Source organism: Pseudopipra pipra, chromosome 9, assembly GCF_036250125.1.
Source record: "Pseudopipra pipra isolate bDixPip1 chromosome 9, bDixPip1.hap1, whole genome shotgun sequence".
NCBI classification, from domain to species: Eukaryota; Metazoa; Chordata; class Aves; order Passeriformes; family Pipridae; genus Pseudopipra; species Pseudopipra pipra.
Window position 1 is genome coordinate 3,330,466 of NC_087557.1, and position 245,820 is coordinate 3,576,285.

General features: G+C 46.7%; 2 protein-coding genes, 4 long non-coding RNA genes and 1 other non-coding gene across 13 annotated transcripts; 4 read left to right on the forward strand and 3 right to left on the reverse strand.

The window, feature by feature from the left end:
* Positions 1–7,425: 7,425 nt before the first annotated feature.
* On the reverse strand, positions 7,426–81,176 carry TNR (tenascin R). 2 transcript variants are annotated; one of them, XM_064664137.1, is made up of 22 exons: positions 80,986–81,176; positions 39,557–40,112; positions 36,328–36,804; positions 35,616–35,879; positions 34,757–34,872; positions 32,121–32,271; positions 29,266–29,535; positions 27,375–27,560; positions 24,506–24,595; positions 24,130–24,393; positions 23,207–23,473; positions 22,978–23,097; positions 22,327–22,470; positions 21,550–21,669; positions 21,108–21,251; positions 20,393–20,523; positions 19,271–19,403; positions 16,185–16,336; positions 15,142–15,238; positions 14,191–14,352; positions 12,694–12,857; positions 7,426–12,269 (listed from the first exon to the last, which is right to left on the reverse strand). In XM_064664137.1, the coding sequence occupies exons 2-22, from the start codon at positions 40,050–40,052 to the stop codon at positions 12,150–12,152; spliced, it is 4,068 nt and encodes a 1,355-aa protein (XP_064520207.1). In that variant the 5' UTR covers positions 40,053–40,112; positions 80,986–81,176; the 3' UTR covers positions 7,426–12,149. The 2 variants fall into 2 exon arrangements, with proteins under 2 accessions (XP_064520207.1, XP_064520208.1); XM_064664138.1 differs by lacking the exon at positions 36,328–36,804 and having other exon boundaries at positions 80,986–81,174.
* On the forward strand, positions 14,347–32,589 carry LOC135418658 (uncharacterized). 5 transcript variants are annotated; one of them, XR_010432603.1, is made up of 7 exons: positions 14,347–14,493; positions 14,911–15,280; positions 17,692–17,849; positions 26,518–26,621; positions 27,075–27,238; positions 30,115–30,636; positions 30,990–32,589. It is a non-coding gene; the product is annotated as an uncharacterized LOC135418658 (long non-coding RNA). The 5 variants fall into 5 exon arrangements; XR_010432604.1 differs by having other exon boundaries at positions 30,115–30,298; positions 30,434–32,589; XR_010432605.1 differs by having other exon boundaries at positions 26,518–26,636; positions 30,115–32,589.
* Positions 50,499–66,743, forward strand: LOC135418659 (uncharacterized). Its single transcript, XR_010432607.1, has 3 exons — positions 50,499–50,932; positions 51,247–51,347; positions 63,987–66,743. It is a non-coding gene; the product is annotated as an uncharacterized LOC135418659 (long non-coding RNA).
* A 13,656-nt stretch (positions 81,177–94,832) lies between the features above and the next one.
* COP1 (COP1 E3 ubiquitin ligase) lies at positions 94,833–217,485 on the reverse strand. Of its 2 annotated transcripts, none has more exons than XM_064664141.1 (20): positions 217,123–217,485; positions 210,514–210,573; positions 208,992–209,089; positions 207,631–207,695; positions 205,095–205,214; positions 203,073–203,141; positions 193,750–193,809; positions 191,823–191,899; positions 186,925–186,982; positions 183,366–183,480; positions 179,827–179,962; positions 165,173–165,316; positions 157,108–157,216; positions 155,255–155,336; positions 148,232–148,348; positions 130,841–130,958; positions 126,820–126,944; positions 125,560–125,720; positions 96,925–96,969; positions 94,833–94,995 (listed from the first exon to the last, which is right to left on the reverse strand). In XM_064664141.1, exons 1-20 carry the CDS (start codon positions 217,440–217,442, stop codon positions 94,978–94,980), a joined length of 2,097 nt encoding a protein of 698 aa, XP_064520211.1. In that variant the 5' UTR covers positions 217,443–217,485; the 3' UTR covers positions 94,833–94,977. The 2 variants fall into 2 exon arrangements, with proteins under 2 accessions (XP_064520211.1, XP_064520210.1); XM_064664140.1 differs by having other exon boundaries at positions 207,619–207,695.
* Positions 96,075–101,754, forward strand: LOC135418662 (uncharacterized). The gene is made up of 2 exons (XR_010432609.1): positions 96,075–98,186; positions 98,781–101,754. It is a non-coding gene; the product is annotated as an uncharacterized LOC135418662 (long non-coding RNA).
* Positions 111,650–111,785, reverse strand: LOC135419275 (small Cajal body-specific RNA 3). The gene has a single exon (XR_010432894.1). It is a non-coding gene; the product is annotated as a small Cajal body-specific RNA 3 (non-coding RNA).
* LOC135418661 (uncharacterized) lies at positions 140,814–143,077 on the forward strand. The gene is made up of 2 exons (XR_010432608.1): positions 140,814–141,025; positions 142,383–143,077. It is a non-coding gene; the product is annotated as an uncharacterized LOC135418661 (long non-coding RNA).
* Positions 217,486–245,820: the final 28,335 nt, after the last annotated feature.

Consider the following 245,820-nt stretch of genomic DNA (forward strand, 5'->3'; position numbering starts at 1 on the left):
AGGCAAGTTGTCTGCCAGCCTCTACTGCCCTCCTTGCTGCTGCCTTCACCCTCCTGCTGGGGCCAGAGGGGTGAGAGACCCCCAGAAACACATGTTGTAGGCTACAGCTTGTGCTGAGCACCAGCTTGTAGCCTTTGGGAAGGTATTTGTGTCCTGTGGGAAGCACCAAACCTTTTCCCCTGAAGAATTGCTGCTTGTTAACACCATGAACTTTTCCCTTGGTTTGATGTTGCAGAATGAAGATCCCTAGGCTTTGTATCTTGTTTGTGGCTCATTGCATCCCAGCTTACCTCACTCTGGCTCACCCCATTCCATATCTCCATGTCCCAGCTCACCCCATCCTGTCCCCTCATCCTATCCCAGCTCACCCCATCCTGTCTCTCCCTGCCTCATCCCACCTCTTTCCCCTCACTGCGCTGCAGCCCTTTCCTCATTTGCAGGTACCAAATCCTCCTGTTAAAACCACCTTCCCAGGGCACACAGGAGCCACCGGGGTGCTGACAGACACCTGAGGGACACCTGGCCCCTGTACAGCACCAGATGGGATAACACCACCTCTGAAACTCCGCTCACAGGATCACCTGGAAATATTTATTATCAGAGCTCTCCAAGGGTGAGCATGGCTGGAAGCACCAGGCTCGGGGTGCCCATCCCTGGTTGAAAGCTTTGTCTGTCCCCAGTGCCTGGGAGATTTGCTTTGTTCCCTGGGCAAACAGTCCTGCTGGGGCTCCGGCTTTCTTGTCACTAATTTAATTTGGCAGGGGCCTCACCGAGGGAGGAGCTACCAGTCTGGGCACCTTCCCCAGATTTTGGGGGGCCCCTCTGAGCACGATGCTTCAGCAGCCTCTTGGCTTCAGGCAGGAGCATTGTGGTGATGTGGCAGAGGTGGTGGGCACTGACAGTGCTGATGTCTTGGGATGCTGCTGCCTGTAGAAGAGAGTCTTGATGCCATCAAGGATAGTGACACCATTAAGCTGAGTTGGGATGCAGTGGATAGACTTTAAGGAAACTTAGAATTAATGCAAGAATATACAATATAATCAGTCAGACCACTGTCTAATGCAGCATGCTATTCCCCATAACTGACCTTTAAAGGTTGCTTCCAACCCAAACTGTTCTGTGATTCCACAGTGGTCCATAGGAGATGCTTTGAACAAATCTAAACACTATTTGATGCCTGACCTTGTGAATATCTTCTGCAGCAAGGAGTTCCACAGCTCCTTTCCATGTGGAGTGGATAAAAGGTACGTTTCGGGGGGGATTGTTGAACCTGCCACCTCTTAGTTTTGTTTGGCATGCAGCATATCTAGGCTCCAAGGAATAGTGCTTTGTTTCTCAGAAACTTTACTGGGCGGGAGGAAGCCGTGACTCAGGCGCTGATGAATCACTGCAGCTCCTGATTATGCGTCTCCCTGCTTGCTGGTGCCCCTCAAGCACAGGAGCCCAGTGAGCCCACGCCAGGCCAGCTCCTGTCACATCATGAGATGTCGGTCTGAGCTCAGGCCGAAAATCAAATCCCACCTCCAGCCAGTTTTCCATCCGTCCTTCCCCAACTCCTTATTTCCATGTGAGATGAAAGGCTTTTCCATGCTGAAAAGCCCCCCTGATAATTTCCATTTCCTCCCAAGTTCCTTCAACCCCTAATTTAATGTGGAAAACACTACTCATTTTGCACTGAAAATAGAAACACTCTCTTGCTTCCCGCTTGTTTCATTGGATTCAGCTGATTTATTTACCAGTTTGCCCCATTACACAGCTGGGAGCTTCACTCTTGCCTTGAAAACAGCCAGCTGGTACCCAGGGCCAGTTTGTTTGGGCTTTTCTCGGCATGGTGGGATGGGAGGAGAAGCAAAGTTACTGCAGACATGATCACACCTTTCTTCCCAGCTGCTTCCTCGTGATTTCTGTTTGCAGACACTAGTCTGGCTTAAAGTAAGCAATGGAAAACTCTGCTCCCAGAGAAACATTCCTCTCATTTTTCCCCTATGCTTCTGCTTTTTCCCCTCCCTCTCCCCCTCCCACAAAAAAGGCTGCAGTTTAAACACCAAAAATAACACACGCCTTGTCGTGGGCTGGATAAAAATAGCAGCTCTTGGTATTTACTTTAGCAGCAGCAATGGGTTTTCTGGCTTTGGAGGAGAATGGGGAGTAGGGATGGGATGGGATGCAATGGGATGGTGACCCTTGGAGGGGGGCGGAGGACAAAAACAAAACTGATATTTTGGGGAGAGCTGCTTCATCCTCTCCCTTGGTCAGCACCTGTTGGGCTCTGTCCCCTGTGAGAAGGGGGAAGCTCTGGGGGTGGGTTGGGCTCAGGCGTCCCAGTCCCACCTGGGTCCCACCTTGGGCTGGTTTGGGGCTGGCCTTAAGTGTTGGGGCTCGGTCCCATGTAAGGAGTCATGTGGAAAAATGCTGCTCTTAGGGGAAATGCCCCAAAACCAGTGAGTTTTTGGGGTGCCTCTTCCCCACCCATCACCTGGGAGGCTTTGCAGCTGGGCTTGCTGAGTTGTGTCCGGATCTGTGGAATCCTCCCTCCCTAGGGGAGAGGAATGCTGGGGTGGGGAGCAAGGTGAGGTCCTCAGGTGCCTTCTCAAATCCTGCTTGATGCTTGTGTTGAGAAATCTGGTGTACAGGGACCTGCGAGGGGCTGAGGAGGAGGAGGAGGGTACGTGTCTGCTCAGGGCATGTTTTGGTGTTCGAGAGGAGAGTGATGGGGCTTTGTGTTGGTTTAGAGCTGATTGTTTTGTGCGAATGAGCCTTCAGGAACTCCTTCCTGAGGAAATCCTACGGGCAGCACTGATGGCAGGCGAGGGGGAGAGGAGACACCCCAGGGGGTGGGGAAAGTGCCAGGCGTGGGCGAGTCCCGGCAGCGTGACGTAGTGCCTTCCCGTTTAGGAACGGCTCAAGGGTCAGTTACGTGAAGGCCAGGGGAAGAAAAACCCATTGGTGAACAGGGGTGCTCCTTTCCTCAGCATGGAAATGGGGTCACCAGCAGCATCCAGGGGCTGAATTTTGTGGAAGGTGTGAACCAAAGGCAGAGGAGTGAGTGGCGCTCGGGCACAGCCCGGTGCCCCCAAGGACCAGTGTGTGTGCCCAGTTGTGGGAAGTTGTGGCTCGTGCCTCCTCCTGGAGCAGCTGCTCCTAGGGGTGTCCCATGCCAGATGAGTGTCAGATCTGATCTGCCCAGGTTGATTTTTAGGTGAAAAACTAGTGGTGCCAGCTGTCCCCTCTGGCACAGTCCTTCCTTAGGCTCAGCCTCACGATGCTGAGGAGCAATCAGTGGCTGCCCCTTGGTGCCGGCTGAGCCGGGCAGGGAGAGCCAATCCTGCTTTTAAATGAAAAGCAGCTGCCAAATTATTAGTAGTATTTTGATTATTTTTATTATCTGTTCCCCTCCATAAGCCACTGCCATGGGGGAAGCTGTTCCCAGAGATCTGTGGTGAGCTGATGTCCCTCGGCTCAGGAGAGCATGAGGATTTTGGCTGGTGGCACTGGAGCAGTTGGGATGTTCTGTGCTACCCTTGGGGCTTAGCTCTTGCCTGGGAATGGGACTCTTTGACCTTTGCCCTTCACAGTTCAAAGTCTTCCTGCTCCTCATCTTGTTTGCTACCAGGGGCTTCGTGAGGAGGATGCAGCTGGGTGTCACGGCTTGGTGGGCCCTCTCCCACCCCCCAGGAGGGAACCGAGAGCGAAATGCAAATCGTGGTGGGTGAAAGAGGGAAAAAACACCCAAGACCTTTCTCCTGGGGTTGTTTGGCCTCTTTCTGCCTCTCTGTGAGGGAGAGAAGGTTCCTGTATTTGGAGGGGCAAAGTCCCCCTCAGGAAGGGGGGAGAGGCAGCCTTGGGTTGAGGTTGAGGAACCGATATGAGGGGTAAACAGGCAGATGCCAGCTGTTTTTGGCATGTCTGGAGTGCAGCAAGGGGCTGTGGGACCAGGAGGAGGGACAGAGCCTGTCCCCAGGAGCAGGAGGACAGTGCTGCCAGTGATGCTCCTCCAGCCCCATCCCCTCTGCTGCTCCTCGCCCAACTGCCTGCTTCCAACGCCTGCTCCTGAAATTCTTACAGGGAGGATTTCCCGCTTCATCCCCCTCCTTCTCTCGCTTTTAGGGAGGATTTTTCTCATAACCATTTGCAGAGTTACTTCCTTCAGCCCCCTCTTTTGTTGTGGTGTCACCAAATGCAGGGGACAGTGTGAGGACAAGGGTGTGTGTTGTGGTGAACAGAGGCAGTTTGTGTTTCCCACCACATCCTGGTGTGCTCTGCCCTGCCAGCCAGCAGCCCTGCTGGGCCCTGCCGAGGAGCAGTGCTGGGAGATAACCTGGCTGGGAGCAAGAGGATTAGCCATGCTGCTGGGAATAAGCCTGCTGTGGGAGGGCTGCAAACCTTGACATCCCTACTGACAGCAGAAAGCAATCCAAAACACTGGGAGAGAGAGAAGCGCTGCTGTAAGGATGTCCCTAATCACAGCCAGGATCTTGTCTCAAATATGATGTATTTGATGAGGATTTTTTAGCAGCCTTCCATTGCCTAAAGGGGCTCTTAAGAGAGCTGGAGAGGGACTTTGGACAAGGGCCTGGAATGACAGGACAAGGGGGGATGGCTTCACACTGACAGAGAGCAGGTTTGGATTGAATATTAGGAAGAAATTCTTCCCTGTGAGGGTGGTGAGGCCCTGGCACAGGTTGCCCAGAGAAGCTGTGGCTGCCCCTTCCCTGGAAATGTCCAAGGCCAGGTTGAATGGAGCTCTGAGCAGCCTGGTGTAGTGGAAGGTGTCCCTGCCACGGGCAGGGGCTTGGAACTAGATGATATTTGAAGGTCCTTCCCAATCCAATTCTAGGATTGATTCTATGCTTATTGAAACAAGTTAGAAGCAGAAAAATTGCTGGGTATAGTGCAGGGAAGGGGGATAGGCCTGTGGGCTGCTACTCACAGCACTCCTCATCCCAGGATGAGGGGACAAATCAATGAAATTTAAAAGCCCCACATTTAGATTTGATTAAAACAGATAATTCATAATTTTTTTTTACACTCTACATAACTAAGCTTTAAGGCTTGTAGCCCCAGGAGTTAAAAATATAAAAACGGGAATGAGGATTTTAAAGGGATGATAAAAACATCCAGTCTTACGAGGAAGAATTAAAATCTGAAAATGTTAAAGATGGTGCTATAAAAATCCCATCCCTCAGGGTATAAAGCAACTGTGAATTTGTGGCACAAGGCTGCCCCTTCATTGACCTGCTCCAGCCTTGCTCCTGCAGGCATTCCCCCTCTTCCTCCCGTGCTCCTGGTTGAACGTTTCCCTCGGGGTTTTGGGGGCCGAGGTTGCAGGTTGTGTTGTTGAGAATGTGTTGCTCGAGCTCTGGGTTTGGGATGGATGCCCAAGGTCCTTGCTGAGGACCTTTGTTCCACCAGCAAACATCAGCAGGGTGTACAAAGTTCCCGAGCATCGCTCATGCAAGAAGGGGACTTTGTGAAAGGGCTGTGATGAAATATCCCTGTATAAAGTGCAGCTGGGGGGGGCTGTGATGCTCTGTGGGGTGTGAAGTGCCCAAGGAGGAATGTGGTGTGCCCGGGAAGGCATGCTCTTGGAGAGCCTGGAAATGTAAGATCCCACCACGTGTGGTACTGCAGGACTGTGTCTAGATTATAGCGATGGCTTTGAGCTGTGCAAGGGCAGAGGGGGCCAGAGCCATGAGGGCACTTGTAACGGGGCAGGAGCTCCCCAGGGGTCAGTGTAGGGAGCAAAACACCTCCTTGGATAAGTAAAACTTGGGGCACTTAGCAAAGGGCTTGTGCCAGCCCTCACCCCCTTCCTATCTCATCTGAAACATGGAGTTGGGCTGTGACTCTCATTTTGGGAGGTGGGTTATGGTCCAGAGGGACGCTGTAGCTCCCCACGCACCTGCCTTCTCTGGGTATCACCCTCTGAGTGATATATGCCCACCTCTTGAGATTGGTTATTGCAATAGGAGGACTGTGTGTCCTCTAGGTGAGCTTTTTTTTGAGGTGCTCTGCAGGAAATGGAGGTGCTGGGGGCCTTACTTGGCCCCAGATGTGCTGAATGAGGGTTGCAGTGGAGGGTACTGCTCTCTAAGGGACCAGAAATGAAACCCACTGAGTTAGGTCAACTGCTTGGCCAAGCTTGGCGAGACTGGGATGACAGGTGCTGGTGCAGGTAACCCTTCCTCCCCATCCCAACCCCATCTCCATCCCTCAGCTCCTCTACCCACAGGGGAGAGCTCCTGGGTTTGCCTGAAGGGTCTTCCGTGGCATTGACTCCCTTCAGACACAAAGAAGTTCATTAATCCGGACAGTTGAGTCCATCAGGCTTCAGGCTTGGCTTTGGGTGTACTGAGGGTCGTGACCACGGTGGGGGATCCCCAACGCCCACAACTTCCCTTCTTTGTGTCTCACAAATTGGACTGAGAAAGAGAAGTTGAGAAGCTGCTGCAAAGCAAACTCCCCTGTTTTGTCTCTCTGAAATTAAATTTAGAAAATATTGAAGTGGTGTGGCGGAAGAACTTCTTTCAGGCTTTCTCATCCTGTCTGGTTACGTGTCAAACAAGAAAACCTAAGATGAGGAGGTTTAAATAAATTCTGTGTGTGAAATGAGAGGAGAGTTTCAAAATCTTCTGAAAGTCATACTTGTCCCAGTGAGTTTTGCTAATCAGCTTTGGGGTTTTGTTTGTTTTTTCTTTTTTTATTTTCCACTGGGATCATGTTCTTCTGAAACTAGCCTTCCAATCTGTTTTTTTGGTGAGATTTCCATCATGTAGGGAATAGATTGCTGTTTAAACTGGGAGAATGGCTGTGACTGAAGATTTCAGGGTTGTTTCTCTCCGCTCCCAAGCATTCATACCACGGATTTGCTTTCTCTGGCTGGAAACTGCAGAGCCAAGAGCCTCTCTAGCTCGTGGGAGCAGCTAAAATTATTACCAAAACATCTCGTGCTGGGCTGAGGCCAAAGTGCAGCTCCCTGCCTTCCTGGGGTTAATGGATTGGCTGCACTGACCTGTCTTCATGGTCACTTTATTGCTATTTTTTTAACAGGATAGTTGGGGCAGGGGGGACTTGGGAGCCTCTGGTCTTGCCTCCTGCTCAAGACAGCCCTGGGTTTGGATGGGGTTGCTCAAGACTTTCTCCAGCCACCTACAAGGATGGAGATGCCAAAGTTGGGCTGCCCCAAAACTTCCTCTGTCTTTTTATCCCACTGCATGTGCTCGGTCTCTCATCTGGCTCTGTTCCTCCAGGTTCGAAGGTGAATCTGTGCTAACAAGCCCCCCACAGTCCTTCTACCATGGGATAACCAAGGATGAGGGACAGGACATGCATGTCCTCTCTTGGCATGAGGTCGGGGCTGTGATGCTGCTGGGCTTGGATGTACCAGGGCCCTGTTGCCATCCCACTTCCAGACAGGCACACAGCTCACTCCTTCAGTATCTTTTATTAATGTATAGAAAATGCATTAAAAAAAGGAACTATACATAGCCTAAGAGTGGTCAGGACTAAAAATACTAGTTAACAATGGTTAACAAGCGTCGATCCCATTCTCCGAGCTACGTTCTCATTACAGGGTGGGGAGGGTTGTTTAATATATTATTTATTTATATTATTTATTTTATTTATGCATTTATTTGCTTTCTTCTTCCCCCTCATTTGGTTGCATTGGTTTGTGTTTGAGTTCATCAGAACCTGTCCAAGGCATTTCATTGCCTCTGTTCTCCCTCCGTATTTATGGTTTTAAATTTTTTTTTTAACCTATTAAATGCGTTTCCAGGGTAACACAGGGGGCTGCTTGTTTGTTTGTTTAGGTCTTTGTGTCACCCTATTTCTGAGAAGCCACGGACATCTGGAGAGCTGCAGGCAGGGTATGGATGTGGGTCTGGGCATTGGGATCTCCCCAGGGAAGGGCCTTTCCCTTCCCCTTAAGCCAAAACTCCCCTCCGGAAGGGGCAAGGAGCTGCCACCACCATCAGGGTTTAAGGAAGGGGGAAGGTGACCCTGGAGGGTGCTGGTGGTCCCCAAGGGGCTCTATTGGATTTAATGGCCATCCCAGGGTGCTTGGTTTGAAGAAACAGGGATGGGCTTCTTGCTTGACCTCGGGACAGAGCCCTTTGTTAGTGGGTGTAAGCATGAATTAAAGGGGATTTTTTGGGTGAGAGCTCTTTGCTGGCAGTGTCTGGTAAAGTCAAAACTTTTGGGTGTTTCTGGGGGGCACAGGGCAGGGGGTGTGCGGTCACCCCAAGGTGCGATGGTGGGGACATACCAGGAGGGCAGCTCTGGGTTGGGATGAAGGGCATGTGCTGGTGTGGTGATGGACCAGGCAGGTATTTTGGCTCCTGATATATTTTGGCAGGTCACTCTGAGCCTGTTGTGGGCATGGGGACACCATTGGCTGAGCCCTCACCTGCCACACCACTGGGGATGAAAGTGGCATGAGCTGTGCTTTCCACACCTTGGCACTTCACCTGGGGTAAGCATCACTTTGGGAAGGAGGGAAGAGGTTGGGGCGAGGGTGCATTTAATCTGGTACTATGTTTTGAGATGCCCATGGTAAAGTACTGCAAAGATAAGGAGTAGAAGCAAAGGCTTCTCCCCAACCTTTGTGTGGATACTCTTCCAGTATCCTCCTGCCAAAACCCAGCTACCCTTGGGGAAAGCCTAACCTCTCTCCTCAAAATTATTAATTTATAAATTGCTGTCTTAAGGATCACTTTGCTAAAAGCAGCTTTTCCTTTCAGGACATTTCTTCTTTTCTTTGGTTATGTTTTAGTGCAGTGTGCGTTTGGAAGGTGGGCTTGGAGAAGGGAAACAGAGGGAAATGAAAACTGGGCAAGAGATGAGAAAGTCCCTTGGTGTTTCCTTACAGGATTTTGGGGTTAGAAATAAGAGCCGAGAGGGTCCTGGGTGGATGTGGTGTTCTGCTGTGTGGAGGATCTGATGTGCTTCTTCCTGCCTCTTGTTGTGTGAGGTGGCATCTCGCAGTGGCTAGAGTGGTTTGGGTGACAGCTTCAGCACTCGAGCCCAGGATGGCACAGCAGAGCCACCAGAGCCCCGTGATGGTTCACGTGCTGGAGCCAAGGTCTCTCAAGATGAGCACTGCACAGGATCCAGGCTTGGTTTCTGGGAATTTCAAGCCCACACTTGTCTGGTTCGAGAATGAATTCAGAGAAAGAGTGGTGGAGGGTGAGGAGAAACTGTGCTTAATCACCTGCCGTTCTGTAGCATCAACACTAAGCACAAATCTGCTTGAAACTGCTGTCAGGAGCTTTGTCCAAAAAAAAAAAAAAAGAAAATTTATCAGGTAGTGATGAAAAATGAATTTCTGGAAAACTGTATCTTGTTTGTGGACAGTGTGAACAAGGGACAATGGCCCAAATGACCAGGTTGCTGATTGTGTGCCTGGGCTTGGGTGGGGTTATCACCAGGAGAAAACCATGATGTGTAGAAGTCTTTCCTTTAAAAGATTTAAGCAACTGTGTTTTACCAAGATAATGGAAAGACAACACCCTGGAATCACGTGTGAGGTCAGGGAACAGCACTTTATATATGTGGCATTGGAAGGTTGGATATTATCTCCCAAGAGTGCCCTTCATACTCAGCTATGGAGCTGGGTCAACTGGGCCAACTCATCTTGGTTACAGGACTTGTATCTCTCCCTCCTTCCTTGTGTCTGTCATCCCTTTTATATGTCAGTAAACCTGTGTAGTGAATAATCAGCCTTTATGAGGGTCTCCTTTTGAACCTCCTGGAAAAGCTTGCCATGCTTTGATTTTCTGTTTGAGTCATACTTTTGGGAAGAGAGGTTTCTTGCCTTCAGCTTGGTTATGAATGATGAACTCCAGTGTTTCCACTGATGTCTTTTCCTTTCACCTGGGTAGGTAAGTAAACAGCACCATCCAAACCAGGTGATGAATTCCATCCACTGCCAATCTCTGCTCCTGGTTATAACCACTGCACTGTACAGCTTTTCTTAGGACACTTCTTGACTATACATTCTTGATGGTGTTGGGAAAAATTGCTCTGCTGGTCTACTAGGAGGCTTCTTAGTTTTCAGTCTGTTCCATCTGCTGCTTTTTGTTGGCTCTTGGGACTTAAAACAGGGCTGGGTGCTCAGGATGTGTGACATGCTGCCATCTGTGACACTGGCCATGTCCTGCAAGAGATCCCATCATCTGCAGCCACTGACTGACCTGTTCATCAGCTGGTTGACTTGTTGCCTGATTTAATGCTGATGGGAAGTAAGAAGAGATGCCTCATTTGCATATGAGATGTTGCTGAGCTACAGCATCCTCTCTCCAGGTCAGACTGCATCTTGTAAGCTGGCCACGTGGGGGGCTGGACCCTGTATCTAGTCTTGACCTTGGGGTTAGCAGTGATTCCATGTGCCAGTACGTGGCACGGATGAGGAGGCTGCATTCCCCACTTAATGCCCCTCTTCAGCTCTGCAGCCATGGTGAGTAACGTCAGAACATTCAGGAGTGTGGCCGTGAAAGAGACACTGGCCTGAATTATAACCCACTGCAAAGATGCCTTTATGTTGCCATCTGGAAAATGTTTTTGAGACAAAGCAGCTTCAGTGTGATAAAAAGAAAACGCAGTGTTCAGCATTTGTAATGCTCCCTTGGCTGCGAACCCAGTGATGAGCTGCATTGTCCTTGGGCATGGGGACACGTCCCTTCTCCAAGACCAGGCCAGTGACAATGCCCAGCATTGATCAGAGCCCTCGGCAGAGGGGTGACTCGAGCATGGTGGCCATTTGGGCTATGTGGAGGTGGTGTCAATGACAACAGAGCACAGCCAGAGCTATCTGAAGGGTCCATCTTCCTTGAGACAGAAGAATTTAAGGATGGGAAGAGCAAACTCATTAATTCTTCCAAGGGCCTTGAAGTGCTCCAAAATCTGAATGGACTAAGCCTTTCTTCCAAGAGGCGAAACAGCTGATTCCCTGTTAGAGAGATGGTGATACCAAGGCACTAAGATTTGTGTCCCTCTTCTGATGGCATAGAAGAGGGATGCTGTAGGAGAAGGAAGGGAATGTGAATTCCTCAGCTTGCACTTCTCTTCCCTTGGCTGCGTTATCATCATTCCCTGTGTGTATGGAGGTCCATGAACAGGAGCACTTGGGCTGTGACAGCTGTTGGCTTCAGCCTGGGCTGTGGTTGTGTGGTAACTTTTGGTTGCTGCTCCTTCTCTGAGACCCTTTGGTTTGGGACCAATGACCTTGGTGAAAGAGAGCATGGTGGAAATGTAAAAATAGCAGAGGAAATGGGCCCTAGGCTTCGGGGCCACAAGGAATGATTTTTCTCCCAGGTCTTCTAATTTAAGTCCTTTCTTCTGCATCAAGCTCAGCATAACCCAGGCCGACATGCACCTAGAGCGGGATGAATTCAGCTCAGAGGAGTGGCTAATGCATGTTGGGGCTGGTGGAGCAGCTCTTGTTCCCCTACACCCCATGCCCACAAGGATGACTGTGGCTCTGGTGGGACCAACACACGAGCTGTGGACTCTCTGGAGTTTGCCTACTTATGCAGGTATTTGCCAAGCCCTGTGGGTGGGATCTGTGAAAACTGGGGATGGGGTGAGCCTTGCATTTGCTCATCCTCGCTTGGTCTCCATGTGTTCAGAGGCTGCCCACAGGGGAGAGATGGGCCTCTGCCTGCTGGGAGAGTTGCCATCTACAGGATGGCATGAAGCCTGGGACCTCCCTGCCAGGAGAGGACACAAGGCAGGAAGAGGATGGGCACCCCTGGCCATGACTGGGGTGGAAATGGCTGCACCAAGTCCCTGTGGGGAAGGTTCCTGCCACGAGCCCCATGACAAACATTCTAACAGGGTTTGCTGGGGATTTCTACATCTTTTAAAAAAATATCAAAAAAATCTGTCTCCTTCTCTTTCTTCTCATGTTAAGGGTCAGAGTATTGGGTTAGGGAGACTGGAAATTTGGTATTTCTCTGGGACAGATGCAAAGCAATGAGGTCTTCCCTTCCCCACGGCCTTTCCTTGTGCCGTGGTTCCCTCCAGCATTTGTGAGGGGCAGGTTGCTATCTCAGAGGAGTAGTAATTTTTTTTTCCCTTTTCATATTATAAAATACAAACAAATGACAGAAAAGGTCAGGTGGTGGGAGGCAGGAGGGGGTTCAGCTGGCTCAGAGCTGTAGGGACCGTCGCTTCCTCCCAGAGACGTTACGGTGGTTGTAAGGTCGCATCTTCATTTCCACAAAGGGGATGGAGAACTCGTGGCCTTTCCAATGGTACCAGTTAATCCCCTGGCAGGAGGGAGAGAAAGGCAGAGGATAAAGAAAGACCCTAAGAAGAAACTAGTTTCTTCTAAAGAAGAAATTAGAGTGGGAGAGGAAGGAAATAAGGTTGACTGCTGTAGAGAAGCCAGAAGGAAGAACTTGCTACAGCAGGAGCAAGAAACTCTCCTGCTGCTATGGCTTGACTGTTTTTTTTCCCTCACTGCTCAAAGACTTCTGATCAAATTTCACGTAGGTATTTTTTTTTTAAGGCAACACAACAAGATGCCACAGCAGATGACCATGGCAGCCACTCTGAGGCACAAAGCATCAGCTCCCTTTGCTCCAGCTGGTGTGGGGTTACCCCAGCAGTGCCCCTGACCTGGTGCAGCGACCATGCAGCCCCAGCCCCTAGAAGAAATGCCAGGGGGTTTCACGGCAGCCCTGCCCTTACCTGGCTGTGCCGGGACTCTCCGTACTTGCCGTTGAGGTTGGTGCGGTGGCAGTTCTTGTACCACCAGGCCCCTTTGTAGGACATGGCACAGTTGGTCACAGCAACGTCGTTGTCCCTGTCCTTGGTGGAGAAGGGGCGGCCCTGGTGATAGGTGAGGGAGTCCCCTGTGGAAAGAGCGGCCGTTAAAGGTGATGGATTCTGAGTTATCTGGTCTTTTCACAAGGAAATTAGGATATTCTGGTTATGTGGTAGCCTCCCAATGAATGGCTCAAGCAGCTGACAGTCTGGGGATAACATTAACTGGAATTGCTCACAACTGGTTCATCTGAGGTCCTCTGCTGTCTGTTTAGGATCAGTGCAGACCATAGCAAATCTCAGAGGCTGCTTGTCTTTGTCAGATAAAGTGCTATATGGGTTTGGATCTGAATTTGAGTGTTCCAGAAATTAATTCAATCCCAGATTTTGGCATCTGTGATTTCCTGAGGCTTGGCTCTGCTATATAATTTCAGGATGCTTTCAGCCTCCTACCCTCCTGGTAGCCAAAGGGAGGTTTTTTATTCCCAAAGGAGACCCAGTATTCATGTCTTGAACCAAGATGCTTGGCCACCTTTTCTCCTCTTGGATAAGAGGAAGAAGGTTTGGGAAGGTGTGTGATGTCATATTCCACTAAACACACCAACCTCGTTTTACCTCTTGGCTAAGGAGCTAGAGAGCTGCTTTTGGGTGAAAGAAAAGTCAAAGTAAAATATGGTCATTATTACAACTGGGTGATGTACTTACAGGAGACATTCTTAATACACTCCTTGGTGGTCCTGAAAGTTTCCTGTCACTTTTCTTCCAGTGGCTATTACCAGTTATTGAACAGGAAAATTCCTGCATCTCAGGTGTGGTGTGGGGTTCCTTGCTAAGTACCTGGTGGTGAAGTTTTGTCATGGAGGCCTGTGCTGGGCATGTCTATCCCAGCTTAAAGGGCTGCAGTTGTTCCCCTTTCCCCCTTCTTGGGGAAGAAACCCCCCTGTGCTCTTCCTCCTCTGGTGGGCAAAGCCTAACTCTCCTGAATCAACCAAGCAAGCAGGTGTGCCAGTGTCCTTGCAAAGCTGGCCAGCGTTTGGCCTCTACGTGAGAAAATGACGCAGAAGATTTCAGATTTTTCCATAGTTGTGGAAAGGCGATAAATACACCCTCCAGCACGGCATCAATAGCCAGCTGCCGTTATTGCCAAGTGGGATGACACCTCTGATGACTGACCTGGTTATTTGAACAGCAGTGTCTCTGATATTAAATATCTAATCCCCAATGGAAAATTCCCTGTGTACTTAGTGGGCTTTATCAGCCTGGTTTACACGATGGACTGCAGGAAGGCAGAAAGGACTATGGGTTTATGTCTTGCTGCTCTAAACAAGTCAGCCTTGCAACAACATGTTGGGATTTCCTTTACAGTCTCAGACCCACAGGCCCCAGGGTTCCCCCAGATCCTTGCCAGCCGTGAGGCTGTACCTGAAGTGCCATTGTAGTCCCCGATTCGCAGCTTGTACAGGCTGCGGGCGTCGCCGATGGAGAACTTGTCGTAGTAGGCGTAGGCCGCTTCCTGACCGTCCCTCATGTCGATCCGCAGCTCATAGCGCCCCTGGGACGTGATCTTGTGGATGTTGTCCAAGCCTGTTGAGGCAAATAGTGAAACACCTGGTGAGACTCGGTGCCTGGATCCGCTCTGTGAGCAAACAGGGAAAGCTCTAAGCAAATAAGACAGCTGTGGGAAATGAGAGTGAGGAGAGGAATCGAAGAGCAGCAGCACTTCTGGTGAGTCTCTGTCTCTCCTGGCACTGCTGGGGCCTGAGCTCTCTGTCCTCACTCAAGTTTCACCTCTCTGCACCTAGGAGACATGAGTTCAAGGCCCAGGTTTAGCTTTCTCCCTGCTGCTGGAGCTGGGAACCTTCAGCTGTGGAGCGCTGGTGCTTCTTATGTTGCTGTTAAGCTCCTGTACAAGCCAGAGTGTGTTTACGCTGCAGGGCTGGCCTTGGCTCCTGTTCAGGTTTTGGGGGAGCACACTCAATTTTAGAACTGTGCTGGGACTCCCACTCACTCCTTTCCTACTTTCTTTGGAAAACTGGCTTGCTGGCCAAGGCCATGAGCTGTAGATGTCACCAATGTAACCTGTAGTCATTGGATGAAGGGTTTGGTCCATGAAAATCCCAGTGTACCCCTCTTTTCTTCTAGGACGAGCAAGTTAGGGAGCTGCTGACCTTCACCATGTGCTTTTACGTGACGTGTCCATGAGTGTCTTCTAATGTGAAGGGCAGGGAATGAACAGAAGGAAAACTGTCTGAGGGAGAGCGTAGAGGAATGTGGTGAAAGGCAGGGAGCCAACAGCTGGCACAGGTGAGCAGCACAGTGCACAGGGAGCTTGGGTTTGACACCTCGATGAAAGACAACCAGTGAAGGTCATACCCAGCCAGAACTCATCCTCCAAGTTTCCAAAGCCAACCCGGTAATCTGCCCATTTTCGGAAGAAATCAGTCAGCCCGTTCTGCCGCCGCTGGAAGACCTGAGGTGGAGGAAGACCACGGGGAAAATCAGTGTGATGGAGGTGAGGAATGTCTTTATTTTGTGTGTCCGAAGCCTAACAAAGATAATACTTCATCATCCTACTGTGCCTTTCAGGGGAGAAAATTGCAATGCCCATCCAGTTATTGTTAATTGCAACCATGCAATTAATTCATGTGCAGATGGAGAAATAAAAGAGGTGTTAGATAATGTCCAAGGCAAATCAATGTGAGAATAGGAAGGAATTGGCCTTTGAGCTTTCTGCTCTACCCAACACATGGCGCCTCTGGTTTTCTAGCACATGATTCTGCTTTCAGCTGGCTATTTCTGTGATATCCAAGGGGATGCTCTGAAGCAGAGTGAGATGGAGGGAAATCTACTGGCTAGAAATCAGCATTTGAGGAAGCCCATTTTTTTTTGGTTTTGACTATACATCTAGCAGGGTTTTGTGTAACGTGTGTAAGTAAGTGTTTGACATGAATAAGATCAAAGCACCATGGCATTATTTACTTATGCTGTCAGTCCATCTACGTCAAGACAAGCAGTGTTTGTGCAATTCAAAAGCCAAGGAGGCATTTGTTTCTAAAGTGCTCCTGTGCAGACTCAGCTGGGGTGATGCCTGACACCCTCCTACCGCAGGCGGCGTGAATCACTCCCCGTGAAAGCTACCGGCCATTAATTTCATTTCTAGAACAATAAATCAGCTTCACTCACAGATTTTGCTCTCCAGAAGCACTGCAAACATGTCAAATAAATCAAAGGGCATTTCTCCAAGTGTAACTATTATTACCGGAGCGTGGGCCATTCCCCGTGGCGTGGGAAATGAAGCGTGCGATATGAAGCCTGCTGTCGTTCCCGCGCAGCGTGGGGCTTGGCTCTGCTGGTAGGATGAGGCTTGGCTACTCTGTGATGGGGACAACACGCAGGACAAGCCCACAGCTACTCACAATCCAGCCGCCTCCGTCGGTGGTCATGTCGCAGAACACCGGCACCCTCTGGCTGAGGTCCCCGTTGATGGAGATGGTGTAGACGCCGCTCAGGGTGTCTCCGTTCATCAGGTGCTGGGCACAGTCCTGGGGGTTTGCGAACACACGTCCTCCTGCAAAATTAAAAAATTTAAAAAGGCAAAATTTAAGCAAAGAGATGCCTTTTCCCCCATGCCTCAGGCTCCACTGGTTGTGATCCAGGTAAGGCCTAACTTGGCTGCCGTGTCCCGAGTAATTCAGTGAGGCAGTGGGACTTTACACCTGCCATCAACATGAGAGGACTTAATGGAAAAAAATGTGTGCATAAATTAATTATCTCCCATATGTCCTATATTGGAGAGGTGCATGGTAACATCACTATGAATGATGAGGGATGTCACTTCTTGGACCATCTTTGTGCACCGTGTCTGAAACCCTGGGGTTTAATCTGTCACCAGCATATTTAGACAGCTGTGAAAATACCAAAACCTGTTCTCCTCTCAGGATTGCCAGCTCCAATCAAGTTTTATGACTTTCCTCATTCCAAGGGGATTCTCCTGATTCTCCATGCCCTTGGAAATGATGGTGGACTTATGCTGAGCTAATTTTCACTTGCAAGTTGGGCAGGAATTAGGCTGTGTGAGATGCTAGAGACAGGCAGCATGGGCAGTGTGACTGTACTATGGGTGTCCTCTAATGAGGAATCATCTCATTTGAGGGCCAGAGTTTAGGATAGTCCTAATTAGGAGACCCCCTCAGTATTGGAATGTCAGCGCTGGGCACAACTTTTTCTTATTTGATGCAAAAGAGGGAAACGCATCTTTTTCTTTGCTGTTGTTGCATATGGGTGATGGAGTAAATAAGTGCAGAGCTGGAAATGTGGATGTGGCTTTCAAGGATGTCTCAGTCACACAGTGACAAGGTTTGAAGGACCTTCAATGCTGTGTGTGTCCATCACAATTGTGTGGTGCCCCATAGGACCAAGGTACAACCCCTGTCTGTTGCTTTCCACTTGGGTGTATTCCCCCTCCTTGTGACCAGAAGACTCAGAGGTCATTGCTTTGTCCAAATGTTGAAGATTCCCTATTTTTTTTCATCTCCCTGGTCTGTAGTGCAGTGTCTGGGGAGACATTGTTTACATTTTATAGTATCCAACAATGAAAACTTCTTCAAAGACAATGAGTTTGGGCTCCCCTGAGCTCTGTGGAGATTGCTTGTTTCTTAATTTATATTCATATCTTTAAGAGCCAAGGAGACCTTGAAAGACATTTCAAACCCCTATAAATTATAAATACTGTATCTGTTTCTTCCTTTTGTCTCATCTGTGTACAATTCCCCAAGAACCTTATGCAAACATGAAACAAAAGAGGCCGAGCTATTAATATGTCAGAGGGAATAGAAGAACCCCGGGATGTGTACTGTAAGCAGAAGGAAGCAAATCAATTTAAATTAAGCCTGGATGTTTTTCTTTTTTTAAAATTTTTTATAGTGACTTCTTGAAGACAAGTCCTTGTTCTCAGCAAAGTGTCCTGATGCGTTGCCAGAGTAAATTGAATCCCAGATCTTGATGCTTCACTCAGGGGTGTGTGCATGGATTGCATTGCCTTGGTGATAGTTCCTGGGTGCTTCTGTCTCATTGATATTGGGGTAAGTGGGGAGAAGCTGGTTTCTTGATGATGCTTTTCTTCATCTTAAAAGCAAATTAAACCTGTGTTGGATGCTGCATCAGCTGGCAACGGTGACTCTAATGCTGCTGAGGTCTGACGTTTGTGTTCGATGGAAAAGGTGCTCTGCTTGCCTGCTGTGACTGGATTTCTGCTGCTTTATCCCAGCTGAGAAGTCACCCCTGTGCAGCTTCATCCCTGACTCCCAAACAGCCTCAAAGATTAGATGCATATGTCCATCACCTACCTGAATTGCACTGGCCTTATGTGCCCATGTAAGAGGCAAGAATAACAGGAAAGTCTGTTCAATAGATGCATTAGAGCAGAGTCTTTTCTTCTTTTGTTGATATAAGTAGTTGCTATTATCTCTTAAAAGCAGGTACCTTTGCATGTAACTGAGATGGGGAGGTGTACCCACAGCTGATTCAAAGAAAATTCTCCTAACTGAACTGGCAGTGCAGATCAGAGGAATTTTGGTGGATGTCATGTATAGGCTTCTTAGTGCTTTTGAAGCCCAGGAGAAATGGGATTGGGTTCAGCCCTGAACAAGATGCACTCTATCTGTAAGTGCCCTGGCCTAGCCAGGCTTCTCAAAGAGGGTGAGGGACATTTGCTTTGCACTATTTCTAATGTGAATTGTTGCAGAGGGTGGGAGCGATGGTGACTTTCTTTGTAAGCTTCATTCTTGCCAGCATAAGTATTCTGTGTGTGAGGGCTGTGGTGACTGTGGATGCCTTTGATTTGGAAAGCAAATCGTTCCCATTGCCTTAGTGGATTGTGAATTCTCTAGCATTAGAGTGGGGAGGAATAATGCAATTAGATAAAGTCAGTGGATTAGATAAAGTGCTGGCTCTGCTGTCTGTGACCCCACTGGTGGTGGTGGAGATGCACCTGCTTTATGTTTCCAGGGATGCTCCATCCCTGGAAACTTTCAAGGTCAAGTTGGACAGGACTCTGAGCAACCTGATCAAGTTGAAGATGTCCCTACTTATTGCAGGGGGGTTGGACAAGGTGACCTTTAAAGATCCCTTCCAACCCAAACTATTCTATGATTCTTTGATATTTGTGAGTGATTGGATCATGTCTACAGTGTGGAGAGACCCAGCTGGTCTATTCACTGCAAGAGCTTACCTGTGGATACATGATGTTGACTATGCATTTGAGGAGGGGCAAGGACAAGGAAAAGGGCCTGGTAAATGGGTTGGGTCTTGTGTTTGTGTTATAGATCCTTCAGCCATTTTGTAGCAAGGCAGCACTGTAGGGCATGGCATTGTATGTACCTCTCTGTGGATTGTGATGGGGTGCTGCCTGAGGAGGGAAAGCCCATAGAAGCAGTCCACGCCTACCAGCATGGTATGTGTGCTGACCTCCACCTTCCCGAGTGGGTGTGGCTCAAGTCCTCACCTGTGGTGAAGGTGGTGGAGATGACGCCGCTCTGCACAGCATTTTGGGCAGCTTGCAGGCGCACGGTGTACTCCGTGGTCTCCGACAGCCCCTCCAGGCGGATCCACGTGTCCTCGGCATCCACAATCAGCTCCTGTACATGGGTCCCAGAAGGAGGCAGACACCAAGAGCAACAGATGAGAAAAGCGGTGGGGAGCCTAAAGAGCAAGCGAGGAGGGAAAGGAAGCCACAAACTACCGCAGCCCTTGGTGCCTGGTCAAGGAGTGTTGCATGGCTGCTTACACCCTTGGACTGAGTCAATGAGGGCAATGAACACGGTCAACATTTTGGGATGGTTTGCGTGGGAGAAAGCAAGATGGCTTGGACACAGGCAATTTAAGTGTTTGCAGTCTGTGTGCTCTGTTTACCAACTCTGTTGGGATGTGCATGCCCTCAGTACAGGGCATGACTGATGGCCCGAGCAGCACAAGGAGCAGAGCAGGCCAAACCTGGTTACCAGCCAGTTTTGACTCCGTTGATTCCTGGCCTGTTAATTTTTCTGGTTGAGTGCCACACAACGTTATCGAACCCCTTCTGCAGAGCCACTGTCCCCTGGCTGCTGTGAGCCTGTCACACCAGCTAAGGAAACGAGACTGGTGGCTGTGATGTGTTTCTGATGGCATTTGTAGCAGCTCTCCAGACAGGCAGATGTGGACACACTCATTAAATAATCAAATATATTGTATTGTGGGATTAATTAGCTGTCTGTGCCTGTCTTCCTTTTCACAGGAAGGGCAAATGGCATTTTTAGCATCTCTGTTTGCAGGATAATTTTCTCCTGCCTCAGCTTGCTTGTGTTTCACAAGCCGTGAATTTCCCCTGTTCCTCCAAACTTTCCAGGTATCCCCTCTATGCTCAGACCTGCAGGTGTGCATAATCATTTTGCCTTAGGCAATTTCTTCTTGCTTTTTCTTATTATTTATCTAAAGTATCTGCTTATGCAGAAAGTAATGCCTGCCCTTCTGGTCTCCCTGAGCCAGTGAGCATTGTTGTTTTGCTTTGTAGGGTTTCTCCTGGTTGTTTCTCCATAGTCTTGTTATTCCCTGACTTTATGAGCCTGTTTCTTTGCGAGGACTCACTCACCTTCCGGCTGCCGTCAGGGGATCTGTAGGTCATGACGTAGTTCTCGATCTCTCCCACGGGAGGAACCCAGGAGAGCAGGGCGCTCCGTCGGGTGACTTCACTGGCAGTCAGATTTGTTGGAGGATCCAAAACTGCAACAGTGGATAGGGACCCCAGGGAAGGGAACATTCTCACACACAACCACCCCAGTTCCATTTCCCAACTCAGTACACTGGGATTCAACCTCGCAACACTGAGCTACAACCCAAAGTCCACCCTCGCCCTCAGTTTCAAGACCTCATCACCCCTCCCCAGCCTTGAACAGAGCTCTGCAAACCCTCTAGAAGTCCTCTGCCAATGTGCCACCTCAAGGGTAACAGCTCTGAAGTTAATGTCAAGCTGCTTGTGAGCAAAACCGGTTGTAGAGCTCTTCTGGACTATGGCCTTGGGCTAGAAAAAAACCTGGTCAAGAGTATTTTCAGGAAACCACATCCAGGGGAAATCAAAGATAGAAAGGAGTTGATGGATGTTGAAAAATGAAAATGATGGCAGATGCTTGTTGATTAAAACTCTGTTCTTGTGTTGTGCCCAGCGCTAGCATTTGGGTGTCCTTTTGGCACATGGCTACTTCTATGCCCACTGTATGTGAGAAGAGCTTTGGCTCAGCCTGGCTGGCTGCTTGTCCTGGGGTGAGTGCATGGCTGAGGGTGGGAGGCGGGGAGGTGATTGTACGTACGGGTTGTGAAGTTGGTGCTGATGGTCTGGCTGGTGAGAGGCCCGCTGGTGGCATACATAGAGACCATGTAAGTGGTACTGGGCAGCAGGTTGGTCAGCTGGTACTCCTGGCTGTCTCCATCCACAAGAATTGTTTCTCCTGCAACTGTAAGCCAACAGGGATGGGTTTAGGCAAAAGTTCCATGTAATTCCCCAAAATGTGCCTCTGGGTATGATCTCATGAACAGAAGCACTTGTAATGCTGAAACACCATAAGCTGCAGTGCCACAGCTGAGCTGCAGTGGTGGTATTCAACCTGAAGGATAGTCTTATTTTTCCCACTGTCCCTATAAAACCCAGAGTAAGGGCTCCATCCCTACGCCCTCCCTGAAGGGCACCTGCCAAACTCTGGGCTTTGGGATGGGGGAGAGGTGGAGGTGAGCTGAAACAGAGCCCCAGTGTACCTGCATGGCGGGTGAGGATGAGGACGTAGCTCTCCACCTCTGACAGCGGCGGGTTCCACTGCAGCAGCGCCTCGGTGGGGGTGATGTTTGTGGCCGTGACCCCCAAGGGGACATCCATGGCTGCATGAGGGAGACATTCAGAGAGTCAGAGGCATTAAGAGACTGGAGACTGAGCTATGAACTGGAAGGGCTTCTTGTGGCCCACTGCTCGTGGTCTTGCCCTGCTGCTCAGGCACATGAGCCTGCAGGGGAGTTACTGCTGCCTAGGCTGGAGTGCAGAGATGTCATATATTGTGCTACTCTGCTACCTGGGCTGCTCCTCCTCTGTTTTCCTGATGCACAGCCTGGGATGTTAGGGATTTTCTTTAGGTTTTGAGGAGTCTGTGGATAGCGGAGGGTTTTATTCTTGCAGCAGATGCTGTTTGTGACGGGGCTTCCCCAGGGATTATTTCTGAAAATCTGCACTCCCTTTAAGAAAGCTTGTCATGGTGGCCCAACATTATGTTTCTGGCTTCCCTGTGCCTGGTACACAAGTTTATCACTTTCCCCATGACTACCTATGAATATTCTGGAAAAGCTTTGCTGAGACACATTTCAAAAGCCCACATTGGGCCCTTGTGAGCCTTGCTTATCATCCCAAGCTTGCATCAGGCTGGCATGAGGTCCAGCTTGCTCTCAGTCGCCTGATTACTAAGGGAAGAAGGGATTGCCAGCCCTGCCCAGGGCTGGAGCTGTCACTGTTTGGTTGCTCCCTGCCCACCAGGAGCCCCTTCCCACCTGTGTAGGCAGTGATGGAGGCCAGCTCACTCTCCTCCCGGCCCCGCACACTCTTCACCCCGATCTCGTACTTGGTGGCGGGCTCCAGGTGGTGCAGGGCGTGCTCGGTGACATCCTTGGGGAGGGCGGTGCTGTCTGTCCTCCCTGCAGGGATGGAGCCAAGAGCTTTGGCAGCATGGCTGGCCCCATCCCTGGGGTACAGGAGGTGCTCAGGAGGGGAGGGCAGTGCCACAAGGTACTGGAGTTAACTGGGTTTCATGCCTGCAGGTGCTCATCACTGCTGGCTTGGCCTTTTCAGCATCATAAGCAAAACTGGGGCCAGGGAAGATGAGGTAGTGGAAGCAGATGAGGGAGGTGGGATTTCAGGATTGAGCCCTGAATTAGCCATCTCTGTGAACCACATACTGCAGGGGGTCGCTCCCTGTGCCAAGCTGGCCCTTGGCTGCTGTTGTCCCTTCTCATCCCCATCCCTGACAGTCCATCCTCTATCCCTGTAGCCTTTTGTTCCATGCCAGTTATTGGTGGCTTTTACCAGGGCATGGGATGCTGTCTGGGATGAGGATGACCTGGTGGCTTGTTCATGCCAGCAGATGGAGGGAGGGTTGGCAGCTGGGAGCTCAGGGCATGAGCAAGAGTGCTCTGATCCCTTACCTTCAGCAGCATGGTAGGATATTCTGTAGTGGTCGAAGGCAGCAATGGGAGGGCTCCAGTAGACCATCATGGACTCCTGGGTGACATTGCCCACCCTGAGGTCCTTCGGCGCATCGATCCCTGGAGAGATGGAGCGCAAAGCAAAGCTGTGGGAGGCAGGTCCACTCCTTGTCCCCCTGCCTGCCCTCCCGGTGGGGTCCCGTGCCTGGTGGGGGGTGTCCTGTGGTACCTGTGGTGATGGAGCCCATGACAGGCTCGGAGCTGATGGCGCCGTGCACGGCCACCAGGGACACCAGGTACTCAGTGGAGGGCTGCAGGCCCATCAGGCTGGCGTGCCGGCGGGTGCCATCCAGGGTGACCTGCTGTGCCTCCTCCGCATCCTGAGGGCTGTAGGTGAGGATGAGGCGGTCTGCAGGTGGGGATGGGTCACTCCACGTGACATTGACACTGGAGGACGTCAGCTGGGAGAAGTGGAGCTGTGTGATGGGTCGAACACCTGGAAGGCGGAGAGGAGAGATGCAACCCCAACTGTCTGCAGATCCTGGCCTCCACGTTGTTCCCAGTGCTGATTTGGGAAATACCCAAGAGAGGTGGCAAAGCTGGAGCTCTGGGCTCTCCACTGATTTGAAGCTGTGCTGATGTCAATAGACAGAACCAGGAGGGGGAAAATGGTGCTTTTGTCAGCCCTGCCTGCAAACACCCTCCATCCCGGACCCATCTGGTAGGTGAAGGAGCTGTCCTGCTGCAGATGGTATGTGTTGTCTGCACTTCAAAAGAGGGAGAAATGAAGCCTTGAGGGACCTAACAAGGTTCTCTGACTGAAAAGTCTGCAGTCATGGACATACAGACCACCCTGACAACAGAGAACAGCATGGGCTGTCTGTTCCCCCATTTCTGCCTCGTCCTTTTGGAAGCCTCCAGCCAGGCAAGTGTGCTCAGTGCTGCTGGCCAAGGAGACTGTGCCACCACATTGGTAGCAACATCCTCCTTTTGAGGTCAATAGATCTGCTTCCATGTGGACACACTGACTCCAGCTCTCATCCCCATCACTGCCCAAGGGCTTTGGTGCTGGGGATGTGGTGGGCTGGCAGAGGTGACAACACAGGGTAGTGGTCTGTGGCCTTGGCCCCATCCCAACTTGTCTGTCTTTACCTGTGAAGGCGTCCACGGTGGCCTCCAGGCTCTGCTGCCGTCCCCTCTCGGCAATAATGGAGATGGTGTACTCTGTCCCAGGCTCCAGCTCTGAGAGGGTGAGCTGTGACTCGTCCCGGGACACCGTCACTTCCGAGGCCATCCCTGAGGCAGGGGTGAAGGTGACACGGTAGTGGTCGATGGGACCTGTGGCTTTGGTCCACGCCAGTGAGATGGACGTCTCTGTGGAGGCTGTCACCACGAGGTCCCGGGGGCTGTCAAGCTCTGTGGGAGAGGGTTGGTGCAGACCTTTGTCCCCATGCACAGACTGTCCCATGGGGACATCTGAGCCACAGGAGCCAGCTGTGTGTGAAGCAGGCAGCGGGGCCAAACTCACCAGTCCTGGCGTTCATGGTGGCCGGCACGCTCTGCTGGCTGTCCATCACGGCTGATATCCCGATGCCGTACTCTGTTCCCGGCACCAGATCTGCCAGGGAGTGCAAAAGACATGAAGGGGTGTGAGAACAGCGCCTGGCAGGGTGACCTCAGGGTGCAACCCCCCCAGCTCCCACAGCTGGGGACATCCAGGGCACCCCTGGGGTGAGCAGCCCTCCCACAGGTCAGCAGTTCCTCCGTGCATTGCAGAAGCGCTGAGCCTTCTTTAAAAGCCCTGTGCATGCCTTTGGACAGGGAATTTGGATTATTTTAGCTCAGAAACAAGACATTTTTAAAAGTTGTTGCTGAGGTCTGCTGTAACTGCTGGCAGCGAGACAGAAGCTCTGTGTGTGCGAGCTGAGATGGGAATGACAAAGTAGCTATATTTGTTTCCAAAGTGATGCAACATCGAATATTGTCACAGGGCTGGTGTCTTGAAAAGAAATAAATTATGCAGAGTAAATGAAATATACATTAATTAGGAAAGGTGCAATCTTCCTGGGAGCTGAATCAAGCCCTTGCTCCTTGGAGGGGCTGTATCCTGCAGTGCCTCTCTTAAGGGACATGGGAGTCGAGTTCATCCAGTTCCTTTCCTGATTGCTGTGATAACCATGTGGGACATCTCCTGCCTCTGCCTGTCACTTCTACTTGGCTGCTGGTGGCTCTATTCCTCTCCTCCCTGTGCTTCCTGATCTTTCCCACAGAGCTAAAAAAGCCATGAACCCTCCAGCCCAGCCTCACCCTGCCTTGCCCAGGGGAAGCATCCCCTGGAGCCACCAAAACCTTCCTCAAGAGGTCAGGAGAGAGGGAAACCCTCACCCCATGCTCTTCTCTTGCTACAGTGCAGTCTTGGTGATGGGGGGAAGATGGACCCACATCACTTATAGGCCCTCCCCAGTAAGTGTCAGAAGTATCCTGGAAAGGAGGAGAAGAGCCTGGGAGAAAGGGAGAGGAGAAGGAAGAAATGAGCAGGAGCATATAAACCAGTCCTTTTTCTCTGCCATCTCTTTTGGGTAGTGCAATATTATTGATACTTCTGTGCAAATGCTGATTTTTAAGAGAGACTATGGGGCAAGGCAAGGCTTCCTGTATTTTTAAGCTTAAATCTTTGATAAACTCTGCTCAGTGCCATTCCTCACTGCTTTTCCTGCAGGCAGATGAAGGTGATGGAAGGAATTACTGGTTGTTTTCATGTCATGGATCCCATCAGGCTGGCTGGAAACACATCCCAACGTGTTTTGCTCCCCATACAAGACTGGAGGACAGAACTGCTCTGTGCATATCGGAGCTATGGGAGAGCTCAGTGCCATCCACACCACAGCTCTCCTGGCTTTTTTTTTTGCCAGCAGAATGATTTTTTGGGTTATTTTATGCTATGATTGGATTTTTTTTTTAATTGGTTTGTTTATTACCCTGGGAACTGGAAGCAATGCACTTAGGTGATGATGGAGGCACTATGTAAAAATCACTCTGCTATCGACTTAAGCCTCTGCATCTCTGCAGCTTGCTCTGGCAGGATTTCTTGCAGCCCTGCCTGAGTCTGGCAGAGACTTGGCACCTTTTTTAATTTTATTGAGAAAAACAAGAGCCTTCAGACTGCCACGTCCTCCAAGGCAAGCTCAGGTTCTGCCATGGGTGTCGTTGCAGTTTGTGTCACTGGTGCCATGTTGTACCTCTGCCCCAGGGAGGACAGTTTGGCCCGTTTTTAATGCTTCTTCTCACTTGGAAAGCCAATAAATGTCCTAGAGGAAATGCAGGAGCCCAGCAGCCAGCCTCTGATCTCATCCCACTTCTCCATGCGTGTCCTCATCAGGAACGCAGCAGAAACTATCCCTAACATTTTTCTTCTTTCCACATACCACGTTTTTCAAGCTATCTGCTCTAATTGCCTTCCTGCCCTCCAGCCTTTCTCATGATTCTGCTGCTGTGCCTGCAACTTAACATTCGACTTTCCTTCTGGACTTACTCCTATAGCTCCATGTGGCAGATTCCTGAGCCCTTGAAGGTCCTGGGAGGGCAGAGAGTCAACATGGAGGAACCTGATGTCCTGCCACACTGAAGAGCTTCAAGCTGAATAAGTGAGCTTTTTTTGTGTAAGTAAGTCTTTTCTTTGCTCAAAAAGTGCCACCAGAGTGGCAAATCCATCAGGCAAGCAGTTCTGGTAGAAAAAAAAAAAAGAAAACCAGATCTCACATGGTGCTTTGCTGTGTTGCTGCACGAGGTGTTTGGGGCTTTCCTGGCAGCGAGAGGTGGGTGGTGTTTGCAGCCCCTGGTGGCATCCCCTGTGCTGAATTGTGTACCACTTAAAGGACTTGCTCAAAAATAGCATCCCTAGGTTTGGGTCTGCTTTGTGCCTGATTTGGAAAAAGACAACAAATTCAGGCAGCCTGGCTCCCCGTCACTGCCCATGGGGCATCATCACCTGTGTCTCTTTCCCAACAAGGAAAAAAAGAGAAAGGTGAAAAAATATTTCCCTCTAGATCAGCCTAAAAAGGCTTCTTCTCCTCATTTCTCACTTTGCTCCTTGCCAGCTCTATTTGGCACCCAGAAAGATCTTTGGTGGAGGTGCATGACTTGGAGGTGCCTGATTTGGAGGTGCATTACTTGGAGGTGCATCACTTGTGGATAAGCAGCACCCAAATCCAGACCCACGCAGGGGAAAATGAGCTACATCCCAAGGAAAACCTTCTCTCCAGTAAGGAGTAAACTCCAAAACAACCTCAAACACATGCCAGCATAAGGGCAACGGCGTATCAGTGCTGATTTGGGCTCTCCACTGCCCTACCTGCTTGAGAGGAGGAGGAGAAGGGGGAGGAAGGGCGCACACATACCTGCAAGGGTGGCGCGGGTGGTGGGACCGGTGTCACGCGGCACCAGGACCTCGTGGTAGTGCTCCCCGGCCAGGGTGCTGTAGACCACCCTGTAGCTGTTGGCCTCGGCCTCGCTGTTGTCCCAGGCGAGCTCGAGGCTGGCGGGCGTCCGCGAGCCCACCCGCAGGTTCTTGGGGGCATCGATCTCTGCGCGACAAAAGGGAGAGAGGCACCATCTCACTGCCGGGAATGCACCCCGCAGCCTTGGCACGGCCCGAGGGTGGAGGGGCACCCAGGTGTGATGCCTGAGAAGTCCCATGGGGGGTCCCTCCTCCCCAGGGCACGGGAAGGGCTGGGATATCTGCTCTCACCTGCTGCTCAGCACAGACTGGGAGATGCTGCCCAGGTGAGCGGTGTGAGTGCTGGGGCACTCACAGCATCCTTAGTAAGTTGCTTTGGGAGCTAATTCCATGTTATTTGGAAAAGAAAACTGTTTTCCGCCCATAGCAGAGTAAGGGAAAGTGAGGCAGTGTGAGGGCTCTGTAGCAACCATGCATTGGCCTGAACTGCTCTTAGAAGAACCTGGAGCATCTTTACAGGCTCATTCACACCCAGACGTTTCCCAAAGTGTTTGTTTATTAGTGCTGCTGAGGCTGTGCACCAAATCTGCTCTGGTTTGCACAATAAACCCTCTGGTGAGCGATGGGTTGGGGCTGGGCACCAGCAGACAGTGGGTAATGGTGATGGATCTGAGTTTGGGGGGGATTTTTTGTGTTGCCTTTTAGAAATAAAGTGAGGAAGGCCAACGCAGCAAATCAGTCGGGGCGAACATCTCTTCCGAAATATTTATCTATTGAGATATTTACACACACAATTCACACACCACAGTTATTACAGTAGGAGCCTCGTATCCACCAGTAACGTACATGACAAGTAATTTATATACCATAAACCACCATGGAAATACACACTCTGCCTCCTCCTTTATGGCACGGTAAATTAAACCCGTTAGGTGTCTGCAGGCTTAACATTAATTAAAGTTTTACTGACCAGTTAGGCTGTTTAGAGAAGATATAAAATGAGATAACCATGTTTCTGTCTGGGCTGCTTTCAGCTGCTTGACTGCTAATTCCTCAGGCAAGGCATTTGCCTTGGCTCTCAGTGCTGAATGGGAGTGAGCACTGTCTTGAATTCAGACCTGTGTTGAGTGTTTTGGTTCTTTTGAGAACTTTGCATGGAGCTCTGGGTGCTCTTAGGGGTGCTGGGTTTTAAAGTTTAGCTCAGCTGTGTGTCTAAACGGGCACTGAATCTGGTGGGGATGTGTGTCCCAGGCAGGTTCAGACTTGATGCTGCAGCAGGACACGGCCAAGGTGGAGTTGACTCAGGGTCTGTCTAAATGTGGGGGTTTGAGTCATCCATGCCTGGTCATTGGCATCTGGGATCACCTGGACTGCCCTGGGGACCATGTGAGCATCCCTGTGGGGCACAGGGCATGAAGACCTGTTGCACTGGAGGTTTAGGGACTAAACAGTAATGTAGGCACGAGTAAAGGGATCAGAAAACGGTTTTAGGGTGTGTATTTTAGGGGCAGCTGAATCATTTGCTCTGCCTTGCTCTATGAGGGATGCGAGGCACCTGCATTCAGGCGTCTCCACTCACACCTGCATCTTAACCATCGTGCTTTCATTCCACTTCTTCCTCCTAGCACACACCACACTAAACCCCAGCTCACTTGTGCCAGGGGGCAAACCAGGTGCCACTAAATCCCAGATGCAAAAATCCCCTCGCTTTGTCTCCGGATACGTCCTCGTTGCAGGACAGCCCATCTGCAGATCGCAGCAAGCCGTCTGCCCGTGCCTGCTGCGGGCCTAAAAGCTCACGCCAGTTCTCCCAGCAAAGCCAGTCTAGCTACCTGTGGTGAACTGGGCGAGGGCTGGCCGGCTCTCGTTGGCACCCCGCAGGGCGCTGACGGCGAGGTGGTAGCGGGCACCGGGGCGCAGGGCCTGCAGGGAGTACTGGCTGAGGGGGGGCTGCAGGCGGAAGGTGGTCCTCCCGCCCTCCCCATCCGCCAGCCCGTACTTCAGCAGGATGGCGTCCACCTTGGCGCGCGGCGGTGTCCACTCCACGAAGGCCACGGTGTCCGAGACGTCCCGCACCAGGATCTGCGTCGGGCCGTCGATGACTGCGGAGCATGGGGGGGGAAATGCGCACCTGTTACTTTGGGAGGGTTGGGTGGGGAAAGGGGGAAGCTCTGAGGTTGCCAAGCTTCTGGGGTGCTTCAGCCCGGCCTTCAGAGCGGCTGGGATTAGCATTTGGGGACAGGGAGAGAGGTGACATGAGCAAGGCCTTGACCCCAAGGTAGGGGGTTTGGTCCTTGTGGGTTCCCAGTCCCTTGTACCAATCTCCTGGCTCTTTCCTGAATCTGCTCCACTCTCTGTGGGCCCAGCAGCTCTCTCATTGATACCGTTACAGCTATAATGCAACTCATGCCCTTCTCTCAAGCTGGTTATCGGCAACAATCCTTCCCTGGCTTTTCCAGGTGGCATTTCCCAAGATAAAACCTCCTATATCTAACTGTAGTCCACTTTTTTTGCTCCTAGATAACTGCCCATATTTTGCATTGGAAAACGTGTAACTTTGTGCCCAGCTCTTCAAAGCATCCAGACTACTTTTATCGAGGATCTTCCACTCAATTTACTCTTTTCTGGGCCTTTCCATCATTGGTAAAATTTATCAGCAATGATATTATGTCTTTTGAAAGGTGTTGACAACGTGTTAAATAACGTGGGGCCAAGGACAGATCCAAGCATTTAGAACTGAGGAACATCTCTAGAAATGTTCCTGCTTCGGTGCCAGCTCCTGGTTTGTCCTTAAGCTGAGGGATCAACTTGTAAAGCTGTTGATGTCTTGGCTGTGGGGAGAGAGGAGAAAATGCAGCTGCTCTGGTGAGTCTTCATAACTAGCTGGGTGTGGGCTATGGTGGGTGTCTAACAAACTCCCTCAGATAAAAGGTTTTTAGGTAAATTCATACCAGGGATCTACCGGGAGACACTTTCAGATGTTTCTGCTTTCTTTTGCAGAGAATTGGGCCCTTCCCTCCTCCAGAGCCCCCAGCACTCAACCTTTGAACATCGTGGACTGAAGCCTGGCTGATGGATGCTTGGAGCCCAGCAGGACTTAAACACTGCATGGATGGATGGGGCCAAGCCTGGCCATTGCTCCTGTGCCATGGCAGTGCTGATGCCTGCTGGGCAGCCTGTTTTATCACTTGCATGATCACAAGGTGGGTGAGAAAGCCCACTCTGGTTCTGTAATTCAGAATATACTGTATATCTATATACATCTAGTATAGTGAATATAAGAGAAAATGACTATATAATAAGGGTGTGCTGAATGCTGCATGCCAGGGTCAGAAGTTCTGTGGGAGAATCTGTGTGGGCAGGGGTGAGAAGGACCAGGGAGGGTTGGAAAAAGACATGTGGGGGAATTTGGAACAGTGGGGTAAGGTCTGAGGGCAAAACAGCAACGGAGGAGGGAGGGCAGCTGGGAAGCACAGTGTTTAGGTAGGAGCTGGGTGTCCAGGACCAGGTCACGCTTATCCAAACCCTGAATCTCAAACTACTTCACGTTGTCCAGTCATCCAGGTGATGCACATCTACTTAGCTGTGTGGCATAAAACCATGGCTTTTCTGCTTGCTCCCGGCACTAGGTGTTGAGGCAGAACAAGGATGATGAGGATTAAGCTGTGGGGGTGCTGCAGAGGAAGGCAGACATGCCAGCACAGGGATGCCTTCAGGGAGCAGAAAGCTGGGAGCCACCACGCCACCTGTGCTCCCTGCAAAGGTCAACCTCGGAGTTCGAAGTACCAGCCTCTGTATTTTGTGCTGACATCCATGGGAAAGGAAGATTTGGGCTTGACCAGGAGATGTCTCTGTTAAGCCACGTCGAGCTGAGTGTGCACGCAAAGCGGGAGGAGAGGACTGAGCCGAGGAAGCTCAGACCTGCAGCAAACCACTGCTGGTGGAGGGACCCTCCCTTCGCTCTCACCACTGCCTCAAATTAGCAGCCTGAAGAGCATCACCTTGTTACAGCCCTCCAGCAGCTATTTAAGTGCTTTTTCTGTTTGGAACAGCTTGGGTGGAGGTAGTAGACGTCTGCCTGACTGCCAAGGCAGACTGCAGCAGGTCTGGCGTGGAGAGCCCCTTCTCCCAGTGAGCTCTGCCCACTGCTGCATCTCCTTCGGCGAGGAGAAGACACAGTTTTCTCTGGTCTACAGGATGGACCAGGGACTGGGCAAATGAATTGGTTAGGAAGGGACACGCTGTTGCTCCTGGCTCCCGGCCCTGCTGCCTGATTTGCGTGAATAGGTGGGAGTAGAGGGCATTTAGTGGAACAAAAACAGGTGGGAGTTTTAATCTGTTATATATGAGTAAGTAATACATTTATAGAGATATTTCTTGAGGGCTTGCAGCCTCTGAAATGTGAGATTAGCAGAGAAGAAGAATTTATCCAGCTATATAATAAAAGCAGACCCGAGTCTTCACTCCCAACCCCATTAACCTCGCCACGGTTTCTGTGCTTGTGGCAATTCAGGAGGGAGAGGGACAAAATACTGCATGAAGAAGCTGGTGCTGCAGTGCTTGGGCACCGGGGTGCTGCTACTTTTATCCCAGCCCATGCAGTGCCAGGCTGCTCTTGCTGATAGGATCTTATTTTTGGAACCAAGCCCTGGGCTCTGTCGTGCTCCCCCAGGTCAGGCTCACTCACGGGTTGAGACGCTGTCGGAGGTGGGAGGGCTCCTGGCTTGTTCCTTCAGGGCCACCACGGTGACAGTGTACTCCTCCCCCGGCTTCAGCCCCGTCTGGTTGAAGGTGGTGACAGTGCTGGGCAGCTGAGCAATCACACCACCCTCGTTATTCTGCCAGGGAGTGGAAATAAGCATTAAAAAAAAAACCCACAAAAATGGTGTTTTGGGGGACTGATGCATGGAGAGGAGGTGCCCCCCCCCCCCCTCCACGTCACATTCTTCCATGGCCAGCCGTGCATCCCCAGATCACATCCCACCATGGAGGTGCAGAAACCCAGGGTGAAGTCACCCACCAAGCAGGGAGCACCCATGTTGTTGGGCTGCAAAATCCTTCCCCATCGCTTCCCCCCTCAGCTTCTGTATTTTGCCATCTGTGTCTCTGCTGTTCTTCAGAAGGGAAGAGAGAATAAAAACAAAGCCTTGGCTAGACTACTTTTTCCTGCTCTTCAGGTGCCAGGAGCTTTCTGTAGTTGATGTACAGGTACGAAACTGTGAGGTCTTTATTTTGCCATCCCCTGCTTTTTAACCATCTTTATTACACTCATTAGGCTTTGCAGTTTTGCCCTGAAAAGCTGTAAGGCTTTAAACAACTGCAAATGTCACCTTTCCTGCCAGTGTTTGGACAAAGGATCTTTTCTTGCTGCTGTCTTCACTAATAACACACTAAACAAATCTTTGCATATAGCTCTCCATTCATATTCATCTCTTTTCTCATTAAACAGGAAATGTTCCATTTTAGCCATCAATTGCCATCTTACCTTTCCTAATTTTCTTTGCTAAATCTGTCTTTGTTTCATTTTTCCCCCATGGCATCCTCAGTGCGGGCAGCATATGGGCAATACCCACCTGTCCTGGATTTTGAGGGGCTGGGGGGTAAGAGCACTGTGGACACCACAGAAGGAGAATTGCTCTGCAGGAAAGTGCAAGCATCCTTGTGGGGATGCTGAGGACCAAATTAGCGTCCTCTCACTGAGTTTTTGGGAAGACAGGGAGCTCAGTTTTTCTCACAGAGGTTATTTGTGACACTGCTGTTATAACTCCATTGGTTTTGGGACTAGGTTTTGGGTTTATTTAGGTGTGGCATGTTCTCAGGCAAGTATTGCTTGCAGGCAGTGAAGGACACAGCACCCTCTGCCTTATTGTAGGGGAAAAGCTGGTGATGGAGAGTCCAATTTTGGCAGCTGACAGGCAAGAGCATGACTGTGATTTTCTGGTGCAGGACCTTGTACTTGGCCAATGGATGTGAGAACTTCAAAGCCCAGTGAGTTATGTCCCTTCTCTACCCAAAACCTTGCATCTGGGAACAGCCAGGCTTTTGCATCTTATCTGCCTTTAAATCCTAAAAGACTTCCATGTGTTTTTAAGTTTTAAGATTGAAAACGGAAAGGAGGACCAATGATTTGCATTTTTGAGTGAGCTTGAGCAAAAACCTATTGTTGGTGACTCTGTGGGGAGAGGTTTGCTTCTATCCTGGTGATTCCTCACCCTAAAAGGGATAAATCCTCATCTGTCTGCTTCAAGGGGACGCTGTTGGGCTTAATTCCTGAGTATCAGTGAATGTTTGAAAGGGAGCTATTTTTTCCCACCAAAAGCTCTTTCCTGATGTTGCCATATTTTTCAGCTTTTCTCCTGATGGTGAGTGAAAATTATCCTAGAGTTTATACCTGCACTACCTGAACTTCAACTCGCAATGTTGGCTACGTCCACATGCAAATCGTGTTGCACCAAGAACCTTCCAGCCTCTTTGGAAATGAGGGAATTGAGTTATTTAAAGCAATAGGGCCCCTACTTTGTGCTGTGTAATGATACTTTACAGTTAAGAGCATTTAAAACTTTGGGGCCGAGTTCTGCAGTTCCCCGCTGCCCAGAGCTGCCTTTGATTCCAGCGAGGGTTTTGTACAAGTGAAAACGTCATAATTGAGCCCTTAATCAGCATTTCTTTTACTGCTGGGGTTTGAATGCTCTTGAAAAGAGGCTCCGCATACAATTGAAGCTATACTTATGGCTAAATGGTGTAGAAATTATGAATATAGATGAAATACTTGATGTACGATTTTTGTCGCCGTGCACAGAAAATATGCGATATTTAGGGCAACATTTTTATCCGTCTTTTCTGGCACAATTTCTACCTGTTCATCACTGCCATTACAATTCCGTGGCAGGAATTAGCTGTGCATGTGACTCGGGGATGTTGAAGGTTGTTGTCTGAGAGCTGGCAGCTGCTCGGTTTGATCCAGGCAGCTCTGGGGAGCTTGGTGTAGAGAGCAGGGGAGAGGAAGAGGAGGAGGAGGAGGAGGAAGGGTCACGGCAAAGGAGATGGAAGGGAAAGAGAGGGGGTGACAGCAAGACGCTGGAAGGTTTATTTCTTTATAAGCTTGTCTCTGGATTTTGCGGGGGGGGAATCTCTTTGAGGACATGTATGTCAAAACTACTGGGGAAGTGCAGGCTGGCAGTGTTTGGGGTGTCTGATGTGCAGCAAGCAAATGGCAAACACAGGCTGGGTATTTTGGGAAGGGGGTAATTGGAAGCTGATTTAGGATCTGCTAGCTTGGTGCTTTAGGTGTACCCCGTGATGCCATGAGTGCAGCAGCGGTACCTTGGGAATGAAGCTGATCTCCCAGCCATCGAAGGGGAAGGAGAAGGGCTCCCACTGCACCTCTGCTGTCGTCTCTGTGATGGTCTTGAACTTCAGCCCCTGCGGCGTGGCGAGGTCTGGAAGGGAGCAGGGGTAGGGGTGGTGAGCAGAGTGGGATGGGTGTGTGGGTGCTGCCAGTCCCCACCCTGCTCCCTGTGGGTATTTTGTTATCAGGGCAACAAAAATGGGGAACCTTTTGGTAGCTGTTAGCAAAGTTCCTTTGTCCCCCCTCCAGGTGGGTTGGATGAAAAAGGGGGAAATGCCTGGGCTGCTGGACACTGAAGCATCCCACTACACTATCGTGTGAACAGAGTGGATGATGGGATTGCAAAGGGGTTTTGCAAAGGTCTGGATAGTTTCTGTTTTCCCCCTGCCCTCTTGTATCCTTACTTAGTTTCCTATGATCCTTTCTGGAGATTGCCATTACAGCTTGATACTCTTGTTTTCCTCTGTGCATTGCAGTCCTGGTGAGGACTGTGTAACTCCTGATGCACAGCAGCATCCCCTTTTGCTGCACTATTGCCCCTCATATTCTGGGGGCTTCAATCAAGCACTGAAATATTTTTTTTGGTTTTTAGATATTCAGATTTTCATCTAGACTCTTTCTGAAGAGGGTGGACACATTTCCCCCTTTCCTGTAACCCCGTACAGCCATAAATAGGGATAAAAATATCCCCAGTTTTGTTTCTTTGGTTTTGGTGGGGTTTTTTTTAAGACTCAAGTTTCTGCTGCTAGAAGGTTTTTATGGAAAATGTGAGCCAGCGTGAGCGTCCCCTCTGGATACACGGGTACCCAGCGACAAGTGCAGTAGGATACTTACTGGTCATCACCCTGGAGGTAACAGGGATGCTCAAGACATCGCTGATGACTGCATAGATGCTGACATTGTAGGCAACACCAGGCTCCAGATCCGTGATGGTGATGCTGCTCCAGTCCCCAGGCACCCGCTGCTGGAGCTGGGTGCCCCCTGGCACCGCTGGCTGGTACGACACCACGTACTCGGTGGTTGCCCCGGCGCTGTCCCACGCCAGCTCCACTGAGCTGTCGCTGATCCCTGTCACTCGCAGGTTTTCAGGAGGGGCCACTGGTGGGAAGGGCAGAGAGAGAGGAGAGTGTCAGGCTGTGTGTGGCTTGTCCTTGCACGTGGCTGTGTGGGAGGGTGTGTGGGTCTGCTGGTGGGACACGGGCTCTGGGCTGGGGGTTACTTGCTCTTTGTGGGTGTATGAACAGCTACAGCAAGGTAAAGGCTCAGGAGAACCTGACTGCAGCTGCAGTTGCACCAGGGGTTTAGCCCCCATTTTGGGATGAACCTGGCTTTTTGCATGCCTCCCAGACATTTAAGTGTCCTGTCTCTGGAGACAGAGACAACAGGGAGGCACTCAAACCATGGAGCCTGAGTGTGTCCTACATGATGTGCTCTGCTGGGTATGGGTTTCTCCCAGGCTTTGTGGCGCTCCTACGGGACTCTGGGCACCTTGAAACCCTCCGCTTGTACACTCATGCCTGGCTCTCCCCGTGCATGCCCCCACTACCTGCTGAGCAGTCCTGCCCTTCGTAGCCTTCCTCGCAGACGCAGAGCCCGTCCCTGCAGACCCCGCGGCCGCTGCAGGCGTTGGGACAGTGCAGCCACCCGCAGTCCTCGCCGGTGAAGCCCTCCTGGCACACACACGTGCCGTTCACGCAGTACCCCCGCCCCGAGCAGTCGCGGGGGCACCGCAGCTGCGAACAGTCCTCGCCGGTGAAACCCTCCTCACAGACACACTCTCCGTCCACGCAGAGCCCGCGGGAGCCGCAGCCGGCGGGGCAGCGGAGCTGGGAGCAGTCCTCGCCCCCGTAGTCGTTGTCGCAGATGCACTGGCCCTCCAGGCACACGCCGCGGCTGGAGCAGCCCCGCGGGCAGAGCGGCTCGGAGCAGTTGCTGCCCGCCCAGCCCTCCATGCACACGCAGCTGCACGACTCCAGGCTGAAGTTCCCATGGCCGCTGCACTGCGGGATGTAATCCAGCTGCCCTGCAAGGATGCAGGACCGAGGGTCAGAGCCCACCGCGGGGGAGGTAGAGAAAGGTCAGTGCTGGTCTCAGGTCAGCCCTTCGATGGGCTGGGGAAGGGAGGGGAGGTGGTGAGGCAAGCAGGGAAGGCAAGTCCTTCCTTTATTTGAGTGTGCCCAACTCTGGGAGCTGGTGGCTGCAGGGCTGGAAGGGGCAGAATTGGTGATACAGGGTCGTGGTGGGGTTTGGGTAGATCTCCAGGAGGTTATCTTTCCCTAGGGAGCAGTGGCTTCCATAACTATGGCTGCCATCAGCCTCGTTGCAAAGCGAGTGCTCCCTTTGGTTTCTCTTCAGCTCAGCACTCAGTTGATAGGAACATCCCTAACCCTCTTCCTGGAAAAAAAAGCCTTCCCTGGCCAAACCCTCTGTGCCAGCCATGGCTCCTCTGGTCTCATCTCCACTTTTTTACAGGCAAGAGATCCTGGTCTGCTCACTCTCTCTCCCATGAGAAGCAGATATGTGCCCAAAGACATGATCTTCATCCCTATCCTGGTGAGCCTGGTTGAGACAGAGCTGTTGGCTTTGCACAAAGTGTCAGGGGTTTGGGCATGCTGGGGCTGTGGGAAAGCAGGGAAACCACATGGCCACCATGGCCACCACCGCTAATGTCCCCTCTTCACCTGGCAGCCTTGTACAGGATGCTCTGGAGTGAGGAGGGATGCATGGGGACCAAGGCACCAGTCACTGATATTGCCAATGCTCCCCTGTATTCCCCCCAAACAGGGACCAATTGCTCCATCTTAGGGTTTGTCCCAACCAGGCTAATTTTTCCTTGCTGATTTTTATCGCTTTTCTTCCTTATGTGAACTGAGTAAGAACAGTGATTCCTCCAACCCGTGGGAAACCTCTGTATCAGGAAGAACCCCAAGCCCCAGGACTCTTTGTCCCCCATATAAATTTTCCATCCTAGCTGACTCATCCGAGCAGCTACTCCTATGTGGGGTGAGCAGATGCACTTTTATAAGGGGCTCAGTTGCATGCTGTGCCAGACAGACCCCTTTGGGTTACTTTGCAGGACAATTCCCATCCAAACTGCAAGTACTGGGAATGCCAATCAGGATCTGCTCAGATCTCAGCCTCTAGTTAAGTTATCAAGAGGAGAGAGGATGCTTGTAAGTAAGTGTGCTGGAGGAAAGAGGCTTTCCTCGGGGAAATGCCTCAGGCAGTGGGGTAGGGATCCTGATCTCCTTTGCAGTGCAGTGAATTGAAAGCAACTCCAGTAAAAATAAATGAAATTACTCCAGTTTTAGCTCGGCTAGCTCGGTGCATCTGCGCATCTGCGATGGGAGTGGAGACTCCACTGAGCAATGAATGTTTAATGGGACTGTCTTCGTGTTTGCAAGTAACCCAAATAGGCCCATCAGAGTTTCAAATGAATTCAGGAAAAACAGGTTTTCCCCATAGCATTTCCTACATGGTTTTAACCCTCGCTTTGCACACACCAGTGTTTTCTGTTTTAATTGTTAATGCAGCTGCTGACTTTCATGTTGAGGGGAGATGTGAGCTGAACCCAGAGCTGGGAATGCATTGACTTCCACTGGCTGTGCTGGAGATTCCAGCCCCAGCCACCCTGCTGCATGGCCATTCTGGTTTCTCCCTCCCTGACCCACACACCCTTGGTCCAACTCTGTTAACCTGAGTGTGGGTTGCACCCATTTCATCTTAGTGTGTTCTACACATAGACGAATTGGGGTACCACCAGAAAAGTCACAGTAATAGCTGCAAAACTTAAAAAAACCAGTAGGCACTGGGGGGAAAAGGGTTACTTTAAATTTCTCTTCCTCCCTGTTGTTCTTGGTGTGAGAAGCAGTTTCCCCCTGGAAAGATGCCCTGTGCATTTGTCCCTATTGGTGTTTTCTTCCCTGCAAGGATCCCTGGCGTGGCACAAGTAGGGCTGTGCTGCATTTGGGATGGATGGCCTTAGGGACAGCCTCTCTTCCTCAAGACATAAGGAAAACTATCAGTTTGCTGGCTCCTGTGCCACTGAAATGCAGCTTCTAGCCCAAACCTTCCCTAACCCATCTCATTTCAGCTCCATGCCTGCTTCCCTGGCTCTGAAGGGCAGCTTAGGTGAAACAAGGGGATGTCTTTGACTCTAATGGGGGCTCTTGGAGAGCTTCACAAAAGCACGTATTTTTATTCGGATGAAATATCCTGTTGATGATTTTACGCCTTTTTTATAGGTTTTGTTTGCATCTTTCATGGCAAGAGGAGCTCTTCTCTGTATTTTTTATTCCTTTTTTTTTTAAACTCAGCTTTTCAGATCCAATCACTCCTCCTACAGAGAAGATGAAGGGGTTTATTGCCAGCTCCCATGGTGCTGCCTTCAGCCCAGGGACAGCTTAGGAGACCAGCAGCTCTGTCCCTGCTCCCTGTCCCATGAGAAGTGGATGATGTCTAACAGCGTCTGAGGGACTGCAGGGTTGGGAAATCCCCCTGCTCCCACCTCACCAGCTGTAGTTTTATCCATCAAGGGACTTTAACTTTGGCTGTTATGCAGCGAGCGGGGCATCCCAACTCAAGTGACCAAATCCCTCCCCGGGGTTCTCTTGCCCTAGAGGACCTGAGCCAAGCTTTTCCACTAAAGCAGAGCCCCATCATGGGTGAACCTCCATCACCACTCTGAGTGGCACCACCAGGTTTTGTATTTCTCTCTCCTGCCTCTTGCTCGAGCCCTCAGTCCCCAGCAAGAGCAAACAGGATGTCGTTACTACCTGTGGCTGCATTTTCTTGGCAGCAATTGGAGGTGCATTGGTCCCGGAGGATGGAGACCTCCCTCTCCAGCATCTCAATCCTGCTCAGCAGCTCCTGCAGGGACGGGAGGGAGGTGGAGCACTTGCAGGCCTGCTTGGGCATGTTTATCCTGTGGGTGAAGGTGACCTGGCTCTCGCTGTCGGAGGTCTGCTCCGTGTACTCCGCCAGCCGGTCGTCTTCTGAACTCACCTCCTCGCCCGAAGACTTGAACATGGATGAGCAGCAGCTGTCCAGCGGGATGTTGATGTTGTAGATGTGGTGGAAGACCATGGGCTGCTCTTTGATGGGTGGGCTGCAGTTGGCAAGGCCACCCGCCTCATCCACCGCTGTCCTCTCGGCCGGCTCCGTTGTCGCCTCCAGCCGGCACTCAAAAGGCTTGAGGACAGCGCCCAGCAGGAGCAAGTTGAAGCTGATGAGCACATTCCTCAGGACTGGGTTTTCACTGTCAGTCCCCATTTTCCCAGGAGAGGAAACAGCCTTCTAAGCCAGCCTTGGTCAGCTGAGAGCGGGGAGGACCTGGGGACACAGAAGGAAAAGAGCAAGGTTGGTGTTAGCCCTGAAACTCTGCTCAGCACAGAGAGGCAAGTCCTTCTGGGCAGTTGTCCAGACACATGTGGGGCTCACTCGACCCCCACGCAGTCCTGCTGGCTTTGGTGGAGCCTAAACAACCCATGGCTGGGGGGGGAGACCCTGTCATAGCCCTTGAACAGTGACAAAGACAGATTCTTGTTGCTATTACTTTTTGATTCAGGAAACAGTTAATCTGGTACTGACAAAGCACCTAATACTCTGCTCGAGGCCACTCACCATGTCTGACTTTGCCAGTGCCATAATCTCCAGCAATTGCCATCCCTTACTTCTAATGGCTCTCCTGATCTGTAGCTCCTCTCTGGCTCCCCAGGGAACAGCCCTGCTTTCTCCCTTCCCCTGCTGCTGAATGACAATATTTGTTTTCTGATTTCTCTCCTACAATACCACGCTACTCCAGAAAACATCACTATTCAGCCACCTCACAGCATTTGCAGGGTTATCATCCCATATTACTGCAATGTTTCTGCTGCACTTTTCTTCTTGGCTCCCTGCTTAATACCTGCTTCTCGTGATCAGGCACTTGGGACTCCTTTGGTAGGCTCTCTCTTTTTTTCCTAGTTTTAGGAAAAGCAAGAAAAATGGAAATAACTCTGCAGTGGAGTGGCTCTGGTAGAAGACAGCGAGAAGGAGGGCACTGGACATGACAGTGGGAAGGAGTGAGAGGGGTGGGATCAGTGCTCCGTAAGTGGCAGCTCAGGGCTGCACACTCTTGACTGACTCCCTCAAATCCTCCTCTGCCCTCTGGGCTCTCCGGTGGCTCCTGGGTGGCTCTGGCTGACCCACGGAGAGACTTCTTGTCCCTGCGTAATAGGGTGGCTGTGACAGAGAATGGCACAGGGACTAATTAGCGCCGGCTGCCTCTGATTGACTCGTTCCAAGCTGACTACCCACTCCTTGGCCTCTCACTCGGCTTTTTGTGTGTGCTCGCAGTGGAAGTAATTGTGGCCATGAGCCAGCTGCGCCGAGCCGGGCCAGAGCTTCAAAGCAAGACTCTTTGCAGCATTACAGGAACAGCTTAGACATGGGGAAATGAAATCCTTCCCCTCTCCGCTCTTCGGATCCAGCCTGGCTCAACAGAGACGCCAGAGCCTGTCTGCGAGCACAACTGCATGGGGGGAGAAGGGTCCTGTGTGGATGCAGGAAGGAGGGAGTGGGGGATAGGCCGGTAAATAAAGCAGAGCTGAGCAGCGATCGGCTTGGGTAGTTAACGACTCTGTAACCCATAGAGTGAAAGCCATTCATTTTCTGGTAGGAGCTGGCAGGCTCATCGATCCGAGTCTCCTTATCGGTGCATTCATCACAGCTGCCCAGCTCTCGACTCTGAGAGGCAAATCCCGGCACCCCCCTCCAGTCCCTCGGACAGGGTGTAAAGCTGTGGGAAAGGTGGCATCCCTGTGGCATGATGCTAGGGAGCTTTCTCTTTTTTATTATTGCTAGAAAAAGGATCAGGGAATGGAAAAAGAAAAAAAAAAAAAAAGGAAAGAAAAAGTAATCCTGCATTGATTAGGTGCTGGATCAGGCTTAGTGCCGCTGGTCGGGCTCTTTGTTGTGAAATAGTGGAAAGTCACCTCGGTTTGGGGTGACTCCGGCTCAAACCAGGTCCTGCAGGAATCCAGGTCCAGGAATCCACAGGTCCTGCAGGGCTGGTGGATGCTCCTTGGTGTCCTTCAGCCCGGAGCAGACCATTTGAGCCATACATCCCTATTAATCCTCAACTTCCTCGTGGAGGCTTGGGGTGACAGCTCTGAAGCCCTGCTGAATTTGTGGATGCATTCCCAGGGTCTGTCATCTCCATTCCCTGTCTGGTCCTGCTCATCTCCTGCTCCTCCTGTCAATGATTTGCTTTTCCCCGAAGGAGCCATCATGCTGAGCTCAGCCAAGGTGGCTTAGTGCAGGGGGTTGGCTGGCAGAGCTCCCGAGCTGTGTGCATGCTCTGACAGCTCAGGACTTGTCTGCCTGGGAAGAGAAGTTGCATGAACAGTCCTCCTTTGGGCTCCTCGTTTCCATGTGCTCCTGGAGCTTCCCAGTCTGGCTCACGCTGCAGTGACAGAACCATTAGAAACCCTTGACTGAGTGAATAGATCCAGGACTATATATTTTTTTCCCTCCTCATATGATGAATAGAAGCCAATTTCTGTGGTCGTTTCAACCCAGGATAGGACAGTTGACCTCCAGTTGCCTCTGGCACAGCACAAGCTTCTGGCTGCTGCTTTATTTTACCAGAACTGGTTACACTTGGTTTGCTTTGCTTTAATTTTTTTTTCCCCTCCAGTCCCCCAGAAACATGGGTGTTTGAATTAAAGTTCAAATTAAAGAGTTATTACAGTTAATTATGAAGTTTGGCAGGCACTGAGCTCTCAGCTCCAAAGCATTTCAACTTTGGGGAGCTGTGAAAGAATCAATCTGCTGCAGTTTCTGTGTGGTGCTCAATAAAAACCACAGACAATATAAAACTGAGGAAAATATTTGAGTGTTTTGCCAAACACATTCCAGAGCAAAGCACTCCCTTTCCCTCCCCAGTGGCCTCCTTCCATCCAGGATTTGTGTCTAATGGGCCAGCGAAGGAAGAAATAGAAAAACCCTATTAAGTCCACAGTGCATCCACGCTAATTATACATTTTCAGCTATTTTTACATTTTGCTGATGGGTTGTATCTGTGTGAGCAGCTCAGTGCTGGGAATGCAAAAGGGAACCTGTGTGTGGTGATGCTTGGAGCAGCTGTGCTGAGAAAGTCATTAATGGTGTGGCAGCAGTCTGGGGGGGCAAAATCCCCCCAAAATGCAGCACTGTGTCCCCTAGCAGCATCTGCAGCCCCCTTTTTATTACTTAGCAATATGAACGTAGCAAATGCAAGCTGTGCCCCAGGGGCTGCTGCAGGATGGGTGCAGAGACATCAGATCTGCACAGTGGGATCATGGCAGTGGTGTTATCTCTGACATTTTTGTGGGGAAAATGTAATTTTTGGATGGTCCAACAATATTTCTATTTTCATGCCAGTTTTGGTCAATTGCTTTTGTTAAAAAAAAAAAAAAAAGAAAGAAGCCCAGTTCTGCCTGGGAAGATGCTTGAAAAATGAAAACATTTGTTTCTTCAGCCAGATATTGTGTATTAAAATGTCTTTGAAGTTACTAAAGATGTGAAAAGGAAGTGAACATTTTGTTTTGGGTGAGAAACCTTTTAATCTACCCAGAGCACACAGAGATGTATGTGTATATATACCTATTTATATGCATTTATTGCATTACCTTTTCCTGAACACCAGATAAACCCCAAGCCCTACTTTTTGATGCAGGTGACAGACTGGACAATCAGATCTATCTGGAGTTCAGCCCTGCTCTTACCCTTGATGCTGACCAACAAACCATCAAGATGTGGAGTTTGCTGCCCAATTCCTCGGCACAGCAGGAGCAGGCAGGTATTTGCTAACACCCAGCAGTCCCTGAGCCGTGCCCAGGCTGGCTGATTTGAGCTGTGATGTGTTCCCTGTCGGAGCTCAGCTGGCAGGAGCCAGACCTCTGTGATGGATTTGCTCCCGCTGCTGCTAACGGTGGGAGCGAGCCCAGGGTACGGTGGTGCGGGAAGCCCCCCAAGCGTATTATTTGGACTTCTCTCTTGAAAAGTGTGTTGGAGGTTTCCCATATTCCAAAAAAAAAAACCCTGATGGATGGTTTTCAAGGCTCCCAAAACCACCCCGGAGATACCCAAGTGCTCAGTGCAGATGATGCCTGCTCCATGTTAGGGTGAGATGCAGCTCGTGCCGCTTTCCTCCTGGGCTCATGGGGAAGGAAATTCAGCTCCATGGTGTCCCTGGTTGGCTTCCCAGCCACACACTTTCCATTTCAAGGTGATCAGCCAGCTGGGTAGCTGAAGTGGATTGCATTGCAAGCTCTGAAGCCCAACTCTGGAGTTTTTTAGGATCTCCAAAAAGAGGCTGCAGTACTTGCTGGTTTAGGGGAAACTCACAGCTCCCGTCCCTCAGCCTCGTTATTAGATCAATGTTGAAATGGCTCCTGGGTGCCACAGTCCTCCAGCCATGGCAGGTGAGGATGTGCCCATGGGGAAGCATGTGTTGTCAAGCACTGGCACCCAGGGAAGTGGTGAGTCCCCATCCCTGGAGGGATTTAAAAAATATGTAGATGTGGCACCTTGGGGCCATGGTTTAGTGGTGAGCATGGCAGTGCTGGGGGAATGGTTAGACCTCGATCTTTGAGGTCTTTTCCAACCTGAATGATTCTAGGATTCTCTGGTGCATGCCTTGCTTTTGCTTTGCTTTGTGATTCAGCAAGAAACTCTTGTGATTTTTCCCGTCTCACTGGAAAGAATTCGCTTTGCATCAGCTGCTAACGGAGAAATAGCGGAAATAATTGGGTCAGCTCCTCAGCAGCTTGAAACTGCTGCAAATTTGGTGTCACGAGACTGGTCTGCACCAGTAGGACCCTCCTGAGCAGATGTAGAGAGATGCAGCGTGTCCTGCAGACCCCTCCTGCAGCTTTCTGAGGGGATAAAGCACTGGCTCCCAGTTATTACTGATTTACTGATGTGTAGTTTATCTGTTTGAAAAGGTTTTCATTGCAGTAGTTCCCTTGGCTTCGTGGCAGAGCAAAGGTCTTTGCTATGTGCAAGCAAACAGAGCCCTCTCCCCGATCAACTCCTTCTGCACCCTCTGCTTAATTGCAATCCTTATCGCTGCTCTAAACACAGCCCGTTGCAGGATTTTGGGGGAATTAAAGGAGATGGAAAGCTTAGAGGAGCAAAGCATCCCCCATGACACTGGTTACTTGAAGGCCAGACCCTGTGGACTCATGGGGCCAGAGCTGAGGACCAACAGGGATACCTGCACCATGCTGGAGAAACAACTGAGTCATTCCATGCTGTCACCAAGCAGCTTTTGGAGAGGGAATGATTTTCCCCCTGCTGACTGATTAACATGTTTAAGGATGAAATACTCTGTTGCTTTTACCAGTGTTCCCTAACTATATGTGGAGGAAGAAATCTATAGTTCCCCCAACTGACTGCAAATGCTGCCAGCTTAATAACTCACACAAGCCTCTGTCGTTGCAGCCTACGTTCTGTCTTGCTTTCATTACATATTCTTTTATTGCATTGCCATGGAATGTATCAATAGCCTCTATAAACTCCCACAGGAAAGCAGGCAGCAGCTTAGCACAAAGGTTTTGGGGGAATCTCCTTTCATTTTCCCATTAACAGGTAAAGCCTGGATCTGGCGTGTCTTGCTTCATGTCACCTCATTCAGCTGCTGCCTCCCACCCACTCCCCTGTAAAATCTGGCAATCACTGGGTTAAGTCATATTAGCAAGGGTGCCAGCTCTAATCTGAGCCCATTCCAGCATTTTACTGAGCAAATTGTGGTGCTGACTGTCTGCATTTATATATATATTTGCAGGTACGTTATCAGCTCCCCCTTCAAAGCAACTGTGCTCAACCACACATCACAAAAACCCACGTGCTTAGTGCAAAATTCACTCATGTGATGGGCTTGCAAAGGTGGGCACCTAATTTTGCACTGAAAGCCAAGGTGGACACCTGATTTCATAATGAAAGCCATGAGCAGTGAGCTTGGGCATGGCCTGGCTGCTGCCTGCACCTCTTTGGCCCCAGTGCTCTGTGGGCAATGCTGGGATGCACCACATCACAGCTCATGTTCAGACACTTGCCTCCATCCTCTAATGCCAATTTAAAGGCCCACGGTGTTCAGTGTTCTGGAGGAGGGTGTCCTGCTCCCTTCTGGGTCCATATGTGACACCCTGGTCTGGTGATGCCTGAACTCCCAGCTCCTGATGGCGGTTTCTGGCTACTAAAACTGAGCTGTTCCATCCCTCCTTATGTGATTTGAGTTGTGGCAGGTGAGTATTTGGTAGCCTGGCCCCTTAAGCACTAAGATTTGATATCTGTTGGAGATGGCCTCGGCTGCCCTGCTGCCAGGACAGCCCCATCCTCCGGGAGCCCCTGCCCGTGAAAAGTCATCACATTCTGCACTTCACACCATATATTTATTCACACTCAGCTATGAAATAAATCCCCCCTCAGCAGACCTGCATGTTGCAGAAGGGTTTATTTCATCCTTACATGGTGTCTCTGGGAGTTAGAGCAGTTTTACCAGGGAGAGCTGGGGGCAGAGGCTGGGATATCTCCTGCTTCTGATCTCACTGGCAACCCCATTTGCCACTAAGGATGCTCCTGGGCCATCACTCCTCCCCTGTGCCTGGGGAGGGATTAAATTTCTAAAGAAAGATTTTGGGATGGGGCCAGACCTTTCCAAGATGCTGCCCTTCAGTGCTAGAGCTCTGCACTGTGTTTCCAAGCCCCATGATGGCCACTTTCCCTGCCCTGGTGGCTCCCAGAGCTCCACCTGAGGTGCTCGGGAGCCGTAAAGGAGAAATTAACTGTAATTATGGAGCATTGCAGGGCATAAATATCCTCTAAATCCTCTTTAATTACCTGGTAGCACTTAATTACATGGCAACTAGAATGTAAGCACAAAAATAAATATGATTTCAGTTTTATCTTCAGCAGGGGCACTGATAATTAATTTTGGAGGGTACTGTAGGACCTGCACGGTGTGGACTGTGCTAAAACAGTATTGCAGCAGTGCTGCTGCCCCGGACGGACAAACCTCCCTTCTTCTCCCTCCCCAGCAGCCACGACTTTATCACACCTTCCCATTCCCCCCTCGGCATCATGCCTCTGTCTGTATGTCTGTCTAATCACAGGCAGGGACTTGTGGATGTCAGGGTAAGGCAGGACCGCTCAGTGCCATATCCACTGATCCTCCTGCCCGGAGAAAACCAGGTGTGAGAGCCTCCATGGTTCACTCATCCCACCCCAATTACGCTGTGACCCCACAGCCCGTAACCAGCCGGCAGGATCGGGATCACTCTCAGCCGTGGGCATGAGGCTTTTTTCCCTGTTTGCTCCCAGCACTCAGCCCAGGCACCGGCAGCAAGTCCTCACGCTCATCTGGCTGGGGCTGGGCTGTCATGTTGCATTAGAGTCGGCGAGTCAACCCAGACCTCCTCGGGGCTGAGCCGAAGAGGATGCAAACAGCCCGGCCTGGGATGTTCCACCACCAAAATGCTGCCTCCCATCACCCCCAGCACACATGGAACACAAGGCTTGATGAGGAGGAGGGAGGGTACGATTAAGTGCAAAGTCACGTTGAAGAAATTGGATGCACCTTAACCTCTGTCACCCCGTATAATCACCCCGACCACATTTAAATGGGGAACGGTGCTGTGGACCAGCAGAGGAAAATCACTGCTACTACCCTGGCTTTTTTTCCAACCATAATTAGTATATTGCAGCATTTTTGCCTGGGAACCCTGAGCAGAAGCGCCCAGGAACTCAGTTTGCTTTCTGTAAAAGCAGAACCAGCTGCTGAAGTCAAATGAGCACAATTTTTTTAACTCGCTTTCTGGTTTGCTGCGTCATTTATACCCTAACACAGAGTTAGGGGGGTGGAAAAGAAACGCTCATCTGGTGAGTTTTTGCATTAATTTTCCCCCAGATGTGTAATTTTACACCACAGAGATGAAGCAGAGCTGATGTGATCAGGGTTGTGCGTGCTGTGACTTTCCCCCACCTGCTTTATAACCCCCCCATACTGGAAACAAGTCAGATTTTCCTTCTTTTCTAATATAGTTCTCAAGCTAAACAGCACGTTATGGCTGATTTACACACATATGCAACCTGGCAGGTAGTAGCAGTGTTTGCGCTGTTTGAACCCTCCAATAATTGATATTTTCTACTTGCTTTACCATTGTTATTTCCCTGGAATATTCAGAGCAGCAGCAAATACTCGTGGAACAGATTTGAGGCTGGAGCAAAGCTGCCACGGTGGAGCTGGCTGTTGTTAGAGGATGATTTTCCTTGGGCAAAGCTTGTCCCAGGTCACTTTTTGGGACCTGCAGTTGCTCCTGAAGAGGGGAACAGCCTCGGGTCAGTGACCTCAAGAAGCCTGCAAAGATTTTCTATCATGTCCCATTGGAAAGACATCCAAAGAGAGCATGAGGAAGCCAGAGCAGAGAAATGAATCGTAGTCCTGCTGCAGAGACTTCATTTGATAAATAATGTATATAGAGTTTGCAGTAATAACTGCTTTTTTCCAACCCTGGCAGCCGGGCTGGGTTTGACACATCCAGGATGTATTCCTCCTTCCAGGTGGTGAGACAGGCTCTGTTGTGTCAGATAGGTTAATCTGGGGCTTTTCTCATTGCTGATGAGCCACCTGTGTGTGTGTGGAGGGGAGGTGGCGTTCCTGGGCACCACAGGAGGAAAGAGATGCGCTGGGGGGGCAGGGTTTAGGAAATCTCCCGAGATTAACACATGCCACGGACATATGGATGAGAGGGAACGTATAGCCCTGGGTCTGCACGTGAGTATCATCACTCCCCACACCAGGATGCTGCTCCCTGACCTGCCTGCCAGACCTGGTCCAGTCTGATGCTGGAGATGTGGCTTCCCCATTCCCGGACCAAGTCCCTCATCCCTTCCCTAAAATCTCTTTTTTTGGCTTCAAGCATGCCTCCCAAAGAGCACATGGCATTGCCCACAGGTGAGCTTCCACAGGAAAGATGGGATCTTGGAAGTGACCAGCTAGATCACCCCTGGTTATCCCTGCAAGTGCTCGAGCAATGATTATCCTTTGCAATCCCAAGCTGCTGTTACAACAGCCTGAAATATTCCCATCACTTTCCATTCCCAGTTTTCCATCCCTTTTGACCCTAACAGCCACCACAGTGGGGCAACCCAACCTATTCTGACCTCTCCAGACATGGAGATGGTAAAATGGGAGCTGAAAGTGGGCCTCTTTTGGAAGCCAAAAAATGGGGAGAGAAATATCCTCCTGCCTCTGTCCATTTTTGGGCTCCTGAAGAAGGGCGAGGGGGGATAGGGGAGGAGAGAGGACCACCCCTGAGCCTTGGAGACCCTGGTGACTCAAAGATCTCTTAACCAGTCCAGCCCCAGGTAACGAGAGGGGCTCACAGGTGTAGGACAGAGCTGGTCTGGGCTTTTAGGATGGGGATCCTGCCCAATAAATTTGGACTGCTTCCCACACACCTGAAACAGAACAAATGGGAGAGTGTTCAGAGAGTTTTCATCCAGAGGGACCTGGACAAGGTCGAGGAGTGGGCCCGTGGGAACCTCATGAGGTCCAACATGGTCAAGAGCAAGGTCCTGTGCCTGGGTTGGGGCAACCCCTGGTATCAACACAAGCTGGAGGAAGAACAGATAGAGAGCAGCCCTGAGAAGTAATTCTTGGAGGTACTGGAGGATGAAAGGCTGGACATGAGCTGACAATGTGTGTTCACAGCCCAGAGAGCCACTCCCACCCTGGGTGCATCACCAGCAGCGTGGACAGCAGGCCAGGGAGGCGATGCCCCCCTCTACTCTCATGAGACCCCACCCCTGGAGTGCTGTGTCCATCCTCAGGGTCCTCAGCACAAGAAAGATGTGAACCTCTTGGAGCAGGTCCAGAGGAGGCCATGAAGAAGCTCCAAGGGCTGGAGCACCTCTGCCATGGAAACAGGCTGAGGGAGCTGGGGGTGTTCAGCCTGGAGAAGAGAAGGCTTTGGGGAGACCTCAGAGCACCTCCTAGTACCCAATGGGGCTCAAGAGAGCTGGAGAGGAGCTTTGGACAAGGGACAGAGTGACAGGACAAGGGGGAATGGCTTCAAACTGCAAGAGCAATTTCCTGTGAAATGTTGAAATCACAGCCTAAGGAATACTACCACATCACAGCCTAAGGAATACTACCACGGGCTGGTGGAAGTTCACTTCTGTGCAGTGGTGCCAGTTTGATTTTCCACTCTAGACAGATATTTAGGAATCCAAAGTCCTCTTACTTCAGTGGGAATATCTATGCAGTACTTTTCTGCCCCAAAGTCCAAAATACTCTATTAAAATGCTCATGAGAAAAGAAAACAGAAGCCCAGTGAGAGACCCCTCAGACGTGCTTGGCTGGATGGGTGACAGGGACAACTCCACTGCCCAAACTGTGGGAAATAATTAATTGTACAGCCTGGGCTGAAATTTGTGTGGGTTCTCTTACTATCTTGGCTGGCCTTGCCCACACCTAATGTGGTGTTTGGCTGGTCTCTAGGAGATACAACTGAGCTGTTATGTCTCTGATATCTCATCTGCTTTTAGAAGTGCAGTAAGCGGAAAAAAATGTCCTTTCAACACAAGCCTTGGCTGGAAGATCAATGGCAGCTTCACATGTATTTTTGTCCAGTATTCAGTTTTGTAGGGTTTTGGGGGGGGAAACCTGTTACTTTTTGTGCAGCACATGGACATGAGGAGGAGCTCTGCTGTCAGGTTCTGGGCTTTTATCACAAATTGCCTCCCCAACCCAAGCCACTGGGGCTAAAACCACATAGCCAGGGGCAGGCGGTGAGCCAGGACTGCCTGTACTTATCTCAGACCTTCTCCTGCCCAAGGAGATGGACATCCTAAAGCCAGTTGGTGTTTAGCCTCTGGTATCCTGGTGTGCCTCACAGAGGGGCTTTCACTCATTACTGCTTATGCAGTGTCACAAGATGTTCCAACAGAAGTTTTTCTGATTGCAAGCCATTATAATAATTTTTGTATATGATTATGTTTCCTGGCAGGGGATCCAGTCTGCCAGGCACACGCCTGCTCTGGAGAAAACAAAAAAAAACCAGTTATTTTGAAATTCCACCTTCTTCACCCTGGGCTTCTTTCTGAAGCTGCTGCAGATGTGGCAGGTGAGATGGGTGATTGGAGGGGTGGTACCAGCCACAGCTAATTGGGCTGGTGGATCAACTCCTTTGAGCCCTCGTGGCTCTGCTCATTTCTGTGCTCATTTATTTTAGCTGAGATCAGGCCAGGAGTGGGGGGGGGTTGTGGTAGAGGGTTTTATGATGCTCTGGACAGGCAGGAGATGTGGGTAAGAAGGAGAAAAAAGGGAGCTGGGTGTTTTTGAGAGGAGCATCCCAAGTTTGATGTGGTGCACATGTGAAGTTGCCTTTGATACTGAGCAGAAGAAGTGCTCAGCAGTGCTACTTCTCTCTTGTTCCAGGGTGTGCATTAACATGCTGCTGGCCTGCTGCCTTCCTGGGAGTCTTGGAGGAGGAAATGCATCAATCTGCTGTGACCTGGATCCTGTGCTCTGGGGTTCAGGTGTCCTGCTCGTGTTGATTTTCTGCCATGTCTCATTTTCCACAATGCTGTGCCATGTGCCCTCTTCTGTATCTCACATTTATATAAAATACCAGCATATATATATGTGTTCCATTTTTCTGATGTGTGGTGGGCCCCTGGCCTATGTAAAGCTGGCATGGTAGAAGGGACATAGCAGTTAATCATAAGGAAAGTTCCATATTTGGAGAAGATTCAAATATTGTCTTAAATCTTTGCACCCTGAGAAGAATGACATTTAAAATCCAAAATCCAGCCTTAAGCTCCTCACAGCTGCCTGTCAAGCATGGATGGGAGAAGGTGGGGTGGGAAGGTCTCATCACATCACCTGTCTCCCCACTACATGTTCCCCCATAAGTGGTTTTGAGGGGCACTTGGTTCATGCCAGGACTTCATGGTGTGCCCAGCTGTTGCTCTGCCTCTGAGCTGCTTTTGTATCTCCTCTGAGCTGTTCCTGCAGCTCTGAGCATGCCACTGCCTGTCACCAGCTTTTCCTGCCCCTCCTGGGTGACCTGAGAGCCTTCTTACCCCTCAAACAGGGGTGCTTTGGAGCATACAGAGTTTGACATGGTCTAAACAAAATTTGGAGGAACAGCTGAATGCAGTGAGATGCTTTTTGTTTGCCAAACTCAGGAGGAATAACTGTCAAGAGGCAACAGGGCTGTCCCCAGCTGGGGTTGCTGGAAATACTGGAAACTTCTGCCCAGAGCAAATTAGGCAAACACAATCCTCATGGCCTGGGGCTTCTTCTGGGTGTTGTGCCTGGATTATTGCCCTGGGAAATGGTGAGTGTGGCTGTTAAAGCTGGAAGGGGGATTTGTTCCAGCTAGAATCAGTGCATCTGGATGGGGAGAAACTCCTGGACACTGAGAACAGGGAACTGCTTCCCCTGAGCTGCCATGTTCCCTCTCCTGATTTAAAACCCAGTCAGCAGCTCAACAGAACTCTGTTTTTCCTTGCTGGATATCATTTTTTGCATCTTCACTACGCTTAAACCACAGGATTAATACTTCTGTACATGACTATAAACCTGATAGAGCCCCCACTGAAGCACCTGCCTTTCCAAGGAGCTTAAGTACTATTTTTTGAAAAGCACTCCAGTGACCTTTGGATTCCTGTGGAGCTCTTGAGTATGTGTGACCTGAGGCTTTGGTGGTAGGAATCCAATTCTGAAAAAGCCTGGAAACTGATCTATGGCTGTGTGAGATGCAGGAAGGCTATGGAGACACGGGAGAGATGATGGCTTGTTATCTAGAAGGGCTTCAACATTGGACCATATCCATGGGTGCACTCGTGGTGGGTCCATCCATCCCACAGCAGACATGGTCACGGTCTCACCAGGCACTTTCCACCACAGGAAAGTGCAAATTCATGTTGAGCTAAGGTTAAATATAAGGGGTTTTGTTAGTTTGAAGAGCCCAAAATGTTGAAGTAAAAAGTGTTGATGCTGATGGGATCCATCCATCCAACACTTGTGGTGGCTCTGCTGTGTTCACACAGCTCCAGCTCTTGGCTTCAGGTCTGTAGTTCTGGTCTTGTTAGCACAGGATTTTCATACAACCATAGAATGGTTTGGCTTGGAAGGGACCTTAAAGCTCATCTAATCCAACCCCCTGCCATGGGCAGGGATACTTTCCACTAGATCAGGTTGCTCTAAGCCCCTTTCACGCCTGACCTTGAATGTTTCCAGGGATGGAGCAGCCAGAGCTTCTCTGGGCCACCTGTGCCTCACCACCCTTATTGTAAAAAAAAAAAAAAAGTCTTCCTTATATCTAATCAAAGTTGGGGGTTTTTTTGGGGGGATAAGTGATGGAAGCTTGCCTGCATTTCATGTCAGCCTTCCTTGGCATGTTAAAAATTATTTTTTTTATTTGCTGTGACAGCGGGAGCATAAATCAAATCTTAAATAGCCACAAAAGTGTATTAGTTGTGGAAGTCCCTGCTTCCCGGGGCTGGGAGGCAGTACCATGGCTGCTGGAAGGGACCACCACATACTGCCAAATGCACAGAAAAACAGGACCTGAGACAAAGTAAGACATTGAGGGAGCAAATCTGCTCTGAGCAGCAGGTCTGTGAGCCCTGTGAGTGCTGTCAGTGGCAGTGGAGCATCCTGTGGGCACCGTTCCAGCTCCTGGCTCTGGTCCAGGTCTGCCTACTGGAGTAATGTGTTAGTTGGTGAAGGCAAATTGAGGCGTATCAAAACAGCTCACAAACTTGTATGTAGTTAAACTTTGTTTGGCTTTAGTTGAAAAATGGCCTTGAAGCCTGAATGTTTATTTTAAAGGAAATCTCTCAAGCCATGTTTCGGTATAACTTGGTTTCCTTGGTTTGCACTAAGGGGAGAGAGGAGAAATTACTTCAAAGCCAAATTCTGGTGGGTCTTGGTGCCCTGCTGCCAAAACTGGCTGGAGGGCTGACGCTCAGAAAGCAGAGTGACCTTTGAGGAGAGCCAGATGCTGCCTGTGAGCTGAGCTTGCCAGGGGAGAATAAATTACCAAATATACTGCTCTGGAGAGTGCGACGGAGCCTGCAAGGAGGCAGTGCCAGCACAAAAGCTGAGGGATGTGGGTGAGGATTTACAGTGTCGTGATCACAGCCTTATGCACCAGCTACCTGAGGCTTGGCATGGCCTTTTGGGTGCTTCCTTTGCTTAGTTTTTCTTTCCTCCCTAAAAACGAGGGAGGGAGATGGCATCAGTGGGAGCTCCCTCTCTGCTGTGGGAGGCAGATGCTGCTGCAGCTGCACACCCAGCATGAGTGTCTAGAGCTGTGCTTCCAACCTCCTGGGCTTTGCCATCTCCTCTCCCCTCAGTCCCAATGTCCCCTGGGGGGACTCTGAGACAGAGTTGAGGCTAAGAATACCTTTTTCCTCTCTAATTTTATTTTTAGACCCAGCCCTGATGGTGCAACATCAGAGCTGCTGCTGCTGCCCGAAGGCTGACTCAGACTGGGCTGATGCCCAGGTGAAAGAGCTCATGACTCCACTCCTGGTGTTTGTCTGCCATGGGGAATGATGTCACGGCCCTGGGCTCATCAGCAGGCTTGGGAGAGGACACCTCCTTCCCTAGCTGTGCATAGGGTACATCCCGGTGGGGACAGGCGCTCTGCAGTCCCTGTGTATCACTCATTCTGCACTAGGTGGGGGAAAATCACATTCCCTGAAGGCAGGGGTGGCCAAGGGCAGCAAGGATGCCTTGACCGCACCAAAACTAGCTTCTGTGGTGTCTCCACTCGGCTCAGACCCAGCACCTGCACCCCTGACCCCCCTGCTTGGGGCTGTAGGGTGGTCATGCTGATGGTGGGAGGGTGTCAGGACCTTGCTGCAGCATCTATTCTATGCTCCTAAGTAAGGAGGCTGCCAAGGAGCATCCCTTGGAGGAAGGGGTGTGTGGGGGTGACTGGGGGGGCTGCTCAGTTTAAATCTGACCAAGCAGCTCCAAGCAGAGATGTCAAACCCAGTAGCCAAGTGTCCCCCCCAACATGTGCCATCACACTGTCCCTTATGAGAAGACCTGCAAAGCTGCAAGACCTGGACAAGGCAGCCTGTTCTCTACAGGACTCCTCTCTGGATCAGAGAACCCCCTTTCTCTTCCTCCCTTTTTTGTCAGGGATACCAGTAAATTTTTACCCATTTCTTACTGACTGGGTGTTTTATAAAAAAAGTTGTATCTCTCACTACTTGGACACCACAGCAATGGCTGTGAAAACCCTTCTGTTAGTTTGTCTGGGAAACCCTGGACTGGAAACTGTACATTTGGGTTCAGCCCAAAGCTGGGCCCCAGTGAGACCCACGAGCTCCTTGGTTGTGACATACCTGATTTCTATTCCAAACTAAATGACCATGGATGCCAAGACTGGAGAGTCCAACTCTGCAATCCTTATTTAAACTAAGAATTAAGAAGAAACCATAACTTTGGGAAATGTATCTTGAGTTATGTTTCCTGGCTTTTTTTACCCCCTTGAAAGCAATAGAGCTTAATAGAAAATGGCTTTCTTGCAGGTTTTTGTGGATTATGCTCTATGAAAGGGCAAGAATAATTCTCCCTGCCATAAGAAAACCTGCATTCAGTGGTTAAAACCACTATTAGAAAGAGCATCCTGAGCTATTAAATCCTGCAGGTTTCAGGGTAACTCCCTTGGCTGCATTGCTATTGCATCTTGTAGGATTTTCCCACAGGGTACATACAGTTTCTCAGGGAGCTTGAACCATGTATACCAACACTCAGGCATCTACAAAATCCAAAAGAACATAATTTCTTCTCCTACATGACGGGGATTTTGTGTCCCTTCAGCAGCAGGAGCTGGTCCCATTGCTGCAGACACTCCAGTGCCTCTGGGTCCCAGCACAGCACCTCACCCACAAGCCTTGCACCCAAGCACACAAACTTGCCCCTCCTGGGTTACCTTGAGCCTGGAGGGGCTTTGGCTGATGCCTGGAGGCTCTGAAGACAAAAGAATTGAGTGAAAAGCAGGTGGCAGAGAGCAATAGCAGAGTTCAGCCTTTACTCTGTGGGGTTTCCCTTAACTAGGAAGGGAAGTCCTGCTCCGAGTTTCTCTCTGGCAGCCAGCATCAGGTCAGCCTCACTTTTTCCCGCCCCCAGCCATTGCTTTTGTTCTTTGTCTCTATCTTGCCATCCCTAAAGGGCAATCACAGCCACTCCTGCACAGGCTGGGGGGAGCCCTCAGCCCTGGGCGTTGCTCAGTGTGGACGAGATTGCTGCAGCACTCACGGGCCAGCTGAGCAGAGAGCTCTGTGGGAAAGCAGGCTCCAAACAGCTTAAATGCTTTATCCCAGGGCGGGTGGACAAGGCATTGATCCCTTCCAGCTCTCTGTCCCAGTGCCTTCCCACGAACTAACATAGATTTTGCATATTTTTTTCCTCTGTTCTGGCTTCTTTCATGTTTTTCTCCTATATCAGGCAGTGTAAGCAGCTCTATTTCAAAATAACCAGCAAATATCCTGATCCCCTGAAATCCTTGTGAAAACTCCTGGTGCTCTCTGTACTAGAGATAAGGGACATCTTCCCTGTACAAACCTCCCAAGCAGTATGTGAAAGCCAGCTGTTATGGTTTCTCTTCGGGGCTCCATTGCCTTCCTTGATTTCTATTGCATGACAGCGCTCGCAAAGCTCCCAACTTTTTATTTATCAGGGCTGGAGCCTCTGGTGATGACAAAAATGGGAGGTTTTTCTGCAAACTTCCCCAGGCAGCCACAGCTGGTTAGTCAGTAAGGGCTCTGTGCACAAGTTCATCCTGAAGTCGAGCAGAGCTTCTCTTCCAATTTCCCTTCCTATCCTTCACCCTCGTCCTATTTTCCCTCTGGGAGACCTGTTGTGTATTTTTTTTTTAATTCTCCCTGTATCTAGAAGAGTTTGATTTGGCAACCATCCAGGAGAGAAAGGACTTGCAATTGCTTTGTCCTTTGGCGAGTTGGGTTATTGTGACTTTATGGTTTGCTGTTGGGAAAGCGATTAAGAGGAAAAAGTCCTACCTGTGACTGAAAATGGACTTCTCATTATAAAAACTTCCCTGGGTTATCTCTGAGGCTGGTGCAATCTCCTGCATTCTTCCTTTTCCATTTTTTTCCCCACCTTTAGTATTTTTTTTTTTTTTTTAGCTCTTCTATTTATTTCCCAGGTCCTTTGCATTTGAAGGATACTTCTTCTCCCCTTCTGCTTGGACACGTGCAGATGGTACTTTGAAACCCCTTAAACCCTGTGTGCTAGAAACGCTTGGATACTTCCAGAGGCAGAATCCAAAGCTTTTGGAGAGCTCTGGGGTAAATGAGCTGAGAGGTGGCTGGTGCAGATGGGTTGGGGACCAGCAGAGCCAGAGACACTTAATATTTATGGGGTGTCCCCACTGTTTGGGATCCCCTTGATAAGGAAAGATCATGCCAACAGGCTGTCAAAGTAAGGAGGTGACACATATCCACAGGTGAACTGAAGAAATTCTAACAAATGGCAGGAAAAATTGAGGGGGGGAGGTCAGAAAAGGGATGAGAAATCAGAGGGTGATTGTTCCTGTAAACACATGGCTGAGCGTTGGCAAATAAAAAGGCTGATGTAAAAAAACCTTAGTACCTTTCTCAGACTAGGGCTTAAATAGCATTACAGGGATTTGGTGGGATGCACTTGTCCTGTAGGTGAGCAAGGGGCTGGGAACAGGCAACTTCACTGTGAACAGCTTAAAAGGGGTGAAACTGGTGGGACAGACCTCATGTGAGTTAGAAGGAGCAAGTGGGTGAACATGAGGGACTCCTAAAACCCAGAGTACCCAGCTTGGTGGTAAATGGCATCTTAAACTCCACCATCAAGGGATACAGCAGGACAGGGCCGTTCAGTTCCCTGGGTGTGTTAGTGCAACACCTCCTTTCTAATGGTGATGAGAGCTACTGGAAAAGCTGCTCTTTTGGGCTTGATTTGGGCTAATAGAGCAGAACTGGCTGAAAAGAGTGGAGGGTAATTTCAGGGAGTAAGTAATGAAATAGCAGAGCCCAGAATGCCACGAGAAAGGCAGTGAGAACAGCAGAGTAAGGATAATGGGCTGCAAAAATCTCAGGGAATCAGTAGGTAGCATCTCTAGGGAAGGTAATCCAAGGGCTTGAGGAGTGCAGGGAAGTTGGCAATTACTTCAAGTGACTGCATTAGGGGCACCACAACAACCCATCTGGATGCACAGGAAAAAGAGGAAGATGATACAGAGACCCAATGGACCTCAGACATAAAGAAGAGCTGCAGAAAAGGGGACCTGATGCCAGAGACATGGAAACAGGGACAACGGAGCAGTGGCTGCACAGCTACGAGTTGGAGATGCAAAGGTGTGGAACAAGCTCCAGCGGGTTGTCCATTTTAAGGGTGGGCAAAACCCTTTTGTAAATGCATAGGAAGGAGGGGGGCTGAGGAAAGCCCCAGTATGTTGCTTAAATGAAGGAGGAAAAATAAGGGATTCACTATGGAATTCACTTCAGCCTTTCCTTGCACCCTGCTGTTTAGGACAGGGTGATTAAACTGGGCAGGAGCCCAACTTGGACAGGGGAGAGAAGACCTTCCAGGGTATTTAGAGCAGTCAGGTGTGCTAGTGTTGGCAGGACCTGCTGAGAAACCCCTTGGGCGTACTTCCAGAGCTAAACCAACCTTGGAAGTGTTCAGGGATTTTCCAACGCTGCAGGAGCCCAGGACGGGCTGCAGCGGGGCAACCCCAAGAGTTAGGGAGCAGTGCATGTTATTAAGCAATCAATCTGTAAGAACCTGAAGGATAATGAGGTTAGAATGTGACAACTGACATGGGTTTGTCAAGTGAAAGTCAAGTGAAATGAATGTAATTTTCTCCTCTGACAGGATAACTGGGCAGGTGGGTGGGGAGCAGTGGTGGATGGGAAGGAGCTTGGCTGGTGGTGTGGGGCAAGCAGCCTTGGAAGGGTTACCTGCTCTGCAGAAAGGCTTGGGGACATTGGGCTGAGCCTCAGGGGGAGGTGAAGAGCTGATCCATCGCACAGGAGTTAAAACAAACACCTCAGCACACGATGCCATTAGCTGCTTTCTGAATTTCCCCCCTGTGGTAATGCCTGTATTGCTACACCTTGATGTGCTCACTTGTGTGTGTGTCCCCATCCTGCAAGGACCAACTCTGCCCTTTCTAATTCCTCCTTCTGGTCATCAGCCTGTCCCAACCACCATCATCTCTGCTGCAGTGGCTCCTCATCCTCAGCCCTGTGGTGGGCTGTCCTCACCGGGGGCACGTGGCCATCACTAGCTGCTGCTCTCCCCCATCCCATCCTAGTCTCCTGGGTTCAATACTGAAGGGCAGCCCTGCCCTAAAAAGCAAACCTTTGCACGACTTGACCAGGTCATTTGTCACGGTGCTTTTTTTTTGTCTCCTCTGCCCTGTAGCTCGTGCTGCAGCACAGGATCCTCTTCCACCTTGCATCTCCAGGGACTGCGGTCCTGCCGTGCTCATGGCACGGCTGCATTTGTCATAAGGATTGACCCTTCAGTTATTATTAGCCTCATGGTCACCTCCAGCACCGCCTGTCATGATGAATCAGAAATAGAATCCTCTCTGCATCACAGTCCTCGTTAAACCGACCATCCCCTTCTACCTGCTGCAGTCTTGCCTCATTATAACTCCATTACCTTTAGCAACAACCCCATTACCATCCATTATCTTTCTTATCTCCTTTACAAGGCTGTTATTTGCGCCTCCTCCTTTACAGCCATCCCCTCCTCAATTACGATTCCATTATCTTTATTACCACCCCATTACAGTCATAATTATTCCCATTACAATTTTGAGATCTGCATCTCCATCCAGAAGAGTCGGTGTCTCCATCAGCCCCATCACCAGCCTCTCTTGCTCAGTGTTCCTCATTGCCTTCATCCACCTTCCCTGCACTTGTAACTACCCCCATACCAATGGTTCTATTCTAATTATTTTTCATTATGGTTTTATAGTCTTTTGCTGTTATTGCTTCCTTTATCAGCCGTTCTCCTCTCCCTGAAGTATCATAGTTGGAATGGGTACAGGGGTGGGAGCTGAGACTCAGGTCAGTGATATTATACTGATTTTCACCAGCCCTGAGCAGGTACTTACACCCCATCCCTGTCCTCCTTTGCAATTCCAGCACTTCATCTTCATTGCAGCCCTAATTACTGACGTTATCTTTCCGTTATCCTTCAGCTGATCTCCGTTGCAGCTTCCCTGGCTGGCATGATCACCTCCTCCAACCGGTGGTGCCCCTCCTCCTCCTGCCTCGGTGGAGGAGCATCTCCGACCCTTTGAGTTTTCCATACCTAGAGCTGGACAACGGCTCTAGGGACATTTTTTTTTTCTTTTAAATGAAAAGAGTATCTGTGTGATATTAGTAGAAGCGCTTTTCTTTCAAAGACTTATAAATTCTTAAGGTGCAGCCCAGAGCACTGCATCCCAGAGGAGCTGTGGAGTTCCTTCCCTGGGGATACTCAAAAGTCATCTGGACACGTTGTGACTAATGTGCTCCAGGAGTCCCTGCTCGAGCTGGGAGGTTGGACTAGCTGACCCCCAGTGCTCCCTCCTGACCTGAACCATCCTGTGATGCCCTTGGTGTTGCTCTCCCTGTAGTTCCAGCTGCGTGCCCACCCCAGGCTCTGCCAGACCTGCCTGCGCTGCCCCCACACCACTGTCATCTTCCATAAGCCACCCTGGGAACTCGGGGGCAGCCCTTGGAAGCTTTTTCATCAGCAGTAAGAGGAGAAAAAAAAGGCTTCTTGGCTGGCACAGGGTGGGTTGCACCCTTTAAGGTGCCGTGGAGGAGTAGGGTACCCTGCTATCCCCTATATATACTCGGCTATCCCGTATATAGCCCTGGTGCAGCCGAGGGCAAGTGCCCTGCCAGCGGGTCTGGTGCCCACACTCCTCCAGAGGACAGTGAGAGATTGGAGTGGTTACAGAGAGTGTCACAAAACTCCCCAAGGATGGGGAAACTGCCGGCTCTAGAGAGCTCGGGCTGCTTAGTTTATCACAAAGATTGAGAGGTGACTTCATGGCTTCCTATAAGAACTGTCAAGGCAGGGAAATACTAAAGAAGGTACTAAAGAGCCCTTTAGGGCGGGGAAAGGCAGCACGGGAGCGATGGCCGGGAGCTGAGGCAGGCAAATTTGGATGAGCGATGCACCGTGTGGGGTTTAAGTGAGAGCGATGCCCATCTCCAGGAGACTGCGAGGGGGGTGTGATATTCCTTACATCCCTAAACCTAGCAGAGGGGCCGGGCTGGTGGCAGCTTGCAGGTAATTAGCAGCTCTGGTGTAAGAGGGGATGTAGGTCGTGTCGGAACGCCCCCGGGTTATTTCCCACAATCGATAAACTTCGTAAATAATGCATCCCCCAGGGGGAAAACCCGCTGCTGCCTTGCGCTTATCAGATTTTGTACTCGTTTGGCTTAGCAACGCCAAGAGGGAATAGAGCTCAGAGGGAAAAACAGGGGCTATAAATGAGTACGGGGATGTGTAGGGTGGCCCCGGCACAGCCAGGGAGCTGTGCAGCCCCCGCCGAGATGCCACTGGGGAGCCCCGGGAGGGGAAAGCTAATTAAAAGCTAATGAAGGGGGGTGAGCTGCCATGCAGGGGCAGAAAACAGCTCCCAGCACCACACTGTGACCCCCCTGCAAAACTTGGGGGAGTTTTTCCTAATTCTGGCTTGGTTAAACGCTACCGAAGAAAGGGAGATGAAGCAGTTAGCATCTCTCTCCTATTATTTGTTTGCTTTGCTGCTTGCAAGGGCACTTGACAGAGCTGAGATTGGTGCAAACCACGGGGCAGTGCCCTCCCTGAGGGAGGGATAGCTGGCACTCTTGCTCTGCCACTCCCACAGGGATTTGGGGAGAACGTTTAAACGCTCACTGATGCCCTCTCCACACCTCGGAGAGGGCCTGGGGGAAGGCTGAATGTAAGACAGGGTGGCAGGAAACTTAAGCCCTTTTGGGGTCAAGGAGAAGGATTTGACAGAAGAATTGAGAAGCAGCACCAGGATGGAAACTGGTGCTTTTGGGTTTAATCTGTAGCCACAAGTTTAATTCATCTTAAAAAGAATAGCCTGGGGTTGCCTGAGAGCAGAGGGAGAGCTGCTTGCCTGCCACGACCTGCCACCTGTACTCTGGGGTTTAAAGTAAATAAAAGCAAGGAGCTGGCAGGAAACAGGCAGCGTGGTGGAAAACACCTTTGGGATTAAAACAGCCCCCTCAGTGGGTTTGTGCTGCCCAGGCTGCTCACTGCACAGCCGGGAGGTTTAGTAAATTAAAAGAAAACAAGGTTTCCTCGTTGTAAAACACAGAGTTATGAGGGGCAGTGGAGCACAGAGGTTCTTATGAGCTTCAAGGAGACGGAAATTTTTGGCCAGGTCAGTAAATAATCCCAGGGTTGAAGCGGGGTAGCACCGTTTTCCACAGAGCCCCTTATAAGGGGCTGATCCCGCTGCTTGGCAGCCAACGTTCCCTATCAGTGGGTGATTTCCATCCTGCACGGACAACCTTGGACTGCAAATAATCCATCACCTCCTGGCTGGGACCCGGACTGGGCAGAATGGCTTTTATCACCCCCTCGTTGCAAACCAGTTGCAAAGGGGAGCTGGGGGGCGGCAGTTCTCCAGGAGGGAGGTGCTGGGCCGTGCTTAGGAGCAAGCACGCTGCAAACTGCCGGGCTGAGAAGGGAGTGCCTTGGGGAGTCTTTAACTGCAGCTCAATTACATTAGTGATACACCAGCCGAGGGGATAATTTACTGTCTCCAGACAGATGCTTTTACTCCTTGCAACGAGACAAACCCAAAAGCCAGCACGGCCCCATGCAGGTGCCGCCCGCGCTGGGGACTCGCTGGTCCCCGAGCATCTCCAACGGGTCAAGAGCTGCTGATCTTTCCTTGCAAAGCATCAGCCCCAGGGGCTTTGCTGACAAGTGTTTTTCCATGTGTGCCTGGCCCAGGATTACCCGTGTAGAGCCCTACCGGTAGGAGTAAATTAATATTTGCTCAGCTGCTCTGGAGGGGTTGGGTTTACTCCCTGCTGCCCCGGGGAGGATGTTTTTTTGAGGTGGGATGGATGCTCGCCGGTCTCCACCAGCTGGAAAGCTTTGCTCTGGAGCTTGGCTGCTGGATCATTGAGTTGTTTCATGGTTTAAATTTCAAGTTTTGTGGGGCTGGCACCATCTCCTGGTCTAATTTTGCCCCTAAACCACCACAGCAAACCTCAGCAACCGCCCCAGGGACTTAACCTTGCTCACCTCTGGGAGATGCTGAACTGGGAGCAGTGTTGCATTGCAAGGGCAAACAGGAGCCAGCACATCCCCATCGAGGTATGTCTCCACCTCCAAAAAAATCCCAGCTTTCCCAGGCTCATGTGGCTGGGGCTTGTTAAAGCTTTCCATCCCCCCCCAGGGCTGCTCTGGGAGCTGGAGCCCAGATGGTCTGAACAGATTACTGCAGCCTCCTGGGCTATCCATCCCAGGCACTTTGGCAGGCCTGAATTTCCTCCAAATGACAAAAATAAATAAAATCTCTCAGCATTAAATGCTGGGAAGCCCATGAAAAAGCTGTGTACACAATGAAAACAAATATATGGTTAAATAACCTCTCTAATAGTATTTCTATAAAATGCCTCTCTAAATAATGCCAAGTGAGAGGCTCACTCCGTCCTGATTAACCTCAGTTGGGGAAGATTGTCTGCATCAAATCATTACCATCAGCCGATTAAAAATGAATTAAACTGAACGGAAAACAATTCCCCAAACGTCCCTTCTCCTTTCCAATTCGGGGGCAAAATAAAAATGGCATTAAACCCTAAATGCTCCAGAGCAAACGCAGCACTGAAGTCACCCCAGCCTGAGGATGAAGCAGGTGATGGGGACCTGGGATAGGGTGGGATGGAATTGGATGGGGTGGGGTGGAGTGGGGAGGAATGGACTGCTTGACCGTGGTCACCCCATGAAGAGGCACCAGGACCAGGTGTAAGGGTCATAAGGCATAAAGGGGATGCTGATAAGGATTGATTAAAACAATCCAAGCCATCCAGTCCCTTGCCGCTTGAACAGACCCCTTTTTTTGGACTCAGCTAAAGTGACTTTTTAACATCACTCACTTATTTTTGTTTTATTTTTAGAAATCCCAGCAGACCCTTGGGGTCAATATATCCAAAGGAAAGTGCGAAGTCACGAATCTCATGTGTTGGCTGGATAAATCCATTCCAACAGGAACATGTTGCAGCACTGAAAGCCAACAGGAGATGCTCTTTCACGGAGCAAATTCCCATCCCAGTGTGTTTCCAGAGAAAACATTCCCAGCAGCATCACTGGTGAGCACTGAGGAGAGGGAGATAGTGGGCAAATCCTGTATTTGGTACTCTGCACCAGCACCCTCCTTTCCAAATGGAGCAATCTCCCAGGGAAAGCACCCAAGTAATGGAAAGGCCTCAGATATTCCTTCTTTGACTTATTTTTTAGTCATTCCCATTTTCTCAATAACTTTCTCAAAACCTGCATAGCAATTGTTGGGTCCCATCAGAATCCAGCAGGTGCTCCGAGGTCCTCTCCGACTTGGCATTGAACAAGAGTCATCCTAAGCTGGAACAAATAAGGAGAAAGATCCCAAAACTTTGGATGTGAGGGGGTGCATCCCCTGCACCCTGAAGTTGTGCTGGAGACACTGTTGCAGTGTCCCCATGGTCCCCTACAAGAGCCAGAGAGTTTCAGATCTCAGGACAGGCCTCCTGGCAAGATCCACATCCCCAACACTTCTTGGACCCAAACCCACATGTTATGAATGACTAACTCTAATTCCTAAGAGGAGTATATCATCCAGATTATTTTACTTTTTGGCCTTCACTGAGTGTCTGTGACATAATAAAGAAGAATAATTGACAACCAAAGAGACCTGCCATCCTGACACTTTACCGACAGCCTATTTTGAGACACCAGAACTGCAACTCAGTGGTTCTAGAAGTTGTAAAAACTGCTGTAAAAACCAGTCTCTGTCCAAGCAGTTGTAAAAACTTGTCTCCAATAATGAGGGGGCACGACTGCTGCTGGGTTCCTTGGCATGTGGGTGTCCCTGGGACGAGGTGATTGTGCCCCATCTCCACAGCATCTAACCCCATGGGATGCATGGGAACCCAGTGGCTGTTGGGGAGGACAAAGCAGCACCAGGGTGGGCTTTTTGTCCACCCCAGCCATGCTGTAAAGAGAGCATTTAATCCCCTTGCTAGTGACAGAGAGGGGAGTTAGCCAAGAGCAAAGCTGGGCACAGTGAGGGCTTGCTCCTCCGTGAGATGTCAAAAATGCCTCTGGAGAGGGGCAGAGCAAAAAGCACAAAATCTCCCTTATCCACAGCTTTCCAACACCAGGACATCCCAGCATCTTCCCCACAGTGCTGGCACCTTCAAACCTGCAGAAATCTCCCACTCTCAGTGTTAACAGGAGCAGTGTGCATGCTGTGCATGCATGCATATATATTCTGGAGCACCCTTTTGGGGTGCAAGGCCATGCAATTAGTAGCACAGCCCTGCCAGGGGCTCATTAAGGGCCAGGGAAGGCAGCGTGAGGCTGCAGCCAGGAATTAGCACCGAGGTGCCACTCACTTTGTTTCAAAGAGCTCTTTCGACTCGGGCCATAAAATTAATGTCTGAGCAGATAGCTGGGAAAATAAGAGGCTCTATAAAGCAACTTGGTGCTTGGCAGGGGAATTGAGATGAGTTGCATTTGGGAGACGCTGGGGTCTGATTGTATTTCTCTCCCCTCTGGAGATGCTGAGTGCCCTGGCACAGCAGGTCCCACATTGTCATCCCTCCACCTCCCACCCCCAGCTCTCCCTGACCCTCAGCTCCCCACTACTGCTCTCCTTCTGCTTCTTATTAATCCATCTGGCTTTTTTTGTCTCGGTTCCTCCATCCCTTGCACATTTGTCCAGCCCTCCAGACACTCAGTCCTTGCTTTATTCTCTGTCTCTTGGGCCCAGCCTCTACCTTTTGCTCCTGGTTAGAGCCTTACCTATTTATATGCTTAACCTTTGCCTCTCTTTCCTCTGTCTCTTTAATCCACACATCGATCTCGTTTATGGCCTCCATCACTCATTACCTGTGAGCTAATGCTGTCCCATCTCTGTGCCCTCTCTCCTAAGCCATCCTCAGCTCTGGCTCCTCCACACCCCAAGTTGTGGTGGCAGAAGACATTTTGGCACATGAGCATGAGGTGCAGGAACTCAGCATCCCCCCACCAAGGATGCTGTCCCTTCCCTGACACATTTTTTGCCCCATTTTGAGGGCTAGGCTTTGCCTTGTGCATGGGCATGAAGAAACCTGCAGTGGACAAACATGTGTGGGGTACCCAACCTCCTGCATCCCTTCACCTGTGGATGCTGGAGATCTGAGCACCCTGCAGAGGACAGTAGCTCTGGGGACAAAGCTCATTTCGGTGATGCTCTGAGGTTGGTACCCAGGGCAGCTTTCCCAAGCTTCCTGGCAGCTCAAATTCAAGCCTGGAGGATCATCAGCTAATGATCATCAGCTCAATGCATTGCCCCGTTGCTGCACCCAGCTGGCTGCTCTGGCACCCCAGCTCCACGCCTTTCCTTGCCCTCCCACCCCGTCACTGCATCCCATAAAGTTGCCTCATGGAGTCCAGCCTGTAATTTTTCCGCCTCCTCTCCCTCCCCAGGTGGTGGGAATTTTCCTCTTGCTGATTCACGCCTCCGTCGCGTCACACTTTTTTTTAGCGCTGACGCTGCTGCGCTCACCCCAGGGAGAGGCTGAAACCCCAAGCTGCTGCCTCGGGGACTGGCCCTCTGCCAGCCACGTGCTGCCAACTCAGCCCAAAGCCTGCACCTGTGCTAAGCAAACCCAAACCTCTCCCACTGCCGGGGTCAAACAAGGGAAATTTCAGGGGTTCATTTTCTCCCCGCTGCCCCAATCCCAACCCTGTGCTCCCAGCTGAGTCCCCATGCTGGGAATGGCACACCTCCAGCTCCAAAACAAAAGCTTTTTTTAGTATAAAAATCCTCTGGCTCTTCTATCTGAGCCATTAAGGTGGCATGAAAAGGTGGAGGGCCCATGGTGCATCCCTGGTGGGCTGGAGCATTTGCAGCCCTGGAAGAGTTTTGGGAAAGACAAGCATCCAGATCCCCCCACAGACACCTTTTTGGGAGGTCCAACAGCTGGATTGGGTGTACACCTCTGCTGATTTCTCCTTGAGACAGTAATTGCTGGGGATTTCCCCCTCCCCTCTGTTTGTTCCCACCTCCCTCCATCCATCCATGCTCCAGATAGATCCATCTCCTATGGAGGGGTCTCTTGCCCAGCAGGACCAGCATCCCATACCACAGCAGGCACTTTCAATGAGCTTTTCCATTTATTTTCTATCCTGGGAGCTGTCTTTTATTTTTTGCTCCTGAAAAGGCTCAGGAAGCATCCTCCCACACAAGCCCCCTCCTTCCCAAAACCCCACGAATTTCAGCATCCCTGCCAACCCCTTGCCTGGCAGTAATCCTGCTTCTCACCAGCGGGGTATAGCAGGACCACGCAATGCCTGGGAATTCCAAGCAATCCAAGAAATTCCCACTCGGCAAAGGGATGCAATGGCCCTTGTGAACAGCTCAGGAGTGTCACTGCCTGCCCAGCTCCGGCAAGGTCCCTGAAGGATGTTTCTCCAAATCCTGCATCATGGAGGAATGACTGCTGGGCACCTGGTTCCTCGCAGGATGGGGATGAGGCAGCAGCCTGAGGGCAGCCTCCCACTCCTGGACAGGGAAGGTGGGATGCATCCCATTCCTGCCTTGCCCTGGAATGGTGACAGTGGCACATCCCTGCAGCCAAAGCCCCTGGCTCAGTGCCTGTGCTTCAGCTTCCCTAAGCAGGATGAGGAATAAACTGAATAAGGAATTCCTTAAATAGACCTTAAATTAAATTCTTCACTTTGGAATTTCTCCTTCCTGGCTGGGGGGGCTCCGAGGTGCACCCACACAATCAGGGCGCCCTCGTGAGGTGAAATGAGTCTGGAAGGTCTCAGCCACACTGGGGTGCTTCTGGTGGCAAATGCTGCCTGTCCCCTGCCTGCACACTCCACCCGGGATGGGAAAATCCCACTGAGCTGCCTTGGGGCCAGCACAGCTCTGTGTCTCCCGTGGCCATCCCGGAGGACGTCTCCCCTCTCTCCTGTCATCCCGGTGAGTCCAGAGGATAATTAGCGAGTAACAAGCCCTACAGTCACAAAGTCAGGGTGGCTTTAGCTCTTCCGCGGTGCAAATTACAGGGAAATGGGGATTTTGGCATTCAGCTGCATCACCATCATTAGGCATAATCGCGAGTTGCCCCTAACAGGGCTGAGGCTTCGGGCTGCAGGGAGGAAGGCTGGGGAATGCGAATACAGTAATTAGTGGGTAATTGCCAAATAAGGAGGGGTGAACGCTGCTGGCCGGTGATGCAGCAGGGTGGCACTTGTAGTCGTGGGCGTGGGACACCATGGGGCATTTTTGATATCAAATACACCATAAATACATCATAAATGGAAGATTTTGTGTTGTTTCCCCCCTTCTTTGCATTAAAACATTTATTTCCAAGTGACCAGGAGGAAAAAAGGAAAGGAAGAGAAGGGTGGTACCCACAAGCAGTTTGCAGTGCCTCTGCCAGGCTGAACCCAGGGCTGGGGCAGCCACAGCTCCTGGGGAGAGCAAAGGGCCCAGAGCTTTGCCCTCTGCAAGGCCAGAAGACCCCTTGGGGTGTCGCTTGTCCCATCACCCACCGAGCCCTAGGGAGCCCCCCAGCTCAGAATGGAGCCCAAGCCAGCACTGAACTGCACTGATGCCTCTGATCTCATTTGGAGTGAAGGCTTTAATCAAGGTCAAGTGATGAGGAATGAGTTGCTGTAGCTGTCTTCAGGATTTGGGAGGAAATACCCCCAAAAGGCTGGTTTTTTCACCCCAATTTGATTTTTAGCTTAATAACGATGGCTGGTGTTCCCTCCTGAGCCTGCTCTGTTAGAGTCCACAGCATCCCAGACATCCCACCCTCAGATGCAGGACTTATCCCTGGATGGCTGACAGAGTCTGGGCACAGCCACGTCAGTGGCTTAGTGGGATTTGAGGGAGGATTAGACACCAAAGGGGATAACAAGAGAGGATAAAAGCTTAGAGGGGATAAAAGACCCCAGCGCATCGGGGTGAGAGGCAAATACTAATTGCCTGGGGTCAGGAAGGCAGATTCCCTCCGGGAGGGTGGTTTATGGCTGTGGGTGGAATGCTGCTGGGGCTGGGCACACAGAAAAGCTGTGTGGCACGCAGCCTTTCCCTGGAAAGAAATCTGAGATTTTTCCCCATTTTGGGCAGACAGGTGTGGAGGTTCATGTGCAAAAAGTACTCAAAATGGAAAAGAAGTCTGAAGAAAGCATCTCCAGCTTGGCATTGGCTAGTGGACCAATTGGTACCCTGGAGATTTAAATCTGTTCTAATTCCCTTGGTGTCCTGTTTAATATGACCCCAGCATTGGTACTGAGCAGGTAATGATGAATCCCACTGGTTTCTGCAGCAAGGCATTCCCCAAATACACTTATTTTAGGAGGAAGGGAGCCCATGCTGGAGCGAATCTCATCTGCTCCTCCGTGCCATCTCCGCAGGTCCCATGCACACATCTTCCCTGGCAACAGCAGGAGCAGCCCAGACACAAGTAGAGGGATGTGCTGCATGCCCAAGCTCTCTCTGCCTCCAGGAGCCAATTTAGGGTCCCTCCCTCCTTGTCCTAACCGAGAGAGAACTGCCCCACTGGCTGGATAGAGTGGACTACGTGCCTGAATTCAAGGAGAGGTCTGTCTGCACTGGGCACAGTGGAACCCAAACTCCTGGAGGCTTGGAAATAAACCCCTCTGGTGCCAACCCACTGTGCTCAGCGGCCTCATGTCAAGCAGTGGCTTGTTCAAAGGCCATCAGGGCCAGGCTGCCATGGGCTGTTTGCCACAGCACAGGAGAGGGGTGTGTGCCAGCACCATCTGTGCGTGGTTCAGGGGGTCCCTTCTACCACACTGGTGGTGTGGGTGGGATCCTTCCCTGGGATGGTGACTCTTGGAGGTTCACACAAGACTGGGTGGCTTCAAATCAGCGCTGTGGGGTGAGGACCATCTCTGGGGAAGGAGGGCAGGTTCTCCTCTGCTCTGCAACATGGTCCCTGACTGCACATGGTGGTGGCATCACCACCCTGCCTCAAATCCCAATGAATGAGGGAGAAGAGCATGTCCCTGGTGCTGGGCCAGGGTTTGCAAATGCAAGGATCCTCATCCATGGGCTGCTGAACTGTCTCCTCAATTCCCCCTGAACCCAGGCTGCACAGGACCTGGGTGTGAGTGATCCTGCCAGTGGCACCACACAGACGTGCGGGATGCAGCGACGGCGCACACGTCCCCTCCTCCATCCTCCCATGGAAACCCGGGATAATGCCTTATTCTTCTCTGTGGCACAACCAGCTCCATCTCTGCTCTGCTTTACCCAGCCTGGGGCAGAGGAGAAGAGGTCCTCTCCCAGATCCCGAGTGATGCTCATCACAATCCTCATCCTGCTGCTTGCACAGGACCCACATGCACCAGGCCTGGGCGATGTTAGAAATCAGTTTTTCCCAGCTGGATCTTGCTCTGCCCTTGTGGGGTCCCGTATGAGGATTTCTCCTCTAGATAAGCTGTGATACAAAGGAGATGTGCAAGGGCAGGACTGAAAGACAGAACTGCTCCTACCTGGGAGCTGAAACATGGACTGAGGCTGAGAGACAGATAAGTGAGAGATCACCTGGGATTTAACAGGCAGTTTTAAGACCAGATGTAAAACCCAAGCCCTCGCTATTTAGAGTCATTAAATGTCCCCTGGTTCATTCTGCAAAGGGTAGGCACATTAACCTGCTGGCCTGGCTGCCCTGTGCTAACCACATCCTCATCACACCAATTCCCCTGACATTTGAAACTGCTCTTTTTTTCCAAACCTGCTGCCTACTCTCATTCCCAACCCAACATTCTGAGGCTGGGCATTTGCTTCTTGTCATTCCTGAGGATCTTATAGCATAAATGATGCTACGGAGGAAGAAGAAAAGATCTGTTATCAAAGCATCAGGGAGAAGCACGTCTCCATCATGGAGAGAGTAATTTCTGCTCCAGTTAATACCCTAAAACTGCAGGGAGAAGCCCTCCTTCGGGAATGAGGGGCAGGGCAGAGCATCACCCCTGCCAGGGCTCACGCTGCCTGTTCTGCCTTTGCCACCTCTCCTGCCAGCTCCCATTTCCATGGAAACCTGCCCTCCTCGCTCCTTCCCCTCCCTGCACTCCTGCTGATTTAAGGAAACCAACTTTCTGCTCCCTGAGGAGTTGCCTGGATGGGCTGGAGACATGACACTGGGGCAGGCAGTGATGTCCCCCTGCCCACCTGGAGACATCCCAGCAGGACAGGCAGTGATGTCCCCCTGTCCATCAGTGCCTGGCAGCCCCTGTGCACCACTAACGAGGGGCTCTGCAAAGCTCAGGGTGGGTGCGTGCCCCTATTCCTTCTTCAACAGAGAGGGCAGGACCCCTCCGTATCTCACCCCCTTTCATCTGCTCCTGGTTCTTTCCATGTCTGTCTCTCCTCTCCCAACCCTCCTTATCTGTTCTCCCCCTGGCCCCCCCTCCCCTGTCCCTCTCCCCAGCTTTGTTTACATCAGTAAAACGCTTGTCCGGGTCAAACACAGTTTCCTGATAAACACATTTCCATTGATTGCTGGAAAGAAAAAATCCTACAGAGCAGTGGATTCTTTGCTCTAAAAATCAATAGCATCTCCAAAATCCCTCTTATTCCTTACCACAGCCCTCCATCCTGGTGAGGAGAATGTTTTCTGGGGACTCTCTCAGGGTGGAGACAGCACAAAACTGCTCCTGGATGTAAGATGTGACACCTGAAGCAGATACGCGGCATAAGGCACCTATAAATCCACCTGTCCTTTTCCATGCTGCATCCATGGGTGACAATCTCCCTCCAGCTGCTTCCCCAGGCAAGTGCCCCAGTGCACTTGCAATTGGGATCCATTGCATCCTGCTTCTGCTCCCTGGGCCTGTCCAAGAATTGCCATTTCAGGCTGGAAGTCCAGGGTGCTTGGAGGCTGCCAGAGCCCCGTGGATGGGGCCAGCAGGTGAGGTGGTGCTGTGTGATGGCTGGAGTCCCGCAGGCCACTAAAGCACCTGCCATGGGGAAGCTCCTGTGTCGCTGCAGTGAGTGATTTCACTGCAAAGCCACAGTCGATATAAAGAGAAATTTGAAGGGATTAAGCTTTTTTGCCACTGCCACAAACAAGATGCTCCCCCACCGTGGTATCCCCTCCTGGAACGCATCAGGGTAGGTGGATACACACTGAGACCTCCCAGGCACTTGCAGGGTTCACTCAAGAAGGTTTTTTTTGGACTAAAAATGCTGAAATATATGTAATTTACTGTGCAAAAATGATGCTTTGCCCACCCATCCAGTCGGTGGTTCACCTCCTCTATGGCAAAACACAGACAGAGTGATGCTGGGAAGCATCCCTGCCCGGTGAGCCTTGCCATTTGGCGTGGGGAAAAAACAAATTCAATTACAATAATAAATAATTAATGATACATAATTAACAAAGACATAAAAATGATAAATAATAATCTGGGCTAGGAAGAAACAAGCCCAAGTGCTCCGTAGGGCCCTTATAAACTACCAGAGCCCTGACCCAAGGGAGCCAGTAGAGCGCTGTGTGACCGAGCATAAGGAGCCGTAATGAATTCAGAGTTTCCGCCAGGCTTTAATAAACTCATTCTGCAGAGGCTGTTAAGGGAACTAAGACGAGAGGTGAAAGTTTGTTACAGATCAGAAACAGTCTAGAAGACAGAGGAAGAGATAAAAGACCCTCATCACCTCAGGGTGATGAAGGCATCCAATGGGGTGGGGAGCCTGGGGCATCTCTGGTGGGGCACTGGCCCAGAGTGGGGCCATGGGAGGTCTGCAGGAAGATGCTGCAGGCCCATCCTCAGGGGCTGGGTTGGTTTTAAAGCAGAAGCTAAACCTCATTCATCCCCAGTGCTGTGGGCATTCATTCAAAACCAGCGCTGCCTTTGCTGCTGAGGATGCTGATGGCATCTCCCTCCTGACAGCATCCAGCCTGCACATCAGCAACGCAGCCCTTAACCCCCCAAAAAGGCTGGCTTCACCCAACTCAGCCTTACTGGTGCTTACAAGCATCCTGTTGCTGGCCAGAGCCTGAATACCACAGGTCCATCATGGATTTTCACCCAGCTCCATCCTTATTTTCAACCCACATTGGCTCAGGGGGTGCTTGGGGCTGACATGGGGACACCCCTGCCTCTCCTTGGGGTGTCAGCTTTGTGTTTACCCCTTCCTTGCTGAGAGAGCGAGGATGACCTTTCCCAAAGGCAAAACAAGCCTCTGGGGTATCCAGGAGTTGCAGGAATTGCATGGAGGGGAGGTGGAGAGGTTACACCCCACCAGCCCCCTCAATCCTGCTTGGCTTCATGCCTCCCAGTCTCCGGTGTGAGAGCTGCAACCCCTCCAGTGCCTCCCAAACCCTGCCCTGCTGGGATGGATTTTTTAAATTGGATTGTGACAAACATTTAATACCTAATAGAGCTCACACCGGCACAGTTAATTAAGAAGGTGACTAATCCAATTCACTCGTGGGAGCGCAGGGAGTGAGGAGCAGGAGGGAGGGAGCCTGAGTGCATGCTGGAAGGGAGCAGGGGAGGGAGCAGGGGATGGGGAAAAATGAGCTCAGCTGATATCACCCTTCATTTCATTTTGTGTGTGTGCACAAACGATGAGGGAGGACTTTCCTTCCCTGTTGCAAGCTCTGGAGCTGCTGAGTAAATGCTAAGTTGTCCCAGGATCCATTTGAGCTTCACAGGGGTACCAGCCCAGGGGAGGGTAGAAATTCATGGCGTGTTGGACACTGGCAGCTGGAGGTTCCTTGAGGCTCAGCTGTAGGGATGCCCACAGCCCAAATCTTGGTTTTGTTTTAAAACACTCTCCAGGGGTTTTTCCAGCTCTGAATGAGATGCTGTGACCCCAACACTGCAGAGCATCCCCCCACTCCACACAGGACCCCGCTGTGGGACTGGTCCCAGGCACGTCAGGCTGGCAGAGCCAGCTGTGCCAACATCTGTATGCCACTCACTCCCCGTCCCCCCGGAGTTGATAAATAAAACAAGTGGAGTTATTTTGGCCCTGGGGACAGGGCTGTCTCCCAGAGCACAGAGCGGCTCTTTCTCCGTCTCTCTGTGGCGCCCGAGTTCATTGTTATTCCCCGGTGGAGAACAGGACGTGGATTGAGCCGAGGTCCCCATCTGCGGCGGGCAGACGGAGAGAGACTCTCTTCATATTAGCGCCTGAGGGCATCAATAGCGCCTTTAAATGAAGCCCCAGGGGGAAACAAAAGGTCAGAGTGGGGAAGAGCGTGTGGCCGAAGCCGAAGAGGGATGGGGGAGACAGGGACGGAGCCGGGGGAGGAGGGGAGGCAGGATGAGCTGGAGAGGAGGGCAAGGGGGGAAAGCAGAAATGAAGCAACTCTGTCTAAACCATGTTTTCTACTGAAAACTGGGCAGCTGGAGGACCTTGGGATGCAGGCGGCAGTGCCGTGAGCGCCGGGTTCCAGGGATGCTGGAGCACCGCCCGCTTCCAGCTCAGCCGTTGCCCAGCGCCACTCACCCGGCAGGGGAGAGTCCTGCACATTAATCGGTGTCCCGCTGCAATTAGGGCTCATGAAGCAAGGCCAGCGAAAGGGGATGCTGCCTTAATAATATGACAAGCAGGTGGGTTAAAATCGGGGAGATTAAAAACCCCGAAACGACCCGAAGGAAAACCAACCAACCCGCTGCCCAGGAATGCTGCCAGGCTGGATCCAGCAGCATCCATGAGCACCCCCCGGAACCCCATCGCTCATCCCAGGGTGCACGTCAGGCAGGTGTGGGGAAGAGGAAGTGACAGCGTGGAGTAATTAATGAGGAATTACACGACCAGTTCATCCCTCCCGCGGCCAGAAGAGTCCCCGGGGTGCTCCCGCATCGTCCCCCTTGCAGGAAATAATTACTTAAGTTGAAATTATTTACCAAATGAAGCAATTCTCGGCGTGCTATCTCCCAGCCGTTTGCCTGCTTTACATTGTTACCACTGCTACATAATAAATTAACTGTGTAATTAAAGACAACTTTAATGCTGATGCTTTGCAGAGGGATTTTCTTTTAAGTCTCTGTGCAAGAAGAAGCAACATAGGCATGACATGAGGGGCCCTGGCTACGGGCAGGGACAGGCAGAGCCAGGCAGGACCAGGCAGGGCACTGATCCCCCACAACAAACATCATGTCCCGTTAGTGCAAGCGTGTCCCCTTGGGGAGCCCCTCGTTTCCCCAAGGGATAAGGCCCAGATCGAAGCAAATCAATCTGTGTTTTAATTACCAGCTGCACTCTCTCCATGGGGAAGCTGAGCCGTCTGCAGTGGGAGCGGCCGAAATCGCCTCCGGTGGAGCTCCCTGCTTGTCCCCATGTTATTTAGCAGGGACATGGATGTGCTCCATCAACAGGAGTTATTCCCTTCTCTGGTGCTCAGCCAGGCAAGGCTGCAAAACCTCGTAGGGATTAGAGGACTCATCCACCCCAAAAAATATGGAAACCAAACAATGCACTTTAGGAATCCTCATTTTCAGCGATTTCTGCTGACTAACGTGATTTCAGCCAAAAAGAAGGAAGCCGTTAGAGAAACTGCTCAAGAGCTTATCCAGGAAACATTTTCCTTTTGGAGATGATGACCTAGGAGCACAATGGAGGGCTTTGAGCTCCAAGGGTGGACACCACGAGGGGCTGTGTGACTCAGGCTTTGCTCCTCCTGCAGCTCATCCATCCTGCACCCACCACGCGGCTCCAGCGCGATGCTGGCAGGGCTTGGTGCAGGCAGAGCTCAGGGGTCACTTTCCCTGCTTGCCATGAGCCGGAAAGCCAAAGCCCAGCCTTTCCCATGCTGGCTGTTGGTGGGGGCAGCCGTCCCCCAGCGCCTGCCTCCTGCCTCTGGCAGCCCAGCGTGGCCCAAATGCATCGGTATCGACTCAGCAATCAATTTTCAAATCCCAGGCAGTCAGGCCAAGGAAGAGTAATTACACCAGCCAACCATGTGCTCCAGCTAATGCAAACGGAGCAGCTTTCCCCTGGGACATTGCCACATTTCCCATGGTGCCAGGCAGGCAGGGCAAGGCTGTTTTCCTTCCTCTGGGGAGGATATTTGCACTTCTGAGGCAGAGCCAGCACCCACTGGAGCATCTCTGGTCCCCAGGCACCTCTCCAACCCTCTCCCCAGCCTGCAGCCTTCCATGATCTTAGGTGGGATCTTCTTCCCCAATGAGTGAGATAAAGAGGAGGGAACTGCCCTGAGGATGAAGGACAGAGAGCTGAAATAATTTCTCCCTCCTGTGATGCTTCTCAGGAGTGGAGGAGAAGGAGAGACACAACCCCTCACCTCCACCAGACCTCCCTCCTGGAGAACAGCCATTACCAAAGGACATTCCTACACTTATGGAAGCTAGAAGCACTTCATTTTCACGACATGCTAGTAGGAGGCTACTAGCATTGTGTGGTGACTTGCTGGGGAGGACAAGTGCTGGGGCTCTGCCCACCCTGGGGAAAGAGGTGGTGAGCAGAAATGCCTTCCAAAACTCCCTTTATTTAGGAAAAAGGTCCTAGAGGGGAGGAGAGAGGGGTGGGAGATGGTAGCTGGGGTGGCTTCTAGAATGTCCCGGGTCAAGCTGCCCCCAAAAACAACTCAAAAGAAAAATGTTCAGGTGAAGGTCTCTGTTCACCAGACCTCTTGGAGACAGAGACTTCAGCGAGCCCATACCACCTCTGCTGTCCTTTTGCTGGGGGTCCTGGGGGGACCCAGGCCTCTTCCTAGCCCCCAGACACCCCAGGGAGTGGGGGCAGAGAATTCAGTGTCCCTGGGATTTATACCCCACCAGCAAATCTGGCAGCAACCAGCCATGGGGTACCAAACCCCAGACCCCTGGGGAGGAGGAGAGGGGACGTGTGACATCCCACAGCCGTGACACCTCCACCTGCCCCATCTTTTCCAAAACTCTGCCATCTCGGATGCTTACATGCCAGCAGGATGTAATAAGCTGTGGTGGATTGTTAAAAGCTGAAGGCAGCTGGTAGAAGCTGGGAGACAGGCAAGGCAGCTGCCGGCTTCACTGCCTGCTCCTTGCCAGGGCTCCTGCCCTGCAGATGTTTTACTAGGAGGAAATTATGGAAATACCAGGCTTTGACATTGCAAAGCATCAAGGAAAACAGAGGGGGTGGGAAAAAAAAAAAAAGAAGAACCAAACGATTACCTGGGACTCATCAAGGAGCTGCAGGGAGAAATTGTGATGGGTAATTATAAAGGGAAAATAAAATCAAGCTCCGAGATGAAGACGACAAGCTGGGGGAAATAGGAAGGTGCAGGAGGAGAGGGGCTCCCAGCTCCCCATGGCAGCCTGTGGATGGGAGGCTTGGTGCTGGGATTTTGGCAAGGAAGGATGTTCCTTTGAATATTGATTCACTTGGAAAACTCCCTAAGCAGATACGGAGGCCAAGTGGTGACTGGGAATGGGATGTCTCAACAGGCCAGCTGCCAGCTCCAGCTGCCCATCCCTGGGCTGGATCAGTCCAACTACTGCAAACTTTGGGGCTGTTTCAGGGAATACTATTATCAGTTAATCAGCACAGGGATGCTGCTGCTCTAGTGGGAAGGGGCTCACTCACCCACACTCTGACTCCCTCCTTTGCCCAGGAGATAGTGGAGAGATGGAGGGGGGAGGCCCTTTCAACCCCCATGGAACCCAGCTGAGGCAGCTCCCCTTGGGGCTGTGGGAGCAGAGGCAGCCCATGGGAAAAATCTTTAGCTAAAGGTCAGCTGAAATGGTGCTGGACATCCCAGGATTCATTTCAGGCACTTCAGTAAAGGAGGCTGGACCTGCATTGTGAGATGTGAGACAGTGCTGAGGGTAAAATCCCTTCCAGACCAAGAGATAGGCACCTGCCAAACCTGACCCATGTTTTCTATTTTATTTTTTAATTTCCTATCCCTATCCTCTCTGATTTCCTTATTTCTCTCGCAGTGAGGGTGGGTTATGGAAGACCAGGTGGGTTATGGAAGACCAGGAACTAACCATGCTGTTGAACAGGTCCTGAGCTTTAAGCACTTAATGCCATCAAATTTAGCAGCCACCTCCCAGTAACTCCAGCCAGCAAACTGGGCTTATAAAGCAGTACTCAAGAGCTGGGAGGATCCAAGCAGTCCCAGGCTTTACCCTTGCTGGGATTTTGACCCTGGCTGTAGGATGCTGCTGCCCTGGCTGGGACCACCTTAGGGATGGAAGCAGCATCTAACGACACTGAGGTTTTGTTTCTCATTACAGGCACAATTAAAAGGAGCGAGGATTACAGGCGCCAGCCACGTCGTGTCCCCGTCCCTCAGCTGCCTCACGCTGCCTTTATCTCTTCTGCCCGGGCAGTTCCATCGATGAATCGACTTCTTCCCCCGCCTAATTCATGGCTCCTTTATGTTTGTTTATATAATATGGTTAAACATCTACTTTACACCCTGCATGCTTGTACTTGCTAATTAGCATTTTTCTCAGCATTTATTGCATTTGCTACGGGCTCTGACAAGATTAACAGGAGCAGGGACAGGGCTGGGAGCCCCACAGACACCCTGCACCACCCCAGCCCAGCAGGTTTGGGTGCCTGATGCTCTCCAAGAGCTGTGGATGAAGCTGTTGGCAGTCAGAGCTGAAGCTGTGTCAGAGAAGGGGTCCTTCAAGATTTGTTTCTGCTTCTGAACACAGTTCTTGAGCTGGTTTAGGGAGACTGGGGAGCCTGGAGCATCACAATCTGGGAAATAGTAAGAGATCCACGTGTCCCCCCATGGGTGCTGCTGCCCCACGGTGATGAACCATCCCTGCAGCCTCACCTTTCTGATGCTCAAAGCCACGTGATGAGTCCCTCTGAGCAGGTTTGGGGTGCAAGGCAGAGCAGAGGGTTCTCCAGGGGTCTGGCTTGAGACCCTTGTACCCCACAAACAGCCTCATGGACATGAGGAGCCCAGCCTTTCCCTGCCTGAAAAGCCACCTCACTCACCAGGAGCTGAGCCCAGAGAAAACCCTAACCTCAGCCCAAACCCAGACCTTCTCTTCATCTTGGTTTGCCAGAATTTACAGTCAAATCCCTTCCCAGCACCAGCACAATGAGCCCCAGTAACCAGCACTGTTTATTCCAGTCCAGGCAGTATGGATCTCCATATGGACCCATACCACCCCGGGGCTCAGCTCTACCCTGTGGCCCCACTAAAAGCCCCAGCTCCTGAGGAGTCACCACTTCTTGCTCCCCGAGGGGAGGACCTGCCCCTCCTGGCAGGCTGGAGGGGCTGGTCGTGCTCTGTGGCCTCTCTCTCCCACCGAGCCTCCCATCCCGGGGGTCGGTACCCCATCACTGTGAACACAGACCCGAGAGTCAAATAAAGAGCCGGGCTCACGCTCCACAAAAGATGCAGGAAAATCTCTGACCCCTCTGCCTGCCCGTCCAGCCTCCTCCTCCTCCTGCCCGCTCCCCGCGCCGCAGTTTCCCTGCCGGCAGACGTGTCCCACGGGGGTGCGAGAAGCTGGGATGCAGCCAGCAGAAGGCAATCCCCAAATCTGACCCTTCCTTGAGACCCTAGTGCCATCGCAGGAGGGGATGTCTGGTCTCAGCTGCCCGGTCGATACACAGGCAGGAGCTTACAGCGGCGAGGTGCTCCCCATTTCCAGCCAGGAGTGCAGGATACAGGGATGCTTCTTCCCCCCGGGCTCCGCAGCCCCTCGCGAACCCCTCGCCTCTCCCCCCCCCCCCCCCCGCTGGGCTCAGCCTTCTCCTCCTCTCCGGATACCTGGATTCTGCCAGAAGCCATAACAGGTAACCGCTAATGAAGCACGCCTAATTAATGTGTTCCTCGGACACACCCTCGCCGTCCCTTCCTCCAGATGCTCGGCCACCTCTCTCCATCAGCGGTGACCTCGCCAAGCGAGCGCTCCGCTCCCCGGCTTTAAAAGTCGCAGCTCAGCGCAGGCTCGGGGAGCATCTTTCAGCCCAAAGCTCTCCGACGGCCCCTTCCAGGGGTCAGCTCTCCTACAGAAGGGCACCGTCGCTGCTTGAGCAGGCAGGAGAGGAGGCAAAAACCGCGTTCAAACTTTGGTGAATTGAAGTAGAAAGCCGGAGATAAGGCTCAGCAGAGCCTGGGTGGGCTTCGCGTCCGCCAGCAGCATCCACGGGCAGGCGGTAGCCGGTGCGGGAGGGAGGGAAAGGATGCTCAGGCTTGTTCCCGACGCCCGGAGTTGGGGATGCTGGTGTTCCCTGCGGGGAGTGGGAGTCGTGGGCAGGAGAAGGGAGGGAGCGGGGTGCAAAGGAGAGAGGGAGTCTGGGCTTGACGGGGAGAGGGTGCGAATGAGCCCCCCCAGCGCTGCCTGCGAGGATGCAGCAAGGAGCCTCCTCCCTCCACGAACTGTCTCCGTATGACGCAGGTGCCAAGAGCCAAATTTCTTCAACCTCATTACAGCCACAAAAGGAACTTGCAGAAAGTGCGAGCAGCCTCCACCACCCCCCTCAAAAAATAACCAACCCACCCCCCCTCCCTCGCACAGCCGCCCGCGGCCGGGCCGGGCAGACGCCGCACCGCGGCGGGGGATCCGCGGGTCCCTTCCCAACGCCTCTTCCCTCCGCGCCCAACTCCTGCCCGGCAGCGAGGGTGGACAGGGGGCACACACACAGAGCAAAGAGCACGGGGCGCGGTGTGGCGGGGATGGGATGAGCGTGGGAGCGGGGCGCGGGGCAGAGCTGCGCGGGGCGCGGAGCCGGGATGCGGGGCGCGGAACTGCGGAGCTCGGAGACGGCACGGGAAGCTCAGAGACGGAACGCGGAGCCCAGAGACGGAACGCGGAGCCCAGAGACGGAACGCGGAGCTCAGCATCGCGGGGCGCGGGGCGCGGAGCTCAAAGCGCGGAGCCGGAACGCGGAGCGCAGAGCTCAGAACGCGCATCCCGGAGCCGGAGTGCGGAGCTGTCCGCGGTGCTGGGGACACTCACCGGGCCGGGCCGGGCCGGGCCGGCTCCTCCTGGCGCCGCCGGGAAGCGCGTGGGGCGGCCCCGCTCCGGGGGTGCCCGGGCTCGGCCTGGCGCCCTGCCTGGTGCCGGCAGCCCCGTTGGCTGCTGCGGCCGCGAGGAGCGACCCCGGGACTGCCTCTCTGCCGCTCCCTCCTCTGCTTAAATTTCAGCAGCTTCCTTTTTTTTTTTTTTCCCTCTCGCTCTCTGTTGTTGTTTTTTTTTCCCCTCGCTCTCCCCCGTTCTCCGCTCCTCGCTCCGGGCGCTCCCGCACGCAGCCGCCTAGTGGGCAGAGGCGGGAGGAAAATCCCACCCGCCGCATCGCCTCCCACCGCCCCCCGGCTGCCCCGCGGGCCCCCCCCCCCCGCGCTCCCACCGCCGGGACACGGCTCCCGGGGGAGCCAGGCCACGGGAAAAGAAGGGGAGGGGAAAAGGAGAGGGGGGAAAGAGGGGAAAATGAGATGCAAGAGAAAAGCGAGAGCCAACTGAGTTTGGTCTCAGCTTTCCTGGGCTCTGGATGCAAAACAGTGTGGGCACAGAAATGGTCAGAGCGCTGGAAGCCCCCTGCCATGAGGGAAAGGTGGGAGAGCTGGGGGTGTTCAGCCTGCAGAAGAGAAGGCTCCAGGGAGACCTTAGAGCCCCTTCCAGTGCCTAAAGGGGTTGTGAGAGCTGGAGAGGGACTTTGGACAAGGGCATGGAGTGATAGAACAAGGGGGAATGGCTTCCCACCGACAGAGGACAGGGTTAGATGGGATATTGGGAAGAAATTCTTCCCTGTGAGGGTGGTGAGGCCCTGGCACAAGTTGCCCAGAGAAGCTGTGGATGCCCCATCCCTGGAAGTGTCCAAGGCCAGGTTGGATGGGGCTTGGAGAAACCTGGGATAATGGAAGTTGTCCCTGCCCATGGCAGGGGGTTGAACTGGGTGATCTTTGAAGGTCCCTTCCAACCCAAACCATTCTGGGATTCTGTAACCTCACACAAGAAGTGTGGGCAGAACCAACAAATTTGGCTTCACCAACCACCCCCCCCCCCCCGAAGTTAATTAACAGTCACTGGTCTGAGGGACATTTTTTACTCAGCTAGGAGGTTGGAGTATCAATCCTACATAATTTCTGGACAGGGGAATGGAGCTGCTTGGGGAGGAGAGGGCAGCAGCCACAGCCTCAGTGGGAAGGCTGAGGATTCTCCTGCAGAGGATCACACGCAGCATCCCTTCAGGCAGGATGGAGAAAGATCCATGTTGGTGTTATATGTTGCCTCCAACCAGCTCTCAGACCTTGGGGAAGTGGAAAGATAAATGGCCAAGCTGGCAGCAGGTATTTTTACACCCATCCTTACTGTACTTGGTTAAAAAGACCCAAAATCAGCACTCCCCACTGCTCCTCTACAGCCAGAGACTGACCTCACCAAGAACGTGTGAAACAAGCCTCCATCCCCCAGTGGTCACTGCCTCAAACACAGCTGGGAGAGATTTTCAATGGAATTCTCTTCTTGCAGGTTGAGAGCCATTGAAGCCATTTTTGAATTCGTGACAAATTCATCAGATTACCACCGCTCTGCCAAAATATCGCAGGAAACATGCTGGAGAGGTTGTAATGTTGTGTTTTAGCATATTTGGAGCACTCTGATTCCTTTTGACATCAGAACCTACCTGAATATTCAAAGTAATGAGGCTCCAAAAGTTTTTTGCTTAATGGTGAGTAACATTGTTGACAGTAGAAAGTATTTTTTTCCCAGCTGAGCTGGTGAACTGAAGTTTAGAAGAGCAATTCTGTCTAGTTCTGCATACAAATCCAGACAGGTGGCTCCAACATTTTCCTGGCAAGCTGCTCCCTCAGCTGCGAGACTCCCATCCTGGTACATTAAAACAGACCTTCCTGAGTCACAGGAACAAGGTGGCACTGAACGTATCCATGACTCCGGAGATATGATTTCATCTCCCAATTTCCCCACATTGCTTCGGGTAAATTGCCTGATCTACCTCCTACCTCCATGAAATGGAAGCTCACTGAGAGATGTAAAGGCCATTAATAAGGATGAGATGTTCAGCTCCATAGGTAATTGCCCACTTAGATGTATAGGGAGTCCTATACTCCACCTACACACACAGACATCTACATGGAGGGAAATCCACAGCTCCCAGGAAGCAGGCAGTGATTTTTGGATGGCCTCAGACAGCAGAGAGACCCTACACCCAACAGGTGCCACCAGTGAAGTGGCAGCCAACCTCACTGACTATCATGCAAAAGCCGGAGTTGAAAGTGAGATATTTTGCCTTTACAGATGTACCAGCATGACAAAAATCACATTCCTTGGGCCATGCTGACGGATAAAAAGCCAGGAAAGCCATATGCAAGCAACAGATTGAAATAGCTGATCACGCCCTCCTGGCTTTCTCCAGCTGGAGAAGAGGTCACTGCCCTCCTTCATATCCCAGCCATGATGACAGGCTTTCAAATCACAAGAGCAGCATCCCTCAAACTCCCAGTGTTTTGACCATGGCCATGCACCAAGGAGGGGTTTCTCACCCAAGTTTCAGAGCAGGGTGGCTGGTTGTAAAACCCACGTGTTTTAGTCCCTATGTAGCGAAGGTGCAAGGGAAAAGCAGGGTCAGGCAGAACTAAAGGCCGTCACCCCTAACCAAGAGAGTCCTTAATGAAACCCGTGGTGATGCTGAAGAGCGACACACAAATTCCCTTGCTCTTAAATGTACTTCAGAGCAAAATAACACCCCCAAAATGGGAAACTCACTTGTTTTGTAACTAACACAAGAAGTTTTCCAAGGGATTCCTCTGGAGGGATGCATGTGGCTTGCATAAGGCATGGATGGTCTGAAGAGGTCCCTGGGGGCTGTGCTGGGAAGAAGTAGAGACCTAAGTTTAGAAAAAGTCTTTCCCTTGTTCATTTCAAATCCCTTTTTTCCCTCTGTTTTGCTTGTGCTGTTTCCAGCTCTTTGGGACTCTGGGCCACAACCACCCACGTAGCACAGGCACTCTCATGCTCCCCAAGCCTGCCTTGTTGATGCCAGTGGTAATTGAACCTCAGGGACGCCACAGGGGTTTCCATCCCTGCAGTAATGGGGAAAAGCACTCTCCAGTGAACGAGGCCTTCTGAACTGGCCTGAAAGCCCCAGGATCCCTTCCCTATTCAGTCCCATTTGGGGGATGCCCAGCTGTGAGCCTCTGCTGTTTCCATCCCTCCCCTCCTGCCGCTCCTCTCCCAGCACAGCCCTCAAAAAAATCTGGATGGAGACGCAGTCGGTGCCCTGGGCTTTGAGCATCCTTGCCATTTCCCCAGGGAGGGGTGTGGCGATGGGAATTCTGCAGAAAAAGTTTGGGAAATGGCTCCTCTTCCTTCTCCCCTCAGTGACGCTGGGGACGGCAGCCCCTGGGAGGAGCTCTCACGCGGAGCTACGTGTGGGGAGCGGAGCTGCTCCTGCCAGTGCTGATCCTTCCGTGAGCTCCCAGCCCGAATTACCAGAAAATTAAACATATGTCTCCATTCACCCAGGCGAGGAATTAGATGTTGATCTGCCCTGATTCCATCTATTTCAATTATAGCCAAGGGCAGGCACTGCCTTCCCCACACAGGCACCCCAGGAATAGCCCTGGAGAGGTCTCTGGCCCTCAGGACTCATCCTGGGCAGGGGAGCATCCCAGGCACTGCACCCCCATGGTGGGGATGCTCGAGGCTGTGAGGAGATATTTGGGGACCCAGGGTAAATGCTCAGCACCATGGCGGGGGGAGGTTCTTGAGGCCCTGGGGTGGATGCTCAGGGCCATGGAGTGAGAGTTCTTAGGGCCCTGGGTGGATTCTTGAGGTCCTAGTGTGGATGTCTGGGGACATGGTGTAGATTCTCAGGGCCCTGGGGACATTCCCAGGGCCATGGATGGGATGTTGGGGGCCCTGGGGGATGCTCAGAACCCCAGGTATCCTCAGGGCCATGGGGGGCTGACAGCAGGAACTTGCAGCACACACAGGGCTACATGTCAGAGGATAATAAGAGGGAGCAGCACACTGTAAACCAGAATTGATATTAAAAAGGTTTGACTATAATCAAGAAAGCAATAAATCCTCCAAACACAGCCTCCAAATAATCTGCTATCACGCAATGGCTGACTGAAGGTGATCACTGGCAGGGGTGTGGAGAATGGCAATGGTGCCAAAAAACAGCCCCACAAAATTGATGTGAGCTTTATGGCAAAGCAGCCCAAGGGAGCACCAAGGCTTCAATCCTCCTGGTGACGGGCAGGGAAAGCCTGTCCCCAGCCCACTGCGAAGAATTCCCTTAGTGCAGGGTTTAGAGAAAGATCTGGAGATGCTCCAGCAGTGGGAAATGGGGACGAACTCAGGTGGGAGATGTGCTGGCAGCTACAACCTGTGCTGCCATGAGAGTGTTTCCATCTTTGACCTTGCTGGGGAGAAGCAAACAGCCTTGCAGTGAAGCCAGGGGAGGTTTGTCTTTTAATGATGAAACAGTGTCTAGTGTTTTATATGTAAATAATAAATATCAATGTTATAGTACAGCATCAGTAAGTCCAACTCGTGCAGCAGGTGGGTTAAGCCAACATGCCTGTATATGCAACACTCGTTGGGAGAGGAGACTTTTCAGAAAACACCCAATAAACCTGTGCTTAGGGATCACTGGGAGCACTTAAGAAACCAGATGGTTTCTTTAATTTTGCATTTTAAGGATGGACACAGTTCTGCTGCTGAGAGCAGGGAGACATACCACTCCTTGTGAGAGGCATAGAGGATGTGGCAGCTCCAGGAATTAAATATTGGCGACCCTTTTCCACCCCCAGCCCCTCCTTGAGCATCCCTGGGAAAGCCCCAAGAGAAGACCATTTCCCGTGGAGCAGTGCCAAGGTTAGTCACTCCTGCTGGGGGAGGTGGGTGCAAAGCCATGCCCCGTCCTTGGGTTTCAGGGTGCTGCTGGCAGCAATTTCTCTGCTCCTTCCCAGCATCAGCTGCATCTCTGTGCATCAACAGCCCCTAAAGCCAGTGAAGCACTTCAGATGGAGGTATGGCTGCCATGGAAGAAGCCACAGTCTTTGTTTCACCATGATTTACAGGTGGGTGAGTCACTTTGCTCTGACCCATCCCCAAATACCTCTCCATCCCGTTTGAGACAGCTGCTGGCCAGACCGTGGGCCACAGGGAGACAGCAAGGAGAGGTGCCACCCTGCAGGGGCTCCTCCAAGGGTCCCTCTTGGAGCTCATACCCCGTGGGAGGCACCAGGGCCAGGCTGGCAGAGCTCTGGGGCAGCACACTGCCCCAGTGGCAGGGGGGTTTGCCAGGAGGTTGTCACCCTGCAGCCTCAAAACATGCTGAAAACTTGGAAAGCAACTAGTGGCAGCTGCAGGACAGGGACACAGTCCTGCCCCGGGGGACAGGCTGCAGGCAGGAGCAGGGAATTTGGGCAGGCAGAGATTGAGAGCTGGCTTTGGCACAGAGCAGCTCCTCCCCCTGGCAAAACACAACTCGACCTATTCGGTGTGCTGAGGTTCCTCCTTGCAAAGCAGGCTGGAAATCTCTCCCAGCGACCAGGGCCAGCCAAAGACAGGGGTTTATCCAAGCCCAGACTCTCGCACCCTGGCAAAGCACAACAGTTCTCAGCTTTGTAAATCACACAGGGTGCTTTGGGACATTGCCTTCACATTGTTTCTCCCGCTCTGTCCCACTGCTCACAGCAGAAGGTGCAGCAGCAAGGCCACCCTTTGCTGCTCAGGAATGCCCGGGGCCGTGTCCCTTCCCTGCGCAGGTGACAACAATTTGGCTTTTCTCTCTCTCTCCACCTGCCCGGGGTAAGCAATGCCGATGGTAACACTTCATCATCATTAAGGCGTCATCACCGTGAGGAGCCCTTCCTTTCCCATCCCTCAGCAGCGCCAGCCACGCGGAGCATCTCTGCTGCCGGAACAAATAGCCCTTAAAAACACAGGCAAGAGGCAAACAGCCTCTGGGGGCTCGGAGCGTGTGTGGTGCTGGAGCTCCCTAAAACTTCCTTTCGTAAGCTTTCCCCCAAATCCCTGCCTCCCAGGCAGCAGCGCTGACCCCCGCAGCCCGTTCCACTGAAACCCGTGGCTTTGCATCCCGTCAGGAGGGGCTCTGCAGTCTGCTACAGAGACAGCCCCGGGGAAAAGAGGCACTCAGGGTTCATCACTCTAAGGACCAGCTTAAGTCCAAGGATTTTAAATCCTGACTCTTATTGCAAACAAGTGTCGTGTGCTCTTGGCACAATCACTCATTCAGCGCAGCTGAGCAGGGAGGGTCTCCTTCTTGGCAAAAGAAGCCAAACCCCCTCCCTCCCCTCCTGCCAAATTGTCTCCTATTCCTCCACGTTAGAGCCTTGGGGGTGCCCTGTGCCTGGCACACACCACACGGGGGGTGTCCCATGTGCTGGGCTCCCTCTCACCCCCACGGGGCAAAAGCAGCTTCCCAGCTCTAGTGGGAATTGCTGTATCCCTCAGCGACATCAGGACATCACAGGTTCCTGGGTTTTTCTAAAGTGCAGCTATTGCCATGCACGAGACTTTTTAGATGTCACAGGAGTGTAGTGAAATAATTAAACCCTATGTTCAGACCTAAAATCTGGTATTAAAATGAAACCCTGGTAGCTCCAGTGCTGTACAGCAGCTCCACGAAGGAAGGAACCTTAACCCCACGTCTCTGCCTTAGGATAAGGCTGTGCCATCCTGCCTTTGACAGCAGGTTGGGCACATCCCGGGTGCTCCATGTGCCACTCCAGCTTTATTTCTGCAGAGCCACTTTCCTGCAGGAACCACCCCATATGTGGGGTTTGCATGCAGGCAAATTTCATGCCCATTTTACAGCTGAATAAAACTGAGCACAGAAGTAGCGGGGGCAAGGCAGGAATTACAGGGATGGCTCAGCCCTTTGACCATCCCAAACATCACCTTTGCCACCAGACGGGGTTTGGGGGCAGCCAGAGCAGCTCAGCAGGTCCTGCCAAGCTGCAGGCTCTAGTGGGGCACTTGTCCTACAAGGAGTCAGCACACAGGTACTGGAATTTCCATCACTTGGCTACATACAGGTTGTTAGGGATAAAAAGATGATAAATAAAGATAAATGGAGGAGAGCTGAGCATGCCAGCAACCCTTCTCTATCATTCCTTTTCTTCCCTAAGCAGATCAAATTATGACCTGAAATCACTGAATACATATTTTATTATGTGGATAATTTAAAGGATGAGGGTGAGACAGAGAATTCATAAGGTACAGTCATGTTGGAAGACAAAGAGTTCCCATTAATCTTCTACAGGGAAAAAACTGAACAGGAGAAGAGGGGGGGCCACAGGTTGTAATCGATACTGTCCTCTCCTCCTCCTTGCTCTGGCTGAGCTGGGACATGCAGGGATGTCTTCTCCTCTAACACCAGACATAAGCTGCTCCTTGAGACCTCACAAAATAGACATGGTGCTCCAAACACTTCCCAGCCCCCTGCCCTTTGCCAACAATGTAAAGCCACCATTTCTCAGCCCATTTAAAGAGCTTGGCAATCAGCTCTCCTCCTCCTCCTCCTCCTCCTCCCTGCAGAGCTGGGGAGCAGTGGCTGCACCCCGACCTTCCCCCGGGACTCCCGGCCCCCCGCCCGCCCTCCCCGGGGCTGAGCCATCGCGGTCTGATGGGCTTTGGCCCTTTTCACCCCAGCCCAGCACCCGTCTGGCGCCTGCTCGAGCGTGATGCTCTGCTGACTTTGAGGGGTCAGCCCCGCTTTGCTTCCCCCCAACACCCCCTGCCCCATTAAGTCACGGCTTGCTCTGCACTCCACAGATCGATGCCAGCTTCAGGATGTTTTTCAGTTGCCACCAGGACCGGGAAAGAGCCATTGGCTCTTAATAATTGTTTTCATAACAATTAAACAAAGAAAATGACTCTCTCTAGAATATTTTATGGGTAGCTGAGCCCTGGCACTGGGCTGGGGGTTGAGGGTTTGCTCCCAGAGGCAGCGCACCCAGCACGTGCCTCTGACCCAGGGCACTGGTAAGGGGACAGGAGCAGCTGGGCTGGTGGTTCAGACCAGCTCCTGCTCAGATCTAGGAGGATGAGAGGAGTGTGTTTTCCCTGTTAAACACCTAAATTGTTTTATGGGGATTTTGACAAGTCAGATTAAGCACCGTAATCAAGACAAACTTGTTGTTTAAATAAGGCCCCTGAGGACAAAATCAGAGCTGCTGAGTGTTTTCCCTTCCCAACCCCACACATCTCACAGTGGAGAGAGAGGTGGTGGGATGGGACCTTACCTGCAGCACAGGTTGGTCATCCTCCACTGTCCTCACAGCAGGGTCCAGAGAAGGGGACACACGAGATGGCCCAGTGCCCTCACACCTCCACAGCTTGGTCCATCAGAGCCCAGCACTGTGCTCGTGGCTCCCTGCAGCCCCAGGGTGTTTGTCAGCCCCCTCTGGGAAGCTCCTGATGTCGAGGGGGTTATGATGAGGTAACTTTAAAATGAACACTTCTAATTTATGAATTAAAAGCTCCCAGGGCAGCAAGGGCACATCAGGGCTCACGGGTTTGGGAGCTCGCGCTGCTGGCTCGGTTTCAGCTGTCACATGCTATTACTCACACCTCCTAAGGTGCCTTTACCTTTGTTTTTTTTTTCTGAAAATCTCCAAATTATTTTCCTTGGCTGCCTGAAAGGACCTTATGAGGCTAAGAGACAGTGTCCTCCCCAGCCCTCAGAGGGGTGGAGACACTGGAGGCATTTCAGGGAGGATGGTGGTGTTAGAGACATGGAGCTCATGGAGCTCACACTCCTCTGCTACCCGTGCAAATCTCCACCCCAAAAATTTGGGACTCAAACAAGAGCACTGAGGTTAATACAATTCCCTGAACAGCCTGGGCAGACACCACCAGCGAGGGAAGGCAAAACTGGGAGAGGAATAAAACTAACCTGTCTCCCTCTGCATGGATCAGAGGCTTTGGGCAAACAGCTGTGACAAGTGAGATTGTTTTTTTCCCCTCACTCCCCACTGAGCTGTTTTCCACCACAGCCCACTGATGGTAGCAGGCACATGTGCACACTGGCTATTCCAGGCAGGTTAAAGAGGTTGTGATGGGTGTGTGGAGCCCTCCTTCACCTGAGGGTTCATGAAGCAGGGAGCCCTGGGAGATGATGCAGTCCTGGAAGAGCTGGAACCACCCTCTCCCCTTGCACTGCAGACTGGTCAAGGCAAGTTCATACTTAGTTTTCTTTCTCCTTTATTTCTAAGAGACGTGAAAAATCTCACTTTTCTTCCCCTCACAAGAAATTTTCCCTGCTGCTCAATGTTTTTGTCCTGCCTCAGCTGAGTAATGATGGCCAGCCATCAGCCAGTGCCAGATTTAAGGTGTGTGAGTTAAGATGGAGAGTTTTAAAACAATTTTTTGGCAAGACCTACTCACCTCAAATGGCTGGTTAACACACAGTAAAGTAAAAATCAAAGCAAAACCATGTGATGATGGTTACCAGAAGGCTGTGGGGACTACTGTAGGGCTACAGGTGCCTCTCCAGGAGACAGATGTGGGCTCAGATGTATGCCACAGATGCTGCTGTAATTCATGGATCCCTATGGTCTCAAGCACACTTTCCCACCAGCCAAACCCCTTGTCTCCTCAACATTTAAAGCAGATCCTTGCTGGGTAGTTCTGGCCTCCAGTAAAGCAGTGAGAAAGGGAAGAGGACTTTGGAGCAAGGGACGAGTTAGATTTGCTTTCCCAATTATCTGCTGATGTCATTATGACCTTCCACAGTCAAACAAAATTACCCTAAACAAACAAGGCTCCAGCACCGGGGTTGAATGCTGGCATTAGCAGCAGGCCACACTCACTGCTGAAGAGCCCTGACATATTGATATAATTTAAATTTCCCCTTGACTATCATTTTTGATCCCCTCCAGCATCAGGCTTCTTTTTAGCACTGAGGCATATTCCTCCCACTCTTCTATTAAATGCTTTAAAATTAATTAAAGAGGCTGGTTGGCCAGGCAGAGTTTTAAATTCCCTTCCTCAAAGAAAAATCTGACTCACCCAACACCTCTCGCAGGGACGTGAGCACTGGAGGCAAAACTGTTCTGGGGCAGCTTCCAGCCAAGGGCTTTGTAACCCTGCTCTTTCAAAAGAAGGTGAGAATAAAGATTTTAAGTGCCCACCATCTGCAATTAATTTTCACAAGGAGAGCGGTTAAGCACTGGAACAGGTTTTCCAGAGGGACTCAGGAAATCCCAGTCCTCGCTCAGTTGAGTTGTGAACATCTCCAAGGCCTGGAGCAACCTCATCCAGCTCTCAGTAAGCTCTGCCCTGGGCATGGGGTTGGACCAAAGACCTCTGGAGATCCCTCCCAAACTCAATCATCTAAAAAGCCTGAAAACCTGAGAGGGACCATTTGTTGAGGAGACGAATAATTAAAAAAAAAAAATTGACCACATGCTGTTTAAAAAAACCCAACAAAATTACAGTAGTAATTATATGTGACTTAATATGTCAACTGTGAAGAGTTACCTGAAGGAAAGGAAATTAAAGGGATTAAAATAAGGAGCATTTCCTCTTGTGACAAAGGGACGAAGACAAAAAATGCCATCAACTTGTATTTATGAGCTGCTGTGTTTCTAATTAGGGCCAGACACCAAATTTGCATTTTATCTTGATTGAAACAGAATGAAAACTGAAAAAAGAAAGGCAGCCGATGTTAAACAGCTTTCTCTGTTTAATTCAGGGAGTAACCTTACAGCATTCAAAACAGCTGCTTTTTTTCTTCTGTTTTTAAGATCTCGGCTTCGTCAGAGTGATTTCAATTTAAAATAGAGAGGATCTTCGAGTGGGGGGAGAGAAGGATTGAGGTCACCTGCCAACAGCAGCTGCGTGGCACCGAGCTGGGGTACAACAGCGGCCACAGCAGCTTGTAAAATAAATTAGTAGGCATTGATAAACAAGGCAGAGGCTGGAGGAAACCCACACCTGAAACCGGGGGAGGCAGGAAGAGCAATGGCAAGGGATCATCGAACTGGCCCCGCCTTTGGAGGGGGCTGGATGGGAAGGATGCTCTGCACAGCCCAGCACTGTCACTCCACACCAAATCCTCTTAAAATGCAGTAAAATGGAAATCAAGCTAGTGCTCAGTGGGATGCGTCAGACAGCTGCCATCAGGCAGAAGGAACCAATTTCGTTTTCTTCTGCCACAGTGACTCGGGTGACTCATACAACAGAGACCTGCAGGTAGCACTTCCAAGCAGGACACAAGCTAGTCTGCTCTCTCTCCTTTCCTTCTCTCCTCACTCTTGCCCCCCTGACACTGCAGAAATCAAGGAAACAAGCCAGCACACAGCAGCTGAGGGCCATCCACCCCTCCCTTGAAGGTAAGCATCACTTTTCTCCCCACTGGACAAGCCTCTCCAGAAGCCACCAGCAATTTTGGTGTGTCCCACATCCTTCTAGCTTTGAAAGAGCATATATGGCCATGCTAGAAACAGGCACATGCATTGAACCAGGACAGGATCTGTCCTCAGTTCTGCCACAAGGCTTAATTCCTGCTTCTTTGTTCATATATCCTCAAGACCATCCTTGCTTTTCTTCCCTGCTCCTGGGGAGATCAGAATCATGATTTCAACACCTGGAGGACGTAAGACCTGTTATGGCTCCTTGATGGGTACCCAAGGCTGCAGCAGGGCTGTGCTTTGCCAAGAGGGAGAGCAAAGTCCCTGTGCCAATCCCAGCCCCCAAGGGGACTCAGAATGCAGTGAATGAAGGGAGAGGGATTCTGTTTGCAAACCGAAACGCTTCCCACAGGTATCACTGTCTGTATTGCACCTTTGCCACCTACAGCTGGGAGAAAAGACACTAGACTCACCAATTCCACTTTCTAGTGTAACAAGTTCTGGCAGCAATCCTGACAGCCCAGCCTGGCTGCTGCTCCTGAGGACCATCTGCACCTTCTCACCCACCCCACTGTCCTGCCAACAAAGCAACAACCACTCTCAGCATCATGGTTTATTATGTACAATTAAGTGTATGCATGACCATTAAAAATAAGGCTACTTATATCATGGCTCTGAAACACATTACAAACCAACTCCACCCCCTCTCTCATTACAACATTCAGAACACTTGGCTTCCACGGTGTGCAGAGAGGGGCAAACACAACCAGACCCCACGGGCGGTTGAGTGGTGCAGGGCTTTGGTAACTGGATCTAGAAGCTTCCTCCTCTAGCTGAGACAGTCAGACACAGCCAGGTCAGTGGGAGGGAGATCATCATCCCACAATGTCTTGGTGAGGTCAGTCCAGGTCCCAGGAACTGTGGGTCCCCTCCTCTCAGCACATTGCTGGTGGCAGGCGGCTCACATGGACAGGAGGACAACTTAAACCTCTCCTTTGGAGCTGCTCCTTTGGGTCAAGGCAGGGGCACAAGGAGAGGGAGGAAGGGGAAGGTGTCCTTCTCTTCTTGATGACCAGAGGACTTCAGTCTCCAGGAGTGTCAACCTGGGTGATGTTTTTCAACATTTAATGCATCTAAAAAAAATAATAAATCAAAGGAACGACAGAACTGGATCATGATGGGTTCTCAAAGTGAATTGCTTGCATGTCCAGGTAAGGCTTTGAGACTTTCTTTTTCCAATGGGATGAAAAACAGTCCAGATGAAATTAACTGGAGATGTGCAACTGAGGACAGCCCTGTGTGCTCCTGTAAGCTCCCTACCCAAGTAAATATGTTCCCATATGCAACAAGAGAGAATCTTTCCAGCTTCAGCTTGTGGCTCAATAAATTTTATTATTCCTTTTTGTTTTTATTTAAAAGAATTTGTTTTTCTATCGTAAAAATTAGACAACCATACCACCAGCAGCAGCAGCAAAGTCTGTGGAGTTAATGTTGATGGCAGACAGTCCACTGATGTTTCCAGTGTTTCGAAATGTCCTAGAAAGTCCATAAATGGAAAAAAAACCCAAACATGATGGTTTTGGGGAGGAATATCAAGGTGGTTTTGGTTTCTTGTCCCGCTGAGGATCCCAGATGAATACTGTAGCATATCAGCAGAACCAAGTACCTCATGCCTTGAGAGAAAACCCTTCATACCAGCTCCAGTACCTGATTAGTAGGGAAGATGAGACATTTAGAAAAGGAATTTATGACATTCATTATTTCCTACATCAGCATATAGATCACTAGGACAGGACTGACCCTTCCGTCTCCACCCCTTACCCTTTATTCACCAGCATGCAATAATATCCCACAAATGGGATAAGCACTTGGCAAGCATCCCAATTTTCATGTCTGCTTCTGTGATGATAAATTAGGCATGAAGCAAAACCATCCACAGTTGCCTCCTTTCCCCTCATCCCAATCAAACGGCTCTTGGAAATCTTGTAATGGAGATCAGCTTCTGTGCTCCCAGCCCACTGTGCTCACATTTCCCTTGTCCAGGCTGGGAGCACGGAAGCTGATCTCCATTACAAGATTTCCAAGAGCCGTTTGATTGGGATGAGGGGAAAGGAGGCAACTGTGGATGGTTTTGCTTCATGCCTAATTTATCATCACAGAAGCAGACATGAAAATTGGATGCTTGCCAAGTGCTTATCCCATTTGTGGGATATTATTGCATGCTGGTGAATAAAGGGTAAGGGGTGGAGACGGAAGGGTCAGTCCTGTCCTAGTGATCTATATGCTGATGTAGGAAATAATGAATGTCATAAATTCCTTTTCTAAATGTCTCATCTTCCCTACTAATCAGGTACTGGAGCTGGTATGAAGGGTTTTCTCTCAAGGCATGAGGTACTTGGTTCTGCTGATATGCTACAGTATTCATCTGGGATCCTCAGCGGGACAAGAAACCAAAACCACCTTGATATTCCTCCCCAAAACCATCATGTTTGGGGAGGAATATCAAGGTGGTTTTGGTTTCTTGTCCCGCTGAGGATCCCAGATGAATACTGTAGCATATCAGCAGAACCAAGTACCTCATGCCTTGAGAGAAAACCCTTCATACCAGCTCCAGTACCTGATTAGTAGGGAAGATGAGACATTTAGAAAAGGAATTTATGACATTCATTATTTCCTACATCAGCATATAGATCACTAGGACAGGACTGACCCTTCCGTCTCCACCCCTTACCCTTTATTCACCAGCATGCAATAATATCCCACAAATGGGATAAGCACTTGGCAAGCATCCCAATTTTCATGTCTGCTTCTGTGATGATAAATTAGGCATGAAGCAAAACCATCCACAGTTGCCTCCTTTCCCCTCATCCCAATCAAACGGCTCTTGGAAATCTTGTAATGGAGATCAGCTTCTGTGCTCCCAGCCACTGTGCTCACATTTCCCTTGTCCAGGCTGGGATGGAGCAGCAGCCTCTGAAGGCACGGCCTAGAGGCGGCACAAGAGGGACTGTGGGGCTGCCATGGTCTGTGTGAACCTGGTTTGGCTTTACTGGGGAAAGCTCCAGAGCTCACGGGAGATGTCCAGGATGGCACCTGCCCCCACACTGGTGTGGGTTTGTGCAAACCCAGGCCTTTCCCATCCCATCCCACTGTGTGCTGCCACAGGCAAATGGAGATACCAGAGTTCTGACAGCCCTGACTGGCTGTGCATTTCTCTGTCTACCTTTTCTCATTAACAAGCAAAGTGCATGAGCAAAACCTCTCCTCTCTAATCACTGATCTTGCTGCTGGATTCACTTCAAAATATCAAAAGCGTATGTGCATTTTGTCCTTTTTACTAAGGAGGAAGAGACCAAATAAACCACCAACTAATTTCAAAACCTGATAGGTAAATAAATGCCCTATGAAAAAGAGGCTATATCATCACATTCTGCACAGTGGGAGTAACCCAGCCACTCATGGCCTAAAAAGGGGGAAAAAGAAAAACCCTGACACACAGTCAAACACAGACCATTTGGGTCTCTCCTCATTCCTGGTTTTTTTGGTGATTCTTTTTCAGGATGGTTCAGACCAGCAACTCTGGTCTGGCTCCAGAGAGCTGCTATTGAAACAGGGATGCAAGAGACAACCAGGATGAGGACCTCAGCCTCATGAGTGACAAAGCAGTATGTAACTTTGCAAACAGCAAGTAAAGCAGCGCGTAACTTTGCAAACAGCAAGTAAATCCCTTTATCACGAGCTACAGAATTGCAGCCTGTGGCTCCGGGCTATGAACTTATGGCAATAACCACCAAGCCTCCAAAGCACGGTGGAGGTCAGTGCTGCTGTGTAGAATCTGGGACAAGGTTCTGGTTTTGGGCTGAGTTTGGTAATGGCTTGGGTACTGGTTTTGCTTGGCTGTTAAGACACATAAAGAAGGACAGTCTTTATTCCATACCACTTGACATTTCATGGATGGAAATACACTGAACAGACACTCTAGGAGACAATCCAAGTGCTGCAAACCTGGCACAGTGCTGGTGTGTCGGTGCAGGGGCAAGGCTGTTGCTTTCACAGAACCCTGCGCTGGCAGCTGCTCTGTTACCGCCCGTCTGGGCACCAGAGCAAGCAAAGACAGGGAGCATCCCTGCTCATTCCAGCCCTGCTCCAGCTGGCTACACATCAGGATCAAAGCTTTCAGCCCCACTGCACCTACAGCAGCCAGAGGATGGGCTCTGCTTAACGTGGTGAGTGAACACAGCCTCTGCTGCCACAGGGACCAGCAAGAGCCGAGAGAGATGCTGCTGCCAGGACCCCAGGGAGCTGTGGTGGGTGCTGGATGGACACCAGCAGCTCTTCCACACCTCACTGTAACTGGTTTCATTACTGGTGCACTCTTTGCTCACTCCACTGTGTGCCAGAGGCAAACACATCATTTAAATTACAAACCTCCACAGCTGGGATCACCTCCTCTAATGGTTTCTCCTGGCTGCCTGGTTTCTCTGACCTTGCTCTTTACTATCAACAGATTCAAGTGTTTAAAGGGGAGATGAATAAAATAACTTACCTTAATTGTACCCTGACTGTTAGCAGCAATCAGCACATTGGACTCCTGGAAAAAAAAAAGAAGAGGCACTATCACAACCTGCCATTGCCTTTTTTTTTTTTTGGTCTTTTTTTTTTGGAAGAAGCAGCAGAGAAGAAGCAGTTATTTTTATCTTAAACATTAGAAGTATATCTAATTTCAAAGGGATTTAACTCTTCCTATTTTCAAGATGCTTTTGAGGCTAAAAGTCTTTATAAAAGTTATACTACCTTGAAGAACTAGAAGGCAATAATCCTTAGTGCTTGTACAGAGCTTTAAATCTCCAAAGCAATTTACAAACATGAATTAATCCTCGCAGCCTCCCTGTGAAGTGGGCTAATAATAATAATAGTTATTTTCATCTTTTGGCAGCACATGGACAAAGGTCTCGAGCGCCCCAACTAAACCAGCTAATCACCATGACAAAACCCCTCTGGCTCCGAGGCCAAGGCAACCTCTCCCTCATCCAAGAAGTTTCAGACAAATAAAACAAAGAGGAGAAGAGATTAGAGAGCAATAGCAGATGCACCCACTTTGGAAGGAAAGATAAACAGACAGGGCTCCAGCCCCGCTTTAAGCAGAAGCAGCATCTATTTACCTCCTGCCAATTGATGGAGTTGCATTTGGAGATATCTTGGTTAACTGCAAATTAATGGTCTGCTGCATCAGTCAGGCAACCCCCAGCCAAAAATTGGGGGGAGAGGCAGGCTCGCTCTGCTCTCCAGACCACATTCCTCATGTGACCGACCAGCAGTGCAGACGCACCATCCCCACCCTAAATCCCGCGGCCAGGGGGAAATCCAAAGGGACGACACAGTGCCAACAAACCTAAAGCGCATGAGCACTGGGGTGCTGGGAACAGCCCTGAAGGTGCTGAGGGAGAACCACTGCTCCCAGATGGTGTCCTGCAGCCATCCCTGCGCTGGCAGATGCAGCGTACGCCACCAAAGCGCCCGCTGTGAACCGCTTTCTCTCAAGACAGCTCATATCTTCTCTCAGACACATCGTAAATTTCTCTTGCTGCTGCTCTCCATCCCCAGACAAAGTTGCTGTAATTATCCCATCGCTTAACACATGCATTTTTAATAAAATCAGTGACTAGAATATGCCCCTCTCCGAAGGGAGTGGGAAGGCAGCTCCACACAGCCCCAGCAGGGCCACGCACTGAGTCACAACTTTGCACAGCCTCCAGCCTCCAGGCAAAGGGAGAAAAATCCCCTCCAGTGTAAAAACCCACTTATCAGGTAAGAGTAGCCTTGTGGTGGACCACTGGGCTAATTGATATAGATAGATTTGTTCACCCTGGTACAATCATTAGAGGATTAGTTAAGACTCCTGATATTATCTCACCAATGATCCTCCAAGTGAGAGCTCCTGAAAAAAAAGTATATCCTCACAGGAAGCATATACTCCAATTTCCATTAATTTGGTGGGTAAAAGAGTCTAATCCAGTGAACTGCTCAGCTTCTGGTTAACAGCATTAAAATCAAAACCCACGGAGGGGAATTCAGATAAAAGTGTTAGTTGGGGACTAAAACAGGGACTGGGATGCCCAATAGGATTTTGGAGGCAAGGGAGAGGGACAGGCAGCTATCTAGTGTGCAGTGCAGGAGACCCGAACTCCTGAGTACAGACGATGCAGGGTTTGAATGATTCCTGTTTGCACTGTGAGTGATTGGTAATTCATCCTGCTGCTGCAGTCTGCTGGGGTGCCACTGTAAATGAAGTCTGGTTCAACGAACAGTTTTACCTGCTAAATAAAATAAAAATGCCAGAGGGTAATATACTCTCACTCCCTTGTTCTTCAGAAGCCACTGGGTGTTGTTTTCTTTCAGCAGGGTCTGAGCTAATCACCACTCTGCTGCTTTCATCCACAACCATGAGATGCAAACAGGAGCAGACAGCAGCAAAATTAGCACCAAATCTGTCATCGAACAAACAGTGACTTGCTTGTTAAGGCTTCTCCAGGAACACAGCTAAGTAACTTGTTTTTAATCCTCCAAAGAAACAATTCACTTCCGTTTGTGTCGCCTGTAAAACAGTCAATATACTCAACATGTTAAACACCTAAGAGAGTCGTGAAGTTGTTTAGACCTGTAGGTTTGTAACTCATGATATCTGTGAGCATGTTAAACCAATTTTTTTGCCAGGACATGTATGAATGGAGTCACCGTGGCCTCAAAAGAAAACTGCCATCACTGCTCAGCTGGAAGAATGCCTAATCCTAAACCACACTGTGAGCATCTGTATCTCTGAGGCATGAAAACAGGGTCTCACCAGCCACTGTGGCTGCATGTTCTACTCTAACATAACCACTTGTTGTTTCTATGCAGGGCAAGTAGGTTGAAAGACTGGCCTTCCTCACCCCTCCCAAATATGCTGCCTGCAGAAGCCAGCAATTCCCAATGCAGAGGCAAAGAGGATGTGTAGATCCAGCCCAGCTGAGTAGTCCTGCTCTGAAGAAATCAGGTATTGAAATGACTCTTCTACACATGAATCTCCTCCTGTGAGTGGTTTGAACCTGTAGCCATTCTTAACAGGAGAGGCAGAAGGAACCAGCTGCCTTTGCCAAGATTGCAGAAGAAAAACGAACCAACACAACAAAAATCAGGAGGGTTTAGTTTACTGCCTAGCAAGCAACAGCATTGTGTTCTGTGTGGCTCCTAATCTCAAGTATTGTTGCACCCCAGTGGAAAGCCACTGACTGTGTCACCTGCTGAAATGTGGAAACCTCTGCTCTGCACATCACGGCAGATAAGGAGCGACCGGGGGAGTCCCCCGTGACAAGATAATGCAGCACCTCAAGGAGCCAGCAAGAGCCATAAAACTGATGGGAGACAGTTGGAGAGTCCTGGTCCTGCTAAGGCAATAGAAAAAAAGCTCTGGAGATACCAAAAGGATGCATCTTCTTGTCTTTTGGCATTACACAGGAATTTAACAATTTAATTGGCAAATGTTGGTGCCTCTCAGCACTCATGTTAAGATTAATACAGGGTGCAGGTCCAGGACTGCTCTAACATGCTACAGGGCTGAAGTTCTGTGCTACAACCTATGAAAAACTTCCTACATACACCAACTTTTTTCTCTACTGCATTATAAAAGTCTGAAGGGCAGTTCCTTGACACGGGAAGGACTTGACTCCACCACAGATCTGTTACTGCACAGACTGGACACGTATCCACCTGGAGGTAAGCATTAGGTAAAAAATAAAATTAAAAAAAAAAAAATCAGTCCCACGTACAAAGACAGACCAGACAGAAGCACCTCTGTCCTGAACCTGACAGATCCCTGTTTCTTCTGAATGAATGTGACTGGTTCACCCACAGGAACTTTGGAGCATTCGCCCTTAGGATTTGAAGGGACTTTCACTGATTGCACCAAAAAAAAAAATTTCGTAGCACATTCTGGATGGCAAAGAAAAACAAAATCTACTCAGGGCCTTCCTGAGTAGACGAGATACCTGCTACATTCATCATTTGGAAGAATTATTCACCTGGTGACAGCTGGATTTTGAAGCACATTGATTTCCTTCCCTCCTAGATGAGCCCTGTATTTGGATGGCCCTGGGGAAGCAATTTGGGAAGGAAGGGAGGAGAAGGAATGTCTAGCTGACTGCTGGTATTCATGCAAGAGAGGCCAACATTAAGGCAATCAGGAATGCTCTGGATGTTTTGGGAGGCTTGAGGAAACTCAGTTGAACAACTGGGAAGTTGTCGGAGCTGCTTCAGTGCGTCAGGGAGTAAAAGACAGCTGAGGTTGTAGCTCTTTCACTCCTTCTTTACATCTTTGTGCAAGAAGCCATTTGGTGGAGGATGGACTAGAATGCCACCCCAGATGGACAGCTCTTAAAAGCCACATACACATCTCCGTGGAGATATCCAAGTGGACCAACTCTACGGAGCAAGGGAAAGCTCTGCACACACCCTTTAGCCAAGCTGTGGCCTGCAAGGCCTCCCAGTACCTGCACGGTTCATCTCTAGCCCTCCCTCTTCACCAGTAAATATGCCTGGCTGCAGCCACAGTGCTCCAGGAGTTATACATCCCTCTCAGCGGTGGGCTCGTGCAAAATCACAGCTGAGTATTTTAGTCTTCCCTTCCTGACACCAAACAGCCTGTCCCTAAAGGGCTCGAAACAGGCAAGATGAGAACAAATCACTCACAATTTTTTTTCCCCTTAATATAATCCTTTACGAGACCATTCCTCCTGTTATCCCACACATATCAATCCTTAAAGTAGAATTCTGAAGTTCACACTGAAGGAAAAGCTGAGGAGATTGTTCCTTAGGATTATAAAGATGCTAATGGTGAAGCAGGATGTGTCTCCAAGTGCACTTTTTCATGCAATGGACTGGAAAGCTTATTTGGGACTTTCATCATATTATAAATAATTACAGGCCATAAAGTTCATGCTTCTTTGTTACCCTCCTTTTTCTGCACAAATAAAGGAGATTCACCTCAAACTTCCAGCGCAGCCAACACTGAGGTAAGCGTGAGTTTTCTGGATTTTCAGCTAGGTTTGTTCTATAGATTCACAGTTAGGATTCTTAGAGATCTTATTTTAAATTAACAACTTCTCACCTTCCCTCCCCAGCAGATGTTTTGGCTAACAAATGGCTGGTTTGTCAGCACTTCTCTTTCAAGCAGACAGACTCGCTGCCAGCAAACCCTGAACACTTACTCCAAGGAGCTGGAGCCTAATTAAGCAAAGTTGTTTATACCACAGGAAAACAACCTGGGTGAGAAAGCTTGTGTTCAAGTGGCCATTGCCTTCCGTTATTTATAGGCAGAATAGAAGTACACAGTTGAACTAAATCGAGTCCTGTTTGTACAGAAAGCCCCTAGTTTAAGTAAGTTTACTTGTTCTTACTGAAGGTGGCAACTATTACTCAGGTGCTGGCTTTTAGGTCTGAGCTGCAGAGGTGTATTTAACCAAAACTCTTCCCATCGAAGTCACGCACAAAGTCTTTTCGTACATCTAAATATGTGAAAGCGGTTCCCCAACAGACCACCACTGCTTGACTGCTCTTCATCTAGTAATTAGCAGATTCTAATGGCTTTTCACTCTAATTCCCCTGATCTCTGGCTACTTTTTTGTTGTTGTTGTATGACTCAAGTCAGCTTTTGTTTTTGAAAGAAAATTACAAATTCTAAGCTAGGAAACACAATGAACCTCCAGCATACAAAAATCAAGAGGTTTTTGAAAAGCTGAACTGCTAGATTAGATCCCTTCCCAGCAGGACAATGTGCTGCATGCCCAATTTTGTTTTCTTTTTTTTTCCATTCTTGTGATACAACTGTTATCAATGAAGGGAGCACAGTGGGATGGTTGAAGTGGTGCACAACCCTCTATCTCCCTGTGAGCCAGAATTTACTTTCTATGCCATCGTGCTCACCCTAACATTAATCCCTTCTGAACAAATTTAAAGGAATATTTATTATCTGTACTTTGAACATCAGGCCCAAGCAGAAATTAATTACTTTAAACCAAGCACTTCTTTACAGAACAAGGTCTTACATACAAAAGATATTGTTCCAAAACATTTCAGGAGCACCGACACCCAACTCTTCAGGTTTTAAACCTGGAACAGAACATGCACGCCTAAACTGTGTCTTTTAATCCTTAGAAACTGTATTTTTATCTCATTCTGAAGGTAATTCCTTTGTACACACAGAGATAAAGCCTCTTTAGGCTTAGCTGGGCCCCAGAAAAAAAGCAACAACTCAATGTATCTGAAAAAGGTTTTGCCTGTGCTTCCTTCTAGATCCAGCTGCAAATACACAATCTTTTGGGGTTTTAAGTTCATAAATGCTACACAGTTATACCCCTCCAGCACAGCAGAGATATTTTCTTAACAGGTTAACCCACAGATTTACAGATGATGGCACTCCTTTGACTCGCTTTCTGTAGGAAGACTTGCCTACAATCATATGCACACATCTATAGTTTCTTCTCACATCAGAATTCATGGGCACACTGTAAAGGAGAAAAAAGCTTTCAAACAAATTAAGTGTTTCCATCATCCTGCATCACAAAGAGAGCTTGCAGCTTCCACACAAGATGAAGTGTGTCTCGCTAGGAAACGTGCACAGGTAGAAATTCAACATCTCCTGGAATCCCTCCCCTTGTTTTTCAGCAATTCCAGACTTTTACCTCTGTACCTGGGATTCTTTTATCAAGTCTGCTGACACCTCCACATCTGGTGCTTTCTAGTTGCGATTCAATACATGAATATGTCCCTTTTTCCTGCTCCCTGAAACGGTCTTCTCGTTTTTGTATTTTACACAATGGATTTTTTATACTCCTATTCAGACCAAATCCAGCCCAAGCCGACGCTGTGTAGCTGGAAGCTGATGTGCTGTATTCACAGCACAAGGGTGCCCTGAGGAGAGCAGTCCAAGCCTTGCTCCAATGACACACTCAAATGAGGAGTAAGCTATCTCTCAGCCAAGTGAGAAATCCCTTTTTCTTAGCATGACCTTTCATTTCAGCGTGTAGCTCTCAAGAAAACAAGATCAACAAGGCAACTGAAGACAGGGCTAGAAGGAAATAGAAGTACCCACACGTACAGTGCTGCACACAGGCATCAATCTCCTTGTTTCTACACTGAATTCAAGGTGGAAACAGAGGCCAACGAGCCTGATGTGAAGAGGGCAAAGAAAGCTCTGCAAAGGCAGGAGAGCCAGCCAGCAAAGCCCACCCCAGGAACTGCTGATATGTTACAGGCAACTGCCTCTGTAATTTAGTCATTCTAGAACAAAACTGGTTTTGATGAGCGCCTAATTTATTTAGAATTCTAGATGAGAAAATCTCGTTAGACACTTATTATTCTGCACCTACTGCAAGGCAAAGTACACAGCTCTAACAGCTGTTGCACACTCCCCATCAGGCAAGGTAGGGAGACACATGTTAAAAACAAATTATGTTGGCATTAACCCTCCACCCCCAAAGGGCAAGTCTTCTCCTCCTCTCCATGTGGGAATATTGAGTTCCACTGCCCATTTATCTGTGACAGGGTCTCTAAAGTTACTTGTTCCTGTGGTCATAAATCCTGGGATTTCAGACGCTCCCCATAAACAATATGCTCAAGGCCTTGAAGGAAGTGGCAGCAGTACATAAATATAGCTTGCAATAAGCTTACAAAAAGCATACATAAACATGAAACACATTTACATCAATACTGCAACCACAGGAAAGGCTAAGCATTAGTTTAGTGAAAACAGCTTTTAAGATCTATTCTCTTAATACTTAAAACTTTCAAATACTCATTTGGCAATTCTACATAATGGAATGCCGTAGGTCACTTAACAACAGCACAGCTCAAGACCTGCATTCCTACTGTCAATATGTTTCCCTCCTTTCTCTTCTATTGTTTGTTGCAGTCAGTCATTACATCATGCTGGAGGTGATGTATTTAATCTCTCCCTAGCCAAGGTCAGGCTGCCCTGCCCATCAGTGCAGTATGTGGCAAAACCAAGCCCCGGGCTGTTATCATTAATACTGCTAGTGCTTATGTCTCTCTTCCAAACCTGTATCAGAAAGCAAGTATGTGATCTGGAGAAGCAACCACCAATCTGCATGAGATTACTCAGAAATGTGATCTAAATCTGGATTTTGATTTTGTACAGTCCCATGGCAGACCATCAGGGATCAGAGCTGTGAACAGAAATCAGTAGAATGTGAAAGGCCTTTTCGGTCCAAGCTACCCTGAATTAGACAGATGAGCAATCCACCCTACAAGCACAGCCTTCCATGAGAGATACACAGCCCAGTCCCAAAACACAGCCAGGACCACTGCTCCCAGCTGCTGCACTGAGGAGGAATGGATGCTGGTGGGAAACTTCTGAGAGGAAAGGTTCTTCCCCCAGAGAGTGGTACGGTTCTGAACAGGTTCCCCAGGGAACTGGTCACAGCCCCAAGCCTAACAAGAGCTCAAGAAGCATTTGGAGAATGCTCTCCAGCACGTGGTGGGATTATTGGGGTGTCCTGTGCAGAGCCAGGAGCTGGACTCTATGGTACTTGTGGGTTCCTTCCAACTCAGGATGTTCTGTGATTCTATCCCAGCTTCTTGGGCTTATTTAATTTACAACACATTCTTTGCCCTACTGTGAAGGGCAAACTCCAGCCTGCTTAAGCCCTGCTTCATATTCAGATGGTTCTCTTGTGCCTCTTTCACACATATGATGTGTTTCCCCCATTCCTCTTACCTTCTCTATTCTTCTTCCTTCTCCTTTTGCCAAATCAGTGATTTCTCCTCCAGCTCAACTGTACCAAATACTCCTCAGTTCCTTTTTTCAAATCTGCTTCACACTTGAATCAGCAATTCCCTAGTTTGTGCAAGTACACTTTCATCTTTCCCAGACCATCTGTCCCATATCCTTCAGGGCTTTTGTATTTGTGAGATCACTGTCCCTTGCATGGCATTTCTCATTAAAACCCAGTTTCAACTGCCTCTTCCACAGCACTATGTACACCTTCCCATCTTTTCCTGCCCTTGTGAATCCGCAAATCCTGCTTATAGAAGCGCTTCCTTTCCAACCCTCCAACGTGATGGCACCAACACCAATGTGTACATCTTCCTTAGGGTCAGAAAGGGAAGAGATGATGGTTAATCTTACTTTCTGGTCCCAGTATCCAATCAAGCAAGTGTATCTGCTCCCCCAGGCTGCCTTCCCTTCCAGATCCCAGAATGCATCACTGAGCTAGGACGACACATCTGTTCCTCTGGGCCCTGCCTGGGCTGTCAGCTACAGCTCATTCCCACATCTACCTAAGAAACATCTGCCTAGATAAACCCCAGAGGACAGAAGGACATAAGGAGGCAGAAGCCTTACGGTTAGAGACTGCAACCCCATGTTATTTTTTGGGAACAAACTGCCGCTGGGCCAGGAGCATCCAACAGGAGAAGGTGATCCACGTCAGCAACTCGCAGATGCACGTGTGCCCCAGATATCCTTGCTTTCATGCTTTTTCCTGATACACAGGAGCTGCTACTGCACTTCAGCTGCTCTGCTGAACTGGAGCACGCTCCTCTGAGGGCTGACAAATGGTTTCCAAGTTGGGCCAAGCGGGATCAGTGCTGGTGACACGTCTCCTGTGCTCTATGAAGCTCAGCACACTGCTGATGCTGCCAGTGGCTCCTCTGGGCCAGGTAGCAGAATTCACATGCTGTTATTAAATCAGTCCCCACATAGAAGTGCCACAAAATAAGCCATTAGCTGGCCCAGCTCCTGCTTCCCTTCCTCTCCCAGTGCCATTAGTTTCAGACTCTAAATAGCTGAATGATACAGGCTTAAAATTGACCCAACCACCTTGATGTTAATATTTAAAATTATTAAGTCTTAGTTCTCTACTGCCAATAAATCACTTATATGTGCACATTTAATTAACAATCCAATCAGCAAAAACAACTTTGCATTCGCACTGCACATTTTATCAGAGGAACCAAAGATACATTACAACATTAATTAAGTGTGGCAAATGTCCTGGTGAGGTAGCAAAATATTATCCTTCTTTGACATGTTGGGAAACCGAGGCAACACACTCGGATTTACCCAAGGTTAATCCAGATGTTCACAATGAGGTGTTGAAGAGAAAAAGCAGGTAAGAAAGACTGCTGAGGTTTAAAGCTGGTAGCTCCCAGGTGCTCCAACAACCAATCCAAATTCTCTTAGGGGATTTCACAAACTAACCTCTGGAGAAAGAGGTCTTGCAGCCATGTAAGTGGTGGGAACACATACTGGCCAGTGCTAGTGGGACAGGCTGGGAAAAAAACCTCCCTAACCCTTCATGTGACACCGTCCCCTCAAAGCAAAGGTGGAAGAATAATTAATGCATTACAACCAGAGATGGTGGCAATCAATACAGGAGAATGGATTAATCAGTGGAGATGTCAGGAATGACGAAGGGAGCCAAGCTGGGCTGGCTGGGTCAGCAAGAAGGAAACGTTTTCATAGAAACTCATAAAATGGCTGATGGAATGAAGAAATCAATTTATTTAAAACTGATAATGGATTCATACTCTGCTACTGTTCATTTTATATGGTTGGCTGTCACCAATTTGGGGCAGAAAGCTGTCTGTTTGGGCAACACCTAATGTGGTGGGTTGACTCTGGATGGAGGCCAGGTGCCCAACAAAGCTGCTCTGTCACTGTCCCTCCTCAACTGAACGTGGGAGAGAAAAGGCTTGGAGTTGAGATAAGGACAGGGAGAGATTACTCCCCAGTTACCATCACAGGCAAAACAGGCTTAACTTGGGGAAAATTTAATTTATCACTAATCAAATCAGACTTGAAATAAAACCAAAGCTTAAAAACACCTTCTCTCTGCCTCTCCCTTCTTCCCAGGCTCAACTTCACTCCTGATTTTTCTCTACCTCCTTCCCACCAGCAACAGAGAGGTACAAGGAACGAGGGCCACAGCCAGTTCATCACATCTCTGCCTCTCCTTCACTTCTCAGGGGGAGGACTCCTCACACTCTTCCCCTGCTCCATCATGGGGTCTCTCCCACAGGACAGTCCTCCACAAACTGCTCCAGTGTGAGTCCCCCATGGGATCACAAGTCCTGACAGCAAACCTGCTCTAGCGTGGGCTCCTCCCTCCATGTGTCCACAAGCCCTGCCAGGAGTCTGCTCTAGTGTGGGCTTCCCACAGGGTCACAAGTCTTCTTTTGGGCATCTACCTGCTCTGGCATGGGGCTCTCCATGAGCTGCAGGTAGATCTCTGCTCCCCACAGGCCTCCATGGGCTGCAGGGGCACAGCTGCCTCACCATGTTCTTCACCACAGGCTGCACAGGATTTTCTGGCACCTAGAGCCCCTCCTTCCTCACTGACCTTGGGGTCTGCAGAGCTGTCGCTCTCACATATTCTCACTCCTCCCTCTCAGATGCAGTTGTGCAGGTTTTTTCCCCTTTTCTTAAAGACACTATTCCCAAGGTACTACCAAGACTGGCCTGACACAGAGATGCAAAAGAGGTACAACCTGAATTCTGACATTTAGTTTCCATGCTTTAACTGTAATAACATCCCTTGAACGTACCCTACCATTTTTAAGTGGGATCCCATCACCAAACCAAAGCCAAACCCTGATATTACAGTATCTCAAATCAACCAACTTCGAAAGTTCTGGACATATGTTAAAATCCTGACCATTGCATTAGTGGGTTCTTGGAATAACGTTGCAGGGGGACTCGAGTGCTCAATAAACACATTAACTCTTCTAAATGTTTTGCTTATGCCAGCTGGAAAAGAAGGATGATGGTTTCACTGCATCTGCAAGCCTTCTAATTGCGTTACTGGATGGGCCAGAAGTCTGGCAGCCATGGAAATCAAAGCTTTCATTTCTCTTTAGGCCAAGAACAGTATATTTAACAGCAACAGGAATGGAGTCACGGGTCTAAGTGTCAGCACTGAGGGTGCTGGCTGAGAGGGGGAATGACAGCATATGCAAAGCTGAGGCTGCGGGCAGGGAGGGTGGGGGATAACATCTGTGGGGCAAACAGGGCAAGGGGAGGGGAAGCAAAACACAGGAGAACAGCAAAAATACCTCATCCCTGGAGGCTGCTCCCACCCAAAGGGCCACGATCTGCTTGATGTAAGAACACAAAAGGGAATGGTACCTGCAAGGTGGCCCAGCTTGTAGCTGCATAAGCCACTATTTATATAAATTTATATAAATTTAAATGTAAGTATTTTTTCCTTATATTTTCTATGCAACATGTACGCCACAGAAGTGAAATCACCAGGACCTGGTGAGATAAAAGAAGTGATAAATTGTTTCTTGCAGAGAAAACTCAAGGCACAAACATTAACATTAGCAACGTAGGAGCTTCATGAAGTTATACCTATAAGTAACGCAATTTATAACGTACACCTATTCGGGAAAGAGGGCTTTGATTTAAGGAATGGAAGTTTAATTAAGGTAAAACAAAAGTTTCCATTAATCTTGAAGGAATTCACAACCTGCTGCTCTCCTGCACCATCCAATTCAGCTAATGCTATAACAGGATCAACTGCAGCACTACCTGAAACCTCCCGCAATGCAGACAAGGCTGGGCAAGCTGTACCAAAGCACGTGGCCTTCTCCAGGCTTGGGAAACAGGAAGCTTTGTCTCCTCAAAATGCTGCTCCAAAAATGCCCCGAGTGCAGTGGGCACATATTTTCACTGGCCAGGGCACACAGGAAAATGATGAAGGAGCAGAGATGTTGACAAACTCAGGAATAGCAGAGAAAAATTGCCAGAGCCTTCACCTGCAGGCAGCAGGTTCTGCTGCCATCCAAAACTGCATTTCACGCCACAAGCACAAGTTTTCTCTTGAGCAGTAACTAAGTAAAATTCCAGTTATACTTAAATCTTCTCCCTGCATGAATTCAAGTCATAGGGTTGTGCTAAAAAATTTTACTGTCTTACATTTCTGTGGTACAGGGTAAGCACAGGTAAGGATGGAGCAGGAGAGCTGAGCATCCTCCCCAGCCAGCAGAACCACCTCCTTACAGCTATGGCCAAGAAAGGGTTTAGATCTGGCTTGGCTCTGTAAGTCTGTTATAACTGTATGGAAGAGTTGGCTGAACTGGGCTGTGGCTGGGTCATGTCTGCAAGGCTGTTTGGAAGAGAGGGATCCTTGGTCTGTACACTGAAAGCTGCTGGAATCTCTGAAAGAAGATATGTCAAAGCCATTTTTGCAGGTCAGTTTTCAAAGTAAGGCCACACTGCAAAATATCAGCTTTGATGACAAAACTGTATGGCTGCTATTGAAAGACAGTACAGTAAATTGCATTTTAATAAGGTCTGCCTGAACAGAAAAGGTGAAAAACTTCATTAAACAAAACCACCCAGAATATAGATGATACATATAAAGTTGTGTCTCTAATATGCTACTACTGATGCTTTCTCCATTGTGTTTATCTGAAGGGAGAAGGGAGAGGGAAGAGAAGGCAGCTATGCCTTAGGTATTAGGAATGATGAGAGTACAGCTTTATAGCTTTAGCACAATAAATGCAAAGCATGACACCTTCCCTACTTTGTTCTGCAGAATGAACTATTCAACATAATAATGAACTTCGCATCATCTAGAGGACTCAATTGTGCCTGCTGCCTGCTTCCCTAATCCCAGCCATCTAAAACACTCCTGGATCCAGAAGGACGAGTGAAACCAGCAACTAAAATGCACCTGAGAAGTCAGAAATCATGGGGTCATTCAGCTGTAGAAAAGCATTTTAGATTTGAAAACAAAGGATGTAAAAAGAACAAACAACGAAACCCACCAAGGACCGAGATTAAAGTCAGAAGCAAAATGCAGGATGTCTTTAGACAAGTTCATTGATTGCGAGAGGGGAAAAAAAAATCCAAACTTGACACACAATTCATACTAGAGAGAAATTCTCTATTCTTTCATTCAACTTCTCCTCTCCTCAACTTGCTCATTCACCTCCCTACAACTTACCCGCCCCTAAGGAATATCATGAGGCAGCCCCTGAATTCTAATAATTTTTTTGATATTCCAATAAATCCCATAGATTTAAATGGGCAAAAATGCCTACCAGGCATGCTCCACAATACTGGAGGAGAAGTCACCTGAAACTGTAGATGGGCTTTCTTTTGTTTATGGGTTTTAAATAATTCAGAGAGGAGCTGTCAAGCTGAATCTGCAAAGCTCCCTTGACTTTGGACTTACGCTATCAGACTGCTTGCCTATTGTTTATAAAGACAAAAAGGAAAACATTATGGGATCGTGTGTCTGCACGGGAAGGGAGTCAACGACTAGGAGAACAAGGGCTGTCAGGACAGAAGTCATAAAAAATACAGATGGAAAAGTAAAAGTAGGCAATAGGTGAAATACAGATGTACCAGCAAAGCAGCAAGAGAGGTTGACAGTTTGGTTGTGCTATAAATACACAATGCTCGTGGTTTCTTGTGGAATATGATGTAGTCCTTTAAAAAGGAAAACCCCAAATGCAAATGGTAACTTTAATTAGCAATTAAAAGCCTGACTTCCCAGCTACACAACTGCAGCTGCCTCTCCCAGATCTGTCTCACTTCTGCAAACCCATGACAGCCATCAGGCGGTGGGCCAGCATTTAATAATCATCCCAAGCGTCAGAGAGAGCAATTCCATCCTTTCTCTCTTTCTTCCCTTTTTTCTGAGCTCTTTGGGTGGACAAAGGTTTGCTAGGTCCTGCCTGGGGACACCAGCAAACCACAGGCAATGGCCCCTGGCATCCCAGAGAGCTCACACACTCCAAGGTGCCTTTTAGACTTATTTTTTTTTTTAAATGACTCTGTGGCATGCACGGCTTTGATGGGGTTTTGCACAGTCATTTTCAATCAAAGCCGCAAACCTGACTTTACAGCAAATGACTGTTTCTTGAGGCAGTCAAGAGGAGAGGGGAGGGGAACCTCAAGACATGCAGCCCTGCTCCACTCATGCACATCTCTCCAAGCAGAACACAATCACCTCTACAGCCACTTCGCTAAACCTAAGAAGAAGGTTGGAAAAAAGGGTATTTAATCCAAAACCCAATAACTATGATTACAGTCTTGCTTTAAACAACCGAGCTGGATTAACACTTGGCAATTATACTTAGCTCTGGATGCTGCAGACAAAATCCTGCCCAAGGGCTGTCCCCACGAGGTGGGAATGCTGTGGCTGGGCAGCAGTCACTGCTGAGGACCCTGCAGGAGCAGTCTCAGCCCACTATGAGATAACACTCGTGTGTGGAGGGGAACGATCCGGTTTAGTTGGCTGTCCTAAAGCAGACAGAGACCTCCACTTTGCTCTAGGAAGACTGCAACAGTGGACAAAAATATATTTATTTTGCCCACGACTGGTCCCGACTGGCCCCAGCAGCTTCCAGTCCTCAAAAATTTTGTGATTAAACCAGCCTTTTATTACACTGTCTTTTATCCCGGGCTCCTGACCGTATCAAATCCTAAATGAAACATGATGTAACGCATGCAAATAAGCTGAAGAAAAGAGAGATTCGAATAATAGGAAAATATCATTAAGTGGAAAAGTTTAACTCAGAAGGTCAAAATCATTCTAGCTAGAAGAAAGAGATGCTGCAAGGGGCACACTCACATGCCTGACAGCCTTGAACGTGGCACCAACAGCGCCTTCCTTACCCTGCTCAGTGACTGCCAGCAAACAGTAGGGCCTGGAGCTGCAGTGCCTTAATAAGTCCCTAAATCTCCTGGCCTTGAATACACTCCTAAACTCCAGGGAACAGCTTGCCAATGGTGTGTTGCCTGCCAGCATCCCAAAGGCAAGGCCATTACACAGCAAGATGCTCCTCCACCCTTTTTATTTATTTATTTTTTAATTATTTTCAATGTAGTTCATACATCTGGCAAACATGCAATGCCAGCTCCCAAAAATCACCAATCACAGTCCTCTCTCAGGAAGTAAAATGAACTGACAGGCTGTCAAGCTCCCGTGTTACATCCTGAAATCCTTGAATTAGATGCTTCCCCCCATGCTCTCTCCTTGGCCCTCTGAAAGGGCAAAACCCAGACGACATCATAACTCCATTCTAGGCTGTAATTGGAGATTTAGGACAACCTGATAGCTCTGCACATTTTCCAGTGGAAAAGAAGAGATTAAAAAAAAAAAAGACATTAACTCTGAAAAGCATGGATTTGTTGTTAGCACCACTGTGTGGGCAGTGAGCAGTTGGGGCTGGCAGCAGTGGGGAGCAGTGGATCGTGTTGTGGCTCTGCTGGGCACACTGACCCACTGGCTCGGGGAGCTGGAGCTTGTCCTCCTCTGGCTTCCCAAAGAAGAACCAAAGCTGCATTAAAGTACTCCATTTTCCATCCTGGCTACTCTACAAGCACAGCAGCAGCTCAGTTAATGGCAAAACTTACACCCATCAGAGGCTTTCACAGGTGGAGTGAGCCCTTTTTATTGCATGCCAAAATAATTTCCGGCTAACACGCCACACAGATTTAACCCACTCCATACTGCACCTCCTCACAACTACATTCCAAAAAAAAAAAACCAAAACCACAAAAAAAGAGAGCATTTTTCTTCCTAATGAGCCAGTAAATTAGTAAAAAGCATCTCTCTTCATATAATGTACTCACTCTCATGCTTGTGATTTCTCAGCACTGCGAGACCAAAGTGAGATCTGGGTAATGTTCTACATCACTGTTTAAGGACAATTCAATCATCTTTGTTCTGGATTAAGTCTCGCTCCCGATTAATCTTAACAGAGCAATGAATAGGAAATCCATGACTCGGGAAGTAGGCAGATTTTATCTTTAAACACAATTCACAAGTAAAATCATCTCTCTTACAATGGATGATTCTGCTACTGTTCAAGTTATTTTCACACAGTGGGTATAAAAAAATTATCTCTAGATATCTCAAATTGAAATGACTGTTTTTAATGCTCCCTGTCATTCTGAATGCATGCTAAGACTAACAATACTGCGTCAAAAAGAAGAGCTCAACAATCAAGAAATCCATTAAGCTACCAATGACACTAACAGCAAAAAAGGAAGTTTAAAAAGGCTCAAGTATATAAAGAAAAAAAAATTACCTACTGGGATTATAGGAGCGAACAAACCCCCTTGTGTTGCGCCACAGTACCTCTGATTTTCTAATACCCTTCAGCTACATAAATATTAGAATACAAACCCCAGCTCTGCTGACAAAGGGTGAGGGAAGACAAACACTTCTGGCTTTTGATTTTTATTTTTTTTTTTAGCTAATCTGCTTCATCCTCCCTTGATTTTAGATATTCTTTCTGAAGTGATGCTGCTGTTGACTCACTTCTCAACACACACACAGAGCTGAAGCACATGGAAGGCACCCCCTTGCTTTTCTCTCAGCCTGACAATTCTTAAAACATTTCAGAGATGGTAAGAAATGCAGGACAAAATACAGGGGTTATAAGAAATTAAAAATAACTGTTCTCTGTCAGGACTGTATGACTTATTTCTTGTCACAGCAAACTCACCAGTACTGCTACAACCATCAGCAGAAAAGATCTCACAAAGAGTTCATGATCATGTCCTGCCCTAGGTATAGAATCCAAGAAAGAGATAAATGATTGTATAAGGAAATGGCCTCTAAAATAAAAAAGCCACACACAGAGCACATACACAGTATGTGTTTGTTGGGATAAGGAGAGATAGAGACAACGGAGTTGGACCCTGTGTCACATTCATTACCTCATTAACTCTGATTTGTAATGAGCTGGGCTCAAATTCCACATTCATGTCTTATCCAAAACTAATACAGAAGCCCCAGCCTGGCTAAAAATACACCATAAAGTTACCTCTAATCTGTTCTCAAAGGAAAGCAATGGAAACTTCAAAAATCTCTACAAAAATGAGTCTTCCTAGCTCCCCTTCCCACTCCAGAATGGGTAATTCATAGGTTCACAATGATTAGCAAAACCCAAAGACCTGGTGGTGGGCTTAGCAGGAGACTGTTTTTGTTGCCCCTTCCATGCTCACAGGGGAAACCAGGGAGCCTTATGATGCGGAGAGGAGGGATGGCTGCAGAGGATGGCCAAGAGGCATGGAGAGAGGGTCTGAGTCCACATGGGATGCACTGGCAAAGCAGTGGCCAAATTGCATCCCTTCACCTTGTTACAGTACATTTATCCAAAAGAAATCTCCAAAGCAGTGTCTTTCTTATACAAACACCTGAGTCTCAGAGTGATTTTTCAGTGTGGCTCTTTGCTTACTTTTGCCATGGTAAATATATATATATTCTTAAGTCTTGAAACGAAGAAACTCCCAAGCTCCCAGTGTGGGCTGCTGCCTGCTATAATGCTGGAAGAAAAGTTTCACAAGCTGCTAACTCCTGTTTTATTTCAGATTTTCACGCGTTTCCCAACAATTTAAATTTTCTGTTGCATTGTCAAGCGAAGCGTGAACCTGGTGAAAACAAAGCCAACAGCGAGCTGAATCCTTTTGTACTAAATAAGGACATTCGTATTTCACTTCCAGCTCATTTTCTCTCCTCTTTTTTGCGGGTTTTTTTTGTAACTCCTGCTGGCCCAAATTCATGTTTTCAAACGCCGGGGCTAACACGCGAGTTATGAAGCGAGACACACACAGAAGCACTATTAACCTATTTTAATCAAGGATATTTCACTCTAAACGAGTCAAGACATCCCCCAAGCACACAGTCCCCACACTAGAGCAGCTTGCTGTTATTTGGTGGTCAGAACAAACTTGGCCAGAGCAGTCTGCTTTGTAGCAGGTCTTTCTTGGAAGAAAAAAGGCAATGAGGTCTCAACTGATCAACCTAAAAACTGGGAAGAATGAGTCATATGCCTGATTAACACGGGGATTCTTGACTGGCCATGCTCAGCCTCTGCTAGGGTGGGTAGCGAGGAGGGACACAGATTCTCCCCTCCTCCTGCTGCAGTTAATTTATGTGCTATCTGCAGATTACAGGTAAAAGGAGCTTTTATTTATTTATTTATATAATGGATCTGAACCAATCTTTCTTCCCAATATATGTAATATTGCTTATCTTCCCTCCAGTATCTCTCATTATTATAAATACATGGGAAACAACGCTCTGCCTCATCTGCAGCTCCCCAGGCTGCCCCAGCTCTACCTCTCTGCTTAACTTAATATTCATTTCAGACATACCAAAGTAAAACGAAAAAAATCCAGTACTGCACCAAACTGCTCACTTCTCTCCAGCTTTTGCATCTAGATAAGAGTTTTGGAAGTGATTATGATATACAATACCATCAGAGACATAATTATTTGAAGCAGCACTTCCCTTGCAGAATTTAAAACACCTCATGCGAGTGTGAATTCCATTGAGCTGCACGACCCCAAATTTAACAGTGCCATTTCTGTCAAAAAGGCACTCATTACATTACTAAACATAACTTTCCTGTCATACTGGCTTTCTCTTCCTTAGAAAGGACTGATTATTATAATTCTGTGTGTATCCTATATAAAATAATTAGGTCTCTTAATTACATATCCAAGTAGTTCCAATTCAGATACGAGATTGCTCGCTAAGGAGTGACTGTTTTCACTCCATGCACAGCCCTAGAATTAGAGCAGAGCAGCACTCAAAGAAAAATAAGTCTTATTTAAATAGTTTAAAAGGATACAAATCCACGTTGCTGTTGGAAAACGAGTCTGAGCAGTTGTTTTCACAAGCCTTAATTCTTGCTTTACTAACATGCGACGCAATTGGCATTAAGCTGGTCACAAGTTATTGGGTTTCAAAAGGCTTTGGGGTTTTGTTACTGATAACAGAAGGGCAAAGAACACACAAAAACCTTCAGAACAATTGCCCAAAGCCAAGTAGTAACTCCATTAATGCAGAGATCTACATAAAGTAAAGCTTTTGTAGAGAAAACCACCTATGCATAAAGGCATCTACTTCCATTTCACCCAGAGGTTAAATTATCTGGTCAAAATCTTGTGCTGGAAAGAAAAAAAAAAATCAGTTCATATTTTTTCCACTTCATTTAGACTCTGTAAAACATTAAATCCTGTCATTAAAATTGCTTAATTAGGAGCACTAGAGCAAAAGGTTGATGCAGCTCATGAGCTGTGACTGCTGAATGGTGGTGGCCTGGCAGGACTCACCATCGGTATTAGCACTGAAGAATGGGGAAAAAAAATAAAAAGACAATATTGTGAGGTTGTTTTGGCTGTAATTGAGGCAGTGTCACTTGTTAGAAGGAACGAGGTTATAAACCCACCTTCAAAGAGCAGTGACAGCAGACCACCACCCTCATGTGGGAATTCTGAGGCTGCACTGAAGTCACTTCAAAAGCGGTGGTGAGCCCAATGCCAAGGGCTTTTCAAAACCTGCCTCACTCGCTCTTTCTGATCGGAAACCAAAGTCCTCCTTTAGCAGTAAGTGTTGGGAAACACAGCTCTACCCCTGCAGTTCCTGTCTTAAGTGACTCCCTTCATCTGCTTTGTAGCACACTAAATACTGCCCGGCTGAGATCAGCTCCTGGCACTCAGACCTCATCTCACTGGCACTTTGTGCCAACCAGGGACTTCAGCAGATGGCACTTCACACAGCAGAGAGCCAGCATGAGCCCAACACTGGAAAGTAAAGCAAAGGCTGCTCACGTAGGAGAGGCTCTGACTCAGAGGAGACCAGCTTTAGTTGGAGCTTGAGATCAGGCAATAGCTGTTGGCTCAGTACCTACAAAACTTGCTGAGTTCCTGCTGTTACCCACTGCTTGCAGGGGGCTCTGCTCCAGGACACTAAACTACACATAACATGCAGTGGGTGTGGAGAGGCCATGAACCTGATCAGAGGGGTGGAAGACCTCTCCTGTGAGGACAGGTGAGGTTGTTCAGCCTGGAGAAGAGAAGGCCCCAGGAAGACATTATTGCAGCCTTCCAGTATTCAAAGGGAGCCCATATAAAAGATTGGGACAAACTTTTTAGTAGGGCCCGTTGCAATAGGACAAAGGAGAATGGTTTTAATTGAAAGAGGGCTGATTTAGGTCAGATATAATGAAGTTTTTTACACTGAGGGTGGTGAGGCACTGGCACAGGTTGCCCGGAGAGGTGGTGGATGTCCCATCCTTGGAAACGTTCAAGGCCAGGTTGGACAGGGATTTGAACAACCTGCTCCAGTGGGAAGTGTCCCTGTTAATTGCAGGGGGTTGGACTAGATGACCTGGAAATGTTTCTTCCAGCCCAAACTAGTCTATGATTCTGTGACTATAAAACCCCCCAAAAATACCAGGAATGAGCCTTCCTGCCCACAGTCTGAGCTGTGGGGGAGCAGAGAGCATGCCTGCCACCTCTAATCCCCACAGCAGATGAAATGCCCATGAGACAAAGGCACAATGTTAAGATCAGGCATGGGAAGAGAGAGCTCACAATTCTTGATAAGGATCTTTCCAGGCACCATCTGAACCCTACCCCCCCCCCCAAGCTTCATAACATAACCAATGACTGAATCAGCAGCCGTAGAACCCAGCAGGATACATATCAGAGTTCAGACCAGAAGGCCCAACAGCAGCATTGCAGAGGTTGGGTGGGAAGGGAAAACAGTTGTCCAGTTATTTTGTTCTAAAAGCAAGTGTTCTCCGAACCTGAGTCTGCTCTTTTGTCTCTCTCCACCCCAGTATAAGTAACAAATAATTTTCTTTGAAGTTGTGCTATTTGGGACATAGCTTATACAAGGGCCACACAATACATACTGTAATGTTATGGTTCAGTAGAGAGCTAGGGATGGAGTCGGGCATGGAGTCCAGGCTCCAGGTGACTTCTTGACTTGGGTTCATCTGTTATGAAACTCGTACTTGAATAAAAAATTGATGGCTACTAAAGCAGCTGAGTCCCAACAGGAGAAAAAAACATCCATTTACAAGTTTGACGACAGCTGCAGAGAGACTTCTTTGTGTCCCCAGCTCACGGTGTGTATCACAGCAATACGATTTGTGGCTGCATTGGGATGCTCTGATTTTTTAAAGCCAAGGAAACAGCAAGAGCCTGCTCGGACCTCTGCTAGTGCCAGCAACACTCTGCAATCCATTATCTCTACAGCTGCACCACTGGGATCAGCTACTGGAACTGTTAATGTCAACAGCACTCCGAGTTATGTTGGCCACTGTGTCATTCACTTGGTCTAGGAAAGATGACGCCAATAAGGAGGACCCCAGTCCTACCTACAGCACGCTCTACTTCTCTTGGCATTACAAGAGACACATTGGTAAGTAAATATCATCTGTGAAAGTCTGAGAGAGTAAACACTGTCTTCATTCAAGAAACATGTGCGACTTTCATCTGCCTTCACTTCAAAAAAAACCAATCAACCCCGTGGCAATTTTCTGCAATGATGCAAGGGGAAAAACAACACCTCACCTTGCAGAAGGAGAGAAACTGAGTTTGCAAATGTAAAGTTAAAACCAACAAAGAAGAAAAACCCGAGCCACCTACATTTCTTGAAGAAGCCGTTCTTAAAATAGAAGTTAGAATGATATCAGAGTGCTGCAGTACCACAGGGGACCTGAACTTCCAGAGCTGAACAAAAGAGAGACTCAGCCCCTCTGTTCTCAGTGGTGTTATGGACATGGATGGCTCTGCATCCAGGAAAGGAAGAGTTAACACAGGTACTGATGTACCAGCCACCTCGAGCCCTGAAACAGCAAAACAAATGGTGCAATACACCTTTTGCCCCCAAACACACTAGGCAGGAGGAGCACAGTGAACAAAGATTGGGGTTACGAGGGAATTGCCCTGCTCCCTTCATCCCTGCCGCGCTTGACTGCGGCAGCAGTGTGGTCCTGCCCTCACCAGGAGGGAGCTCAGAGAGTGTCCTGCAACGGGGGAGAAGGCAGCAAGGAAAGAACATTTTCCAACATTTTTATTCTTCTACAGAAGACTCAAAATTAAACACTCTCTCCTAAAGCCTGTCATTTGCATAATCACATTATCGAGATGGTCTTTCACATGGATCGAGGTGTCAACACATTGAGATTTCAATATAATGCATGAACTGTTAATAATAGAGTATGATTTTCCCCCCACAAAGTTCTCCACAGTGGGACTCCAAGGTTTGTGACAGGTAGTAAAATATTGTTCATCACCTGAGCACTTTTTAATTAATTCTGCTTAGTCACAGAAAAAATAGAGCCTGAGATGAGCATTTGAAGAGAGATGGGTATGAAAGCACACAAGCACGTTCAGCACAAAGGAACATATACATACTCAACTTGTGACATCTTTTATCAGCAAGGTAGAAATTATTCTGCATAAGAGAATAGCTTTCAAGCAGCACATAAACCAATATATACAGTGTGTGTTGGTACACATAAGTAATATGCTCAGATTTGGGGGGAAAAAAAAAAAAAATCAACCATGTATGATGTATCTTCTGATATTCTGGGTTCCACCTGCTTTTAACGAAGATTTGAGATTTTCAAACGAGTAAGGGAGCACAGACATGAAATGGGTAGAATGGAAGAGAAATCAAATACATTTACTACCTAAGGAAAGTGCAAAGCAGCAAAATAAAAAAAAAAGTCAAAGAAAACTTCATGTTTAAAGCATTGCCAAAGGCCAGAGAGCAGAGGGCATGTCAGGAGGAGTGGGAAGCCTCACACAGAGCTGTGAGCCTCACAGCACACAGGCTACGGGGCTTGGACAGCTTCCATGGGAGGGAGGAAAATCTTTGAAGGTTTTCACATGGGGGAGAAAAACCAGTAGAATATAGCTGATCAAAGTTACATCTCACTTATTTTTTTTAAAAGCTGATCATCGTCAGCCTCCTGTCAACTGCCGCGCATTTCAATCGCGAGGGTGAGGACAAAAGTATCTCCATGTTTCCAGCATGAAGCAGCAGCACTGCCCTGGAGAATAACCTGCAAGGATACTGGTTTGGGACAGGCTGCACACAAATGCTACGGGACAGTTCTGGTCTAGGAAAGAAAGGATGAGTCAGAAAACAGCAGGTGCCCTCCCAGAAAATACTGCAGCTGGAGCTGCTCAAGCTGCAGACTGTGCCACAGCTGGTATCAGAGGCAAGCAAGGGGCAGCTAGGTCTGATCATTCTAGGCAGGCATTTATCTCCTAAGCTTTAGGTTACTACCTAGGTACTGTATCCTAACTGACATCTGAACAGCCAACTGAGGATGCTGCAAAAATAAATCAACCTCGAGCTGAAGCTGGAAGTCAAAATTCTCATCAATTCTCAGACTCGAAAATTTCAGCAGCAAAGCGGAACAAAAAAAATATCAAGTACTACACTTGTTTTCCCCCCAAAATCCCACTGGATTTTGTATTTCAAGCTACAAGAGATGTAGTTACAGTTGATATGAGTTACTTAAGAATGACACTGAATTAGCATTTGGTTACTTGGGAATGACAAAGGAGGTTTAATTTTTAATGTTCATAAGTCACCCAAATTAATTAGCGCTTTCAAATGCCAATGAATCACTTCCTGAAATAATTTGTATTGGCTAAATTAATTTCTGTGAAGGGAGCCAATTTGCTGATTGTAAATTATCAGAGCCCCTGACTAGCTCCTGTGTACCATTTATTAGGCTACTGGGAAACAAAGGATGGCTACTTTTCATCTGTGAACAAGATTACAGCCCTATTAAGTGACCAGCTTACAGTGGTACAATTACAGCTTTCTATTTAAAGAATTCAAACCAGACATCATTAAGAAAGCAAGTTGAATGTCCAGAGGAAAGGAAAAATAAACAACAGAAAAGCTTGTTTTCCGAAAAGATGCACCAAAGCCCTGTTTGAAGGGAATATTTCATCCTCTGAGACTAACAAAGAGAAGTTCAGAGGTACAGAACTAATGACAAAGATACCTTCCATCACATGACAGTGCATAAAGACAACCTGAAGCCTGGAACCCCAGAGCTTGCTTCTCTCACCCATACACAGATTGGTTTTGAGACCCCCATAAATTAAAATGACTTTTGAAGAGTGACAACAGGGTGAGGAAACACATACATAGATTTCTGCTGAGGCAGAGGAGACGCTTTCCTAGCACTGAGAGCCTTCCTCCAAAGAATCAGGAGACCTCTGCATCCCTCCAGCATGTCCCACCACCCACCCACTCTTTGATTAAAGGCTGCAGTTTTCTCTCAATGGATTTCCTTTCTTTACTCCTCAAAAACCCCCCACAAATGTACATAAAGCTTTACCTAAGCTAATTCTCATGGCTCTCTCCTATTCTTATCTGCATCTCCTCACTGGTATCAAAGCCTCGACATTTCTGCTTGTGAAATCCTTCCCTGGTAACCTCCTTATCTAGAGTAATGAATACTCGTGCAAACAGGTACAAAATTAAATGGCTTCTTTACAGTGATTATGATAGATTGAGCCATGCTTAATCTACATAATCAAATTGCTACTGTGTTCAGCTGTAATACCTTTTTGCTGTCCTGGGAGCAGGTTCAGCCTTGGTTTCTCTTTTGACAGCTTCTGAGGAAACCTAACCATAACTGGGAAAAGGGCTACTTGAGATGTAATTATTTAACATAGCTGTATGAGGCACATCTGGAACTCTGGAACAGGGCAGAGCAGGTCCAAACCTTCAGGGAAGGGGAAAACATCCCACAGGACATGTGAGGAAAAACAAAGTACAAACCAATCTCCTCCAGCTATGATCCATGTATCTAAACATAATTGGAGCTATCCTTCCAAGACAGACAAAACATCTCTACCCACTTAAGTGCACTGAACTACTCCCACTGCTATATTTTCCTTTCCCTATGCAAGAGCACCCCTGTATTCAAGAGCATCCCCTGTTTATACACTACTGAAATAGAAGACTGTTGTATTCCAGTCTCAAGACCAAATTCATGTTTGAAATCAAGCTGGCTAAAAAGGATGGCATGAATGTATTATAAAATCCTTGACTTGGAGGAAAAAAAAGGCTTTTGTTCAGGGAAGGTTCTGAAGAGCATCTCTGTGTCTAACTCATGTTTATCAGGTCACTTAGGCCAGAAGTATTCTGAAGCTTTCTCTACTTTTAAATATTGATCGATTTTTAGCATAAAATGAGAAGGGAGAAATGGTTTTCCCCACAAACAATAAATTAGGGCTATTTAAAAAATATCAAACAGCCTATTTACCTTTGTCCAGAACACAGCACTGCAAGAAGCAGAGGTTTGCTTCATAATGGCCCGCTGAGAGGCTTTTTATTTGCCTGTTTTTTTCCAAAGAGTCTAACAAAATTATTAGCCTACAAGCTAGTGTTTATTTCTAAACATTTTTAAGAGTTGAAAAGTGAGTAATCCTGGTGCAAAATGCTAATAAGCACTTAGGAAGAATAATTTCTCTCCCTTGTATAGGTAGAAAGAAGGTGCTGGCTGGACCTCTGCAGCTGGAAAGGTGACAGCTCCTGCAAAAAGGTCTCTGCATCTTTGTAAGCAAAGGAAAAGCAACACAGAAGAAATAAAAATATGGGTTCTGGCAAGGGCTGCTGGCACAGCTTGACTCTGGCTCAGGAAGAAGTAAAAGCCTGAATTACATAAAAATAGATTTAAGAAAGAATCAATGACATTTCATCTGAAAGTTTTAGTTAAGTTTTAATTAGGATCTGAGATTCTGCACTTAAGTGCACAAAGTGAAGGAGTACATGTACTCATGCTTCCCCAGATAACTGACAGATCTGAAACTTACTCATCTCATCTCCAAAGGTTAATTAAAGAACAATCCTTGAGAGCAACACTGTAAGGAAACAGTGCCTGCTCCAGCAGTGAGCCCCAGGGAAGAGCCTGCCTTACCCACCCCTCAGGAACAGCCTCGGCAGCAAACAGAAGCTGCTGCCCAGTGACCGTGGAATGGAGACGAGGGAGGTGCTCGGAACCAACCCAGCAAGGCACAGAGAAGAGTGTGCCCACAGCAGCACAAAGCTTACTCACTGTGCTCCCTGTGGATCTGGGGCAGGTTTCCCAAGGCTCACAGGGTTGCTGGGCTGGAACCGCCTCACGGACAGCAGAGCAGGCGGGATCACCGCCAGCGGTGACAGGGAGGTGTGGCGACTCTTATAGTTAGGAAACTAAGGCAGAGTGACTCATCTAGGATCAAAGTCTGCAAATTAAGGCAGGAGTAATCTGTGGGTTCCCCAAACCCCACAGATGCTGACAGCACTGCGAGGCACAGGCCTTCTCGGGTTCATCCCAGCATCAGAAAAAAAAATAAATATATGTCAGCTTTTAGGGAAGCCTGTATATATGAAGCTCATTTGAAAAAAATCATGCCAAATTGCAGAAACATTATTGAAATGTAGAGTAGAAGAGTTTCATCATTGGAGCGAGACTTCGTGGACATAACTGACCTTTGGCTGTGCAGTAATTTAATTTCCTAAGAACATGAGCAAGGGCTCAATTAGGCCAGAAGAGGATTGCTATGCTGCTACAAGAGGGAAGAGGAATGTGCAGCTGGATCAGTGAAAAGTCCTTCTTGTCTGGAGATATGGTGAAGAAAGAATTAGGGCCTCTCAGCAGAAGCAAGTGAGGCTGCTTGCTCGGTGTGTAGAGCAGCATGGCATGCACCACAGGCAGAGGTAAAAACTACTCAGCCAGCAGCTCTCCAACCACAGGCAGCTTTTTGCTGCTCTCTTTACAAACCAGAGCCAGGTACTGGGGCTGCCATGGGAGAAATAGGCTCATTTAGAAGCAGCCCAGGGAAAAGCAGAGGAATGATAGCAAAAAAGATAAGAACGGCAGTGGATTCTGAATTAATGGAGTGAAGCCTGACTATTATTTGGTGCAATCTTGATGGGCCTGATTTAACTATTACATTTCCGTACAGTATTTTTCATACTGGTTATGAAGAATTGCTCGACAGCCTCTTGGTGACTGCTCAGAAGTTTGAAGGTCTATCAGAGTAAAGCATATTTATCAGAGAAAAGACTGCTAAGGAGATGGTATCAGAAATAACTCCAGGAGTGGGACATCACTGTTAATCCCTGTAGAAGAGCTGCCCAGGAGGGCAGTGGGCAGGACGACCCAAACACTGCAGTGAAGGCAGTTCAGGGAAGGGCATTTCTGGACACCCAGGTTCCCACATCACATTTTCATCCAGCAGAAAGATGAATTACACAACTTACAACAGCCACTCTTCATCTGAGACATGACACCTGTGTACACCAAACCCTCCTAAATCCCCAGCCAGAAAGAAGATGGTGACCCTACAGCACCGAGCCTCATGCCTACCATTCGAACCACAACAGCCCACTTCGTATTTTTACACACAAAGGGCAGTTCCAGGCATGTGGGTTTATCTTTGTTTTGATTCAGAAGTGTCTATCTGAAGTGAGTTTATGTCAGTGACAACTGAATGACAGTTGTGGGGGCAGTTCCTTCATACAGAAACAGATTGGTAGACCTTGCCTCTCCCAAGCCCCGTCTTTGTGAATGCAACATCTCAGGACATCAGTTAGGCAACATTCCACTTCAGCTACTTGTGAGACTGCATTTAAGATGAGGTCCTTTCCCCCCCTTCCCAACAAGCACATTAAGTATCTGATCTGCAAACCCTTGTACATACAAGGGTTACTTGCTCGTTGTTTTTTAATGCAAGCTTTTCAAGAGCACTCTGAATTCAAAAGCAGCATTTTGTCCTCCAGAGCAGCCCTGTGCTGAAAGGCCAGACTCACAAAAGCTGTATCAGAGGCTTGCCTGCAGCATTAGGACACATGCTATGGATTTGAATTGTCACTGGAACAGTCACTGAGGTGGCTTCAGCCTGGGCTCACCTCCTTTACTTATCTACTCATCTAAACACGGGGGCTGTGTTCCAGTGAGCAATCCCAGACAGACACAGGAACATTGAGACAAGGCTCCACAGTGAGTATCTGCAGCTGCCATCACTAAAGCAACAAAAACCCCACTAATGCACCCAAAAAACCCCACATCTGAGTGCCAGAAATCCTATGATGCTTTTGAGATTTCAGATGCCATGTAGAGGAATTCAAACACCCAGGTGGAAAAGTTAAGAGCACAACAGTCCCTTCTCCCCCAGCATTTCAGTTACCCCGCAGATATTCATGTTCTCACACTGATCTGCAATACCCATAGTTTTCCCATAAATGGGAAAATACCAAGTGAAATACCAGTCAAACCCTCAGCAATGTTGTTTTGTGAGGAAGCAGGAGGCATTCCTTCTGCACCCTAGCAGAAAGCTTACCCCATCTGGTAGTGCCCTCCAGCACACGGCGCTCACAAACTCATTTGTGTCATCTTCTTTCCGGTCCTTGTCCAGGACACTTTTGACTGTATCAAACTTGAATGTCAGCAGTGTCTTTGAGAGGCCCTTATAGTATAAGTACAGGGAATTATTTTCGCTTCCTAGAAATAAAAATAAAAAAAATAAAAAAAATATACAAGATTAGGTTCTGGTAGCAGGAACAGAAATAAGGGTTCTTAGCTCTTCCATTGCTTAAGACAAGATCAGACATTTCCTCCTCGTAGTTATCATCCCACTTGTGGTGCCCTGACAGCTGGGAGTGCTCCACAGCAAACTTCCACCATGCTTAATAACAGGACCAGGTTTTATTATAAGACAACTGCAGTATGCAGCACACTTGCAAAACCTACAGGATCCTGACAACCCCCCCATAACTTCCTCAGGGCATTTTGAGCAGAGCATCTACGCTACCACATGAAACACCACTGCACCCAGCCCGCTCGGTGTCACAGCTCAAAGGCAGGTAGCACTGTCAAAGTTCTGCCTGCCATAATCAAGTATGACAGTTTGGTCTGTGGAGGCTTAAGCAAGAGAGACTAGTCTGTGCAGGCTTTATTTAGAAATCCATCCTGATTCCTGCCTTGTAAGCTGCACAGAAATCAGAGAACACGCAAGCTAAGTAAGGTCCTCCCTTCAGTGCTGGCACAGCTGTCCCGCTCGTCCCACAGCTATCAGCCTGTCACTGCTTTCCCACCAAAACCTGTGCATTTACACAGCTTCCACAGACCAGCTTAAGCAGGGAAAGGACAGGAACAGCCAACGGGGTAACTGATGATTCAGTCTTCTAAGGAGCTGTTTGCTACTGCTTCAGCACACAGAATCTTGCACTAAGTGACAAGCACAGGACCCTCTTGTGGCCCAGGCTACTGGTGATGCAGGAGGATGTGCCAGTTGTTAAGCTTGAAAGACGTAAGTCATATCAACAGCAATTACATTAGTGGTTGATTTTGATGATAAGCAGGTCTGAATCATCATACACAAACAACTCATCTGAAACGGAAGAAAACCAACTATAGACCCCCTTAGGACAGGGCTGCTCATGCTATTCCCTGGCAAGGGAAGGAGGGTGGAAGTTCAGAATAATACTCTTATTAAAAAGCCCACACAGCTACATAGCACAAGTGCTGGTGTGCTTTGGAACTGGAGGGGCCCCAGCTCCGAGGAACCCCATTAGCACACCGGGATGGCTGCTCTACTCACCACAGGCAATGTAGTCTCCGTTGGACGCAAGCCCTACAAAGTTCTTCTCATTGATGTGACCCTTGAAGGAGCGCAAGCAGTGAGGCTTCCCTACGTTCCACAGCTTCAGCTGACTGTCTGTTGACCTGAAAACAATTCCTAAAGTTACCCTGCTGCCATACGGCAGGAACTCCTCCCTTGCCACACTGCTCCTTAACACCCTACTTGCAGTGTAAACGTAGGAAGCCTTAGTGCACTCCAGGACATTTATCCCACTTTCAATCACATGCAGCTCAGCTTGAGCTCAGAAAGGTATCACATTATTTTAAAAGCCTGTCAAAATGCATTACATGTTTGAATAAAAACTTCCCTGAAGTATTACTCTTCCTTTCTCCCTTCAGTTGCAGAGCCCTCCACTGAACTGTATGGCCTTTGGGCCATCACTGCCTCCTCCAGATCCTCACAGATCCAGGACACACTGAATTTATTGATTTTTTTAAACCTTTATAGCATGAATAAAATCTGTTCCCTTCTCTGTGCTGGCTGCAACTTCATTCATGTCTTTCCATAACTCGGGTAGGAAGCAGTCTCCTCCATCTCCAGCTGCCCTGAAGCATGTTTTCCTCCTCTTGCCCAACACCAAGCAGCAGCACAGAAAAACCTGGGGGCTCAGAGTTGCTGTCAGCATTAAATTGATCTGGTTTTCTCATGTGTAATTGAGTCTGCAGGGATACACACCTCACGCTTTTACTTTTTTCACCTTGGCAGCGAAGCTAAATATTACTATTCAAAGTATGAAAAATCTGTTGGGATTAAATAAACATTGTTGTTTTCTGTGGTTTCCCTGCATGCAAACATACCTGCCTTCAAAATGTTTTTGTTTACTGTGAGCAAACATTTTGTCTTTGGTAAAAAGAAGGGAGATGGAGGGGGCCTCCTCTGCCAGGCAGAGCTCAACTTAAACAGGAAGAACTCATGTTTCCAGGAGATACAGGATTAATTTGTTCCCTTAAAGCTGAGGGGACATGAACATCTCTCACTTCACAGGCATTTTTCTCTAGCAATCATTGATTACATTTTGATATACGGCTCTGATAGTCTGGCACTCACTGACTTACAATATGTTCCACAGTTGGGGAACAAATGGTGATGTGGTGGAACTGGAGCCCCATGAAGCCTTTATGAGAAGAGGGTTAGTGCTGTTCTGATCTTAAATTTGAAAGAGATTGGGAGCAGGACCTGTCAACCTCCTGGGTGGGAGGGAGGGGAAGCAGGCAATGCTCCCCTCATGCAGGTCGTGCCACACAACCTTGCTGCTTTCTGAGTATTTAGAGCTGAAAGGAAAAAAAAAAACCAAGCCACCCAATATCCATCAAATATTACCAATGACGTAAGACATTAGCCCTGCACCAGTGTCCCATTTACCTAAAAATATAGCACAAAAGAGAAGAGATGCACCTTGTGCTATCCTGCAAAACCCTTATCTCAGTCCTCAATGACAGCTGGAATGACAAAGGAGCGATAAGGGAGCTGCAGCAAGATTTGTTAGTCATTTGTAATAATAGTATGAGGTCAGATCAGAATGGAGGCATGAATTTTATCTGTAATACTGTGACTTAAGCAGGAGTGCATTCTTTACCCCAGGTCTCAAGTGGGGAGGCCTAAAAAAAGAGCATTCAGCTTCTCTGCCTGATGCTTGTTCCAGGTCTGTCCCTGCCCTACACTGCTGGTCACTCTTCCTTCCGTTGTCCTTACCATTACAGGAGCAGCATAGCTCAGGGAGGGCAAAGAGGTGCATACTGATGCTTTTTTGGCGCACAAGTACAGGGAGGTGCCCTCTGTCCTATTAGGACAGTTGTATTTTCAAAATGTTGCTTTTAAAAGCTTCAGAGTTGCCTGGAAACTAAACTTTTCTGCAGGCAGGGTAAAGCAGCAAAAGACTAATCCCTGATCTACAAGCTGTCAGATTCCTGTGACAGCTGCTGCTATTAGCTAACCCATCAGCAGGACCTCAGATATATAGGCACTTAACCTCTGTATTTTAGTGGCATACATTCTAGGTCTCTTCATTAAAATAAAAACACTTAAGTCCATTACTAATGGAATCTTTTTAATGTTAACAAATTCCCATCAAGCTCTAGCCACATTTGCATTGCTCAGGATGAGCATGCCACGAAAGAAGAAAGTTACCCACCCTTGGACTGCAAGGATAAGAGGAAAAGGCCATTGATCCTGCTGGTGTTACACGGCTCTTCTGGTTTCATACCCTCTCCAAAAAAACATCATGGATGTGCTGCTCTGTTAAATCTGTCTCTCTGTAAATCAGCACTGCAATCAATGTGTTATGCTAAATACCAGGCAGTTCTGAACACTCTTGAGGTCAAAACCTAACTCTAGAAGGCAAAGTAAATTAATGCAATCCATAAAACAGCTTTAGCTAGAAATCTAGAGAATCTGAATATACATATAATTTTTTCTTAACAGAAATCAGCGCTTGATTTTTGAGAGCCACTACTGCTGTCTCCTCTCCTCGGTTTGTGAAAGAAAGACAGGAAAAATAATCTGCTCTGACATTTCTCCCTGTTCACACAGGAAAAGGTAGGTGAACCTTTCATTTAGTCCCCTCATCCTGTTGTTGCCTGTCCAAGTCTGACAGCTCTATCGATATGCCTCTCAGAACTTCAGGATAAGCTTTCTGAGAAGGTTGGCCTAAGCAGGACAGGGCCATTCTGTCCTAAAACATCCCACAAATGATGCTCCACTTCATTATGGCTGTAAAACCTGCCCAGCCTCCTCCTGCTTCTATCAAACACTTTCTCTTACACAGATTTGGTTCAAAGCATTAAATTTAATTTTCTCTGTGTTCTAGATATAAATTTGCAGCCTTATAGAGTTATAACATTAATGGAAATAAGAAGAGAGGAGCTGATTAAATATAAACAGTACCAGAAGTCACTGGGGAATCTTTCATCTCACAGCTCAGCTCAGAGTAACTCCCTAGCAGCCTGAATACACCTTAAAATACTCTGTTTCATCTCCAGGCTTCTAGGGCAAACTGTGTGAAAACACAGAGTCAAGCTGGATAATCACTAGTACAAGGCAACAGGGTTACTTCCTGGGACTAGATCCACCCCTGTGATCCATCCCTGCTGCCCTCAGGTGTTATACACGAGGGTGTTAAGATCAAAGATCCCCCTGCAGCCCCCCAAAGCCTCTTGCACCTTCCTCACTGGGTAAGAGGGGCTCACCTCTGGTTTGCTGAAGAGGCAAAGTTATTCCAGCCTTTCACCGTGTAGGAATAAGTGTGTCTGTCAGATCATGTGATTGAAAACCCACCTAGAACTGAGGCAGCCACATCTGGCTTTGTAGCAGACACGTGGCCATGTAAGTGAACAGAAGCTGGAGAATATTGTTCCTCAGGGCCTCCACAGCAGACCTATGGTCTGCCCTGGCTGAAAAGCTACATGCCATTAGCACCACAAAACACAGCTTCTCCTTGTTTACTTTCTAACCTAAATATTATCCTAAAAAGGGCCTCCACAGAGCAGATAATAAATTACCAGAGAACAGATCAAACAGTCAGTCCTACTGGAGTTGCTTTCAGGCTGTGGCTGAAAGACATAGTAGTACCATTTGCTCGCTTCTGTCACTCATCAGCTGCATTTTACTGCAGATTATTGTCCCCAGGGCTCTGCCAGCAGCCTTCTCTATAGCAGAGCTCTGCTCAGGAGCATCCTCAGCCCACACAGCAAGAGGAGAGTCCACCTGCAGCTTCCCAAAGTCAGGGTTGGCAGACAGGAGCCACATCTAGTTGCCTTCATATTCCTCTTAAGCATTTTAGCTCCACAAGACAGAGCAGAGCCAAGTGACACCAGCAATGAGTTTCTATTTTTGTCTTAGAGAAAAGCAATGCTCTGCTTGCCAAAAGCACAGCAGCCAGTGAGAGCACCCACCCACGCAGGTGAACTCGCTCAGGGACCCCAAAGAGCGTCTCAAAGCAAGGGCTACCAAGTTTTTAGCCCCCACAGAAGGCAGTACTTACGCAGAGACGATTTCTTCCCCGCTCACGAATTTGGCGTAGGACACTGCCTTGCGATGCCCTTTGAACACCATGATGGGCTGCTTAGTGTTGCGAAGGTCGTAGTAGTGAACACAGTGATCTGGGGATGAGGAAGAAAAGGGGCAACATTTCCTCAGTTGGAAAGGGTGCACGGGACCTCTAATATTCACAATAAAATCCTGCCTGTGATTTCCACGTCTCACTCCAAGCCTTGTCTCAGATGAACAGTCTGCACTACAGCAAAGGAGTGTTTAAGAAGGCTTGAAACAGCCCCAAAATTCAGGCAAGAAGGGTCCACGCAGCCTTTCACAGAGTCAGTGAGGGGAAGACGTGCATTCACCTGCATGTGTGGCCTCCTGCAACCTCCACAGGACACATGTTCAAGGCAGCAGCTAAAAGGACTCTCACTTCTCCCTCCTGCCTTCTCGGCTCCCTGCCCAGCCACTCCAATTGCCATTGCTAATTCCCAGCACCCCCTTCTCCTTCCTCAAGCTGTCCCCTCTTGGAAAACTGTTGGAGAACTCAAGGCTAAAAACTCAGTCTGTTACTTTAATTGGATTGTGGGGAAAAAAGGGATTAAATTTGTCATGCTTGCTCTAGATGAATAACCTTCATAGTTTTGTTTTTTGCTTCTCTTCTTCGACTTTATTACCAATCAAGAAAAAATTTGCATTTCTGCTACTGAGGGAACAGACTAAATTCCAGTTCTTCTTAAGATTTAATTCACAGATATTCCACAGTGCCACAACTACATAATAGGGATCACAGCAGAATTAGTGATACATTTTCTTTTCTGCACAATTAAATGTCAATTCCCAAGAAAACAGAAAAATAAGAAGATAAAGCCCCCTGAGATCCAGGCCCCAAACACCCTCCCAGTGCTCTTTCCAGCTCAGTGAGGTTAATACACTTCTCCCTTTGCAACTTTCAGCCTTTAATGTTGAATTTCATTTAATTATCCCTTGCTATTCTGGATGTACAGGGAGGGAAGGCCACACACACACAAGGAAGCCAAGTTGGACACCATTCTTACCAAGCAACTGGTAGATACCAAGACATCAGCTGAAAACTGCTCTGACCCTCCTCCCACTGAAATAACACTCCACCAGTGGAAGTTTATCACAAAGATCACATAGAAACGAATTTAAATGTCAATAACTACGGTTGGGTTTTTATTTGCACAGCATTTCAAAGCGAGGTGTTTGTACAGCTGAGAGCTGCTGTCTCAAAATCCCATGTGGTTTGAGAGATAACTGGATTAACATCGATCAGGCTACAGCGACCACCACCAGACCAGCAAGGGGAAGCTTCTCCCCCCAGTAAAGGGGCTAATTGGTGGCTATGGCAGGGTGGGGGAAAGGTGTCAGGAACACCTTCAGTAAAACAAGGTGAACAGGCAAGTTGCCTTCCCCTCTCACTGCTTCTAACACCTTACTCTCTTGCATACGACAGGCTCAGACACTTCTCTGGGAAGGATTTCTGGCTCTGTCCCTCCTCAAGGTGTAAAAGCAGATGCTCCAAGCAGCTGCACTAAGTCAAGTTTTCTATACCACTTACACTGCCAAACTACGCTTCTGTGTGGAAAACCAGCACTCTTTCCCCAAAACATTCTTTCAAACAGCTCCTGTGTCTTTCACCTCTGAAATATTTAACCTCTGAAAAACACTAACCAACCAAAATCCCAGTGTGTTCCTACCATTTGGGTACTTTAATTAGCTGTAGAGCAAGATGATGTCACATCAGGCTTATTGAATAAAGAGTTACTTTTCAAAGGGACTTTGAATTCAGCATCAACACTCCTCTAACAAGATTTGGGCATCTTGGTCCCTTCTATTTCTCTGAAAGCTCGAGCCAAAAAACTCCAGTTTCTCATCCATACAGCAGACCTGTGGGAGCTGTGAAACAGTTAACTGGCAATTGTTATTTTAATGAGCACAATGATTCTAGCAGGGCTTTCTATTAAGAGCCAGTTAGTGGATAAGCCTTTCAAGTCTATTTTTGCTTACAGTTTCAACGTCCTCTCCAGCTGGCCCATCATTAGGGCATCTTTTTAAGCACCAGATTTTATCCTTCAGAAGGTGGCAGGGAAAGGGGTACCTGCGGATGGCTGTGTGTGAGCAATGCAGAGAGGAGAGAGCAGCAGCAGGGAAGACAAGTCCATTTGCAGTGCAGAGCCACGAAGTTGCATTCACCTTCTAAATATCCCAATAAACAGCTCGAAGCCCGTCGGCATCTAGCCCCGGCCCCGCGTGAGCCTCTCGGCATCGGCAGGACAATCAATCACTGTCTGCTCTCATCACCACGAGTCCGAGGGAATGGGCAAGGCCAGTGGGTTCTAAAATTAGCCACTTGATTATTAATTGATTATTTCAGCAGATGAAGCGTTGGTGCCCAATTGAGTTTTGGTTGTTTTTTTTTTTTAAATTCAATTGAAGCAGCTATTTTTAAGTAGATATATGAAGACGGATGCTCACTGCATTCATTAAAATCAGAACAGGTGGTCATGTTTTACAATCAAGAGAGAGACTCTCTCTTGTAGGCCATATGGACTTTGCAAAAACATGATAAAAATGCCATCTGCTGAGGAAGCAAAGAGCCCAAAAGTGAAGTTAAATGAGAAAAATACAACTCCCAGGAACCCCAGCGGCAGCTTTGCCTGGTGGGGTTGCATGAGCTGAAATTGTCTGGGATGGGAAGCATCCCTGGCACACCAGGACGTCTGAGGTGAGGCAGCAGGGTGCTCTGGAAAGCTCAGAGAATTAACTATTCTCAGCTGAAGGTAAGGAAATGGAATGGAGGAAATAAGGAAAAGAAAAACGGAATGGGCAATGAGGGGAATCAAACACTTTCTGAACTCCACAAGAGCCTGTAAGCCCATCCAGCATCCCACCACTGGCTCCTACCCTTGGCATCCCTGGCAGATCATGGAGTGTACTCCACTGCTAACCAGCAACACAGGGGTAATTTACACAGAAATATTTGCTCCTTGTTTGCTCCTCAAAATTAGCATTAAAATCGTACTTCTGCAATTTTTCTTTAGCTCTACAGTTTTCACCCCGACCAGAAAACTCACTTAGAACAATTTCATCTTGGAATTGACAATTGCATAGTGAAAAGCCTCATGCCCAACCCTTGGGCAGCAGATTCCTTTTGTTCTGCATTCAAGCTTAATTTAAATATTTATGAAATAACAGGAAAGAACATGTATATTATACCATAACAAATTAAACACTCCAGAGCAATTCTCATCTAGCTCAACGTCACTGCAGAAGCTGAGCACGACAGAATTCTGCTGTTGCACCTTCTGAATTCAAATGTTTGCTGGCAGGTCGTATTTTCTTTTATATATATATATTTTTAAGTGATCCCAGAAGGCAAAAAGGGCAGCTAAGCTCTGCCACTGCTGCTGAGAGGTGCCTGACCACAAGCCTGAGTTTTTAAATAGCGTTTTTCCAGAACGCTCAGTTTACTTCCCTTAAGATGCTGGCTGCCTTCACCTTTGAGCCATCTAGTGACAACTCATCAAGAATTCAGACTTCTCCAAACTTCCGAGAGCTCTCGCCACCTCTTCAGCAAATATAACCCGTGTCAGCAAAGGATGGCATCCCTCACTGCTCAGCAGCTCATAAATTCACAAGGCTCCAGCCGGCAGGAACAGGGCGAAAGAGAGGGATGGGTTTGTGATGAACAAGGTGAAGAAATCAGCACCTCCTCAGTCTCAGTTCTTGGATTCAGCTCGGTTGCAGGGGTGGGGATGCAGCAAATGAACTGATGATGTGATTACATAGTCACAGGAAATCAGGTTTAAGAATTTTTTTTTAAAAAAAGAGCTGGGAATTGCTAATGGAGCCAGCAGCACCTTGGGTAATCTCAGAATTGTTTAGAAAAACAGCATTGATCTTGGATTTTAGTTGCTTAAACAAAATAAAAAAAGGACAGTCTGTTTTTTCCAGAAGGGATTTTTCTTACACTTAGATTTGTTAATAAAATTCAGAAAAAAAGCTGTTACAAGCGGGCTTTGGGTTCAACACCCCCTATTGTGAAGCTCTTACTGGGTGCTGATGAGCAGCAGCTCCACAAAGAGCAGCACAGGTTAGGACAGAGCATCACCCAGCAGCAGTTCTACCTTTCCCTGAGTACCAGCATACAGAAAGCAGAGAGCAGAGCAATCCAGCTCTCCAGGTACCCAGCAATTCCAGGTAACATTCATCTTCCAGGTCATGTGCTTCCCCCACCTCCACCACGAACATGAACCAGCATAAGCTAATTCACAAGACCCCTCAAGGCTTTTCTTGACCAAGAACCACTTACTCAAAGGGACATGAAGCCAAGGACAGCAAACCAAAAATTTACCTGCAATGCAACAGTTTTATATTCAAAGGATGTAACAACTAGAAAGCCCCAAGAGCCGCATACAAAGGTTCTGTGGCTCTCCTCTGGAAAACTAAATTGCTGGAGAATCAATGCCCATTTTTCTTATTTCAATCACTTAAAAATGCACTTTTTTCAACTGTTCAATATTTAGATTATTGATCCATTAACAAAATAAGTAATTTACATTACTTGGGTTTTCCAGTCCTTCTAGACTTGAAAATATAAGTGGTGCTCATTGTTACACAGCAGATGACTATTACAGACAAGATGCCTGTATTCAAAACCCAAAGCTGTTGGGGTAGGCAGACAGATGTTATTTAAGTAGTCTGGTGGAAGTGTTCTGTGATCAAAGCACATTTTGGACTTCTTTAAAAAAAATAAAATAGATCTTCAATATCAAACTTAAAGGTCAAAATAATTTCATACATTAATGCCCTGGCTACAGCCTGCAGTCCTGCACACTCATGCTACAGATGTTTTACTAAAACAGAAGCCCAGGCTGGAGCCTAATCTTTAATGTTTCTCTTGTGCTTCTCTGACCATGATGATCTGATTTGTTGCATCTAGTAATTCATGAGTAATTCTCAGCTTATGGTTCCCTCATCTTCATCTATTTGTTTTCCTCTATACGAACTCCAAGCTTGGATCGAAGCTGCCTTGGTTTTGTCCACGAAACTGTACATCAGAAGTAAGAGTAGGAGACATTTATAGTCTGAGGGGTGTATTTAAATGACTTGTTTAACAAGACAGAGTCAGAGCAAATTTGGTGCAAGATACCTCTGCTCACCATCAATTAGATTATCCTGGAGAAACCAAAAGAGCAACAAAATAAATGGGTATAAAACAAGCCCACAAAATGCTTTTCATCTGAATGAAAGACAAGAAGCATGATTTTGTAGCATTTCATTTTTTACTTTCAATGGTTAAAAAAGTTATTTCAGAGATCCTAAAGGAAGTCTGCATCACTCAATAAACATTGAAGGGGTTAGCTGAAATCCAATTATTTATATTTAAACATCTACCTGTAAAAATTGATCTTTCACTCATTTCTCCTTTGTATACCAAGTGTAAGCAAGATCACTCAGCACACTGAGTAGACAGAATGAAGCTTTCAGAGCTACCTAGAATTGTATCCAGGCAACTTGCTTAGCAGGAAAATATAATCACATCCTTATGCCTTCAAGTGTCCAGAGTCCAGTGGTTCAAATCAAAGCTTGTTCTGAGTGTCTCTGGGTGAAAGGGAAGAGTACCCATTGTTATTCCCCTAAGTGGTATGTCATGCAAGAGGGGACAAGTCATCTTCAATATTTGTTGAACATGGATAAACAAGCAGTAGAACAAAAGAACTCTAACATCAAGAGGGGTTAACCAAAAGTCTCTTTCTCAGCCAGGCTCAGTGTGATTTCTTGCTGTAAAAAAAGGAATCCTCTGAGGTAAAGTCTTTGGCTGGACTAAAAATGGAAACAGAATCAGGAGGCTCACATGAAACCTCAGTTTTCACCAGGAAAAAAAAAAAAAACAAAACAAACTTTTCTTCTTCTCTTAGTGAGGAGAAAGAGGAAGGAGATAAAAGGGAAAAACATCCTGATTTAAAAATAAACTCAAATCACTGTTCTGCAATAGAGTGCACTGAAGATGACTTGGCACATTAGATGATTTGGTCCTTAGAGAAACCTGAACAAGGGCCATGTAAACAAGTGCTGCTTTCTCAAACACCTGAGAAAAGACAGACAGCTGCTATCAGAACCTGGACCTTGAAAATTAAATGCTTGAAAACATTTCCTTTAATTTGAGAGGAGACCTACAAAAGTCACGTCCCAAGCTGCAGTTACTCAGAGACTAAGAGGCTATTAATGAGAAAGTGGAACCTCTTCAGTGGATCTTCCACATACCTGTGTAGGAGCCTCCCTGCCAAGGCAGTGATATCAAAGGCTGGTAAAAAGACAACTCAGGATTTAATTATGGGGAAGCTCAAACTGAAACTTAATCCTGCATAGAATGCAATTTCTGTTAGAAATCCATTTTTGCTCCAGGGCCCTGAAAGTCATGGAATACTGTAGGTTGGATGGGACCTCTGGAATCCAGCCAGTCCAACTGCCCACTCAGGGAAGGGAAAACTGCAAAGTTGGATTCAACTTCCAAGTTAAATAATTGCATTCAAGAACCCTACTTAGTCAAGCTCTGAGCACACCCAAAGACAATTCTACAGACTCTTCCCTCAGCTGTCTTGAAAAGTGCTTTTATGTCAAAGGATTAGGGAGAACTTGTTTTTAATCCAAATTTGCTTAAGCTCTTTGCTATTGACATAAGGAAAGAAAGGCATTAGCCCACCTCTCAGCATTACAGCATTAATGTTTAGGCTGTGTTTTGCTGCACAAATTTCTGGCTTCTCAGACCTTTCAGGTTCTGTCTATCTACACCCACATGGTGGGGGTGGCATGAAGTGCTGCCATACAACCTTAGCTCTCCTTCAATTCACTGAGAACTGCTGAACTGTAACTGCTGCCAAGCCTGTGATACCAAACAGCAGCACTTGCAGACCTTCACGTGACTGAGGTGGCTTTGTTCAAAAAGTTTGGGGTGGAGATTTAATCTTCCCTGCAGCAGAGAGGCAGTTTGAACACCCAATTGCTCTTGAGAGAAGACTGGGGACGTAGGACAACTGAACACTCCACCTTTGGGAATAATCCAACTCAACAAGGTAAGTGAACCTTCATGCAGGGACCACAAAAAAAAAAAGACTATTTTTAATCTTGTGTCTCTTCTAGGGCAGAAGAAAGTGTAGGGAGGAAAAAAAGGGTCTTTATTACAGCAACAGAAATGCTGGGTGGCATTTGGGCATTTGACAAAGAATGGTGAGGAAGCCTTCCAGTCAAGAGATTTATCTCACTTGACAGAGTAATACTGGGATGGGATATGATCAGTGCAGGCTTTGGCCTATCACAAGCCATTTCTGGGAAAGAAGATAGTGTGATATTTTCAACTACATAAAGGAAATAGATGCTCTGGGAAAAGAAAAGAGATGACAACACTTTAGGGACAGGAAAAAGTGGACTTGAATTCAAGGGAACAAAGCCCTGCACTAAAAATTAGCACAAGAATTTTCTGAAGAAATTAGATAATATCAACAACAGTGAGTTGACATCAGTGCCCTCTGCACAAACCATTTCCCTTACTGTAAAGGAAAGAGATTAAAAATGGGTTTGATACAGCCTGAAGCAAAGAACCTTTGCAGACAAAACTATCTGGAGCATCTTGCTGAAGAATGCAGTGTGCTGTTTGCCTCTTGCAGCATGACAAATCACATGAGGAGGAGACAGCAGAAATAAATCCATTTCACCCCAATGTCTCCCTGTAGAACACTGCAGGCACAGGTAAAGCTAACTGGTATTTTTTATTTTTCCTGTCTATACTTTCCTTTTCAAAAAAGCTCCAATAAAACAAGAAAAATTTCTCCCAACAGCCATTAGCACAGGCACGTTAAAATGTTTGCTGGATATGGCTTTGTATTCACAATTTTTTGTTCCAGCAGAAACTGCAAGCACTTTGTTTCTATAACTAAGACAAAATTACACATTTGATGCATTTGCTTTTTCCTCTTTTTACCTGGAGTTTGCTTTGCAGTGAAGGAACAGTTTTTCTCTGAATAACCATTTTCTGCTGCCCCGGGGAAATCTCAGCAATCTCTTCTAGAAGCAACGCTCCGGTCCACAGCAGCAAAGTGAAAAAATGCCCTTATTTTGTATTTCACGTGTGTGCCCAAGATGATTTGGGAATCTGTACTTCACTTATATTTGCTATCAGAGCTCTGTCTAGACAAGTGGTCTGACACACAGTGGCACCAGACTCCTGGGGAGCTCCTGCACACCCCGTCTTGAGAGGTGGCAAACATGCAATGGCCACCCAAAAAGGGACTGAACTTCAGAAAAGCATTCAATAGATATTTTCCCTGTAGGTCAAAGCCTCCCCCGTGTGCTCTGAAGACTATACAAGATTAAGCAAGGTCTGTATGAATCATTTTGCTGGTGGCAAAATCTTAAAAAAAAAAACCTTTAAAGTGAGGAAGCCACAGTGCCCGCAATGTTAGTGAGGAGATGAAAGCAAATTTCTAAAGCAGAGGAAGGCACCTGGGTATTTGGGGATGACAACTTAATCTCATCTTCCTACACTGCAACAGATGATGGGCAACAGCCTCCAAAAATCAGATTTAGGGAATCCAACAGAAATCCAGCCTCGAAAGAAAAATCATATTTAGGGAATTCAACGCAAATCCAGCCCAGGTTTTCATTTAAACAAACAGGGAGCACAGTTTTGAGAAGAAGGAAAATGCCCAACAGTGTTCTGTTTAGCACACTGGATGATAAAAGGAGCACCATGAGAAAGGTCCACTCCATGAAAACTGAATTAAAGAGCTGAGATTAGATTGAATATGTCTGGTAGCCTCAGCCTAATCTCTGGCAAAACCAACAGCACAATAAGCACCTTCTACTTTTCCTTTTACCAAGGAAAGGCTCAGGGATGTGACAGCAGAGGGTTTCAGGTCAGCATTTGAAATATTTTGTCAGAGCTCTGCAGGAAAGACTATACCCTGCTTCAGCCACTGATTTTCATCTCTTACTCACACCAACTGCACTACTTTATATATATATATATATATATATCAACACTAGCATTCCACTAAAGATCTATATCTCCCTCTGCTGAATGGATAAAGGGAACAGCAGCCTTGATGGGAACCGCCAACTGGGTTTTTAACCTTTGTATTCCACGGATTGCCTATGGTTCGAAGTTACAGATGACATTTGCAGGGTTATGGATAATGGTCTTTACACACTGGGGACATTTTTTTTACTGACTTGTCTAAAGCTTTTGACACAGTAGCCCATAAAACCTCCACCCTAAATAACTTGTTCACATTAAGGAGAGAAGAAGGAGACATAAAACATTAGAGATCTTAATCAGTTGAGAAAAGGGCTCGGATGGGAGGGGGGAGCAAAACAGATTTCTCCAGAACTCCTTTGAAACTTTGACCTTTATGGTTTTAAAGAGCTACAGTAATTTCTCACAGGAATAAGGGATAGATGGGTTTTGTGCAATTCAAGGAGAGCCATATATCAGACTGTTGGAGAAAAAATATTCAGTACACACAAGGAAGATTTACTAATGCTACAAAACTAATGAAGACAACAGCAGTAACAACCTGCAGCCTTTGGAAGAACTCATTCTTTATGTCTGAAAGAGAAGAAATAATTATGCATTGTTCAGACTCCTAATCCAGCGTCTCATTGACTATGTAACATGTCAGACTTCACATGCACCAGCGCCTGGAGGTTGATGTCCAAACTTTTATGACACCTAGAACACGTGAAGAAAAGTCATTTTATGGTAAAAAGTGCTTCAATCCATGCTGTTTAAATGGACTACACCTTGAAAGAGGTGAAACTTCCCACGAGCACCAGGAGCCTTATTTGTACAACGAGTGCTGGGTACATCTATCAAAGCCAAAAAAAACTATGGCATTTGCTGAACAGATTTCTCTCCATTCAAGATACATATTGCACACAATATTTGGTCTTATTGCAAAGCTTTGTCAGCCCTGGTTCTTGAATGACTCTAAGTTGCATGTGTCATAGAACTGTGATGGAAGGAAAGGGCAGCACAGACTCTCTCAAGTCACACACTCCAACAGGTCAAGATCATAGATAAGGGCTTCAGACATTAAGACAAGTGGATATGAACAGGAACATCCTCCCTAAGATTTTAGGAGTGCATTTATGAAGCAACAGCGTTAAGGTTTGTGGTATCAGCAAACATCATACAAAGAGAACCAAACAGGCTTCAGAGCAGTCAAAGTGGCTCTGGGGAAAGTGCAGGCTGCTGTCATATACAGTACAACACACAGCTGAGGACCTGAGTTTGCCAAATTATCAGTCAGACCCAATTTCAGTCCCAAACTACATTTTGCTTCACTAGCCTGAGGAGATATTAGCCTTCTTAACTAGGTTCTTGAGATGATGATCTAATTCATTACCTAAACTGCCCTCGCAGCAGACTCCACTGGAAGAGAGGGAGGATCTTAAATATAGTGTCACTAACCACTAATGCTCCAGCTTCAGATAAGAACTCTTAAACCAAAAGCCAAAGGTATGGTGGATCATGCAGACAGGGAAACAAGCACGGGAAAGTATGTGATGATACACAGGCATCCCACGTGGAAAAGAAGCAATGGACCCTCTAACTGGGCAATGAAATGAGTCACATGAAGAGCTTTGTACACACATCTACAGTCTCACTTTTTGCTATCTTCTTGAGATTCAAATTGCTAAGAGGAACCTCACCCAAGCATTCAATACCCTACCCTTAAAAACTCACACAGTGCTCAGATGCTCAGACACCTCTGGGGCGAGAGCCCACGCTTCACTGACAGGCTATAGATTTTCCTGTGCAACGTGACAATTTTTGCCAGTGTGTGGGTTATAAAAGTCTAAATGTGCATAGCACCCAAATAAAAGGCTGGAACAGTTAATCTACACATCAGTCTGAACAGGAGATAACACGGGAAGAGGATGACATCCCAATGAGCAATTCCTTTAAATGAGCTACCAGAAAAACTGCAGCTTTGGAAACTGCCGAGGTTGGAAAGGATTAAACTCTTAAGGGATACAGCAAGAGCTAGTAGCAAGTGCAATTTGGCATTCTGAGGAAAAGATGAATGTTGGAGTTGCCTATCTGTTCCTGAATTTCAAGGCTCATTTAAATTTGAATTTTGTAACACTGACTAAATGACTTCTGTGCCAGTTGTAAGACAAAATGTTCAGGAAAAGAATATTTAAGCAAACAATTAGCACACTCATTTCTGCTAATGACAGATTTATCCTTTTCTCCAGAGAATTAAATGGAGCTTTTCAAGTTCATTTTATTCATTCACTTGTTACTGAAGTGTGATGACCTCTGGGATAAAGTCAGGAAACTCCCAGTAGGTCTCTGTATTGCTCCTCACTATTCATTGCAAATGCTTTATCCAAGACTTTTTCTGTGCAAGTAAAAAAGTTGTATCAGCTTTTAAACTATTGAGGCTTATGTGAAAATTGTACATGCAACATGTCCTGCACACTGATGAGAGGTTTCACATCCCTTTGTGATTTCCTAGGAAGCAGCTGCAGGAAGACACTGTGCAGTGCCTGGCAGGTCTGGCAGCATCTCTGATGTGCAGATACAGAAAAATCATCTTAACTGCAAAGATCCTAAGTTTAAATAACATGGCATAGCTGCACTTCTCCTCATTGTCAGTCCTGAGCAGAAGCAGAATGTGATCTACCTACCAGAGACAGAAAGATTGTCTTCACCAGGACAGCAAGGCTTGGTTGGATATTTCACTTTCATTTACATCCCAGCACCCATGAGGAGGGATAACATTAAAGTCAAACCTTCAAGGATGTGCTCTCACCTACAAAATCCCACTAAGCTCAGTGCTTCTGCTACAGTAAGTACCGTTGGTACAAAAATATGATCACAGCCATGCCGGCTGAAAGTACAGATTCCTCCTAACAACCCTTGAAGTGCTGTAAATGCTTTCAAAGCTTACAACAAACAATACCTTTGCAGCGAATTCTGGAATGAGTTTGAACTGAAGGTGACAAGTGTGCACTTCCAAAACACAGACCTTGTCCCCTACTTCCCTGCCAACAGCCGCGGAGATCATGGACTAGAGGAAGGTTATTGAATATCCACAAAAGGGAAAGACACCCTAAAGCCCTATACAAGTAATGGGCAAGTCCTGGAGTGCTGTATGCCACTTCTCTTTCATAAAAGCTGATTTTTGAGCAGCGCTGTGAAGTTTTTCCACAGGCTTGAAAGAAATGCCTAACCTTTGTGCCTCTGAACACTGTGCTCAATTCCTACGCTGAAGGTAATCTTGTAGCTCAAACCCAAGGAAGCTGCTTAACTCCACCCTAAACATGCCATATATTCACACAAATAAGATTCTTTCTGAGTGACTGCAGACTTTCAATACAGCAAAGTACTTACCCATGAGAATCTATTAAGGTAAGACCTTGCTTTACGCTGGAAAACATTAATTCTCTCCCAAAGAGGCACACTGCCTTCTTGGTCATTAATATCCCATCATTCTCCTGAGCTGAGTGACAAGCCAGGCAAGTCACCCAGATCTGAGGCAGCGAGAAAGGCTAAGCCTACAAGGAGATGTTTGGAAAAGAGAAATCACTGCTCCAGTTACTGCAGTAGAAAAATCAATATTTCACTGGACAGCATGGTCTCCAAAGTGGTCCCGCTTGGACACCAGGTATATTAGCAAAATGGAATGATGCTGATAAAGCCACATGCAACCCTGAACTGTAAGTGGATCAGGGCCATGCAGATACCTTAAGGGGTGGGTAGATAGTTGCAAATGAAAACAAAGCTGTTGACAAAACAACAGGAGTCCTTCATCATGCTGATACTGACCCACAGTATCTAATTAGTTTCATGGCCATTCAATGATGAAATAAAGGTGGCAGGATTCAAAGCCAGAATACATCATTCTGTAACATTGCAATGGTGCACAGGAAGCATCTTTAAATAGCATGGAAAACATGCTGGGGAAGGGCAAAACTACCTGTGAAAGAAAATCATGAAGTGAGGAAGGGAATACGGAAGAGAGAACAGGCAAGAAATAGAAGAAAGCCCAGCACCTAAGAGAAGGTCTCACGTTCAATGAGGATTTGCCCCTCCTTAGTTAATACTGGCCTCAATTCAGGTTGCCAAAAGCCTCTCTGGGGCTGGCACTGGTGCTCTATGGTTAGGGCAGGAGCTAACCCAGAAAAAACACAATTCAGTTTTGACCACACAATTGCCAGTGTGAAGGAAGAGATGGAAAAGCAAAATCTGGGATGTTTAGGAGGGAGTACGGCATCCTCAGTGCAGGTAGTCTCAACCTCTGTGGCTGTAAGCAGTAAAACCAACATCAATCAGCACTGTCCCGTGTTTTCCCTGCCCTGGCCACTTTAAACTCACACTGTCAAAAGTTTGTAACAACACAGCAAAGCTCTTCGGAGACCAATCAAAGCTAAAATTAACCCAGCAAAACCTTAAGTTCTGACCATGATGTTCTCCCAAGCCCACCTGTACTTCTCTGCTGCTTCCACTTATTTTGTGAAGCTTTTGGAGAGTCTCTGTCCTGGATTTCTGCATCCCTGAGAAACCCCTCTCATCCCCCAACCCAACCTGCTACATTTGTGGTTCCTACACGGAAAAAAAAAATAGCATGTGAGAAGATGATGCCTCCCAAGTCATTGAAACTTCAGATTCCTGAGTTCTTACACAATCTCTGCATAATATATGGGAAATAAAAGGTCAGTGGTAGCTGCTGACAGCATGACAGCATGCTGGGAATAAAGCATTGCTACTATCAATAGCTCCACTGAGCTCACCGGAGTTCGCAGACAGTCTGATCTCACCCAGACCGCCCAACTTGGACATCCCAGTTGCAAAGCGCTGGATGCATTTTCAGCCCTTGGTTTTCTTTTTTAAAGCAGGGAAACGGTACTGCTGGAAAATATATGGGTTGAGGACATTGGGGCTATTGCCGAGGCAGAACAATAACAGCTTCGGTCATGATTTATAAAGCTAATTTCAGGATAAAGCCCTATCTATTTTTTAAAAGAGGAAAAGACCACAAAATTACCTGATTTTGTATTCGGCAGTGATTACAGTTTATACTGGCCAATGTTTCAACCCAGTAAGCATGCAAATAGAATATTTTATTAAAGTAACAGACAAAAGGGGTCTTTTCTTCTTTATGTGCCCTCTCCACTGCAACAGATTTTATCAGGCTCCAGACACGCCAGCTTCCCTCTCACCTGAAGTGCCTGTTTGATTTTAAAAGAATTATTTCCTAAACCAAATACCCATTTCTCTCCTCTATAGGCTCTGCTTCCAGTTTATTGCTCATTTGTTCTGGTTTAGGCTACCAAAATGATTTTTTTTGGTCATCTAAAAGCTTTCAGAGTGAAGAGTCCAGAAAAGAAACATATATCATCCATATTAGATGCTAATCCTGGGATTTGCTTCTATAGTGGCACCTAAAGTATGGTTTTCTACAGCATCTGAAGCCAGCTCAGTGCTCTCTACTGAAGGAGAGTGTTCCTCACGGAGATGTACAGTCTAACAACACTTTTGACCACGGCTACATCTCAATCAGAGCATCACAGCAACTCCTGTGACAGAAACTCCCGTTTTGCTCATTGTGCCACAGGGTTTCACAGCCTGATTTTGCTTCAAAATCCATCCCCAGTCCTTCAGTTCCCTCCTTTTATTTGGCAATGGAAAACCCACTTCGAGGAGGCATTCTGAATAGATGGATGCAAGTGGGCAAGGGCAGAGGAAGATCTTTCCTCAGGGAAGGTGTGAAAGAACAGGACCTTAGGAAAAGATGCACCAGCTGTATGGATGGTTAAGAAAGACCCTCAAGAGAAAATAAAAAAATCAGGAAGTGAAAAGTGAAAAGAAAACTCACAATTTCAAAACATTATCACTGAAAAAAACCTTAGATTTACAGTCAAAATTACATTGCTTAAGCAAGGTATGTTGGCTTTGAGCTATTCTCCATGCAGAAAAAGGGGAGGAACTGAAACGTGTATGTAATTTAGTAACAGTTCAGTAAATCAATTTACTTCTTCCTTTTATATCTCAAATATTAAGCTTCCCCCAACCATTTAATCAACTGCTTATCTCATCAAGCCTTAAACTATAAATATAAACACACATAAATACAGACACATATATAGCATTAAGGTCCATCAAATCAACAAATAAAGTGAGAGCATATACAGGAACAGCACTTCTGTTTAAATACTGCACAAGACTGTGCAGGGCATGCAATGCTTGGCTCTTTTATGCTTGAATAAATCACTGAATAAGTAATTGAAACAATTTTGAAGACCTGAAAATCCTGTTAAGATGTGAGCAAGCCAAGGCAGAGCTGGGACAGCTTTCTAAAATTGCCCACTACATTGGTCACTGAATTAGTGTCCAGCATTTTGCCCTGCTCATCTTTATTCCTATTGGGGGCAATCAGGAATGGTCAAGTCAGTGTGCCCAGTCTGCTGCTTTTTCTTTTTTTTAAATACTACCTAAGGAAACCAGCTTTGACTCTTCCTTTATTGATTTTATAGCCCACGTGACAACTCACTATTTAACAGCCATGTTCCTTTTTCCACACACTAAATGAAATTAAGCAAAACTAGTTGAAACTGATGGAGGAGGAAAACCTTTGTCTACATCATAACACATTAAACATGACTGTTTTACTATGTGAAGTATGAAAGTAGACACTAAGTCATTTCTTTGCTCTGATTGTTTTTTACGAGTTCAGAAATAACATCTTTCAAGTCTCCGGTATTTCTTTAAATTTAATATGCCATTTTTTTCCACATGTATTTTATGGCTGAAAGATCAATTAGAATTCCTTTGTGGGAAGTCATTCCCATCAGTTCAATTACTCCATGTAATTGTTTCAGTAATTGTAGTTAAATATCCATTTTAATTTTTATTTAGAGACTCGATTACCAAGCATTAAGCAGATGTAAACACTTCTTTCCTGGTACAAATACCATTTTACCCCTTGGCATTCTCTAAATCATAAAAACATGCATGTAGTCCTTTAAAACCTCCATATACCTTATAGGGTTTGCTAATGCTTCTTTCAAAACACACGTGAAGACAAACCCCATGGTTTGTTAAACCTGGGTGTGGGGATAGAAACAATCCTAACTGCTCCCACCCCCTGTGTCCTGCAGCTCCAAAAGCCTTCATGAATTTAGCTGTGCCTTATTCCCCCACTGCCTTTCAGGTGCAAGGAATCCCAGCTACTGATTTATCAGGAAGAATTCTGTTTCACGAAGCTCTACATGTATATGTTAATCAGTGGCTGATCCATTTGGAGCCAGTTTTTCTCTAGAGCCATTCCCAGATAGCCCCCCTCATTCAAATGCTTCTAGTAGGTATTGTCATTCAATTTTATTTTTGCATGTAATTCACTAAACTTCAAAGATATGCCTGTCAAGCAAGTCAATATTTTACACTCCAACGTGAACACATTTTTTGCAGCATATCAAAATGCAAATTTACTTTTTTTCCCCCTCCTAAGAGTTACAACTGAAGTAGAACCAGCCTGGAAACGGGAACACTTGAATGAAACAGCAAACCAGCAGCTGCAAGAGTGATCAACGTATCTCCTGAAGTCCAGAGAGAGCAAATGTTGTCAGAACATCTACTTACAAGTGCATTAGAACTCCCTGAGGGGCAAGGAAATGCAGAGTTGGTTAAACATTTATAGGCACCTCAGTCTCAGTTACTGTATGCACAGCACAGTTTCCTCCCAGAGCGACACCTGCTCTGCTCTCAAATCTTTGTATTATCACCAAGAACCATTTAATCTAAGTGAATAAAAGGCTCATCGTGCCTTCCCTGCTGACTACTTAAAAAAAAAAAAAAAATAAAAACATTCACAGCCATCTTCGCCCAACCCAGGACAACATGAGCCCACCCAGAGGGATTGGAGTTGGAGTGATGGGAACAGGCACAGCCACTGTTTTACAGCACACTTCAGGTGAAACCAGTTAAAATCCCCAGTATGGCTCTGGAGTATTTATAGAGCAACGCTGTAAATCAGAAAGAACAACTATCACCATGTTAACACATTAACTTTGAGACTCTCACAGCCGAGCTTTGCCTGGTTGCCTTAGTGATCCCAATAAAAACACTAAGGACTTGTTTTCCTGGCTTTTATCTCTGATAGAGGCACCCAAATTAAAAAGTCAGGCTGGGGGATGAAGTTGACAGTTGCGTATTGTGGGACTTGAAAAGTCTTATTTGGAGGCATTTTAACTGCAAAGACACCTCAGTTTCAGGCAAAGCAGACAACCTCACATTTTTAGGGGGAATAAGGAATAAAAGAAGGAAGAAACAATATCCCTTTGTCCCCAAATCCCTTTTACCTACCTGCACAGCCAAAAGCTAGGTGATACCTTGAAGAGGGGCTGAATTTGACACAACACACATTAGCCTTGGCCTCGATGCTTGCTACTGAGTTGTCCAAATTGGTAGACCACAGTTTCACTAGAGAAAGGGAAAAAGAGACATGAGTAAACAAAGAAAAAAATAACAAACCATCAACCTCATCTGAAAGGCCTAAAATCTAGTTATTTCATGAACAGGATTATGGAAAGCCTCAGTTGCCAAGATATTAGTGATGATAAAGGATCAGTTGGCTCTGGTGGTTGGTAAGTTTGAACACATCCTCAAGTCCACACTGTAAATACCCTGCCCACCTCCACACACGCAGGAGATGCCACATGGCTGAGACCATCAGAGCAGGTGACCAAACAACATTAATCTCAGCATTTAAAGTTCCTGCAGTACAGATTCATATAACCCAGAATGGGAGGCACATTCTTTTTTTGTTCCTGATCCCTGTGCTGGGATGCCAGAGCTCCACGGTCTGTGGCAGAATTGCCTTGCACAGAATAAATATACCTAATTGTATGCACAGTGAGTGAGAACAACTTGTTTTATTCTCAAGAAACTGGCACAGACAGGAAAGAAATCAGTATGCTGGCTTCCTATGATGCAATACTCCCCTGGTACAAGAACTTTACTGTTCTACAAGGCTACCACACGAACGCTGATTAAACTACGTGCTACAGAATGAGCTCTTCCCCTCAAGCACTCCAGTGCTTCACAGAATGACCAACAGAAAACACCAGAGCTTTTCAAAACACAGCCTTCCCCACCCACCAGAAACACTTCAATTACCATTTAACCTTAAGGTGAAGAGTGCCAGGTGCTCCTCAAATAATCAATATTATTAAACATTAAAGAAAAAACACACTGCCTTCAGTCCAGATGGAGGGGCAGCAGATTGGCATCAAGCCTGTCAATGCCTACAAGGCAGAAAATAAGACTTAAATGTTCTCCCTTTCCCTCGATGAGCGGGTTGAGCAGCACTTGAGTATCATGATCAGCATGCTGAGGCACAAAGCAGAGCAAGCTGGAACCAGTGGTTGAACAAGCAGGGATTACACGAAGGGTTAATCCCCTCAAGAGCTCCCCATGAGCTGCTTGGGCTTCTTCAGATCCGTGGCCAACAGGTCCTCCACAGTCTTTTTACAGAAAGATCACACTGGATATGAAGTGAGCAAAAATGGCCAAAACCCAGGAATCCTGTAACCCACTGAAGTCAACACATGAGGTCAGAGCTCTTATGGTGTGTCCCCAGCTCTGAGGGGTCCTCTGTATCACCTCTTGGCCAGCCTTTCCCACGGCCTTTGAAGGAGAAGCAAGGTTTCCACGTGGATTACCCAAGGACGGTTTAGACAGTGAAGGAAAAGGAAGAAAAGGAAAAGGCAGGTTGGTTCTAGTGCACCTACTTTTTAATAGTATGGCAAGAATGAAAGCAGCAAGATTGGGCCATTTCTGACCGTACCAAGGAGAACTGCTTCAGGGATGGAGGAAATACAGCACTGCTTGGGGCACACCAAGGAATCATTTCAAATACAGCACTGTGTGGGTATCTGGCAGCTGCCTGGAATCTTTAGAAAGCAGCACACACACACACATACCAGAAATACAAACACTGATGCACACTCTATTTGCACAGAAACATCGTGGAAAATTCAATGAAAACAGCACCCAGCCCATGGCTGGTTTTCAGAAATAAATCCATTCTCATTGATCAGAGCTGTAATATTCATACTAAACACCTGGCTACGTTTCTAAATGGAACAACAGTTTGGCAAACATGGCTAAAGAAGCTCTCTTCTCCCAGGCAAGACTGGATGATAAATATTCTCCACCGTGTTCAACACTTGGGGGCAGAGAGGGGAACAGGAGCAGGGAAGAATTTTGCAAACCAATAAAATATTAACATTTTGCTTAAATGAACAGACACCAGCAGATGCGTAGCCTAAGTTCCAGTGGCAATAAAGGGCATCAAGTTTATGGATGAGATGGTATAGGAAGCAAACAAAACATGATTACAAGAGGACACTGTTAGCAGACAACACCACTTCAACTTGAGAAGCATGGGGTAGGTACATAATTTCAAAAGTTCTGCCCAAATCTAGTACTAAAACAACACAGGCTTGTCTTGAAGCCTTCCAACCAGGTATCAATATTTAAAGCTGCATCCAAAGCAGCCAAGTCTTTCCTTGCCACCACCTCTAACAAACAAATGGCCATCTGGTCCCAGCTTTGCAGCAAAAGCTAATTGAGGGCTCAATTTCAACTTGGCTCCTTTTTTTTCATTCAAGTTTGCAGGTCATAAGCTGAGCCATTTAGTCTGGTGAAGAGACAACCCGTGTGTTCAAAGTCATCACAATATTCGTTACAACTGACAGACACAGATTAGAGCCTGCAATTTCTGTGATCTAACTGCTGTGAGATACTCCAGGCTCCAATTATATCTTAGTCAGTACCATAAAAAGGATAGATGGGACACACAAAAACACATAATGAAACATGTCAATTTTTACCTAGAACTGCCCATTATTTTTTAAAAAGCTGACAGGTTAATAAAGCATAATTCATAAGGGCAGAGTTTATTTGCTATAGCTTTCAGCAATTTTGCTGAGGTTGAGGCAGTAATTATACAACACACAGATGTCTTGACAACATCTAGAATTGTGTTGATGAGACAGGAGACCATCTGAGAATGACTATTTCTGAAACACATGTTCTCAAAGCATATTCTTCCTCATTTTGCAGCTGCTCAGAGAGACATCTCTATGTGGCCAAATGCCTGCCTCTCACCAAAGTAGTAAGAAGATGCCTCCAAAACAGCTTTTTCAGTTTAAAATGTTTAGGTATTTTCAAGATTCTTTTTTTTTAGTTGGAGCTCTACACCAAATGTGTTAAGTTCCTAAATTAATTTCCCATGCATCATTTCTGTGTCTAAACATTGATTAAAAGAGGCAGAAGCCTGTTCTACAAGCTGAAGGTGTTGATGTACACAGTTGGTACAGAGTAAGGATGTTTCATCCAGCCTGTCACTCGTGCAATTCTTATCTGCTCACGTGATGGAGAGCCTGCTGCTGCTCTGAAAAAGCTCTAAGCCAGGAATAGGATCTTGCTACCAGAAAACTCATTTGCAGAGATTAGCAGAATCTCTAGGAAAAGAGAAAACTGCTGAATTGTCTTGCTAGGCAAAATTTTTGATCCACTGCCTTCTGTGAGGATGATGTAAACTGATGACTTTTAGTAGGCAGTGACTGCAGGGTACTCCTTGCATAAGACACTGACTTTCTGGTCAGTATTGTAACTGCCAACATCACCTTGACCTTTGCAGGGTACTCCCAAATGAATCCAACAACCCCACAAATCTCCAGGAAATTACTGAACTTTTTGGCCAGAAAAATGACCAAACTGAAGGTTCAACCTGATATTTTGAGAGCAATAAACACCTACACCTCAAGGTCATGTCAGTGGAAGCTGAAGGAGTGAAGTATCACTGAAAATGAAGCCCCAAACAATCCTCTGGAAGCTAGAGGAACAAACTGTGATCTGCAGTTCTCAGGCTATTTCCCTCTCTAGAAGGCTGTGCCTTTTTCTTTTTATGAAGCCAATTCTGCATATCTGTGATGCCTCTCCGAATTCAGAGGCCCTATAAAAAAAAAAAAAAGCTGTAGAACTGGTACCAGGTCTCACTTACCAAGGCAGCATGGAAATTACTTTCCTTAGATGGAATGAGACAGATGCTTGTGCTCCTCCTTGCCATGAGACAATGAAAAGTAACCTCTTGCTACAGCTCAGAGCTCCAGGTGCTCCTGTTCTACTCCACCTCTCCAATTCAAGCCAGGAATAGTGAAGGGACTATGGATGTAAAACCAGAACTCTTTCTTCAACTGAATTTGTCAGTGTTGCTTCTATCTCCTAGAGCTTCAGAGAACTTCAAAAACAACCCCAAAGCAGAGAAATACTTGATCACCCCAAAACAGGTCTGTGCCCCAGTGAAGACTTAAATGCTATACGCATAGCATCACAAAATATTTCACTCTCCCTCTCATCTGCTAACTTTACCATGGCCATTACACTACACCCCTAATCCAGAAAAGACAGCTCTAAGTCATTAGCTAAATTTATTAGCACCAGCCCTACCCTGGTGCTTTGATGACATCACTTTGCTTTCACAAATTTAAACAATCTTCTCTCCTCCAAGAGCAGAAAGTCACCCTTTCCTATTTACAAGAGAATCAGAGCTCCTGCCATTATTATGTGCATAAAAGAATTAAAATTAAGACAGTGCCTTCTCCCCAAGCTTCTTGTAGTACAAATAAGCATCAATTTTTGCTCATTGCTGTCTGGTTGGAGTACACCTTTGGGTCCCTACAGACATACACAAGTACCTTTACCCCTTGAAAAGGGAAGGGCATAACAACTGTAGATAAAAGTGAGGGGTTTGTACACACAGTAGTTACTTCAAATGCTTTTATGCTCTCATTATCTGCTATTACACTAAAAAGATCTTCCACAAACAAGCATCCTAGATTATCTTCGTCTAAGGACACGGACAATGAAGGACTCAAGGCCCAAGGATGCTGCTCCTAATTATACCAGAATCATTTTCTCCCTAATAGCACTGTTAGAATCCCTTTTGCTGTGCCTGAGTCCTGGCAGAGAGCTGTGAAGCACAGGATTTTTTCCTTTATAAGCTTCTCCAATACTTGCCTACCAAGTGCTTTCAAAATTAGCTTCCAACTTGAAAAGACCAAGGAGAGACAGGCAGAGACCCAGGCAAGCAGGAAGAACTGGCAAAGCTGTCACTTTTATTTTTTTTTGCTGGCTTGTCCTGATCACTTGACAGGAAAACGTGATGCTTGTGCTTTGTGGGGAAGCACAGCAAGATTAGCTCCAACTGCTCTGGTCACACCAACACCTATCAGCAGGGAGATTTCTTGTTAGAAAGCCCAGTGTGGCCTCACAGAAGTAGAGAAATAAAAGAGGACAGGAAGAGTAGAAAAAATCTTTTCTGAGAGATGCTGTACCTGGGCAAACATGTGTACTCACAGCTGGCCAGAACTCAACCAAGCAGTCATGAACATAAGCAGAAGGACAAAATTTTAAGTTAGACAAGTCTGAATTAAGACACTTCTCATTGGTGTTAACTTTTTCCTCACATTTAACCCTTTCAAATGTGATCACTGAAACAGAAGGTGGGCACCACAACATTAATTTGGACGTGTGCTACTATTGCTCTGTACCATAAAGGCTTCTAAAATCTGTGCTGAGACTCCATTTGTCTCTAACTGGCTTTTTATAAATGCATATCACAGGCAAATCATGGTAAAAGCAAAGGATAAAATGTTCCAGCCCAGTTTTATCCACCAAAACCCCAGTACACTTTGAAAAGACCTTTGTGAATTGAAATGCAGGTTATGTAGATCTGCAGGCTTTATTACAATAATTTCTATGTAAACAGTACACTTTTAGAGACAATTACTGAAGAAGGGGAATGCTAAACTGAGGACAGGAGCTCTGCTTGCAGCTGGGCTTTGCAAAACTGGACACCTCCTTAACATGCTAATAAATGCATGTCTACCTGGCAGATCAGCTCTTTCCCATGCATGGCAGGAGTGGGGAGCACTGATGAAGAGGCTGATAACTTACCAGGTGAATGTTCAACTCCTGCTGCATTTAAGCAAACAGAAAACACTCCTGACTTCCACCAACAGAGGAGGAAGTGTATGAAAACATTTAAGGCCCACCTTAAATAGAAAGTAATCATTAAAGCTGCGTTTTCTAGGTGGAATTATCAGCTGCGGGAACTGTAGTGACAGGACAAGGGGAAATGGCTTCAAACTGACAGAGGGCAGGGATAGATGGGATATTGGGAAGAAATTCTTCCCTGTGAGGGTGGTGAGGCGCTGGCACAGGTTGCCCAGAGTAGCTGTGGCTGCCCCATCCCTGCAAGTGTCCAAGGCCAGGGCTTGGAGCAACTTGGTCTAGTGGAAAGTGTCCCATGTCCTGTCCATGGCAAAGGGGTAGAAAGGGGTGAGCTTTAAGGTCTCTTCCAATCCAAACCAATTCTATGATTCCATGACTCCCAGATGCAATTGAGAAACATCAATTTCTTTTGAAACAGCATTTTAAAGCATTTTAGAAGGGGGAGCAGCTTATGAAAAATTAATTTATCATTTCAAAGCAAATCATGCAAAGCTCTGTCCAGAGCTCTAGCAGCCCATCTGTGAGAGCTGATCCCCACTGACTAGGAAAGGAACTCTTAAGCTCTTGCTGTTTAATAACTCTGATTTGATATTGTAAACACATTACAGATAAAATCTCGTTCATTAGGGATGAAGAATACTACATCTCACTCAGTGCTATCCTCTTCTTTAGGAGCTTCCTATTTCTTCCTAGAAAAGGAACATTTTTCTACCACCATGGGGTAAAGAGCTTGTCTTAAGGGTTCTCCCAAAGTGCTTTGTCAAATGGACCCATGAGTGTGGAAAGCTGAGAGCTGCTCCCAGCACTCCCACTCAGTCCACCACCCAACTCCTTTAAGCCCCAAGAAACACAGGGTACATCGTTAGAGCAGGAAGCTTCTTGTGCACAGTCTTTAACATTCAGAGCTACAGGTAAAACAGCAGCAGGCATTTTCTAACTGCTGCTTTTTTTACTGACAGCCTCATTTTTGAAACAAAAATACATGCTGTTCTTTTGAAGGGCCCCAAGGCTTTAACTCAACAAGTTTAACTAATGTTAAAACACATTCTGCTTTGTTTAGAGTCCTGGAAAATGCTAGCTGAGAGAATATTACACAAGAAATGTGAAGCAAGAGATCTTAATCCAAACAAAGCCTCTCCTTCTCTAAGATCCAAAAATTCAGTAGTACCTTGACATATTACCACAACAACTACAATATTGAAGGCAGCTGAGGAATCAGCTCCTTGAAATATCACATTTTTGTTCCTCCAAGGGAATACACAGAGGATAAAAGCCTTCTGCACAGAGACTGAAAAAGAATAATACCTTTGGCATCGTCAGAGCCTGAAGCCAAAAGCTTTGGGTCCATCAAGTTAAAGTCAACACTCCAGCACCTTTTCTCATGCTCCTGTTCAGAGAAACAAGAAAAATATTGCAAGATAGTGAGTTGTAATATGATAAAACAGGAAAGGAAAACACACATGTAATTTGGTATAAATTGCCAGTGGAGTCCTGGACAGAGCAGCTTATTGTGTTTATGAATTTCTCAAAAAAATATCTTTTCTCCCAATCAAACCAAACCTTGCAGTATCCTAGATGTGCCAGGAAAGCAGAAAACAGTAGAATAGCTTTTTTAAAAACCAAAATTGATTTAATTTTTACTTGAAAAAAAAATAAGTTTCAGGAGATATATATTGAAAACCCGGTTTTGGAGCATGATGTGACTGGCTGTGGTTTCACCCTGTGCTGCTCCTTATTCTAGAAGAGCATAGTTGTATCTTCCAATAGTAATAAGCAACTCAATAAATATCTCCCAATATTGATAAGATGCCCATTTCAAACACCTCCTCTCTGAAAGTCCAGCAAATCCTCACCTTCCTGTTGAGCTAATAAATGAATCTTCTGGAGTCTAATCCTCTGTTTTTCCACTCAAACAAATATTCTTTAAAAAAATATTCTTAAAAGACTGCACACTCTTCCCCAAAACACAGAAGTGCTGTAATTGCTATGCTGGCACATGCCACATGGAAGCAGAACACTGCATTGAATAAAACCCGAAATTCAGTCTACTCTTTGTTTAAAGACGTCACACAGGCTTGCAAGACAAAAAGCTCGCCAGGATGAAGTCACCCAGGATGAAACCCTAAAGGGTTTCAATACATGCAAAACAGATGTCAGTATGCAACCTCTGTGCAAATCCAAATAAGAAATTCAAGTAATCTGATAGGAAGCAAAATGAGTTTGTTTTAATGTAAGCAACAGCTGGTTCTCTCTAGGTTCATTATTCAGCGTCATAAAGAAATGCAAAATGTATTTGAGGGGAAAGCAGACAAGATTTATTTTGTCCAGTATAATTTCTTTTGTATTGAGATAGGCAAAGGACTAGTAAAAACAAGCATTATAAAAATGGCTAAAACACAATGAAAAAGTAAACAGAGGCTTAAATAGGAACTAAAACTTATGTTGAACTGTCAGAAAGGGGAAACTAAAGGCTGGTCTGCAGTTCATTCATTATCACTGACTGGTTTCAATGGACTGTGTTACCCATATAACAGCCTGCAGCACTTCCAGCCTCTCCCCAAATGTAACAACCCTCCTTGTTCTGGTCACAAGCCTTTCAGGAACCATTACACAGAAACACAGTGTTCAAGTGCCATGAAGAGACAAAATGCCAGAAGCTTCTCCTGAGGCAGGTCTCTCTGTGGAGCTGAGCCCACCTGTGTGCTGAGGACTGTGCAGGGTTCTGCCCATGCTCCCTTCTCCCAGCCTCGCCACTTAAGTCTGCATTTTGCACTTCTGCTTTAGGAGCACCTGCATCAGCAACCACTGCAGGGCTTTACAAAAGGCTTTTGACAAAGACTGAAGTGGAACAGGTATGGAGAGACAGAGGTTTCTAAAGAAAGGCGAGAGAGCTTTCCAGGCACTCATTTTTCCGTGTGCAGATTCCCTGCCTGAAAGCAGCAGCGAGAAAATGTCAACTGCCTCATGCCTGTGACAGGAAGACAGAATTGCCTCCCTCAGAGGGCTACAACTCAATAAAGCTGTGTGGATGAGGCATTTACCAAATGGATTTACCAAATGGGAAGAGCATCCATTTCCCCCTGTGGAACAGAAAAGCCTATTGCTGGACCAGGAGCAGAACCTCTGAATGCTGTTCCCCCAGTCAGCGCTCATGTTACCTGGTAGACCTTGGATCTTTGTCCTGTGAATCCATCCCAAAGGATGACAGTGCCTTCATAGTCACTGCTGGCGAGCAGGTTCTTGTGGTAACTACTCCAGCTGATACAGCTGAAAGAGAAAAGAGCCCTGTTCAGTCTCACAGTAAATCATAACTTACAACCCCAAAATCACTCTTGCAATGCATCAGGCAATAAGTATCTTTGCAAAGCCCACAGCGTTTGATCAAGGCATCCCACTGAAATACAAAGGACAGGAAAAAACAAAACCTACCAGAAATAAAACAAAACCTACCAGAAATAAAACAAGCCTTCCCCCCCACAGACTAAAAGAACAGCTTTGTTGGCTGAAGAGACATTGCCCCCTCGATGTGAAGTGCTAGGGTTTAGGGTCTTTTAGAAGTGCATTTATCTCTAATGCTGATTGTCTTGCTATTTGAATTCCACACAAATTCTCAGAGTTTAAGGTTTGACTTCTTAACCTCTTACCAATAGCTACCACTATTAATATTACCATAAACTACTATTATTATTACCATAAAGATAAGAATTTACCTAACAGCAGGTAAAACACAGCAGCATGGATGGTAAATCAACACATACCTAATGTTCTATACATGCACCTATTGCAAATGAATGTTTGACTTCTGAGAAACAACTTTCAGCTTTCTGTAAACGCTGAAAAAACCCCCTTTTTAGCCAGAAGGAAACACCAGTTTGTTTGCTGTGAGTATTTTAGGAAATATTTCTGATCAAGAACTGCAAAATATATCACACAGGTTTGAATTTTAAACTGAATTAAGTGGCTGTGCAAAACTAAATGATGATTCCACTGACAAACTCTAACCATCAGCAGAGAAAACAAGAGCAGCGACACCACCAAGTCACACTCATGGCATTCTGGCACTGTGCCTCCACTCTGACTCCCCAAAAATGTGACAGAGGTAAGAAAATTTGTAATACTTGTTCACCAATATTTGGACCATCTGGCAAAGAAGTGAGCCAGTTGCTATCAGCTATGGTGCACGTAGCAGAAGCTGAACTGACAGATCCAATTCGTGCCCATCCTCAAAAAGCTCTGACACAGATAACTAGATTATTGTAGCCTTGAGGCCAAGTTTTAACCAACAATATAAACTGAAAGTCTGTGATTCTTTAACTTAGTAGTGCTTTGATCAGTGCAGCTACACACTGAAACATGATGTAGGTACATGGATACTGACTTAGGAGTATTATACCTTGACAAATTCTTGGTTCCACTACACACTTGCATCCTGTTTTCCTTAGTAATTTACACACAGAAGGGGAAAAGTACTTCTCCTTTCTTAAGGTAGTTAAGTATAAACATTTATTTTCCAATTACTTAAATAACAGCAAGCAGGATTGGTGTTCTGCTTCTGACTACGGTCACACTTAACAACATCCTTTGGTTTTAAAACTTTACATTTACTTTCAGAAAGTTAAAATTTTATTTACCTCATGTAAGTCATCATCTTTAACCACCAGCTGCTAAGAGGATGTTAGAGGTGATACAGCTCAGGCAATGCTTTCCTTGGCTTCACCTTTTCCATACCATGTCATTAATGAGAAAATATTAGTGTGCCTAGCCCCTGTAGGCACGAGGGCTGTCCACAAATGTATCATCAAGGGGCTATCATTACTCCAGCTCTACTATTGTTAGGTACCCACACAGAAAAGCAGGTCTTGACAGCCTATGATTTACCAGAAGTCTCATTCTGAGAGGCTTAAGTGGCTCCCTGAGGACCAAGTGAAGCTGGCAGGCACTGCCCACCAGAGCTGTGAGGTGAAGGTTGCAGCAGCCCAGAGATAACCACATCTGATGCCTGGAGTCCTGTTTCTAGGTAGAGCAGTCCCTGGTGGAAGCAAAACCAGCTCAGAGCCCTAGAGCTACAACAGTGAGCTCTGTGCTGGGAGCAGACTCCAGCTAATGGCAGGGGGGGTAGACACTGCGCTAGACCTTTATCAGTTCAAACCTGCTCCCTACCACCTTATCTCCTCTCAAGTCAGGGCTTCAAGGAGCTTAAGGAAAAAAGGAAATAATCTGTAAGTGTAGCCATCACACAAAAGCAGGAAGAATACAGCCCAGAGCCAGATCTTAGAAGGCATTTTGGGTGGCTTTGAGAGTATATCAGGCAGCACTAGCCAGTGGAGAGGGTCCTAGAGAAAGGCTGATGTGCTGGTGACACCTTGGCTGGTCAGAGGATGGATGATCTATGCTAGTGGAGCACAAGATCCCCATCTGATTGGCACAGGAGAGCTGGGTATTGCCAGCTGAAGTATGAAGAGGATAATCACATAACCACATCTTGTCAAACAAGAAATCACCCCAGACGATGAAAATTAGAAATAACTGAGGAGGCAGAAAGATGTAAAGGACAGAGTTTAACAGTTCTGTTCAAGATAGATTTAATAAGTGTCAGGTTTGTAGGGACAGGTAATACTTTACTAGCTCAGTCAATACAGATGGAGAAAAATGAAGGGTTTCTGTGTCCAAAAAGCATGTCCATTAAGTCTAGCACAGCAAAAATCCCACTGCAGCCTGATGGTGTTAACAAGGGGTTAACACTCATTTGGAAAGAATTTGTAGATAGACCAAGAGGGGAAAACAGGAACTGACAGGTGAAAAATGTTTAGGGATTTGCAGCCACTAAGTGCTTCAATCAACACCTTTTAAGTCACACACACCATAAATCTTTCATTTTTAAGTAATATGATTAGGGGATCATAGTAAGACAAAAATCAACTCTTTTCCAGCTCTCTGCCATAATTCCCCCCTCATCACCACCCAACTCTTTGAAAGGTCTGAAACCAGACCTTTCTCCTTAACATTGCAATACCTAACTTAAATTCTGTAAAGTAACCTTTGCAGATCACAGTTTAGGGTTGGATCAGCTGGAGGGGAGCTCCCCCTCCAGGTAAAGGATGCTCTTTTTTTTGAGGTTTGACTGTCCTTTCATAGAAATCATATAATGCTTTGGGTTGGAAGGGACCTTACAGATCATCTCGTTCCCCTCTGTGAGGGGCAGGGACACCTTCTACTAGCCCAGGTTGCTCCAAGCTCCGTCCAACCTGGCCCTGAACACTTCCAGGGATGGGGCAGCCACAGCTTCTCTGGGCAACCTGTGCCAGGGCCTCACTACCTTCTGAGTAAAGAACTTCCTAATATCTAATCTAAATCTCTCCTCTTTTAGCTTGAAACTGTCCCCCCTTGTCCTACCGCTACTTGTGCCCCTAAAAAGTCACACCATGAAAAGTCCTTTGGTTGTATCCTCTGGCAGCTGTGACAACACACACCTGGAAGAAGGCCGTCCTAGAGCTGGGACATAGCAATGTTTCCCTTCCATGTGGCTTCCCAGGGATCTACAAAGGGTCGAGAACCTGCTGCCATGTTCCCCTCAAGGCAAACACTGATCTTTCTTCCATGCCCAACACAGGCAATTTTGTTGAAACTTCAAAGACATCAATTTTTTTGGGTTCCCCTGAGATGTTATCGTGGGCAACAAATTGAACAACAGACTCAAAAAAAGGCATGGAGGAAAAAGCTGGAGAAGGGGAAAGGAAAGGGCAAAGGTGAGATGAACCAAATATGCAGCTTACACATTCCTCAAACAGGTTAACCATCAAACCCTCAGAAGTTCACAAAAATAACCTTTTGTAGACAATCTTTAGATGGCCGGCAGACACATCCAGGGAGAAACTGAAGTGTGAAGGCTCTGAGATATGATATAAAAATAACTACCTAGGGCTGAGAGAATGTATAATTCAGCACTGGATTAAAAGGCAGTGTGAGATGCCATCTTTTATTTTAAATATAGCAGCTTTATTTTTTTCAGGTTTTGCTTTGTTCTTTAATCCAGAAACAGGGTGATAGTTACACCCCAGAGGTTTATCTTATCAGAAGTTGTGATAGCTTTCCTTCCCAGGGGATTAAGCTGGAGAAACTCTAGTTGAAAGCTAATCACCAACCTCTGAAACACTCTCCTACCCTCAGCATCTGATCCAGCCACACAGAAATCCTGACCCCGTAAAGATTTATGTGCATCCTTCATTTTATTCAGAGACACAAGTGGGCCAGCTCAGTTAACATTGTCAGTTATGCTGATGTTTATTTCATGAGCCAGTATTTTTATGGCTGAAATGTCTCAAATCCAGGATCAAGCCACCCAGTGTCAACTGCCCCTCTGGTAGTGAGAGTTAAATGAAGTTAAAGCTTTTAATAAGGCACAAACTGCTGTGGTCTGACCTGCTTCCAAGCACCAAGTGCTTCAGATCCAGTCTATTACCACGAGTCAACCAGTGACCAGTAGTTTTAGGACTTAAATGTTTTTAAGGGCTGCAAAAACATCCACCTGAAAAACAACACTAAACAAATACTTCAGAGACATGTGGAATTAAATTACTGCTACAAATGTTTTAAAAGAAACTAATCAATTCTAAGAAAACCCTCCCAGAGGTTAAGAGACAACTACTTTTAAAGAAAAACTCCATCTTCTTGCAAAGTAAAGTAGTCATTCTAAAAACTGGAATTAATGCAAGTTGGAGGTATATTTCTTTATAACCTCTTTAATGTCAAACACTCTCCACACTGGAAACACAGGCATCCAACACAACAAGGATTTTCAGCTCATACCTCTCCAAATAGCAGAGACTCCGTGACGAAAAACACCATCTGACAAGTTTTTGCCTAATTTAAACTTAATAGTGAGAACTGGCTGCCATTTTCAAAGCTGGCAGCAATACACCCATGAACTGCTATTAGGATAGAGCAATAGCACGTTTGATTTATTGACACGGAAAAATGAAAACAGTGAAATATCAGCAGCCTCCTAAAAAAGAAAGGCTACCGAAGCTTTGCTTTTACTGTCGTTGACTAAACAGATGCAGCTGATTTTGGAGGTTTGTGGTAACATCTATCACTGAAGTACAGATGCTGCAAACACACAGTGGTGAGCATGCAGAATACTAAACATGGATTTCAAAAGCATGTTTACCCAACCACACTCGCACATCACCTATTGTAGATTAACGAGGCCTAAAGCCAATTTTTTACCTGAATGCTAGATCTCCTTATTTTTCTCCCCCCTGCGACCTATGGCAAAACAATGAATCTGCCTCTTGAATAAATCAGAGCAGAGCTGTGGCTCACTGCTGGCCAGTCCTCTCCATCCTTTCCCAGCTCCCACATGGAGGGAGCCGCAGATTAGTGCCTGCCATAGCTAGGGACACAGCAAGTCATAATTAGCACACAGGGTGCTGTTTATAGCTACTACACAATGCCAGGATTTGTTTCTTGTACTGAAGCTATGAATCTGTAAATGGGATTTTTATGAGGATTTATGTGTCATCTTGTGTTTTTCCTGGAAGCTTATGCCACTGTTGTTCCCAGGGGACGCGATGCACATTTACCAGAAACCCGACACACCGACTTCCTCCCCGTTCTTAGAAATAGGGATGAGAAGGCTTAGCAGATGATGAAAAAAGAATGCATTTAAGAAGCAGGTGGGTGTAAAAAAAGGGGGTTGGAAAAGAGGAAGAGACTCAGCTACAGCTGGTACCAGGGCTCTGCTCCAGTAAAGCCTACAATCAATTACTGCTGGCACGAAGCTCAACCTTTCAGCAGGCGCCCAGCTGGCACACGGCAGAGCAGGGCTGGGCTGGCGCCAGCCCCGGCCCAGGCATGGGCTTCCCTTCCCACAGCTGCTCTGGGCCAGACTTGCTCTTGGCCAGACACGAGTCCTCACAAATGCTGTCACCTGTCTGCCTTCATAAAAGCCCATCAGAGCTGCTGCTCCTCCAAAAGCTGAGCCACCAACATCAACACTAATGATTTATGTTCCGGCATCATCGCTCTGAACAAGGTTAACTAGGATCAATTTAACCAGGACACACATGTCACCAAATCCCATCTGCAGGCAGACCCCTGCATCTCTGCTGGGAAGAGAAATACCACCCATGTGACAGGGCAGAAATATGTTTGTCTTCGATATCAGGAAGGGCACTCGCAGGTAGAGCAAAGCCTCTTGAAGAAGCTGCACCTCCGCCCAAATTAAGATCAACAGCTTTAAGCCGAGGCTTTTTACAAAGCGCAGGCTCCACTTGTTTAGATTTTTTTCCATTATAATACAGGCACATTTTCAGCACACTGCAATATTCCATAATGAAATTACAGCCTTCACATATAACTTCTCCCTCAAGCGACGCCACTTCAGAAGAGCAAGTTATTATGCTGCTCGACGCCGCGCCAGTGAGCCCGGCACCGGTGACTGGCAGCACGGCTAATGGATATAGCAAGGATGCGTTTGACTGACAGACCAACTTCATTTGTCAAAACCAAAAGCACCTACATGCCAAAGGAAGCCTGATATAATGTGGAGGAGGCTGACGGGGAAAAAAAACCCAACAATCATATTTCTTCAAAGGAATGAGAAAAACTAGGGCAAGAAAATGAAAGAAGAGGACCCTGTCCTCCTCCGCTGAGGCAGAGTGTCAGAGGACGATGCATTTAGCATTGTCACATATACAGAAAATGTATATATGTGTGAAATTTGAGAATGAGAATAAATCTTGAATGCGAGCAGCGTCTTGTCTGGAGCACAAAGCTGACACGAGTAACACCACCGAAGGCACTAACGTGGCTCTCACCAGCAGTTGCGGGAGAAGAGAGAACTAACAACTTCCTAATGCCTGGCAGGATCATCAGGGTAGACCCCTATCAAATTTGAAGCAGCAAGTTTGGAAGTTGTTTCAGATGGACTGAGAAATACCAAACATACACTGCTTTTTCCCCTTCTAATTCAGGCAAAAGGTATTGTTTGATTGCTGGATGGTTCTCCTATTATCATGCTCTTCTCTCCAGAAAAATGAAGCTGAACAGTGTGAACTCTGCTATGACTCAGGCAAAAATGCTGAACATTTCACTAGCCCAGCAAAACACAAGCTCCATAATCAGTACAGCTTATCAATGCAAATCCCTTTCAGGCTGTTTTTACCCATCTTGAAAGCCAGTCCCGGGGTCAGCTGCATTTACATTTTTCCCTTCATAAAATAGTGTTATGCAATTCCTGGGAATAATGAGCACGAGCGACACAGGAATGACTGATCTATCTTTAGAAATGTGTCAGCTACAAAATGAAGCGTGACTCTTATGTTCTAAAGCAGGCTCACAAACATTATTAATCTTGTTGCACGACACCATTTTCATGGAAGCTGGACTGTTACTTATATTTATTACTTACACTTTTGTGGGTGCTTTACTGCTTTTAAAATGTAGAGTACCAAATAAAAGCAAATGAGTTCAACAGAGATGCTGGAAACTTGTACTATAATACTGAATGGGTTTGATTGCCTGTATTATTTACTTTTGAGCTTTAACAGAATTTTTGAATTAGGATTTTTAATTTATTTAGCTGGATTCTTTCAACTGAAGTTCTGACCCAATGGTCTATATTTCATTGGTTTAAGATATCTAAAAGGATAAATCAATGGGTTGACAGTAATGACAGCAGCACTGAATCAAAAAATGAAGCAAGGTCTTTCCCCTAGAGTTAGATATTATGAGGCCGAATAGTACTTCAGGCAGACAAAAATTCCAAGGCAGAAGGTGCCAACAAGGCACGTTTCCTGAGGACTAGCAACCTCTCAGCAGAATGGAAAGGATCTGGTCAATGAAAAGAAGAGAGCACGGAGGAATTGGTGGCTGTTATGAAGATCTGGGTACAGAAGTTACCTTGAGACGAGCTAGGACTTCACCTGGAGCACATCCACTACTTTGAGTGGGTATCCAACAGCATTTGAAAGGAACACAAAAGCAGTTCACTACCCTGTATCCCTCTCTCCTCCAGATGTGTGAGCTTGTTATTAACCTTGGATGAGCCCGGCATACACAAGTAACAGTGCTTGTGCCACCCAATCTCCACTGGCTCCTGTTTTCCTCCTTTCCCATTCCATTCCCACAATGGATAAGGAAAGCAAAACGGTTACTGCACATTAAAAAAAAAAAAGAAAAATAAAAAAGGCCCCCTGAGTTCAAATGCAAATCAGTGCCTACCTGATTTTGGAATTACAGGTCATTTCATTCTCAGGGTAGTGAATATCCACCGCGTCCTGAATGACTGTACCATACTCGTAGACTTTAATCTTCTTTGTCACCCCGGCGATGGCAAAGTAGTCACAGTCTCGGTCGAACTCAATACTGAGGAACAAAAGCATAGGTTGAGAACTGTGTAAAACACCACATGTACTTACTAGCAGGGTATTTTAGCTCCTAAACACCTCAGTATGGCAGAGTTGAGAACAACGATTTTCAGTTTGCAAATACCCTGTTCAGAACACCCCGATCAGGTCTGGCACAAACACCGACAGCTCGGAGTTCTTGCTCTCAGGTATCATTTTCTAATCTACCCCCTGTCAATACATCCCCAAATTTTTGGTAGCACAATTACTCTCCTGCAGCCAGGATCTTTGTTCAGGTGCTCTGGAGGTTTTCCAGTTCAGCTACACTACCTACACTGCATGGTACTCAAATGTCAAAACTGACAGCTCTCCCCAGAAAACCACCCATGTGCCACAGCATGACTGCCCATTGATTTCTCTGATGTACAGCAGCTTGGTGAACTTATAAGTGTTAACGCAGGGCAAACCAGTAATTGTGGAAAAAACCTCCTAAATTCCCTGAGTAACAACAGGGGGTTGAAACACAGATCATCAGTACTGTAAGAACTGTGCACGTTGGCTTCCACTTAGGGTTGCTCGTGGAAACAGAGGAGCCTTCTTTCCTGACCTGCAGGGCAAGTTTGTAATAGATATCAATGAAGTTGAAAGTAAAAGCAGTCACCTTATAACAAAGTTAAGCTGCAAATGAGAAAAGCCTAAGGTTGTACATGAAATACATCTGAGAGAAAGGTAGGCAGCTGGTTATAAACAGCTAATGTCATTGCTACCTTCGCAGCTCGGGAGGGCTTGAGAGAAATCTGCTAGGCACCTAGCAGGCAGGGCAGTAATACTGCTTCCTAGGAGCTCCTGCCTCCCTGCAGCCCACAGCACTGCAGGCAGAGCAGAGTGGATGTGCTGGACACCTCCCAGAAAGGGTCTGGGGGCAGCATTTGCCCTCAGTCTCCAGTTTTCTAAAATCAGTAACCAGCTCTCTTCAAGTCTCCTGACTAAGCAATCAATCTACTGCTTTGAGAGATCTCTTTTGGGGTTCTTACACTCAGTAATTCATTTCAATCTCTGCTGCCCCTATCACTTCCCTCCCCACGCCCCCAAGAATCCAGAGTGTTTATGGGCCAGGCAGGAAGTTATGAATGGCAGCAGGGAAAACTAAGTTTACACTGATTTCACATTCAAAATCCTGGAAGCAGGGGTATTCAAGGTACCTTTCTACAATTAGAAAGCATTAAACCAATTACAAGAAGAGAGAGGGTTCTTCAGGCTGCCCCCATAGCTGTAACAGGAAGAGTTTCCTACTCCCCAACACAGCCGAGAAGTCGAAGGCACTGCAGTGCTTCTAAGGGAAGATAAATTTAAACACCAACAGAATTTTCAAGTCCTCGTAAAGGAGATATCATCAGGTTATTTTTAAACTACAGAGAGGAAAGTGTTGATAATGCAGTCTGATGGTATAAAATAATTCAATAAAGCAGCTTGAAACTTGGCCTTTTAACTCAGGCACCTAAACTTCTCCCAGGCAGTGGCAGGAGACAGTCCTACTCATGATTGCTCTCTAGAGAAGCTTGTCAAGTCCAGCCTTTGCGAAATCATGAGCCTCCAAAACGCATGAAGGAACACAATTATGGCTGGGGAATTTAGCAAGCATGCAGGCAGCTATTTAAATAAAATGGGAGAGGGAAAGCAGTCATCTAAGCAGCCAGGTTGCCCCCTTTCCCAAGATCTACATCAGTTTAAATCACTTTTTATAAAAACAGGATGAAAACACCATTCAGGCCTGTCTTGTCAGCTCGCCGTGTCCTATGGAAGAATTTTATAATCGAAAGCCTCTGTAACAATACCACGGATTTACTTGTACCACAATCTTAATTGAACTGCTGTCTCTGCTCCTGCTCCCTGCCCTGTGGATTCAGGTAAAGCACAACTAAACTGATGGCAGTGATTCATCTACCTGGATTCAATTTATACCCTCAGCCTTCTGCTGGGAAAAAAAAAAAAAGTATTACAATGTCTGGTAAAAAGCCAAGTTATTAGAACAGAATAGAACCTTTCTAACCTGGGGTGGTTTTGCTTCTCTAGCATTAATTCAAAATTTTTTTTTAAATAGAGACATGCTGTAGACATAACAAATGAGTATTTCAATATATCCATAAAAGTTAACACATCATTAAAGAAATAATAAAAAGCATTAAGCAATAGAATTGATTGTCAGACCCGTGACCTTCAAAGAGCAAAGACACTGCAGGGAGAAAAAGGATGCAGAAAGAAACCACTACTGGTACAGACATTCATTGCTGTAAGAGGAAGGTAGACCCAACACACACCTGCGCCTTGGCCTCCATCACCTGTGCACAGTCCTGGCACAAGTGTTCTCACTTTCTGCTAGTGATTTACAAAGAAAAATAGGAACAATCCAAGTATCTAATCTAGTGCATTATATACCATATAAAACTATTCCCAATATTTGCAAAGCTCTGCTTCCGCCTGGACTAATCAGCATTAGGACAAACAGCCCACTAGCACAGCAACAGTTATTTTCATGCTTGCTCCCTTTTAAATACATTTAGCATTAAGCCAGGCCTATTTGCATTTAACTGGCTCAATGGTATTCCTGTCACTTGCTGCTCAAGTCTTTGTGTAGATTTAAGCGCTTGCTTATACACAAGCTTATCTATCTGAAAATTCACCAGAGAACTTAGTTTTGTTTTGTCAAAAGACAGCTCAGAACGACAACATTCTGCTTTGCAAGTGATACGTTTCTACAGCCCAAGTGAATTCATCATTAGCACAAAGAAAACATGCAACACAATAATAGAAAATAATAGGAAATTACCTTTTGGACCAGCACTGGCCCTTGCTCCTCAAAGATGTGCTTGTTAAAAACAATTAGCAATTGCTCCTTTTGATTTTTTTTAACTTACTTTCAAACTCCACATTTCTGACCAACTAGCTGAATTTCTGTAAAGAATCTTTTGGGGACACAAGAACTCCTGGATATTTGAAAGAGCTTTATAAATGTGCAGCAGAATTACTTGTAGAAATCAAATTGAAAGGAGCTGATTGTTTTGCTCTAGGGAAAATCAAAGAGAGACATCTCCATGTCCCAAATCACGGTTTGCATTTTTCTAAGAAGTTGATGACCAACATCCCATGGAAATATTACTAAGAGCTGCTAGGAAGTAAACACATCCTCAAGGGTTCTGGTTTCTCTGTTGCTTCTCTTTATTCCCAATCTGTGAGATTACAAATCAATTGCTTTATTTTAATGCTAAAACCTGTGACCTTGGAGAGCACTCAGAGCTAACAAATGGAATTACGAAATAAATTGCTTCTGAAACATGCTTGGAAGCTTGGCTTGGTGTTGAGGGTAGAGCAGCAGGGGAGGAGTAAAGAATGAGTATTTAGCAGTTCTGCCATTGTGCAAAGCCTTGCTACATTCCTACATTTGCATCCTGATGGTGTGTGCAGTTGTTCTCCGCATCCCAGGAGGATGGGCTGGAGTTAGGGAATGCATACAGATGGGCAACTAAATTGATTAAGGGAACAGAGCAGCTGCCTCACCATAAGGGTTATGAACAAGGCAACAGCAAGACTAGTGTTCAGCAAGTCACATTAGAACTAGGAGGCACTCACCAAAAGATTGATTTGGGACAGATGAGGGTTTCCTCCCTCCCAGTTACACTTTTAAAACAACACACACATTCCAGGTAGTTACTCCTGCAGGACATGAAGGTGGTGGAGTGAACTTGACAACAGTAACCCATGCACAACTGGTCCAGACCAAATATTTACAGGTACATTCTGTATCTAATCCTTCAAACCAGGGGCTGCATCTACTGCACTCGCCTTTGATGGCATCACTAGTCACAACTGAAGGTCTGCAGCCAACTGCTCCTCTCCCCTTTCCATACACTCTGCAATTGCTACTATAATCATAAATGCTTCTGCCCTGACTTGGTAACAAGATCTGTGACCGTAGGAGTTGCCATTTCCACAAAGTGGATGACTCAGTCCTCTCATGGAACTATATGTGTGTATATATATATATATACACACACACGCACATATATTTTCCTCCCTGAATATACCAAAGCCTTTTAATTCTACTTTTACCCAATCTGGTGCTGCTTCTATTTCTGTGTCTCTAACCTTAACTCATATCTTGCCATGGTCACATATTTAATTGCAACACAGATGTATTCTCAGTTTTGGGGGACTTGATAGTTGAGAGGAAGGAGAGAGGCCAACAGCAGCTTTTGCTCTTCAGTAACATTTCCATAATGCCTTTCTCACTCTGTTCTTTCACTCCCTGGCCTCTAAGGGATATCCTGTCACTTCTAGCAGCCCCAAGGCCCCCATTCTATGGCCTGATTACCTCTTTCCAATGCTCATTTTGAGGCATTGAAATAAAGGTTAGAAATTTAGGTTACAATCCAACACCATGGGCACCAGTGTAGAGTGCTCAGCACCTAGGAGCAATACAGAAATTGGTATTATTCTCACACACCTGAGAGACCATTTTTACAGCAGACTGATACTTTAAAGTAAAGCAATTAGTGTAACTAAGCATGCAAGAGCATACTAATTTGTGGTCTTTGAAAGCAAAGCTATATCCAGGCATAGGAAGCTGCTATTAAAGTTCTCAAATTTTGTGTTCCATCAGCTCAAAGTCTTAATTTTGTCACACAAACCCAAAAGTTACTGAGACAAAGCATATGAAGTTTCAGTATCAAGAGACTGTTTTGCTAAAGCTGCGAGTGACCAAATAAAATGTAGTGAGTTTTGTGGGGTTGTTTGTTTGGTTTTGGTGGTTTTGTTTGTTTGTTTTAATGAAGCGACAATTGCATTAGTTACTCCTTACTACAGAGCATCACCTAAATAAGGTCACTGCCTCTATTTCAGAGTCTTTAACCTGTCCCACAGGGACAAGTACACACCACTACTGTAGAATATATTCCCTGACTCAAACCCCCATGCTGCCAAATGTTTTCCAAAATATAAACTGAGCAAGCATATCACGATCCCAGAGAGGTTATTGCAATCTCTAGTCAGAAAGGACCACTTAGAGAAAGCATTGATTCTCTAGACTGTTACATGGATAGATAAGTTATATGTATAAATGAGATTACCCCTCAAAGTCACTCTATCAGAGAGTGAACCACTTTCATCCTTAAAAATCACATTAATTTGACTTGGATGTGACCCCCAGGTTACCAAAATATCTCTAGATTTGTCCTCTCATCAAGGTAAAGTTGCCTTGGCTACCCTCAGTAGATCACATTCAAGCCTAATGGATGCCTAAGGAAAACCACGGGACAGAGGACCCCAAGCTATTTCACTCTGATTCCATTCCCGGGAGTTGTTCGGGATATTCCAGCTCCAGCAGCACCAGTTGCTGTTGAATGCACCCTGGGTACCCTCCCCTGCCACTGTGCCTCCTCCAGGCTCCAAACACCTGATGAGAATTCACTCCCCCTCAGCAAACCTCTATTTGGAGCATAAATATAATCAACACACGGAGCTGACTTTCTGGTGTCTTATCTTTTTTTTCCCCCCACATCTGGGCAACAGACAGGGAAAGGTGCTAGAGCAGCCCATCAAAGCCAGCACTGCAAGGGAAGGACAGTCCTCAGCTCCAGGCTCCCTTGGGAACACATTATTGCACCAGCCATGCTGCAATCACACTTTCAGGATCTTTCTTACAGCCACAGTAGCCTAGAGGTCTGTTCTGCTCCCTTTGAAGGAAGGCATAAAAAGGTACTGCATTAACAAAGTAATGTCATTAGACCTAGTTCCAGGCCCACTTCATGCTCACAAAAACCCTTTTAAGTGTAATGAAATGCCATCAGTTCTAACAGAGACCACTTTGCAGTACGCCCGTTCCATAAAGAGCTTGTTTAAAGGAGAATATTAAGCCTGAATCGGGGAGGTTTGGTGGGCTCAGATCCATCTCACAGCTCAGAAATCAAACCCAACAGAGCTACTTTCATGCTTTGTCATCGCTAGATAAAACGGAGTCATTCTTTTTTTAAACCCAACGAGAGCATATAGTATGCTATGAGATTAATTGGGCTCCTTGCAACAGCTCCCTTTTCAGAACCATGGTCCTCTCTACTTTGCAGAGAAGTTACCATGAACCTAAATCTCCTCTGAGTACAAAATCTCCCAGGAAGCCACAGCAGACTCCCAGCCTTGGCTGTAAGACTATAGCTAGAGACATCCTCTTCTACAGCATAAAGTTTTTTCCATACATGCATTCAGGGGAACTCAGCTTAATTAGCACTAATGATGAGAAAACCTATAGGGAACTGCTGAATTCTGCAAGCAACCAAACATAAAGTGTATTGATAAAAAGCCACTTTCCTGTGAGGCGATGCTCTTCTGCATGCTGAAGAGAAGATGACAACAATCCCAGGCTTTTTCCATGCCAGATCCAAAGAAGTACAATGAGCCAAAGCTGCTGCAAACAACTACCATGCAAGTTAATGAGGATTAGATTCAGTTTTTCCACAAACACCGTTTTAAACAAGCTGGAGTAGGGAAACGTTAACTAAAAATGCCAACGGTTAAATGCAGAACGTTTCTCATGAGGCTATTTAAAATTCAAGCCAAAGGATCAGTCTGCCTGCTGCAGTATTTTGTATAACCCTAGGATCTGCCATTTCACCCAACTGGGCTGGTACACAGCAGGTTCTGAACAGCTCTGACAGTAGCTGGAGCACAGCCCCAACACTGCCAAATACCTCAGTGGAAGAGGTTACAAGTATCCAAATATACTCAGCTGCCTTCAAGCTTGGGAAACATTTCCAGAGCAGAATCACTGAATGGGTAAGGTTGGAAGGAACCACTGGTGAGATCATCTGGTCCAACCTCCCTGCTCAAGCAGGGTCATCCCTGGATTGCATCCAGACAGTTCTGGAATATCTCCAGTGAGGGAGATTCCACACCCTCTCCAAGCAATCTGTCACCTCCACAGTGAAGAAGTTCTTCCTCGTGTTCAGATGGAACAGAAGACAGCAGCACCTGCCCAAGCTGTCTAAGAAGGAAGTTTGAGGGGGGGAACCCTGCTCCACAACAACCTGTAAGGTTGCCTGAACAGCAGTACCATCTCTTCAGGATTAAACCACCAAGTAGGAAGGAGCTCAATCAGTTGTGATAGATACTGAAGCGCCTTCTAAATATAAGGCCCTTCAGAAGCTTGCAAGCTTGTTTCCATGCCACCACATTTATAACTACACCAACAAGGATTTTGTTTCTTGAAAATTGAGCAAGGCAGCTGCTGACAGAGCTGAAGAGGCAGCGGAACAACTAGATCTGAGAGAGGGGGACCTCCATCAATACTGGCACTGTAAACAATGCAGTCTGCCCACAGGCTCCATGATTCCTCCATGATTTCACAGCAGCAGCTGAAGACATTTGTCTCCAGCTGAGCACACTGCCAGAGGTCTCATTTCACAGGACAAGTCACCACCCCAAGCCTCCAACCCAGTAACTCAACCCTCCAAATTTGCCTGACGCTGCCATCAGCTCTTCTGCCAGATACCCTGCAGAGCACCAGGAGGGACAGCTGGAGACAGTAACCTCTTTAGACTCCTCATCTGAATCCAACAGGCACCACAAGTCAGGGCAGCAGCTTTCCTAAATAGAGTCCATACGCCACGGATGAGCCTTTCCAAGGAGCCAAAGGATGGGCTGGGGCAATTAACTGCAACAGTCCTGCCTGCCTGGTATTGATGGAACGAGGTTAAAACATCATTTGAAGCATTTTTCATCCAACTGACAAGCCTGTTTCAGGAGATTTGTTGTGTTGGCATTTTGAATCTTATTTCATCAGTATTTTGAATGCTATCCATAAGTACCTTTATTTTTTCCTAAAGAATGGTTTATGTATAACCTTAATTTCAGCCTCATATAGAGAAACTTGATCTGCCTTCCATCTTCACTAGCACAAATGTATGCACACGCTTGTATATAATCCTATGAGAACATAAGCACCACTTCATAACTTATTCTGTGTTATTTATTACCTTATTCTACAAAACAACTATGCAGCACATAAATCCCAAACATGACTTAGAGACTGTATTTATTAATACAAATGATATTATATTAATAATCATGAGCTCAAGCCTCTTCTCCAAGCTGAGCTGCTTGTCAGGTTTATTCTCAGAAGCATTTAAGCCCACACCATACATCTTTGCATGCTTTAACACACTACCTTATTATATTTTATCAACTACCTACCATCTAACAGACTAACTTTTCTAGTTAGCAAGGAAGGAATAACAACAACAACAACAAAAAAAAATCCAAAGGCAAGCTAATACTTTTCAGATCATTAGCTCCAAGCAAATTTAGGCTTTTCCAACAAATATAGCTAGAAAATTAAAAGAACATTGTAATAAGCTACAGAAATCCATTTTCTATTAATAACAGGCTTGTGTCTTCAAGCAGAAACAAGAATTCACTGTATCAACACTCAATGTTGAATGAAAGCTATAAAATTGGGGGGGGGTTAAGAGAAATCAGTCTTTGGCTTTTACAGACACTGTTGGCATGGGAATTCTGTGCAGAAGATGCTGTGAAACCACAGCTTTCATGGCTTGCAATTCCTGAGGCCAAGACACAGCACTACTGCCTGATGACAGCCATTATCCCATGGACATCAGGAGGGACAGAAGGGCAGCTACCTGCAGCCTCACTGAAAAGATTTCCACCCTGATCAGCCAAGAAGGGGCGGATGCAATGATGCAATGCAATTTTCACATGGTACCATCCTCCTATCCTGAATATTAATCTCTCAGAGGACATTCCTGACACCACAGCATCCATTTTGAGTGCCTGCACTTTCACAAAGCTGCTTTTCAAAACAAACAAACAAACCAACAAAAACCAAACCAAACAAACCAGTTTCAAATCTAATAAATACAATTCTGTGGAAATTATAAGCATGGATCTTAAAGTTTGTAGGGGTAAAATTCCCTTTTTACTATACAAGTCATATAAGGAATTTCTCCTTAAATTCCTCCTCCTTAAAACTTGAAGCCAGAGGAGGATGCTCAGTAGAAAGTGAGGACAGAACTGTCAAATTTCTAGTGATCTGATCACGTACTTTTATAACAAACAGAGTCCCCAAGACTTTGAGGTCTCTAGTCCAATATCCTGCTCAGAGCAGGGGCAGCTCTTTGGTCAGACCAGGTTGCTCAGGGCTCTCTCCAGTCTCTGTTGAATAACTCCGAGGATGGAGCTTGCACCCACTCCAAAGCTGGACTGTCCCATGCTGAGCCAGGGACTGCTACAAGACACTTGCCATGAGGTGGAAACTGTTTAGGTGAACTGCACAAAATGTCTTCCAGACAGACAAAAAATTAAAGACCTGAAGTGCAGTCACTATTTGAAACATGTTTAAAAGCCAATTCCCAAATTCATCAAAAGACCGCTCAATACTTTTAACAGACCATTTATAAAAATTCATAAAGTTGAAATCCAGGTGAAAACTCTCATCTAATTATCTGCAGATGGAGACAGGCTTGAAGTACTAATAGAGTTTAATGGGAAAATGATCTTCCTACTACCAAATAGTCTGAAATTAGGAGGAAAAAAATGAGGTCCCACTGGTAGCCATGCAACTTCCATTCATTAACTTGCCAATGTCAAGTTATTTAAGTTTTAGCCCTTAGGTTGATAGAAGAACAAACTCCTCTGTGCAGCATCACCGTAGTCACCAGAAGGTTTGCTTTTTGGTCCGAGAGAAAATATGCTCTTTTCTGGTGTCAGAGGCCCTTTGGGTACCAGCAGCCATTCCTGGGGACTGGGAGGGCTACATTACAGGGCTGAGTGTCTCTGAACTCTGAATTTGGATCGGAACTGACAACTGTACAACCCTTCTGCTGGGTACAAGTCACATTTAGCTTCTACTCAAGGAACTCAGACCACATTTATGCAGCACTAGGAAATGTATCAGTTCTGCACTCCACAGAAAAAGATGGGAAAGTGAGGGAAATGCTCTGCATTTCACTCAACTCTAATTTAAAATCCCATTTGAGCCCCAGACAAACTCTGGTCTACAGGCCAAAACCTCAGATGAAATAACGTAAGAGGACCACAGGACAAGCACAACCTTCAAGCAGGCTCAGGGAATTATGCTTCAAGTTTCCTTGGCCATTCTGCAGTTTAAGTCTCTTTATCCAAGCATTTCTCTCTTCCTTCTACTTGTGGGAACAGTTCAAATAAGACAGATCCATTCACGGTTTTGAGCTGCCACTTGTAAATAAAACCGAGTCCATCTAAAAAATGATTTATTTAACAGGCTACAAGAAAAATCCAGCCCTCCTCATTTCTAATCTTCTCATGGAGCAGCATCTGCTGCACTCTGAAACATAATCCTGTGAAGGATAAACCCACTTCCATTTCATTAATTTATCTTTACCACCAAGATAGAAACATTGCTGGTCACGAACTTAATAAAATGGCTCATCTAATCCTGGTCAGCCCAAGCACTGAAAAAAAAAAATAGAAAGAGAAAAGGGGGCTTGTTATGGTCAACACAGAACTAAAAGGTATCTTGTTAAAGGCTAGTTCTGAGAATTTATATGGACAAGTAATTGTAGTCCACAGTAAAAAGGGGAACAGAAAAATAGAATGGTTCAATGAATACATGAAAAACTCACTCCTAATGGATTTTTTCTTTCAAGCTCACCTTTGAAGAAAGGATTTCAGGTCATGTTACTGAAAGAGTCAACACAAACAAAAATGCAATCTTGAAATAGCATCCAAACAGTGCAATTAAATCTAAGAGAAACCTCTTCACGTCTTGTTCATTACTCAGAGGCAACGGAATAACAGCAAAAGATGAAATAAACAGAATAAGGGACACCAAAGGTAAGAGTTTTAGCAGCCAAAACCACAAGTTGTTTGTTTTCCTCTCTGTAAATCACTGTGCCTTTAGATAAATATATTTAGTGTTGGTTATCCAACCCCCTTTGGATGGCATTTTTCAGAGAAATGGTAACCTGACTCAGAAGAACTTAAAATAAAGACATATTCATGTTCCCACCAGAGCTGGGAACCACAGAGCAGGGAGAACTAGCTCCCTGATACCCAGGTTTCCAAGAGACATTTTGCTGTAGTGTATTTCTCTCATTTTTGTTCCTTTTTTTTTTTTTCAAATATGAAAGACTGCCACATTATTCTCTGAAGGCCTCTGACAGTGGTAAAGCAATTTTCTCCATAAATCATTGTAATGCTAACGCAGCAGTTTACAGACTCATCTTTAAAAGAAAGCCTTTACATTTACTGCCACTGCCAGCAGAGAGAAGGAAAGTTAAGCTCTGACAACTGCTCTGTCTAGGGGCATAATAAATGGAAAATGTATTCCTTGGCCCAATTCTAACAAAACTTAATATACTTGTGAAAATCATGTAAACACTTTGTACTTAATAGAGCTGAGTGTATTAAAAAGCCATTTAGCACATCGAGGTATGTGTTCATATTGCAAACGTGCTGCAAGTCCCCTTGATGCTACAGCAAAACTGAGCTACCTGCAATCACAGCGCCCTGAACGTGTTTTCTTCTCTGATCATCTGCTGTTCTTGAAGCAAATAAAGGGAAAAAAGGACAGAGGGATGAAATGTTTCTTGTGAGTGCATTTCTGAGCAAGGTTAGGAAGCTCTCCCCCGCTGGGCTCGCGATCTCAGGGTGTGCACCTTCCCAAATAAGGCCTCAAGCCCGTGGTGGGAGATGCACAGCTTGGGTACCAGTCTTGCACTGGTCCCTCGGGCAAGCTCCCTGCCAGGCTGGGGAGACCTGGATCTGGAGAGCAGAGATTGGCTTGTCCCCTCATCCCAAAAGGCAACTGGAGCTTTCCTAAATGCTTCATCAGGATTTTTATAGGAACACAACATACACAGTGTTGAGAAGTCCGGACATTCCTGTGGCAAGGAATTCAGGAGAGCGCTGCTGCCACTCAGTTTCAGGGCTTTTCCAGCCTGTCTTTAATTACAGTTTTCACCCTGTTACCATAAACCCAGCTTTATTTCCCTTCTAAACATCAAGGTTTTGCAGATAAGGAACATTTCCATCTTCCTCCTTCATGAACTTAAAGCTAATACATCTTAAAAAGCTCTTTAAGTCAGCAGATCTTTTGGAGTCCAGAGTGTGAACTTTATGTAGGGTTAAAGCAATTAAACTCAACACTCCTGTATTCTGCACATTTGTAACAGCAGCTTATTTAAAAAAAAAAATTGCAATGAAGTTTAACTTCTGGTCAATTCTACTTTTATTTTTAAGCATACTTAAAATATCCCTTTAAATTACTTCCTAAAAAAATTAAGATTTCTTACATAGTAGTCTTGTATTTACTTTGTATTTAAATCCAGTTGTCTTAACAGAACAGGCTAAGCAGCAAGACTTCCTTTCTGTCTCTTCATCAGTGTTTCCTACTTCATACCCAGGAACACCTTTAAAAGGCAGCGCAGTAGAATAAATAAAACTTTTCAGAGCATGTTAAAAGCATATTTTCACTTTTTAAGTGCCTTAATTAATTTGGCTCATCTGTGAATACCTAAAAGCTGCTCTTATTTTCTTAAGCTGCCATCACTAAGCCACACACCTCGTTTAGTTTCAGACTCTCTGAACTTGAGGCTATTAATCTGGATGAAGAACAATGGTGAACACAGGACTATGCTGGTCAACACATACTAAGTATAAACTCTTGATTGCCAAATTATGACTTTACAGGAACTGTTTGAATAGCCAGAAGCCAACAAGAGCAACAGCAGCAGCACATTCAGCAACCAAAGCACTTGAGGACATGCTCAGATGTGAACAGTCTCACTCAGCCCACATGCTAAAACCCCATAAAATTTCTCAAATGCTTTGATAAATAAAAAGCATGAGCAGGGGAGAACACTGAGTCGGAAACTAAGTTATTGTTCAGTGAAATGCATTTAATTACCAGTTCTAGGACTGGCTTGGAGGGAGGCCCCACAGTATCTTCATTTTAGCAGGAGCACACATACTTTTCAAACACATATTTCACTCATATATGTCCTTCCAGCATTTTCTAACCAAATACCACAAAAATGCTTCCCTTGCAGAATGTCAAGGAGAAGAAAGGGCAAAGGAGCAAAATCCAATCCGTGCTGGTCGGAAGCTGAGGAAGTTTGTCTACCTTGCAGTGAGATTCCCATCTGCATTTCATTGCAGCAAGTGTGAACCCAATCAGTGCAGGTTAAATATACGTCAGATCCCTGATTATTGTGCTCTGACCTCTGTGGCTAAGTCGGACATTATACATTCCTGCTACATATTGCAGTAGTTAGAGAATCGATGCTGCTTTAAACAAAAATATGTATTCTATGCTACATATGCCTCCATTTCTTCACACAGTACAAATTTCTTGGGGTCTTTCAACAAATATTCAAGTTGTTCTGTCACTACCCAAATGGCCCCTTTGTAAGGCACTAGATCAAGGCTCAGAAAACCCAAGTTTAATTTATCTTGTCCATGTAATGTTTCTTTCAAGACCTCTCTTTGGATCTCCTGATCCCCATGTACAAAACAAGGATACTTCTTCTCTCAAAAGATTGCTGTGAACAAACACTCAAATTAGTGAAACATTCCTGCAAGAAGCTGATGGGTCCTGCATACTTGCCATGCAGAAGAGATTTCCCAGTTAACATGATCCATCATTTTTTCCACCACAAGGAGCTCCAAAACAAGCCACCACAGACTAAGCAAATTCCCAGGGTGGGGGAGAAACCAGTTTAAAGTTAGGGCTGTTGACAAGTCACAGCCTCTCCATGTGCTCTTAAGCCTGATCCCTAAGGGAGCTGGTTCATGGAGCTGAACTAGAAGAAACTAATTCTGTTGAAAGAGTTGATAGCATTTCACCAGCTAAGTGTCCAAACTGCTCCACAGGAGGCTCAGAGGAGCTTCAGCAGCAGCACACAGGACATGACCACTCCATACAGCTGTTGTTGGAGCTGTTGCCTTGGCTTTACCACAACCATCCCCTCGCCAGTGCTTAACACTGCAAACAGATCTTCCAATGCTCAAAACTTCAAGCAGTCACAGTTAAAAACAATTCAGCTTTTTATCATTTGCCATTATGACTGGATCTACTGCTAAAATGTAAACCTACCACAGGTTCTTAAAATTACCAAGCAAGACGGATGGTTTTTAGAACGCCCAAACTGCATCACTTACAACACAACTAAACTAACATAAAGAGGACTGAGCCTACAACAGGCTTTGTAGAACAGCTGCTGATGCTCACTGGCACCTCAAAGGTTCTGGATTTGGCCTTGACCAACACCAATAGGAATAAAAGGTACTACTGAGATACCTGAGTGCCTTCACAGATCAGTGACAGTCACAAAATTACCACACACACAGTCACAAAACTATTTTTGGGCAGCAAGTGCAAAGTGTGGCATGTGTACAGACCATAACTGGTTTAATGTGGGTTGTTAACTCAGCCTCAGCAGCCTGTATCCACATGAGATATGTCATCAGAAGCACAGTGTGCCTTACCTGGACACTATGCTGGAGCCATTGTAGAGGTCACTGGCGTAGGACAGCGTTGCCAGGGGTCGGACAGAATTGTAGCGTGTGAACTTGGACAGACACTCCTGAAACTCATCCAGCTGGCTGGTGGTTCTGCTGTCATCTAGGGAGAGACAGCAGCATTGGGGAGGGCAGAAACACAGGAAGAAGATAAACTCAACAGCAAACAAATAATTAGAAAAATCAAGATATGTCTACATGGGATACCACCTCTGCTTGTTATCTGGGGAGGATTCTTGGTCAAAACCAGGTTCTCCCTCACCTCTAGCATTACCTGAAGGTACTATGATTTTTCTGAGCACAGATTAAGTCTTTCCACTGCAATGCTGGGTGAACCTACTGCGCTGAGAATCTGCCTAGAAATCAAATACAGCTTTCCTGGCAAGCTCATCTATTTTATTCACATTCAGAGCCCACAGGCCATATAGATTATTAACAGAAAACCTTTAAGCATATAAAAATGCACTGTAAAGGACATGTCTAGTTCTCTGTGGGGGTGAAAGTATATTCCTCTCCCTGTTCTGTTACATTTGTCTACATTTGGTGTCAATTACATTCAAAATACCTTTTAGTAAAAAATATTTGTCTTGATATTCCAAAAGCAACAGAGCTAAGGGAGAACCATTTCAGGGCTGGAGAAGGAAGACAAGCATGAAACCAGAATGCTCCCTGTACTGGAAGTTTTGTGAAAATTATGACCTTCAGCAGACAAGGTGAAATTGAGCCAGCTTGAATGATTATGATAAATATTCTGTGGGAAATGGAACAGTTTACTACAAAAGTTAAAAGTAAATTGCAGTGTAGATAGTTGAAAGTCATTCTCTGAATTCTCAGAAGTCTCAGCTTTTCTTGGTAGGAACATAATTTTTTTAAAACCATTTCGAATTTTAGTATTTTGTAAATAAGGAAAAATTCTTAACTTAAAGCGATGCCGCATGGACAAGTCTGGGTTCCCAAAACAATCATGGATTTGCAGTCAAACACTAGGTAGAGCCTTCAGGCTGTGTAATAGCCCCAAAAATTTGCAGTAGTCCTCCTCCACCTCCTCTAACGCTCCTACCTTCACTTTATCTTTTTGCATCAGTGCATTTTAGGGGAACTAGAGCTGCTAGTTTACAGGTACTGCACACTTTGTCTCCTGTTCCACCACAGCATCCACTGCAGCAGCACACACACACACACCACTGAAATCAAATTCCACCCACTAGCTAAGCCATCCTTATCAGCAGCATAAGGAAATGCCATGATCCACTTGTTAGAAAGGTTTGGAAACACTGGGGTGAAAAAAGGAAAAGGTTGATTTATAAATGCAAAACCCAGCTGTGCTTTCTTGTGGGAAAACACAGAGAATAATCACTTTCTGCACCCTGGTAATTCCTTGCCATCAGAAATTATTATCTCTACACTTGTAAGGCATTTTAAAAGTGTCCCTTATATGCTGTTTAATGTTTGATCATATAAAGGAACATTGAAGGCTAGCAGTAATTAGCATGTTTAAGGGTACTAGCATATACATTACCCATGTCAGATGGATCAAAAGGGGCAAAATGAACAAAGTGCTACTCCAAATTAAAATCATCAGCACCTGACCACGACAGAAAACAGCTTGAGAAGCAGCCCATAAACATCAGTCAGCGTTTTCCAAAGACTGTTTTCTCATTTGACACTATGGTAGGGACAAATAGCTGCTACCCTTCCATTTCCCTCATTTAGAGATCAAGCACACAGTCCTCCTATAATTTATTCTCTATCTGTGCCTGGAAAACCGAGTCTTATTTCTCAAGACATTTTCCCTGTCAAAGTGCAAGGCCATTTGATAATTACAGTTATATTATGTACCTACTCCAACAGTCAGAGGCACTGCTTCCAAAAAGCTTTAAATCCACATTAAATCCTATTTAAAACGTGTCAAAACGCAGGAATGATTTAAGAGAGGAAAACATAATCAAGTATCATAGGTTATTCCTTACTTAGGAGAAAACCTGCATTTGCAAATCCTCTGCTCTTGGTGCAGCTGACACATATGAATACAAAAAACCAGTTTCACCGCATTCATATTTATAGTTCCCAATTACAAAGAAAGATGTCCTCTACAAGGGAATGCTGGGAAGAGCCCCATTTGTTATCCTTGGTCAATAAGTATTATTTTTACATAAACACAGTTATGCATCACCAAGATAGCAGTGCAGGAAAAGATCTCAGTGTGATTTGGGAAGAGCTGCATTCTGCAAAGCACCTGCTGGTACTTCACAGGGAACTGCCTGGACACATACAATGGGCTTCTCCAATATTCCAGCTGCTGAGGCAACCTCTCAGTGTGCTGCATTCCCTGCTAAAATCATTTTGCTGTGCACAATGAGAACTGAGTCAGTCACTGCTCTGAAGCAGGTAGAAGATGTAGACACTTCCAACTTAAAGCCATTTATTAATTCATTTGTAACATTTTCATTTGTTTATTTACTTTAACAGGACTAAAGCTTAAAACAAATTCATGGAGAAGAAAAATCCAGGGGTTTGTACCCCAACTCTCCTGCTGATCTGCGCCCCCTAAGGTTATACATAAAGATGCAGCAACCTCTTCCTGGGTCCTTAATGCTCCTAAGAGGTTTCTCCCACCCCCTGAGGGCTGGCTGCTCTCCTTGCAGTCTGTCACACTTGATATGGGCTGCAGCTCACAGCTTGGTGCTGCAAATCTCTTGGCTGCCACAGTCCATTGCCTGAAACCTTCTTCCCCAAGCCGGTTTCTTCCCCAGAGGGGCTGCAGAACAACCCTCCTCGCCCTCAAGACATATTCATTTGACCCTCTCATTTCTTAAAATCTTCAAAATCTTGTCATGTAATTAAGAACCATCCATCCACTGGGTAACAATTACTCTTGCTGCTGTCACACTGCTACTCAATTATGAATGAGGCAATCTAGGCAATTTTAAAAACAGCTGCTAATTCTACAGAACAAGCCTTAAATCTAAGGTGTGCCCCTTGGGACAACAGCACTGCTGCACACTCAGATTCTATACTTCAAGTCATTTGTTAACCAAGACTCAATCTAGACAACATAAAGGATAACCTCCAAGTGTCCTATTGCATGCTAAATACAGGAGAATTTATCAATTTATGTTTACACCTCTGTAGCATTCCAATAGCAATGTTTTTAACTACTGGCTTTATACTACATCTAGCGGAAAGACAGCCCAACCACTGCTGTCAGGCATTTGCATCTTCAGAACCAGCACCAGAGAAATTGCTTATTGTGGGTTTTGCCCTTCTCAGTACAGGATTACAAAGCAATACACGTGCCCCTCCAAAGTGACAAGATTAAGTTTTCCAAATTTAGCAACTTCAAGAAAAGCAAAATGGGATGATTTGAGTAACACATAAATATGTACAGCCACACTCCCATGCAAGGAGGTGAAAGCTGCTCTCTCAGAAGCAAGGCTTTTCTGAGAACTGGGCCCTGCAAGAGGTAACTGATGCCAGAAATGGGACACCACGCAGGAGGAACTCACCTGAGACACGAGTCATCCTGGTGGAAAAATAGCACTGCTCTAGGTCCTCAAAATGAGCTGTGAGGCGCTTGCGTCGCGAGGCGAGTGTGCTGTTATACCACGGCTGCTTTTTGGTCTGAGGGGAGAAGGGAGAACACTTCAGAAAGGAAGAGCCAGGCCTGGGTTCCATGTTGACAGGTTTTACCCAATTATAAACAATTATACAATATATGCGATGGGTTAGAAGTGTAAAATGACAAATTAAGAATCTTGCCACGGTCAGCAGTTAGTCTTAGGGTTCTATGATGCACAGTTAAACAACCAAAAAAAGCTGCTTTTAGATAGCTTTTGTTTCCTGAATCTTTGCAAAATTTAGCCTCACACACAGGACAGGCAGCCCCAACTCCTGGGGAGACCTGTCTTGCATTTCTAGCAATGGACAGCAGAGGCCATCTTCCAACTTCACAAGTCAAACAGACTGTACAACAAATACTCCCCAGATCCCTGGCAGACAGCTCATTAAAAGAGAAGGAGGTGTTTATTTTAATGAGTTAGTTACTCAATTACTTCCTTTGAAGCAACTCAGTAACTCTCTGTAAAGCTAAGCAAACAAAGAGAGAAGAAGAAGATGGCATGAAGTTCAAAGGTTAATTGAAAAGAAGTCCATGAAACTCATCATTAAAAACATTTCCCAACCTACCCAAGCAGAAATAGTGAGAGGCAGAAGGAAAGGATTTAAACTGCATAAGCAAACTTTCCTCCTGAAGCAAAACCAGAAAATGCAGTACTCACCATTTTAATCATAAGTAAGGAAAAAGAATTAATTCCTCTACTACACAAGAAACACGAAGACCCCCTTGCTTTAGTTTCTAATTTCCTCAAAGCTAAATTTTAAAAGATTTAAGAGCCACCAAGCTCCCTGATGAACAACACTGCTGAGCACATACAACGCCCATAACGTCACTCAGTGGCACTAAAACCCACTCCACATACAACTCCCCCTCGATCCATGCAGGAGAACGGGCTGTCCTCATTACAGCCATCCAGCAAACTAAGTTTACAGCCCACTCACACTTTTGCTTGTACCTGCATAAGCAGTAATCTAACACTTTAGGGAAAAAGCAAGCCCCAAGCAGAGAAACCTCCCAACACCACTTCCCACCCGAGGCCACACACTGTCACTGTGACAGCACTGATGGGTCTGCACAGCTTGTTTCATCTCAAAAGCAACTCCAGTCCCAGCACACGACACTGGGAAGTGCTCCTACATCAATACCTTTTAAGTATAATTTTCTAAAATTCTACGGTTTTAAGAAATACCTAACAGAACACTTTTATAGCTTCTTCATATGATTTTTGTGCACCAGCCTGCAGTGGCTCCAGCCTCTCTCAGCACATCAGGAGTGATTTGGGCTCAAGACAACTTTAAGCAAAGAACAACCACTTCAGTCTCAAGACAAGTTGCCTGTGCCATGATTAGTGACATAACCCAAGCCCGAGCCTGATCTGCCAGATAAGCCCAGTCCACACTGAGATGGAATCAATCATGGCAAGTGTTTGTCTGCTGTGCCATTTCCTGCTGGGTCTCCAAAGATCCCCCTGGAGCAGGTCTCAGGTTGGCCCAGCTGTGCTGGGGAATCAATCAATCTGCATTAACCCATTGTCAACAGACCATCCCCAGCTAAGCATTTCAATCTGCTCATGTTTTACCAAAAATACATATTCTATCAAGTCTGCTCCCGGGCTGCTTGCTAAGCAATGCTGGGCAACAGGAGGAAAAATAAGGGAAGAGAGAAAAGATACACAAGCAATTTTTATTCAGTGGCTAAAGCTACTATGGTTGTCCTAGTTGAGGACAATAGTTTGGATTGCTCTTATCAAGAGTGATTTTACTGTCTGAACTCCACCAGGTGCTCTAAAGAGTCCTCTAACTGTGAAAAAGCTTCATAGCTGTACACAAGCTCCTTATTTCTAGCAGGAAAAGGGATACTGTCATTAAATATTAACTGCAGAGTTCCCCAGGGCCTACATAACTTGTCCACTATTTACTTCTGAAGCTCAGCTTCTGGAAGAAAACTGTCATGGAGCTTTGTAGTATATAAATTCTTCCCTAACAACATGCTTTTTAGCAATGCAAAAAGTAATTATATTGAGAAAGAAAGCTGTGCTGTCCATCCTAGATAGTTCTTACTGCCAGCAGTGCCCAATCTATAATTTTTGCCATGACTGACAATTAGGGAAAAAAAGCACAATTTAGTTTATATTTTTAAAACTATTTTTATGGTAAAGTCTTGCTGAAATTAGACTACCTTTGAATGAAGTGTTTAACTTCAAGGGTTGTCTTTCAGCTCCCCATCCAAACATACATTAAAGTTTAATTTGCAAATTTGTACTAGAGAGGACGGATCTTGCACTCTTGAGGACAAGAAATTGCATTTGAGGACAGAAGAGATTATTCTCACACAAATAAGGCTGTCATACAGAATGACTAAAAAGTCTAGGGTGATTGTTTTGGGAGCTCACCAGCAGGACAGCTATGCTATTCATCTTGTATTTGAAATTGGAAATACTGAGACAAGTAGTGTCAGTGGAGAACAAATACAGCATAGCACATCAGAGTCCTGAACATAAAATCCACATTTCACCTGTCCTCTGAAGTGAGGCAGAACTACAACTCCTTGTTCAAGCAAAATCCTCCCAAGACCACAGCAGCAGGAACAACAGGCTTTTTCCCCCCAGACTAATAGATGGGATTTTCTAATTACCAATTAGTTATAGAGCTGCAAACATGAAAACCTGTGTGCACATGTATATGCTCATCAGCTCGAAACTCGTGTGTTTTTTCTTTACATCAAATAAGATCCAACAGCACTGCTACTTGTTCTTTACCAGTCTGATGCTGCTGTGTTCCAGGGATCCACCACCACCACCAGAGAGCACCCAAGGCACAGCTGGAACGTGACCAACACTCCATCTGTCCAAATCAAAACTGTTTAACGTTTTCGGAGCTGTGAGCTGGGTATCACTGTCACCTTCTCAGCCCTGCTGAATCCCTCTGAGCTGCAGGACTACAGCAGTGCTGTTTGGAATTCAGGAGGCCCTGCGGATTGGACAGTTTGGAGGCTGCCTGCCAAACAGCTCCATTGTGTATGCAACTTTTTACCCTCTATATGCATTTATAATACAGTTTGTAAGGCCCTGACAAGGACAAACTACAAAACAGCTGCATGTTCAGAGTGTTCCTTGTTTTCAAAGTCAAGCTTGATCCACAGCTATTTCAGCCAATGCAAAGGGTCAGGGATTTACCTCCCTTCCTAAATGCTGCCCACTTGGGAGATGAAGAGCAAAAAATACCCCCTTTTCCCATGGAAGAGTCAGCTTTAGGAAAAAAGATGTCTAAATATATTACACCAGATGTCTTTCTCCCAGTCACCCCTTACAGCTGCAGTTGCCCATATGACCAGTTAAAGCATTTCCAGGACTGGTACCCTGAAGATGGATGAAGGTGCACCTCAACTGCCCAACCTCCACATCCACTCTCTCACCCCCCCCTCGTGCACAGACACCTGGATTATCTTACCTGGGAACTGCCACTGAAGCCTGGAGGCTGGCTGTACTCCGTGGAGTCAATAATACTACTGCAAAAAAAAGAAATGGTCTGCTTAAATCACTGCACAACCATCCTTTACCATTTTTAACCTGCTTGCTATTCCCTCCTTGACACTCCACAGCATATTTGCCTTTGAAATCCATTTTACAGACAGGGAACAAAAGGTTATATTTTGTTTGGGGGTTTGGGAGAGATTTTTTTTTAAATACAGAGTTCTCTTAGAGCAGGATGCTGTCACACACAATCATGTGTAGTGCAATCGAATAATTTCTGATTAGAATGCAAAAGTATCTTTTGTATGAAATATGCAGGACAAGACATTCTGAAAATAACCTGTTACCATTGGGTTTCAGTTCCTTTTAAAAAAAAAAAAAAAGGTAGTTTAATTCCATGGCATTTGAACAGCACTGTGAAGGGAAAAGCTAGAGAAATCAGTGTAAGACATAGACTAGTACTCCAGACAGCTTTAAAGACACACAAAACAGGGACAAGTAATGAAAAACAGAAAAACTACAAAAAAAACCCAAAAACCTGACAACCAGGATTACTATTATTAGAAAATGCTAAACCATACGTAGCTACATAGTACCTATAATGACACAACATACCTTAAATCATTATTTTCAAAACTTAGCAAATGCATACAAAGCAAGTGAAATTTAACTTTCAAAACTGCAAAAGGATCTACTGATGCAAGAAAAACACAAGTAGTTCAGTGTTCTTCCACATACAGGCAAAATATTCAGCTCCCACAGTAAGACACCAGAGTCAGATTAAAGCACCTTTGTCACTCAAATTTCAAATACTTTCAGGACAAGTAAAGGTTAGTACAGAAGAACAGCATTTTATTAATTATGAGCATCAACATGATTTGTTTCTAAAAAATCTTTGTAACTGACTTCTGCTTTGTCATTTGGCTTGGATAGAAAAGAAACTATCTTGGTTGGTTATTCTCAGTCTTTCCTACAAGGTAACCTTAGATTTTAGCACTGACTGGGAAAGTTGAAGGTTTCTTTGAAAAGCTGCTGGAACACTGCTGTAAGTCCTGGTTTTGTCAAAGATGATTGTACCTACTGATGATCATATGACAGCTGCCAGACCTGATCCATAGACTTTAGATTCTTGGTCATAAACCAAGTGGTTTTGTTGAAGTGTCAGTTGGGGCACCTGTAAGTCCAGAAGAATGAAACAGTGGTACTAATGCTTAAATATTTCTCAGAATGTTTTCAAGCTCCCCTGGAAGTGGAGAGAAACAGAAAGATGAGAGATAACCACTAATGAGACTTAACAATTAACTTGGACAATGAGACTGATTGAATTCTGTTCCAGGCAAGACAAAAGCTGCAAACCAAGAAAATCTAAGGGATGAAAATGATTACTTGCTGCAAGGGAGAAAACAGCAGAGCTGTTGTTTCAGAGGCACAGCTGGGGACAATGAACTTTAAATTAGAATGTGGCCACAAGAAATAATGAAACATGTACAGCAGATCCTGCCAGGAACAGCAGGAATAACACACTTGGCTGGAAAGCGATGAAAAAGTGCTTCACTCTGAGACAGGTACAGTGGCAATTAACAGCAAAACACACAGACTTATAGTGTCTGGTCTCGTTTTGCTGCACGTTGTCTGGTGATGTAAAGCCTTCAAGAGTGCAGACGTCATCCCCCTAACCAGAATACAAATTCAAACTCATTTCTGTGCAGTGCCTGTAGCTAACTGGGATATGCTTGAATGTTTTTCCTTTCGAAAAACAGGAAGTAAATGATCAGAAAATTACAGAAGTGCCCTCTCAGTTCTCTTTTAAAAGCTGTAACATTAGGTTCTGATAGGAAATTCAGCCACCCCAACATGACATTTAAAAACTTGGAACAACAGCAACAAAAATACGGCAACCTGCAGACTACAAACCCCATTAGAGGGGTGGGAGGGGGTAATTAGAACAAATGGAAGGGAAGGAGGATCAGGATTTCGATAACTGAATCAGAGTTACCAAGCAACTCATTTCCAGATCAGAATCTTCCCCCAGAAACTCCTATTAGTGACGGTTTGTTATTGCTATTACTGCTGAATAGCAGTCACAGGGAAGTTGCTTATTCCTATCTCCTGTTTGCACCATTTACTGGGAGCAGAAATAGCACGAGCGCCTGTTCAGAAAAAAACCCCCACACAGAACTATTTGTTCTTTTCCCTTATTCTGTCCCTCTTGTTCTCTATTAGTACACAAACCCAGCAATCTGCAACACTGTAAACAAGCGCTGTGCTATTACCCAATTTAATATTTCATCATACCCTGTGTAGGCACAAGAGAAAACACGTGTCCCTCGCAGCCAAGGATGTGCTCAACAACCACGGCTGGGCTCGGGTTGCTGCTAAAGAACCTCTGAGGGAAGCTGGGGGCAGGCATAGTAATTTCACATTTGGAAGATGTTAATAACGGGGGGGGGGAAGCTACAAACAATGAAAAGAAACAGACAATTAATGAAGCAAGCCTGTGATTTAGGGGGAGTAGATGAATAAGGGCAAGTCACTAGAGACCAGATAAAACTAAATTCCAAAGAACTCTATTTTCTTGAACTTTAAATTCAAAGGGTAAAGAAATTTTCTTCATCTCATCTCCAGTCTGTGATAACCTTATACTATTTATAAGATACATTAGTAAAGTGTTATACAATTATATTTCATTAGCAGGGCGTTAAGCATGTTAAGAAGTTATATTTCAATTTAAATATATCATTTTAATTCACTCATAAGTTAAAAAGTCTTTGCAAGTTTAATATCTTTTTAACATGGAAGTGAATCCATCTCAAACTATATTTGTATTTCATTCTTAGTGGTTCAAGGCATCTCTAAAATGCACTCTTGAGATTAAATATTTCTGTTAACAGAGCAGAAAAGAAAAAAAACCACCAGCTGTTCTGTACCATCCTTTTCAAGGAGCAAAGTCTGAGATATTCTTTAAAACTCACATTTCATGTTGAAAAGAAAGTTAATTTCAAGTAGTAGGCCTTTCTGGAATCTGAGTTATGGTAATTCACACCAATTCTATTACTTGAGCCACACAAAATGGTCAAGGATAGGGTGGGGACAGAAGTTACAGCAGTCAGGCAACAACTGATGCCTGTTCAGACATTTCCTTCACATACCAATTTCTCTTCAACCACTCAAGGCTACTTCTTAACGCAGGAATGTCATTGAGAAACAGACATAAGGTCTTCTCAAGCTCAGAGAAAAAGGCAACCCCACATTCCCTAGAAAACCCCTAAATATCCTATTACATCAAACCCCTGGTGTGTCGTACCAGAGGGAAAACCCAAAACACAGCCAAGATGGAACCAGAAAGGTATGAAAATGTTGGCCAAGAAAAAGCCTGTGGCCTCTGCTCTCATCACAGGTCCAACCCACTGCCATCTCCCAGGAGAGCCCAGGGGAAGTACATCAATCCAAAAATTGCTAAAATATTTTGGATCACTAAAATATTTACTAAAACTCTTGGGCTTAAAATGTTATTCCAGCCTTCAACAGATAAAAGAGTTCTTTGGGAGCTTGTTACTTAGTTTGGCTCAAGCAATAGAGATATATTTCTACTCATAAGAAAAATCTCCTGTTAAAAAAAAACAAAACAACTTTTCTAGGCCTAAGGGCCTTCAACATGTAACAAATTGAGCCCAGTCAGTGCTCAGGTTTTGCTCAGGTTTTCCTCAAGCATCAGTACCATGGAGCAAAACCAATCTATTTAATAGTCAATAACCAGGAAACTAGTAGAACCTGACAAGAATCTCATCAGCTTCACAAAACTGCTTCTTGGCAAAACAGCAATAACCCATGTCAAGAAACACACCTGCACCCAAAAAGAATTAAAGAAGCAGCGAAGAGTTGAATTAGAAATGCTGTTCCCATCCATCTTCGCCTTATTCCTGTCCCTTCCCTCAGGGCCAGCCAGAGCTTCATAGAAATATGAGAGATTCTGGTCTCTGTGTCCAGAAACAGCATTTTGGTAGGAAATCCCAGCCAACATTGCTGGGTTCCTCATCAGAGCATTCTATCTAAGTCTCTGCAGGAGAGGAAATCTGATCATTTTTCCTTCCTTACTCCTGGGTTATTAGGTTTAGAACTAGTAATAGCAAAAAATCTACCAGTACAATTTTATAACAGAAGTTGACAGTTTAGAGAACTCTACTTTTTAAGAGATAGGAGAGATGATCACTTAATAACATAACCCTGTAAAATCAGAGCTTTCTTACTACCAAAAGACACATCTACAAAGTACAGCACTTCAAACCCTGGCACATGCAATTTGGACACGAGAAACATCTGCAATTTTGTCATCAAGAAACCAGACTATGCAATATTCCAGACAAAAATCCACACTGAAACTATGCTATTCGAAAGGCATTTCATTAAATCAAAGCAGACAGCAGATAAACAGAATCAACAGGCTGTATATTTTAAATTTGGATCCCCAGCCTGTACCTTGAGCTATTCACACCAGAGTGGGGAAGCCAGAGGACACCAATATCATACAAAATTAAGACCTTTCATATGCCAGGCAGAACTGCATAATGTTCAGAAAAGGTAGCATGTAAATAACAGTAATATTCCATATCATAGCAGAGGCCTATGACTCAAGTTTACTAATCCACAAGACATTTAAAGCCATCAGCTTTCCACAGTATCTGCTTTAGAGCAGGTTTTTCATTCAACTGCAGACTCGGATGGCTTTTTCTTCACATAAAGTTTATATCCATCAGAAACAGAACAGAAAAATACTTATGGCACTCACAAAGGAGCTTTGCTTGTGTTTTGGGCACGGCATGGGGAGGCCCAGCAAGTACAGTGCAATATGGACAGCCTGAGTTGCAAGCTCCATACCTGTGTGACGGTGAGGGAGCCTCAAACTGTGGCACCGTGCTGTCCTCACTGACCGGGGAGTACAAGCCACTCATCTCCTGAAACCAGAAAGCCACGTTACAGCAAAGCTGGCAAAGCTTGAAGAGTATGTCTAATACAGTGTTTACATAGTATTTCTGGTTTTCCAAGCAGATAACCAACTGTGTCTACATTTATCCAACTCTTACCTAAAAACCTTTACTGTATGTGACAAAACATTGATTTTCTTCAATTTCTTTTCAGTTATCATTCCAACTGGATTTCAAAAATTCTACTGCCCCAAGAAGGGCAGTTCTGGAGTTTATACTTCAAAAACCCAGTAGATTTGGGTAGCATCCAATTGCCTTGAACCCAGCATCTCTCTTAAACATGGCAGAGCATGCAAGCTCTAAGTGCGTTTTTGAGATCTGTGTAAACTTATTTAACACCACAACTGCAAAGTAAAGCTGGATATGGGTACCAGAGGGCAAGAACAGCCACAAGGCAGCAGGGCAAAGGTGGTGCCCCAGACTTAAAAGAGGATCTATCAGTCTTCTCTGGGACAACTGCACAAGAATAAACTTTGCACATAAACTTGGCTTTGTCCCTGTCAGACTAAGTCACCACTGTGTACCCAGTATGAGGCTGTCTTTCATCTGTTTGGGAAATGGAAGCTATGCAGGATGCAGCAGCTCATTAGTTTGAGGGGCAAAGAGTGTCCAGGACAATATTACTTGTGCTTTCAAATTCCCACTAGGTGCCCATTAGTTGCTAGGCAGAAAGTAGGATATTTGTGACAAGAGAGATCCCAGGCTTTAGAGGTCAGAGACAAGGTCACCACCACACACCAGGAATGTACCCCAGCTGCAGCCCACTGAAATGCCTGATTAAAGAGCAGAGAAACAGGCAACTGGATATTCTTTGAGGGATCCCACAGCTTTTGGGAATAGCTTCTCCTAAATCTCAAGACGTATTTTACCAGTCTCAAGAAAACATGCTAAGGTATATTTATTTCCCCAAAGTTTGAGAAACATTTAGGGAAAAGAGGTCTGAAAAAATTCCAGTTAGCTATTAGATAAAGGGAAGTTCCTGCAGTTGTATTTATATTTTGCTAATTCATCAGCATGCATATGAATCATGTGAAGAAACCTAAAAGGCTCTTGGGCAGTGGTTGGGAGCTCATGCTGACTGCTCAAGATGAGCAAGAAGAGAGAAGCAGAGCTGCAAACTGAATTCCAAGAAGCTTTAAGGGAATCCTATTTTGAGAGGTGGCAGTCTGATGTACTCCTGAAACATCAGCTTCCTACTCCAAGATTAAACACTAGAATGATTAGAGGTAAGGACCAAAGAGGAAGCTGAGGGCTCACTAAGGACAAAAGGACTGCGTTGATGGGTTTACAAATACGTGGAGTGTAATTCAGAGCAAGAAAAAGAGATCCCCATTATTAAGGATGACTGAATATAAGTGAATTATATCAGGAGGTAGCGGGAATCTGTTCGGACATGCAGCAGGAATTGGTTCTGCTCCTACCCGGTCTCTGCATTACGACTCTTTTGCACCCCCCAAACCCCTCTCCATTTTAATGGTGACATGCTGCTAAGATTTAAACGACCTGTGCAAACAGCCAGAACACTGCGACGTACAAAAATCATAGGTTCTGATCAATACACTGCCTGTTGATTTCTAGCAACTACTCGAAAATACTTACTACCAACACAAAGAAATTGAAAGAAACGATTATATAAGAGCTACCAACCTGCAGCCTCCACACATCAACTAAATGAACGAATTAAAGAAAGAGCATCATCTGTTCATTTTCCCATTACTGACTCGAATGCCATAAATTTAACCCAGCAGCCCCACAGCAAGGCAGACAGCTTGATGAAAATGAAAAATTGCCAGAGTCGGAACAATGTCTGGGCGCCTCACCTCTACTCGTTTAATATCTTCTTCCAGAACACTTAGCTCCTTCTGGATCTGCTCCAATTGCTGTGGATAAGAGAATGGGAGAAGTCTAAATCAATCTCCACTGCACCACCAACAAGATAAATTGCCCTCTTTTCACAGAGGAACCTGAACTATCTTAACAGCGTGGTACACAATTCCAAAGTCACCAGGCAGGAGGCTCAAATGCACAGATTAACATAAGTGTGCACACAAACCACATTCAAGACAAAGCTGTTATTGTGAAACAATGCAAAACAAGAGCATGAGGTACTTTGATGTCAATCACAAAGAGACTCACGTTATTCAAACTCATACCATTATGCTCCTCTAACATCTTTCATGCAAGGTATAATTGGCTCACAAACATCAAGGAGAGACTCCTTGAACTGTCTGGGTTGGAAGAGACCTTAAAGTTCATCAGGTTCCACCCCCATGCCATGGCCAGGAACACCTTCCACCAGATCAGGTTGCTCCAAGCCCCATCCAATCTGGCCTTCAACACTTCCAGGGATGGGGCAGCCACAGCTTCTTTGGGCAACCTGTGCTGGGGCCTCACCACCTCACAGGGAAGAATTTCTTCCTAATACATTATCTAAACCCACCCTCATTCAGTCCCAAACCATTCTTCCTTGTCTTGTCACAATTAGAAAAGAACACCATGAAAGACAGCAATAGTTATCACTTCACCCTTCAACAAAAAATAAAATCTTTTACTAAAAGGTTTTAAGAGTATTTTTCATGCTAGCAGTTAAACTGTCATTTGCCAATTTAAAATTAACGATAAGAATTTTGGATTGGAAAAAACCTATTACGACTAGGAGCAAGATTTGCTCCTGGCACCAATCAAGCACCACATGGCATTTCTTTCAAAGGTGTGATACTTACCTTGGATTACACCATGAACCCCAGTCAATTTGAGGACTATCTCTGAAAGGGTCAGAAGGAGACTTCCCCTCTCAACAGCCCTTTCCCTTCTTTGTGTCACATTTAATATTTGCCAGGTTTTTCAATTACTTTTCAGTCAGTCAGCAACCTGGCTTCACTCACCTCTAACAACCGCGAAGCCACAGACTTGACAAAGATTAACACCTAAGCAAGGACATCATCCGATTTCCAGCCCCAATTCCCACCCTCATTCAGCAGACATTCCCGCCCAATCACTCACAGAGCCCAAACCCAGCCTTGCAAGGCCCAAACAGTCACACTTCTCTAGGTGAGAGCTCCAGGTCTGGACATAAACAGACAAAACTCAGCTCCAGTGCAAGTCTGGTTGGCCAAGACGCACAAGTCTAAATAAATACACGGAGTTCACCTCCATGATGGAAGTTCATCTGACTCAGCTCCCGGTAAAAATTTAGCAACTGGCAATATAGCCTGTGAGCAGAAGCTGTTGCCGAGTTGGGAAGTCCACAGAAAGCTTAACACATTGTGTCCACAACACATTCTCTAAAGGCAAAACAAGTTTTTGTCATTTCAGCTTTACCAGGGAATATCATATTGCCCAAATCCAGTTATGAGTATAGCAAGACATATTAGCCTTAGTGTGACATATCTGGCAAGCTACTCCCAAAGACTTATTCACTAAAGTGCTTAAACTTGGTCCTTTAAGTTTTTAAGAAGGTTTTGCTTAAACAAAAACCACAACTTACAGCCCTCCTATTGTACAGCATTCCAAATACATGTATGCTCTGTATTAGATAATCCACCACTTCAGTTTTCCTTTTAAACACTAACCAAAGGTTCTGTCCCTGAACACAGGACAAGAAAGGACTGCTGGGTCCACATCTATATCTATTTCTACTATGGCTTCTTCTTCCTTGGAATGAGATGACACTATAAATATATCCTAATCTCTCTCTACTCTGGTGGTTTCAGTTTATGTTTAATTTGAGGCACAGACAGCAGAAGTTTAATGGTTTAGAACTACACTGCCACAGATAATTTACAAACCACTACACCATAACAGATAATTCCATTTTCACTTGTGAAACCTACAGCAAGAATAGCAGGTGGTGTTATAGCTCCAAGATTAGTGGTAAAGTTAAGTGACACTTGCACAGCACGGGTCCTGCCTGAACTCAACTCTAGCAAATACCATTAGTCCCCCACTTTCAAAAACCCCATTTAAAAAGAAGTTACAAAACCACTTACAAGTTCCAAAATTACAGTGAGGAAAACAGCTATTCTACAATGTACTGGCTCAGAGCCAAATTGGACATCTGAAAAATAATTGATGCTTGTTGCCATCACATAAACAGGAGACTTTTTATGGGAACAAGAGCAGAGACCTTTTATTGGCCAGCTTTTATTAACTATTGCACATGGCCAAGAGTACGAGATCTGGGATTTTATTCACCAATTCTTCCTTCTAGTCACAACCTACTGTAAACTTACCTGACAGCAGCAAGTCTAAAAAGCAGGCAAGTGTGTTTCGTGCTTATTTTAGGAGAAGTCTTCTCATGCCTTCAGCATCCAATGAGTTAATAATGGCCACACTGAGACCTTCCTTTTTTTGGTGTGCTGGCTCAAGCGTTTTAATCTATCAAAGACCTTAAATCAGTCCACATTCATTCCAATTAAACTTTGAAAAATGAGACTACTGATTTATAATTGCCAGCCTTTGAGGGACATTTAAGGAAAGCTAAATGATTTAGAGTCCTTGCAGGATATCCAGATTTAAGGGCCTTAATTTGATTTTCACTATGTTGGGCACAGAAAGTAAGCCAAGTCCTGTCCCAGTGATAGGCAGATTCACGCCTGTCAAACTTTGGATTAAGTCAGCAAAAGCACTTAGAATGACCACTGAAATTAATGCTAAAAGAGAAGTACATTCTATAAACTCTCTTCTCAGACACAGATGCTTTCCCAGAACTGAAAAGGTCAACGTGGACAAAGAGAAGGTTTTAATTCAGTGGTTAAACCTCATAATTTCAACTCCACTGAATGAACTAAAATAAGAAGGTGTATAACACTCTGGTCCCATGTTACACACAAGCAAATATACACAAAAGAAAAGCTATGACCTCAAAATAGCCTCTATTTCTTATAATCTCTGGAAAAGGGATTTCAGATGTTTAAGTCAAGAATCCACCAAGGACTTACACAATGTTAAGCACCAGGTCAAGGTGAGTTTGTTTTTGGCTGGCTATCTACTAACAAGTGCAGCTGGGCACAGCACTGAGGTTTCATCCTTGAGCTTCCTGTTTTTCCTGGAGCAAGGGCCCCTCGGGAAGCAGCAACTTCCTCCTTTGTGTTTGTACAGCACAGACAACAAGCAGTCTTCACTGGGCCTCCTGGTGCCAGTTCTAAGTGTTTGCAAAAATCTACAAGCTCAGCAGAGCCTCCCAGTGCCACAGAGACAGGCTAGAAAAATGCACAAGGAGCCACATACTCTTTGACCAACTGTCTTTGTAATTCCAGAAAAGGCACAAGGAAAGAACAGCAAAAGTTATTTCCTGCAGAAATGATGCCAGGAACACTAACTACTCGAACAAGCTGCTGAACAGAGCTCACAAGAGGCAAACAGAGCATCTGGATTCACACTTTTGGAAGCTCACAGGTCACATTATGGTCCAGTCACACACCTTTCAAGGCTCTGATCCACACTTCTCATGCATTCGTGACAATATACACACAGATTCAAACAGATGAGACTATTACCAGAGGGAGCATCGTTTTCCCAGACATAGAAAGCCATTGTACCAACCAGGACAGGGGAAAAAGTATCACCTGTCCACATGAGAAGGATAAATCAGGTAGTCTTTTCAGATAAACCTTTCATCTTATCCCATAGCTTCATCCATCCAACACTGGACACTTCCTAATTCTTGTTCTTCCACCAACTACTGCTCTAACAAACTTGACTGTCCACTTCATTATCAACAGTTGAACTTCCCCTAAAGGCACCAAGTGACATTAATTTCTCCTGTAGAATTCCATACCTCAATGACAACTGCACAGTAAGATCAGTTTCTCTCTAAGTCTTGTCTGTCTCTGTGTTTTCTTTCCATTATTGCTTCGGATACAGAACCTGTTACACAGGGCAGCTATGGTAAGGAGGTCATTTACAGGTTTTAGAGAAATTTTAGTCTTTAAATTTAATTGCAAATCTCATTTATTTTGACATAACACCTCACTGCTACAAAGTCTTTGCACAAGTCAAAGGAGATGCAGTGTTTCTCTTGCTATGAAGACAAGAACACCTGAGCCTCCACAACGTACTTTCATTAGTGAAATGTGGCATCCAAGCCTCTCAGACACATGGACAGTCCATCTATAACACATTTATCTGCATGGAATATTTCTCTCTGATCAATACTTCCTCCGAATGGTGTTTCCTCATAACTGGGGAAGGCTTGAGAACAAAATCCTGGTTGAGTCGTCTAACACGCAGAATTTCCCAGGACAGGAGGAAGGAATTGCCTGCCTGATAAAATATATGTTTCACATCTTCAATTTTTCTCTCCCTCATTTAAATCCTACAGTTTGGAGGGATTATGCTTTGAAGGCTTAGTGATAGGGTCTGATAGCCAAGTGTCACGAGAGAAAGACATCTGAGGCAAGGAACAAAGCTGCCTAAACAATTAGATTAATTGCCTTGGAGTCTAATACACCACTGTAGGTGCTACTTAGCTCCTAGTTCTAAGCTGCCCCTTATTCTTTGCAAGACCTCTCTACTGCAGCAAGGAGAATCAGCTATTATATGCTGATATCAATATGATAATCTCCAGCTTGCTCACACACTCGCTGTATCCTTGGGCTTATTATCACTGCAGTCAGAGCTCACGTCTCTCATTCAGTAGCTTAGAAATGCAAATAGATTTAAAATACCAGTTATTTAAGTGCAATGGATAGGAAAGAGATTACTATAGCTATAAATTCTCCTCAGCAGTCCTAGGATGTAATCAAGACTATATGACAACATAAGAGCATGACTGATTTCTGCTTCTGTCACCTCCTCTTGCTTACTCATTAGTTCATCCATGTGTGTATGCGCAGAACACAAGTCTTGACAGGTGGAGTGATTAACACAAGGTAATGACATCCCTGGAGGATTCATGCTTATAATTCCCTGCAATTATCCCACAATAACTAATAACTCCTCTTATTTTTAGTATTTAACATGCTCACAATGTGGAGTAAGCGAAGACAGCTGGAGATACACATGCATTTGAGGCTGAAAGGTACAATGATGATACTGAAATGCTAAGCAGGCACTCAGTGCCACAAACCTGAGACATTTCGGGATTATTTCTTTGTCCCAGGATGTTTACCAGCCTAAAAAACAGTCCCTGTGCATTAGCAGACATGAAAGAGGTCTTGTTTGTTAGACGTGAGAGACTTAATGTCACATTATTAGAAAGAAAAAGCCCACAGAACATAAAAATGAAGTGACAGGTGCCAAGACAAACATGAGTGCACCCAGGGAATAGCACCTGTATGTTGTAGAACTTGACTTGTGATCCTAATCATTAAGCTCAGTATTCTCCTTCAGAAGGCAGTGGTGTTACTTGACAGAAATGCCATCAGGTAGCTGAGCTAACAATGTTTTAGGACAAATCATCTATATGATATATATGGTGGTGTCTAACTCCATTTGGTAACATTCAAATCCTGACAAGACAATTAGTAAGGCCTCTTTGTAAAGTGATGAATATAAAACTGGGGAGAATTAACTGATACAATCAGCTCTCTCACAAAGTGTTAGAGAGATGAAAGAACATGTGAACATTTAAAATTAACAAAGTTAAATCTGCAAAAGCATTTGTCAATCAATCAATGGCCAGTCTTCGCGAGCGAAGATTTTGGGAAAGGTCATTAACCCTTCCAGCCTGCGCAGTGGATTTTTTAGGTGAGACACAGCGTGCGCTGAACTGAGCCCACCCTTTAGTCCTGAGGTTCATCTGCCGGGGCCGAGCAAAGCTTGGACAGTGGCAGTGAGGTCCCCAGGATGTAGGTTTGTTTAGAGTGACCTTCTCTTAGGTGTGCAACACAGTTAAAGCTCCTTCATGAAAACATGAATTTTAAAAAGTCACAGGTCGTTGCATTTGGTTTCCCTGGAAAATAGGAACAAAAAACCCCCAGAAGTCAATATTTCATTATTGAAACTTGACCTTCCAGACTTTTTGAATCCAAAAAAATGGAGAGTGTGCATTCAATTAACTGTGCACACATATGGAAAGGCACTCAGCCATGCTAAGTTTCCCTTAGAGACTACCAACTGTTGTGGATGATCAATACATTTCTCCCCTCCAAAACTATCTGTTATTTTGTTGAAAAAGTATTTTCAAGCTTTAGTCATTTGTTTTCAATCTTTTTCAAAGTAAGATATTTTTTTTTCTATTACTATTGCCAGGGATTTGGGTTTTTTTGCCACATTGCCCTAGGTGAAAACGAAAACAAAATACAATATATGAACTTAAAAAGAAAAAGGACTTGCAAAAACACCTTTGTGTAAAAAACCATGCAGTAAATTTCAGCTTGAAAGATCAATGTTTTGGAAAGTTATGAACAGATCAAAACAGGATTTCTAATAGAAACTCCTGCAGGTGCTGAACCTCACATTTATCTTCTAGAGAAATTATGAAAGTGGAACAAAGAGGCATTTGTCAAAATACTTGACTACACCAATATTCTGAATTTTGAAGTACAAGTCTATAAAGATAGTTTTCTTCTAGATATAACCCCCTTCCAATATGTTCAGAACTCACCATTTTATGAATGCAGGAGAAAAAAAATACATAACTTATGAGTGAAGTAAGCCAGGAGGGTTACAGGTGGTTAATCATCTGCTCTGAACATGTTGTGATATATTACACAGGTACACTACCTCTGGGGCAATATCTGTATTAACTTACAAAGTACCCAAGTCCCTATGTAAGAACTTGCAGTATGTAGTAAATAAAACCTGTTAATAAAATCTTGCAATAAATAATCTTCCAAGAGGCATATTAGGAAGCAAAATTACCAATGTTCCTTTAAACACTTAAGCTAAAAATTAGAAACAAGCACCCTATGTAATGCTTAGAATCTTTTTTATTTATTAAGAACTTATCATTACAGCTATGGCTTGCTGAAAGTGCAATTATTCTGCAGTCATCTTTAATAAAACTAGGCCTGAATTAGGAAAGGGGAAAAAGTACTGTTCCTCCCCATAGCAAAGCCTGCTTGTATGACTCACAACAATGTGCAGCACATTGAAGTGTTTCAGGGTCCTCACAGGTTCCTTGAGTTTCATCCTCATTTCTTAAACAGTCACCTCTTACAGCATCAAAACAAACCACAGTGAATTTAGAAGCTTTGATAACCTCTCTGTGCTTTGTTGCATTAATGAGGTCACTTAACTCCCCCTTCTCACCCTCCGAACCACCATCTTAGGCTTTCTGAGGTCTGGATACATCAACACTGGCATAACCCAAATAGTAACTCCTCTATTATCCCCACAAAATTCCCTCTAGAAAGGAGTACTTGCCACAGACTCCACCAGCTCCAGGGAAGACCTGGATGCTTACCAAAAGGGAAACATCAACTGGCTTAATTTACCTTATGGGTAAAATGACTGCCCGAGATAGTTTTACATACCAAAATCTATCCTACTGACTGGTCTGTGTTTTCCATGGATCTTCCCACTGGTTTTTATCTTTCTTACCCTTATCAAGCAAAAAGAAAGACTGCTAGCAGCAAGTCTGACAAGTCCTCATTTCCCTCAAAATAAGTGGCAAGGCCAGGCACTGAGCACTATGGCAAGGACAGAAGTGACAGGCCTGCACAGAAGTCTTTTGAGATGTGACAGTCTGCATTTCATGTAGGAATATAAAGGGGGGTAAGAAATAACATCAGAGCAAGTCTTGGCAGCAGAGGGAACACATAAGCAGGGACAGAGAGGATCTGAAATGAGCTATATATCCCAATTGCTTTCAGGATGTTCCAAAGGCTGTATTCAGAGGATTTGCGGCCAAAATTAAGTTTCCTTAGTCTTAAAAGGAGATGTTATCCTTGTACATTATTACTAGAGCCAAAGGTAGATGCAGATAAGATGGGAAAGGTTTCCCAGGTGCAAGTCACAGAATCAAGGTTCAAAGAGACCTTCATCCAGTTTAACAACCAACAGGCACCACCACAATCACACCTAAACAATATTCCCAAGGGCCACATCCAGATGCCTCTTGGACACTTCCAGGGACTGTGACTCCATCACCTCTCTGGGCAACTTATTCCAGTGCCTGAACACTCTTTCAGCACAGAAAATTTTTTCTAATATCAACTTAAGGCCATTTCCTCTCGTCCTTTCACTTGAGATGTGGCAGAAGAGCCCGACTCCCACCTGGCTACAACCTCCTCTCAGGGAGTTGTAGAGAGCAATGAGGTCCCCCAAGCCTCCCCCTCTCCAGGCTGAACACCCCCAGCTCCCTCAGACTTGCTCCTCATCAGACTTGTGCTCCAGACCCTTCCCCAGCTCCACTGCCCTTCTTTGGACTTTCCACTACCCTTGTTGTTTTTGACCATGAATATCTGTTGGTGCATTGACAACTTAACTTGCTTTGGAATCGCTCCATAACCAGACCCTTAATCCATTCTGGACAAGGCTTCTTATACCCATCACCTTTACCTGGTTTCAAGTTTGACCTTAAAACAGTCACGCTGTTGGGTCTTATGTTCTTCACATCTCTTTTAGAAATCATGGCCTCCAAGAGAGCTTGTCCTTCTGCTGTTTTCATGATCATTTTTCTAGGTTTCTGGGATATTTCTGGTATTATAGTTTACATACTGCATGACATTATGAAAGATAAGTCCCAAACCATGAAAGACTGTCTATGTGATTATAAAACCCTCTCGTATTTCTTGAGACACTCGTTTTAGGACAAATGAGGAAAAAACGAAGAATATTCATTCTTTTACATCACCACATTAGTCATGGCATTTGATACACTAAAGGAAAAAACTTGACAACAATTTCACTCCTTCCCCATCTTTCCATTTTCCCAGAAAAAAAAAAAAAACACTAAAAATCAAGTCTAAAAACCTCGTTTCAAGAACTTGACGTAAATTTACACCAAGGAATCACTATCTCCCCACATGCTTCACCAGTGTGAGACAAAAAGGCAAGTGATTAAAAATTGAAGCTGTCACACGTAAAGAGATTAATTTTCCTTCCTACCCATGTGTCCTCTGCCTGAGATTTCCCCAAACACGCCTCGAGTTTTTCTTTGCAGAGATAATGGCAGGCTAACATATCACTTCAATAGAAATGCCCTGGGAGAGAGCAGCAGACACCATCTCACCCACTGAAGCACAAAACAAGTTACCTCTCGTTTGTTTCTCCTGGCAACTTTGAGAAATTCCATAAGGATCTGCAATTGGGCAGCATGGGATTCCTGCAACACAATATGGTAAGAGAAAAAACACTCATTTTATACACGGCAATCCACACTTAGCACTGAAACAGCTCCCATTTAGAGGTTAAAAAGAGAAAAATAGCTTAAGGCAGTTTAAGAAAATGGTAGTTTTGCTTTGCCTCACAAGTTTTAAGGTTTTGTTTGCCTCACCACAACAGTTCTTATTTGTGCATCACTAATGACTTACTAATAAGTCAAAATGCTTTTCTTTTTCTTTGGCTACTGCACCTGAAATTGATTTTGGAATACACGTTCCTCACAGACTCATCTGCTACCCTGGAAGATCATTAGCATCTACTTCATGATTAACATACTAAAGCATGAAGTGTTTATATTAAAAAAAAAACAAACATCTGCTTCAAAACTAACATTTGTGTTTATGTAGAAATCACTGCTGAAGATTTCTCCAGAGGGGAAGACAACAATGAAATCACTGATAAAGCTAAAACATCCCTTTGCAGTCTTTCCATAACAGGTAATTTACCTCAACCATCAGTTTAATATTTTCGCCCAAGTGGACCAAAAACTGGACATGGAAAGATAAGAGAAGCACAAAAGGAAAAAACCCAAACCCTATATTCCAACATTAATATAGCCCTAATTCTATCCCAGCATTCTGAGACTTATTTTCACAACCTACCAAAATATTTGTTAATTAAAGGACTGTGAAAATAACACTCAAAAAGGATCAAGGCATAGGAGCACACAGAATCCATTAAAGGCAGTGATGACAGGACAAGGGAAGAGATTAGGATGTCAGACTACTACTATTCTGGGATTATTTTCTTCCTCCCCATCCCTGTGACAACAGTGAGTGAAGAAAGCAAAACTAGCAAGGAAAAATGTTTTTAAATTGCTCTGTAAGTCAGTTTTGGGGGGGGGTTAGGCTTAGTATCCTTAAAAGATATTTGTGCTCAGAAGCACCCAGACACTCAGTCCTGTGCCTTCTTTGCTTTGGATTTGTCACAAATGACAAAAAGGTTTGAAGGGGAAAAAAAGAGGTTTTACTCTTTTTCCCCACCATACCTTCAGGGAACCACAACAAAAAAATAATGTACAAGTCCCCTTGCAATAAGGTAATATAAGAGTTTTGCTAGTAGCCAGTAAACATTTTGGGTTCCTTTCCTTCCATCAAAACCACAAGCTGTGTAAATATTGATTCTGAAAGCGTAAATAAATTAAACTACTCCAAATACAACTCTCCCTTACCTGTTTTAAAGCACCATCAAAATCTAAGCTCCTACTCAAACTCCACTGGGCCAAATTCTGTAATAATTCAGTTTAATTTAGAAGGTCTGGCTCTTATAACTGGAAAATGGTCACTTGAAACCAAAAGCCAAATACATGAGAACTGCCCAAACCAACCACATTTCAGTTAAATCATAGGAACAGCTTACTTCACATTGTATAAATCTTCAAACCAGCCTCATGAACAAAGCACTTAAAACTTTTCTTTCAAGCATTAAATACTAAAAAAGTCTTCAGGAAAGGCTGTCATTCAGATTCTATCAGTTCCAGAAAGAAACTACAAGCTGTTATCTTTTTCATATGCTCATTGAGTTTATTCCTTAATCTATATTCTGGATTTCTTCATGCTTATTGCTAAGAAAGATCTGACATTTACTTGTGCAAAACTCAATTAGTAAATCTCTTCACGTGCATTTCTCTGTTCTGTGGGCCACTTTCTCTTATCCTTTCCCATTTTCCCTGCTTGTTTATATAACCCTGCCAGCAACATTATAAGCAAGTTTTGGGCATCACAGCTCAAAAGTTTATTCACTACAAAGGTCAGCAAAATGGCCAACTTTTAAACGCCAAAACACACGAGAAAATGCTGAGCAATTAATTCAGCAGTAGGATCTTACTTCAAGGAATGAAAACAAAAAATTTCCAAATAGACAAGTGTTCATTTAAATAAGAGAAACTTCTTACTGCTTCCAACTGCTTCTTCTTTTGCACCAGCAGCTCCAGCATCAGGTTGACATTGGCCAAGTCAAGATTGTCTTGATCTGTTCCCAACAAATCTTGAATTATCTGCCACCTGTGGCCATTCTAGAAAGAGAACAAGAGATGTTGGAGAGGGTGAGGCCAAGCCATACAGGGCTGTACCCAGCAACAGATATTAAAAGCAACACTGCAATATTTCATTCCTCTGCAAAAGTGCAAAACAGTTTTCAGGTATACCAATTCCCTCATGTACAGGATATAGCTCCTCTGTCCTACTGTGCAACTGCTTATCTTATTTGGAATATATTTGTGCTTTATGAAAGCACAGCTACTGCTGCTGGGAAAAGATTATTTCACAGCCACAGTTTTATCTGATTTGTGCCCCAGTTTCTGAGGACAGATTTCTATAGGGAGAAAGAAAAAAACCACCACATTTATCCAAGCTTAGTTGGATTACATCTGAAATACTGTTCGGTGGCAATACCTTTTAATTTTAATTTTTTTTTTAACCTTAGTAATAGGTAAAGCCCTCATGCTAAATTCAAATCAAAGAAGGTAGTATCAGCTTACTTTCTCTACTCTCATGTCCCACACTGCGTAATACGTAATACGTAAGAGTATTTTCATGGGAAAGGTGAAAGCTGAGAAGAAGATGGAGCTCATCAGGGTGATCTTCTCATTTAAACTGCTAGAGCTGAGGAGGACTTCTCAGAGAGCCAAAACACTACCATGCAGCCCATTCTTCCCTACAGGCTGTTTTCTCCTTGACAACAGAGTAGTGAAATGGTTTTCCTGTTGCACAGGAAAACCTGAATAATAATAAGTTAATGCTAATACAGCCTTTCATCAAAAAGCCCCAGGACCCAACAGATGTAACTTCAGGTCTTTAGACCTTCTAAGAAACAAAGCTGAACTAAAAAATCCTGACCTATAAAAGCTGTGACGCTAAATCAAGATATTTAATTTTGCGAAAAGTAGAAATGCCATCTAGCCTAAATCAGCTATTTTCTCAGAGGCTGTAGCCTATTTTTATTGACTAGATGTAGAAAAATAAAACTTGTAAAAAGCTGTATGTTCTATATGGACATTATGTAACTTTCAACAGAACATATGGAAACTACTCAGGCAAAAAACTCAATTTCAGTCTAGAACAACTGACAAAACCCCATGATTTTTATGTGAGTGAACAAGATTTGAGACAAATTTTAACACACCAATGCACTTGTTAATTGTACCACTGCTAAACTACTCAGAAAGCTTCAAAAATGCCTTAACATGATTTCTTCACGAGACCACAACCAAGTAAAGGTGTATTTGCTGCAATGTGTCTTGAATGCCTTTTCTTAATACCAAAAGTAACACCAAGGGGAGAACAGGCACTTTAAGGAGCTGGCACAACACCAATATTCCTCTTTTTAGAGATGTCTATACTTTCTATTTGCAGTCAAAAGGTGGAAGCTAAATTACACACTGTATTGGGCATTAAGTCATAGTAGCTGTCCACTTATTGGTATTTATCTAAAATATCTGCATCTACAGGCTTAGTTCTTAAAGGAACACTGTGAAAAAGAGTAAAACTAATTTCCAAGAAGTTACTGCACATGCCTTCAGGTCAATTGTGTGCACTTCAACATATCTGGTTTATGCATATTTTATATTAAATAAGGTATATGCATATTTTATAATGAATATTAAAACTTACTGTGAGTAAAGCAATGAATCCTTAAAGCACATAACCACTGAAAGCATTGGTTTCTGCAACCCAGCCCCTAAATTAATACCCCTTCAGAGGTTTTTAAAAATGTGATTTTTCATATTACTCTGCAATCTTATTTCTGAATCACAGAAGACAAGGATGCCAGACATAGCAAGACAAATACACAAGTTTCCTGGCTAATGTCTTTTATTCTTTTTGATCCTAATGTACAAAGGCACCCACTGGTGCTATACACGGATCCTCATGAACTGAGAACACACATCATGCCTTGATTCTGTGACATGAAGCAAGTCTAGAAGATATCCAGGCAGTTTTATCCGGGATCTGAGCCACAGCATCAGGCTCCAAATGCATCTTTCTCCCTCTTGTGGTCGGTATTAGCCTTCCTCCAGCCTCCCTGTAGAACACAGCTTCTCACATGTGATCAGACAAGCCCGTGGCACTTCTAATCATTCATTACTCTCACTGTAGCTCTAGTTTTCAATGCTGAATGGAAATGACTGCCTTTAAACAAGTGTGCTTCCAGGGGTAGTTTCCCAGGTTATGTGCAATACATCATATGACTCTTGGCTACGCTAACACAGCTTCCCTCCACACACATTGCTGCGGGGGAAGAACAGGAGTTGTTAACAAGGTTGAAGGGATCTACTGCCACTGATATTGATATTATTCCCCCCTAAAGCAACTCAGAGCATCAGCTCAACAGTGCAATCTCTTTTAATTTAAGCCATGGAACGACAATTGCTGCACAAAACCATTAAGTAAATATAAAGTAAAAAAGTTGGAACATACGGTGCTACTCACTGAATGGTCCAGTTTGAGTCTTTTCTCCTCAGATCTTTGCTTCTGTTTAAGAATAAGTTCATTGACTAAAAAACATAAATAAGACGTCAAAGAGAAGGACTTACATATATGAAAGATTCTACCTCAATGTTTTCAGTTATTAACCCCTCACTCAGATGTTTATCAGTAATTAAAATAGTAGATGCCTCCACTTTTTTCTGACCAATATATTCCTTAATGGTTTTTTGTAATGTATATAAAGATTTTTTAAAAAAAATCATTAACAAATACAAAGCCTACACGCTCCCCAAATTGCTCCAGTTCCTTTTTCTAAGCACCTGTGGTTCTTTTCAACTCCAAGGCAGAAATATATCACAGAAGAGTATGAGAGAGAAAACATTAACTCATTTATTACAGGTCAAAACCAAGCACAGCTGAATAGAACAACTTTTTCCTTGAATTACCATGTGCCTTTTTAAAGACTTTTTGCCTACAATTATATTTTACACCAGTCTAGTGAATTGTGCAAAGAGAAAGATAACTTCAGTCCTCTGCATGCACCTCTACAAGCTCTTCCCCCTACCACACAGACCTCAAACCCCTGAGCACAGGGGTATGGAAACACTCTTTGGCCCAACATGTACTCCAAGACCTGCTTCAGCACCACCTCCAGCACAACATGACTGGGCCTAAATCAGGATGCCCATTTCCGAAGCATTCCTTGGCTACTGGGGTTTTGCATCCATTTCCTATTAAATGGGTGTCTCGGCACATGAAATCAAGATTTGCTTTAACGTGGTATTTCACACTGCAGCATGTTTCCTTTGATCTTGCCTCCACAAAACTGAGTTTTAAACTCTATTTCCACTTAGAAACATTTCCTCCCTCTGTAGGAAGCAATCAGGATTGCATATAGGTATGTGTGTGTACGAGTATCTTCTCTGTATCTAATTTATACATACACCAATCACATGGTCCTCACTACAGCAGCCCAATATCTAATTCAGCCTCCACCCTTTCAGTGTCCATGCTTTGTTAACAGGGCATGTCCTTGATTATTAGGTAAACAAGAGTGCAAGAAACAAAAGTAAAGAAATATTTACATCTCTAGCCATCAGAAAAACATCTTTGTTTTGCTTTTCTTAGCATGAAAACAGCAAATTAGTCTCACTGCTGTAACTCAGCACACAGAACTGCTGTGGGCAGTGCAGTATTAACAATTTATAGTATTAATCTTTTTTTTTTTCCAGAAAAATGTCAACTAACCAAAGGGCTGATGTTCAGGTTTTGTTTTCAACATCCAGAAGCCAGTAATTTACAGGACAAATTTATTACAAGCACCTTAGCAACTAAGATGTTTCTCATGCAAGCTTAGAGCTCACCTAAGAAGTTGGGATAAAGATGATCTATGTTGTCCACCACATAGTTGCATTTGGGACATCTGTTGTTGTCCTCCAAGCTCTGGTGAATACATTTATAGCTGTTTAAAAACACAAATAACAAGAAACAAAAGTGAGCAAACATGAAAGAAAAACACAAGCACAAGGTAAATAACATCAACCTTAGAAAATGTGTACTGTTTGTGTTGCCAGTTCAGCTGTGCTGCCAAGAACCTACAGAGTCAAAATATTAACTCAGAGTGTGCTACAGCAGAAAGACACCAAAGTTTCTTGGCAAATATTACAAAAGGTAGTCAAGTACTTCACTTATTTCCCTGAGGATTGTGGCAACATGGATACTTCAGCCACAATTCCATCTCAAATTCACGCCCCTCTTCCACAGGCGGTGGTAACAAACAGACTCATTATTCACAAACAACTCTTCCAGATTAGCCAAATACTTAGAAAGCAACATTAAAAGCACTTTAGGTAATTGAGCAAAGGAAACATCTTCACCAGCTGGCTGCTTTTCTCACTAACAGTGACTTCAGAGGTCCTCTCTGTTGAGCTATCTGAGAAATAGAGGAAGGACAAGATGCACTTCAGCATCAGGTTTAAAAACCTGCTAGATGTCAACAGCTGATAAGAGACATCAGGTGACAACTTTGCTCCATTCCTTCTAAATAAAGATATTTGAATGTTTCTCATCTTGGACCCCGAAAAAGTCACAGATCACAGGGATAAAGTATTGCCACAGAGGTCACAAAATCAGCTGTTATCTTACCTGTTGCAGGTTAAAACTTTTCTGAAAGTTACCTGAGGCTGCTGCTTGAGGAAGTGCTTTATGCTACTGTAATTTTACTTCTTAAGGTTTATTTCTAGTTAGACGCCATAAGAGTATAACACAGATGGGACATTAAAATATCATAGTTCAACACTGAAACAAATCCCTAGTGGAGAGGAGGAGCAGCAGGTAGTTCCACACCTGCCCCTGGAGGGTTCTTGCACTTCTCCATGAAACATTTGCTCCTCATGGCAGCCAGAGATAACACACTGAAAAATAAGTGGAGCTGGGCCAATTCAATACAACAGGAAAGCCTGAAGCATATCCCCTCTTAGAAAGTTTAAAATAACTACAATGTACAAGCCGCTTCAAACTGCGTATGGTCTTGCACAAAGGCAAGGAGGATCTGCCAACATCATTCCCAACACTCTACAGAGGTGAGACCAAGGGAGGTAAGTTGACAAACTGTTCTGAGTTTGGGTACTGGATGTCGCCAGCAGTTTATGGTCATTTCATTTCTTTACAGAGTAAATATGATGGCACAACATATTTGGGTTTGAACACTTCAGGCTTTTTTTAATCTAATAGGTACCTATCTCTTAAAATTTCATTTCAACCCTTCTTCACTGCAGAGAGAAGACAGAAAAAGAAACTCAGAAGGAAAGAGGTTCACAGCAATATCCATCTGCACGTGCTGTAAGAGATGGACACTTTGTGCAATACACAGAAACCAAATCTTACCAGAAGCTGTGTCCACATTTCGTCATGTAGGCTTCTTCAATCATATCAAAACAGATGGGGCTGAAAATAAAACAAAACAAAAATCACAAAGATGTCTTTTTGTGTTAAAAAAGGAAGGAAAGCATTATTATTTCAAAGCAGCCTCTTAATTATGCTTAGGTAATACTTTCCACACCTAAAATGAAAGGACATAGGAGTGCAACAGCAACCAGGCAGTATAAAAGATCAAAAGGGCAATCAGCAGTTCTTTGAACTCTGAATGATACTGTAGTTTGCTACAATTAGAAACCAGGTAAATGTTCACTCCCCAAGCTTTTAAGAGTTGCAAACTTCCCAAATAGAACCAGAGTACCTCCAACAAGCAAGGTTGAAGAAGAACGTTCTAACCATCTGTACTAGGTCTCAAACAAACCTAAAAACCCCTGACTGCTCGTGAACAGACACAATGTACCTATAAATGACACCCAAATTAGCTTCTCCTTCCTTTTTTCAGCCAATAGCTATCGATAATTTTAAAAAGTGATGCAAAGAGACAGAGCAGATCAGAAATAGCAGTGATGTCACGAGAACAAGGACTAATGAGCGGGCAGAGAAGGTGCAGACGAGGAGGTGCCCCTGCAGAGCACTGTCAGGGCTGAGGCTGCAGGATGAAACCAACGGGCAAGCAGGTGATACAGGGTCAAAGGAGAAGATGGGAAAGGCAGAATGACTCAGTCATCAAAGCACAGCCCTTCTCCAGGAGGGATCACCAAGAACCAAGCAGGGAGCTGAAGAGAAGGATGTGCAACCAAGCAGTGCTCCACAGGAACCCGAGCACGACACAAGAGACAGGAATTCAGGAGATGGGTAGTGGAAGAAAACTGGCTTATTAAATGGCTGTGACATGGTTGAAAGGAAAATGAAACAAATAAAAGCAGAGGAGCGCTGCATCCTAATTCCAGTGACTCCTACGGCTGTTCTCCCTGATGGCTGGAAAGATGCTGTCACAGACATCCTCATCTCCAGGTCTTGGCCAGCCATCCAGCGAGATGCCATGGACAGCAACGCATACAACACACTGATCAGCTGTGTCACAAGCTTTACCTTGCTTTCAAGCCATTATAGAGACACAAATAATCTCCTCTCACTCCCACAAGTCCACACCAATCTCGGTTCAGAGAGGTTTTCACCAGCATTTCCTCCTCCCACGTTCTGCCAATGAGGCAGTTCCCACCGAATGAGCTGTTAATAAACTGTTAACAACTCAGGCAAAGCACGAATCTTTTTGCATCCAAAATAAAAAGCCCAGATCAGACTGAAATAAGCAATGCTTTTTTCTCAGGTACTCAGTTTCCCCACTTGTTACCCTATTAGGAAACAAATGTTACAAAAATAGGAGGGAGGAAACATCTCTTAAATACTTATTAAGCCCATAGAGGGGAAGCTGTGACCGCCACCAGTGCAACCCCCTCTGAATCACCGAGTTGGAAAACACAGGTGCCCTCAAGGGTTTGTCCAGAGAGTCCATCAAATCACCTGTTGGGTAAAGGCAAACGAATCAAACCAGAATACTACTCTCTATACCAAAAAACAGCCTCAAAAATAATTAACACACACCTGTCCCTCTTCCACTTTGACAGAACCTTTTCTGCAATCACTTGTCTGGTCGGGAGTTCATGTCACTGTTTCCAAGTTAGAAGCTATTTAGTTTCAAGGCATTGTTTAATCAGCATAAATTATGACCAAATTTAGCCAACAAGGGTGGATTAATAGAAGGAGAATTAGGCATCTTTGTATTCTATTAGCTGGCCTTTAAAAGAGAAAGTCAAAGACTTATGGTTATATGAATGTCTGAGGGTGGTTTCTCCCCACTGGTGATGAACTGCTTAACTTCTTCACCTTCTTCTAGTCATGCTGTATAACTTATGTGTACATTATGTGTCATGCTAGAAAGTGCTATTCCCCATAGGGCCAGATGTGTTCCTTCCAGCACACTCCTAATGTCCTGCAGTAATTAACAAGGCTCTAATGCTCCTTTGTCTGCAGTAGAACATAATAAATTAGAGGTAAAATAGGAAGATTACCTCCTAACACGACAGTCACCCAAGATCACTGTTCCCAAACTTATTCTTCATACCAGCTTGATTGGAGAAGTGACAGAGCCAAAACAGCTGAGAAAAAGCAATCAGAGCCAGCAAATGTAGCTATTCAGTACCAGGGTCATCGTTAAGGGAGCCTGAAGTTTCCATTAAGAACTGTTTTCCCCGAAATGCTCACTGATTTACAAGTAAAAACAAGATTGATGTCTTTTAATACTTACTGAAGCCAAGCTCGCTGCAACACATGAAAGTTGTTATGCACCAGTTGTTTGAAGTTAATCTAACACAGGGGGAAGGTTAAGAAAGCAGTGGAGTGATGGGGACTGGAGACAGACTACAGTTTGTGGTATACACTGAAACAGGGAAGCAGAAGTATGGCGAAATCAAGGCTTCTCTGCATGAGATTTTCTTATTCTCTACCTGTCTTAAGCAGCAGAGCCAGGTTAAAAGGACATGGGTGACTTCAGCAAGTCAAAAATGCCACTGACCTCTAGGAAATAGGGCATCAGTATCCCATAAATAGGTTTCTATCCAGCACTGCAAAGGCTGACCTACCTCTGCAGGGTAGACCTCTTAAACATTTTAAAAATCATTTTAACCAAGTTCGTGGCTCTAAGTTCTGCCAGCTGTTTTCCAGGCACCTCTCAAGAGTGCTGCTGTCACGCTGCTGCTACTGGAACACCTGGCTGAAGTGGTCACTGTACAGTTTTAACACATTTCAACAGCAAATAAGAGCCATTACAGTGTCTCCCTCCTATTCAGCTCCTCTATGCTCTAAGCAGAGAGCAGGACTTGCTGCAGGCTCTGTCCTTCCGGTGGGAGGTGTCCAGTTAGAGATCACTGCCATTAGAATCTACTCAGTATGAAGCTCCAATTTAAACAACAGAGAGTGAGACCATCCTTGCACATGGTATGCAGACAGCTCGCTGTGCTTTCAGTCTGTGACCTTCAAGGGCAGCTTGCAGTATATTCCTTACTAAGAGGGTTTGTCGGATCACAAACGTGGGAACAACCACACTCAGCCCATGCCTGGATTAACAGGTAACCACCTGAGGAATGAACTGGTTTTAAAAACCCATGAACCTGCAAGCTGTGAGCCTTTCTCACAGCTGTGTTGGGTGTACCTCTCCAGGTCAGAAAGGAACACCCCCTCTTCCATATGTTCTTATTTGTGCCAGGGTCAGTGACAAGCACTGGGATGAAGCAGCCACCAAAGAGACAGGTAAGATCCACTTCATCCAGGGAGCAAAGCAGATTGTAACTGGTTTTAAACTCAACCACTAATTGGGAGGGGTAATATAAGGCCCGGGAAAAGTAAGCCTTATAAGTTACATCACTGGACAGGAGGAAATCCTCTGATTAGAGGATTCCCCTTCAGATACTCTATGGGCAAGAGGAAAGACACCTGGCTACACCAACAGCACAAAATACCTTTAAACTCAACATCCTGCACAAAGAGAAACAAAGTTCTCCCTTTTTTAATAAAGTAGTGCTGTAAGTCAGACCTATTTGCTCTCCTGACTGGAGTTACACATTTCCAGGCAGAAGCTGATACACACCACAAAGAGGACACACTTGCAAGCTCCTGAGCATACACTTGCTAAACATTTCACAACCCAGAGTGGCAACACATGCCAACGTTTACCTTAAGGCCCTGGCCTCCTGTTGTCAAGACAGCACTTTCAGGAGACAGGCAGGGAAGTCCCACCCATTAACACTATTTAGGGAATTTTCACTTGCACCTTGATGTTCAAAACTCACCCAAACTTCTTTACTCTTTCCCACCTTCCATCTGGTACAGGCAGAATCTACAACTGAGTTTAGAGCTGTAGATCACAGCAACTCACAGCTCATGTACAGAAAAATCATCAAGTGTTCCCTACAGCTGGCAGCATCTTGAATGTGTCCTTACAGGGGAAAAAAGGATCATATGGAAAATTTCTGCTTCTCACACTGAAATATCTAATGCTTGTTTAAATCAATTATTTAAACCTACACACACACCTGCTTTCTTGGACATTGCTCAAAACTCCAGAGTTACCCAGTTCAGTTTGTTTCTGCATAACTGTATTGCTAACTCAAATTTTAAAAAGAGGAATACTATAATTTGAAGCTAGAACAACAATAAGCAGAAACAAGCCCTTCAGCCCACAGAAATACACAGCAGTGAAAAACCCAAGTCAACTATAATTATTGCCTGCTCTTAAAGCTTCTGACATGCACTTCAATATGCCCAACGTGGCTCTTGTAAATACCAAGAAAAGACATTTTGGCCTGATTATACTGAGTTGATTTCTGTCCTCTCGCTTGTTCAGGCAGCAGCAACTCCTCAGTGAGGAGAAAACAGCTAATTACAGGTTCTCCTTGAAGAATACACAGCACTTACCTGCAGAAAAAGACAAGAACCAAGAAACTCAGCTTTTTGAACCATCTTAGAATACTTTAACTGGTCTAGAAACTGATTATGGGAGCAACTTCCTTCCCAACACCCTCATTTTCACAACAGACAACAAAATGGGAAATAAGAGCTGACTAGAAAGGACAAGGAGCCACAGTGGCAGAGCACTAGTGCCAGAGTGTGAGTGTAGAGGGAATAGAGGGGAATGGGCATCTGTAATGGTTTTTATCCTCCATGACCAGAAAACCTGTGAGCAACAGGTTAAATCCACCTAACATGGCCTAGAGCCAGAGCAAGGCATCTGCTGATTACAGCTGTGCTCTCATCCCAATTCTGCTACTGAGCAAACCACTAACTACAGTAATAAGCAGTAATTTTGGACCATTTACTTATTACTAGTAAGAAGTACTTACTGTTTTTTTTTCTGCCACTAACTTCTTAGCAGCTTCAGGTTCTCACTTCAGTAGCAAAAGTATTTCCTATCAACTCTGCCAACCACTTAACAAAGCTGTAAAACCAAGCCTACAGATTTTTGAGACAATACCTGCACTGTGGAGATGCCTCACATCCAACCCTCACCTGTAAGTCAGAGCTGTCAAAGTCATCCTTGAAGGTGTGGCCTATTTATCTTCCTTTTTAACTGTTCCTTTCCAATGCGTGACTTTCCTTCTCTTGGACGTGAACACTCAACCCTACTTTCTGTTCTCACAGTTTAAAACACCCAACCAGCTACAAAAATCAAACCTACTCCTTATGTCAGGAGGTTTGAAACCCATCAGCAAGGGGCTCTCTTTAAAACTGCAAGTTACCAACAGTTATCAAACCACACATCGCAGTGGGCCTTAATTTAACAATTACACTGAAAGGTGATTTCCAGCTACAAGATGCAGCTTTGGCTGGATGTTACGAGAAGAGGATCAGCAAAAACTTTATCCCATCATGGCAGAAATTCCCTGCTCATCTGTTTTTTGGTGCCTGCATGACACAAACCCTACTGATGTTTCAAACCAGCCAACCTTTCCCAGCAACCCAAGCAAACCAAGCCAGCCTTGCTGGAGCTATCAACCACCACGAGGTTCCTTGGATGCCCATCCAAAAGGGACACTAAATCCTCTGCTGGCTCCTCTTCCAGAGGTCAGAGGGCTCCAGACCCCTCCGAGGCCTCACTGCCCAGGAGAACATAGCAGTTGCTGCGATGTCAACATGCTGTGAGGAAGCAGGTTCTTTCCAATAACTTGGATGCACTCAAGGAGGAACCTGCCAGGAACAAACTGAATTTGTCTAAAAACAGACAGGGTGGAGGCAATGCTGCTACACAAGGCCAAAACCAGACAGAATCACAGGATCAGTGAAGTTGGGAAAGACCTCCAAGATCATCATGTCCAACCCATGACTGAACACCACCTTGTCAACCAGACCATGGCACTGAGTGCTACATCCAGTCTTTCCTTAGACACCTCCATGGATAGTGACTCCACTACTTCCCTGGGCAGCCCATTTCAACGTCTAATCACCCCTTCTGTGAAGAAATTCTTCCCAATGTCCAAGCTAAACCTCCCCTGGTGCAGCTTAAGCCTATGTCTTCTCATTCTGTCACTTCCTACCTGGGAAAAGAGCCCGACTCCCACCTGGCTACACCTCCTTTCCGGTGGTTGTAGAGAGTGAGAAGGTCCCACCTCAGCTTCCTTTTCTCCAGGCTGAGGCCCTCCAGCTGCTCCTCATCGGGCTTGTGTTCCAGACCCTTCACCAGCTCCGTTGCCCTTCTGAACTTACTCCAGCACCTAACTGTCCTTCCTGAATGGAGGGGCCCAGAACTGGACACAGGACTGGGGGTGTGGCCTCACCAGTGCCCAGCACAGAGGGCCAGTCACTTCCCCGGTCCTGCTGGCCACGCTATTCCCGATACACAGAGGCACAAAAGAGAAAAAACCCCAAAGCCAGAACCCCCGGAGGGCAGCGGCCGTCCCGGCACCTCCTGCCCCTCGGAGAGCCCCGGGGGGCCGCCGGCTGCTCCCTCCTCCCACCGCTATCCCGCACAGCCCAGGCTTCCCGCCGGCATGGCGGCGCCCCAGTCCGCTCCCTCCCCCCCCCCCCCCCAAACCCCGGCGATATATCGCGACACATCGCGCTCACCACACGAAGTCGTTGCTCTTGTCCTCGTAGGAGTTGATGAGCCCGTTGCAGAGCGGGGTGAGCAGCGGCCTCTTCCTGCCGCCGCCCCCCGGCGCGGCGGAGGAGCCGCCGGGCCGCGCCGCCCCCGCCGCCAGCCGGGCCAGCCCCGCGCCCGACCCCGACACCGCGGCCGCCACCAGCACGGGCCGCGCCGCCGCGCCGCCCGACGAGGAAGAGCCGGGCGCCATAGCCGCCGAGGAGGAGGAGGACGAGGAGGAGGAGGAGGAGGCCGGTGTGGCGGCGGGCGGCGCGGCGGGGTGCGGCGGGCGGCTGCCCGACATGCCGAGGCCGGGCCGGGCCGGGCGGAGCGGCCTCAGCGCATCCCCGCGCGCGCGCGGAGTGGGGGGCGGGGGCACAATAAAGTTCCTCTAAAGAAACAAACAAAAAAAAAAATAAAGGGGAAAAAAAAAAAAGCAGCGAATTAGAAAAAAAAAAAAGAAAGAAAGAAAGGAAAAAAAAAAGCCGAAACGCGACCCCAACGCGGCGCTGGTTCGTTCAAGCTTTATTGACAGGCGGACGACGCGCCCGCGCGTGCGCGGGGCGGGGCCGCGCGCTCCCCTCCCCTCAGCGCCCGGGGCACCCGCGGGGTCGGGGGTTCGGAAACACCGGTCCGCACACACACCCACGGCCGGGGCTGCGCCGGCGAGGGACAGGGAGCCAGGCGGGATCTGTGGGACAGGAGCCTGCCAGCAACTCTGCCCGCGCCACGGGGAGGCCGTTCCCCCGACACCGCCTCTGGTGGTGCGCAGTCCCGGAGCACAAGTCCTGTGAGGAGCGGCTGGAGGAGCTGGGGGGGCTCACATGCTCTTCTCGCAGGCAGCAAGTGACAGGACGAGAGGACATAGTTTAACTTGCACCGGGGGAGGAATTTCTTCGCAGGAAGGGTGATTAGACGTTGGAATGGGCTGCCCAGGGAGGTGGTGGAGTCACCGTCCCTGGAGGTGTTTAAGGAAAGACTGGACGTGGCACTCAGTGCTCTGGGCTGGGTGACAAGGTGATGATCGGTCACAGCTTGGACTTCGATAATCGTAGAGGTCTTTTCCAACCTGTAATTCTGTGATCTCCCTCAGAGCACTGAGGTGCCAGGCTTTCCCTCAAATACCTTCCCTGCCTGCCCCGAGCCCACAGCGCCACAGAAGGGTCCACTGAATGTCCAGGACTGATCCATCTCTCCAGGGTTTTTCATCTGCACTTACACCTTAAATGGGTACCCCGAAAGGCAGCTCTACGCCTCCTGAGCGTCATTCAACCCCACAGAAAAAATGAATCAACGGGCCAAAGCCAATTGTGTGAGGTTCAACAACGCCAAGTACTGAGTTCTGCACTTGAGCCACAACGACTTCCTGCAGTGCTAAAGGTTGGGGGAAGAGTGGCTGGAAAGCTGGAAAAGGACCCGGGGGTGCTGGTCAGCAGTGGCTGCACCTCGAGTGCTGTGTCCAGTTCTGGGCCCCTCACTGAAAGAAAGACATTGAGGGGCAAGTCCAGAGAAGGGCAACGGAGCTGAGAAAGGGGCTGGAGCACAAGTCTGATGAGGAGCAGCTAAGGGAGCTGGGGGGGCTCAGCCTGGAGAAAAGGAGGCTAAGGGGGGACCTTCTCGCTCTCTACAACTCCCTGATGGGAGGGTGGAGCTGGGGAGGTTCGGGCTCTGCTCCCAGGGAACAAGTGACAGGAGAAGAAGACACAGCCTCAACCTGGCCAGGGGAAGTTCAGGCTGGATATCAGGAGGAATTTATTCATGGAGCAGGTTGTCAGGCACTGGAATGGGCTGGCCATAGAGGTGGTGGAATCCCCATCCCTGGAGGTGTTTAAGAAACGACTGGGCGTGGCACTCAGTGCTCTGGTCTAGTTGATGAGGTAGCGATTGGTCAAAGGTTGGACTCCGTGATATTGGAGGCCTTTTCCAACCTTAATGATTCTGTGATTCTGTGAAAGGTGTCTGGTAATGAGTGCACAGCTTCTGCTGGGCTTGATCCAGCTCTCTGCTGCCTGGGCAGGTGGGAATCCTAATAGCAAGGCCCACAGGGTGTTCTTGCTTCCTGACAGCAGCCCAGGGTTTTACAGAAACAAGGGCAGACCACTTTCTGCATAAGTTAATGGATAGAGAATTGATGAACGATGTCCCAGAGATGTTTTGGGTATTGAAGGAAACGTTTCCTCCAGACCTACCCTTTTGCAAGCCAAACTGAAAACACTGTACGTGTCAACTCCTCAGCTTGGCCCAAAGTACTTCAGAGAGATAACCTGCAGTTCCCTTTCATTTCTCTTCCAACAACCTATGGAAATGGATTGCCTGCTTTGCATTGAGTAACTGTATTGTCTGCAGTCAGCTTTACCTGTCTAGGGTTAAAGAAGCAACTGGTGAAACACCAGGGCATTCCCTAAGGAGGGTAATCCTAAACCCAGGTATGGGAAAACGCCCAAAGAGATCAGCTCTGCAGCAATCCTCCCAGTAGGGACAGCAGAGTGAGCCCTGAGTGGGCTGTAAAACCAGTATGAGAGCTGGTTAAACTGGTCTGAGGGAAAAAAAAGGTGGCTTCAGGTAGGCAGTGTTGGTCAGGAGACCTCCCAGGCATGCAGCAGGGTGGCAGGGATGCTGGGTGGCAAATATCCCAAAGGAATCACAGCCAAAACCAGCTCTGGATTTACTCTGGAGGTGCTGCCGAAGGGGGAGTGAGCTGTGGAGTGCTCCTCCTGACCTGCCCTCTCAAGGGTGCTCAAGTACCGTTGGATATTTGCCTCTGTATTTTTGTCCCCCATGTTGGGAAAAAAAACCCAAGACAGTCAGCAAAACTCAAAGTGTCTCTCTGAGGAATTTGATTCAAGCCAGGAAATTCAGAGGCAGCTTCCCTGTGAGATCCAGGTCGGCAGTCTTAGCTTTACAAGCTGACATCTGCCATTAGAGCCACTCCCATGATTTAACTCTTTGTTGCTGTTATTAAAAGGCTTTTTTTTAATATAGTTTTTACAGTTCTTTTTGGTGTTTTGGTCTGGGTTTAATTTTTATTTTATCCCCTGCTTTCTGTACATAGCTTTCTGACTGGCAGGTCTCAAGGACTAACTCTATAAAGCCATTGAAATGTAGTGATTCCCCCTGTTTTCAGTGGGAGCAAAAGGGAATTACTGTTATTTAGACCTTTCTTTGAGCCTGACTGTCAGTGTCTTTGTGCATCGTGTTTCCTATTGCTAAGAGAAAGGAAAGCCTCAGTTCCTTGTCTTCCAGAAGGATCAAAAGCCTTGTGGATGAGTGTCTTCAATGGACTTTTGGGCTTCCAAGGGAAGAACAAAGTATTAATAAGCAGTAGTATTGGCAATAGCACAACCACATTCTTCACACGAACTGAAATACTGGCTGATCCTTCAAAAGTCTTGCTGATGCCATTACTGACTGTGCTCCAGGGAGGAAAAACAACACAGGTAAAAGCTGTTAAAGATCAAATATATACCCACTTATGCCTATATATAATCCCCTACACCCACAGCCCTGCCAGTGAGTGTGTCACCCAGCACCTTCAGCACCTAAGGAACAACTCCCTAATTCCTGAGCTTTTGGAGACTCTCTAAGCGGAGAGCTTTTCACTGCCCGTGTACATACTGAGCCACCTCTGGCTCCTGGAGATGTTTCTTTCCTGGGATTGCCTTGTACTACCAGTTCCATGATCACTGTATGCAGCCTAAGGGAAGGTCAGATGCTACTTCCTGGAGATACCTCTGTGTTGTAGCAGGAAGAAGGACATGAATAAAGTCTGCCAGTTTTAAAGTTCACCCCAGCTGGAGCAGGGATGTGTCAGTTATCTTCCAATCCTTGTTAGCACAAAATGAGCTCTAAGAATTAATTTAATATTGTCCAAGTATTGGACAATAATTTAGAATTGTCAAAGTATTGACAACACTACTATTAATCTCGATGGCAGGGGTGCAATGGTGAAACAGGATAGATCAGCTGTAAGAGGCTTCTCCCTGTCTCCTCCAGCCAGCAGTGTGCCCTTGCACTGCCTCCAGGCTGGAATTCTGCATCAAAGCACAACTTCTGAGAGGTTCAGGAGAGAGTCCTGGTGTGGGGACACCTGCACCCTCATGTAGCACACCCTTCCTAGGTTCCTGCTCCCAGAGGATTGCTTGTGTTTCCTCATTTAATCTGGATGTTACCCTTGTATGTCCTCTTAAAGAAGATATGTCTGTCTGCCTTCAAAGGTGTGTGCAGCACAGCAAAGAAAGCACCTCCTGCCCAGCCAGCAAACATCACCCATTCCTGAGTGGCCTGAAACTTAGGCTGCAAACAAATCAGTTCCTCTGGGATAAGCCGTCTCCAGCAACAGTCCTTAGTGATTATTTTACACAAAGACATGGGTATTTCTGACAGACTTATATTTTGTAAGACTGACTGTAGGAATCTGCTCTAGTTTTTCTGTATTTTCCAGCCTCCAAAGCCAGTCACTGACCATGTCCCAGGCAGCAAAGTACCAGTTCTGATCCTCTGCAAGGAGGGAGGACACACTACCTGTAGCACTAAAGGACGGAGCAGACAAGTACTGTCTATAGATAAATGAACCTTAATATCAATATAAGATTCTGCTCTTATGGGTACATAAATCCTACTTAATATAAGCCCCGAGTTTGTGACATTTATGGTTGCAGCTCCATTTACCTACAGCAGCTGTAGCCAGGATGCCCAGTGGCAGCACAGACCTGGAAATCATTTAGGATGCTCTGCATTGGTCACCATGCAGGCAGACTGAGACTTCTCCTGCACAGAGCAACTCAAGGGCCATATGTCTGGGGGAAGTGACAGTCACCTCCCAGGCCCTGGGCTCCATTCCTGACTGCTGATGACTCATTAGGAAAATTACTTCTGCTTCCATTTCTGAGCCACCACCACCACCTAATTTCCACTGGGTCTGTCAGTCCATTCAGGAGCACAGGAACCCCTGCAAGGAATTGCCACCCTGGCTTGGGAACTGCTGTTCCAGAGGTCACTAGAGAACTTTATTAATACTCATTGCATTAACCCCCCAGCTAGCCAGTGACAGAAATGCCATTTCTCCCATTTTATAGCTGAGAAAAATGAAGCGTAGACAGATCCATCACCTGGTTACGGAGTCAATGGGAATTCTTAATGCTCCATAAATCTGAAAATTAGGCTGTCAGCAACTTCTCCTGAAGCGAACCTGCAGCAAAGCTATCCAGGAGCCCCAGTTCGTACCCATCAGGTACCATCCCTCCCCGGGATACTGGGAGAAACCTGGACATCTCTCTGCATTTCAATCTGGAGGGGAGGGAGGATGTTTTCAGAAAGGGGTTGGAACTAATTTCTCATGTAGAAACTCAGGTTCATATCTGGTCATCACCTAAAAGTTAACTTGAAAAAATATTTGGTCATTAAAATGTACAATTTAGGTTAACTCGGGCTGCTTGGGATATGAGTAGAGCAGAAACTATGGAGAAGTGGGTGGTTGATTTTTTTTTTTAAATTTCTTTTCTGGTTTTATAGTGCAGAAGCAAGTAGTGCTAAGAGGGAAGAGGCTTAGTGACAACTATTATAGTTAAGATTATACAGAGTTATTATAAAGAAAGGATTTTTTTCAATGCTTTATAACACCTTTGCCACTTGCAGATGGAATTTTATGCCTTGGCCTCGGGCTAACTCCTAGCTGGCATAGAGATTTTAAGCAAAAAAGGCTTAACCACTTTGAGAAATGAAGAATCAGCAAACTGAAATATTAACATTTACTGCTGCGTTTAAAAAGTCCTGATCTTTTACAGAAGAAAAAAAAAAAAAACAAAAGGAAAAGGTATCTGGGAGAAGAGTCATCTTTACACTGCAAGCAGCTACATCATTCAGGTCTTCTGAAGAGGAATTTGACTTGATTAAGCTAAAATAAGGTTAAAATAATTTGGCGATTCTTCTGTAGTACTGAAATACTGTCTCCAAAGTTTCCAGACCCTACAGAGACCTGAAGAGAAATGTCCTGCAACTACTGTTTCAATATGTGTGTCCTGAGGCAAAGCTACGGAGGAGCATGACTTAATTTCTGACCTACGGCAGTGTAAATACCTGATTCACTGCTCAGAACTATGAAATTCCATTTACAGGGGGAAAAAAAAGATACTATCTCGTTATTAAACACCACACTAAATGCACGTGCCCAGGGATAGAGTGAAGGTTCCCTTGTGGCTCATCCTTTTCCTCTGAGAGCCTCTGACCTCGTATTAAAGATGCCTGAAATGGAAGAAAAAAATTATCCAAGAAATATTAGTATAGATAAGATAGAGAGCAGCTCTTTTAATGAAGGCCTTCAAGGTTGCTTTGCCTACAATGATATCTTGTTGTCCTGGCCCAGGTGCATATGTCCTAAATAAGATGTGTTTGCTGGAGTCTTTTCCTTTAGAAGACCACTAAACAAGTCTAAAGAATTTAGAAAATTCAGTATGAAGCATGAGAACAGGCTTGGTGACTGTCAACTGCTATTCTGAAGTGTGAGAAACTTTACAGCCGTATTAAAAATCCATATTTGCTAAAAATCTTAAAAATCCTAAGGCATCAGCTTTCTGGGCAAATGTTAACCAAACCCTCTGCTTGGTGTACGCAGGGCCAGAGGTGGTTTCTCTCACACACAAGCCTGGTTTGTGCAAGCCCAGGTCTATCCTGGGACAGTGAAGCTCTGCTGAGTTCTCTGGTTCTCACACAGTGCAGTGGTGAGGCTCAGCTGATCCTTACCTGCTCCCATGGACACCCCCAAATCTGGCCAAACCCAGCCCCTGCTGTACCTCCCACCCTCAGCTAATACACCATGTCTAAATACAACCATGATCAAATTAACTCCTTGTCTAAATGTACTAACCATTTTAATAAAGATGAATTTGGTATCTACGTCTAGGGTGATTTCTCTCCCACAAAATATGATGGCATTGATGTAGTTTATGTGCCCTTATGGTTTCAAACAGGTCTATTTAGTGGATTGCAATTGGTTTTTTTGAGCATTAGCATGTGCTGGTATATCCTGAGAACTCCCTCCTTTATGTTATAGACAACAAAAGTCATAGAATGGTTTGGGTTGGAAAGGACCTTAAAGACCACCTTGTTCCAACCCCCTGCCATGGGCAGGGACACCTTCTGCTAGACCAAGTTGCTCCAAGCCCTGTCCAGCCTGGCCTCGGACACTTCCAGGGATGGGGCAGCCACAGCTTCTCTGGGCAACCTGTGCCAGGGCCTCACCACCCTCACAAGGAAGAATTTCTTCCCAATATCCACTCTAGCCCTGCCTTCTGACAGTGGGAAGACATTTCCCCTTGTCATGTCACTCCATTCCCTTGTCCAAAGTCCCTCTCCAGCTCTCTTGGAGCCCCTTCAAGCACTGGGAGGGGCTCTAAGGTCTCCCTGGAGCCTTCTCCAGCCTCAACAACCACAGCTTTTCCAGCCTCTCTCCATAGCAGAGGTGCTCCACCCCTCTGAGCATCTCTGGGGCCTCCTCTGGACTCCTTCCAGCGGCTCCACATCTTTCTGATGTTGGGCTCTCCAGAGCAGGATGCAGCAAATGATGTCTCATGAGAGCAGATAGAGACAAAGAATCCCCTTCCTCACCTGCTCCCAGTGCTGCAGGGGATGCAGCCCAGGCACGGTTGGTTTCTGGGCTGCCAGTGCATGTGGCAGAATCCTGTTGGACTCCTCATCCACAAAATCCTTCTCCTCAGGACTGCTCTCAATCCATTCTCTGCCCAGGCTGTATTTGTACTTGAGATTGCCCTGACTCCGGTGCAAGTCCTTGCATTTGACCTTGTTGAACTTCATGAGGTTCTCACATCTGTCTTTAGTCTTGCAACCTGTTAGGATTTACTGAGTGTCTTGCAAAAGCTGATGTTTTCTTGTAGCCCCAGCTTGCCTAGATCCAGGGTTTCTCAGAGCCATGTTGCTCTGCAGCATTTTTAGGGAAGTATTTGCCTGTTCTACATGGTTACAGGGGCAGACCGGAAAAAATGAGCTGTAAGATTTCAAAAAATCAAGAAGTGAAACACATCTCGAGAAATCTCTTTCTTGGTATTTTCAAGCCTGTTGAATGAACATCTGAGGGTTGACCAACCTGAGCATTTTGCAGTGCACTTTCACTGATTGTGATTGATTCTCCATGTGCAGACCAATGGGGTTTGGAAAACCAGGATGAGTCCTGGCGTCTGACTGTTATCGGAGAAATAGAGGAGAGGCAGCATCAGGTGTCAGGACTTTGGGGGCACCAAAAAGCGCTGATTGCCTTGAGCAGCTTCACCTGGGACCTGCACCCACGCACCCTCTGGCAATTGGCCCAGGCACTGTATTTAAGGTCATCCTTGAATGCCTTTGTTTTCTTGGGACGTAGGGCAATTGTGCCTCTCTGTGTCTGTGGGTGGGACCTCATGCTTGTGCAGTCTGTTCTCCAGTCCTGCCTTATCTTGTTCCTAGATGGACCTTGGGCCTGACTCCTCTTCTGTGCCTGGGTGTGTTGATGAACCCTGTTGCCAGCAGCCAGCCCTGCCTCCTGTACTCAGGCTGGACCCTTCTTGGTGAGTGTCCTGCAGTGCTGGGGCCACCCTTGGCTTGTGGCTTGTTGTCCTGTATGGAGCAGCCCACTGATCCTTGGCTGCTTCCCCTGCCTGCTCTGGTTTTTCTAAGTGGGAGGAGGACAGGTGACAGGGGTTAGTGCTGCAAGGACCCCCAAAAAAGTCAGCTGCTTGTTTTGGGTAAGCTGTAGATGGCTGGCAGAAGTTCATAGAATCCTAGAATTGTTTGAGTTGGAGGGAACTTTGTCATCTCATTTGAACCTCCCTACCATGGGCAGGGACACCTTTCACTATCCCAGGTTGCTCCGAGCCCTGTCCAACCTGGCCTTGAACACTCCCAGGGATGGGGCAGTCGTAGCTTCTCTGGGCAACCTGTGTCATTGCTTTACCACCCTCACGGGGAGGAATTTCTAAATTCAATAACCTAAATTGCTCCTCTTTCAATCTAAAGCTATTTCCCCTTATCCTGTCACTCCATTCTCGTGTCTGAAGTCCCTCTCCAGCTCTTTTGGAGCCCCTTTAGGTGCTGGAAGGGACTCTAAGGGCTCCCTGGAGCCTTTTCTTCTCCAGTTTGGGTAACCCCCACTCTGTCAGCCTGTCTTCATAGCAGTTTGTGGTGGTTTTTTTTATGTTTCCTGGTACCCTTAAATTAGTGCTCCAAGAAAAGTTCAGTGACCTTGTCACCCTCTTTGAGCTGCTGCAGGAACTCTGCACTGCCTCACTTGCCCTCTGCCAGCCCCTACCCCGTCAGCCCTGCAGGGCACAGCGTGGGCTGTCACGGCCAAGGAGAAGCTGCCCTCACTGGGACAATTCTCAGCTCGGGAGCTGCCGATGCCTTCATGGCAGCAGCACCCTAAAATGCTGGTTTAGCACCAGGGCGATTAACTGGAGCAGGGAAATCCCTCAGGGGAGGGGATGGTTTTGGGAGCGAGCTACTTCTCACTACCGGCGCTTGCCATCAGAGGGCAAGCTCAGCCCAGGCGAAGATGCTGCATACCCGGTTAGTGCAGCTTGCTGCTTCCCAGACTCATCTCTGCCAGGTAATGACAAAGGCAAGAGGCCATTTACCATCCCGCTCGCAGGGGACAGATCCAGCTTCCCATCTCTTCCTGCTGCCGGGAAGGACTCTGCTCTCCGGTTCCCTCGAGAGCAAATCTCACTTTGCAGGAACGCCCTGGTGAGGATGATGCTGCAAGCTCCAAGTCAGAGCAGTGTGATACAGAAGAGATTCTCAGAAAGCACCAGGTTTGGGCTTTAACATCCCAAATACTAAATAACCTTCCTCCTCCAGGGGAAACGGTATTTATGGCTGAAAACAGACTTTGAGCAGCATGTGGAAAAGCTGTGCTGGTTGGTGCTTGCTTTCTCTCCAGCATCTTTCTGCTCTCCAGAGCCACTAGTGAGTGGGGCTGAACAACCCCAGCAAAACCAGTGGCATTAAGGTAACTTCTGTGGGAGTGCTGCCCCTCAAGTGCTTCAGATGCATCCTAGAGGAGCAAAGTGCTGCAGCTCTGACCTCTCCCAGGAGCCTCGCGTGCTGGCATGTGGGCCTGGCTGCCAGCACAAGACCCTCCATGCTTCCCAAGGCGTTTGGTGAGGATTTACATTTTGCCAGCTCCCCCCTTTGCCTCTTCCAATGAATCTCAGTCTTAATCCACACCCCCCTCATAGCCAGAGTCTTCCTTTAAAAGGCCTTATGCTGGAGAGCTTTTCAGAGGGGAATAATGAACCAGACGCTTTCCTGGTGTCTCTCTTTGTTTTTACAGCTGTGGGTCTCCCCTGAGGACAGAGAGCTCTTTGTGCTGCACGGGGTCCTCTTACAAAAGGGGGCTTGTGAACAGAGCATCCTCCCACTGGGTACCACACCACAGGGATTTTTTTTTTTTTCCACCTGCCCTCCTAGGCATAGCCAGTGTCAAAGCTCTTTCTGCATGTGAGGGACTGAGCCAATAGCTTTAACCTTGGAGATTCATGATGCATGTGTGTTGGATTGCTCAGTGCCATCCTGCTGCCCACCCTCTGTCTAGCTGAAGGGTAGATGAAGGGTTAACCTGTTTGTCATCATCTCCCCTGCCCGGTTGATATTTGGAGCGAAGCCACATTTCAGTCTCTAGATGGCTGATAATTGAATAAACTCTGCATCTTGAGTGAATTTAAAACCAAGACAGGAGCTCTCCCCATCAGAAGTCGATATGCTTCCTCTAGCAGGGATTTTTATCTGGAGTTAATGCTGCAGCTGCCTCTTCCAGGGGATGAGGATATGCTTGGGGGTAGTCAATTTTTGCCTGTTTTGAGTCTTTAAATTTAGTCTCTATGTGCATAAAGGAGATCCCTATTTCTATTTCTTGCTAAAGGTGAAATCTAGGGCTACAGCCTTAAATGCTCTGAAAACCATTAAGCCTTAACTACCTTAGTGATGGTTTGGTGGTGTGCAGGATCCTTGCCCAGGTAACAGGGAAAGAAAGGCATAGGGTTGCAAATACTGCTCAGGTGCCTCACTGTGCTTAGATCATGGTGTGGGTGGAGGAAAGCAATGTGATGTAGCTAATTGACATGGTAATTAAATATTGGATACTCCTCAGGTACCCTTGCAATGAATCACTCAGTTTCAGGTGGCAAACTTTCTCACTGTCAATATACAGATACTCTATGGACCTAGAGAAAGCTGTTTCCTGCAAAGCTGAGATTGGTGATTTTCTGAGCTGTGTAAAATATATTTGCTTTGGTCCTTCTTTGTATTCACTGTTCAGTGGTATTCAAACAAATGCCTTTGAGTCTAGGAACCAGCAGCTTTTTGGCACGTGTTCATTTTGCAAACAGGGGCATTCACACCAGAAATGTGGTTCTAGGATTTCATAGCCACGTGGTGGGTAGGCAGGGATGCACTGGGCAATCTGTGCCCCATCAGAAATACCTGGCACTGCTTGTGTTTCAAACTTCACTGAGCAAAATAATTGCATGGAGCTGTTTGCTGTCAATCTGCTGCCTGGATGTTATAAATAGGAGAGATGGAATGAATAATTAGGACTAATGACTAAATTAGAGAAAGTTGTTGTCTGTTCATGAATAGTTTACAGAGAGGCAGTGTTCAACAATTAAAATGATTGGCAAAAATGATTAATTCCTCTTTGCAAATGTGCTCTCCATTATGCCAAAACATAAACACCCACACCTGGCCCAGTGTCCAGACTTCAGCTTTCCCCAGCCCCATTTTGGCACCCAGGTTGGTGTGATGTGATTGCCGGAGGTGCTGGGGATCCCCTGCCCCATTGAACTTCCCTACGTGGCTTTGGAGTTGTGTGTCTTTAGGAAAGCAGGGGCACCAATCTGAAGTCTAAATCATGCTCTGAGGATCACAATGAGTTGTGTTGGAAGGGACCTTAAACATCACTTATTTCCACTCCCCTGCCATGGGCAGGGACACCTTCCATCAGGTTGCTCCAAGCCCCACCCAACCTGGCCTGGAACACTGCCAGGGATGGAGCAGCCACAGCTTCTCTGGGCAACCTGTGCCAGGGCCTCACCACCCTCACAGGAAAGAATTTCTTCCTAATATCTAATCAAACCTGCCTTCTGTCAGTGGGAAGCCATTCTTCCTTATCCTATCTTTATGTGCCCTGGGAAAAAGTCTCCATTTTTCTTATAAGCCCCCTTTAGATAGTGAAAGGCTGCAATAAAGTCTCCCTGAACCTTCTTTTCCAGGCTGAACAACCCCAAAGCTCTCAACCTTTCCTCAGAGGGGAGGTGCTGCAGCCCTTGGGTCACTTTGGTGACCCTCTAACAGGTCCATAGTCTCTCTTGTACTGGGGACCCCAGAGCTGATAGGGTGTTCCAGGCAGGGTCTCACAAGAGCAGAAGGGAACATCACTTCCAGGCCCTGCTGGCCACACTACCAGGGATGTACCCAGGACACAAGCGGCTCTCTGAGCTGTTGTGAGTGCACATCACGCTCTGATATCCCCAAGTCCTTCTCTATAAGGCTGACCTCAGTCTAAGTCTGGGCTCCTGTGTTGGATGCTGGCAATCAGTTTGTGGAGGAGATGTTGTGGGAAGTGCCTGTTCCTGGCAGCAGGATCCAATCTTGCTGCTGAAGCACCTCTGGGGGAGTTGCTAAATGAGGTTTGCCCTGTGTATGGGGTACCCTGCTGGCTGAAGGTGCCTGGTCCCTCCTCATGCAGCAACTGTGGAGGATAAAGTGTGGAAGTGGATCTGGAGACCTGCAGGAGTGTAGGTGGGCACCAACCAAGGGGTGGGGTTCACTTTACCTTCAGCCACCCAAAAGCTAGTTATTGCAGCAAAAGCTGTTGTCCAATATCCCTCAATGACCAAAGGGCTGAATGAACAGCTGTCTGAGACTCATTCATCCCATCTTGTCCTAAATACCTGGGATAAATCAAGCTCTGGACTGAACTTTAGCTTGTTTTTTTGCTCACCAGAGAGGAAGCCTGGATGATTTTATGGCTTTACACAGCCAAGCAAGCCAACCAAAACCTTACAGGTATCTGATGTGAGGTGGATTCAACCTGAGCATCACAGGGATTTTCCATCGAACCACCCAGGTGACGTCAGGTATCCAGGGCTCTTCTGAATCTGTAAAAGCCCTGCCTAGACTCCACCAGGCTGACTGATGTCAATACAGCAACCCTTGTGCACCCTTCCTTCTCCTCAACCACCCTCTGCCCACCAACCCATTTTTGTTGAGTCTGGTTCTCACCAAGTCTGAGGCCCTGCTGAAAAAGGTCTGCCCACAAAAGTTCACTTCAAATGTTTAAATCCATTTGTTTCCAGACAGGAACCATACGCGGGGTGCTCACTGTCCCGAGAACTGTTGAGCCAACTAATTTTGTGGTGGGAAAGCCTGCCAGCGTGTTGAAGCCTGAGGGAATTCTGTGGAACACGTTCAGAAAGCAAATGATTGATTCATCAGCAGCAGCGGTGGAGAACTGATTCCAGGAATTGCGTGTGCCAAGCTGAAGCCTGTCGAAGCCAGGGAAAAGGCATCCTTGAATTCAGGTCATCAGTCAGTGCTGGGAAATGCACGGAGGCCCTGGTGCAGGAACACTTAACTTCCAGTGCTTGCTCAAGCCCAACTAACCTCCGTTAACGTCAACTGTGATAAAATTAAACATGAGGTCAAGATTTTGGATAAGAACGGTTTATGGCCTGGAGGTTTACGTGGAGAGAAGGTCAGGCCAACAAGCCAGGGCGTTTGATACTGAGGAATCTAATCAAGGAGCTCCTGCGTAAGCTGCGGCGTGAATCAGGGAATAATTCGGGGTAACAGACACATCTGAGTAATTCGTGACCTATCGGCAGACGATCCACCCAGACAGGCATCATCCATCAGCGGCATTATTCCTCGCAGAGGTCTTCTTGGAAGGCTTATGATGTCTGTTGGTGGCTCCACCTGAGGGGGGGGGGCTCACCAAGGGAGAAGCTGGGAGCAGCTGGGATTGCGGGGATACTCCAGCCCACATTGCTGCCCAGGGGTAGAACTGGTCCTTCCCCCACCAGTGGCCCAAGAGCCGTGGTGCTTTAGGCAAAGAGGGACATTCAGGTTTTTCAGCTTTCCTTGGGAAGAAAGGGATCAATGTCAGGTGTGGGGGGGTTACTGTAGACCCCATATCCTGTCCTTGCTCTGCCACACCACTCCCATGTAACCTTGTTTAGGTGTGCTTTACAATCTACTTTCCCACCTGAAACATTGGTGTATATATCTGCTTTCAGCTCCCAGCATAGTCTGTGAGATTCATCAACTATATTCTGGTGTTCAAGAGTCATATTGGATCAGTCAACACCCCATATACTGGAAAATACCTAGCTTGGACCTCTAAAACTGAGAGCTAAAGTATAAGATTCAAAACCTGGAGAAAACCTGGCTTTATCATCTCTATTCATCACAAAACAACTACTCTAAGAGTAAACACCTGCCTTCAGTGATGTGTCACCAAGTGTAGCTGGAACCAGAATCTATAAAAGATCAACAAAGAGAGTCTATTCACTGTTTGAATCATCAGCATCAGGCCTGTAGGTGCTAGAATAAGGAAGAGAGAAAGAAATCTTTTTTTTTTTTTCTTGTCATGGAAAGGGAGGCAGCATGTCAGGTTCCTGCTGGAGTTTGGCCAGGGCCTTGCTAGTGCCAGGCTCTTGTAGAAGGTGTGAAAGGACTTGCAGGCTTCCTGCTCACTCTCTCCTTCTGTGGGATGCACCAGCACAGCCCCCAGTCCAGGGTGATGGCACCAACAAGATGGAGCATTTTGCTTTTCCCCAAAGGGCTCTTAACAGCGGAGGGGTTCAGACAGAAATGCACACAAATCAATATGATTGGCAAAAATGTCCGCTTTATTAGAGGAAAAGCAGCTTATATGCTGCTTGTGATGCAGAGACGTGATTCTTTTTTGGGTTACATTGGATACATAAGGTAAACACACTGAGCTGTACATTACTAATTGGACCACACCAGGTGTCCATAAAACTTGTTTTCCTGCCAGCATAACTCCTCCTTCACCCTGGCACAGGACCTGCAGTCATATTAGTGGCGCAGTATTTTTTTTACTGTCTGCACCCAGCCATGCCAAGGTGAAGGTCGCAGAAATGCAATGGAAACTGTTCACACAGTTTCTGTCCTCCGACAGGCTCTCACCTTGCCTTGGAGATGGGAAGCAGCTCAGAGCAGTACAGAGCTCTCCACACTCACCCCAGCATGTGACCATGGACCCAATTTTTGTGCATTGTTTGTGCATCATTGGTGCTTTGAAGCCTCCTTCATGGGGACTGTGCCCTGCCCCTGCTATCTGGCATCTGCCCCCATGCCCCAGTGTGGCAGGTAGCCATTGAGCAGCTTCCACTTAGCTTGGAGAGTGGCTATAAAAAGAGCCTGACAGGATCAAATGCTAATAGAGAGGTTTTCTGAAGGTTGAAAGTGATCTGCTTGAGGGCATTCGTGACTGGGAGATGCCAGAAGAAACCAAATAACCAGTGCATTGTGGAGAAAATAATTGGATTTTAAATATTCTCTGGGAAAGAATCCTGTGGGGGGGCAGGGGGGAATACTCTGCTAAGTGCTTGGAAAGCTGTTGCTCTTTTAAATCTTCACTTTGCTGCAACATATATATTGAATCATCATCCAAAGCTACAGATGGCAAGTGGGGGATTTTCTTCTCTGAATTTTTTCATGAAGCTTCAGCACCCACAGCATCCAGCCCTATGGTGTCCATGGCTGGTGTGGAAAACCACGTCCTGCTCCTTGTAATCCTTTGATGCCCCCCATTTTTGTGTTTGGAGGGGCAGCAAGCAATCCTCTGGGCCCTCAGTTCACATCCCTGAGTATTGTCCCTCCCCACAGTGGGCAGGAAGGCCCTGCCAGCAGAGCTACAGCTGCCTCCCACCTGGCTGCAGCATGAAGCAGTGCCCATCTCCTGGCATGGGGTAGCTGTGTGTCAGTATTGGCTTCTGAGGGTTAGCTCAGTGCAATTCCACAGGAAACATGACCTCTGGGAAGAGGTCTGCAGGTTGGCCTTGCTCTTTCTGAAATGTGGAGGAGAATGTCTGTCAGTACTGCTGTTCCAGGTCAGAGTGAGAGTTGTAACATCAACAGGGCAAGCTGGGAGCATCAAATTGCTCATTCAAACCCTGTCAGCACCTGTGTCCTCACCCTGGGTGAAGATGACTGCCCACATGAACATCACCCATGTCATTGGAGCTACAGGGCTTTACTCCTCGAGAGCATCTGAGCCCAGCTGTCCCAATTTTCAGTCCATGCTGGTGGATAAAGGCTCTATCTCCACTGTTTTCTTTTTGTAGGATAGATGCTGAGCCAAAAATGGCTTCAGCCCTGCTGGCATCCACTGCAGCTGAGCCAGGCAGCCTGTTTCTCTGTAAGTCTGTCAGTGGGAACGTGGACCACACATCCGTGGTTACACAGCTCTTGGACCAGAACTGATTCCAAACCCACTGAGTCTGAGCACAGGTGTGGGTCTGGCCCTGAAAAAGCCATGCAGACATGTCTTTGGGAAGAGCTGTCTCAGATCATCCAGCCAAGCATCACCAGGCAGCCTGGGGACCAGAAATCCCCGGCTGTCCTGTATGTGGTCGCCATCCTTGCCATTCCCATTCTTTCTCCCCCCATTTCTCCTCTCCACTAATGCATCCAGCACATAAAAGTGAGGTTTCCGAAAAGGTCTCTGAACCCAAAGAGACATTGGGGAGATGGAGAGAGGGAAAAGGAAAGAGGCTTTTTGAATATTGAATTAAGGCTGTCTCCAGTATTATTGGATTCTCATAAGAAGGCAGCCAGGGAGCCCACTGCTTTAGTGTCCTATGAATATTTCATTGCTTGACTTAAGCTTGGTGAAAATAGTTTTACTGCACAAAAACACCTCTTTGGCCTGTGGGTTTCTCTCCAAGCACGTGGTTATTGTCCTTGCTCTCACACCAGCTACAAAATCAACCTGGCTTGTGGACAGAGTCACCTGACACTACAGCAAGCTAAATTTGTCAAACTTGGGTGATCTTTTGGCCAAATCTACCCAGGAATTTCCAGAAGACAACCAGTCATGGCTCAAAACATCTTGGTGGCTTGCTGGGTCAGAGTGTATGAGTGCTGCAGCAGTGATGCTCAGTACCTGTGTCTCCTTCCACCCAGGGCAGTGGTGAGAAGGTGTGTGGCTGGGGAGGGATCTCACTTCACCTTGACCTACCACGTTGGCTGCAGAACTGGGGGCACAGGCTGTGCATCCTGGTAATCAGTGGTGGGCACTGGCCTTGAGGGTCTGAATCTGCTTTGATTCCCCCAATTTTAGATGCTTACTTGGAACTTCTCAGGGTAATCCAAACCATGAACTTCTCAGGCTGGAAAACTTTCCAAAATGAATAGTCACAAAACTTTGGTGCATCCTGCTTTCAGACAGGTTATAAACCACATTCACCAATGCTATGGAGAATCCCCATGCAAGAGCATTCCTTGCCCACTCTGCACGGATGGAAATGGTCTCAAATACCATGAAAGAACCTGCTTTTCCTTTTCCAGCACCGTTTTTTGAAAGTGCTGGTACCTGCTCCTACCACTCCCTGCTTTTTCTCTGTGGCCCAGGAGATTCCTCTGACATTACCCAACTGTTGAAGGTCCTCAGGGATGGCAGCAGCAGAAACCTTTTTCTTCTTTATTAGATGAGTTGGAGGTCTCCAAACCACAGCCCTTCACACCTCTCCTTGCTCTGCCAGGTGCCATCACACAGATCTGGAGTGATTCAAGTCTAGAGTGGGTTGGCTAATTCCATTGCTTTCTCCTCTTTTTTTTCTTTCCTTTTTTTTTTTCTGTACTTTTTTCTCCCAGTCTAGGAATCCTCTTCCAAGAGTGTAAATTAATGAGAATTAATTGTTTTATTGTAGACAGAGTAGATAACACTGCTTGTTACTGAGATTGCCCAATACTTCCCCTTATGGGGCTGTGTTTCCTATTGCTTAGAACAATGCCAAAACACACACACGCATTTAGGCAGAAATTGTCTTCCAGGGATTTGCCTCAACCTGAATTTCTTTAGAAAATTTCAGCCAAACTGGGTCAGTATTTTTCCAAGAGGAAGGCCATTTGGTTTGCCTGTGGCCACACTCCGTTCCCAAATCTCCTTAGGAAAGTTGTTGCAGCCTGTGCTTCACCTGGGAGGTGAAATTTGGCAAGAGAGGAACTTCTTGATGGGGAGCTGCGAAACCCTCCCAGTTTCCTTAGAGGGACATGGTGCCCTTTGCAGCTTATTTAAGCCTGTAGGATTGTTTTTCTAAGTTACAGTTTCAGCAGTGGTCACTCAGCCTGCTGACCAAGAGGTGCTCAGTGCATGGTAGGCAGCTCCAGTGCCATCCTCCCTGAGCCATGTCTTCTGCAGGATGGAGACCCTCCATGTCTCCTGCATGACTGAGCCTCATCACTCTCCCACCTATGGCTGTGGGATTGAACAGTCCCCACAGAGCCCAGGTTGGGGACAAATGAGGGGACAGAGAGCAGGAATCCTGCTCTGCCTTGCTGGGCATCTGCCTGCTGCAGACAAGGGGCTTCAGCTTGTCACGGCTGCTTGTCCCCTATGCAAGATGAGAAGGTAGGTGGCAACATATTTTCTGAGCTAATTTCTAGTGGTCATAGATCATAGAATCATGAAATGTTTTGGGCTGGAAGGGACCTTAAAGATCATCTCATTCCAACTACCCTGTCATGGGCAGGGACACCTTCCACTAGACCAGGTTGCTCAAAGCCCTGTCCAACCTGGCCTTGGACGCTTTCAGGGTTGAAACATCCTCATGGTGCTGCATTTTTGACAAGCTGTGGAATCTTTCATTTCCAGGAGGCAGGAGGGCAGTACCCTGCTATCACCTGTGACACACCCTGAGCCCCTCTACAACGTCCCAGGCAGGGACAGCAGGGACTCAGGGTGCAGGTGCCACTGGTGGTTACCCACGTGGCACAGGAGTAACACGGCCTTTTCATCACAGATGGAGGATGATGCCCCAGGACCACACCACTGGTCCCCTTTTGCAACTTAATCAGGGGAATCAAGAATTCCCCTGGACTAATGGTGCTCTTTGCACGCCGGTGGCACAGGGTCCGTGCGTTCCGCCATGGGCTGGGCGGCAGCTCCAGTCCTGGTTACAACCGCGGATCCCTTCAGTGCCCATCTGGCTCTGCCCACCCGGCTCTGCCCACCCTGGGCTTCAGTTTTCTCGGGGGGTGACGACGGGCGGCTCCGGTTGACGTCAATGGAATTGTGTTAGTGCCGCTGAGAGCCGGGCCCGTGTTGTCTGCTCTGGCAGAGCCCTCCCAGAGAGCGGCGGCGTGCGTTCGGCAAGATGGATTGCTCGGCTCCTAACCAGGACAGATAGATAAGGATAATGGATGGACGGTCAAAGAGCAACCCTGCTTTAGGCAGATGAATAAATCACTTTGATTGTTTGTGTATAAACAGGAGGTGCCAGTGGGACTCAGCTTTCTGAGCGGGGTCTATCCAATTTAAACCCTACGATTGTGTTTAAAGATCTAAAAGCCATTTGAAATGGGCTTCATTGATTGAGGAAACCCCACTCAGTGTTCCTATGACAGAGCTGGAGTTGCTCAGAGCCTGGCTGAGAGCCCCAGTCCCTCTGTCCCTTGGGAACCTCCATCCTGAGATACCATATCCCTGTGACACTTTTCCTGGGGAAGAAGAGTTGCCTAGGAAAGGGAGAGGGACAGTGTTCTCCTACTGAGGGAGGCTGACTGCAAGACCTGCCTTCCAGCTGCCTACCTGTCTGCACCAACCACAGACCCCTAGTTATCCTGGCTTGCATCCTGGGAATTGGAAGGGTCTTCAAGAGGTTTTGCAGTGCATGCAGTGCCCTTAATTTCAAAGGATGCTTGGCTCTGGCATCTCCAGCATCTGGGGATGGTATGATGGGGTGATTCAGAGTCAGTATGAAGGACACACCCCAGCATCTAGAGATGGGGTGGTGGAGTAATACAGGGCCACCACTGGGGACACATCTCCAGCCTGGCCTGCTCCTGCTGCAGAGCACTGCATTTACAGCAGCCCATGAGCTCGGCAGGATGGCACCCACCAGGCTCTCACCCTTTGATGTGGGAACATCTTTCTCACCCAAAGTGGTGGACAGCATGTGCCTAGTTTCAGCATTTTTGGTAAAGGAGTTGTGGCTCTTCCCATGTGTGTCTGATCCTGTTGGGATCCATGCTGAGCACTTGTGGAAACACCACAGCAGCTGTAGATCAGAGAGAAGGAGACCTCCAGCCTGTGCAGGTGTGGGACAAGCTCTCACCTGCTTTAAGTGGAGCACCTGGTGTGTTGTCACTGCGAAGGCTGTGCCCACCCAAAGAAGTTGGCCACATTGTCCTCACAGATGTCCCCTCATGACCTGCACTGGGCTGGGGAAAGTTGTTGGTGTCTGTTGCCACTCTGTACATCTGTGCCCTCCTTACATATGCCCAGGTGAGCACTGCTTCATCTGAAACTCCCTCTGAGCCTCCACCCCCAAATAACTCCGCTGGTAGGTCTGGTTCATGGTGCTGGGCTGCCATGGCTGCTCCCTCAGGCCAAACCACAAGGGTCAGCAATTAGCCTATTTCAATTAGGCTAATTAGTTCACACCACCAGCTTGTCCTCAGCACCCAACTCCAGAGATGCTTCTCATCTTCCTTTCAGTGTTGAAGCAAGCCCTGGGAGACTTCAGGAGTCAACCAATGGTGTCTGTCCCTTGATCCATCATTCTCACCATCCCTTTAATTTCCCCTCGGCAATGGAGAAAGCCAGGATGAAAGCCATTCCCTCCCAGAGCAGTCGGGGTCCTGGATGCAGTCCTGCTCCCTCACCAAAAGCTCATCCAACCCCTTCCCACCAGCCACCCGCCTCCTTCTCTGTCTGCTTGTTGCCTTAATAACCCTCTGATCAATCTCAGAAGGAACCAGCAACGTGGGAATGGCAGATGGGGAACAGAGCATGAATATTAATTAACAACGAATTCCAAACAGAGGACTTTAATTACATTAAGAGCGCAGGCTCGGAGGCAGTGACTTACTTCCTGCTGTAAATCTGTTGACAGGTCATTTGCCACAGCGGTGTCGGTGCTCCTTAATGAATGAATATATACATTTCAAGCGCTGGCATATGGAAGAAAGAGGGTCTTGCTTCCAAAAACTGCAACGCAAGCCGGCATGCCAGCGAGAGGACTTTCACTCGTGGGGAGGATTCGGGGAAATAATGATTAGTATAATTACCTGGTAATCATACACCCCGCTCTGGGAGCCAGGAGCTCTGCTCGTGGGGCTGGAAACCTCCCGAGCACGAGTCCCAGACCTGCTGCTTTGTTATATGTGGTCTGGTCACTGGGGGGAGACCAAGAACCGCAGCGCCTTCGCCGGGTGCGGTGGGTGCCAGGTGCCGCCGCGCTGGCGCGGATGGGCTGCGGGCACCGTGCCCGGAGTGCTGCCCGCCTCGCACCCAGGGTCCCCTCGGTGCGGCGTTTCACCAGCTCCCACGGGGCTCGCGGTGCCCTCGGGGTGGGGTTGGGGTGGGGACACCTCTCGGCCTCCAGGTTGCTGGTGGTGCTTTGGCAGCCCGGCAGGGGAAATCGGTTCTGCGAGGGGCAGGGGGTCACCCGAAAAACCCATCTAGCCAGGATCCCCTCTCAGCCCAGGGGCAGCAGCAGGTGGTAAAGTGCGCGTTCCCCAGCGTGGTTTAATCCCAGGAAAAAGGCAGCCAGCACAGGGGACCTTCTGTATCAGCAAAAGGGTCTTTCTGTTTTAATCCCTCAAAGTGGTGTGGGACAGCCATGCTGCCAAATAGCCCCTTATGGGGACAACTCCTTCTATACTCAGGGATTTTGCTGGATGAGTTTGGCCTGAGGTTTTCGGCACAGCTAACCAGCTTGAACTAAGAGGGTTACATGAGTGCCAGCATGCTGATATTCCAGTAAAACGAAGCTTTAGCTTTATCTTTTTTCATCCCAGCTGCCTTCAGCCTGTGGAGCAGCACCTTCCTCCACAGTCCTGTGGTGATGCTGGAGAGCTGTGCTCCAGCTGGGATCAGCACCCAGCCACAGACCCCACTAGGCAATGGGCAATGCTCCAGGGAATCCTGCATCCTTGGACCTTCTGACCAAGGAACAAATCTTAAAACAGTTAATTAGGTCTGACTGAGCTGAGATAAACACTGCAAGAGCAGGGTACAAAGCTGCAATGGGTTTTAGCACCCAGGAAGACACTGATTTGGAAGGGGTGGTCCTTGTCAGCAAGGATTTGTCTGGGCCAAGGCTTTCATACCTGTGCCTTGCCCTCTTCTTCTCAAGAGCCACGGTGACTGCTCTGGATTGAGATGGATTTGCGGTGGCACCAGGGTTAAGATTAGGCAGAAAATGCCACAAACATCTCAGAAGTAAAGGTGCCAAACATCCTCGGAAGATGTGTCTGTGCTTTGAGGTGGGCCATAGGGGTGGATTATCATCATGACACCATTGAATGCGACACTGAAGGCTAAGGGCTCAGGGGCATGAAACCAAAGATTCAAGGGCTTCAGTGAACCAGCAGCGAAAGCACAATGTGGCAGGACACACTCCAGTGCCACTTTTACAGGAAATGGAGATACCACTCTGGTTGCAAAGGCTGGAGGGAGCCAATGCTCTTGGTGACTCCAGCTCTTGTTACTCGTGCAAACTCACAGATATCAGGATGGTACTGGCCTGGGGGGGCACAACTGGGGCTGCTGCCACCTCCTGCAATGCAGGTGCAAAACCACACTGGTTACAGTCATGTGGTCAATGTTCAACAACCAAACTAAGACACAACTGGAAACTTGCTGGATAACAGATAGTGCCAGAGTTCATCTCTTGGTCTCCTTCTTGGTCCAGTGAAAACCAGGAAGTGTCTTTTCCCCAGCCGGGGATAACCACTTCTTCCTCTTGCTTGAGAAGAGCATGTGTGTACGGGTGCTCTTCCTTTCTTCCACCTTTTCATCAGGGCTCTCACCTGCCCCAAGGTGGGACACGAATGGCCTGGGGGGCACAGGTCCACAGCACGGTTGTGAGCTGGAGGCTGTGAGCTTCACTGGCAGCTGGCATGTGGCTCCTTCCCCCTCTCTCCCCTAGCAAGTCTATTTTTATTTGTCTCTTCTAAAAATGAATGAGGAGGGCAGAGGTATTTCCTTGTTGTGATGAACTTGTCCAAACCCCAAATACTTAAAACCCTGCTGGCCAGCTTTTAAGAGCTGAGTCTGACTCTTTCACGCTTCTCTTTATTGCTCGCTGCCAAGTGATGAAACAGGTTCTCCCCAGGACAGAGGATGTCCCAATGACAGTGAGTTTTGGGCCAGCAATCAGGAGGCTCCTCTAATTCACAGTGCCAGAAATCCTGCTTTACCCTGAGAGCAAGGATAGAGAGCAGGCAAAGCTAGATATAGCCCCTTTGCCTCCCCCCAGCCACCGTACTCGTTTGCTCCTGCTCCATCTCTTCTTGCCGCAGCTGTTCCCTGGCTGAGGTCAGATGGAGAGATCTTAAAATGGGAATTCTGAGGAACTGCTGAGCTTTGCATGCGCAAAGCCATGCGCTGGGGTGGCCCAAGCCCTTCCTCCCTCTCCTTGTCCTTCAGATACCTGTGGCAGATTAAATGTTCGCTCCGTGTCTTATTGACTGGCTTTAGTTAATGACTTTTCTGCCTGGGCAACACATGGGAAGTGTCTAAAAACACAGGAGCAGAGCGAAGGCTATCGGGAGATGGCGAGGGCTGCTTGTACAAGTAATTGTTCTGACTCTCCTGCAAGGGACGTCATGCTCAACTAGGGAAGAGATGCTATCGTGTGAGTGGCACATCCAACCAGGACTAACAAGCAGATCTTGGTGTGGGCACAGGGACAATGAAAATGCAGCAAGGTCATGTAATTATTCCACCTGGATTTACTGCCGGAGCTGCCATGAGTGTGGTGCTCTCCTGGAGCTCCTGCCAGCAGACTTGGCTCTGCTGGGGTGGGATTTTGGAAGCCTGAGCTGGTTCCTGCTGTGTTTGTACCAATATACCCCTCTTGTGGGTGCCTGCAGAGCTCACATCCCATCTTTGGGATCCTGCCTCTGCTGCTGACACAGGAGCTGTGTGGCATTGTGCCTCTCCCTTGGCATACTCTTCCCATCCAGCTGGGATATGGAGCTGCACTTGAACAATCCTGACTTAATGGGGCTGAAACTCCCCAACAACAGTGGCAGAATGGAAGTGAGAAGCTGATTCCACTTCCTCTCCTGCTTTTTCATGTGTGCTTTTCCTCTGTGGCTGCTGGAAGAGCTACATTACGTAAAGGCAGATAAGTCCCTGCCTTTTGTCAGCAGTTGGAATAATTTTCAGTATCTGAGGCACCCCGTCTGGCAAAGGTCATGCTCTGTTCTCTAGATGGTCTTAATTTAGCACCTGCAAGTTCTTGGTGAAGTGCAAAACTTTGGGACGCCAGAAGACCATTGGAGGCTGCTGTGTATGGAATGTCTTCCCTATGCAGAGAAATGAGAGAGCTGCTGAGCACCTGCATCATCCTCACCTCCCAGCTGGAAGCCAATGGTTTTTACTGGAGGCTTGCAAGAACCATTCAAAGCACAGCTCTGCTCTAGCTCCAGGCTCTAGTGTGACATCCAAGGCTGCTCCGAAGTTGCCGCATCTGATGGTGATGCACCAAACTGGCTTCAAAGCATCTCAGTTGAAGCCCTGATCAGTGCCTGGCTACTTGGCTTCCTCCATGGGCTCCCTGCATCCCTGCTGCCCTAGGGGTGCCACCTGCTGTCTGCAGGCTGTGTGTCTCAGAGCACAGGCAAGGAGGCAGCTGTGAGGTATGAGGATGATGGGTCAGACATATCCTTGCCTGGATGTTCTTCACTGTTACTTAAAATTCCTTCCTTGTCTCCACTCCCAGAGGAGCTGAGGGTGTGTACGTGGCTCATTGAATTCTGGAGGCTGGTACAGCTGAATGCAGCAGAGAAACTGTTGTCACCAAACTTATGAGACTGAGCAGCACAGGGAAACCCTACTGGGTGCTTCGGGGTGGGGGGAGCTCAGCCTTCCTATTAGGCCTTGGAGAATCCAGGGGAGTGCCTCTGGGAGGCAAGATGTGCTCAACTGCAAGGCACAAACACACAAGGGACAGGGCTTTTGACAGGGGCATGTAGTGATAGGACAAGGGGGGATGGCTTTAAACTGCAAGATAATAGGTTTAGGTTAGGTATTAGGAAGAAATTCTTCCCTGTGAGGGTGGTGAGGCCCTGGCACAGGTTGCCCAGAGAAGCTGTGGCTGCCCCATCCCTGGAAGCGTCCAAGGCCAGGTTGGATGGGGCTCTGAGCAACCTGGGCTGGTGGAAGGTGTCCCTGCCCATGGCAGGGGGGGTGGAACTAAATGATCTTTAAGGACTCTTCCAACACAAATCATTCTGTGGTTCTGTGATTCCATGGCTCTGGAGCTTTTGCTGCTGCATTTTCGGTGTGCAACTGTGGACTCCTGCTGGCGCTGGCACCGACAGCGGCCGCACACCAGGGCTTATCTCCAGACCTACCAGGAGCAGGAAACTCAGCGAGTTCCCAAGCAAACCTCTGGTGCAGGAGGCCAGCGTCTCTGACCTCCGGGGGTCCTGAGCGTTTGAACAGGCTCCTAATCTGCTTGGGAAAAGCAGGAGGACTGGGGAGGGAGAGGTGGGAGGGCTGGGGCTGTGCCCTTGAGCGGGGTCGGCTGTTGCTCGTGGCTTTGATTGCTGAGGCTTGCTGTCTCGGGCTTGCGGGATTTGGCTGCCTGGCCACGAACAAAAAAGCTGGATTCTCCCAGAGCCTTTATTCCCATGTCAAGATCGCTAGTGGTTTCCCGAGGAGGAGTGGAGAGAGAGGAAGGCTTTTGTTGATGGCTTTTGACAGGCGTGGGGAAAAGCTCTGCTCCAGCTAAAATCCTAGAATCATAGAATAGTTTGGTTTGGAAGGGACCTTTAAAGGTCATCTTGTCCAATCCCCCTATAGTGCTCCCCAGAGCTGCTCTTCACCCTTCCCCAGTGTGGGCTCACCTGGCACTAGGAACCCCACTTCTGTGCTGGGGTCACCCCAGAGCCCCCACTCAACATCTCACTTTGATGGGGCCACCCCCTTCCCTCTGCCTCCTTCCAGAGGCTCCTGGCCCTCTGCCCCTGTCCAGTACTGGCAACCTGTCTCATTCAATTCCAACCCCCAAAATAGCCCTGTCTGCAGGGACTGACAGCCCAGAGGGCTGTCAAAATAGCAGGAAGGACAACACATGGGGAAGGGATGAGGAATATCCAGCCAAACCTACCCGCTGACACCACTCTGCCCTCCTCCTTCCTCCGACCCAGCATCCTTTCTCTTGCTCTTGAGCATCATCAGCAGATTTGAGCTGCAGATAGACTCTGCCTAGGAGGAGCATCTCCACCCAGATGCTGCACGTAGGGGTCCGTGGAAGATTCAGGGCTGTTGCATTCCTCAGCCAAGACAGCCTGGCTCTGACCTGGGATCTCTAACAGATGCCCACCCTGCTTTCCTGAGAGACAGAAAACATGCTGAGGACTCGTTGCCACTGCTTTGCCATCCTGGAATCCCTTGCCTTATCCACAGGACTGGTCTTTGCTTCACAGGCAGCAAAATCATCACACGGGGCAAGTTAATTGCCTTTTTTTTTTTCTTTTTGGAAAGCAAAGAAAAACTACCCAAATTACAGGATTTACTCTGTAGCCCCCAGCGGTGCTGGGATTCCCCAGATGCTGAGCCAACCCAGTGAGATGCCCTCATGGTCCTGCCCTCCTCACCCTCACCACTCTCCTCCAAGTGCCACCTTGGCAGAGGCTGCCAGGGGAACTTGCCTGGGTGGGGATGGAGAGTGCGCTGGAGCTAGTGCAGGGTAATGATTCACGATCTCAGCTGCCTGCTCCAGTGGTTCCTAAATCCAGATTCAGGCTTGGGCAGGCAGAAGCCAGGGGCTTCATGTGGCAGGGAGCCTTCTGCTTCTGTCTCCCATCTTCACTCCAAAAACTGGGCTCCTTGGTGGGCTTTGCAGCTCCTGCTGCATCCCAACCCTGCAAACATCAGAGCTACTTGTTGGAGGGTGTCATTTTGTCAAGAGAGTGGCCTAGCCCAGGCCAGAGACTATATATAGAGTCCTTGCCTGGGTGCATTTTTGGAGGGCTTTATTGCGCTGATGTTGGATTCATCCCAGTCAGGCTGTCCCGGAGGAGGCAGAGCTGCTGAACTGCTCGGATGGCTGCCTACACTGCTGAGGGTCTTGTGGCCTTGCTTCTCTGGAGTACCTGGGGCAGGCTGTTGTGTGACAAGATGATTAATAACCGCTTAATAGGGTCACCACCATTCAAAATTAGCCATCCCGTGGGATGCTCTCTTATCAGGCCCTGGTAGACAGGGCTATCAGGAGCTTGTTTCATTCCTGAATGAATACGCACTGTGAGCAGCTCTTGCTGGTGTTGGCCCCAGGACAACCCTTGCTAGGCCACCTTGCCAGTGCCAAGCTGTGAGCCGGGTTGTCTCTATCCCCCCACTGCCCCTGGATGGGCGCCGGTGCAGTCGGAGAAGGCAGGAGAGCTGCAGACCTCTTCTCACCACCTCCCCGTGAGCGATGGGTGTTGGTGTTGTGCTTGGATGTGGTTCACGCCCCAAATGTCCTTGGGAGCTGCTTGAACAACTTTGCATGAGCCATCCCTGCTCTGCCTGGCCTTGTTCGCTCCCGCTGTGTCCTCCCTTCCTCTCCACACACCGCCAGCCCAGCCCTGCCGTGCCCTCACCTCTCCAGGTGCTCACACCCACCTCCCTCCTTCCTGAGGGGCTAGAGAAGCACTGTGCTCACCCCTCCTAACCCTCAACTTTTTCCATCACTCTATTTTTCTATCTCCCCCCACTAAGAGCATCAGGCCCCCCCACCTCCTCCCATCACCCTCCCACCTTAAGAAGACAAAAAAGCCCCTGACCCCAACCCCACACAGCCAGCTCCTGCCGTTTGTTCTTAAATCCCTTCCCTCCTGCCTGCCTGGTTTGAAAGCCTGCACCCTGGAAGGGGCCTCCCAGCTTTCACTGGCAACCCTGCTTCAGACTGACCGCCACAGATAGTGTTTGGGAGTGAAAAAAAATAATATATAAAACAATAATAATTTAAAGAAAGAATAAAAAAAAGTTCTCTTCTCGCTGGATCTCCTTGCTGAAGTTTTCCTAGTCTCCCATGCTGCGAGGGAGTCTTGGGAACCAAGAGGAAACTTCGGGGCTTGTTTTCTCACCCAGGTACTTTGAGAAGCTCTCCCCAGCAGCGTCGGTGCCGTAGGTGCCGTACCCTCTGACAGGGAGGTGGGAGATGCTTTCTCACACCGCTGCCCACTCCCTTGGTGCATTCATAGAGGGGTTTTTTTGGGTTTTGGATGTGGCTTGCTTGGATAAGGCACCTCCAGCCCACCCTTCTGCATGTGTCAAACAGATAGGATCATTGTTTGGGAAAGGAAAAAAATAATAAAAGAGAGAAAAAGCAGAAAAATCTCCACCTGAGGAGGGACCCTGAGCCCAAGACCACCTCTCTCCTCGCCGGGGGAGGGCTGAGGGAGGGTATCCCCTCCTCTCACCTTCCTTTCTTCCCCTCTAGGTG

What these genes read in the sequence shown, in the direction of transcription:
- TNR (XM_064664137.1), bottom strand. Translation starts at nt 40,052, where the DNA reads ATGGGGACTGACAGTGAAAACCCAGTCCTGAGGAATGTGCTCATCAGC. An exon ending in CATCCTCACCCGCCATGCAG is followed by an intron (nt 21,252 to 21,549) that starts GTACACTGGGGC and finishes GTTGGCTTACAG; the next exon opens with TTGCAGGAGAAACAATTCTT. An exon ending in GGACTACAATGGCACTTCAG is followed by an intron (nt 12,858 to 14,190) that starts GTACAGCCTCAC and finishes CTCTTTCCACAG; the next exon opens with GGGACTCCCTCACCTATCAC.
- COP1 (XM_064664140.1), bottom strand. Translation starts at nt 217,442, where the DNA reads ATGTCGGGCAGCCGCCCGCCGCACCCCGCCGCGCCGCCCGCCGCCACA. An exon ending in TCTTTATCCCAACTTCTTAG is followed by an intron (nt 207,696 to 208,991) that starts GTGAGCTCTAAG and finishes TATGTTTTTTAG; the next exon opens with TCAATGAACTTATTCTTAAA. An exon ending in ACCTGTAATTCCAAAATCAG is followed by an intron (nt 157,217 to 165,172) that starts GTAGGCACTGAT and finishes TTTCTCTTTCAG; the next exon opens with CTGTATCAGCTGGAGTAGTT.